At 49.0% G+C, this 282,133-nt stretch overlaps 11 protein-coding genes across 19 annotated transcripts; 4 read left to right on the forward strand and 7 right to left on the reverse strand.

Moving 5' to 3' along the window:
- Positions 1 to 295: 295 nt before the first annotated feature.
- Positions 296 to 5,425, forward strand: LOC123806581 (testis-specific serine/threonine-protein kinase 1-like). The gene is made up of 3 exons (XM_045819783.1): positions 296 to 1,407; positions 2,168 to 2,215; positions 5,239 to 5,425. The coding sequence occupies exons 1-3, from the start codon at positions 296 to 298 to the stop codon at positions 5,423 to 5,425; spliced, it is 1,347 nt and encodes a 448-aa protein (XP_045675739.1).
- Positions 1,616 to 7,671, forward strand: LOC123806602 (testis-specific serine/threonine-protein kinase 2). The gene has a single exon (XM_045819826.1). The coding sequence runs from the start codon at positions 6,031 to 6,033 to the stop codon at positions 7,165 to 7,167; it is 1,137 nt and encodes a 378-aa protein (XP_045675782.1). The 5' UTR covers positions 1,616 to 6,030; the 3' UTR covers positions 7,168 to 7,671.
- Positions 7,672 to 9,112: 1,441 nt separating this feature from the next.
- On the reverse strand, positions 9,113 to 18,859 carry ESS2 (ess-2 splicing factor homolog). The gene is made up of 10 exons (XM_045819823.1): positions 18,702 to 18,859; positions 17,548 to 17,716; positions 17,354 to 17,455; positions 15,232 to 15,401; positions 15,003 to 15,120; positions 14,563 to 14,696; positions 13,668 to 13,770; positions 12,318 to 12,427; positions 10,190 to 10,305; positions 9,113 to 9,669 (listed from the first exon to the last, which is right to left on the reverse strand). The coding sequence occupies exons 1-10, from the start codon at positions 18,834 to 18,836 to the stop codon at positions 9,390 to 9,392; spliced, it is 1,437 nt and encodes a 478-aa protein (XP_045675779.1). The 5' UTR covers positions 18,837 to 18,859; the 3' UTR covers positions 9,113 to 9,389.
- Positions 18,860 to 21,328: 2,469 nt separating this feature from the next.
- On the reverse strand, positions 21,329 to 23,355 carry GSC2 (goosecoid homeobox 2). Of its 2 annotated transcripts, none has more exons than XM_045819879.1 (3): positions 23,112 to 23,355; positions 22,752 to 23,005; positions 21,329 to 22,056 (listed from the first exon to the last, which is right to left on the reverse strand). In XM_045819879.1, the coding sequence occupies exons 1-3, from the start codon at positions 23,353 to 23,355 to the stop codon at positions 21,952 to 21,954; spliced, it is 603 nt and encodes a 200-aa protein (XP_045675835.1). In that variant the 3' UTR covers positions 21,329 to 21,951. The 2 variants fall into 2 exon arrangements, with proteins under 2 accessions (XP_045675835.1, XP_045675836.1); XM_045819880.1 differs by lacking the exon at positions 21,329 to 22,056 and adding an exon at positions 22,442 to 22,479.
- Positions 23,356 to 39,240: 15,885 nt separating this feature from the next.
- On the reverse strand, positions 39,241 to 42,517 carry SLC25A1 (solute carrier family 25 member 1). Its single transcript, XM_045819915.1, has 9 exons — positions 42,231 to 42,517; positions 41,835 to 41,942; positions 41,655 to 41,754; positions 41,430 to 41,568; positions 40,842 to 40,926; positions 40,585 to 40,689; positions 40,296 to 40,411; positions 40,140 to 40,213; positions 39,241 to 39,974 (listed from the first exon to the last, which is right to left on the reverse strand). Exons 1-9 carry the CDS (start codon positions 42,352 to 42,354, stop codon positions 39,860 to 39,862), a joined length of 966 nt encoding a protein of 321 aa, XP_045675871.1. The 5' UTR covers positions 42,355 to 42,517; the 3' UTR covers positions 39,241 to 39,859.
- A 32,160-nt stretch (positions 42,518 to 74,677) lies between these two features.
- Positions 74,678 to 149,147, reverse strand: LOC123806550 (protein HIRA). Of its 4 annotated transcripts, XM_045819732.1 has the most exons (25): positions 149,013 to 149,147; positions 132,316 to 132,378; positions 130,503 to 130,613; positions 129,168 to 129,258; positions 127,771 to 127,865; positions 120,736 to 120,831; positions 119,301 to 119,461; positions 117,229 to 117,396; positions 115,428 to 115,541; positions 113,382 to 113,452; positions 112,607 to 112,712; positions 110,094 to 110,309; positions 108,623 to 108,708; positions 103,420 to 103,617; positions 101,319 to 101,480; positions 97,652 to 97,856; positions 97,137 to 97,241; positions 95,749 to 95,897; positions 94,586 to 94,747; positions 93,882 to 93,940; positions 93,389 to 93,494; positions 91,609 to 91,731; positions 90,978 to 91,141; positions 88,757 to 88,845; positions 75,282 to 75,535 (listed from the first exon to the last, which is right to left on the reverse strand). In XM_045819732.1, exons 1-25 carry the CDS (start codon positions 149,047 to 149,049, stop codon positions 75,419 to 75,421), a joined length of 3,054 nt encoding a protein of 1,017 aa, XP_045675688.1. In that variant the 5' UTR covers positions 149,050 to 149,147; the 3' UTR covers positions 75,282 to 75,418. The 4 variants fall into 4 exon arrangements, with proteins under 4 accessions (XP_045675686.1, XP_045675689.1, XP_045675687.1 ...); XM_045819730.1 differs by lacking the exon at positions 88,757 to 88,845 and having other exon boundaries at positions 74,678 to 75,535; XM_045819733.1 differs by lacking the exons at positions 88,757 to 88,845; positions 132,316 to 132,378; positions 149,013 to 149,147 and adding exons at positions 127,448 to 127,516; positions 130,294 to 130,427 and having other exon boundaries at positions 74,678 to 75,535.
- Positions 149,148 to 149,286: 139 nt separating this feature from the next.
- On the forward strand, positions 149,287 to 153,079 carry MRPL40 (mitochondrial ribosomal protein L40). 3 transcript variants are annotated; one of them, XM_045819734.1, is made up of 5 exons: positions 149,287 to 149,389; positions 149,790 to 150,225; positions 150,588 to 150,671; positions 151,606 to 151,764; positions 152,644 to 153,079. In XM_045819734.1, exons 2-5 carry the CDS (start codon positions 150,173 to 150,175, stop codon positions 152,966 to 152,968), a joined length of 621 nt encoding a protein of 206 aa, XP_045675690.1. In that variant the 5' UTR covers positions 149,287 to 149,389; positions 149,790 to 150,172; the 3' UTR covers positions 152,969 to 153,079. The 3 variants fall into 3 exon arrangements, with proteins under 3 accessions (XP_045675690.1, XP_045675691.1, XP_045675692.1); XM_045819735.1 differs by having other exon boundaries at positions 149,790 to 150,132; XM_045819736.1 differs by lacking the exons at positions 149,287 to 149,389; positions 149,790 to 150,225 and adding an exon at positions 150,390 to 150,424.
- Positions 153,080 to 153,221: 142 nt separating this feature from the next.
- Positions 153,222 to 157,818, reverse strand: CUNH22orf39 (chromosome unknown C22orf39 homolog). 2 transcript variants are annotated; one of them, XM_045819739.1, is made up of 3 exons: positions 157,682 to 157,818; positions 157,379 to 157,546; positions 153,222 to 154,745 (listed from the first exon to the last, which is right to left on the reverse strand). In XM_045819739.1, exons 1-3 carry the CDS (start codon positions 157,703 to 157,705, stop codon positions 154,617 to 154,619), a joined length of 321 nt encoding a protein of 106 aa, XP_045675695.1. In that variant the 5' UTR covers positions 157,706 to 157,818; the 3' UTR covers positions 153,222 to 154,616. The 2 variants fall into 2 exon arrangements, with proteins under 2 accessions (XP_045675695.1, XP_045675696.1); XM_045819740.1 differs by lacking the exon at positions 153,222 to 154,745 and adding an exon at positions 154,760 to 155,305.
- Positions 157,819 to 160,172: 2,354 nt separating this feature from the next.
- UFD1 (ubiquitin recognition factor in ER associated degradation 1) lies at positions 160,173 to 176,189 on the reverse strand. Of its 2 annotated transcripts, none has more exons than XM_045819933.1 (12): positions 176,033 to 176,189; positions 172,948 to 173,080; positions 172,541 to 172,573; positions 169,671 to 169,792; positions 168,305 to 168,435; positions 166,673 to 166,745; positions 163,982 to 164,050; positions 163,033 to 163,098; positions 162,698 to 162,745; positions 161,835 to 161,923; positions 160,972 to 161,053; positions 160,173 to 160,296 (listed from the first exon to the last, which is right to left on the reverse strand). In XM_045819933.1, exons 1-12 carry the CDS (start codon positions 176,033 to 176,035, stop codon positions 160,222 to 160,224), a joined length of 924 nt encoding a protein of 307 aa, XP_045675889.1. In that variant the 5' UTR covers positions 176,036 to 176,189; the 3' UTR covers positions 160,173 to 160,221. The 2 variants fall into 2 exon arrangements, with proteins under 2 accessions (XP_045675889.1, XP_045675890.1); XM_045819934.1 differs by having other exon boundaries at positions 172,974 to 173,080; positions 176,033 to 176,161.
- A 617-nt stretch (positions 176,190 to 176,806) lies between these two features.
- Positions 176,807 to 205,481, forward strand: CDC45 (cell division cycle 45). Its single transcript, XM_045819835.1, has 19 exons — positions 176,807 to 176,932; positions 177,060 to 177,119; positions 178,139 to 178,231; positions 179,296 to 179,433; positions 180,355 to 180,510; positions 182,840 to 182,895; positions 184,075 to 184,123; positions 185,476 to 185,537; positions 186,780 to 186,830; positions 188,253 to 188,372; positions 189,973 to 190,104; positions 190,384 to 190,482; positions 191,089 to 191,250; positions 197,003 to 197,141; positions 197,222 to 197,305; positions 198,652 to 198,770; positions 200,476 to 200,552; positions 203,724 to 203,790; positions 205,360 to 205,481. The coding sequence occupies exons 1-18, from the start codon at positions 176,882 to 176,884 to the stop codon at positions 203,786 to 203,788; spliced, it is 1,713 nt and encodes a 570-aa protein (XP_045675791.1). The 5' UTR covers positions 176,807 to 176,881; the 3' UTR covers positions 203,789 to 203,790; positions 205,360 to 205,481.
- A 2,467-nt stretch (positions 205,482 to 207,948) lies between these two features.
- On the reverse strand, positions 207,949 to 210,268 carry CLDN5 (claudin 5). The gene has a single exon (XM_045819805.1). The coding sequence runs from the start codon at positions 209,208 to 209,210 to the stop codon at positions 208,554 to 208,556; it is 657 nt and encodes a 218-aa protein (XP_045675761.1). The 5' UTR covers positions 209,211 to 210,268; the 3' UTR covers positions 207,949 to 208,553.
- Between the last annotated feature and the right edge of the window lie 71,865 nt (positions 210,269 to 282,133).

Consider the following 282,133-nt stretch of genomic DNA (forward strand, 5'->3'; position numbering starts at 1 on the left):
CTCTGTGGGCTTTCACACTGCTACAGCCCAATGGCTAGCCTTCCCGGGTTCTGAGTTCAAGTGGCTTAAGCCAGAGCCACATTCCCCAGGGATTCCTTTGTGACTTCACCCACTGAAGTCACTTGGGAAACAATGCTGAACGTTCCACCCCAGAGCCTGGGCCTCTAAGGAGGCAGGGACAGCAGACAAGGCCAGCCCAGAGGACTCTGTTCATAGTGTAAATGAAGACACTGCTGGCCCATGTCTTGCAAGGATGTAGAGGGCAGCCTCAGAGGCACTGGGTGCTCCTGGCACCATGGATGATGCTGCCATCCTCAAGCGACGAGGCTACATCATGGGAATAAATTTGGGAGAGGGCTCATATGCAAAAGTCAAATCCGCCTACTCTGAGCGCCTAAAGTTCAACGTGGCGGTCAAGATCATCGACCGCAAGAAAGCCCCCACAGACTTCTTAGAGAAATTCCTTCCCCGGGAAATTGAGATTCTAACTGTGCTAAACCACCGCTTCATCATCAAGACCTATGAGATCTTTGAGACATCGGATGGCAAGATTTATATTGTCATGGAGCTTGGGGTCCAGGGTGACCTCCTTGAATTCATCAAAACCCGGGGAGCTCTGCATGAAGATGACGCTCGCAAGAAGTTCCACCAGCTGTCCTCAGCCGTCAAATACTGCCACGACATGGACATTGTCCACCGAGACCTCAAGTGTGAGAACCTTCTTCTTGACAAGGACTACAACATCAAGCTATCTGACTTTGGTTTCTCCAAGCGCTGCCTGAGGGATGATGGTGGCCGAATGACACTGAGCAAGACCTTCTGTGGGTCAGCAGCATACGCAGCCCCCGAGGTCCTGCAGGGCATCCCCTACCAGCCCAAGGTCTACGACATCTGGAGCCTGGGCGTGATCCTCTACATCATGGTCTGTGGCTCCATGCCCTATGATGACTCCAACATCAAGAAGATGCTGCGCATCCAGAAGGAGCACCGCATCGATTTCCCACGTTCCAAGAGACTGACAGGTGAGTGCAAGGACCTCATCCACCGCATCCTGCAACCAGATGTCAACCGGCGGCTGCGCATCGACGAGATCCTCAGCCACGGCTGGGTCCAGCCTAAGGCCCGGGGTCTTTTTTCTGCAGCCATCAGAGAGGAGGGGGAGACCTCCCAGGAAACTGAGCCCCCAAGGACCACTGAGCCTGTCTCTGACAAGAATTCTGTCACCAAGCTGGAGCCCCAGGAGGAGGCACAGCCTGAAGTGAAGCAGGAGTCAAAACCCAAAGAGGAGACGCTGCAAGTGCAGGTGTCAAGGACTTTGGAGACCACCAGCCTCACCCTGTTAGGCGAGCAGCCGAACAAGGGGACAGTAGGAGGGGGCTCCCCGAAGCCTCCAGAGACACACTTCCAGTGAGCTTCTTGCATGGCCCAGGGCTGGCAGGGAATGAGGTGGAGGTGACAGCTTCGAGCCTGAGCTCCAAAACAGTCAAGGGACAAGCAAGTGAAGGGAAGACAGTCCCAGATAAGCCACTATTTTCATCAGTTTATTTTCCCTCCCTTGGAACTTGGTAACCCACATGGTAAAGAAGGAATAAAACACTATATTAGCACAGGCTCTAAGGTGAGTGTCTGTGCCCCTGCTGACTGGGGTCATCCAGGGAGAAGATCCATCCAACCCAAAGTGGAAAATATATCCCAGTGTGCTCAACCCTGACCATGACCTGGGGCCAGGACCAGAGCAGAGAGCTGAGTGAGGGAGATGCTGCTTTGACAGGCAGGCCACAAGTGCAATGCTGGGTGGGGAGGGGATAAAGAGAGGACAGGACCAAGGAGGGCAAGGTGGCTGCTTGTAGATGACAGGTGGGATGGGAGGCGGACCCAAAAGGCTGCTGCGGGGCAGGGACCTGCAGAGGGCAGGTGGACCAGCTTCTCAGGCTCTTGAGCTCCCCACCCTGATGGGCAACTCAGTTTTTCTGCTCTGTTCACCAGGAGTTCCTCTGTGTCCAATCAGCTCCCAGTTCTGATTGGTTCCCTGAGTCACCTCACCCTGTGGCACTGCCCAGCCCAGAGGAAACAGGGAGCTCTGCTGGGCAGCCTGGCCACACTCCAGCCTGTGCGTCCCACAACAACTCTGTGGCCTTGACCACACCCTGTTTCCCTCTGGTTCCAGTCTGTCCCCAGGAGTGCCGCTCCTTGCCAGAGTGGACAAGCTATACTGGTGAGTAGGAAACCGGACAGGTGTCCTCACAATGCCTGCCTGGCTGCTGCGGCCATCTGTGTCCCACAGAGGGCGTAGGCTTGCATTTAGCATCACCAGCCACAGTGCTCTGTAGGGCCCTGCCCGCCCTTTCCCATGCAGTCCTCACCTCTGCCATGATGGCCCTTTCTCTTCGTGCCCTGCACTTGCTCTGACAGCCTCATGCGGACCTGCAGGGTTAACACATCAAGAGGGCCAGTGCCTTCAGACTTACCCCTGTCTCTCGTCTCTGGAAAACCCCACCTCCCTGCCCTCTGGGGGAAGTGAGACTTGACCTGCAACCCTCCCCCAGAACTTAGTTCACCACTCTGCCTGGCTCCTCCCTCCCCATAGCCACCATCACGCAGACTGTGTCCTCCTATCTTCGTGTGTGTGTGTGTGTGTGTGTGTGTGTGTGTGTGTGTCTGTGTGTGTGTGTGATGGTTCAGCCACCACTGAGGCCTCATCCTTGCCCTGGCATTGCCTCCCACAGCACCCAGTCTGGCTCCCTCTGCTGAAGAGAGATCCCAATGCCTGGCCATTGAGGTCCTCCCAGGTCTGGCCTCTTCCTGGCCTCCCAGCCTCTTCCCTCACCCCCGCACACATTATAATCATGCTTGTGGATGCATCCCTGCAGACCTTGCTCCTCTCTCCAGCCTCCCTCCACCCCGAGGGGTCATGGCCTCCATAAGGCTTTCTGGGGGCTCCAACAGCACTCAGCAGCCAGCCACTGAGCTCTGCCACGGCAGGCCAGTGAGTGCCCAGGGCCCAGGCACATATTCAGGCCACCCAATTCTCGGTGAAGACTGAAGGCTCCTGGAGCCCAGTCATGCAGCTTGTTTGCGTGGGAGTGGAATTACAGATTGCCAAGTGGACCTGAGATGGGAACATTCCAAGGAGAGGCTCATGAACCTTCTCCTCTCAGTCATATCGGTCCTCAGGGCAGCAGGCAGTGGGCAGGAGGGCCCCAGGGTCTCACTGCAGCCCAGCCCTGAAGTGAGCCTGGGTGGGAGGGGCCATAGGAAGGAGCACTTACTGTGTGTTTTCCAGGTGGGGAGACAGCTCAGAGAGGGCAGTCAACTCCTGAATCACACAGCATGGAGTGGCAGCCTGAGTGACTGAAGCCACAGCTCCCCAGGTGGCCTCATATGCTGGCCACACCTGTGAACTGCTCAACCCTGGACTCAGCCCTGGCTTAACCCCTTCAGTGACTGTCCCCCCAAAGGCTTTAGGGTCAAGACCCTCAACATGGATGCTGTGACCGACAATGCTCCCTACTATCCCTGTATCCTTCTGACACATTGTCCGTTCAGGCCATCACGTGCACCTGCAGTCCTTGTCTGCCTGCACATGGCTGGCTCCTAAGACCTCAGCCTTCCCAGACCTCCCAGTCTCCCCAAGTCCAGTCCCCAGTCTATCAGAGTGACAGTGAATCTCCCTGGCCTCTGGGCACCAGGAAGCCATGGGTCCTTTCTAGTTCATCAGTGTACCCCAGGCCGTGGGAACAACCCTCGAATGTTTATGGGGCGAACGAACAAGTGGTTGCCCAGTTTATGGAGGAAACCGAAGCTCAGGGATGCCCTTCTCAGGGTCTGCAGGTCTCTGACCCACAGGACTGCAGTTTGGGAGCCCCACTGGACATCCCCTGGTCCAATCTAACACTCCTGCCTCCCACACACTGGGAATCCCTGCCTCAACGTGCACATCCCAGGCAAAGCTGCCTGCCCCGTGCCCCTGCACAATGCTGAGACCTGTCTCCTTCGCGACGTCTAAGAACCAGAGAGGCCACACCATCCAGGCAAGAGCAGGCTAAGAGGGCATAGAATCCACAAGATGGGCCAGTAGAGTTGGTAAAAAACGAAGGTATGCAGGAGCATCGCAGACAGAACATCCAGGGCACTGGAGAAAGGGGGGTCATCCTCACCCAGCTGTGGGTCCTGGACTGCTAATCGTCACAGCCAGCCCCTTCTGGGATACAGAGCAGTAAGCTATGGGTCACTGAGGCTGAAAAGAGCCCTCAGAAGAAAGAGGGCCTCAGGGAGAAAGCAGCTCTCAGGGAGGCCTGGTTGATGGAGGGTAGTCGCCCACTGTGAGCCCACCCCGCTGGGGACAGTCACTCCCACCTGATACCTGCACTCTGGCTGCCCTGCCCCTGCCTTCTTCCACAAGGACCTCCAGACCCAGAGAGCTCCCCTCAGTTCCAGGTGCATCCTGGAACGCTCTGGTCTCATCCCTTGTCAACCTAGTGGAGCCTCTGCACACCAGCTCCATTGTCAGCTCCTGCACACCCACACAGAAGCAGGCTTTCCTCCCTCTCCCCGAAACACAGAGCACATGGCACTCGGGTCCTGACAACTTGCCGAGTGCGGGCACAGGATGCCTGTGGCAGATAACAAGTGAGCCGCAGGGCTTCCAAAGTGCCTAAGGAGATGTGTAGAGGAGGCCTTATCTTCCAAAGCAGAACTCTATCCACGTGCCCTGAAAAAGGGTTTTCACATAGTTCCAGGGGCAATAGGAGGCCTGAGAGATGTGAGCAAGGTGCTTTCCCAGGGTTCCGACAGCTACAACATGCCACTCCTCACAAAGGCCCAAACCCACATAATTTAGGACCCCTCCCCACCCAGGTGCTTGCTCTTTACAATTGATGCTCTGGGTGCTGCTGGACCTTGGCACCGTCAGGACCCCCCGGCACCCAGACTCTGCCCAGGGCCCCGCCCAATCACCGACCAGCTCGCTAGACCCTGTTGTCTCCCTGTGTTGACTGGAGCCCCCAGACCCGCCCTCAGCCAGCTTCCTCTTGCCTGACTGAAGGCACCAGCCTCCACTCACCCCAAAGCCCATCCTCTATGCTGCTATCTTAAAATGTGACGTGGGTCACAGCTCTCCTTGCCCTGTGCCCTGCAATGGCTGCCCTTCACTCAGGGAAAAGCCCTCACCGACCTTTTGTGCCACCTCCCTCCTGTTTGTGGAACTCCACCATTCTCAGAAGCTCTCTCCTCTCCCAGGCTCTTCCCTACCTGGATGCCTCATCACCTCCTCCTCTACCTGACTGAAGCCCAACTCATCCTGCAGGCCTGCCCCAGTCCTCGGAACACATCCGCCAGCCTGGGACCCACAGCACCCCAGAGCCCTGCCTGCTCTTCCAGCCCTCACATGTCCCACCCGCAGCAGCAGCAGCAGCAGCAGCACTGATCCACCCAGTTTGAACCCCAAACAGAAGCTGCTCTTGTCCACGAAGCTTGGAAACACTACCAGCTTGGCCAGACCAGAGCAGTCCTTCCCAGGCACTGCCAGTCCCGAGGACACAAGTCCTAGATGGAGTTTTCTTCATATCCCAGAGAAGCTGCAGGAAACTGGCCCCAGTGGGGCAGGAACCAATGCAGAGTCAGTCTTCACAGCCAGGAGAGGAAAATCAGCACAGGGCTGGTGCTCCGGTTCCCAGGCAGCCCCCATCTTGGGCCTGACTTGTGACAGGGAAGCCATGACGAGGAGGAACAGGGAGGGTTACCACAGTCCTGGGTGCTGGCTTCCTTCCAGGGGGCGGCAAAGTAGCACTCCTATCAGGCCAGCCTGGCCTCAGGGTTCTAGGGGCCCTGTTCCCCCCAGTCCAGGCTCCACTCCTGGCTGCCTGGCTTTATGACTTCACAGGCTGAAGTCACGTGGAGATAATGCTGAGCATTCCACAAGTCCAGGCCAGCCCAGTCAGACGGCTCCCCACACTGTAAATGAGGATGATGCCGGCTGGCCCATGTGGGGAGGGGATGTAGAAGGCAGAGGCACCGGCCGCTCCTGGCACCATGGATGATGCCGCGGTCCTAAGGAAGAAGGGTTACATCGCGGGCATCAATCTTGGCAAGGGCTCCTACGCAAAAGTCAAGTCAGCCTACTCTGAGCGCCTCAAGTTCAATGTGGCGGTCAAGATCATTGACCGCAAAAAAACGCCCACTGACTTTGTGGAGAGATTCCTTCCTCGGGAAATGGACATCCTGGCAACTGTCAACCACCGCTCCATCATCAAGACCTATGAGATCTTTGAGACCTCAGACGGGCGCATCTACATCGTCATGGAGCTTGGTGTCCAGGGTGACCTCCTGGAGTTCATCAAGTGCCAGGGGGCCCTGCATGAGGATGTGGCACGCAAGATGTTCCGCCAGCTCTCCTCAGCCGTCAAGTACTGCCATGACTTGGATGTTGTCCACCGAGACCTCAAGTGTGAGAACCTTCTCCTTGACAAGGACTTCAACATCAAGCTGTCTGACTTCGGTTTCTCCAAGCGCTGCCTGAGGGACTGCAGCGGGCGCATCACCCTCAGCAAGACCTTCTGCGGGTCAGCGGCATACGCGGCTCCTGAGGTCCTGCAGGGCATCCCCTACCAGCCCAAGGTCTACGACATCTGGAGCCTGGGCGTGATCCTCTACATCATGGTCTGTGGCTCCATGCCTTACGACGATTCTGACATCAAGAAGATGCTGCGCATCCAGAAGGAGCACCGCATCGACTTCCCGCGCTCCAAGAACCTGACGGGTGAGTGCAAGGACCTCATCTACCGCATCCTGCAACCAGACGTCAACCGGCGGCTGCATATTGATGAGATCCTCAGCCACTCCTGGCTGCAGCCCCCCAAGCCAAAAGCCATGTCTTCTGCCTCATTAAAGAGGGAGGGTGAGGGCAAGTACCGGGCTGATTGCAAACTGGACACCCGGCCAGGCTCACGGCCCGAGCACCGGCCTGATCACCGTCCTGATCACCGTCCCGAGCACCGTCCCGAGCACCGGCCCGAGCACCGGCAGGATCACAAGCTGGGGACTAAAACCCAGCACCGGATGCTGGTGGTGCCTGAGAATGAGGGCAAAATGGAGGACAGGCTGGCCGAGACCTCCAGGGCAAAAGACCACCATGCCTTGGGAGCCGAGGTGGGGAAGGCAAGTACCTAGGGTACAGAGGGCGGGGGGCAGGGCATGGTGCATGGTGGCGCCCAAGTAAGCTAAGTATGCAGGTAGGAGCTGAAGAAGGCACAGGTGCAAGGAACAAGTAAAATCTGTCAATTAAACCACTATTTTGATTACGTTCTATTGGCTTTCTTCCACTTAGTAGCAAAGACGTTAATTACTGACCACCAAATAAACGACGAAGTGTAAACAAGCACCAAGAGTGCCCCCTGAGGAGTCTTTTTCTTCAGGACTCAGCCAGCCACCCTCTATGCGGTGTGGGGGTCTCCAGCATAGGGGTCCAGGGATCCCTGTTCAGGCACAGGTACTCACGAAGAGACCCTGTGGGCAAGGAGAAGGTCGCAGCCATGGACCATCCAATGGGCTCCCACTGGCCTCTGTGACTTGCCTGCACCCAGCGCCTCCAGGGCTGGCCAGGTGCATGGATCTCCACCTCAGGCAGAACACAGCCCACTCTGACCCCATGCCACACCCTCAGATAGTCCTTCCTCAAACTTCTCCTCTCCCTCTCCCCCTTCCCCTCGGAGTGTCCCCTTTACCCCCCAGGCAGGCAACCCCAGCTGAGACCTCTGACCGGTACCCTCTCGTCCTGATCACCCCACTTAGAGTCCTATTTTGTCACCTGTCACTCCCTAGGGCACACTCCCAATAGGCCAGCCAAGTGCTGGAAGTCATTAGCACCTGGCCTTGGGTAGCCTTGCCTGGACAGCATTCCTCTCTGCCTCTCACTCACACCCACTCAGACCTGTCTCCCCACTTCCTGAGGACGTCCTCAGGCCCAGGGCCACTCTTCCCTATGGGGGAAAAGCACCAAAACGCTTATGTTCCAGTCCCAGCCCTTGGCCCAAGCTCACCTGCTAAGCCCGCCCCCAGCCCCCTCTGTGGGTCCTAGGGCACAGCCAGGACTTGGCCCCCAGGAGCATGCAGTAACTCACTGTCTGGGAGCGCAGGCTAGTGGCGCCCACCAGGCAACAACCCTGCACTGGCCTCCAGAGGACACTGGCACTCCCGGAGGGCAGAAGGGGACCAATGGCAGGAGTACCCAGGAAGACGGCCTAGGACAGGGCTGGCTGGATTAGAAGCTGGACTCCAGCCTGAGGATTCCAGGTTGCCTCCCTGAGCAGTGAGCCCTCAAAGGCACAATCTGACCCCAGCTGAGACCAGAAGAGACCTATGTGGCAAGCAGCCATGGTCTTGGGCCCCTCACCTGCACGTGAAGCAGCTGATCCTGGACCTCCTGGGAGTTGGGCAGCAAAGCCCTCAGGCTGCTGAGAAAATCCTGGCTGATGGTGCAAATGGCACTGTCAGGTCTGCTTGGAGCCAGGCCCTACTGCTTAACACTATGGCCAGGATACTATTACCTGGGGCTGCTCCTGGTGGGAGTAACCAGGTGAGACTGGTGAGTCAGCAGCCTCAGGCCAGCAGTGCCTGGAGCACTGGGGAGAAGGGCAAGAAGGACACAGCCTTGCCCCACCTGAGCTGGAAGCCAGGCGCTTGGAGGTTGTGGTGAGGCCACTGGGTACTTCATGCAGGGGTGTGGCCTGGCGCCCAAGAAGGACCCATGCAGCCCTGTCACTGGTAAACCATGTAGGCCAGCCAGGCCTAGCTGGGAAGGCTGCAGAACTGGGCCCAGAGCCCTGGGCGGACCCTACAGGCTGAACTCCCAAGGGCTCTGTCCCTCCGTCAGAGGAACAAAACTTGGAGCAGGGGTGGGGAAGTTGGGGACCAACAAACTGTGCCCAGCTGGTTTTAAACCCAGGAATGCTGCAGAAAGCAATGCAGGTGGTGGAAGGAAAGGCCACACACTCTGGCCCTCCGAGGGTCACCCCACAGAGTGGCAGCCTCCCCAGGAGGCCCACCATCCTGAGACCTCCATGCAGGCCGAGGGATGGCCGAGGGACTGCACAGGCATTGGGACGGAGAGTCGGCCTGCAGGCTGTGCTAGGTGTCCTTTACTTCTGGTTACACAGGAATGGGCATGGGTTTCCATAGAAAAAAGTACTAGCAAAGCCCTGGGGTGCACGACAAGGGCCACGGGGTGGGTCCTGTGCCAGCCTGGCTGTGACATGGCACCTTTCTTCTGTGGCTCCTGGGACAGTCATGCTTTTGGCCCGGGCCTGGGTCCCCAGAAGGCCAGGTCCTCTGCTGGGTGGATAGCTGCCCTGTGGGCTCCACGAATCTCCCACAAGCCCAGCCCGGGCCTGGCTCTAGAAGAAGTCCGAGGCTTTGCGCCGGGCAGGGAGCTGCAGCAGGTTGTCTGTGATGGAGGCCGGGTCCTGGCTGAGGGGGGTGCGTGTGGCAGAGCCAGGTGCCGGTGTGCCCGTCGGGGTCTGGGGCCCTCCGGCCGGGGTCTTGAGATGGGCCGAGCGTGCTGGGGATGGTGTGTAGCTGGCGCGCAGGGCCCGGTCTGTGTACTTGCTGGCTGTCCTGCTCACAAGGCGCTGTAGGGCTGGGGACATGGCTGGGCTCAGGCCTTTGGGGGTGAGGCTGGGGTGGAGGGGGTGAATGAGAGGGGCAGGAAAGAAAAAAGTAGAATTAGGCCGGATGGGGCGCCGCCAGCAGCAGGGGCTGCCACAGCCCCACAGGGAGACACGTGGGAGACTCGTGGTCATCCTGGGCGGGGGGGCGCCAGCAGCCCGGCACACCACAGCATGGCCAACCTGAGGATGAGTGCTGCTGCCGCCCTTGGCTGCGGGGCTGGGGTGAACCCCCACTTTCTCTATGGGGAATGATGACACCCGTCTTCACAGGGCTGACAGGAGCTCACAGTGGGACAACAGGCCTAAAAGTGCCTCTCTGGGATGTGCCCAAGAGGGAGCTGTAGAAAAGATGGAGGGGGCCTCCGCATCCTGGTTCACACAGGGCCTCGCTCTGGACCAGAGAAGCTGCCACAAGACCCGAGGAAGGACCCTTGGGCCTGCCCTGCAGACCGAATGTCCACACTGTGGGGGGTGGGGGGCTGAACGGGAGCAGGGAGAAACCCCTATGGGGGTCAGGCGCCCCTCACCTGGCCAGGTTCTCCGTCACTCTCCGCAAGGCCTCCTGCTTCTTGGCCCGGTTCTTGGCAGCGGCCTCATTGGCCATCTTCAGCCCCAGCCGCTCCCTGCGGCCCGGCTCCAAGATCTGCAAAGTAGGTGTGTGGGTGGCTTGCGCCAGCTTGCCACTGAGCCGGGCAGTCCCTTGCTGATGGAGGGGCTGCCTCTCCCATGGCCCCCACAATCCCAATATCACCTCCCCTAAAAGCCCCTGGAGAGCCTCCAACCAGCTAGGTGAGCCGCCCACCCCACCTGTGGTCATGGTTTTCTCAAAGACAGCATTGCTGAGTTAGGACCCTCACAATCCTTTAAAAAAGAAGAGGGTCGTGTTTTAATCTGCTGCCCTCTGCTTATCTGCCTTTATCGACCGTCTGTATTTCTTTTGAGGACTTCCCAAAACATGTCCTTGACCTACTTTTATGACAAGATGCTTACCTTGTTTTTTTTGTTTTGTTTAGCTGCTTTTTACTTGTAGGAGTTTCATCCATGCTGGTTATATTACGCTATGCCCTACAAATTCCTTTTCAGTTACTTTAACTTCACAAATGACCTTCAGCTGTACTTCAGTCCGTCACTTCCACTGAGGGTAAGCTGGACGCCACTTCCTCTGCTTCCAGTTTACAAAGCCCTTCCTACTTTAAAATCAGATAAAATATGGACCACCATTCTCTCCTAATTTTTTATGCTCACTGTTTTATATTTAACTTATTCAACTTTCTGGAATACATTCTGCTATACAGGTTAAGGATTCAATTCACTTCATTTCCAAATTACTACTCAGCACCATGTGAGTGAGCATCTCTAACACACCAGAAGTTCTGACTTGGACCGAAGTTTGTTTCAGAACTTTCCTTTTTTTCTGTTGACTGGTAGGTTCCGGGCCCAGGGACACATCTGACACATCCATGCTTTAGTGTCAGATAACACCAGCTCCTCTCTGTCATTCCTCTTCTCGGGTTTTTTGTTATCCTTGCAACACAAATTTTAGAACCAAAGTACCAAAAACCTCTGCATATGTCCTGTCTGGACACGTGACCCCTCTGAACTCCTCGGGGCTCGAGGTGCAGTACATCTACACTGGGGAGGCCACAGGGCAGAGCCCACGGCCCCGCTGGGGGTTGGCCCGGGGAGTCGGCAGTGTTCTCCTGATGTAAGTCCGTGGTTTCTTTGCGAAAACTAAGTTCTTCCTGGTTATTCTAAATTTCTGCTGCTGCAATGAGTGATATCTCTTTTTCTGTTGCACTTCAAACTGCTCGCTGCCAGCATTAAGGGACTGGTTCAAGATGACCAACCCAGCCTCCTACGCAGGCCTTCTGCATCCATCCCAGACTCCGAGCTCAGTTCTTTGGGGTGTCAGAGCAATGTAACCCTGCACCCTTTGTCTCTGTGACAACGCTAACCTCTGCCTCCCTCCACCTTCTGGTGCTCTGCAGTGGGTACAGGCAGTGACCCCACCTGGACAATGGGACTGCATGCTCCCAACTCTGGGGGGGCTTCTCTTCTTCCCCCTTCCATACCACACCAGTGACTCGGTTTCCCCACAAACTGTGTGCAGACCAGAGCACCTCATCTCCCCAACAGCCCTCCTGGGCCAGGCCACACCGGCCTCCCCACTTGCCCACACCATCCTAGGCTACCCCCATCTCTGCTACAGACCTCCCTGTGCAAGCACACAGCTCTCCTGAGGACAAACACCACACTGTGTGGAACGCTGAGGCTCTGGGACCCTTCCCAGCCCTCAGGCCTGCAGCACAGTGGGGGATATGGATCTGCCCCCCAGACTACCCGTCATTTTTGAGCAGCCTGTCCCCTGTGCACAAACGAGCCATACTCACCACACCCCTGTCCTGCATGGCCACCTCACTCTGCCAGGTCCTCCTTGACAAAGCCACCCATCTACCCACACCTGTCCTCATTGTCCTAACCCCACTCAGAAGTGCTGTGCCTGAGTGTGTGCATGGCCTGGCACGTGGCCCAGCCCACTGGTCAGCCCTGCGGTGACCACGGGCAGCTGGGCCGTCCTCTGTGCACAGAGCCAAGGGTTCTCAAGACCACACGTCCGCTCGAGGTCCCACCTGTGCTCCCCTCACCATGACGCACCTTGAAGGCTGGCCCCGGTGTCCTGTCCACGTAGGGGGTTTCAGATCCTTCGACTCTCAGGGGTGTGTTCTCAACCTCCCCCCAGGTCATCAGCGGGGACTCGCTCACACCTGCAGAGAGAGAGCCCACAGCCACCTCAGGCAGAGCGACCCAGGCAGGGCGACCTAGGCAGGGGCGCAGCCGGACCTGCTCTCCCACCACAGCCACGCCCCCACCCCTGTGCACATTCCAGCTCACAAACACCTGGCTGGCAGCTGGGTCTCTGTCCTCCCCAGGACTCTGGAACCCTGACATCTCTGCCCTTTGAGAGGGAAACAGCAAGGCCACTATGGACACAGGGCAAGCCCAGGCCCCTACAGCCATGGAACTTAGCTTGGAGGGGGCTCTCTGGAGAAGCTGGGCGAGGTCAGCAAGGCCCCTGTCCTAGCACAGGGCCAGGGGAGATTCCTAGGGGTCACCGGTGATACCCCAGCCCAAGGGAAGAGACACTCAGGGGCTTCCAGAGCTCCTGTATCTCCCAGGACCCTGGGCAAACCTGTGGCACCTCCACACGCCCTAGCCTGTGTCGTGGCAACCAGCTCTCCAGAGTGCAAAGGCCAGTGCGTAAGAGGGTACAGGGACGGTGTGTGTACTGGGACACCATCCCCAAAGTTCGTACACCTTCTGTGTGAGGAGACACAAGGCTGGAGCCCGGAGACCCCTCCTTACAAGGTTCTCTAAATTTAGGTTTGTAAGCATGGGGCACCTGCTAACACGAGACCCAGAACTAAGCAACATCATCCCAGGACAGAGGGGATGTCCAGCCCCAGCCCAGGCCGGTGGCAGGAGGTGGGCGGCCTGAGAGACGGGCACACAATCCTGCAGCTCCCTGAGGCCTACCTTGCCCACCCCACACAGGCCAGGCACGGCCTCTGGGTGCACCCAGCCTCCTGCAGACGACGACCTGCCTTTCACACAGGAAGGTGCCTGCTGGCAGCCCACTAGACAACGCTGCCCTCACTGCGAAGCAGACCTCAGGCCTCCCCTGTGCCCCTCAGCGGGCTCACCATGCCAGTCTGTCCAGCAAAGTCCCCAAAAACCCCTGGTTCTGACAAACTCGGTTTGTCCCGCTCCGCTTAGGGTGAGGGACAGAGACCACCCAGCTAAACGGGCCAGGCCCCCCACATCTCCAGGCGGGTCTGCCGGAGAGTCCAGACCTGTCCTTGCGGATGGGACACCGGATCTCTGAGTCATACATGGTGTACAGCAGACCCAGGGGAGCGCCAAGAGCGGCCAGGGCCAACCGAGCAGCCCGCCTCCCCCCAGGCAATCCCGCAGGCGGGCCAGCTTGCCAGCAGGTGCATTTCTCACCAGGGGCAGGAGAAGGCGTGGCGACAAATCCAAATCCACCGACTCGAGGGGACTCCTGGGGGATCAGCTCCTTGCCATCGGGGCCCACCTTGCCCTGTTTGTGCTGGAACAAGCAGAGAGGCCAGTGTCAGGGGGCACCACTCTCCCCCACTGGCGGATGGGCGGGTGCCCAGTGGAAACACTTCCCTCCCCCAAGAGCACAGCTGGGGCTCTGGGGCTAGCAGCCCCCTTGGGGGGAGAGAGGGAGGACCTGGCTCCTGCAAAGACCTTGAGGACATGTGACAGCAGGCTTCCAAAGAAGGAAGCTCCCCTCATTCCTTCCCCTCCATGCAGGGCAGCACACGGCCACACCCCACACGGGGGACTTTCAGGGACTAATGTCTTCAGGCTCCTGCAGGGGCTACACTAACTATGGGCGCCTGTGCTCTGATCTCTTCCCATAAGGCCCCTGTAAGAGCCTCTAGAGCAGTCTCCCCACCTTTAACCCCATGACCACCAAAGGCACCATCACACGGGAACTCTCAGGCTCAGAAACCTCTGCCGTCTGCCAGGCCAGGCCCCCCACCCCAGCCTGCCCACCCCTCCCACCCCTTGGCCGGGCCTCGTGCAGAGGTGCAGGTCTGGCCAGATTGGCCTGGCTTGTGGCAGCTGATTTTGTCTCTGCCCTTGCCCTCCAAGGGAGTTGGCAGAGAACTGAACCCACAGAATGTGTCTGACCAAAACAGCACCCCAATGTATATAGAAGACCTGGGACCCTTCCACAGAGGGGCTCCAAATACTTCTGTATGGATGAGCTCTGCCAAGCCCAAGAATCGTCCTAATATAAGAGGAATAGCCAAGATCAAAGAGGTCATTTCTGCCCATAGCCAGCCCACTGTTGGCTCCCAACACCCACCTGGGCATTGAGTGCAGCGGCCTGCTGCAGCTGAGACCTACTCAGGGCCTGGCTGAAGGGGTCCCTGAGGAAGCGAGTATTCTTATGCACCACCTGCCGGGGCTTCTTAAACAGCTGCTCCTCATCAGGGACGCCTGGCAGAGCAAGGAGAGGGCAGCAGGTGTCAGATGGGTGGGCAGGCCCCACCTCCTCCCAGTGCTCAAGGCTTGAGGGAGGCCAAGTCACTCCCCACTGAACAGAAGCATGAAACCTGCTTCAGCCTCCACATCACAGAACCGAACAAACTTGGAGAGAGCCTCACTCTCTCAGTGACTTCACACACAGGCCCACCCGCCCCAAGACAGGCAGGCCAGGACCTCTTGGAGGCCCAGAATGCAAGGGAACACAGACCACACCCTGGAGGCCAGACCCACACAGCCCCGCCCACACTGCCTGCTCACCCTCTGGGTAGTACATGAGGGAATTCTTGGCCCTGTATTTCCAGGTCTCCACGCCAGCCTGGCTGCTCTCAATGGCTTGATGCTCTGCCGACGGAAGTGCGAGGTTATCTTTCTGCCTCTGCATCACAGAAGGAAAAGGGTCAGAGAGCCCCCAGGCACTGTGCTCTCGCTCTGGGACCCCCTCCCCGCACCCAACAGAGGGTGCTTCTGCCCCTGCACCCAAGGGCACCTTCTCAAACTCCTCCTCGGCCTGGTACAGCCAGGCGTGGCGTGCCCGGCTCTTCTCCTTGGCCACCTCCATGATCTCCTGGAAGGAAGCATTGTCCTCACTTGTGTAGCGGCTGAGGAAGACATCCAGGCTGGGCAGGGGCTCCTTCTCCTCCTCCTCTCCAGCCTCTCCTGCTCAGGGTACGGGGGTGACACAGAACCATGAACAGCAGCAACACCACTCTGCAGTCTGTCAGCCCCAGGAACCACAGTGCCCTACAAGCAGGGCTAGCACGCTCACACCTGGCCCTGGGTCTGTCTGTGAGAGCCCAGACTGCCAGACAGCTCCCCACCTGGGGGCAGCATCGACCACCCCAACTGCCCAGCGAGCCCTCAGGGGCTTTCCCAACCTGCTGGATGCCAAGTGAAGTGTGCAACCCGACTCGACGGACCAGAAGGGGAGCGCCCAGGTGTTAGGGAAAGAGCAGTGATCACAGGGGGTCTTCCCCACCCAAGCTGTGCCGGTCCTACAGGACCTGCCTCCAAAGCCCAGGCTCTCTCTTCCCCCCAGGGATTTCCTCACCCCGACGGCTCCACCCCGCTTCCTGGTACCTGTGGTACAGGTGGGTGACTGTCACCTAAGCCTCCTGATTTACTAGTGGGCCTGGAGGCAGGGACCCCATATAGCAAGTGCTCTGGATGGGGCTTCACAGACACTGGGCCACAATGCCAGCTGCCAGCGGAAGTGGCACCTCCACTGAGAGGGAGCCCGTGCGCTGTGCTCGGCAGTGCGGACTCGGCAAGGCTGTCAGGAGGACGGAGGACAGCCTCTTCTTCCACTCTAGTGCCAGCTCTGACTGCCTGCTACTCCCTGCTAGACTGTGCAAAGCACAGCGGCTTCAAGTTCAAGACCCAGGGTCAGAGAGGACTCAAACTCCGCTCCGCCACAACCAGCTCAGGGACCTGCAGAAAGTACTGCCTTCCTGAGCCTCGGTTTCCTCCCCTACGACTGTGAATGATGATGGTGCCGGGTTACTGAAAGGATTCCTTATTTACTGACCAGTAAGAGGTATTTAGAAAACAAAGGATCTGCCCATTGCCTGTGATTCAAGAGCCATATGCAATGGAGGCTCATTCTCCAAGGAGACCATGCGAGGGACTGTGTTAATGGCAGGAAGAGCTGGGTTTTAAAGCAGAAAACATCACGTTTTTGCAAGCACACAGGGCATCTGTGTCAGGGTGTCATACCGTAGACCAGAACCTAACAGAGAATAGCACCTCATCCTTCTGCATGGGTGCTGACATTCTACTCCTGATGAGGACGCTGAACAACCGTGAGAATGTCCCGTAGCATGTGGAACGCTTATGTTCAACAGCACTCAGAATGCTCTGAGTTCTAGAACACTCAGAATGTCCTAGAAAGGCACCCTCATAAAATTGAGATGTATCACACACACCTCAGTAAATGTCTTCGAGAAGAAAACATTTGTTTGTTCTACACACATTTGCGGGAAACCCACATCACACCTGAGCTGTTCTAGATGCAGAGTATACAAACGTAAGCAAGACAAAGAACCTGCTCCCGTGGAGGGGAAAGACAGTAAAACAGAAATGCCTTTTTAAGGGCCATGTCCTGCAATGGGAAAACAAAACCAGGAAAGCACAGAGCATTGGGGGTGGTGTGACTTCACACTGGGAGGTCAGGAAAGGGTTCCCTGAATCGGTGACATCTGAGCAGAGACCTGGAGAAAGAGGAGTGGCCTGTGCAGTTATCCAAGGGAAGTGGCTAACTTATAAGAAACAAGTACAGAGGACCTGAGGCATCTTAAGGAGACAGCAAGGAAAGGAGCCCTCTGAGGCCCATGAAGCCCACCTGGCCGGGGCTGGCACACAGTAAGCAGGCGGTGAGAGAGGACACAAGATTTCCATATCACAGAGGAGAACCAGAGGCTCAGAGGACTGCCCTGCATTTGGGAGCTGGACCCAGATCTTCTGTCTCTTAGACAATGCTCTTTGACCCAAAGGGATGCCATTTAGACATGGAGACACAGCAGGGACAAGGGTGACCTGCCTCTGGACTACCCTCAAAGGGTGAGATTTCCTGACAATCCCACCCATGTGACAAAAAGACGGCACTCACTCACCATCGCCATCCTCCAGGCCCCGGCCACGGCCCCGGGGCTTGTGGCTCACCACCCCAGTGGCAGTGTGCACCTCAGGGGTTTCAAATGTGGCTGGAGTCACATCTGGGGTTAGAGAGGAAATGGGGGTTAGAGTGAGCCTGAGGCAACAGTTCCACAGGTGTTCCTGTCTCTGCCACCCACAGGGGTCCTCTTACAGGGCGGTGGGGGCTCTCGGGACATCTTGCCCAGAGCAGAGCCAAACTTGATGGCAATCTGGCGCATCCGTTCCAAGTCTCCATTCTCCTCAGCCTCCAGGTATTCCTTCTGTGCCTGCAGCTTTTCCACGTCAGGAAAGAAGTCTCTCTGGATGACTGTCTGGAGGCCCTGTCAGAAGGGATCAGACCCAGGGTCAGAGCAGCCTTCTGGGTCCTCCCCACCTCAGCCAACCAGTGCACATGCAAAGACCTAGGACCCTTGCTGAGCCCCGCCCCCAACCTCTGTCCAGCCCAAGGATCCCCAGAGCTTAGAGGCATTTTCTAATGAAGATAACATCCCGTGCGGCCTTGCCGCAACATCTACCATTACTAAGTGCTCCTTTGACTGTCATGAAGCTCTTCTCTCTGCCCTCACTGACTGGTTACTCTCATTCTCATTTGCTAGCCTCACTTCCACACCAGCTAGACAAATGTGAGTGTTGCCACCTTCACGCCAACAGTGACCTCCTACTTCCAACACAAACCCTTTACCCGAATGACTTCAGCCAGTCACCCCACCACTGGCACCAGCTGACGTCCCCAACTTGCACCTCCAGCCAGACCTTGCTCCTCAGCTGCACATCTGTGCCCCCAGCTGTTCACTAATGCCACCTAAAGGCCTCCCAAACTTAACCAGTCCCAAACCAAACGGACTCCGATCTCCGTGCCAGCTCCTCCTCCCGCCTGTCTGCGGTAGGATTAAGACCTACTTCAAGGTGCCACAGTCGTAGCCTCTTTCCAGGACACTCACTCGGCCTTTGCACTTGCTATTACCACTCTCTAAAAAGTCCTCTTTGTCACTAGCCTTCCAAACTCCTACTGATGCTTGAATAGAAAACCTCGCTTCCCTAACCCCCACCACATGCAAACAGAACTGCCTCCCCTCTCCCCTGAGAACACTGCTAGTGCCTCCTCCATCAACGGCACCCCTCTGCATTGTGTTTATCTGATTCTCGTAAAGCCCACACCCCGAGGGCAAGGACTCCGGCTGCTCCACCGCGAGGGAGCCAGAGTGCCACGACCTGTAAGGAGGAGGTACCCGAGAGGAGTTCAGGGCGAAGGCGAGGGGTCGAGGATGGACCCAGAAGTCGCTGGCGCCCACACCGAGGTCTTACCTCAATGTACTCTTCCTCGTCCAAGACCCGTTGCTTCCTCGTTGCAGCCCCGGCCTCCCCTGCCGCCCGCTTCTTCCCGGGGTGGAACCCGGTTGAGAGCAACAGGGCCCCGGGAGACGCACTAGGCGTCTCCATCACTGTCCCAGGACCTCTCAGCAGGCGCGTCATAGCGTCAGAGGGGCGGGACTGGGCTAGTAGCACAGCCGCTTCCAACAGTTGACCAATAGGAGTGCTGCGCGTTTCGAAGGCCGACCCGCGCTCAGCAATGACGTCACAAGTCCTCGTCCTGATGGGAATTGTATTCTTCTTCCTGCTCCGCGCTGTTTATGTGTATCTGGGATGTGGGCACTAGACGGCGCTGTGGTGGTGCGGTTAAGGGACGTGTCTTTGATGCTAATCGTGAAAAGTTCCTGCACTGAGTAAGGCCTTGCAATTCCAATTCGCAAATAATCACTGCGTATGCTTCTACATTATTAACAAAAACACACTCTTCAGAAAACTTGGTTATATACACGTTTCAGAGCTTTTATTCAGACTTTATGTAAGAAAAGAACCTAAGACAATTCTTTCTTGATAGTTATCTAACAAAACAAACAAAAAGAAAGTAAAATACGATGTTTCTATACAGAAATGTCTAGTTAAAAATTATCAGGTCCCTAAATGCCAGAATGGGCTTCCCAGAAGAGGGCTAATTCTCATTGAAATGGACCAGAAAATTGCCTAAACATTTTTCAAGATTGATCATTTCTTCCCAAAAGGAGGTTGTGAATTGTGCCAAACAACTAAGTTTTGCCCCAGAATGATTTAGTACAAGAGACAGTCATTCCTTTATTCACTGGTGGTGGTTCCTGCCCTCAGGGAGCTGATAGTCCAATGAGGAAGACAGACTCTGGTTAGGTCTCCCCGAACAAGCTTAGAACTGCAGTTGACAGGAGCAAGAAAAAAGCTTCTATTTGAGAAATCTTACCTAGGGACATCCAGGGAAAGTTTCCCTGGGCAGGATGTGACTGCAGAGCCAAAAGGTGGGCAGGCATTGGTCAGATGGGCAGGGAAGAAAGCCTGGGCAAAGGCCTGGCCGCAGGAGGGAGAAGACCTTTGGGTATGCAGAGTACAAGGAGCAGTGAGTGAGGTGTGAGGTGACTCCAGGGTGTCAGGCCAGGCTGCATGAGATGGGACCTTGTGGGTCATGGTGGGTTTTGTCTTTTCTGTAGGGTCAATGGGAAGCCCTTGGAGTGCTGTAGGCAGGGGAGAGGCAGGTTTGGACTTGCAGACTTTCTGGAGAATGAACTAAAAAGAAACCAGAGTGGACAGAGGTGGCAAGACTTGAGGTGGCTGCAACGGTCAAGGTGAGAGATGACAGAGGTTTCATCAGGTTGTGCAATTGAAGCTGGGGAGATTCTGGGGTTGTTTTTGAACGTGAGGTCGACTTGCTGTTGGCCTATGTCTAATGGGTGAGGGAGAGGAGGGGGCAGGATGAGTGGCAGCCCGCTGGTTCCTGTACCTGGTATGCACGGGGAAAGAGCTTGCCTTCCCAGGACAAGTGACTTAGAGGAGCTGTGGGCTTCCCGGTGGGGTAGTCAAAGGGACAGCTGGATGGAAGTATCCAGCTCATGGGAGAGGCCCGATCTGGAGATGTAAACGTGGCAGCTGAACATGGAAGAGATAAACCGGGATGACAATGGAGATGAGAGTAGGGTGCCTGAGACTCAGCCTCAAGGACATTTATGTTAATGACCGGCTGTGGAGGTGAGCCTGCCCAAGAGCAGCTAGAGAGAAAGGAGAAAAAGCGAAGAGCAGCATAGCCACTAGGTGGAACTTGAAGGTGGAACTCTGATCCTGGTGGCCCCACATAATGACAAATAGCTACTCAGCCAAGGAGGGCGAGGGTCCCGGAACCCAGAAAGATGAGGGTGTTCCAGCCTGCAGGGGAGGTCTGCAGGTGGACTGCGAGGTGGCCAAGGATAAGGCCAGGATTCAGGGAAAGGGGCTTTGTGACAACCAGAAGTGTGCATCCAGGGAGGTGAGGCAGCCAGCAGTGTGAGGGCACCCCTGGCTGGGGACATCGTGCCTGCTAGGTGTCACCCGAGCTGGCCAGCCTTGGACAGTCCCAAGAACTGCAGCCCTGATTTCTGTGACTTTTATGGGTGAACTGTGTCTTGGCATATACTCCTCCCAAACTCCCTCCAGGACCTGTGAGGAGGCAGGACAAGGTCCTTAAGGCGGTTGAGGGGGATGTTAGATTCCTTGGGCCCACTGCTTGGTCTACTTGGGGAAACGAAGTCATGTTTTCACTCTGTCCTTCACCCTGTGGGGCAGGGTGATGGAGGGAGGCAGACACCATGGCATGGACCCCACCCCCACTCCAGGGAGGAAGCCAAGTACCCCCACCCATGAAGCAGCACCTGGAGACCACCCCAGGGTGTCAGGCCACTATGGGTGGGGCAGTATGCTCTGCTGAGGGGCACCTTGGTGCAGGGACTGAGTACTCACTAGGCTGTGCTCCCCAAGATAAGCCGGCCCCCCATCCCCTGGGAAGCAGAGAGGAGAGGCAGGTTCTGGCTGGGTGTGGGAATGGAGCCAGGGCAGACTTAGACACGACTGCTTTTGTGGTGCTTTCAGTTGTTTATTTTTTGTTATTGCGATAGGTTCACAGGATTCGGGGCGTGCGGTGGGGCGGTGGGGGGAGACCTCCCAACTTTCTCATTCTAAAGGTCTGGACACAGAACACAGTGCAGTCCCTTCAAACCCGCAGCAATCCCAGGACGCACGCACACGACCCACCCCGCCTCAGGCGGGTTCTAGGCCAGGCCGGGGGGCGGGGCGATGTCCGAGCTGAAGAGAGGCGGGCGGCCAGCTAGCCCCTAAAGAGGAGGATTTTAGGTCCCGCGTTGACGCAGGGCGGTTTCTGTCCTGGGGCGGGGTTAGTGCCTAGGAGGAGGGGTGAGGGAGCCGACGTGCTCGGTGCTCTATCCCATTCTTCCCAGGGAATCTCCTGGTCTTCTGGCCCGCTTGCCCTTGGGGAGGAGAGCGCACCTTGGGACTCGGTGTTCTCTCCTTTCACGGGCCGGTGGCCCAGGGACGCAGGCACGACCCTGCAGAGGGACTCCTGCGTCCAGCCCTAGCTCCGGGACCCAGGCAGCTATGCAGACGGGAAGAGGCAGGAGTCCTGCCTCAACTCCTTTTCGGGCGGGACTGCCGACTCTCCGAGCTGGCCCGCACGCGGCCAAGCCCAGGAGCAGCTCACAGGGGATCAGCAACTGTCCTTGGGGGGCTTCTTGGCTCCGGGCAGGAGCCTCGCGGCCGCGGACGCTCGTTTCTGGTGTCGCCATTTGGCCCGGCGGTTCTTGAACCACACCTGAGGAGAGGGAGGGGACAGCTCAGGCAGGACCCGAGTCCCGCCGGGCTGCCGTAGGTGGACCTGGAGGCGTGGGGTCCCGGCGGGTGTGTGGGCGAACGGCGGCTACGGAGTCCGCACGCGGGGCGGCTACAAGCCACGGTCTCAGTCTCGGGACGGGAAACCCTTCCCAACCCCACCCCCGCCCCAGGGCGCCCAGGGAGCCCCTTCTGCCGTTTTGTGCTCCTCTGAGCCTCCCAAATTGTGGAACAGGAACGCGCCTCTGGCACTGTAAGGGGCAGCTGGGTACGTTAGAGCGCCCTCCAGAGACGCCGAGCTTGTGGATTTGATCCCGGGTCAGGGCACACGAGTCAGCCAATGAGTGAATGCATCGATAAGTGGAACAACAAGTAGATGTCTGTCTTTCTCTCACCCACGCTCTCTCTAAAAATCAGTAAATTAAAAAAAAAAAGGAAAGGAAAGGAAAACTAGGCTTACTTACCCTCTAGTTCCAGCGATATTTCCCCGCACGTGCCTGTCCCTGTCCGCCCCTCCCGCGGAACCGGCCCCTCGCCCCGCTGGACCCAGGGTCTCCCTCGCCTCCTCCCGCCGCCACGCCGGCCCCCTGCGCCAGGGCCGTCCTTTCCAAAGGAGAAAGGAAGCCAGCCTGCCTGGACCCTTTGGACCCTCTGGCAGAACGGCAGGCGGGCCCCCACCTCCACGCGCTCCTCGCGCAGGCGGATGCGGCCGGCCAGGCGCTCCCGCGTGCCCACGTCGGGGTACTGGTTCTGCACAAAGAGCGCCTCCAGCGCCTGCAGCTGCTCCTCGCTGAAGATGGTGCGGTGGCGCCGCGTGCGCCGCTGCGTGCCGGGGCCACCAGCGCTGGACAGCACCCCGGAGCTTCCGGGCGGAACGGCCAAGGGCAAGGTCGCCGAGGGCGCCAGCCTCAATGGCCACGGCAGCCGGGCGCCTGCAGGACGAGGGTGCAATGAGGTGCGGGGCGGGGGTGACGCTCCGCGCCAACTTCCCTGCGACCCCAGGTCCCCCACGCCCACGCCCGCGCCGAGCCCACTCACCCAGGCCCGCGGCCGGCTCCGGGGGCCTGCGGGGGCCGCAGCAGCAGCAGCAAGCACAGGGCGCGGACTCGGGCACCCCGGGCTCCCCGGGCTCCGCGGGGCTTTGGGGGCCAGCCGGCTGCGGTGTTCGGGCGGCCCGGGCCGGGGGGCTCCGCTCCGGCAAGCTGGAGAGGATGTGCTCGATGGAGAAGGGGCAGGGCCGCCCGGGGCCCCTGCGGCTCGACGCGCCCCCCGCCGCAGCCATGCCGGCCCCGCCGAGCCGCCGCCGCCTCTGAAATATATACGTCGGAGGGGAGCGCGCCGTAATCCTCGGGCCGGGCGCCTGGTCCACGCGGGCTAATCCCGCCGCGTGGTCAGGAGCGCACTAATCCCTGGCTGCGGCGGCGGAAAATCCTGCCCCGCAACGGCGCGCGGGGATCGGCCGGCCCTACGGGAGGGGGCCCGCCGGAAGCCCCGAGGCTCAGGTGTGTGCTCCTGCCCCGCCGGGGAGATGCGCACACCTGAGACGCCCTGACCCTGGGAGTCCTCTCAGCGTGGCGGCGCTTTCTGGCTAGACCCGGGGCCCCTCTTCCTGTAGCCAGGACGGTCAGGGCTGCTCCTTGTCCCCTTCCAGGCCCCACCGAGGCGGACGAACAGGTCTGCAGAAACCCACGCCACCCGCGAAAAACGCCCCAAAACTGCTGAGCTCCCACCTCAGGTCGGGCCCGACACCACCGGCAGCCCCACAATCCCACCTTTTCGGGCCCCCAAACTTCCCACGCTCTTCAGAGCCGGGTCTCAGCCTTCTGCAGGAAACGGGGACAAGGGCAGGAGCTGGGTCTGGTTATCACCAAATCCCGCAACACCCCCTTCCCCGCCACCGCATGCTCCCAATTCTCTGCCTTCTCTCCTGGATCCTGGGAGCCTTCTGGACTCCATCCAAGCCTCTCACACTCCCAGTGCTCTGGGGAAACCCATCCTCCTGCTTTCCTCTGTGTCCCAGAATCCCCCCAGAAAACATTACTCTTGCATCACCCCTGTCACAGCCATGCTTCTCGAGAGCTGACTCGGCCCGCTTTCCGCTTCCTCATTCTTCAGGCCACTCCAGTGTCGTCCACGCACACCCCCCACCTCCATGCCCCCTCATGGTGGTGACCTGCACTTTGCCAAATTCAGAGAAGACTGTTTCATCTCAGTTAGGAACCACTGGACAGCTGACCAGGCACTTGGGTCCAAGACCCCCCTTTCTGGATCTCTGAAAAGATATGGTTGGCCCACAGGACAGAGCAGCAGACTGCCAACTTATACCACAACGGTCGCTTCCTGAGGGACCTTTCCTAGGTTCCTTCGGTCTCCCTGGATTTGTTAATCTGGAGGCTCAGTGAAGGAGATGCACTCTGTGAATGGTCCTGCCTCCTGGTTACAGGGTGGCTGCCATGGCCCCAGACCTCCCATCTCTTCCCACAGGTCCTTTGGGATGACCGTGAAAACCTCTCCTATGTGACTGCCCTCCCAGAACTGTATGCTCACCATTAGCTCAGAGAGGCCCTTGGGTGTCACTGCCCGTCAAGGTCTGAGTTCTGCAGCGGAGGCGACAGTGTCAGTGGTTGGGAGGGCGGTGCCCTCCTCCTCCCAGGCCTGGCTGTTTCTTCCTCCCTCCCCATTCTCTCCCTTGGTGATCTCCAGCCTTGGGACTTGAGACGCCATTCCGTGACAGTGACTCCTGAGTTCGCACTTCCAGCACCTCCCCGCTCCAGGCCAGCATCTCCTGAAGTCTGCTCCACACCTCCGTTTTAGTCACCGGTCAACATCTCCGGCCACCATGCCTGAAACAGACTCAAGATCTTCTTAAAACCCATCGCTGCCTGGTGTTGCCCACAGTGATAAGTGGTGCACCTGCCCACCTAGCCACCTGGGTTGACACACCCTCTCTCCAGCTCTCCACTTCCAAATACACCCTGTCTTTTTGCCGGCCCACCTTGGTAAGGGGCCCACTGTGGTGCTTTTCAAACACGCCAGAGAATTTGACACACCTCCCCTCAAGAGGTGAAAGCTAATTCCCTCCTCCTTGAATGTGGGCTGCTGGCTCAATGACTTGCTTCTAACTTCTAGAATGCAGCAGAAGGGATACTGATTTCTGAGACCAGGCCATACAGCTAGGGGATACAGCTTCTCCACTGCCATTTCTCTATCTATCTATCTACTTATCTAACTTGGGGTGCTTGCCCTTTGAACCCAGCTGCCATGCTGTGGAGAGGCACCAGCAGCCACAGGGAGAGGACAGGCAGAGGCGTTCGAGTCAGCAGCCCCTGCTGAAGGGCCAGCCAGTAACCAGCACAGGGCACCACGGGTGAGTGAGGACGACTCCTGTCCCTGCCACCTTGGACCACCATCGCACGAGAGACCAGAAGTGAGACCTGCAAGAGGTAACAGTGAGGTGATTGTAAGTCAGGGGTGGTTGGTTATGTAGCTCTAGATGAGAGACAGGAATGGGGATGCTGCCTATACAAACCCTACATCCCATGGCCTCGGCTTTGGGACTGGAAGGACCAGCTGAGACTGACAGTGTGTCCCAGTGGAAAGTGGGGAAAGTGCTATTGGAACACGGAGGGAAGGAGACCCTCGTTACGGAGTGGCAAGAATTTAGTAAATTGTCACCTGCAGTAGAGCAAGAAATAGAAAATTGAAAACGTACCTAATGAATGAGAGATGATCTACCTCAGGAGATGCCCGGGGTGGGTGTTGAAGCAGCCGCCTGACCTCTGCTAGCTGCCTGCGATGGGCAGGACAGAGAGAACCGAGAGGCAGAGGGAAGTGTTCCCTACAGAGAAGCCAGCCCACTGAGCTAAACACACGCTGCCTGCATGAACTGGCTGTTCCGTTCCTGGGGCTTCACTCTCAAGACGTGAAAACTTCTGTTCACACAGAGTGCTGCCCGTGAGTGTTTAGGGCAGTTTTATTAATCATCGCTGAAGCTTAGACACAGCCAGAAGTCCATCAGCTGGTGAGTGGATGGATGCGTCATGCTGAGTGAAAGAAGTCAGCCAGTCTCAACAGTCTCCCTTGCTGTGTAATTCCATTTATGTGACACTTTGGAAAAGGCATCATCAGAGCAACAGAGAACAGATCAGTGGTTGGGGTGGAAGAGGACCAGGAGGGAGTTTTTTTGGGTGAGGGTGCACCCAAGGGGGACGAGAGGGGGAGAGGAAGATGCTGAGAGGAAGGCTGGCTCCGCTCTAGCTTAGGGTGTCTGGGGCCACCCTGAGTGAGGTCGGGGTGCGCTGCCTGCCCTGCCAGGGTGGCTCCCATCTGGCCAACGCTCCTGAGCAGCAGTCAGTTGTGAGCCCCCAGCTCACATCTTGGGGGAGGAGCGGCTCTGGGTGGGGCGGAGAGCCCTCCCCCTGGCCCTGCTGTGCTCAGCCCCACTGCTTCTCACGTTAGGTCCACTGCATTCAGACTCCCCGGCATTCTGGCTGGTCACAGTTCCTGGGCCGATGTAGGAGAGGGAGGCTGGTGGGATGGGCTTCTGCCTCTGATGCCTGAGTTGGTCATGAAGCTGTTCCCAGACTCCCCCTCCCAGGAGTGGTGAGTGCTGCTGGAGGTCTGCGGGGCTCAGCCGATGGGTGGATCCAGATCCTACTCCTCAAGGACATCCCCAGTGGAGGGAGGATCTAACATCCCTGCTCCCAAGATCTGAGCCCGGTACCTCTGCCAGTGTGGGACCCCTTTGCTCGCTGTCATGAGGAGCCGGGTGACCCAGCAGCTGTCAGAGTTCCTGTTTTGTGCCCCTCTTACTGTGTTTCTGGTGAAAGCACCCTCTCCAAGACCCAGAACCTAAAGCTGCCAGGGTGCGAACATAGATTCCCCAGCCGGGTCCCTGGGAATACTGGGGGATGGGGCTCCTCACGTCCACCCCAGGTCCAGGCCCCTGTTGTCCACTAGTTGGACACCCAGCACCATGTCACACCGGTTCTCCTTGACTCCCTTGTCTTTGAAATTCTACTCTGGCTGTCCAGGCCCCTGCACCAACCTAGTCAACTGTTTGCTGTGGCTCCGGGACCCTGTCTCCTTTTCCTCGGCACTTCTCCCTCCATACAACATGGATGGCACAGTGCTCCTTAGAAACCCAGCCTTTTGGGGACTTTCCTCTTACTGCTGCTGTTCAGGGCCACCAGAGGTGGCACCCTGCTGCAAACGAGGCCATATGGGGGTGGCAGCCACTCGCTCATGCAGCTTACTTATGTCCTCTGGATTTGCTGGGAGCTGATCTTGGTGATGCCTCTTCCATTGTGTGACAGTACCTTAAGATTTGGTGGCTCTGACAGTACCTAGCTCTGATGAGCCATTCTGGCCACGTGGTCCCTTGGTAGCCCAATGTCAGATGCTCAGTTCCTGCCAGGGGCCAGTAACAGCCAGGAGCTGGTTTGTGAATGGCCTGTGGCAAGGCCTCGCTCCAGAACCTTAGGAGTTTGCACTGCAGCTCTCCCACTAGAAACTCTCTGAGGCCCCAAGTGACATCTTCCTCTGCTGTAGCATTTGTCACGGGCTCTTCCAGGTCACAGGCCGGGCTCAGGGCTGCTTGTGCCAAAGCCTGGGCCTGCCGCAGACTCCTCTTCTGCCCTGGGCTCTGCTCAGAGCTGGCACGCTCCGTCTCATCTAACAAATGGCCGGCAGCACTGCTGCCTCCAAAACCCGGAGGAGCCTCCACGCGATGCGCTCCCTCTCAGCGGAGGAGGTAAAGGGCACCGTGACTTGTCTTTTACTTTGAGGGGGTGTCCCCACAGGGAACGTGCAACACAGAGCCCTGGGACTTCTGGGAACTTGGTTTATTTATCTTTTTATTATTGGGTTGTGAGAGTTCTTTATCTAGCCAAGGTACAAGCCCTTAGCAGATATACAACCACAGATATTTTCTCTCATTCTAGGGGCTGTTTTTCACTTTCTTGATAGTGCCCATTAAACACAAAATGTTTAATTTCTTAGTCAGTCAAATTAATTTTTCCTTTGGTTGCTTGTGCTTCTGGTGTCATACCTAAGAAAGCATCAGCAAGTTCAAGGTCATGCAGGTTTGCCCCAGCATTTTACCATTTAAAAACTGCAAGTTTTATAGTTTCAGCTTTTACACTGATCCATGAGTGAACTCCCATACGTGATGTGAGATAAGGGTCCCGTTTTATTCTTTTGTGTGTGGCTATCCAGGCGTCCCAGCACCATTCATTGTAGAGACTACTCTTTCCCCTGGTGTATTGTTCTGGTGCTCCTGTTGAACATCTATTGACCATAATTGAGAGAACTTATTTATTCTGAATTATGCTCCCTTGACCTATTGCCTCCCCTAACAGCAGTACTACACTTTTTTTTTGGCAGTATATATTTTTATTGTATTTTTTCTATTACCATTTATCCCCCTTATACCCTCTCCCACCTCCTACACTGTCTTTTCTTTTTTTTTTTAGATTTGTTTGTTTGTTTTTAGACAGAGGGAGAGGAAGAGAGGAAGTGAAACATCAATGTGTGGTTGCCTGTAGGGCACCCCCCTACTGGGGATCTAGCCTGCAACTCAGGCATGTGCCCTGACTGGGAATCAAACTGGCGACCCTTTGGTTTGCAGGCTGGCGCTCAATCTACTGAGCTACACCAGTCAGGGCTGTATGGCCATCTTTAAAGATTTTATTTATCTATTTTTAGATATTTACTTATTTTTAGAGAGAGGAAGGGAAGGAGAAAGAGAGAAACATCAATGTGTGGTTGCCTCTCGCATGCCCCCCACCGGAGACCTGGCCTGCAACCCAGGCACGTGCCCTGACTAGTAACTGAACCAGTAAACTCTTGGTTCACATGCCGGTGCTCAATCCACTGAGCCACACCAGCCAGGGCTGCACTGCTATCTTAACATTAACTTTTCCAATCCATAAACATGGGCTGTCTTTCATTTACTTAACCCCGCTTTATTTTAGCTTTGTTTTGTAATTTTCAAAGTATGGGTTTTCCACTTGTTTGGTTAAATTACTTTGTTCTTTTTAATGCTGTTATGAATGGAATGGTTATATTCATTTTCAGATTGTTCATTGCAAGTGTATAGAAATACAATCGACTTTTTATTGTATTTTTTCATTACCATTTATCCTCATTATCCCCCTTATCCTCCTCCCTTGCCACTGCAATTGATTTCTGTACCTCGATCTTCAATCTTGCAACCTGATGGACTTATTTATTAAATCTAATAGTTTCTTTGTGTGTGGTGTGGATTCTGTAAGATTTTCTATATATGAGATCATGTTATCTGTGAACACAGATCTCTATTTCTTTACAAGCTGAATGCCTTCTACCCCATTTTCTTGCCTAATTGCACTGACTAGAACCTCCAATTCAATGTGAAACAGAAGTGGTGAGGGTGGGTTTGATCTGGGAGGGAAAGGATTTGGTCTCCATCGTGAAGTATGGTGTCAGCTGTGGATTGTTCATAGATGCCAGGCTGAGGAGATTCCCTTCTATTTCAAATTTGCTGAGTGTTTTATCACAAAGGGGTGTTGTATGATCCGGTTTTTGCAGGAGCCAGACTAATGCATTAAACAAGGATTTGCTAGACACCACCACCCTGCATTCTTTACGTCTTTAACCATGACATTCACCCCTGATGTTCTTCCTGGGAGACAACATTATTATTATTATTATTATTATTATTATTATTATTATTATTTTATCTTTGGTAGAGGGGCAGTTCAGGAGCTGTCACAAATAGGTCCTACTCTAACGATCAGAAACCATTGTGGATGTTCTGTCCAATGCTTAGTATGTATATGCCAAATACGCATCCCGAAACTGGAGAAATACCAGCAGGAGGTTATGAAGCCTGTGCGCCTTGGAATCAGGCCAGTACTCCATGCAGTGCCCGGCCTCTCCATACCCCGTTCTGTCAGGGAAGCCGTGATAGCACTTCGGGCCCCAGGCGTCACTGTGAACCTGGAGCCTGTACCCGGCAGCTTTGTGTGCGCAGCAGCCCTGAAATGCTCTGGGGTTTCCCTTCCCTCCGTAGACAGTTGCCTGGGGAGATGGACATAGGTCCCATTGCAGAAGGACTCGGGCATCACTCCTATAAATGTGTTCCATGGTGTTGCTGGATCCTTCCTCCTGGGAAGGAGACTTCGGCAGAAAAGACCTGGGCCTGAGAACTGGCTAGAAATTGGGGAAGAGATCATGATAGTCCATTGGTTCAGGGGACCTTGTCCTTTTGCTCTTCCATTATTTTTATTTATTTTTTAATGTGATGAAACATACATAGCATAGAATTTACTGTTTTAACCATTTTTTAAAAAAATCCTCACCCTAAGACATGCACAGTGGTTTTAGAGAGAAGGGAAAGGAGGGCCAGGGGAGACACACTGAAGTGAGAGAGAAGCATCAGCTGGTTGCCTCTCACATGTGCCCTGACCAGGGACTGAACCCATGAACTTTTGGTTCACAGGATGATCTTCCAACCAACTGAGCAACCTGGTGAGGGCTGTTTTAACCATTTTTAAGTGTACAGTTGAGTGTCATTAAGTCTGGTCACAAAGCCATATAACCATCATCACTATCACTTCTGGGACATGTCCATTATCCCTTATAGAAACTCTATACTCATTAAGCAGTAACACCCCACTTTCCCCTATCCTTAGTGCCGGACAATCAGGGGTTATGACTGAATTCAATTGATGAATATATCTCATTTTTATTTTTATTTTTTAAAGATTTTATTTATTTATATTTAGAGAGAGGAGAAGGGAGAGAGAATGAGAGGGAGAGAATTATCTATGTGAGAGAGGACCATCAATCAGTTGCCTCTCCTATGAGCCCCAACTGGGGACTGGACCTGCAACCCGGGCATGTGCCCTGACGGAGAATAGAACCAGTGACCTTTTGCTTTGCAGAACGATGCCCAACCAACTGAGCCACACCAGTCAGGGCCATATACCACATTTTAAAATCTATTGACTTATCGGTGAACATTTAGCATAGTCATCTTCTGACTGTTCTAAATAATGCTGTTGTGATTCTAGGTGTATATCTACTTGAGTTCCTACTTTTAATTCTTTTGGATATTTTCCTAAAAGTGGAATAGCTACATCATATCCTAATTCTATGTTTAGCTTTTTGAGAAACCATCAAACTGTTTTCCACAACGGCAGTACCATCTTACATTCCCACCAGCAAAGCACAAGGGTTCCACTTTCTCTGTATCTTCACCAACATGTTATTTTCTGTTTTGTTTTTCTTTAAATTTACGGTCATCCTAATGGATGTGAAGTGTCTCGTGGTTTTGAATTCATTTTCCTAAGGATTAGTGATATTGGGCATCTTTTCATGTGCTTATTGGTCACGTGCTTATTGATCAATAAAATTGACAAACTAAATTCAACTAGAAAAAAATTATCAATATTAAGTGTGAAAGAGGGGATTCCACAACAGATTATGCAGATGTTAAAAAGACAATAAGGAAATATTATGAACAACTTCATTAATAACCTAGAGTTAACCTACAATTACTACCATACTTTATGGGAAAATATTGGACATTTTCTTCCCAAGATCAGGAATAAGGCAAAGATGTCCACACTTACCACTTGTGGTCAACATTGTCTTGGAAGTCCTAGCCAGAGCAATAAGGGAAGAAAAACACATAAAAGGTGTAAAGATCAAAAAGGAAAAAGAGGCTGGTGTAGCTCAATGGATTAAATGCCGGCCTGCAAACCCAAGGGTTGCCAGTTCGATTCCCAGTCAGGACACATGCCTGGGTTGTGGGCCAAGTCCCTGGTGGGGGGTGTTTGAGAGGCAACCACACATTGATGTTTCTCTCCCTCCCTTTCTCCCTTCCTTCCCCTCTCTCTAAAAATAAATAAATAAAATCTTTTCTTTTTTCAAATAAAGGAAAGAGAAACACTGTCTCTATATGCAGATGACATAATACTTGCAGTGGAAATGTGAAAAGGAACAACCACTTTGGAAAATAATATGGCAGTTTCCTATGAAGTTAAACACACCTATATGATCCAGCCGTTCTAATCCTAGCAGTTTACCCAAGGGAACTGAGAAGTGAAAGATTATTTGAATGTTAATAGCAGTTTTATTAGTACTAGCCTTAAACAAGAAACAACCTAAGCGTCCATCAACAGATGAACTGATAAATGAACTGAATGTAAAGCAAATAAATACTACTCAGAAAACTATTGATATGAGAACCTTCCAACCCACTCCTGGCCCCTTTCCTTGCCTCACACCCTCTCCAAAGTGAGCCTGCCACAGAAGCAGTGATCTCTGCAAACACAAATCCAATCATGGTGCTCCTGGCTTCAGAGTCTCAGGATAAGAGGATCAGCTGCCCAGTTACCGCAGTCCCTCAGCCCCTGTGCTCTGCCGCCTCTGTCCATCTGCCCCATTGGGCCTCTGCCTCCTCTCTCCAGCTGCCCAGGCTCCAAGTCAGCTCCTCCAATTCCCAAGTCTTGCAGCCAGCCTGGTCCCTCTCAGCCACCCTGGGGCTCATTGTGGCCTTGGAAGAGGAGCCCTCTCAGCTTACCCCACCTGCCCTTCACCGGAGGTCTCAGGCTCCAGCCACCTACACATGCTCCCTGACAATCCTAGCTGCCATCACTTCTATCTCCCAGACTGAAGAGCAGGCCCAGCTGCTTCCAGGACTGGTCAAAGCCGGTCAGTGCTAAAAGGGTGGGGCAGGGACTGTTGTGTGGGTATGGGGGAGTGGTGTGGCAGGTAGTGGGAAGGGCTGGGGAAGCATCAGAGGCCATGGAGGAATGGATATGCAGATGAGTCCTGAGAGGCCACTGGCTTTGGATAGTCAGAGTCCAGGGCTGAAAGGCAGACCTAACAAGGCCCAGGGCTGGTTTGGGGGTTAGGTCCCAGCAAGTGCAGGGCCGAGTCTAGAGGGGAGTTGGGTGTGTGTGGTCCCTCAGCATTCAGCTGAGATGGCGGCCAGGTTGGGGGAGGGCGTCCTGGTTGCTGCCCAGGGCTGGGGAACTGGACACCGATGAAAGTGGGGAGCCAGGGCTGGCCTCTGTCCTGGAGGCCTCTCCCTCCCTCTCCCCATCCCCTTACTGGGGCCTCTTTCCTGCCTTCCTCCACAGCCTGCAGCAGGAGATGGCATCAGGATTCCCCTGATTGCTTTCTTTCATTGCGGTGCCTTTTTCTGCAGCAAAAGCCCGCTAATGCCGCCTTTATCACGGAATTAGGGGATTTAGGACCGATCTCACAAAGAGGCCCTCGATAGAGGCGGTAATCAAACGCCAATCGGCCCGATCTCGAACGGGACCGGGAAGAAAGCGAGCGCTGGGGATTAGCGCGGACCCGAGGCCCGCCAGGCCGAGATAGCATCGCCCCGCAGCGAGGCTGAAGCCGCCAGGGAGGCCGTCCGCGGCCACGGAGAAAGGCCGGCTTAGCTGCTTGGCGCTGGGGATTCTGAAGCCATTAGGGGGGATTAGCACCCGGGTTAATCTGCTTTGGCCGCTCAATTGTCAGCAGGGAACGGAGGTGCACCGGAGGTGGACACCTAAGGGGAGCAACCATGGTACCTCTGCAGTCCACTGTGGCTGGTCTCTGTTTCCCCCACTGTCACCAGGGCTTGCTGGCCCCAGGTCATATTGGTCCTGACAGCCAGAGAGAGGAATGAACACCATGGTTGGCCCACGCTGATGTGTAGACCTGGCCCACTAGGTATGTGTGGAACCTGCTCTTGGTTCCAGCCTTTGAAAACTCTGCCAGCCTTCCATGGAGATTGGGGACACCCCTGCTCGCCCGTCACCCTTCCCTTCTCCTGTCCAGTAGAAAGAAGGATGCCTTCCTTTCCTCCACCTTTGTGACCCTGGGTGTCAGCCTCCTCACTGAACCTGGGCTCAGCCACGCACACATCCCTTCCTAGCACACGTGGCCCAGAAGCAGGTCTCAGACTGAGGGTGCCGGCTGATGACACTGACCAGCACACAGAGCCACTGCTTGCAGACTCCCCATCTTTCCCCTGGAGACCCTTCCCAGGTAGGGACCCCCAAGGGGCATGTTTGTTCATCCACTAGCTGACAGAGCTGATGTGATGCCACTTGCTGTCTCCTCCATCACTTCTCTCCAGCCACCTCTCACCATGTGGGGCAGGATGGGGGCCCCGGCTCCGTAGCCCCCAGAGGGGTCCTTAGTCTGTGCCTGGGTTTTCCCATCTGAGAAGTGGGGCTAGCTGAGAGGAGGGAAGTTCCAGCTGGGGGGCGCCACTGTTCCGTTGTGCAGCCTGTGCTCACCGCTGTCTCCTATAGGGACATCCACTCAGCCCCCACTCCTGTTGGGTTGCAAATGACAGGCTCCCACAGTGGGGGACTTAGAGGGGTGACCCTGCACCATAGGGTTTCCCTCCTCTGCCATGGGGATGTGACAAGGCCACCATACCTTACATGAGCCCATGGATGGCAACAGGTGGCTGAACTGGGGGTGGCTGGTAAGGTAGAGTAGGTAGGGGTTAGCCATGGAGGGAGGCTGAAGGAGCCTTTTGGCCCCTGACCTTTTTCTCCTTTCCCATGGCTGAGACTGGGGACACTGGAGCAAAAGCTTCAGGGAAGAAAATGACACAGTTGGAAATCCTTCCTTCCTGCACTTGGTGGTGGCAGTAACCAGGGTCTCTCTAGCCCAGACCCTGTGGAGGGACACAGCGGGTGAACCATGGGGCCAGGCTCTTTCCTCTGGGGGCTTAGGTCTGAGGACACCGGAAGGGGAAACAGCGCGGAAAGGGGACCATACCCCCTTTCTGCGCAAGGATCAGGCAGGGCCTGAAGGACATTGAGAATTACGGATCGAGGGTGAGGAAAAGTGTTCAGGAAGAGGGAACGACAGATGTGCAGAGGTCTGGGGGTTAAGACAGGGCAGGTGGGTCTGGGGAAACAGGCATCTCCAGGCGGCGGCGACCGCGGCGGGGGGTGGCCTGGTAAGGCGTCCCCATAGACTGGCGCGTGAGCGGCCCTTGGAAGCGCTCAGTCTGAGCAGTCGGTCGTCGGGTCAAGCGCCACAGGGACTCGGGGAGCGGCTGGGTGTTGGGGGATTGCAGGCGAGGTTGGGGCGCGGGCGGTGAAATATGAGGACCAGGGCCTGGAGACATTGACCGTGAAGGCAGTCGGGGCAGTCTAGCCACCTTGCCCAAACACCGGGCGCGCGCCCGTGATGTCATCAGCGCGCGCCGCCCCCGACTTCCGGGAGCGAGCAGCGGCTCTCCCGGGTCCTCCCGGAGCGCCACCTGACCTGGGGAGACCCCGTGGAAACCGGCTCCTTCTTCACAAATGGGTCTCTGGAAACCTACTGGTTACCTCCCGCGCCCACGGAGCCCGGTCTCCGGACCTCTAAAACCCGGGGCTGAGAGAGGCCCTGATGGTCTGCGGGCTTTAGCAACCGACCCCGGGGAGCAGATGAGTGAGCGTCGGGGCGACCCTCTTCTCAGCCCTGACAGGCGTTAACCCCTCTCCCGTGACCTAATCCAACCCGCAGGATAAGCTCCCGGGTTACGATCGCGGGCAGTTCATTTACCTTCCCTCCAGCACAACCCTGGGGGAGTCTCCTAGGCACCTAGGCACCGAGAGCAGGGTGCCTTGCCAGGTCACAGGCAGCGGGTGGAGGAGGGGACTCGGTGGTGCGGGCCGCCAGGGACCAATGAGCAGGCTGGTCAGACAGCTTCAGAGGCTTCAACCCGGTCAGCCTTCTTAAAATGCCCAAGGGCCCGGTATCTTCCTGAGGCAGTGCTTTCCAGCCGGCCTTCGGGCTGCAGGCCAATGTAGGCATCTGAGCAGTGCTTAGGGGCAGAGGGGGTGACATGGCTTATCCCATGAGGTCACTTCAGGAGATGACACCCCTGGGCCCAGTGGGGCCTCCCAGGTCAGGCTCAGGCCAATGGAAAATCGAGAGGTGGGTGTGGCTAACCTAACAGAGGAGACAAAGGTGACGACAGTTGGGGAGGGTCAGGGGTCAGGGCCTGGCCCAATCTGAGCGGAGGGGAAGCTGCTCTCAGGGATATTTGCCAGGTGGATGTGGGAGGAGGGGAGCTACAAGGCCACACCAGGGACTATCACGTGTTCTGTAAATCACCCACATTGTTGGCCTAGGCCATGGATCCTGAGTGTTCTCAGGGGTCCTCCTGTGGTCCTTCTCCACTGCCTATATCTCCATCCTTGTCCTGGTGTGCCCAGTCCCTGTTCCCAGGTCTTGAGGAGGCAGGAGCTCCTTAGGCCCCCTAATTTTGTGCCCCTTACCAAATACCCCCGACCAGGGTATCTGAAAACACGTAGGAAGTAGAAAGTCCAGAGGAAAATACTCCGGCATCCTCAGCTGAGATTGTGTTTGCTGTGAAGGCCAAGGGCACAATCTGAAAAACAGAGGTCTCTTTGTTGGGCTAACAGGAGACAGACCATTTGTTAGGAGTGACAGTATTCGTGTGTGTGTGTGTGTGTGTGTGTGTGTGTGTGTGTATTAAGCTCTGATTGCCATTCATTACCTATAGAAGGACATGGGAAAACCCAGGGGCAACCTGTGCAGCAGTGCCACCCAATGAGGAAAGGGTTCAGGGAAGTTGGGGTGGGGGGCTAGAGGGCAGCTGCCTGAGGGCCTTTGCCTGGAGGGGCTAGCCACACAGTAGTGAGGGGCTGGAGGTTGGCTGAACCCTGCCCCAGAAGCAGCCACCACCCCACCTCCACTCCCTTGCTCTGTCTCTGAGGCCTTTGTCCTTCCTGGGCACATTTTGTGATCCCAGGCTGGAGGCCCCGCCAGATGGTGAAGGCTGCCTGAGGCTGAGTGGAGGCTGGCTGTGGCTTCCAGCTGGGCACAGAGGCTCTGATTGTGGGAGGAATATGGTGAGTTTGGGTCTCCACATGCTACAACTCACGTCTCTCCTGATAGGCAGCATAGCTGCCTCCTCCCGGACCCTGGCCTGACCAGGCTGGAGGTATAGTCTGTTCTGCTTCTTGATTACTTGAAGTTCTGCCCATATCTCTATTGTTTTGTTCCCACTGTGGTTGCAGCAGGCAGTGGTTCTAGTTCCAGTAGCCTGGCATCTGCACAGGTTTCTGCCCTTTGCCTCCTCTCTGCAGCCTTTGGGTCTTGGTCAAATGCAGCTGGGTTCCCTCCTGGCCCATGCCTGCCTCTCCAGCTGCTCTCCTACTCACTTCCCTTCAGCCTTGTTGGCTCTCAGCCGACACAGCAAGCTCTTTCTTGCACCGCTCCCTGCCAGCACGCCTGCCCTCAGGTCTCCAGAAACAGGCTGTGCACTTTTTGGGCAATGTGTGAACAGGAGGGTTCCAACATGCAGGTGGCAACTCCCAGCTCACAGCCTCAGGGCCCTCAGCCCCAGCTTGGTCAACTCTGTCTGCTGTCCACATTGTGCTGTGAGGCTCAGCAGGGGACCCTAAAATTATGGCAGGGTTCCTGCCATTTCTGAGTACAGGTCCTCAAGCCCTCCTCTCAGCCAAGGGTAGGCTCGGTCCCTTCCTTTCTGTGAAGGGGATAGGAAAGGACTCTGAGGTGCTGGTGTATAGTCAGTGAGTGGATGCCATCCCTGGAGGTCAGCGTTGGGGGGGGGGGGAGGCATTAAGTCCCCTCAGGACCTAGCTACTGGGCTTTGCCCTCTAGGAACTGCCTGGACACCCAAGACTGCAAACTACCTCTTGCAATCCAAAGAGGAAAGCTACCATGTGTGGGCCTACTGTGCTAAGCATTGTTCTAAGCACCTTACAAAGATCACATCATTTTATCCCCAAACTGACTGGGGTGGGTTCCTGTGTCACCCAATGTTGTAAGTTAGGAACTGGAAGTTAGGTGACTTGCCCAAGGTCACACAGTGAACAGATAGGGAGCCAGGGTTCTGCCCCTGCACTTGTCACAGAGGCTGTGGCCAGGACAGCAGGCGCCGGGGTGGCTGTATGCCCCTCTTGCCTCAGTAGCCTGTGCTGTGGGACAGCACTGCCCATCATCCGCTTTCATCCCCACAGCAAAGCCTCTGAAGCTGACCTGGTGGCCTGAGGTTGAGGCTCCAGCCTCCAGTTTCCTGCACACTTGGTGTATATGGGGGTGAACAGCCCTTGGCCTCTGCGGGCAGGCAAGCTTTGCTGCTGGGCCCTTTCCCCTCCATCGTGGTAAAGACTAGCAAGTCTCCTGTGAACTCCATGGGCACACAGCCCAGTCCTTCAAAACCCTGTGTTTCCTTGCCCTCCAAGCCAACATCTGGCTTTCAGATCTACCTGACTCCTGGGATCCAGGTGCTGTTACCAAATGGGGCACTCTCCCCCAGAAGGAACAGTTCCAGGGAGGGGACCTTCCTACTGGGAGGTTTCTGCTGGCAAGTTACTTCACAGCCTGAGCTAAACCTCTTCATGACTTTTACGCATGGAAGGCCCCTCCTGCCTCCACACAGGCAAGGGCACTGGCTCACCCCATCCTGCTCTCGGTCTCCTCCACTTGGCTTGCTGGTTGTGGCTCCCAGCTCCTGATCTGAGGTGGTAGAAAGAGCCCTGGGGATTCTCTTCCCGGCACCTCAGATCAGGAGCTGAGAGCCACAACCTGCAAGCCCTATGGGGCTCCCACATGTGCCTGGATCCTGGGATTCCTGCAAGAGGGATGCCTACCTTTGAGGTTCAGGGCTGTGAGGTAAGTAACCAGTAGGGCCCTGGTCAGGAGGCTCCACCCACTCCTGCCACAAGGCAGCCGCCTCCCAGCCTGGGTGGAGTGAGGAAAGGCCCCCCCTGCTCAGAGCCTCAGGGGACTAGAAACAGTAACATACAATTTTATGGAGAAACCAAGAGGCAGGGAGGGAGGTGGATGTAATTACCGGTGGAGGGACAAACAAGAGCCCCAGGCCCAGTTAGTGGCATGGGGCAGTTTTCTTCTTTGCCCACACACTGCTTCCTCCCAAGTGACCCCACAGGATCTTAGCCACAGGCAAGGCCTGGATGGGGCGCAGATGTTCTTTGGCCTGGTGTCAGGCCTCTCAGGGGGTGGACACTGTGGCTACAGCTGGCTCACCCACCAGCTTGCCCACTGCCTGGCTTCCCTGTCCCCCTGCCAGTATCCACAGATGAGGCAGGCTTGACCATCACAAAGGTGTGGCCATTACTGCCCACCCACAGAAGGGCCCACGCAGGAACAGAAGGGTGTGACAGGATCCAGTTTATTCTGCCTTGGGAGGGTGGTCCTGAGAGTGGAGGGTGCCACCCTGTCCCAGGCGGAGGGAGGGCCCAAGGGCCAGTTAAGGCCAGTGTCAGGAGAAGCGGGGGGGCCATACAGCCCCTGGAATGCAGTGAGGCCAGGCTGAGGCCTGGAGGCAGCTGTGGTAGGCCGGGGGCTGGTGCCTCTGCTGCCCATGGTGAAAGGCATCGGGCCAGGACTGAGCCATGGCTACAGGGCCATGGACCCAGACTACAGAGGCACCCCGGGAAGTGGGACACAGGGTCACATAACACAAAACACGAACCACAGGCACATGGCTCGTGAGTAAGCACATGGACAAGTGGGCACAGAGTCACAGTCCAGAGAGACACCCAGCCTCCACTGAACACATGGACACAATGGTGGTATTATATGGATCACACAGGACACACAGTACTATGGGACACATGCACTCAATGGCCACAGGGGACAGGCCCAGGCCATGGAGTACAGGGGACAGGGAAGGAGGCCTTTTGGCACGACTGCACTGGAATCATGAGAAGAGGGCGCAGGGGGCTGGTGTGGAGCTGCCCAAGGGTAGCCCCGATGCAGACCCTTCGGGGTCAGTCCGTCTTCCACACTTTATTGAGCAGCTTCACCACCTCATCGTAGATGATGAACACGATGGCCACGTCCAGGCAGACCCGGCCCAGGCGGGGGACAGTGCCCTTGTAAAACCTGGGTAGGGTGGGAGAAAAAAGTAGGAGAGGAGGCAAATGAAGGACTGTGCCCCTGGACAGTGGGGGTGGGTCTAGATGCTGGAGGGGGTTTGGGGTGAAGCCTAGCAAGAAGGCCAGGAAGGGCCTGGGGCGGGGACAACAGCCCCATCTCTCCCCAACTCACGCCTTGAGCCCCTCGTTCTTCAGAATCTGCAAGCCGCAGTCCCACGTGCTCCGGTATTTGCTTGCCTCCAGGCCCTGTGGGACACCAGCACACTGCAGGGCTCAGCAGCCAGGGGCCGTCCCAAGCTCCCCTCCCTCCTTCCCAGCTTTACCCCACCTGCATCCGGGTTTTGATCACGTCCAGAGGAGTGTTCCCGAAGACACTGGCTGCACCCGCAATAACTCCAAATGCCCCGGTGATCAGTGGGTTCATGGGCTTGTTGGGGTTGTCCCCTAGATGTGGGTGGGGTTGCAATCAGAAGACGATGGGAAGGTAAAGGGGCCAACTCTGAGGACTGGGGAAGAGCATGGACTAGGGCCTATATAGGTGGGATCCTCACGGGGCAGAACCCTGGCAGGGGAGCCTAAAAGTGTGTGAAGATGGGGTCTCGGGGCAGCAGACACACCTCGATACCAGTTGCGCAGGGAGGTCATGACGAAGAAGCGGATGGCTTGGTTGGATCCCTGCTTTAGCACAGTGGCTGTGAGGCCCTGGTATGTCCCCTTCAGCCCTGGGGGCAGGAAGATACCGGGGTTAGCCCCACCTGGGGCCTGGGGGAGGCTACACAGAGAAGTGCCAAGGCAGGAAGGGGAAGTGAGCACACGTCCTTTCCCTCCTGGCTGAGGTCCGACCCTACCTGAAGAGTAGGGCCAAATGACTCACCTTGTTCCCGCACAATCTCCCTGACCCCGTGGAAGAATCCTCTGTATCTGGGGTTGGGGGAGGTCTGGTCATGGATGAATTTCACCTGAGAGAGAGGAACGTAAAGGAGCTGGCTCTCAGGGTGCCACTGGTAAGGCACACATGGCCCCTTAGCTTGCAGGTCCAGAGCCCTCCAAGGTCAGGCCATGGTTGAAGATACACCTTTTCATCTAGACACAGGGCCAACCAAGACTACTGTGGGACTTGAGGTCCAGAAGATGAGAGGGCCGGACTCGGCAGGGAGCCTCTGCAGGTGTGTTTGCTAGTATTGCCCATAGCTAAGGTAATACCAGAAAACACTGTTTTCTGTTTATAAAAGTGTTTTTAAGAAACTTACCATCTTCCCACTGCTTTCAGGAGAGTCCAGCCTCCACGGGTGGCCCATCCTGCACACAGCTTTCCAGGCAGTTCCCCACGAACACCTTGCCCTCTCCTGCTGGACCCTCCCAACCTCAACGTTTCGGGTGGACACAGGGACACAGGGCCACCCCAGCATCCACCACCCCAGATGCCCTTGGCATGCTTTGTCCCTACATGGAACCTCCTCACCTTGATGGTCTCCATTGGGCACACCACCACCACGGCCTCAGCCACTCCAGCGCCCAGGCCGCACAGCAGCCCGCGGGTGCTGTCCAGCCGTCCCTGGGCGTCCCGCATGTGGTTGCTGAGGAACTCAAACATTCCGAACCTTGGGGCGCAAGGCAGTGGGGTGAGAAGGGCTGCCACTGCCCGTAGCACTCTCCGGAGGCCGCCCCCGCCCCAAGCCCACCTCACCTGACCGCTGCCTTGGGGATGGAGCCATAGAGCAGGGAGCTGAGGCCTCGGTAAAGGCCCAGGACGCCATGGTTGCGGACTGTCTGACGCACGCAGTCCCCTGGGGGAGGGGGCGGTCAGCGACTCCCGCCTCACCCGGGGCCCGCCCCCTGGAGCTCCCCGCGGCTGCCCGCTTCTCACCAATGCCTCGGTAGCGCGGCGGGTGTGAGCGCTCGTCCAGCTGCAGCTGCGTCTTCACGTACTCAGTGGGGAAGGTGATGCAAATTTCGATGCCTCCTGCCAAGCCGCCTGCGGGAATCGGGAACTCCTGGCCAGAGACCCCCGCCCCGGCGCCCCGCCCCCTGCCGCCCGGGCCCCTCCCCCGTCCTGGACTTTGTACGACCAGGACCCTAAGCCCCACCCCCGTTGCCCTGCGGAGGCGCCTTGGGGTGACACAGGGTGAGCGCCGGTGAACAGGGCCGCGCCCCCCGCCCAACCCGGAAGTAGGGGGGGGTTCTAGGCATCCCGGGCCACTTGGAAGCCCGGCGGGACCGGTGCGACAGCTGGGCCCTGGATTCCTGTCTTCGAGGAGCCCACCTGCTAGGATGGCTTTCCCCGGGTGCGTCAGCTTGGCCTTTCCGGGCGCGGGCGCGGCCGCCGCCAGATCGCGGGGCGCCGCCATTGCGGGGAGGCGGGAGGCGGGAGGCGGGGCACCCGGCATCAGCCACGGGTCCGAGCCTCCTGCACTTAAGGCTGTCTGCGGAGGCAGTGGCGACCGGTGGTTAAATCTGTGGGCGGGGCGGTCGCGTCAGCTCCTGGTCTCCGCCCCGCGTGGTTCGAGCCGGTCTCCGCCCAGCGTGGTTCGAGCTGGTCTCCGCCCCAGGTCCGCCCCAGGTCCGCCCCGGGCGGCTGGGAAACTGAGGCCGGGGCGGGGCGGGCAACCCAGCCAATGGCCAAACCGGTCCTGGATAACCACGCTCCGTGGGGGGTGGGGTTCTTGGGGGGCGGTGCTGCAATGGGGCAGGAGCTGTGGTTCAAAGTGCAGTCCCCCTGCTCTGGCTCCTGTGGCTCAGTGGATTGAGCGCCAGGATGCATTGTCAGGGCACGTGCCTGGGTTGCGGACAGAATCCCCACTGAGAGCGTGTGAATTAATTGATGTATTTCTCACACATCAACTTTTCTCTCCCTTTCCCCTGTCTCTAAAAATAAAATCTAAAAAAACAACAAAACAAAACAAAGTGCAATCCCCTCGGCTGGTGCAGGAAGGAGCAGGCTTGGGGTCTGTGCTTCTGTCCTGTACGGCAGGACCTACGGGGATGGCAGTGGAGAGACACGTGGGCTAGTCCCATCCTTACAGTTTGAGAGTCTGGCCTTCCCATACCCACGCGCCCAGCGGTTACCACCGGCAATGCACACGGTTGGCAGGTCCCCCACCCTCCTACGCACTCTAGCACCAAGCAGGGAAACTTTGCCTTGATAAACCGACTTTAATATTCATGATAGGCAGCAGGCTCAAAGCCAGGAGGGGGGCAGCTCCAGCAGTGCTGAGTAGACAGAGGGCACCCCTCCCCCAAGCGCGGGGACTCAATGCAATCACGAACTCCCCAGGATGTCCAGCTGCGGGAGGATCTGAAGGCTTGAACTGACCTCCCTGCCTGGCGTCTGCAGTTGATCTTCTTAGGGAGTCAGGCGTTCTGGGATGGCTCAGTGGCTGCCATCACTAGGCCTCAGCAAAAGAGAAAATAACCTCCAGGTGTTCCCGCCTTTCATCCAGGTCCTCCTGTGCTCCTCTGAGAGGTTAATAACTCGGCAGAGGGAGTGTTGCCACTGAAGGCCCGCTACATGCTGAAGTAGTACATAGGAGGCTGTGCAAAAGCAGAGCGCCTGCCCCCTGAGCAGGGAAAACTCGAAGGGACTGGTCCAGTAGCAGGGCCTGCTGTCCGAGTCAGCTGCTGGCCTGCACGGAGAGACACCAAGGGTGAGCAGGGCTCCTGCTGCCCCCAAGTGGCCAGAGGCCCCAGGCACAGGGTTCAGACCAGCCCTAACCACCTAGAGCTGGTGCCTGGAGGCAAGGACTGTGGAAGCTGCTATTGTGGGGCCAGCTCCAGAGGCTGGTGGAGCTACAGGGTAAACTCATCCCCAAAGTAAGTGAGGCACTTACTTTGCTCAACTGGCTGGGTCTCACTCATGCCCATCAGTGTCTAAAAAAAAAAACAGATTGACATTAATGGTGGTGGGCACCATGACTCCCAAGGAGCACGATTTCCCTGGGAGACTCAGGTGGTGCATGCTCATGTTGCACGTTTAGACCATGTCAGTCCTGCAAATGCACTCTAGGTCCCATTGGCCTTTCCGTGTGCTGGACACCAAGCAATCTGTATACCAAATGGCCAGGACAGCCAGGCGGGCTGTAAAATACAAAGCCAACAACAACCTTACTGTCAGGGGCCAGGCAGGGCCATCCCCACCAGAAGGCAGTTGCCCTCGGAGCAGGGAAGACAGTGGTGGTGCCTTTCAACATTCATGGATCACTGACCGCTACACCTGGTAGCCATCGTGGTCCTTTATCCCCAGCCCTGTCTACTCCTGCCCCAGTCTGAAGACCAGTGATATAAATTGCCTCCCCTTCCTAGGGGACAGGAGCTACAGGATGCCACCTACTAAACAGGAGAGAAGCAGGCTCTACCACATGCTTCTCTCACTTGTGCAGACTCTCCTAGGCATCCAGTCTCTGTCTGCAAAGAGGTAAGAGCATGTGAACACCCACCTGACAGGCCATGTGCCGTCTGGGCCTGGAGGTAAACTTGGGAGTCAAGCACATAGCCTCCAGGAGAGTTAGAGCTGAAGACAGGCGCACACAACACTGCTGAACCAGCAGTGACCACCACCGTACTCAACAAACTGGGGACTCTCTAACCAGGCGGAGATGTCAGTGCCCAGTGTGGACCTGGTGGACCCCAGCTGCTGTTCCAGCCCAGTATTTCCTAGGTGGGCACTTGACCACCAGGCACACTGGATCCGTGGGCTGCGACCACAGGATGTGAGTATGGCATGGCTCACAGGGCTGCATTCTCCTCTAGGGACAGGGACACCACCAAGACAATGCAGTTGTTCTAGTCCAGGCTGCTCGCCCCTCCTGAGACTGGCCACCTTATACCTGGGACCCTTCAGCTGGCAGCAAGGATGTACCACTTGAGGGCAGGGGCTGTGATGGCCATCTGAGGACAAGCAGCATTTTGCCCTTCTTCAAGGCTTTGCCAGGTGCAGCGCCTGCATGATGGTGCAGACGGACGGATAGAGAGGGAACAGAGTGAGAGGGTGCCATGGGGGATGGAGGACATACAGCACCATACTAGTAGGGGCGACAGCAACTCTGTGTCTGCACCCCCTGGCCCCCACCAAACAAGCACTTAGGTAAGAAAGAAGAAACAATTATGTGCCCAGTGTGCTCTCAGGTCTGGGAGCGCTCAGGCCAGGAGCCAGAAACCCAGCAGAGACAGCTCTGACGCCAGCCCTGTGGGCTGCTTTCCTCTTCCCTCCATGGGGCCTGGGCTGAGGTGAGGAAGGAGCAAGTCAGCTGTCCTCTCACAACCTGTCCTTTCTGCCATCAGCTGACTGTACTGGGAGAGCCCTAGGGGACAGAGGTTCTCAGAGAGATGGCCCTTGAGCTTCTCAGAGGAATCAAGAGGCCTGGGATCCGATCTCTAGTCAGGAAGGGGCTGTGGCATTCTTGTCTGGGCTCCTCCACCTCCAGGAGTGTCCACTCTGCTGGGCTCCAGTCCAAGCCAAGAACCATACCCCACCCACTGCCAGAGAAATCCCTTGTGAGCACTTCCTCTCCCCGCCATGACAGGCAGCTTCTGCTTCCTAGGACTAGGGAAGGTGTCTGGGGACTCTGGGCCGGGGGCCAGAGTCCTTCTAACAAGAAGGCACACTTTATGGGTCCCTCCCTCTGCAGAAGGGCAATGACCTTGAATAGCCCCGGGAATGACCCTTGCCAGGGCAGCTGCCGGGCAGGCTCTGCATGTGGCAGGCAGAGAAGCCCTTGCAGGATAAAGCTGATAGCACCAGACTCTGCCCCCCCCCCCCCCAACCTGTTTCTTCCCTAACTCCCATACTAACCCTGGGAGGCTCTTCCATGCACACTGAAAGAAGCCTCAGCTGGTGGCTTCTTGGCATCGTAAGGCCCCCATCTGGCTGGAAGCAGGTTAGGTATGTGGCTAGATAGGCAAGCAGGCACTGCTGAGCAATTGCTTTTCTGCAGGCTTAGAAACAAATTGGCCCAGATGACATGGGTCTTGACAGTGGCTACAGCCAGGCCCTAGAGAGTGACTCCCAGGGCTTTGACACACAGGGAGTGGAAACCAGACACTGCCACTCTGTTAAACAACTCATCAACCTACACAGAAAGCCAGTGTGGGACACTAGGGACATGAAGTGACATCTGGAGTGGCAGAAGCAATGTGCCAAGACATGAGTATGGCCCCTGGGCCAGGAAGACATGTGTCTAAGCGCCACCCCCCTTCACATGTCAGCTTTGGACCTGAACTTCAGTGTCTGTGGCTGTCACCTCCCTCATTAAGGTGTTAAAGGCTAAAAACATGTGTTAACATTCCTATTAAACACTCCTCCAATTGCCAATAGCTGGTGCTGAGAGATGGTGGCTCACACCAGGTAGCCCTGGGCCTTCTGGTGTTGAGCTGGTGAGTGAGCACACTGCATGCCCCCAGTGGTGAGAGGGAGAACTGCTGCGAGGGCAAATTCTCAGTTTTACCCAGCTTCCCCCCACCCCCGCCCCCCCCCCACCCTGCTCTGGTGATTTTCTAGAAATAATCACTTGGGTAGAAAACCATCAAGTGTGAAGGCGAGAGGCCTCTCTCCCAATCGCAGCTTGGGCTGGTCAGGCAATCTGGGCTGACCTCCAACAGGTCACCTCAGGGCCTCTGCAGACCAGAGCCAGAGTCGCAGCCAGGGACCAGGGAGCCACAGATGGCAGGTACTTACTTTGCTAAGGTACACCCTCATCACCTGGGTGAAGCAGGGCATGGCCAGGTCCACCAGGCTGGGCCTCCAGGAAGCAGGTCATGGTAGGTGAAGAGCGAGGCCGTGAAGCACTCCCACCTGCCACTGCAGCCACTTCTCCGCCAGCTTGGCGTCCCTCGACTCCGGAGTGTGCTGCATGGCGTCCTGCAACTGAGGCAACCGAACTCAGCCACCTGCCTTTCTGGGCTGGCAGGGTACAGGGACAGTGCCAGCTCCATGAAGACCCTCTCCTCATCCATGGAGGGTTCTCTGTCCCTCAGCTGCCTTCTGGTAGATGAAGTACCACCTCCAGGAGGCTGAGGAGGGCACCAAGCATGGGCTCGGCAGCTCTATCTTGCAGAGCTGCTGAGCTAACTGCCCAAGGGAGGCAGCACACGCAACGCAGGTGCCCTGGGAGACGAGATCCAGCCTCAGGGCCCCACAGCACACAGAGGGAGTGCACGGGCACGGAAGGGGATGGTGACAGTGCCACAGGGCCTGCTGGGAAAGCCAGAGTCGCTGTGCTCGGGCCAACAGCCAGCACTATCTTTCCAAACTCAGCATAGAGCAGCTACAGGGGACGCTCTGGTACTTAAGAAACAGCAATTTACCTTTTCTTCCTCACATAAGAAAGTCCCTCAAAATTCCCTCATCAGCCCTGGCCAGGTGGCTCAGTTGGTCGGAGCGTCGGAGCATTGTCCCATACACCAAAAGGTTGTGGGTTTGATAACCAGGTGAGGATTTAAAAAAAAAGTCCCTAATCACTATTTTCATATTTGGCAAATTTCTTAGTCTAAAACAATTAAAAACATTATACCCACCCTGTGCTTAGTCATCAGTAAATTAGCCATTTCTGTAACCATCCTCTGTGTTTTAGCTATGATAGCAAGAACTGAATAACCTAGGTTGCCAACATGTGTTAGCTCCCTCAGCCTCCGCAACCCCCCCCCCGTCCGCACACTCGGCTCATGTAGGGCACAGCTGGTGTGAAATGCACTACGGCTGCCCAGTGGGACTACCACCACCAGGGACAACTATTGGATATCGTCGACCTTACAATGCCTCAAGCTCACTCAGTCACCTCCAACACGAGGCTCTGAGGTCCCTCTGGAGGCTGACAGAGGACCCAAAGCCCCGTATGTCAGCACGTGGCATGCCCTCTCGATCCTCTTCCAGGAAGGATCCTATCCCACCAACTTGCTGCTTTGTTTTCCAAGTCCCGCCTTGTCCCCACACTGCTCCTATAAGGCACCAGGTCTCTCTGTAAGATTTTAATCCTCACCTAAGAAATACATTTATTGATTTTTTTAGTGATAGAAGGGGGAGAGATGTGAAAAAGAAACATGTACATGCCCCAACTTGGGATTGAACCTGCAACCTAGGTAAGTGCCCTGATCAAGATCGAACCTGCAACCCTTTAGTGTCCAGGATGCCGCTCCAACTGACCAAGGCACCGGGCCAGCGTTCTCTCTTTCTTTTTTACCATCAAAGTCAACGGAGACTCAAATGAAAGCTCCAGGACACCTCCAGGTCCCGTCTCCCCAGACATCAGACGCCAATGTGTCACTCTCTGTGCAGTGTCCTCCTGAGCTTCTTAGCTGGCTTGTCTTCAACCTGCACCTAGGAGGCTCCTCTCTCCCTCCTCAGGTCTTGTGGGCTGTCTCATAAACTCCCATAGCCTCAACTGCCAGCACCACAAAGTGGATGTTTCCAGAACCTGGCAGCTTCCTGGAGGCTCAGATGCAGTAAGCCCCACAGGGGATGTCTTAGACTGAGCCCTCCTCCCACAGCCTGGAACCAAGGTCGAGTCTGAGATTCCCCCACACCTCCCCACTCCTTGTTACCACACCGCCCACGCCACTATCAGGGCATCTCTCCACCTCCTCCCAAATCACTGCCAGCTCCTGCCGGGGCCCTGCTCCAGCCCCTAGCCCTGCTGGTTCTGGCCCATGACTTCACCCCTACAGACTACTGTTCTTCACTTGTGGGCATGGTGGGCCCACGACCTGTCACCAGTCTGCACACCTACGTGTGGGTCCCCTAGCCCTCACCGGACCATGTCCTGACACCTTCCCTCACGTGCTGCCTGTCCCAATGTTCCTCAGCAGTCCCAGTTACTGCCCCCTCTGCTCAGCTGGCTCCCTAGGTAAAATGTGGACACTTCCAGAAGGTCCCCCCGAAGACTGACAGCCCACCATGCTTTCACCCTCAGCTCTGGAATCTGGAAAGCACACTTCTTGCTGCCCCACAACTGTTACAGGAGCAGTAGTCACCACCTCCCACCCCCTGGGGTGACATGATGTAACGTCCACTCTGCTAGGGCTGCTACCAAGGGCGGTACACCTGCCAGGGCACTGCTGACACTTTGTGTGTGTGAGGGGCTGTGCACTGTGGGCTCCTTAGCTCACTACCCTTGCCTCCGTCTACTAGATGTAGCACTGTGTCCTCAGGTGTGACAACCAAGAATCCTCTGGGGGTTGAAGTCACCCCTGACTGAGAACCACTGTGCTGGAAAGTATACCAACTACTTTCTTCCTGTGGCTCTGTTCTTCTGGGTTCTCTTCCTGGTGCGTGCCTCCCTGAGTGCCATTGCTGGCTGGGGGAGAGCGGACGTCCCTCTGGCAGTGTTCACAGTGTTGCTTGCTCACTCACTTCCTGCCCTAGTTTGTGAGAAGCCTGTGCATTTGAGACCCTGGTGTGCCACTGGCAGGACAGGGCAGCTGTGACCCCCTGAGCAGGAGGCAGCTTCCCTCCAACATGTCAGAGACCCACTGCCGCCTTCCAGGGCCAGCGCCTGAACACTGTGACATGCAGTCCCTGAACTTTTGCAGCATTTCCTCCTAGCTCCCTCTACAGGGGCCCTGTCAGCATCCCAGGAAGGACCACAAGCACTGTCACTAAGGGTGAGGAGATGCTATGTGACAGTCCCAAACTGGAGGTGACAACTCCATGAGAAGCTCAATGTACCCAACCATTAAGGGTCTCTGGCATCAGCCCACGTGCCGCGAGAGGGTGGTGTCTGTCCTGGGAAGGTACTCAGGAGTGCTGAGGACTGCTATGGGAGTAACACCCCCAGGTCGAGCTCACGGCTCTCAGGGGCTCCTGGGACACCGAACCCTTGGAAATCGGCTCAGCCATGCAGCATATTACACAACGGCCTTCTTGTGTAACTGTACTTTACCTCACTGGGGGGATGCCAGGCAGAGGGATGGCAACGCCGTGTGGGCCTGGGATCTCTCCAGCAGCCCACCCTGACTAGCATGTGCCTGGGCCTGGACCCACGGGTAGTGCCAAGCCACTGCCCAGTAGCAGAAACAAGTATTGTGAACGTGATTTTAACTTAGGGGTTATTAATTCCCCAAATTTGACAGGAAGCAAAGTAGGTGCCAAGTGAACGCAGCCACACTGTGTTTAGGGAGAGTAAAACTCACAAATAACTGCTGGGAAAATAATCAACCATTTGAGAGCAAGTCTTTCAATCCAAATAACTTTCAAGAACTATATGTTAACAATAGATATTCATCCTCTGGATTACTCCCAACCCCCACCCTGTGTTCTAAAAATGCCTCCCCTTCATGTCTCCACCACAAGGGTTTCCTGATGGAGGGCTGTGACCTCCCTCTGACCCCCTACACACAAGCATCGGGAAGCGTACAGAGGTGGACAAGCAGGGTACTGGGACCCACCCTGAAGAAATGGTCTTTTAAGCAGAGCTCAATGCTCTGGTCCATTGGTCCTTGCCCTCGTACAGATACGCCTTGTGCAACATGCCTGAACTGTATCAGCTGGTGCTTCTCCAGCTGCTGGGCCAGGGTGATGTTGTTGTAGGTATAGACAGATGTTCTCAAACCTCAGGAGGACACAGTCTGCGGGGGAGGGACACGATGGAGCAGGCACCAGGTATTACTCAGTACTGGTTGCTGCCACCACGGCCCCAGAAAGGTCTCTGTCCACTATCTGAGGTGCCCCTTGGTGTCCATGCCCCATCCTGTGCACGAGCAGCTTGCTGAGGACACACTAGCTGGTACAGACAGAGGCTCTCCAGTCCCTGAGCACCCAAGGCCAATATCATGACTCCCTGAGGCACAGGAGGAGGCCACAGCAGCATTCTGATAGGGCTCCTTTCCCCACACCCCCTGGTAATCCTCCTCTTCAATCGGCAGGTGGTTGAACACCTCATTCACACACTTTCTGTGGCTCTGGACTGACCGCAGGTAAGGCTTCACCAGGGGCAACCGGCCTGCCTGAGTAGGGAGAACGAGCAGTGCACTCAGACAAGTCTTCAGGGAACCACTGGGCTGGGGGCCCCATGACATGCTGACAGGCTGGTCTCCTAGAATCAACCAGCCCTACAGGCACGCATGCACAGAGGGCTGCCTGGACTTCTCAGTAGACGCCAATTTCAGCCACAGGCATTTTAGTGGGAAATGTTGCAGAAGCTCTGTCCATCAGCGATACGATCACTGCTCTCTCGCATGCCATGGCCTCATCTGTGAGGCATGTCAGGGAACCCAATACACTGTGCTGACCATCACCTCTCCTCAGGAATCTGCTGATCCTGACTGTCATCAAGGTGGACCGAATGTGGGTCAGGGGACATATCAGCTACCTGGACAGCTACAATATCCAGACACCACTAAGAAACAAAAAGCACTGTCTCCGGCTGGGTAGCTCAGTTGGTTAGTGTGTCGTCCCGATACGCCAAGGTTGCAGGTCCAATTCCCAGTCAGAGCACATACAAGAAGCAACCAATAAATGCATAAATAAGTGGAACAAACAAATTGATGTTTCTCTCTCTCTCAAATCAAAAGAAAAAAAAGAAAAAAAAGGCACTGCCACCTCTAAACTATGGCACGCCATCAACTTTAAAAAGCATCCTGGTACCAGGAGTTAAATGTGAAAAAAGGCACCTAGAACTGGTCAGGTAGGAGTTTTCCAGCATGTTTTTCATGTGTGCCAGGACACAGGAATGTGTGATCTGCCTGCCTTTCCACCAGCAACTGGCAAGACGCCAGATTTCTCACACCACTGTGCTGATTACTGTGCATGAGCAGGACCTCGGGGCCATCGGCTCCCTCTAACAGCTCCCAGTGTGGGCAGATGCCGAGGCCTGGCTGGACACTCCACCCGCTGCCCAGGTCTTCCCGCACCAGCCATATGAGGAACAGAAGGCACACGAGTCCCTGACCCAGAGGAGAGGAGCCCCACCCCCCGCAGTGGGAGCAGCAGGGCAGACATGCAGTCAGCTCCCTTCCCTGGCAGACAGCAAATGGGAGACCCAAGGGCAAATTATTCACCCAAGGCCACCACAGAACCAGGACACTCAGAGTAAAAGGTCCGGGGCCTGAAGATAGGGAGCTCACTCCCTTACCAGCTAATGTGTGCATGGAGCTCACAGAGGAGGAGCAGTCCGGAAACTGGCAACACAAAACAGCAGAGGGCTGCATGATGCTTGCACCCAGATACGATGCCTCCCACCAGTTTTTGGTGGCTGGTGGAACAGCGTGGGATTCTGGTTTAGCCCATCTAGACTACAGGCGGGTGGCAGCTCCTGGGAAGGCGGGCACCCCGGGACAGACCTGGGTTCATTTCTCCCCCTGCAGATGTTCACTGCCCCTGTGTCAGATGCTTGCAGTGTTGGGGGGAGAGACATGAAGGAAAAAAATCCTGGATGGTGAAAAATATTAAAAAATCCACCAGGAAATGGTGGTAGACAGGGTCTGGGAGTCCTAAGCTGACGGGATAGAAGGAAGAGCAACTGGAAAGGTCCAGCAGCAAAGCGCCCAGCATGGGAGTGCGGTGAGGAGAGCATGGTCCTGGGAGACTAGAGTGGCAGGAGGGGCAGAAGAGGCAGGCAGGGCCACAGTGGCACACTGAGCCACCCTGCCCTTAGCCTAGCTGTGAAGCCTCAGGCCAGTCATAACCCTTCCTAAGCGTCAGCTCCCTCTGGGCAGACAGAATGACCACCCCTGTGCAGAGGTGCAAACGTGCCCTGGGGTGGCACACTGGTGTTCCTTCCACCGGCCCCTGGGACAGGCCTGGCAGAAGCAGGCAGGAGACTGCACTCAGGTGCCTTCTTACCTTGGCAATGGTGTCCTTGAACTGCTCGTCTCTCCAGGCATCTGGGGTGACTGATCATGGTGAGGGTGGCATTGTTATACTCCTTGTACCTGTCACAGAGGAACACCAGCTCCTCCCAGAGATGGGCTTGCCCTGTGGCTCTAAGAACCTGGTGGGACAATATGACCGACAGTCAGGCTGGTGCCACACGTGCATGTGGCAGCCAGAACCCAGAGGAGGGCTGAATTACCTTTGGGCTGTTGACACAGGACCAGAAGAACTCCAGGTGCTCCAGCATCTTCTGCAGCTTTGCCCTGAAGAAGAGGATGGACAGCTCTGTGAACATGCCCATGTGGGCCTGCTCCAGGTCCTGGGCTGCCTCCACCAGGGAGATCAGCTCCCTGAAGTTGCCCCAATCCTGCCAGACCAAAAGCCACACTCGGGGTCTGAGTAAATGCACTGGACCACAGCCTCCCTGTGGGAGAACCCACCCCCAAGGAGGGAAGGGAAGGCGTGTGATGACTGCAGCTCCTTGTGTCCAGCCCCAGCTCCCTCTTGGTCATGCACCCTGGTGACACCCTGCCTGGCATGCCTGAACCCTGAGTCTGCCTGGCTGCCTCCACATTAATGACCACAAACCTCGAGGACCACCCCAGAGGACCATTTTATACCCTCCTCATTCCTGTCCTAACTCTGTGGATAGATAACCTCGCTTCTGCTTCACTGAGAAAATGGAAGCTATTAGAAGAAAATGCTGCATTTACTCACCTTCCAGCACCTGTGCCCATGTTTTGTGCACAGCCACGCTGCTTGTGCTAGAACCCACTGAGCCTGGAGCTCTAGGTCCCACTGCCTCCCACCTCTCTAGGCCACTGCACCAGCAACTCCCCACTTTCTCTCTTGGCACCAGTACCCCTCTCTATAGACCATCTTCAGCAAACATCCTGCTAATTCTCCCATCCCAAAATGCCATTTCTTGACCCCATGTCCCATTTTTCTACACCTTTTTGCAGCAAAAACTCCTAAGAGCTGTTTCCATTCCTTTCCCTATTCTTGAGGGCCCACCCAGATAGGCTGTCTTGCCCTAGGACTCACAGTCACCAGTGTCCTCTCCCCTCGGTTCTCTTCCTGACACCTCTGGGCAGCAGGACCCACCCACTGACCACTCCCCCTCCTGAGTGCATCTGCTCACCTGGCTGCTCAGATCATGTCTCTGGAGTTCCTTCCTACTTTACTCCAACTCATGTGGGAGGCCAGGCTCAGTCTGTGGTCTCGTCTTTGTCTACGTTCACCCTGGTGGCTGCAGTCAGTCTCCATGTGCCCTTTATATGCCAAAGGCTCCCATTTTATTTCTCCAGCTGGGTGTCTCCAGTGAGTACCAGACCCCTCTTCCCGCTGCCTACTTGACAGCTCTCCGTGAACACCAAACTGGCAACTCAAACTGAGTATATTCAAAACTGGATTCCTGTCCTTTCCTCCACACAGTCCCCACCTTTGGTCTTCACCATGCCCCCTGATGATAACTATTTCCAGTTCAAACGAAAAACAGAGTTGTCTTTGACCTTTCTCTCTCACCCCACACCCATTCTGCTAGCACATTCAAAACAGCCCCCCAAACCTGATCACCCGATGACTTCTCACCCCTGTATGACCACCACCCTAGATGTTCTTTCAGCTTTCACCTGCCCGCCCCTCCACCTGCCCACCCGTGAAGAGTCTGTTCTCAGCATGTAAGACGGAAAGGGCTCCTCACCCTTCAGGTCCTGCACCCTACCACGAGCACAGCCGGAGTCCCTCATGTTGGCTTCTTGCCGCCCCCCACCCCTTCCCCCTTGAGTACCTGGTCTGTCGACCACTCCACAGCAAAGTGTAACTACAACAGCAACGTGGAGAGCCCCCAGGCTTCCACAGTTCTCCTGCGGTTCCCTCTCCTGGACTCTTGAATACGCCTGTCTCTCCAGCACTCAATAATCATACCCTCTGCGGGCACACACTCTGGGGACCTGGGGTATGGGCTGTGGCTCTGCCACACGACTGGCCCCATGTTTTCAGCAGGTTACCCAAGGGGTGTCTCCACATGCAAACCACTGACTGGGCTCCTGAAAGTACCTTTCTGAAAGAGGGAGAGTACTTTTAAAAATATAAATATCAGCCAGCAATAAAATCCAGGATATCTACCACAATTAACCTGAGTTAATTGAGCTAATCATAGAAGGTGTCTAGCACATGAAGGGGCTTTCCCACCGGGACAAGGCTTCATCTATGCTTAGCATACATATGACATATACTAGGGGGAGGACTGCCCCTTTATTTGCAACGTTTAGGTGTCACTCACTGTCTCTATTGCCAGCAGAGGTCATCTCTGGGGTTATCTGGTAGAAGCGCATCAGCTCCTTCAGCTCACTGGCGTGAACGACGATGCGAAGACCACACAGTTGTGCCAGGCAGACTCCTGCCCATCCACACCGGCAAAGCACACCTAGGGGAGGGAAGGCCAGATAGGATGAGTACCCCGAGGCCGAGCATGGCAACCAACAGCTGCTACCAGGGATGCAACTGCAAATGCAGAAATACCAACAAACGAGATGTGTTAAGTTGGATTCTGAACAAGGAGATAACTATAGGATGTGTTGCATGAGATTGGGATAAAAAATGGTGATATTTCTAATCTGCAAGCCACTCGGGTGTTTGACACCATGGAGAAAAGAGGGCTCCTGAATTACTTCTGAGGCCTGAGATGTGGAGGTCTGTTTCAGTGACATGAAAGTGATGCTGGGGTTTGAAAAGGATTTAACAGAGCTCAAGAACAACCATCATCAAGGCACATTCATTTGGGTGCTGTTCATACAGGAAGAGCCGCTTTAATAACCATTTTTTAAACTGCGCTTTTGTTTTAGGCACTGTACAGAATGCATACTTAATAACAAATGGTAAGAAGTTAAGAAACTCCTTATGCAGAAAGATGCTTCTGTTCAAAAGGACACAGGAAGGGACCCTTGAGCTGCCCTTCTTCTGAGTGCTGACCAGGAAGACACCCTCCTCCTCCTCAAGCAGAGCTGGCTTTTCTCAAAGTTTTCCTACCTCCCCATCTTCTATGTACATCATGTATTTTCATCATACGTATGTACACATCATATATACATTCATGGTAGGTAAGGCAGAAAATGCTGATGAACGAAAATAATCACACAACCCAGAGAAAAGGAGTTGTTACCACAAGACGAGACCTTTACCCACTGGATTCCACATGACGTGAGCACTAGCGCCCACCAGATCTCTCTTTCATTCACACACATAATGGAATTACAGGGGACATTCTTTTAAAATACTTCTCACAGAATACTGGAAACATTCCCTCCTGTAACTCTGCCCATTCAGTTTTTAAAGAAAGATTTCATTTTTTATTTTTAGAGAGAGAGGAAGAGAGGGAGAGAGAGAAACATCAACTGGTTGCCTGTAGTACACACCTGACTGGGGACTGAACCTGCAACCCAGGCATGTGCCCTGACCAGATATCAAACTGTCGATCTTTTGCTTTGCAGGAAGACCCCACAGGAAGACCTGAAGACATGCCTATTGATCTTAGAGAAAGGGGAAGGGAGAAAGGGAGAGTGACAAGGAGAGAAACATTGATGTGTGAGAGAAACATTTATGTGAGAGAGAAACATCAATTGGTTGATCGTTACATGTGCCTTGACCAGGACAACCTGCAACCTAGGTATGTGCCCCAACTGATGTAGGAGACCATTCTACATGGCACGGGCCCATCTCCCATTCGGAGATACACAGGATTTACACCCACGGATAGGTTCTCCTGTGGGGAATCAGGCCTGCAATGTGCCTGGGCCAATTTGAGTCTTGCTCTTGCTAAAAAAACTCCCTCACCCTGAATTGAGGACATTTACTGCAAAGTAACTTCCTGAAATCCTTGCTAAACCTTCCAAGGATGAGTGTAACCAGTTTGACCACTTTTCCCTTTTCATTTGCAAAACCTCCTCTGCTGTGATGTGATTAGCAACATTGGCTCCTTTGTTTTCTGTGAAAGGTAACCACTTAAAGTGAACCTGTGCATAGTAAATGAGGACCATCATGTAATGTGCTGAGAAACCCAATAAACCGGCAAGGGCCAAGGCTTTTGCTCCCTTTGAGAGAAAAGCCATGCTGTCCCTTTTCCTCCACTGGACTTGGTAGTCTGTGTGAATGTCTCATTTCATCCATAATGACGCGGACACTGTGGGCCGGTATCTGCATCAAACTGAGAATTGAACCCACTACCCTTTGGTTCACATGACAATGCTCCAACCAGCTGAGCCACACTGGTCAGGGGTGCCTATTAATTTTGAACAGCAGGGTAGAATTGCAATATATATACTATTCAACCAAGATCTTGATAATGGCTTGATTTTAATCTTTTATTAAACAATGCTTTGGAGATTCATTCAAGCTAAATCTTTTACATATCTCTGTGCAAACTTTTTCCCACTCACAGATGACTCTGATATTTTCAGAGAGCTGCTTCAAGATAACCTTCCCTACCAATTTACCACAAGAAGCCAATAATGTCAGTTGGCACTAATTATGCTCATAAGGTGATATGATTTTAAAAAATATTTTAAGTTATGATACTACCTTATAATACTGATAATTCCATGCTATTAAGATAGCTTCTGGGGGCTGATTGGTCCAACATGGGGTTCCTTGGACCCTGGCTACAACCACAAATGCTAGCTTACAAAGGTCTCCATGCCAACCCAGAGCACTTGCAATCCTGTTGGGACAAGGCAGGCATCCAGACTCTTCTGTGTGGCATAAGTGTGTGGGGCACAGGAAGAAAGACGAGGAGGGGAGGTTTGGTAGCTGCACTCTCCTGGAGACTTCCCACACTTACCTCTTTTCACACACGTGTGTAGTCGGCCTTGTGGCTGCTATCCACAGCTGCTTGATGCTCCCTAAGGTGGACCGGGGGTAGCCAGGCAGATAGAGTACTGGCGTGCAGCAGCTTGGTGGCCTTGAATAGCGGTCCCTCCTTGTAATAGCGGTATCCTACCTAAGGACAATGGTGAGCTCTGCTGAGACCTTCTCAAACAGGAAGATTCCCCAGGGCTGGTTTGAAGTGCCTGGGTGGCAGGGGTATTTTGCTTTCCAAGGAGGTGAGTGTCCTTCTGATCACACAGTAGCCTGGGCCACCACAGAGCTCCTGGAGGACAAGACATGCCCCCAGCTGCTGGACCTGCTCTCCACGGCCTGCTCCTGCACGTGCTGGCTGTCAGCTCCCACATCTGCACCCCACGAGGCCCAGTCCCTTCCTTCCCACTAACAACTGCCCACCGTGAATCTTGTGCAAGCGGTCACCCACCAGCCCTGCTGGCTGCCTTCAACACATCTTCCTCATTCACCGATAGCTTTAGCTTTAACTTCCTGTGCTGTGGGGGCCTAGTGTTGTTCCTCATGGCAACAGCTGGTCACTGTCAGAGAGCTACCACTCCCGGGAACCCTGGCACAAGAACCCACTCTCTTCTTACCGCCTCCCCTCCTTTCGGCTCACTGCCTCAAGCACCCTGACTCCGGCCCCACTCCCCCACCTGGCCTACGCTCCTCTCAGCTGGCTATCTCTGGGCAAGCTGTGTGGCTTCACCCTCACTCTCTGTCGTTACCTGTTCCTACTCACTTGGTGAAACCCAGGTTCTGCTTAGGAAAGTCCTCTGCTGACTCACCCCTGGGACTGCTGAGCTAAACACAGACAGAAACCCCAGAGTGCCGACTGGTCTTTGTGGAACTTCATAATCTGACCCCAGAGGAGCGCCCAACACTGGCAATCCTACTCCCTCAGTCCAGGTACTCCGTCCTTGTCACCCACCTCCTATCTTTTCTTCTCAAATTTCTAGCAGCTCAGATTGTGTACTGGCTTCCCACCTCCAAGCAAACAGACACAACCAGCAGAGCCCTTCCACAGGCACCAGGACCGCGCCTGCTCCCTCACCTGGTCACCAAGGCCAACCCTGTTGTCCCATGTGACCTCAGCCCTGTTCATCTGCTCCAGTCCACTGTCGCAGCCAGTCCCTTCAGTGATTTCACCCTGTACTAAGTCGCTCCTATAACCTTCAGGAGCCACTCCTCTTTTCCCCAGCTTGAAACTAAACCAAACCAAACCAAACCAAACCAAACCAAACCAAACCACCTTAACTCTGATCTCAGTTCAGCATCAGGCACCACTCCATTTCTACCCTTTCTTTTAGAGCAATGCTTCTCAGCGGAGGTGTTGTGGATCTCAGAGCTGTCCTCACTCTCTGGAGCCCGCTGCAATTGGGCTTTTGCAGACTCTTCAGCAGGTTATCACAGACAGGTCTCCAGCTTGCGATATGCAGTGTTTGGCTGACTATTACTTTCCCTGATAGCCACCCACTGGGCACCCTGGATACTGCCCCCTGCTTTTCCCCCATCTCCTGGGCCACTTTCCAACTCCACTACTTCCTGTCGCTGAGCTGTGGTGTGCCCTAGTCTCAGGTTTCAGCACTCCCCCTCACTCCCACACGTATACTGAAGGCTGCCACATTTACGGATCTAGTCTCGAATTCTCCTTGGAAAACCAACTTCTGTATCCAGCTGGAGAGACCCCTTGTGGATACTGACTAGAGGTCAAACTTGTCACAGTGTGAGTCCTAACTGCCCTCCACAGCAGGGTTCACACCCTGCCCCCATCAGTGAGCACAAGTCCATCTGTCCAGGAGGACCGTCCTATACCCGAAAGCATGGAGTTGCCTTGCTCCCTTCTTTCCATATGCACTCCGCCAGCAGCCCTGGTAGCTCCACGTCCAGACTCATCAGAAGCTCTGCCACTCCACTCTCGCCTAGGTTACTGAAGTCTCCTACCTGCTTTCACTGCTGCTGCCTCTGTCCTTCTGTCTGTTTTCAGCACAGCAGCCAGAGAGGTTCTGTGAACACCTAGATTGGATCACATCCCTGCTCTGCCCAGAATTCTCCAGACACCCAGAGTGGAAGCCAGTGTCCTGACTACAGCTCAAGAGTTCCTGCACACAGTGCCAATGGCCTCTCCCCACAGTTCCCTTTGGCTTGAACTGCAAGCCCTCTGGCGTTTGATTGCTCTGCTTCAGCCCCCAGAGCTGCCTCTGCATTGCTTCTGCAACCTACCCAAACACTCCCTCCTCCCAGGCACTGGGGAGATGCAGCCCTAAGCCCTGCTCTCTGGGATACCTTCCCCACCGCCCTGAGAGCAGTGCGGCTCACCTTTACACCCACTGCCTGCCCTGACTTGCCCGTACCTCCCTGCTGCACTTTCCCCCTTCACTCTTACCATGTAACACACCATAGGCTTCTTGAGTGGGCAAAAATTTGAGCACTATTTTCACTGTTGCATCCACAGCCCCCACCCTGGCACAAGGTAGATGCTTGATAAAAGTTTGTTGAATGGATGAATAAAGCAAGTATTATATCAAAGGAAACACAGGGAATTTACAAGAAATTCAGGGAAAATAAGTTACGTGACATCATGGAGATGCAGTCAGCAGAAACCGGACTGTGAGAATCAGTCTGGCTGAATTGTACTGACCCCACCTTGGAGGACTGGGGAAGGTGGTGAGCACCCCAGGCCTCGCTTGGTGTGCTCCCCGCCTGGGCGGAGAACAAGACACGCTGTCTGAGCTCCCCAGTCCGCCCAGTCTCAGGTGGGATTTAACTTCTCTGCACGACCCAGGGCAGCTCCTCTGACTACGGGGTTCAACAGACTCTCCCCCTCAGGAGATTCCTGCTCTGACTTCAGAGGGAGATTTTGGGCAAGGTTTTGTTTTCTAACGCTTTTCTCATTTTCTGATTATAATTTTAAAAGTGTGTTCACCGATTAAAAGAAGAACTTGGCTAACGCGGGCAAGTAAAAGGAAAATAACATAACAGTGCCCAATTTCATATCTTAGAAGTTTCCACTGTCCTGTCTTGGGCTTTTTTCGAGGCTTGTATGTTCGTTACATTGTACGCGCAGGTTTTCACTCTGCTGAAACTTAGTTGAAAGGTTTTTCTATCACAGAGAAATTTTCTTCTTCCATTCAGAATGTTCACTGTCTTTTTGTTTTGTTGGTTTCCTTTGCTGTGCCAAAACTTTTTAGCCCCACTGTTTATTTTTTCTTTTATTTCCTTTGCCAGAGGACATAGATCAGAAAATACATTGCTCAGAGTAATGCCAGAGATTTCCCTATGTTTTCTACTAGGAGCTTTATGGTTTTGAGTCTTACATTTAAGTCTTTAATCCATTTTAAGTTTATTCTTGTATATGGTATAAGAAGGTCATCTAGTTTCATTTTTTGCATATATCTGTCCAATTTCCACACCACCACTCATTGAATAGACTGTAGCCCATTGTATGTTCTTCCCTCCTTTGTTAAATGTTAATTGCTCATACAGATGTGGGTTTATTTTTGGGCTCTCTATTCTGTTCCACTGATCTATATGCGTGTTTTAATGCCAGTACCATGCTGTTTTGGTTACTATAGCCTTGTGGTATAGATTGATAACAGGTAGGGTGACATCTCCAACTTTGTTTTTCTTTTTCAAGATTGCTGTGGCTATCCAGGGTCTTTTGTGGTTCCATATAAATTTTTGGGTTATTTGTTCTAGTTCTATAAATTATAGCATTAGTATTTTGATAGTAATTGAGTTGAATCTATAGATTGCTTTGGGTAGTAAGGACATTTTAATGTTAATTTTTCCCTATCCATGAGCACAGTATATGCTTCCATTTACTTAAATCTTCTTCAATTTCTTTCTTCAGTTTCTTTATAATTTTCCAAGTACAGGTCTTTTATCTCCTTGGTTGAATTTATTCTTAGGTATTTTATTTTTTGATGCAGTGTAAAGGGGATTGTTTTCTTAGCTTCCCTTTCTGATAGTTCATTATTGATGTAAAAAATACAACTGATTTCTGAATATTTATTTTGTATCCTGCTACTTGACTGAACTCATTCATCAGTTCTAGTAGTTTTTTGGTGGATTGTTTAGGGTTCTCCATGTACAGTATCATATCATCTACAAATAATGAGTTTTACTTCTTCCTTTCTAATTTGGATGACTTTTATTTCTTCTTTTTGCCTGATTGCTGTGGGGAGGGCTTCCAGTACTATGTTGAATAAGAGTGGTGAAAGCAGACATCCCTGTGTTGTTTCGTTCCTGTTCTTAAGGGAAACACTTTTGGCTTTTCCCATTGAGTGTGATGTTAGCTATGGGTTTGTCATATATGGCCTTTATTATGTTGAAGTGTTGTCTCTTTATTCCCACTTTCCTGAGAGTTTTTATCATAAAGGGGCACTGGATTTTATCAAATGCTTTTTCAGCATCTATTGATATGATCACAACGATTTTATAAAAATCCTCACCCAAGGATAGGTTTATTGACTTGAGAGAATGGGAGGGAGTAGGGAGGGAGAAGGAGAGGCAAAGAAAAAAGGAGGGAGGGAGGAACACTGATGTGAGAGAAACATCAATCAGTTACCTCCTGTATGTACCTGACCAGAGATCAGACCTGCAACCTAGGTATGTGCCCTGACCAGGGGTTGGGCCTGCAACTTTTTGCTGTAGGGGACGGTGCTCCAACCAACTGAGGCAGACACACAGGCACAGAGAACAAATTGATGGTTGCCTGATGGGAGGGAGGTTGGGGGTGCTGGATGAAAATGGTAAAGGGGTTAAGAAGTACAATCTGGCAGTTACAAAACAGTCACCAGGTTGAAGAGTACAGACTGCATAGGGAACATGGTAAATAATATGATAATTATGTATGATGTTAGGTGAGGACTAGACTTTGGAGGGATCACTTTGTAAAGTATATGATTGTCTAGCCACTATGCCATAACACTTGAAGTGAGTACAAAACAAGGCTGAATGTAACCTATAATTGAAAAATAAAAAAATAAAAAGAAATAAAACGTATGAATTGTTTTTAAAAAACTGACCCTGGGGAAAACACAAAAAGGAATTACTCATTTGACAGTCCCATGGTTGCTCTCTTCAAGGGGCCTAGGGACAGCAGACTGACTGAGAGGGTCTCAGCTGTGTTTGCACAGGACCCTTGCTGACAGGCCGACTGCCTGTATGAATGGGAGAACACTCTAGGGGCACTGAACTTCTCCAGGCTTCCGTGCCTCTGTGCCTTCGAGGATGCTGGTCCTTTCCCTCCTGCATATGTCTCCTTCCCAGGCTCATTCACAGCCTTATCCCAGTGCCCAGCGCAGGGATGCTAAATAATTCACCAGTAAAGAAGTTACTTATTTTAGGCAGTCACATTTAGTTTATCTGCAAAACTATTTAAAAAATGTTTTATATTTTAAACTTATCAACAAGCGTTTCCTAGCTCAAAGAGGGAGCTTTGTAAGTAGTGCCTATGAAGAAGGATGTCACCAAGGTCTTTTATAGAATTTACCTAAAATTCTAAGACTAGGTTAGCTTAGGGGAGTTTAAAAACTATACTTTTTTTAGTGCCTAATAGAACCTCTCTCAAATTACACCACTGCAGGTGCTCTGTATTTTAAAACCAAAACACAAGACTCTATATTTATCCCTGTTAAATGTCAGCTAGTTGGATTCCAGCCTGTGAAGATCTGGTTGGATTCTAATTCTGTCACTGAACTTTGCTATCCTGGCTCTGTGGCTCCTTGTTCAGGCAGCCGAGGGTGATGGTGATCTCTCCCTGGCATGGAGGTCACCAGCAGGCCTCAAGCAAGAAAAGCAGCAGAAGAAAATGTAGAAGAAGAGACTGAAAGCAGCAGATTAGGTGAAGCGGCAAGAGAAAAAAATCCAGAAAGAGTAGGGAAAAACAAAGAAATACAGGATGGGGGACAGGTGATAACAACTACCATCCCAGGAGGATATTAACACACAATACTGTCACACAGATGCTGTGATCTGTCTGAGATCCTAAAAGAAAGCTCTTCAAACTATAGTAAGTTACAAAAGCAAAGAGCAGGAGAATATTTACAGTAGGACTGTTTTCTCTTTTTATCATTTTTAAAACAATGTAGTGGTGTCTACTGGAGAGAGAAACCCCAGAAGCCTTCAATTTTAATTTATACTTTCTGTACGGGGCCATTCTCGCATGTATATGTAATACATGAAAGCTTGTTCCAGGTCGACTTTCGCCCCAGCTACAGAACGCTCAAGAACCGGTGAAGAGGAACACTGACAAAGATCCTTCTGGGACCCAATTAACTAAAAAACAAAAACAAAAACAAAAACAAAACATGGTGTGCAGTAATAACTTGTTTTTCCAAGGCAGCCCTATTCAAATTTCTTTAACATTTGGTCACTCATACGCCACTGCTGTGGGCACTCTCGCAAGGGCTCACGCTCCCGACACCCTCGGTGAGCAGGCAGTTACTTTCCTCACTTTGCAAATAAGAAGGTCAGGAGGTAAACAACTGACCCAGTATCTACCTCCAGCACAAAGATCATAAGTCTGCCAACAGGAGAAATTTCACAGCTTGCACAAGACCTTAAAAAAAAGTTTGACACAGGTGTACAACAATTTCAGGACACCGAGCCTACTGTTGTTTGTCTCAGTGTATCAAACCATTTCAGCCCTGGTTGGTGTGGCTCGGTTGGCTGGGGCCTCCTCCACTAAACTGAAAGTCTGTGGGTTCTATTCCCAGTCAGGACACATACCTAGGCTGTGGGTTCAGTCCCCAGTTGGGGTGCATGCAGGAGGCAGCTGACGGATGTTTCTCTCCCCCTCTCTCTCTCCCTCCCTACCTTTTCCTCTAAAATCAATAAGCATGTCCTTGGGTGAGGATCAAGAAAAATAAACCATTTCACAAAATGAGATAGCTACACAAACCAAACATCTATCAGGCTGTGGGTACAGTGTCCCCTTTTCAGAGTGACTTCCCAGAGGCATCTACAGCAGACACAGGTGCTCATGAACTGTTTTTAGTTCAAGCTCAATGTACTCCTTAAGAATTCTGCTTTCCTTACTCACATGTACAAGACTTCAAACCCCAACCTCTTTCTTTAAGTATGAATAATGAACAACATATAGAAAATTGGTTCAATCCAGTTGTGTGTGTGACTCACCTGACAAGAAACAGCCAAGCTCCACCCTCACCTCTCAGAGATTCTGATTTAACATTTGAGGTGGGTGCCTGCCTAGGTGTTTTTAAAGTCCAGCCTGGGCTGAGAGGCACTGATTAAAACCAGCGACCACCCTGCTCCTATAATTTACACAGACTGCTTTGGAAGACTTTATCTGTTAAGAACATCACCTATGAGATACACTACATAATCTAATCCTTGAGGGGATGTGCTTGTAAATTCTCAGTGTACCGAGCTGTGCCACATTTCAAAACTTTTACAAACTAGCAGCTGCTTTTTGATACAGTTGGGAGAAATTACCTAGGGCTCATCACTGAATTTCTAGGCCACTGAATGGCTCAGCAAGTCCTCTTCTGAATCAAGGTGTCATTACTTCTTGGCTGTTTAGCATTTTTCCATTCTCAGAAATCACAGAAAACAACAACATTCCAACTCAAATATCAAAATTTTTTTAAAAGTTCAAAAAGTATGTATAACATAAGAAAAATATTTCTGCAGAACCAGTCCTCCTCTCAAGCCAGTGTGACAGGAATAAATAAAGCGAAATAAATCACTATGATCTCAAGCCAAAGTGGAAGGAATACTGTATCACAAGGCACTGTATGTAAAAGTGTGGCTTCTGCTCTAGGTGCATCCTTGAAAAGTTGATTGTAGACTAAAAGTTTCCGTACAATGATGTTTATTTTCCCAATGACAATTATACAGTTACTTTTTTTTCCCTCACTGGTGTGGCTCAGTGGGCTGGGCATCATCCCACTGACCAAAAGGTCATGGGTTCTATTCCCAGTTGAGGAATGTGTCTGGGTTGGACAAAGCCCCTTGTTGGGGGCGTTCGAGAGGCAATTGGTTAATGGTTTTTCTCTTTCTCTTTCTCCCTCCCTTTCCCTCTCTCTAAAAATAATCTTAAAAATGAAATTACTGTTTATCCTCTGGGAAAAATCTGGCCCAAGAATATCACATGAAACAAATCAAAATTGAAAACAGAAAAAATTTATATTCTTATAATAAGATTCACAAATGTGCCCTGGCTGGTGTGGCTCAGTGGATTGAGCACCAGCCTGTGAACCAAAGAGCCACTGGTTCAATTCCCAGTCAGGGCATGTGCCTGGGTTGCAGGCCAGCTCCCCAGTGGGGGGCATGTGAGAGGCAACCACACATTGATGTTTCTCTCCCTCTCTTTCTCCCTCCCTTCCCCTCTCTAAAAATAAGTAAATAAAATCTTTAAAAAAAGATTCACAAATGTAAAGCGTCTGGAATTATTTTTCCATGCATGGCATGGAAACTAAGATCTAGAGAAAGAATTAAGGTGAAATGAAGAGTACTGATGTCTCATCAGTCTATGCTTTCCCCTTCCAGATACTATACAACTGAAGAACTGGTTTCTACTTCTTTTCTCAAGGAATTTTTGGTTTGGGGGAGTGATCAGGTGTACAGACGGAAGGCAGAAAAAAAGCAAAGTCAGTAATGGTCACAAGTGAGCTGTCTGGAGAGCCTGGAAGAGCCTACAAATCTTATCACCAGACAAGCTACACTGTAATTAATCAGTCATTGATGAAATTGGTTTCAGAGATCTGAGGGTCTATTACCTACCAGGCAGCGGGACTACAACTGTAAACAAGAGGAGAGACCTCTCTGAGGTCACAGTCCAGTAGGGACAATGAGTAGCTATAATACCATGGGATGAGGGCCATCATAATGAAGTCCCAAAGGACACTGGGGCACAGAAGAAGGGCTCTGACAAGTCAGAAACAGCTTCCAGAGAGAGTGTCATTTAAGGAGACACTAGAAGGCCTAGTAGGACTTGGTTAGAGGTGAAGGGAAGAATGGGCTCTGGAAAGAGGCAATCACATTGAAAAGCCCATGAGCAAGGGTGTTGGGCTGCAGAGAAGTCCCGGAGGACAAGAAGGGAAGCAGTGAGTGCTAAGCAAGTGCTGAATTATGCAGGGTTTTACAGAGTCTTGGGAGTCTGGCATTGTTTTTCTTTCTTTTTAAAAAGATTTTATTTATTTTAGAGAGATGAGAAGGAAAGGAGAAAGAAAGGGAGAAAAACATTGATGTGCAAGACATACATTGATGAGTTGCCTCTTGCAAGCCATCGACTGGGACCTGGCCCTCGATCCAGGTATGTGCCCTGACCAGGAATCGAACCTGTGATGTTTTGATCCACAGGCCAGTGCTCAATCCACTGAGTCACACCAGCCAGGGCAGACTCTGGCAGTTTCATCCTGGAGGCAACAGGGAACCATTCACTGACAGACTAAGTAGCTGTATATGCTTTGAGAAGATCTCTTTGCCTGTGTGCTGGAGAATGGACTGGAGGAGGGGAAGCCTCGAGGCAGATGGTCAGAGACAAAGTACAGCCATCTAGGTGACACTCTGGCATAGTCCGGGGAAGTGGTGGTCATGATGAGAATGGGAGAATAATGCCAAAAATAAATAGGAGGAAGAACCAACAGGCTATGGAGAAGTCAGCATGTTTGACTGCATGTCATGTCACCCAGCCTCTTGACTGCAAATCAGAGAAGATACACGTTTGGGGCAAATGATGAACCCTATTTCTGAACATGGTGTGTCTGAGGAACTTACGTATCATCCAATGGCCTTGTCCAACAGACAGCTGTCATAATGGCAATAACAACTACCAAGAACACAGTCCTTTATTACATACCAGTCACTATTCAACACTTTACATTTATCACATTTATGAGCTCAAAACTTCACAATAACTCTGTGAGGTAAGAACTATCTCTACCTTTTACCTTTGTTTTATAGATGTAGAGATGGAGCACAAAAAAATCACACAGGTTGCCCAAAGTCACATGGCCAATAAGTGCATCTGTCCAGGTTCAAACCCTTCTTTGAACTCTTTGGCCCAGTCTGTACTTTCAACCAGAGCCTGCTACTGCCCCACCTACATGCAGCTGTGAGGCTCAGCAAACTATGCAGCCCGTCTGGTAACACTGAGCATGTGAGCATGCACACAAATCACCCAGTACAGCATCCTGAGGGCAAAGATTAAGGGGCTCAAGACAGAACCCAGGCTCATGCATACGAGGCACCTGCAAAGGAAACCAGGGTGTGGGCAGAGAGGTAGGAGAAAGCCTGGGAGACTGTGGTACCACCAAAAGCAGCAGGGAAAGGTCCTGAGGAGGCAATAAAGCACAGCTGGAAAGTCATGGAAGATGTCTGTGATGCTGGGGTTTGAGTTTATTTTTTAGAGCAGGGGGTCAAACTACAGGCTGTTTTTGTATGGCACAACTACCAAAAGGGCTTTACAGTTTTTAGAAGGTCAAGCAAAAAGGGGAGACTATGTGACAAGAGACAGTATGTGTCCTCAAAGCTGAACATACAAGTATATACTAGCTGGTTGTTAAAAAAAAAGATGATCCATGACGTTGGCAAGAACAGACACAGGGCACAGGGAAAGAGTGGAGACAAAAACCAGACTGAGGGTTACTGAGGAACGTAGGAGAAGTGATGGAGGGAGAAGGCAAGTCTTTCAGGATGTCTGGCTGTGAAGTATGAGCTTCCAGGAGACAAGGAAGAGAGAAGAGTTTGCTGTAAATTTGGGAGAGATATAAGCATGGTTAAATACAAACAGGAGGAAGCCACCACAAGGAAATGGGTACAAATACAAGAGAAGATGCTGCTGAGCAAGGCTCTGTTACAGGAGGAAGGACGTAGGATCCACAACACAGACAAGAAAAAGAGCCCCACGTTGGAGGAAACAAGAAGGCAGGACAGGTCAACCGCAGATGGGTTTGTGGGGCTGCATGCATGAAGGTGAGGCACACGTCAGCTTATGCCTTCTGTTTCTCCAGGCACCTATCTCCTGGCAGCAAGTGTCGAATCTACAGAACGGGATCCCTGAACAGTCACCGCCTGACTCCCGGGGCCTTTCACATTTGGGTATTGAGTTAAAAGTGCGCTGTGTTGTGAAAACATGACCTTTCAATCCATCACGTTCCTTGCTATGCAGCTGTGTAGTCAAGACTGAACCTGAATCCTGTGCTGAATCCTGTTCTGACTAAAGACAAGTGGCTCATTTAACATCTTTGTGCCTCTGTTTCTTCAACAGAAAACAGGGAAAATAATACACATTTCCCGAACTGCAATGACTTAACATTAAGCACTTTAGGCTACTATTATTCACCCAGTCCCAACTCATCTGTAAAATGAGAATCCTTAACACCCTTCACAGGTGGGACACGTGCGTGTGATGTGAGTGAAGCACTTTGCACAGTGCCTGTACCGAACCCTCATTCAAATACAGGCAGCCAATCTGTATTTTCCCAAGGTACAACTATATAAGGAGGGTTACTGACAGAACAAAATGGGACCTCATGAAAAAGCTAAACTTTAGGGATGTCGTTGTATTGAAAGGATCTTATGAAAACAAACCACACAATTTGAAGATCCTCCCACATAAAGCCACCCTAATGTAAGGGTCATGAGACACAAGGGTGAAATTTGACACTGGACGCAGATTTTAGAGTTATAAAGCTTGGGGCGGAAATTATGTGCACTGCTAGTCAGATTAATCCAGTGATTTTCAACTTGTGTGCCGCAAGAGTTTTTAGAGGGTATTATGCCAAGTGATGCGATATCGAACTAGTCAGGAGCACAATCTCTTTTCTCTTAGATTGTCAAATAAAAAATGACAGCAGCCAACACAACAATAGTTGTCTGGTGTGAATGAATCAACACCATACCTATTTTTTGTCAGATCAGCAAAAATATGTATTTTTGGTGGGCCACAAAATTTTAGTAGTTTATCTGTGCCACTAGATGAAAAAGGGAGAAAATCGCTGTTCCAGTTAAAGCTTTTCAAAGGCCCCGACATGGGACATTTCGGCAGTTCTCGGCTCCCATCATCACGCGGGCTCTGGGCAACCATCCATTCTAAGGCCCTGAGATCGGCTACTCAGACTGGACCCCGCCCGCCCGGACCCTCTGTCGCTGCGGGAGACTGTTTCCAAGACGGGCGCACCTGGCGGTCCACTGGTGCACCGAACTGCCTGCCCCAGCCAAACTGTGCTCCGTGCACCTCGCCGCCTCCACCGACGCCTGGTGGAGGGTGGACCGCACGTCAGCAGCGCCCCCAAGTCCCGGGGAGGTCGGGGGCGTGGCTGACAGGACGGAGGGCGCGCCCTGCCCTCAGGAGCCCTCAGGAGCCCTCAGGAGCCCTCAGGAGCCCCGGTCCTCACCTGGAAGTGCTGCCGAAAGCGAATGGGGAGGGTGCGCACTTCGCGGGCTGAGGACTGGAGCGGTGGCAGCATGTTCATTCGCAGGGCTGGACTGGCGCACTGGAGGCAGCACGGACCCTCAGGCGGCTGCAGCGCAGGCGCACTGACTCTGGCCTACCGCAAGCATTCTCTCTGCGTTTGATCGTGGTGTCCCCTTCGCCCTCCGCCTGAGGGGCCGTGAAAAGTAGTCCAGACGTAGCCGCACCTCCGACACCCGGAGAAAAGGCGAGTCCGCGCTGCCCCGAGCAGCGCTCAGACCAGGTGTGCGCGCCGGGTGGGTGGCACTCCAGCTACTGGGTCCCGGAGCCTAGGGTCGCTGTGCGTGCACGTGATAGTGGGCGTGGGCTGCCTTCAGCAAATTCCGTGAGTGATAGAGCTGTCAGGAGAGGGAAACCAAAGGACGGCCGCCCTTGCCTAGAGCCCTGCGTATGTAGATAAATTCTACCTAAATCTGGAGAGATGCGTTCAAGGACACTGTCTAAAATCCAAAGATGTGCTCCAAACAGCGTAAAAGGTGACTTCGAAGTAGGTGTGACAGATGTGTTCCTGCTCAAGGCTTAGCACCTGCTCCTTTAGGAAACATCTCTCATAGCTGATAACAATTTCTAGAGAATACTGTCAGAAGAGGGTCGGATACTGTTAGAATCAGTGCGAAGAGGGTCACCTGGATTGCTTGTGGTCGCACAATACATAGTTATAGTGGCCGGTTGTTTTGCGAGGCACCATTTGAAATGTGTTTTGAATGCAAATGCCTCAGCTGCATAAATGATGTTTGTCAGGGAAGGAGAAGCCTTAGGCATTCTGCACTGGCACTCTCACCGAGTAACTGCCATCCTTCTTTACTGCTTCAGGTTGCTCACTGTTCTCGCCCCCCCCCCCCCACACACACACAGTGAATAACACAGCGATGATGCAATTATTTGCACAATAGCTTTACAATCTAGTAGCCAAACGTGTTAAAGAAGAGAACAGACTGTGCACTTTCAAGTAAAAAAAATTTTCCCCAGTAGTACTGTGACAGGATAGTAAGAAGCTAGGAAAATTCCTGGGCAAGTGGAATAGGGAAACTGAGGCAAGAAAATGAAACAAGGCCAAACAATGTGAACAACTTACAGCCTAGCTGGCTGTCAATCTTCCCCAACCAAGGGCACTTGATCAAGGGCAAAGTTTTTACCTCTCCTTCCTAACCAGAGAATACAGAGCTTAAATCACTCTAGTCTGGGAAAATAGAAAACAGAGCCCAATTACCATTTATGCCAGCTAAACCCAAGGACAGATGAAGTCAGGGGAGCAAATAACAAAAGCCCCATTAGAGCTGGACAGACCCAGGATAAAAGTAAAACAATAAAGCAGACCAAAGAGTAATTCCCCCTCAACCCAAGGCTAATTTTGATGACGCATCAGCATATTTAAAATGCAAAAATTCACCTGGAAAGCTGATGAGTATTCTGCTGAAACCCTCCCCTAAGATTCTTGCCCACAGGGTGGGGGGCGGGGAGATAACAGGTCCTCAGGACAAAGATTCAGTGCGGGCTCGCTCTATAGCACAACCATGCCCCTTCCCAGGCATGAACTTTTTGTCTTCCTAAATTCTAAGTGTCCCCATAAAACCTGCAACCAGGGGAGTAGTGGGCAGCTCGTCCTCAGCTTACCCCTGATCATATCGCCAAGGCCCCCCTTTTCTCTGACTTCCCAGTGAGCTGACTCACTTCTTTCCTATAACGTTTCTAGGGAGCCAAAGCAGAGCACCGCCTGGGCTTTCTCCTGTTGCTTCTTCTATCCTAAGTCCTTCCTTTGTCTCAATGTCCCCAGCCTTAATAAATGTACTCACAAAATCAGGTCAGAACTTTGAGAAGAGAGAGGCAGTGTCCCAGCCAGGAAAGGTATTGGCACCAAATAGTCTGCTTGCAAATGTGTCAGCAGGCATAGTTAATGGGAAGATGTGGGGCATCAGTGGACAGGGGTAGGGAGCTGAGCAGGTGTGGACTTAAGGGTAGGGTCGAGGGGAAAGCTGACAGTGGTACCAGTGATAGCAGGAAGGGATGGGGCAAGTTTGGGGCCATTATTTCTTCAAATATATTTTTTTTTCCTGTCACCACCTTCTCTCTCTTCTCCTTTGAGGACTTCAATTATTTGTATATTACGGTCCTTTACTTCTCTGTTGGTTACTGATGGCATTTTCTTTCCTCTTTGGATTTTCTCCTCTTTGTTCTGGAACATTTGTATTGCTCTACTTTCAAGTTCACTACCCTTTTCTTATGCAACATCCAATCTGCCATTAATCCTATCCCATGCATGTATTTCATGTTATGGTTTTCACCTCTAGAAGTTTGGGAATTTCTAGTTCTCCAGCTAACTTTCTGAACACAAGGAATAGTGTCATAATAATGACCGTTTTAATGTCCTTCTCTGCTAATTCTGCTAGCTTTGTAAACTCTAGGTCAGTTCAGATCCATCAGTCAGTCTGAGTATTCTCATTTTGGATTGTGCTTCTGCTTCTTTGCATGCATGGCATTTGTTTGGAGACCAGACATTGTGAACTTGACCTTGTTGGGTGTTGCATACTTTTGTATTCTTATAAATTCTCTTGAACTTGGCTTTGTCCTATATTTCATTACCTGGGAAGTTGATCCTTTGGGTCCTGGTTTTATTTTTTTGTTAGATGGATCTGGAGTAATGCTCTAATTATTCTCCAGTACTGAGGCAAGACTTCCTGAGTACTCGACCCCAAGCCTGTGAGTTATGAGTTTTTCTAGCCTGGTTGGTGAGAACAGGCACTATTTCCAGCCCTGGGTGATAATTAGGCAATTTTCATGATCTAATCCTTTCAGATGGTTCTTTGCCTGGCCTTGGCTGCTTCCTCACGTGCATGCACTGATCTGTACTCATTCGAGTACACAAAGATGCTCCCTCTGCTGAGCTCCAGGGTTCTCTTCATGGAGCTTTTTCCTCTCTGGTATTCTGTTGTGTGAAGTCCAGCTGCCTTAGTCTCTCTAGGCTTCATTTCTTCAACACAAGTAGTCAGCTGGGCTCCACCTCAGCTTCCCCTCCCTTTGCCATAGCTTGGAAACTCTCTCCAGGTAGGAAGCTGGGGCAGTCATGGGTTCATCCTGTTTTGTTTTGTTTAGTTTTTCCCATCTCTCAGGGATCACTGTCTTTGTTTTCTGATAACCCATGTCTCCAGACCACTATCTCATGTAGTTTGATGGCTTCCTTTAGTTGTTTCAAGCAGGAGGGTCAACTGGGTCCCTGTTACTCAACTTGGCTGAAAGCAGAAGTCTCCAACTTTCTGCTTCTTGTCTTCCTTTCCTTTTCAAATAGCATAGAAACAGACTGCCAAAGTTTTCTTCAACAGAGCATTTGCCAAGTGCCAGGACTTTGCCTGTATGATCCTATGATTCTGATCCTCAGAACCATGCAGGTTTCCTTGACCTCAGCTCCATTTGACAGCTCAAAGTGAAGCCCAGATTTTTGCTGGGTTGGGCCACAGACAGGCCAGTCGGTCCTTCAGCCATGTACATCCTGTGGCTGCAAATTTCTCAATGCCTTGCTAAAGAGTTGTTAGGAGAGTTGCCTGACCCACAGAGCATCTTTGGCTTTTTATTCCTTAAAGAAAAGTTCACGCTTGTAGCTTGGCTTTTGAGGTGTCCATGCCTACAAGCAGCCTGTGTGTGCTGGCTGTGTCAGGCGTGCATGTGTGCTGGGTCTCATCTAGCCGCCTTAACGTACTAATGAGATGGGTGAGATGACCTCTAGGCAGGGAAGCAGCCAGATAAGTGTCAAAGGCCAGTCACCTAGGCCTTTTGATTCCAAGTCCAGGCCTTCTTCCTCTCACCCAGGATCACACACAGCTGGCAGGGAGGTAATGATGAAGTCCATGACCCAGGGGTGAACTTGCTCAGCTCTCACATTTGTAGATTCTGAAATTCTAGCTATCTTCTCTCCTATAAGTCAGCATTTAGACTACTAAGAAAATCCCAGCTTCCAGATAATTCTTCAGAAAATGTGAGTCTTTAATTACTGATTTCCTTCCATGAAATCACCAAGTCGGCCACGGTCCTTGGTGCCCAGCACAACCAGGGACCTGAGGCACATCACAGCCAGAACCTAGGGCTTCAATGCCTGGTGTGGGAGGAGAAACATGCGAGGTGGCCTGCCTGCAAACCCTAGCTCTAAGATTCTGCATGACCGAGGAAGTGACCTCTACTTTGCAAAATGAATCTTTTTTTCTTTTAAAGATTTTATTTATTTTTAGACAGAGGGGAAGGGAGGAAGAGAGGGAGAAACATCAGTGTGTGGTTGCCTCTCATGTGCCCCCTATTGGGGACCTGGCCTGCAACCTAGGCATGTGCCCTGACTGGGAACTGAACAGGCAACCCTTTGGTTCACAGGCTGGCGCTCAATCCACTAAGCCACACCAGCCAGGGCGAGCAAAATGAATTTCTGCATGGAGGGGCTGGAAGGGGGGCAGAATTAGATAGTATCAAAGATTCTTTCTGGCTATGATGTTCTGTCATTCCCCATGTCACGAGGGATCCATAGTTGGGGGAGAAAGGGAGAAATGAGAAGGAAAAAGGCAGGGAAACCACAATGATTTGATATCCAATGCATGTTCATTTATTTTACACTTACAAAAAAAATCACCCACCCCCTTCCCCATCCCTCCCCAAACAGTCTCTTTTTACAAACATTTAAAAATTAAAACCAAATGAAGATAGACAAGTTAATTTCAGTACAATTATTTTTCAATGTAGCTGTCATAATTAGAGTTTAAATTTTTTTCCTACAAGTAACCAATGTCCAAGTGACTTATAGGGAAATCCTGATTATTGGCCAAAAGGAAAATTCCATATTACAAGTTAGCAAATTCTAGTACAAAAATAGTCTGTGTGTTGGAATACCCTTTCCTTTTACATAGGTCTTGCATCAGTCTACTGACTGCATAATACACTAACATTTCAGGGTTCTCTCTCTCACAAATGGCTCATTAGTCATAGCTGAAGCAGCACGGCACGTGCAGTGGCAGGGGCTAGTGTCCACCTCTGGACCGTGCTGAAGATGGTAGGTCTGGGAGTGCCTCTTTGACTCCAGGGCAGCAGGGCAGAGCCCCAGCCCCTGCTCCGCATGGGGGTCCTGGAGGGAAGGACGAGAAGCGGGCAGAACTGACCCCTTCCAAGGGAGCAGCAACAGGCCCAGGGCACAGGGGAGGTCTACCCAGTTTGCTGGGCTGGTGCTGGTGCAGGACAGCCCACCTCCTGCCAGTGTCTCCTTGATCTACTGTAGCCCGACAAGGTGAGAGGTGGCCCTGCTTGTCATCAGTGGCAAGAGTGTGGCCTTTCCCTTGCTGTAGCCGGGGCAGATGTGGGCAAGCTACTTGTCCCTCAGGATGTCGAGCTGTTCCTGACACTCGGTGAAGAGGCGCTGGAAGCGGAGGTTCTGCCCGATGACTGGCAGCAGCTCCTTCAGTAGCTCCCTTTTCCGCAGACCCTGTGGACATAGAAGTGACAACTCATTGTGTGTCAGTGAGAAGACCTACGCTGTGGGGGGCTTTCCTGGCCTAATAGAGACACCGTGTCTGCCCATCTGACTCCCAGGTACCCCTTGGAGAAACCAGAGGTGGATAAGAAAAATTTCTCTGCATGTTAGGAAGCCCTGGGAGAACTGAAAGGCTGACCTGGGGCATGTGGGGTGGAGTGGCAGGGTGCAGGGGAGGGACGCAGTGCAAGGATACTACAGAGAAAACCAGGGAAGCTTCTGCTTCTCCATGTACCCTAAGTCTGCTGGCACAGTCACCACTAGCCTTTGACTGTACTGTTCAGTGGCCACAGTAGCTTGGCCTTCCAGAGCAGGATGAGTACAGATATCAGGGCAGAGGGATAGGTGGATGACCACCTGGGAGGGGCCGCTCCCTCCTGCAAATGCACTCCAGGGGCCTGAGATCAAGCCCAGGGGTAAGGAGGCACCTGGGGGGCAATGACTGGCTTTGGTTTTACAGTCCTGGGGTGTCTGCTCTTGGCTCTTGCCCATGCCTCCTCCATGCCTAGGTGCACTGGCACCAAGGTCTGCCTGGGCACTTCTGCAACATGTACCGCCAGACAGGGTCTCCACTGCATAGGACCCTGAGAAGCACAGTTGCTACAAAGGGAAAACCACCAACCGACAACACTGACCACCAGAAGAGAAGGCCTAAGGTGTTAAAATCAACATGGTAACAAGATAAGGAATTATGAAGAAGAAAAAAGTATAGATATTAAGTTTGAGCAACATAGCTCAAGGAGATGGGAGAAGGAGATGGGATTAGCAGGAGACTGGACACTGTTGAAGACCAAGTCAAGTGGGATCAGATGGAGGAGCAGCCACTGCTTGAGCAGAAGGCGTGCAGAGGGGAGACTGCAAGAGGAGAGACTGTGTAGATAAAGTAAAGGCAGATGGAGTATAGCAAATGGGCCCAACATCTACATGAGGCCCACACGAGGGAGACACAGAGGAAGAAGGAAATATTTGAAGGAATAATATGAATAGATTTCACCTAATTAAAGGAAAATGAATTGCCTTAGGTTGAAAGGCTCCACTGAGTACTGATGAAGATATGAAAAACCAGTATTTAGACACATTGTTAAAATGAAATATAGGAGAATCTGTGGATATTAAATGCAAAATTTTTTTGAAAATTTCTAAAAAATAAGAGCACATCACCTACAAAAGAGGAGATACCAAGATTCATGATAAATTAGTATTTTATTTTATTTAAAAAAGATTTATAAAATTTAGAGAGAGGGGGAGGGAGAGAAAAAGGGAAAGAAACATCGATCAGGTGCCTCTCATACCCCCCCAACTAGAGACCTAGCTGGCAACCCAGGCATTTGCCCTGCCTAGGAATTGAACTGGTGACCTTTCGCTCTGCAGAATGACGCTCACTCACTGAGCCACACCAGTAGGACTAAAGTACTATTTTAAATATACTGGAGCCCTGGATGGTGTGGCTCAATGAACTGAAAGTTGGCCTGCAAACTGAAAGGCAGCTGGTTCAATTCCTGGTCAGGGCACATGCCTGGGTTGTGGGGCAGGTCCCTAGTCGAAGCACATGAGAGGCAACCAATCCATGTTTTCTCATACATAGATGTTTTTCTCCCTCTCTCTCTCTCCGCTCTCCTCTCTAAAAAGAAAGTTTTTAAACTTTCTTTTAAATCTCACAGTCTACTTTTTTATCCAGCTGAACAGTTATTCATGTAAGAGGGTGTAATAAAAAATACTCTTAGGCTTGTAAGACCTCAGGAAGTTTCCCACAGAATGATCCACCCTGAAAATGTCCTAGAGTAAATACTCAAAGTAAGAAGAAATAAACAGAGATAATGCTAAAAGAGGTATGAAAAGCAATGTGATCAACTCGCTTGCTAAAGTTTATGCTGGTTTTTAAAAAATGTAAACAAAAAAATGTAAGTGGTTTCAACTTGTGATAGAAAAACAGCTGGTCGCTTGTCTGATTAGATCAAACAAAAGACAGCCACATGGTGCTGGCAAGAAACATACAAACATAGACAGAGAAATGTTAAAAAGTTAAGATGGAGAAAGCTATGTAAGTGAATAAGTAAAAGAAAGTTTGTGTTTTATAATTATCAGACAAAGGAGACTTTTAAACAAAACCATCGCTGGAGAAAGAGAAAGTCCAGGGAGAGAGACAAGCCAGTCTCATGGGGAGCTTTCACTGCACGGTCAGTTACTGAGGGGTTCAGAAAGGCAAAGCCTGCGGATTCTGGTAATTCAAACTGAGCATGCAGTAAACATGACCATCAGGACATACACAGAATGAGGTGCCCACAACTAGGTAATACACATTTTTCTTTGGCACATATGGGCATGTGAAAAATTGATCTAAAAACACAGCTTGACAAAACAACAGGTCTCACACTGATTGTGGGTTGCCTTGGGCCAAATTCATCCTACCAACCCTTTTGTAAATGATTTTGTCAAAATGCAGCCATACCTCCCTATTTGTTTACATATTGTGTTATAACTGCGGGCTTGAGTAGCTGCAAGAAAACATGTGGATTTTCAAAGCCGGAAATATTTATTTTCTGGTCTCTTACATGAAAAGTTTGCGGACCCTTGAGGTGGGACAAAGCCCACCCCTGATATAGAGCATGTTCCCTGACTAAAACACAACTGAACAAAACTCATGGATCACATTACTAATTAACATTAGATAACTGAAATGACTTACAAGTGAATGGAAATAAAACATTAAGCACTGTAAAACTGGTGGGATGTAGCAAAAGTGGGGTTTGTGTAGGGACACTTACAAATATAGAACAGCTTATATCACAGAACATGAAAGAAAGGCAACTAATGATCAAATGTCCAACCTAAGATATGAAGGAAAAAAAAAAAGAAAAAAAGACACCAGAAAACATTTTTATAAAGCAGAAGGAAGATGATGAATAAAAAAATTGAAATGAATAAAATGGAAAACAAACCTTCATTAGAATGGATGAAGAAAAAGTCATTTAAAAAAAAAGACTACAAAAGACAAACCTCTAAAAACATTCATCAAGAAACAGAAAGAAAGCTCAAAGAATATTAGCAATTAAAAAGGGATATACTACAGATATAGAAGGGAAAAATAGCACCAACAACTTTATGCCAACAAAGTTGAACATTAGAGAAAATAGACTAATTCCTAGAAAAATATAATTTCTTTAAACTGCCTTGAAAAGAAATAGGAAATAGGATTTAAATCTTACCACGAAGAAAGCATCAGGTATACTAGATTTTTAAACTGATGTCTAAGAAATTCCAAGGAACAGATTTTTTCCAATCTTATGCAAACTCAGAGGATAAAAAAAGAGGAACTACTCCTAATACATTCTAAGAGGCAAATAAACCTTGATTCTAAAACTAAAAGGAATGAGAATAGATCCCAGGCCAACGTAACCCATGAAATCAGATATATAAATCCTCTATAAATTAGCAATCAATTCTAACAACGAATAAAAAAATAACTTTGACCAAGCTGAGTTTATCCAGGGAAACAAGGAGAATTTAATGTTAGAAAACTTACAATTTACTATACTAATAGGTCTTAATATTATGAAAAACAAGGCATAAGGTTTGGAAAATAAGAAATCAAATGGTTATTTGAGATGACTTGATTGCTTACTCCACATAGAAAACACAGAACCATCAACAAATGAATAAAAATAATAGCAGTATGTATAAAGATGGCTCATGACTTAGTGATTATTTAAGATGATTTGATTGCTGCCTGGCTGGAGTAGCTCAGTGGATTGAGTGCGGGCTGCGAACCAAAGTGTCGCAGGTTCAATTCCCAGTCAGGCCACATACCTGGGTTGCAGGCCACATCCCCCAGCAACTGCACATTGATGTTTCTCTCTCTTTCTCTCTCTCTCTCCCTCCCTTTCCTCTCTAAAAATAAATAAATAAAATCTTATAAAAAAGATGATTTGATTGCTTATTCCACATAGAAACCAGAACTATTGACAAACTCAAAAAAAAATCAAAGTCAAGCCCTGGCTGGTGTGGCTCAGTAATTGAGTGCTGGCCTGTGAATCAAGGGTTGCCAGTTCAATTCCCTGTCAGGGCACATGCCTGGGTTGTGGGCCAGGTCCCCAGAGCGGGTGTGCGAGAGGCAACCATACACTGATGTTTCTCTCCCTCTCTTTCTCCCTACCTTTCCCTCTGTTTAAACATAAATAAATAAATAAAATCTTTAAAAAAGTCAAAGTCAAATGTACTTATATGCAGCAGCTACGATCGATCAGAAAACACAAAACAATATATCATATCATAATGGCCACAATTATAAAATACCTAAGAGTAAATCTTACAAAAGATGTGCATGGCCTATGTGCTGAACATTATAAAACTTTACTGAAGGAATTAAGGAAAACTTAAATGAATGAAGAGTGCTGATGGGAAGAGTGGCAAGAAGAAAAAAATAGACTGATTTGCAGGGTAGAGGCTGCAAAAGGCAGTGGTGGTCACTATGGCATGTAAGAGCTGCATGGGAACTGCAGGCCCATGGGTACCTGGGAGCAAGAGATTATGGGTAAAACACAAGAACATCTAAGGCTGTAGAAAGGAGGAAGAATGAGATTTTTAAGAAAATAAAAACATTGAAAGTGGTTGCATATATGGGGAAATGGGAAAAAAAACAAACAAATATGCAAAGGCCTGGAAAAGACACACCCCCAGAAAAGGCTTGAGAGGACCATGAGCTTTCCTCTGGGTTGAGTAGTGAAGCCAGCCTGGAAAGAGGGCTATTTTATTCAAATGCCCAATATTCAAGAAAGGTCATAAGGCATACAAAGAAACAGGGAAACCAGGCCCATTCAACGGAACAAAATAAATCTCCAGAAACTCACCCTAAAGACAGGCCAGAACTTACATGACAAAGAATTTAAAACTGTCTTAAATGTGCTAAAAGAGAACATGAATAAGACACATATATGGGATCATTAAAACAATATGTAAACAAAGGGACATTATCAACAAAAAGATAGAAATTATAAAAAAAGAACCAAACAAATTCTGGAACTTAAGAACAGAAAACCTCACTAGACAGGTTCAACATACAGACAAAAGCAAGAATCAGTGAATGAAGTCAGGTTATTTGAAATTATTGAGTCTGAAAAACAAACTGAACAAAGAATGGAAAAGTGAAAATCGCCTGAAAGTCTTATAGGACACTGTTAGGTTGACCAATATATATTCATTATGGAAGTCCAAAAAGAATAAGAGGGAGAGGGAGAGGGGAAGAGAGTTATTTGGAGAAATAATGACTAAAAATCTCTCATGTTTGAAGAAAGACATGGATCTACAAATCCAAGAAGCTCAACAAACACTCCATGTAGGAAAGACCCAAAGGAACCCATTTTGTGACACTCGAGGAAGTCAAACTGTGGAAAGTCAAAGCCGAAGAGAGAACCTTGGAAGCAGAAGTGACAGTCATGCATGTAAGAGGGATCCTCGATAAGATCATCAGTGTATTTCTCAGCAGAAACACTGAAGGCCAGAAGGCAGTGGGATAACATATTTAAAGCGCTGAAAGAAAAACTGACACCTGAGAATACTATCTCTGGCAAAAATTTACTTCAAAAAAGAGGGAGAAATTAAGACATTTCCAGATAAATAAAAACTGTCAGAGTTTATTTCCATTAGACCTGCCCTACAAATGCTAAAGGGAGTCCTTCAAGTTGAAGTGAAAGAACACCAGACAAAACAATATAAAGTTTTCTGGTAAAAGTAAATATATAGCCATAAACCCATATTGTGTAATTTTGTTTGATAATGCCATTAAAAAAAGATTTTATTTATTTTTTTAGAGAGAGGGAAAGGGAGGGAGAAAGAAAGGGAGAGAAACATCAGTGTGTGGTTGCCTCTTGCACATCCCCAACCAGTGACCCAGCCCGGAACCCAGGCATGTGCTCCGACCAGGAATCAAACTAGCGATCTTTGGTTTGTAGGCCAGTGCTCAGTCCATTGAGGCACACCAGCCAGGGCAATAACTCCATTTTTAATTCATTTATAGGATTTAAAAACAAAAGCATAAGAAATTAGAAATCTATGTTAATGATTACACAATACATAATACATTAGTTTAGTTTTATATCTTTAGATAAACTATATAGTTTATAGACTTCGAAAACATAAAATGTACCCTGGTTGGTGTGCTCAGTGGGTTGAGTGCTGGCCTGTGAACCAAAGGGTGGCCCGTTCAATCCCAGTCAGGGCATATGCCTAGGTTGTGGGCCAGGTCCCCAGTAGAGGGCGCATGAGAGGCAACCACATATTGATGTTGCTCTCCCTTTTTTCCTCCCTCCCTTCCCCTCTCTCTAAAAATAAATAAACAAAATCGTAAAAAAAACAAAAAAACAACCCAAAGTGTGTGGATATCCTGTAAAGGATATGCACTGTTTTGTATGCAACTGAAATTAAATAGCTATTAGTTGAAAATAAATTGTTATAATTTTAGAATGTTTTTATTATTTCCCATGATTACCGAAAATACCTATAGAATATGCACAAAAAGAAATGAGAAGGGAATCAAAACATATCACTAAGAAATCAAGTAAACATAAAGATAATGAGAGGAAATGAGGGACAAAAAGCTATAAAATATACAGGAAACAAATAACAAAATGGCAATATTAAGCCTTTGAGTATAAATGGATTAAACTCTCCAATAAAAAAATGGATTTTAACAAAACAGAACCCAACTATATCTTGGATACAAGGAACTCGATTTAGATCTAAGAACACAAATAAGTTGAAAGTACAAGGATAGAAAATGATAGCTCATGTAAAAAACAGTAACCAAACTAGAGAAGGGATGGCTATACTAATAACAGATAAAATAGGTTTTACATCAAAAACTGTTACAAGAGACCAAGAAGATCACTATATAATAATAAAAGTGTCAATTCATCAAGAAGATGTAAAAATTATACACATACATGCACCAAATATCAGAGCTCCCAAGTATATGAAGCAAACAGTGTCTGAATTGAAAGGATTTAATGGTCAGCTCTATAACTGTAGACTTCAATATCCCCTTTTCCATAATGGACAGAACCATCAGACAAAAGATCAATATGAAAACAGAGGACCTGAAAAACAGTATAGACCGGTTGAAACTAATGAACATGTAGAGCACTCTGCCCAACAGCAAAATACACATTTTTCTCAAGTGCGCATGGAGCATTCTTCAGGACAGATCATATGTTGGGCCAAAAAACAAGTGTCACCTTGGCTGGTGTAGCTCAGTGGATTGAGCGTGGGCTGCAAACCAAAGGATTTCAGGTTTGATTCCCAGTCAAGGCAAATGCCTGGGATGTGGATCAGGTCCCCAGTAGGAGCTACATGAGAGGCAACTACACATTGATGTTTCTCTCCCTCTCTCCCTCCCTTCCCCTCTCTCTAAAAACAAACAAACAAATAAATAAAACAAGTGTCAATAAGTTTTAAAACATTGAAATAATAAAAAGTATCTTTTCCAATAATCATAGAATGAAACTAGAAATCAATAGCAGAAGGAAAACTGAAAAATTCACAATTGTATGGAAATTAAACAACACAATGTTAAGCCACCAAAGACTGAAAAAAGAAATCACAAGGGAAATTAGAAGATATCCTGAGACAAATGAAAATGAAAACACAACGTACCAAAAACTATGGGATGCAGGAAAAGTATTGGTTAAAGAGAAAATTATAGCTATAAGAATCAACCCAGATCTCAAATCAGTAACACAACTTTCCATCTTAAGAAACTAGAAAATAAAAACAAATTAAATCCAAAGCAAGCAGAAACAAGAAAGCCATACATATTAGAGCAAAAATAAATAAATGGACAATAGAAAAAAAGAAAATGAAACCAAAAATTAATTCTGAAAAGGTCATCAAAGTTGACAAACTTTTAGCTAGATGGACTAAGAAAAAAAGAGGGAAGACTAAATGAGAATCAGAAACTAAATAGGGACATTACAACTGATTCCACATTGTGAATAACTGTATCAACAAATAGGATAACATAGATAAAAATGAACAAATTCCTAAAAACACAACCTAGTAAGACTGAATTGTGAAGAAATAGAAAGTCCAAACAAATCTATAGCTAGCAAAGAGACTGAATCAGCAATCAAAAATCTCTCAAAAAGGAAAGCCATGGACTGACCAGATGATTTCACTGGTGAATTTCATCAATTCTCCACATACTCTTTCAAAAAACTGAAGAGGAGCAAATACTTCCAAACCTTCATTCTATGAGGCCAGTATTACCCCTATATCAGAGCCAGATAAAGACATTACAAGAAACACACACACACACACACACACACACACACACACACACACACACATCTCTTGTGAACATGGATGCAAAAATCCTGAACAAAGTATTAGCAAACAGAACTGAACAGCAAATTGAAAGCAATATAAATTATGATCAAGTGGGATTTATTCCTAGAATGTAATGATGGTTCAATAAACTAAAATCAAATAATGTAATATATATCACATTAATAGAATAAAGAAAAAAAGTCCATCCCAGAAGATCACTTCAACTGATACAGAAAACCATCTGACAAATTTCAATACTTTTATTATAAAAAATACCCAACAAACTAGTTGGGTATAAGGAAACTATCTCAATATAATAAAAGCCATCTATGAAAAGCCCATAGCTAACATATATATTCAGTGTTAAAAGACTGAGATGAAAGCTTTTGCTCTAAGGTCAGGAACCAGGCAAGGATGACTACTTTCGCTACTTTTGTTTAACATAGTACTGGAAATGCTAGCCAGAGCAATTAGGCAAGAAAAAGAAAGAAAAGGCATCCAAACTGGAAAGGAACAAGTAAACATATCTCTGCAGACAACACGATCTTATATGTAGAATACCCTAAAGATACCACACACACACCCCTATTAGCATTAATAAATTCAGCCAATTTGTAGAATATGAAGCCAACAAAAAAAATCAGTTCTTATACACCAATAATGAACAATATGAAAAATAAATTAAGAAAACAATTCCATTTACAATAGCCTCCAAAAGAACAAAATACTTAGAAATAAACTTCACCAAGGTAAAAAGACTAGTATACTGAAAACTACAAAATGTTGCTGAAAGAAATTAAGAAAACAGAAATAAATGGAAAGACATCCCATGTTCATGGATTGGAAGACTTAATATTAAGATGTCAATAATATCAAAAGTGGTCTATAGATTTAATGCATTCTTTGTCAAGATCCTGATGGCATTTTTTACAGAAACAGAAAAATCCATGCTAAACTTCAAATGAAATCTTCAGGAATCTTGAATAGCTGTAAGAATCTTACCAAAAAAGATGAAAGGTGGTAGTCCACACTTCTTGACTTTAAAACATATTTCAAAACCACTATACTTCTGCCCTGGCTGGTGTGGCTCAGTAGTTGAGTGCCAGACTGTGAATCCAAGGGTTGCCAGTTCAATTCCCTGTCAGGGCACATGCCTGGGTTGTGGGCCAGGTCCCCAGAGCGGGTGTGCGAGAGGCAACCACACACTGATGTTTCTCTCCCTCTCTTTCCCTCTTTCTAACAATAAATGATAAGTAATATATTTTTTAAAATACCATAGTTTTTAATTTTTGAATTATGTGACTATATTACCATTCAAAATAAATCTTAAAAGTAAAAACTAAAAAGCTCCATTAAAAAAATGAAAGAGTACAAAGTAAACTGCTATTAACAAAGTAAAAATGACAGCCTGCCTATGGCACCAGGGACAAGCTACAAGAGGATCTGCCCTCTGGTCTGAAGGCTGGTTTCAATACCAACAGCTACAAAGTACCATCTCCTTCCCTGGTCTTTCAGTAATAGATGATGTTCCCCACTGTTTCAGGCAGCAGTCTGGGACATAGCTCATCATCCCCTCTCTGACAAATGTCACAGGTCCTACAGTGAAGACCTTGGCAGAGGGAGGATTCCAAAAGTAGTCCCTGGCTGAAAACACAGTGGGGAGCACAGAGCTCAGGCACCTGAAGGGTGGCTGCTTAGTGCACCAACCCTCTATTTCCTGCTTCCCTCCCGTGCACACTGAGCTGTAATCCTGGAGAGAAAGAAGACTGGATCTTTGGGGTCCTCTGAGGTGTGCTGGCAGCTTACATCAAAAAGAGTTATTTTCCCAATATATAAAGAATGCCTACAAAGCAATTTGGAGGAATTTTGTCATGAATCTCTTCATGGACCATGAGCAGACCAGCTATTTTAAACAGTTTATAGAAGATGAAAAGCCAGTGGGACCACACTGACAGAGTCGCCTGGAAAAGAAGCCAGAGACTTTCCTGGGCAAATCCCTAATTAGGTTTCTTGCTTAGAGATAGCAAACACAACCAGCAGGAAGTAGGGGGAAAGGAGAGTGCACGGCCATGAATTAGTGGTCTGTCTGTATCCTCTTTTATGTGTACCACACTGGCCTAGAATGCTTACCTGTAGGCTGAGACAGAGAACTGCCAGGTAGAGCTCTGCCGTCTGGGGCGAAGGCTGTCAGAATGGCAGCTGGGTCACTAAGTAAAGCCCTACAACTCGGCCACTGGATGGCTTGGTTTCAGTCTCCCACCTAAGACTATCAAGCTACTGGAGGTGAGGTGTGCTGGGGAAATAGCTCTATTCTTGTAGGTAATTCAGAAAAACCCTTCCCATTGAGAAAGGGAACAAAGCTGGACAAAGAGAAACAGACCTCATAGAACTCATGTGCTAGTGATGAAGGACCGAGCTCGGGTGTGAAGCAGGTGGAAATCCAGAGAGACAACTTTGCCTTGGGAACACTTATTGAAGAGGCTGAGCACAGCTTCTACCAGACTTGAGGGCCTAGGGGGACCAAAGGACCATGAAAAGTGGGGTCACTGGTAAATCACCCCTCTGTGCTGGAACCTCAAAGAAATGTGTTCCAGAACAGGGGCAAACTGGTAGTAAACTAGTCTCTGCACCAATTAGTATCCAGCTTTGAGTCCCCTAGCGGCCCAGAGACCACAATCCCTGAACTGGGTTGAGGGGGCCTTGTAGGGCTGGGGCCAAAAGCTGGTAGCAGCAAATAAAAGTGCCCCATTGAGGAAGGTAATATCACTGATACTTCAAACCATTTCTACAAATAATTTTTCAAATATCAGTTCTAGCAGACAGTCAAAACCAACCAGGAGGCAGAACAATATAAGGAGATAAGACAATATAAATGAGAACTAGCAGAAACATTTGCAGGAAACAGAAACAGACCCACAAGGGCTCCTCATACTAGAACTATGTTCAAGCAAATAAAATACTAAATTGAAAGTTTGGGGGAGAACTGAAACTATAAAAATAATAAAACAAATTCCAAAAGAAGGATATTGCATCTCTTCTGATGGAGAAAATGGAAGGTAATATGATCAAAGAGAACCCAGGAAAATACACAGAATGAAAGACATAGGCTTAGAGCTTTGTGAAACTTCAAAACACCAAGAGAGGATCCCAAAAGAACTTAGAAAGCAATGGAGATCAGATCTGGGGCAGAGTTTTTAATAGCAACAGTGGATGCTAAAAACCTCTGGTACAATACATTCAAAGCTCTCAGGGGAATTGATTTTGAATCTAAGATTTTATTAGTCAAATTAAGATTAGTGCAACAAAATAAAAATGTAATAAAAAATAGAGGAGGCTAAGTACACACCGAAACCTTCAGAGCCTTGTGAGGCGGACCCTTCAATCTTTCACCCTCACATCACCACTCTCCTCAGCTGTTCCTTTTATGCTGCAAGGATCACCCCCCCGCCCCCCGCCCAAACTCAGGGCCTTTGTACTTGCCTTTCCCTCTACCTGGATGTTCTTTCTCCAAATATATGTGGGGTTTCATCCCTCACTTTTCCCGACCTTTGCTCAATTAGGTCTTCCTTGATCACCCAACATAAAATAGCACTCTGCCAGTACTCCCTATCCCCCCTGCCCTCTATTATTCTTCATAGCACCCTCCCCACTCAACACATTATTTGTACTTGTTCATTTGTTTTGAACCTGTCTCTCTCGACAACAATGCAGATCCATAAAGGCAGGGCTCCCGTCAGTCTTAGTCATAGCTTCCTGCCCCGTGTTTGGACTACACCCGGCTGTAGAAGGTGCTCCATCAGTACTTGCTCAGTGACTGAGTGAAGCACCGGAGCTCCTTCTTGGGCCCACACCTTCTCCAATCCCTCACCAACCTGCTCCTTTTCCAATTTAATCCACGCACTAGCCCAAGGAATCTGGAGGTGACCACTCATTCATTATTCTCTTTCCCTCGTCTACTCCACATCTACCCACCCACATACCAAATCTTTTTCGTTCTGCCTCCAAAATACATCTTGAATTTGTCTCTTTCCCCTTTTGGTAACTATCACACTAATCCAAGTCACCTGCGTCTGCTGCTGGAACTGTTGAAAAAACAAGCCCTGACTAGTTTTCTATGTCAGTGCATGTCACCTCTGCTGACTGGTCTTCTACGTCAGTTTACATCACATCTGCAAAATCCTTCAATAGCTCTCGCTGCCTAGACTAAAACTCCACTTCTCACAGGCTTTCCCTGCTGTGCTTCCTGCCTCTTCTCACACCACCCTCTCTTCGGCCTACTATGTCCCATATACAGTAGCTTTAATGTACCACGCCCTCTTTGTATCTACTACTACCTGCACCAGGAAACTCTCCCCAGGGATTTGCAGAGCTAGCTCATTCTTAACCTCAGGTTTCATCCTCAGAGTCCTCTTCTGAGTTCTTCCCTGGTCACTCTTTCCCAGGCATGCTTTTCTTACTGATCCACTTATTTCCTTCTTAGCATAATTCACAGTCTAAACCTATCTTGACTAAATTGCTCACTTGCTTATATCTGCCTTCCTACCAGACTATAAGCTCTATGAGGACAAGGAAGGATCTTTCATCTTCACTACTGAACAAGCCCACAGCCCTGGGCAGGCAACTTTCCTCAGGAGAGGTGCATGGCTGAATGCTCCCTAGGCCCGATGCTGAGGGCCCAGCTCCTGCTAGACTGTGCACTGCAGGCATCTCACCGGCTCACTGACGCTGGAACCCAAGGCAGTGCGCTGGAGACATCGAATGAGAAAGAATTTCAAAGCACTTTGGCTTATTTTTTAAATCTCCACCTTCACTTTGCAAGAGAATTCTTGTGGCAAGAATGAAAGAAGCACCTACCACTACCGTTGACTCCCACTGGCTTCCAGTGGAGTAGTGAACCGGACCCAGTAAGTCCTTGCATATTTCTCGGAGTCGGTATTCAAACCCTAATTACAGAAAAAACAAAAGAACAAAAACAAAACAAAACAAAACAGAAATAGGAACACATTACAAAAAGAAATAAAAAACCAAGAATATGCTATGTTGTGTATATCAAAACAGAATGAACAAATGCTTATTTTGTTGCCTATGAAGGGCAGATGCCTCTTGCATGTCTCAGTTTGGGGCACTGAGACTCATGATGACAGGTTCTTACTCACCTACTTGCTCGACAAGGCATGCGGTGGCCCCTCTGTGCACTGGGCCGATGAGAAAAAAATGAGATGTGGCTAACTCCAAGATGAACACCCCAAGGTTATGGGAAAATGTGGAAGATTGTAGGAGGAGGGGAGAGGGTCAGTCAGATTGGTTTGAGAGAAGACATCTTGGCAGCCAGGGTGAGAGATCAGCAGGGTCAGGTGGTAGTAGATGGCAAGGGTATGAATTTAGACTGAGGAGGTGGTGACTGAGCAGAGGAGACAGGAGAAGCAGGCACGGGCCTGTCAACTCAAGGGTTATGGGCGTAACCAAGTGGAATGCCAGAAATGCTAAAGGCAGCTCAGGGTGGGGGCGGATGGGGGCTGTTGGCACTGGGGGCAGCTGAGGCCACAGGGAATGGATGAAATCACCCAAAGATGAGGGTGGAAATAAAGAGGATGAAGCTGGAATCTAAGGAATTTCAGGAGTGGGGTCTCCCTTTAAAACCTGAGTGTTCCTTTTACAATGAGGAAGCAAGGGACAGTGAGAGGTGACTTATGTACGGACTGTGGAACAGGCACGTGAGAGAGGAAGAGGAGCAAGCAGAAGAAGCGATCGCACGAATGGGTGCAAGCCCCAGAGGGGCAGCGACTTTACGCAGGGCAGCAGGGCGAGTCCTGACCAACACCTAGGATGAAGCAAACCAGAGAGGAGCCAGAGGAGGGATTTCCCCAGCAGAGTGGGGTGTGAAGCCCAGAAGTTACTGGAGCATCCTAGAAAAGATGAGAGGACCTGGGAAGATTGGGTGTTTAGAGATGCCAGCGATCAAATGTGCTGGGTGACCACACACTGGGAGGGAAGAGTACACGTCAAACTCGTCATTGGAGTTTGCTGGGGAAGGGCTTGGGGCTTCGAGTTGGTCAGCCATGTTTGTTGTCATCAGGAATGTATATATATCATATATTGTAAGGTGTGTATATACACCTAGTTGCACCAGAGGCAACATAAAATATGCATTCTGGGAGTGACATCTGTAGAGGTTTGACATGTTTTTTTCTTTCTTTTCTATACTTCATTCCCCCCACCACCCCCAAATCATAAACAAAATGGAAAGGGTGCTGTCAAAAGCAAAGCAAGGCCAGAAGAGGCTGAGGGGGAGGCTGCTTGGTAACCTGCATGGTGACACAGAGAGAAGTTTGAGAGGGCCAATCCCCAGGTCACAGCCCTGGAGGCCAAGGTCAAAGGCAAGGAAGGCTGGTAAGGCAGACTCCATGCTTGCCTACCAGAGAGTTGAGAGGCTTTGGAAGTCACTGTAAGAATAGGACGACCACCTCCTGCAACACATCTTGCCTTTGCTGAACAACAGAGACAGTATGGGTGAGGGTACACTGGGAAGGGGACACAGGTGCTGAAAGCCCTGACAGGGAAAGGTAGGCTAGAGGGACATGGGCAGGTGCTGGACAGCAGGATGGTCCTTCCAGGGCACAAGGGAGCTCAGGAAAGAAAGAGGAATGCAAGAGCATTGGACACTGCAAGAAGACACCCTCCTCTGGGGTGCCCGGCTCACTGACCATTGAGGCTCCAAGGGTGTGAGGGAGAGCAGAAGTCTAAGCATCACATTTGTATGTCTTTCCACATATCCTCTGCCCTTGCCCGTTCCTGCTGCTAATCTTCCTGACCCTCGGGGAGCTGCTCGTAGTGGGGCTGGATGCTTGCTGAGCTGCCCTGATCCAACTCAGGATAGGAGGTAGGGAGGTTGGGAGACCACCATTCTGATGGGAGAGCTGGAGGCCAGGGCCTCTGGGATGACCATGGCAGACCCGGAGGAGAGGGAGCCCTAGGCCACTGCACCCGTCCCAATTCACGGGATTGAGGAGAGTTGTATTGGGACAGGGATTGTGAGCTGGGCCCAGGAGAATGGAGGGGCTACTGGGAACCTCACCTTCATTCACAAGGTACCTCGCGTAGAGGAGGAGCCAATGGCGATACTCGTGGCTGGATTGCAGGGTGAGGGCCGCTGCGACCTGGTTCTCTAGGTAGGCCAGGGTAGTCTCCTGCTGCACCACGTGAGGCACGGAGAAAAGCCGGGCTGCCTGCCTCCCTGAACTGCAGAAACATATCATGAGGCAGTGGGTACTATGTGGGGCAGGAGGCTGCCACTGTGCACCCCAGGACAACACCAAGAAGCCAGCAGGGGGGTAGATATCACTCCATACTGGCCCACCTGTCCCTATGTCCCAGCTGTGGACCTCTTGAATACTCTGGTACCCCAGGTGTACCCCACTCTGTACCTGCTATTTAGATTCTTGAGGTGACAGGCCAGATGCCCAGACCCCAAACAAAATACATAGGTGTTCATGACCCATAGCACCTCAGTCTGCCACCTGGGCCCCGAAGTAACAGAGCTTGCACCCCAGCACCCTGAGATATTATCCAATGTGGGCCCAAAACTTGTGACACCTACAGCCTGCCTGTGCTGGGCAGCAGCTGGGCATAGGGAAGAGCAATTAGAGAGCTGGTCTGGGTGGGATTTGCATGACCCAGCCATCTCTTCCAGCACTTGGGTCACCTACGTGGAGGCACGGCCCTGGACTATGGCTAAGGGTCCCGAGCACAGCATGGCGTCCTGGGGAGGCAGGCTGCTCCTGAAGTCCGCACACTGGGCCAGGGAGTCCTGCTTGTCAGAAACCAGGTTCCTGGGGAGGCAAAAGCAGAAGCTGAGCTCAGAAAGACTAGGAGGTCCAGCAGAGCAGGCTGGCAGTGAGGCCCCCAAGAAGCAAGCATCACATGACCTGCTACCAGAACGACAGTGAAGGTCACTGACAAGGGTTTTGTGGCAAACACTTCAGCCCCGTGGTCTTGGTTCCTGGGGTCAGGAGGCCTGTGTGTGGAGTGTGCCTGAAACGCCCACAAGGAAGCTTCGAGGAGTGCCAGAGCTCTAGCCTTCCTGTGCTTCCACAACTTCCGAGGAAGTCAGCTCTTCACCTTCTCGAGACCCTTCACATCTTTGTAAAGCACTCTTCACAATTTTAAAATAGCCAGGCACCTTTGTAAACATGTGCACAATACAAAGGGTTGACATTTCCCTTCTCAAATACCAGGCTTGTTTCCGTTGTTACAGTAATCATACAACACACAACACTGTGCAACATGGATAAGCAGGCAGTGGGGAGTTTGGAGGTTGATTTGTATTTTTTAATTCAGGAAAGAGATCTCAGTGTGGGATAACTTGTGTCTGGCAACTCTGAACAGAAAAGTGCTGGAAGACTTGGGTTTGAAGGACCAAAGGTGCAGGCGAAAGAAGAATTTCTCAGAGTGGGTGGTACACAATGTACATAGTTTACATGTCTGGGTTAAGATCGCTGATGTATGAAGGGTTTTTACAAATCCCAGAAAAGGGCTCCAGCCCTGGCTGGGTGGCTCAGTTGGTTGGAGCATCTTCCCGTATATCGAAAGGGTTTGATTCCGGGTCGGGGCATGTATGGAAGACAACCAATAGATGTTTCTCTTTCTCTGTCTCCCTGCCTTCCTCTCTCTCTAAAGTCAATAAACATATCCTCAGGTGAGAATTAAAAACAATTTTTTAAAAAAGATTTATTTTTAGAGAGAGGAGAAAGGAAGGAGAAAGAAGGAAAAGAATATCAATGTGTGGTTGCCTCTCACAGTCTCCCTATTGGGGGCCTGGCCAGCAACGCAGGCATGTGCCCTGTCCAGAAATTGAACCTGTGACTTTTTGGTTCGCAGGCTGGCACTCAATCTACTGAGACACAGCAGCCAGGGCTAAAAAAAAAGGGGGGGGGGAAGGAAGGGGCTCCAAATTCCAAAATGGGGAGAAGAAAGGCACAGACCGTCATGTGTGGCGATGGTGCAATCTTATTAGTTCCTAAGCTGGAAATACCACTTGCCTTCAAAAACTGACATGTGCTGGTGAAGCTATTGTGAAGCTGACTCAGATGGCTAAGGAAGCCAGGCTGGAAATATATATTTACAACCATAACATTTTTCAGATGTCTACTCCAAACAAAGTTAACTCAGAGAAGTTGCAGACAAAGGAAAGGTCCCTGTGCATGGCGCTGACAGCAGAGAGGCTGTGGGCCACCAGCCTCTCACAGTGACAGTAGGGCCTACACAGGCGAGTTTGAGCTCTGTATCCTCCAGCAGACAGAGCACATCAAAGCTGTCACTGTAGCTTCCACTCCAGGAACAGGGTAGAAAGTTGACTTCTCCAACTTTCAGAAGTCAAGCCAGCCAGGCCTGACCACCAGAACCAGAAGCCTTTGTTCACTGCTCTGGGCTCCAGCTGAGACGGACACTCTCCCCTGGGGCTGGGCTGGGGAACAGTGGCTTGCTTACCATGTAGAAAGTGACGGATTAAAGCAGTACGCCTTTCCATCAGACAGGTTCATTACTGGGATGCCATGCTGTGTGAGCAAGATCTGTGACACCGTCATATCACTTCCTGTAGAGACACCACAAGAATAGGTTCTGGGTGCATTCTGATCGGCAAGTGCTGGCACATGCACCGAAGGAGAGGTCTAACCATGGCTCCCAGTCCCCAAAATGGCTGCCTTGATGCTGACTCAGCAACCAGGGAATCTCTTCTCTGTGAGTGCTGCTTTCTCTGCCACCCACCGGGTACTTTGTTAACTCTCAAGGAGCCAAAAAAATGTGCCTTAGAGAGGGTGCATCTCCCTGCAACATAATTATGACACCCTGTCATACTGAATACCTTGGGCTGGGCCCAGAGACTGGCTCTGGCTCTTTGTAGGTTGAATGGGGCCTGAGACTCAAGCTGCCCTGTGCCCCTCCCTCCCTAGGGAACCAGGGACTGAGCACTGCTGATTACCTGCCAGGATGGAGTGTAGAGATTCGTCCTTTACCACAACCACCTGTCTGTGAACATCCCTAGGAAGGAGAAAAGGAAGAGCTGACCCTCCAATCTGGGTGAATGCATCAGAGTGCGCCTTGCTGCACAGACCCCTCCTCCATGGTCTTTAGGGCACACCTTGCTCTGGCCTCCTGAGAGGAGCTCTGGGCCACAAGTGGCTTCTGCTCTCTATGAGCCACTTTACTTCCTCCACTAAGTCTACAGCAGAGGGTTCAGGCAACAGAGCTGTGGGGTTTGCCACCAATGCTGTACCAACTTTGGGAGAAGTGTGGCCACACTGTGGCAGCTGAGATCCCATTTCTAATGAATCCCACATAAGGACTCTGGCACATGCAGGTAGGCACTGTGTTTTGTCATGTGGTTTGCTCCTACAAGAGTGGCAGCAGGGGTAGGCGTCCTGGTCCACTTCCGCTTGCACATCTGCCCCCAGCGTGCGTGTACGTGCACACACACATACACACAGGGTAGCTATCACAAGCAGTGTCCAGGGTCCAACTGCTTGGGATCTCTTCGACTGTTAAGACCCCCATGCTAGCAGGACCCAAGGGCATGTTCATCAGGTGGCCTCCTCGGCTGCCTCCCCTGTTGCTGCAGCAAAGAGGAACCCCCACAGCCTTCTCTTGCCCTGCCAGAGCCCACCTCGCCCCAGGCCGGTTTCTCACCAGACAGATAACGTGGCTGCAGCAGTGAGTGCCATGACGTAGAAGCCTGTGCAATGCAACGTGGAGATTGGGGACGACAGGAGGATGGGAGGGAGGAGGCGGCGACCGCAGGCAGAGAACACTGACAGCATCCTCTTTTCACAGGCGACACATACCACATCACTGAGAAGGCAGAGTGTGGATAGGTGTCATGACGATTGGGTGCTGTGGCAGAGGTAGGAGCCCCAAGATGCAGAGCCCTCCCTCTACATGGACCTGAGCCTGAGTGGGTGCAGCAGGAGAGGTGGGGACAGGGCTTGCCAGTGGGACTGGGGCAGCAGGGCTGATGGAACCTGAGACCTCTCCTTAGAGACTACATTCTCCTCCCTCACTGGGCTATTCAAGCTTTTCTGAGCTGACCCTAATGCTGACCTGGGGGGATGGGGCTTCAGAGGACCACTGCACTGGTGGTAACCCAGGAAGCACATCTCACTTGTCATATGAGGCCACAGAACTCCCATTTGACAGTCTCCTGGCTACAACTAGCCAAACTAGTCCCGAGAAGGCCTCTGCCCAAAAAGCAAGGGCACGACAGAGCATGTTTCCACAGTTACCAACTGTGTGCTCAGAAAGCCTTTTTGCAGCTGGGGTGGAGGAGATGCACGCAGGTACAGCTCCACAGGATAGCGGCCCAGATGCCCATGGGAAGACACTGGGTGGCTAGCACTGAATTAAGGTCTCCCCTCACACTGCATAATCTCAAAAGGGCTGGGATGAGGACTCGGGGGCAGTCAGAAATCTATCCTGACCTCCTTGGATTAAAATCTGGGATCCAGGGAAAGAACCACCCCAAGTCAGAGCCAGGCAGAGCTACCCTGGGACCTGAGACTTCAGAATTCTGGGCAGACGAGGGAATTGGAACACCTGGGTCAAAAATCCTGGTGTGGGTGAGTCGCTAGAACTCAGCTTCCCCTCCTGTGCCATGGAGGTAACGACGCCAACTTCACTAGCTGTCGCAGTGACTGAGATGGCAGATGCATGCACTCAGCCCAGAGCAAGGTCTGGCGCAAGTGTCCATAGGAGCTAGCTCTTGGGGGCAGTTCATCCCTTCAGACAGCAACTGCGCAACACACGGTGCTTGCTTTACAAGAAATGCTGTGCTAGGGGAAGACCCTCGCCCTTACCAGCTACCGGCAGCAGTGAGGATGCGGCTGGTGAGCACTGTCTCCCACTCCTTCCCTTCCCGGTTACACTTCAAGCGGCTCAGCTTCACTCCCCCCACTGCTGTCACTTCATTCTCCACCTCAATGTACATGGAGGGGTCGGAGCTCACCTAAAGGGAGGAAAGCAAACACGATGTTCTTTTCAGGTTTAACGGTGGGCCCATCAGACTTGGGTCATGGGACAGGGGAGGTGTTAGAGGCCCATAGCCCTGGTCCCTGAGGCAGGGGTAAGACGTAAGAGACAGAGCTGGTTGACCAACAGAAGGGTGGTGGTGAGGGCAGGGATAGGATGGGGGACTGGAGGGCTAAATGTATGGCCTGCCAGGACAGGGAGAATGTTGGGAGCTGAGTGTTGGGAGTGAGGGGAAGCTGAGTTCTCTGCTACATGCCTGGTCATCCATGTAGCAGAGCAGACAACTGGTGCCTGGGCTGAAGACCCCAGAGCCTCCTGACCCCACCACGTCCTCTCCTAAGGGAGCCTGCAGAGAAGGTATGTGACTTGTCCATGAGCACACTGCAAGTGAGGACCACAGCCAGTTGGGTACTGCGAGTGAGGAATGGGTCTTTTGCTTCCTAGCTAAAGGCCTTCAAAGATCACAGTGCTTGGCAATCACAAAGTGTGAGCCGGTGTCTGAAAGAAAAGTCTAGGAAATCCAAAGTCCCCTCTAGTTCCTTTGGTAGTAAGGCTCTGTCTGCTCATCTGAAACCGACCTCATAGGAGTGTGCTCAAAAGAGCATGCGTAGAAGCTCTTGGTTCAGTGCCTGGCTCCGCATCAGTTCAGCCTCATTTTTTGCATCTGGGGAGGTAACTGATAATCCGCGTGGAAAACCAGGCAGAATGGCTGAATGCTTTGTACTCATTGTAGCTGCACGAGTGGGTGACCTGAGGCAGAGGGCCATATGGAAACCAAGAACAGTCCCAAACAGCACTCAGTGGTGAAATGCACTGGGAAAACTGGAGGAGTTTGGGAGAGGGGTTGTGCTCCCTGCCTCCAGGCTGCCCGGGACCAAGTATGGAGTGCTAAGGAGGCTTCCAGGAGAAGGGACACCTGAGATGGAGCTGGGTACCCAGCAGATGGCAGCAGGGACTGTGAGGACAAAGACAGAGGAGAAAAGTGTGCGGGCGGGGGTGAGGAGAGCAAGGGGAGTCCTGGAGAACAGGCTAGCAATCTTGCTAATAAGCCTGGTGGCTACCCTGCTGGCTACAACATCCCCCAGAAGGTGATGGAGAGCCACTGGGAAACAGCCCTGTCTGTGACAATTCAGGGTTTACACTGGGGCTCGGAGGAGAAGTGGGGACAGAGTGAGAGAGAAAACATTTGTGAGGGAGAGGCAGGCAGCCTGCTCACCTGGAGCGTGAATGCTCTCTGGGGGCCCGGCATGGGCAGCTTCAGTGCAGGCGCTGGTACAGACAAACACACAGTGTCCTTTTCTGTGGTCAGAGCAGCTGAGGACTGCAATAGCAGAAATGTCCTTAAGCCCCTCCCCAGCACTGTAGGACAGTGTCAGGTAAAGGTGAGTCAACTAGAGGTAAAGGTGAAGCCAGGCCAGCTCCCCAAGCATTTCCACCCACTCTGGGAGGACAACGGTGCAGATGAATGCTCCAGCGATCCCACTTGACAGATGAGGTAGCTGACACCAGGGGGCTGCTCAAGGGCTTGGGGTCGGTTGAGCGCAGGTCTGAGGGGGAGCGTGGACTCCATGCTACCTCCAGGGGAGCGCATGTCTAAACCCAGCTGCTCCCACACTGATGAGGCACACTGTGGTGTGCAGGGCCTCCCTTCTCCCACTTGGGCACATGCAAGCTCCAATGCTGAGCTCAACAGGTGGGCTAGGGAAAGTGGCACAGGCCTGCTGGCCTCACCTGGACAGACAGAGACATGGGCATGAGTCGAGAGTCCTTCCGAGGTCGCCCTTTCTTCTTCTTCTCCACTGTCTCAGCTTCGAGCTCTAGCTTTCGCTTGGAGAGTGAAGAGGGCTTGGCCACAGGAACCTTCTCATCGCTGTCACTGCTGCTTTCCAGCAGGTCCCGGGGCCTCAGCTCTTTCACAAGGTTCTGCTCTTTCAACCTGCACAAACACAGACAAGAAAAAAAAACTACAGATCAATACCTTTCATGGACATAAATACAAAACCAACAAAATACTAGCAAACTGAACCCAACAATGTACAAAAAAGAATAATACACAATGATGAAATGAGATTTATTCTAGGTATGCATACTGGTTCAACATTCAAAACTGATTACTGTAATCTATCATATTGACAGGTGAAAGAAGAAAAGCTTTGTAATTGATAAATAGATGCAGAAAAAGTGTCTATGCCAAAACCAAGCATCTACACGTGATAACAACTCTTTGCTAACTAGGAATAGAGTAGAACTGCCTCAATTCGATAAATAATATCCAGAAAAAACCTAGAGCTAAGACATATTGCTTTATTTCTAGACTCTTACTTCTACTCTTTTGACCTTATGTCTATGCTTGGGCTAAAACCACAATGTAATGATTATTATTGTTTTGTAGTTAGGTTTGAAATCAAGAAGTGAGAGTCCCTCAACTTTTCTTTCTCCCCAAGACTGTTTGGCTATTGTGGGGGCCTTGAATTTCCATATGAATTTTGGGATTAACTTTCCAACTTCTAAAAAAATAAGAAGCCCTGGCTGAGGTGGCTCAGTGGATTGAGTGCTGGCCAGTGAACCAAAACGTGGCTGGTTCAATTCTCAGTCAGGGCACATGTCTAGGTTGTGGGCCAGGTCCCCAGTTGGGGGCACACAAGAGGCAACAGATCAATGTATCTCTTGTACATTTCTAGCAGACTGATGTTTCTCTACCTCTCCTCTAAAAATAAAAAAATGAAAAATGAAAAAAAATTAAAAAGAAGACAGTTGGAATTCTGAAAGCATTGTGATAAATCTGTAGGTCAATTTGGGGAGTCACCGTCGTAACACTATTAAGTCTTCAAGTCCATGAACATGAAATGTCTATCCATTTAATCTGGCCTCCTTTAATGTTTTTCAACAATGTATTGAAATGTGTTTTCACTACAGTGTCCAGAATCTAAGTTTTATACTTACACTTTAACTCTTTCATTAAATTTTTTAAAAACAGATTTTATTTATCTTTTTAGAGAGAAGGGAAGGGAGGGAGAAAGAGACGGAGGGAAACACTATATGCAAGAGAAACATCCATTGGTTGACCCCTGCATGCTGCCAACCGAGGACCTGGCCCGCAGCTCGGCCGGCCATGTACCTTGACCAGGAATTGAACTGGTGACCTCTCAGTTTGTAGGACAATGCCCAATCCACTGAGAGCCACACAAGTCAGGGTTAGTTTGTTAAATTTATTCCTAAGTATTTTATTCTCTTTCATGCTGTTATAAACAGAATTTTTGTCTTATCTTCATTTTTGGACTATTCTTCACAAGTATATAGAAATAGAAGTGATTTTTATGTATTGACCTTGTATCTCATAACCTTGCTTAAGCCACTTAGTCTAGAAACTCTAGTATGATGTTGCACAGAAGTGGGGAGAGCGGACATCCTTGTCTTGTTGCTGACCTTAGGGGAAAGGCATTCAGTCTTTTACCCTTAAGTGTATGTTAGTTATAGGTTTTTCCAAGTGCCCTTTATCAGATTAGGGAAAGTAACTTTCTATTCCTTCTTCACTGAGTTGTTGTTTTTTTTTTTAAATCATGAATAGGTACTGGACTCTGAGCATGTGGTGTATTTTTTCCCTAGTGATCGTCTATTACATGAGTTGGTTTTCACATGTTGAACCAATTTTGCATTTCTGAGATCAATCCTACTTGGTCACTGTGTATGCTTTTTTTTATATGTTGCCATTTTTTTGAGGATTTTTGTGTCTATATTACTAGGAGATACTGGTTTACAGTCTTCTTTTCTTGTGGTATCTTTGTGTGCTTTTGGTACATAGATGATACTGGCCTCACAGAATGAGTTAGAAAATGTTTTGACCTCACCTATTTTTTGGAAGTTTGTGAAGAATTGGTATTATTTAAATGATTGGTAGGATAAAGAATAAAGCCACCTGTGCTTTTCTTTGTGGGTAGTTGTTCTGATTACTAAGTCAAAGTCTTCGCTTGTTATAGGTCAATTCATATTGTCATTTCTTCTTGAGTCAGTTTTGGTAGTTTATGTCTTTCAAGAAATTTATCCATTTTACCTAAGTTATCTAACTTATTGGTATACAATTAAATACCTTCCTCTTTCTTATTTTTGTAAAATTGGTGATAATTTGAACTCTTTCATTTCTGATTAAATTTATTTTATAATTATATTTTAATACAACTATATTCTTTTTCAAGTAACACTCCGTTTGGACTGTTTTCCCATAGTTCTTCAGTCTTCATAAATATTAATGAGGTTCATAATCAATAGCTTATTTCTTCAACACTTGTCTTTTAAGGAAGTTTGATAAATGCATTCTATTATAATGCTGCCATAAACATCTCTGGACATGAGAGAACCCCTGGGTCAAAGACACTGTCACTGAACTCTTATTTTTTCTCTAGTTGTATGAGATGATACCTGAAGAGTGTTGCCTAACTCAAGGCCACACAGACTTACATCTATGTTTCCTTCTAAGAGTTTTAAAATTTCAGCTCTTTCATTTAGTTCTTTGACCCATTTTGAGTTAATTTTTATATATGGGAAAGTATATTAATTTTTCCTCACATTTTCTGTTTAATAGTTCATGTCACTGATTATTTTAAACATTTATTTGAAAGTTTTCATCTGATAATTTTATGATCAGAGGTTTATAGAAGTCTAGACGACTTGTTTGTTGTCTCCTGACATATGTGCATAACACACTCACTGTTTTTTAATGTGTTTTGTTACTTTGGATTGAATGCATCTTAGGCAGTGCTTTATTGGTGGGAGAGCTGTACCCCCTGGAGTCAGGGAAAATACCTGGCAGGGCTGATTTACACTTGCTTTGCCAAATGGCTGTGGGCGTTAACTAGACCAGAATCACCTTCTCTGGTCCTTTCTTGGCTTGGTGATTTCTAGAGAACATAGGTTTTATTAAACTGATCCCCAACCCATGTGAGGGCAGGTCTGTGGATATACAGTCCCACATGATTTGGCTGCTGTGTGCTAAGGGAAGTGCAGAGAGAGGGCAAATAACAAGAGCTCAACCACAATGCAACAGTATCAAAGCCTTCAGACCTCTCAAATCATCTCCAGCTCCTCTTCTGGGCAAACTCGGGGCTCCATTCAAACATTTATTTTCAGCACATCCCCCACACTGACCAGCTGTCATGCTGTTGTCCTCATTTGTTAACCTTGTGCCCGCTCTGTCCACCCCCATGGTTCCTTCCATCAACCTTCCCACTTGAAGCAGCTGCTCCTTTCTCCTTGAAGTAGGGGCTCCCAAGTACAGAGAGACTGGAGTCTGCTCCCCCATCCAGGGAGGGCCAGCTGCTCTGTAGGAGTGACAACGCTGTACTGCTGGCCTGAGACTGCACTCTCCCCAGTCTCTCGGAGCCCCATACAGCCACCAACCTACCTTTCTACAGCTGTCGGAGTCACACAGGTCAAGGCGGGAGCACCAGGCGTGGCTTTGGACCGCTCCGTGAACCGGGAGTCCAACGCTTTCATGGGTTCGATCTTGGATGGGGTTGTCAACACAGAGGGGGATGATGCAGCAGGAGACGAGGTAGCGTTCATGCTGGGGTAAGGGAAAGAAGGCAGGAGAGCACGTCAAGCACAATTCACCAAGGATTTGGGAGTCTGGGATTTGCATTATGTGGAGCCAAGTTAAAGGGGCACAAATATCAGACTTCTATAAACATAAAAATTTCAAGATATAATCTATTATTCCTAATTATTTTTAAAATTTTTTCATGTATTAAAATTCTGGAAGTTAGGCTATCAGAGAAGGTCATAAGAAAATACACTCACATTTGTCCCACTGCATTTTTCTGAGAGCTTCTGGGGCAGCATGAGGCCCAGAAAGTGGATCTTAGAATTCTTGTTTCTCACCATCTGGCCTCATCTCCATGACTTGAATACAGCACCCTAAAACACTCCAACCACCACCTTTTCCCACTTCGACAATGGGTCCGACCAGAGAAGCCCCACCTGGGGACCTGAAGCCACTGCCTTTTCCTGGCCTTTGACCTCCAGACTGGGTGGCCCATCCCATCTCCATGTGACAACTACACATTCTTCATACTCTCCTCCGAGTGTTCACCCCATAGCCCTTGCCTTCTACTCCTGGGAAAGGAGAGCCCAGGCATGAGCCTGCCGGCTTCCCTGTGTACAAGTGCATCCCTCACAAAGGGTCCCAAAACCACTGGCTTCCTAATGACCAAATCCACCTGCCTGGACCCCATATAAGACACCTGGCAGGTCTCCTGACAGCCTTCTCCTCCTCTCCAGGGAACTGCAAGACCAACTGCTGAAACATTTCGCAGATCTGGAACTTCCTGTCCTTCTTTAGACGCACTTCCTCCCCAGAAGCTTTGCTTCCTAACTGTCTAGCTGCTCCATATTCCCCTCTTCCCCTCTACCCTCACACTTTCCTCGGACATGTGACACCTGACAACTGGTGCGGGTCCCCATGGCCATGACAGCAGAGCCCAGGAGTAGGAGGCTGCAATAACATAAGATCTATCCGCACCAATGGAGAGTCACTTGAACAGTGGCAGTTTTGTGTGCTAGGGTGGCAGCTACCTGCAGGCACCAATGCCTCCTGGAGTGACTCTCCTGAGGTGGAAGTCCAGAGCCTTTGGAGCCCCGCTCTAAGGAAAAGCCTGGGATACCTGATTCAGCACAGAAGCCCAGCTTTCTCCCCCTTTACTGTCACTCCTCAGGGCCTTGGGTTTCTACTCTTGTTGGTGTCCCCAACCCCTTCCGCTGGGTGGCCTATATGGGCCCTAAGTAGGGCACCCTCTAATAAGCCTTCCTGAGACCAAAGATCCCTGCACCCCGCCCCCCTACTTTGGATGGCTAGCCATTTTACCCAGGAGACCCCAGGAGCCATCCCTACCTCTGTGTTTGCCTTTTTCTACACCAGCCTATACACTCTCCAGGTACAAGGACCCACCAGTCAACCCCCTGTAGATGTCTGGGCCCTGGGACAATGTGTAGCCCAGAGCAGGTCCTGGGCAAATGGCTCCTGGTCATGCTCCTTTGGTTCTTCCTGACTTCTCATTTGGTTTCTGGGGAATGGCTGGTGAAGACACGAGCTCCCAGAGCAAACATAATTCTGAGAGTGTAAGGGGACTCTGTGCCCCAGCACACGAGCACCCTGACTGAGATGACTGGCGTCGAGATGCTGCCAATGCTGCAGTGGAGCCCACGCTACCTCCAGTGTAGACCTGCCAGAAGGTGGGGCTGATCCTGTGGAAGGTGATGTGTGACTGGCTGGTTTCTATACTTAGTAACTGAGTCCTGGGAATGCATCTTCCACCCAGACTTCAAGGTCTCACAGTCCTGTGCATCAGAGACAAACCTGATTAAGGTGTCCCTTCCGAGCAGGCCCTCATCTAAAAGACAGTATCTCTCTTCTTTCTTTTTTTACTGAAGGGGCCATGAAGTGTCCCTGGAATGTGTCTAAACCTGAACTTCCCCCAGGGACAGAAGCAAGCCTGGCCCCCACTCACCTGTCCTTATTGACAGAATTGCCCGCAGGCCTGGTGCCGGCTGCTGCCACAGGTTCTGTGGGAGGCTTCGAGGCGCCGAAGGAGTTGGGGGTAGTGGAGTCCAGGGGCAGGAGCTGTGGACTGCTATGAGAGGAGAGCATGGTGCCCGCCAGGGAGCCTGAGAGTGGGATGCTGTTAAAGAACGCCGTGGAGAAGTCCCTGCGGTCGAGAGGAACCAAGTCAAACTCGGAGATCGGATTCCACATCAAGTACTTTATACATTTCTAAGTAACTTTTTTCTGGATCCAAAGGTGATTTATTTTTATGGAAGAAAATTTGTAAGAATACAGAACTAAATCATTCCACATACTCTGTTTAAATTAATCTAAGGTGAACTGATACTTTATGTACCGTTGAGAAAAAACCGTTACCAAATATAATCCTCAGCTGTCACCAGTTATGAGATGCACCCTGATCTCAGAGGTGTTAAAACGTGCAAACACGAGCCTTAGAACTAACAAAATACAGCAGACAGAGTGGGCCTTGCTTTCATTACGGGCTACATAGATATACCATAATTCACCTAACCAGTCTTTACTAAGGAATAACTGGGCTGGGCTGTGTCCCAGCCTTTTCAGTGATAGACACTACTGCGACAGGAGGTAAGGTGCTACAGTGTTAAGACTGACGGCCTTGGGCCAGACCAGCCAAGTTTCGCTCCTCTGCCATGCACCAGCTCTGGGGGGGGCCTTGGGCTCGTCAACCACTCTGTGCTTCAGGTTCCTATCTGCAAAACAGAAAATGACAGGACCTTCCCCATGAGGTTACTGTCAGGACTAAAGTTGTTAGTGTAGCAAACACTCAGAACACATAGCAGCTGCTCGAAGATGCACATTATTGTAATCATCATTACACTTGTTGCTTTACATTTTATGTAAGATAAATTCCTAAAAGTGGGATTGCAGCAGCCAGTGAAATGTTCATTAATGATTTGTGACAAATAGTTTTAAAGTGCCCCCCTTAAAGGTTTAAAATCACCACCTCTGTATGAGTGTCTATAACCCCACACCCTCGTCATGAATTTTATCAAATTTCTTGATACTTGACAACTGAGAGATGAAAAATAGTACCTCCCTACAGTTTTAATTTGCAATTAATTTGATGTAAGATTGAAACTTTTTCATATAGAAACATCTGATTTTCTTTTTTGTGAAATATTTGTATATATCCTTTACCTGCAGGTCTATCTGGTTTTTGGTCTTTATTACTGATTTGAAGACTGTTCATTTATAAAAGAATTCCTTATATGAGCACCAAATATTTTCCCCAGAATATTCTATTTTGATTCTTTATCATGTAATTTTCTTTGCAAACAAAAAGTTATTTTGCAAAGAAATAGACCACAAAAGTTATTTGTGTGGCCTAAATTTTGTGTCAATTAGAGCAAAGAGTTTTTACCTCAGAGATTATAAAAATATTCTTCTATGGACTCTTCTAAAATTTTAAACAACAAAAAAGTTCAACATTAAAAACAAATCTCTGAGCTGCTCAGAATTTTAGGTAAGGAAGGGCTTCAATTTTGTTTCTAGAGTAGCAAATAGTCCTGACTCCCATTTATTGAGTTAGGTTACGATTAATCAAGGATGCAAAATATTGCCCTTAATATTTTCACAAATATCGGAACTGATTTCTTATTTTTCTATCGTACCCCAATGTTCTGTCTGTTCATATGTCAGCACCTGACTGTTTAAATTATTCTAACTTTTAATTTCTGGTGGGACTAGTCTTCCTAATTAATCTTTTTCAAAAATATTTTAGCTATTCCTATTTATTTTCCCACTTAAATTCAGAATCTGATTCTCTGATTCAGAAAACTCCTGTGTTTATTTGTATGGCTCATGTTATATTTGCAATTGAGAGAAACCTGTCATCTTTATGATGTTGAGTCATCCCAGCTAAAAAACGATATACATTTCCTTATAGTTATATAAGATGACTTGTATGTACATAGAAGTCATATACATAACTTCTTTGAATTTCTTTTTAGGCCTCTCAGTAGGGTTTAAACATTTTTCTTCACAAAGATCTTCTATATTTCTTGTTACCGTCAGGTACTGCATTTGTGAAACTGATTTCTTCCTTTATCTCTTCTCAGAGTAGGTGAAGCTACTTGAACTCCTGTTGGTGATACACAGTCCTCTTACTTTCTTCTTTTATGGCACATGGCAGTTTTTCCAGCTGATGCTCTTACAGAGCATATCAACTTTAAATAATAAGACTTTCCATATCCTTTCCAATTTATTCTTTCTCTTGACTGAACAAGGACCTTTAGAACAATGGTAAATTATAGTCACAAGAGTAGACATTGGCTTAGTTTTTAAATTTAATTTGAATTAAGATAGTTTATTAAGCATTTGTCCATTCCCATTTAATGAACTTTAAATAAGAATGATGTTGAGTTTAATACAAATGCCTTTTACAGCATCTATAGAAATGATCACATAATTTTTTTTGGATCTACTGACATGTAGAAGTAAATTAAGTTTCCCGAAATTTGAACCACTTTGCTTTCCTAAATTAAACTTTATTTGGTCATAGTGCATTAACCTTTTAACACTGGGAGGTTCTGTTTACTACTATTTATTTAGGATTCCGCATTGACATTCGGAAATGAAATTGATCAGGAATTTATTACGTTCTGTCTCTACCAAGTTTTGATGTAAATATTGTGTTCATTTCAAAGAAAAAGATTTTGTAGGCTTTAACTGTTTTCTACACACTAGAATATTTTCAATTGTATTAGAATGCTCTGGCTCTGGCTGGTGTGGCTCAGTGGACTGCGAACAGCAGGGTTTTTGGTTCAATTCCCAATCGAGGCACATGCCTGAGTTGCGGGCCAGGTCCCCAGTGGAAATGTGAGAGGCAACCACACATTGATGTTTCTTTCCCTCTTTCTCTTTCCCTTTCCCTCTGTCTAAAAATAAAACAAATAAAATCTAAAAAAAAAAAAAAAAAAAAAGAAAAAAAAAAAAGAATGCTCTGTTCCTTAAAAGTCTGTTAGGATTTCCCTGTGAAGCCTTCTTAGTCTGGTGGGTTTTGGCAGATTAACTCTTTGACAGGGTCTTCTATTTCTTCTGTAATAATTCATCTGTACAGATTTCTTCAGTTTGCTGATTTTATTTTCCTCAAAAATCATTCACTTTCAAATTTATTTGCACAGAGTTCAGCAAAGACTTTCATCCTTTTGATTTATTCTTTATCTATAATTATTTCCCACTTATTTCTACTTTAAACATTTGTGCTTTTCTTTTCTTTCTTAATTAGCTAAGCTAATAATTACTTATTCTGTTACTACTTGCTTTAACATTGGTATCAAGAGGGCAAAAAAGCCCTGAAGACCAAGAGAATGAAGTTCTGGTGGCCGAAAAGGAGCCCTATGGCAGGAAGCTGGCTCAAGTTCAGGCAGCCAGCCATCTGCTCCCTCTGCTTCCTCGCTATGTGAGGCCTACAGGGACGGAGCCACAGAACAAAAGTGCCGCTGTGGCCACCACCTCCACCACCTCCCACCTCATGACTCTCACTCCCTCCCACAAGTCTTGTAGTTTTCAAAGTATAGTCACATACTTGGTGTCACTTGGTTCTAATAAAAGGTAGGCAGGTGGCATTACCCTATATAGGTTCACAATGGGAGACTCTTCTCAAAGGAAAATTACTCTCTGGGAGGAGTCAGGAAACTGGTACTGGCTGTACCAGTCAGGTCTCCGCCCTCTACAGACTCAGTGCCCAAACACCTCACACCAGGAGGTCAATTAGACCTACTGTGCATGGGTGCCCCAAGCAGGTCCACTGCACGAGTATAAAACCAGAGTGAATCACCTTGACAGGGGGCAATCTCTTTCTTTCACATAGGCCTTTATCAGTGAGTCAATATACATTGTTTTGGGGAGAATGACACATACAAAGCGAGCCTCACTAAAGATGCTCAAACACAGCAAATGGTGCGCTTCCTTCTCTTGGTGCCCTCAGGTAAATGTGCCTCAGAGCCCCACTCTGCACCCAGCAATTCCACTTCTGGGATGTAGTCTGAAGTAACGGTCACAGGTGTGCTCAGAGATTCGTTTACAATCAAAAACTACAAGTCTACAGTAAGGGGCTGGTTAAGTAAATAAGTAAATCTTGGTGCATTCACAGGCTGGGAACCTGCACAGTCAGCAAGCCAGGGCTTCCGAAGACTGCTTATTAAAATGAGTGGAAGGTCCAGATGAAGGAACAAGTGGGGAAAAAAAGAATGGAGACATAGATACCAAAATGTTAACAGTGACTATACCTGAAAAACTGAATGATGGATAATGTTTATGCCCATCTTTGGACTTCTACTATTTTCTTTAAAAAACCCAAAATGGCTCTGGCTGGTGTGGCTCAGTGGATTGAGCGCTGGCCTGCAAACCAAAGGGTCCCTGGTTCGATTTCCAGTCCGGGCACATGCCTGGGTTGCAGGCTGGGTCTCTTTCTCCCTCCCTTCCCCTCTCTGAAAATAAATAAATAAAATAAAAAACAAATATAAGTTTATTTATTTATTTTTAGAGAAAGGGGAAGGGAAGGAGAAAGAGAGGGAGAGAAACATCAATGTGCAAGAGAAACTGCAAGCAGGTGCCTCTTTCACCCCCTGCCCCCAATCAGGGACCTGGCCTGCAACCCAGGGATGTGCCCTGACTGGAAATTGAACCAGTGACCTTTCACTTTGTGGGATGATGTCCAACCCAGTGGGCCACATCAGTCAGGGAGGGATTCTACTATTTTCAACAAGGTATATATATATTCCTTTCACAATAAAAAAGAGAGAAGGGTATAAAAGGAAAAGAAGAAATAGAAACAAAATCAGTCCAATTTCTCTCCCTGGTGTCTTCCAATGCCCCATTAAGAATGAAGCAGGGATGGCTGAGTAGACCTGATGGTGCTGTTAAGGTGCCCTTGCCTGCTGGCCTGTCACAGGCTCCTTCTAGCCCACCTTCAGGATGAAATAAGTCTGAGTAAGGGCTCTGTGTGGAACACTGGACTTTGAGGCTGATGGGAAGCTGGGATTAACTCCCTCATTTCCATTTTCTATAGGTCAGATCTGCCCAAGAGCCTGTGAAGACCCTGATTATGACAGTGCAAACTGGTGAAAGGCGAGAGGAAGGCCTCTCAGACAAGGCGAAGGAAAGCTTGGTGAATGAATGAGTACCCGGTGTCCAGCTGTGCTATGCAGAGAGGAGTGATTCTTCTCCGACCATCTGCCGTCCGAGTCTCAACTTGTTTCTTCAAAAGATTCTGGCAAAGCAGAGTGACATAAATGAATGGAAAAGTTTATGCCAACTATCTCCAAATATCAAAAAATAATGCCTCTAAGAAAATTTTTAGCTTCCCTTTCTATAGACTTCTGGTCCAACTAAACTAAGCCACCTAATCGAAGAGCAAATGTTTCTATCAGGGTGCGCGCCCCACTTCCTGCACAGTAAACGAGGAAGGACAGAACGCTCCCAGGTGAACCAGCTCCAGCCCCTTCCTCTCCATCACCAGTACTGCAGGCCTGGCCAGGTTCCAGGGGAAAGTGAGCAGCCATGGGCATCAATGAGGGAACTAACAGATGAGACTTACACCCACGAGCCACACTATTGTTTTCTAAGCTATGGTTTGCAAACTTTCTTCCATTAAAGGCTCATAACCAAGGGTTCCCAGTCACACATTGTATCTGAACCACTTGGAGATGTTCATTACCCTTCACAAACTCCTGAAGATGGTTTAAGCTCTCTAGGCAATTCTAACCTTCCTGCCCCTCTCTACCTTCTACCCCTCAGTGAGATGTGGACCTCCAGATGAAGAAAGGGGGGCCCACAGATGTCTCCGAAGGGCAGAGACTGAAACCCAATGTTCTCAGTTCAGTAAATTCTCACTTAATGTCATCAATAGGGTCTTGGAAACTGTGACTGTAGGCGGGACAACATATAAGGAACCAATTTCACCATAGGCTAATTGATATAAACAAGAGTTAAGCTCCTATGACATGACATATTTCTGGTCATGAAAACATCACCAAATTAAATAGAGACCTGAAATACTTCTAATATTAAACATTGAAATATATGTAAGCTATAACATACATGTAAGAAAGATTAATAAAAGCAAGTAAGATGATTAGTTTCCAACCTACTTATTGCAGTTCAGGGTCATGGGTGGCCAGAGCCTATTTCCCCAGCTCAGGGCACACCCCTGGCAGTAAGCCTAACTTGCACATCTTTGGGGTGTGGGAGAAAACATGGGGAGAGCATGCAAACTCCACACAGAGTGGGCCAGCCAGGAATCAATTTTTTATTTTCTCATCAATATTGTAATGATAAAATGACATTATTCAAGGACCTGTTGTATACAGAATTTCCTAGAAAGGCCAACTTCCTATAAGAAATGAACTCCTCTGGAGCTCCTTGGGCAAAAAGGCCTTTGATAAAGGTGGCTTAATCCCCACTGCTACCTCATGCAGTTGAAGATAATGGGCCAAGTGGGCCCAAGCTGGCTCACCCCTGGGTCCTACCTACACCAGGCCCAGCACACACCCGCCTCCTGACCACTTGTGTCTGTGCCCTATCCAGTCTGCCTGTTGCCCATGCCCTGTCCTTGGCATATGCTGTGTTCTCAGTGCCCTTGGGCCAAGCTCTCACCTTCCTGATGTCTTCCAGACTCTCCCCATTGACGACACCAGTGACTGAGGCAGCTGATCCCGTCTCTCTGGCCACGGTACTCTTCTGGTCCAGCTGCTGCTGTTGCTGCCTCCGTTGGTACTTAAGCATCTCAGGGTTCTCGATGACAGCTGTAGAGAGCTGGGCCTCAGTCATGATAGCCAAGCTCTTGCCATAGGTGGATTGATGGATGTGACTCTAGACAAAGCAGAGAAAAGTACAACAAACAGCTGTGAGCAGACAAGTGATAGATACTGCCCACCAGTGGGTGAGCTGTGTGTTGGCTCTCCTGGCTCTGAGAGCAGAAAGGGCCCTGGGCAGGGGCCCCAGAGTACCGATGCCAGCTCTCCACTGCCACCCTCCCTTTTCTGTCTGATGTCTATTAGATGACTCTGCAGCAGTCTTGTATTTCCCCTAGATGTTTATAGCCTCCTGTGTATCTATAGCTGGAGATGAAAGTGAACAAATAACCAATTAGAAAATACCTACTATATGTCTGGTGCAGAATAAGTGGCGTTTGTTAAACTAAAGCTAAGACACTCAAATTGCTAACTTAAGGCTTTTAAATCACTTCAAGAGCCCCACTCTTTGGAAATCAGATGCTGAAACCAGAATGTGCTTTCACTGCTCTTATCTGCAGCCATGAGCCCTATGTGGTTGGAGGTCGCCACGAGGCTGCTAACAGTGTTTCTAAGAACAAGGGAGGGACTGGCACAGCAGACCTAGGGAAATCTCTGTCCCTGCTGTATCAATCCTTCTGAGCAGGGCCTCTCCCTCCATCTCCCCAAGTCTCATTAGTCCCATGTCACAACATGCTATGAGGGCAGGAATGATGTCCCCAGAACACTGGAGTGACTGGTACGATGAATAGGTTGACGTAAGAATATGTTACAACCAACGGGGAGGTCAGGAGGACATCTGCCTCACAGCAGAGGATGCTAGATGGGGGAAGTGGCACCTTAGGACGTGCTCCCGCAAGGCCTGGTATACCTGTATGTGGCCAGGAACTTCCTTTCCTTACTACCCTGGTTTCTGGCCCCTCTTCCCTGAATCCCTCCCTTGGACTCTCAAGGCAGAAGTCAGTGTTTGGCCAAAGTTTCCCTAGTGTTCTTCATACACGGGATTCGTGTTGTCACCTGGGAAATGAAAAGCTAGACATGTTATTATGCAGGCTCCCACTGCATAATTGTGACTCTTCAAGGGGGAGGGCGTGCACAGTGATTCCAGTGAAAAGGTGGAAGGAAGACCTGAGGCCACTGAGATACTCATCCTTTCATTGACAAGCCACTGCCAGGGTGCCAGGATCTATTCTAGGTGCTGTCAGCAAGGCAGACACCCCACACCCGAAGGGTTTACAGCATAGTGGGGAGTCCACAAAGCAGCTAAAGAGGGAGCTTCTACTAGCAATTGAATCACTAGGGGAGGGAGCTGCCCACCTGCTCTGAGCTTTCACAGGGCTTCTATCAGACAAACTAGTGTTGGCAAAGGCCCATTTGTAGAAATGCTGGTTCTAAGTCTATGGTAGTTACAGCAGAGCCATTCCTGAAGCCCTTGAGAAAAGGCACATGGGCCGCACTGCCCTGGACATAGCACAAACAAGAGGTCTAGTCCAAAGACATTGAGTGGGCCTAGTTCAGGTTTCTGTTCTCATACCGAAAGGTCATATATGGTCTCAGCCAAGGCCATACTATTTGCTGAGGCTTAGTTACCTCATTGATAAAATGAGTAAGCCCTGCTTCAAGGGTTTTGTGTAATTTAGGTGAAATAATATATGCAGACACACAGTCCAGAATCTGGCATGTAGTAAATGCTGAAAAACAGCCAATACTACTATTTAGTTGCTGCCCCATGGCAACTGTGGCAGTACAAGACAATGGGGAAAGTGACGTGAATGGGGACTCTTGGGAGCTCTCTCTCCAGCTCTCTCCCAGGGTGAAACCTCCCAGTGTTTGGCTAATTATCAGTTCAGGAAGAGATGCCCCAAATTATTTTATTCTTCATTCCAGAACTGACTTTGGACATGAACAGAGACTCATTTTTAAATTAATCTATTTTATAAAGAACACAATGATTACAATCTATAAAAGATGAACTCCCAATAGTACATTAAGAAACAACGTATCTGTGTAAGCCACAAGAAGAGGGTCCTACCCTGGCTGGTGTGGCTCAGTGGATTGAGAGCCTGCCACCAACCAAAACGTTGCCGGTTCAATTCCAAATCAGGGTACTTGCCTGGTTGTGGGCCATGTCCCCACTGGGGGTTGTGCAAGAGGCAACTGATGGAAGTATCTCTCAGACGCTGATGTTTCTCTCTCTCTCCCTCCCTTCCCCTGTCTTTACAAGTAAAAAGAAAAAAAGAAAGAAAAAGAAGAAGAGGGTCCAACTGAAGGGGCATCTAATTAATTGAAGGGGCCTCTCAGAGCTATCATGGCCATTTCTGTGGCCCCAGAGCATGCACAGCACATGGGTCACCAGCCAGCAGTGTATTCTCCTACCTTCTCTTCCTCACTCAGGGGGTCTCCGAGCTCATCCTGGGAGAAATCGAGGAATGCCACAGACCCATCCATGGAGCACACCAGGATGCCCAGCCCGTTCAGCGTCCTGAAAGAGATGACTGTTAGGAGCCTGGGAACAAGTACCTGGGGTACTCATGCATGCCTCAGTGGTTGGCATAGAACAGCAGGGCAGGGCTCTAAGTAAATGCCGAGAACTTCTGATTCCTTCTGTGGCCTTGTGGGGATGGGAATAGGGGAGACAATAGAGTCCCAGAGGTTCTGGCACCCTTTAGTTCTAAGCACATGCACAAAGTATCTCTTACCATGTGTTTTGTAAGAATTTCATTTTTTTATCTCATTTTTGAAACCATTTAAAAAAACACATGGGGGAGTATACATCTAAACGAGGTCACTGAGGAGCAGAATGTATCTCTGCACCTAGGCTAATCTAGATCGTGCAAGGACAGGGGCAGTGGAGCCAGGCACACAGCACTTTCCTTCTCCTAAGGACCAGTTTGTTGGAGAAGGCGTTTTCTCGGGGCACCTCCCAGTGAAGCAGGGAGTACAGTAGCAGACACTCTCCCAAAAGCAGGATCATGCTGCCCTTTCCTGAATTGTGTGCAAACAGCACCCTGGGGTCTGTTCCACCAGCAAAATCCAGAAGGTGGTGTGGTGTTCCTGGCTACCTGAACCTAATGACATCAAGTGGCCCTCGTATTTCAATGTATGGCTTCTCTGCTCCTCACCTGTACATCATTACAAGAATCCATCTTACCAGGAAATGTCCATGATGGATTTGTCAAACAGCTCATGGATGACAACCAAAGGCCTTTTCAGACATGTGAGCTGGAAGGAAGGAAGCCGTAAAGGTTAATGAAATGAGTTAAGACCATTTTTTTGTCCACTCAGCTCAGTTAACAACTACTAGTCCTAGAAGCCTTGGTAAGAATTTTGCTGACATACAGGACACATTCATCTCTGTTTGAACAGCAACCACCAAGATCCTAATGTGTAGAAACCTTGCCGAAATGTGAAAACTAGAGTGGCCCCTGTCTGATGGGCTCATTGTGATCTGGCGGGGAAGATGACTTTTTACACAGACCACCGACAATGGAGAAGGGGACTCTGCAAGGGTCAGGACTTGGGCAGAGAAGATCTACCAAGCAGGGGATGGCACGCCAAGGCCTAGGCAGGGGACAAGGCAGGAAAGACAGCTCCCAGGGCAGAAAAATAGCCTCAGAGAAACCCAGCACTTCTTCTCTGGGTCCAAAGGAATTCTGGTACACATTGTGCAAGGCTTGGTATAATCGTCTGCATGTCACATGTCACTATACACAGGGTGTGGACAATGCAGAAACACACAAAAATGGTTTATGTTGCTCTAATCCAGACCCAAAGTTAACCACTGTTAATGCTTGGATGAGCTGTTCTCTTCTATAAAATAAGACACATGGCTGTGCCTGCTTTGTCATTCAGTACCTACTGAGCATGTCATTAAATGTCCTGAAGGCAGCTGTTTTTGATGACTGTGTAACATTCACACAGGCCTATCTGTTATCTAGTCACTCTCACGCTGGGCCCTGCCCTGTCTGCACGTTCCCACCATTACAGCGAGATCCATCTCTCAAACACTAGTGTCTGACTCCCTGCTGACAGGTCCTGGGGCCACAGGGTGGCAGGCTGGGTGGGAACACTCTTCTGCAGGGCCCCCTCCAGGTACTGTGGAAGCTTCCAGGAGGCTGGGACTGTTCTTGCAGAAAAAAAGTTGCTTCAGCCACTCTAGTCCTGAGGAAAGGGCTGGAGTCTGAGTTACATGGAATCTGTAAGAAGAATCCTGCCCCTACCCTAATTCTACTTCCAGAATAAAGAGCTCTGCCCTCCTCCCAAAAAAGTCTCTATAGACCCCTCAGAAATCTGGGCCTGTGTGAGCAACTGACCTCAATTTTATAAGAAACATGAGCACACGATCAGTGATGTTTTGGTCAAAGCACCATGAATGGAGCCCCAGGCCAGGAGGCGCCCAGGAAGAACATGCCTGGAACTGCCTATGATGGCACTAGGGTCAGGTTCTGCAATGGATGTAACATGAATACTGGGCCTGAAAAAATCACAGTGTACATAGCAATCAATTTCTCTGTGACAAATGATCGTAATAAATGCAGCCAGAGAATAACCTTCACACCTACAACTTCAAATCCACTCTGCTTATGGGGAAATTAACAATAAGGAATAAACTATTGTAAATGTAACAACATATACCAGTCCCAACAACAAAGTGCTGAGCGAAAGCAATGCAAGAAAAAGTAAACACCGCACGACTCCATTTCAATGAAGTTTAAGAACAGGCAAAACTCCTAGATGTGACAGATTCGCTAGAGTGGTTGCCTTGGCCGAGGGGGACTTGGAGGGTAAGGTCTCAACTAGGCAGGGGCAGGGAACATTCTGGGGTGGTGGTTACACGTGTAAACACGTTACGACAATGCACTGAGCTGTATGCTTCGGGTGAATACACTTTATGTAGATTTTATGTCGATACAGGATTTTGAAAATGAAGCAAACACCACACGGCAACCTTGGCAGCGACCACTAAGAATGGCCAGGAGTCTGGACGATGTTCCCTGAGTCTGGACACAGGACACAGGAGCAGCTCTGGCTAGGCTGAGGCCCTGTTTCCAGTGCTCCCCTTAGCAGTTCCAGGAGGACGGGCCGCAGGTACGGGGTGGCAGCAGGGGCCCCACCTCGTCCAGGCCTCCAAACCTTCACCAGCCCCGTCTCCTGTCGTCCTTCAGGAGCAGCAACAGCTCAGGATGGGGGGGCTCACCCAGACGGAGAGAGAACGGTCCTTGCTGCCGACAGCGCAGCAGCAGTATGGGCAGCTGGGCTTCGCAGAACTCCCGTTCTTCTGCTTCTTTTTGAAGATTTTTGGGTTGAATTTCTAAAGCCAAATAACAAATACTAAAATAATTGATCAAGCATTAAGCAGGTATCCCATGACAAGCATTGCAAATCTATTACCACCACAGCCCGCCAGGGAGCCCCACGCAGACACCCCCTAGGTGACCTTCACAACCACCCAGGAGGCATTTTGCTGAGGATGAAGTGAGGCTCAGAGAGGCCAGAAAACATGTGCCGCGTCACCCAATGAGTAAGTTGTGAGATAAGGACTTGAAATAAGCTCTATCAACTCTCCAGTCTGGGCCTGCAGTTGGGTGGATGGCAGGGGAGCTACTGAACCCATCCTGGCCTGGGCAGGGCGAGCTCTAGGACCTGGGCTTTAGGGACAAGGTCTGGAGGGGAGGCTGCTCCAGTATTCCTTTCCCCTCACTGTATTTCTTGCTCACAGTCAACACTGTCTTATAGAGACTGATCAGCCCCGCGTGATCTCACAAACAGGGATGATAGCTACGTCAGGCTCAGGTCAGCTCAGGGGCCACTCTGGGATAACCTGGGTGTCATTTGTGGAAAGGCTGGAAGCACACACTGAGGTCCTTGCTGCTTTCCTGGACTGAGAAGGGTTGGGAGCTCTAGATTCAGAGGTGAAATCCACAAGCCAGGAGAACTGAGAAGGAACGGTGTCAGGTGGCCCAAGGCATTTTAATCCCAGAGGGCAGGCAAGAATGGCCAGGAGTACACAGAGCCCAGGGGACACGGAACCTAGAGGCACTGTGTCCTGGGCTTGCGTCTTCACAACCGCCTCCCACAGCTGCTCTGTGAGGGTCCCTAGAGAGAGACTCACGTGGAAGCCTGTGCAAACTACAAAGCAGTGACTTTCAAACACTTGAGTAACATGGTTCTGGTTTCAAACAAAATCTTACATGGACTCTAATACAAAAAAATTAAAGAAGTGATTCTGTTTGTATAAATTTAAGTCATAATATATGATATTATCAATTCAAACAATGGGAAAAAGGAGCCCATTTTGATCGATAAAAAGACTAAAGTCAGGAGCCTGGATGACACTTCACTTTTGTCAGCCTTCGCCCGTCAGTCTGCTGACTTCGCTGTCGTTGCCCAGTGTGGCGGAGATTCTGGTTCTCAGAGGCTGTTTGCCTTGGGCACTCCCCTAGACACTCTTCAGAAGCACAAAAGGAGTGGCTGATAAGCTCTGACCCTTGGGAGGGTAACAGGGGCCCACGTCTTCTGGCACCCCCTCCCTGCCATATCGACATTGGGCAGGCAGCTCCAGACGCAAACAGAGGCCAAAGCAGAGCCTTGACGCTACAACTGGCCACTTCGGGGAGAAACACAGTGTGCTTGGGGGTGCAAAAACTGCACGGCACCCTCTGGAGCCTGGTGAGTGGGGCACTGGACAGGACTGTCACGCTTAAGCACTCATGAGCAGATACGAATGTGTAAAAAGGCTAGTGCAGAGAGCCAGTGTTACTAATCAGAGGCTGATTTTTGTGTTATTCATCACATTACAGTTTGCGAATAAAACACATGAATACACATGATATTTCATAAATGGAATTTTTAAACACTACAACACATGTATTTATAATGAACTAAAAGCACGATGCGTGCTGAGTCTCAGAGCCTGCCATCTCCAGCCCACACGTGACCCAGCCCTGAGGAGAGCAGCCCTGCCCTGGCTCTGAGGGTACCACTCCGAGAACACTCACCACGACGGTCACAGCTTTTCGGTGTCCGACGAAGTCCATGTTGGTTTTCCAGCCCTCCCGTTCAATGATCTGGGCGGTGGGGCCAGAGTTGTTCATGGCATGGGCAGACACCAGGTAGTGCCCATCCGGTGACCAGCTCAGCCGCAACACATGTGTCGTCCCCCCACACTGAAAGAAACAGCTGTGCTTGAAAGGAAATCAAGGCCAGTCTTGTGACCTACACTCTGGCCTCAAGAATGAAGTTGAGCCCTGATTTATAAATGTGTGATGGTGGGGGGAGCCTGCACCCAAGCATTTGGCTACCCTGACAGCTGTAACTCTAGTTTGTCCAGACGACACAACAAAAAAGGTGGTCAGATGGGATTTGGAGCTACAGCACCATGCACTCTTCCGGCAGGAAGTGAGCACAGCGCCATGAGGGAGGCCCTGAGGGGACCTGCAGGACGGACACCTCTTGTACCCACCAACTCTGTATGGGCCAAATCTGTCTGGCCACTGACCCCTTTTATCTGCCCGGCACCTGTTAACCCCACTACATGAGGTCTGAAGAGCATTCACTGTGGCAGAGAAAAGAACTCTGTTGGCCCTCAGGAACCTGTCTCTGTAATGGCAGTCAGTGACCCGCTCTCAGCCACCACCCACTCTCTCAAGCCTTGTCCTCACCTGAAGCCTGGTGATGCTACCAGCAAAAGGGAAGAGGTTTGTAAAGTCTGAGCAGACCATAAAACGCCCAGCAGAAAGGCACTGTTCCCCTGACCTAGAATGAGGGCCGAGGCAGGACATCCCTTCTCAGTGTTTCCCCTGCAAAAGGAGATGATATGGGCCAAGCCCCCACCCCCAACCCCCTAAAGCTCGATGTTGGTCCAGGGCAGCCCTAAAGACTTAGGGATTAAGATCGTGAAGGCCCAGCCTCAGAGGAGGGCAGGACAAGGCAGGGCCCAAGTGCAGGGACATGACTTCTGGCTAGGCCACAGACCCAGGCAGGGCAGCCTGACCCCGAGGGGAAGAGTGCTGCCTGTTCCCGCTGGGATGCCAAACCCTCCTGCCCCTGGAGGCCAGCTCCTGGGACCCTACCTGCCGCCCTGAGGAGCTCCAGGTGTCAGGGCCGTGTGCCCTGTACAAGGCTACAGCCAAGGAGGGCAGGACTAAGTGAGGTGAATGCTGGTACCAATGTGCCCAGTCTAGGAACTGCTGCTGGGGTGGGGAGAACTGAACACATACCTCAACTGTGCTCCCAAAATGAGCTCTGAACAGTGGGCCAACTTCTACTCTCCCTGCAAAGCTGCACTCACGCCCTGTCCTCTGAGAAGCTTTCTCTGACGAGACCGCACCCCATGCCCCAGACCGTTTCTGCACGCTCTGACAACCCCAGCGCCACGCTCTAAACAATGTGGGTGTCTGCTTTTCTCGCCACGCTCTCAGCTTTAAGGAAGCGACTCCATCTTGAGCCACTTTTATTTCCTGTGCACAGTACTGCCTTACACATAGGAGGCACTTAAGAAATGTCTAATGAATAATGGTGAGCTTGAGTGCCGATCCACAGAAAATGAGAACTCAAGGAGAAGAGACGACAAAGACGACAAAAGCCGCTGCAGCCCCGCCTCCAGACATTTTGCAAACTGTACTGTTAACACCACCCCAGAAAGTTGGCTGGCCTCAGGCGGAAGTCAGCGAGCAAGGCCAGCAGTCAGGAAGAACACCAGGCAGTGCCAACTCTACCCCTTGTCCTGCTGTCACCGTGTGGGTTAGTGCCAGATAAATGCCACGTGGTGAGAGAGCGTTTCATCCACGTCTGTGGCAGCCAGTGGTGTGGCACAAGGTTGTGGGGGTATCTCTAAGGTTCTTTAGAGCTTTAAAACTTAAAAATCTTTTTCACCTCAAAGTCGGACATTTGACAGCATCTGAGAAATGGAAGATTTTCATTATCCAACTCTTTGGCTACAGTGCCTGCCCCAGAGAACGCTGACTGGTCTGCGCAGGCCACCGGAGTCTGTGCTTGCCCACAAGGTGCAGACTCCGGGCGTGGAGGCTGGGAAGGCTGCAGGGCCGAGCTCTCTAAGCTGTCTCGTTACCTCATCAAAAGGCTTGGTAATGCTGGTTTCCAACTGCCAGTCCAGCGTCCTCCACACCTTCAGGCTGCGGTCATCAGCTTGAGAGGCAATATATTTACCAACAGGGTCCCAGGTCAAGCCCTTTACCAATCCAGAATGACCTCTCAGAGTAGCTAGAATTTCTGTAAAAAAAAAAAAAAAAAAAAAAGAAAAGAAAAAGAGATTGGGAAGATGCTACCGAGGGGAAAACAATTAACTCTATATAGAAACATGAGCTACAACCCATGGGATACGGAATGGCTAGCCCAGAGAAGGGACTTCTGGAGTGCACTCTGGCCATCGCCACCCCTGGGCACAAGCAGAAGAGCTCCCTACTCTGATTTCCACCCAGGCACAACCCACCTGAAGAAATGACTGCACCAAGGAGGAGGGCATCATGATTTCCCTTCACTTACAGCTAACATGTGTGGGTTGAGGCTGCACGTGCCCCTGGAGGGGCAGGCAATCGGGGCTTGGGCCGGAGCCAAACTCTGCCCCCTTATCTTCTCTGCAGCTGGCCGTGTTGCCAGTAGTTTGCCTTCCTGGACTGAAGCCCATGCTCACCTGGGCTGTGACATGGGCATTTCTGACTCGAACCTCCCTAGTGGCTCAGGGGACTGGGTGCTACTCTGAGTCCCCTGTAAGTCATTGCTGAGGAAAAAGTGAGACAGCATCTCCTAGACAGCTGCAACCTACATGTCACCCAGCCTCTAAATCTGCTACTTGGTGGCCAGATGGAGGGTCCCCACACATACTGGTGGCTTATAGAGAGAAACTGACTTGGATCAAGTTCATGGATGATGCTTTTGGCCCAAGAGGAAAACACAGTGCAGACACAAAGCAGGAACATAAGGAGTATCTTACTAGTTATAAACCACAGTGCTATGCCAGGTCATGCCATCTGCCATGACTTTAAACACACTGATAAGAAAAATTAATCTTTTACAAAACTGGGTTTGTTAGCCTGCATCTGCTCAAGGGTGCCACAGAGGAGGTGGCCACTGAACTGAGGCCAGGGCCCAGTGGAGGAAGGGCCACCCTTGAGGGCACACCTGTGGAGGTGCCAGGAGGCGTGTGCAGGCACAGCGTGGATGGGAGTGTCAGGGCAAGCCAAGCACAAGCTGGGCGAGGTCCCCAACTCCGCTGTTAATGTACCACACTCACGATTTGTGGCACATTCACATTAGCCCTCAGTTACTAGTTTTCTTTAACATAAACCTCTTTAAAACCTTAAACAAATGTAACTGATAAAGAAAAAAGAACTGAGTTACTGACAAGACACATGAATCCCTGTCCACTATGAGAGACACGCTGCCACCAGCCAAACGAGACAGAGCCCACCCCCTCTAGACATGGACGGGCAGTGCTGTCGACAACAACCCACTCCTGCTGCCACCCAGCCAGAGGCGGTCCCAACCTGGGAACTTCACTGCATTCCAGATGACGACAGTGTTATCCACGCTGCACGAGGCCAGCCAGGCGTCATGGGGAGACCACGCTACGTCCATCACATCTGGAAGACAGGGGGCTGGCGGTGAGTCTCTTACCTGGCATGCAGACTTGGCAAGGGGGCACGAAGTAACGTAACACCCCCATCTGCCAGCTGGGCCTCAGCCCCTGGTATCATGTCTGAGGAGACTCGATCTGGGACTGTCATGATTCCTCTTCTTGTAACCAATCTGAAAAACTTCCCCACTAAGGGTTTTCAACTAGTCATAAAATCTGATGCATCTAACTGATCCCGCCCTGTCCACTACTCCTTCCACACATGAAGCAACTAAGGGCACAGCCGAGGGCTTGGTGCCTGTGGCATTGCACCCACACGTTAGAACCATGGCTGATAACCACTGGACCTGTGGCCTGGGCCCGCTCCTCGACCCTGCCAAGCTGGCTTCTCCCATTCCACCTGCATCTTCCTCACACAGCCTGTTGGGCACTGCAGGCCCAGCACTCTGCAGAATGCTGGGCACGCAGTCAGCGCTAATAGCTGCTGGCTAACTGAAGGAGCGCAAAATCATCTTCAGACCCTTTCCCTCATCAACCGGGTGTCCTCTCTAAGACCCTGACAGGAGTATGCCTCCCCTATGGAGTCCCCCCACACAGTTAATCCTGCTCATTTCTTTGTGACTGAGTTTCCACACGTGTAAAATGCGGACTAAAAAAAGCACCTCTCCTTCGAGAGTTACTGTGAGCGTTAAGTGCGAGAAACTGCCACAGGACGGCATCAGGCACACACACCACAGCATCCACAAAGGTCGACCTCGTGGTCAAGGTGCCCATCTCACCGTGCAGGTGTGACTGACAGGCACAGTCTTAACCGATGGTTCTGATCTCACGGCCTGATGCTACACGGCAGTGCTACGTGTGCAGAACGGCTGGTGAGGTGAAGAAATGGAAACACAGCAGCAAGGTAATAGCTATTGAGTCCTCTTCTCACAGGCTTTTAAAAAAGAGGTGTAAGCAAAACAAAGCTTCTATTGTACTTTTTCTAGTTTTTAAAAATATCTTCAGTGACAGCTTGATGAAACTTTTCCACATTGTACTAGCCTTTGTATTTCATGCTGCATATGCACTGGCACGCTGCATTTAATATTCTAATAGTGTATGTGATCTTCAGGGCTTCTTGTGATTTGTTCTGCATTCTATGTCACTGAGAGTGTTCATAAATGGACCTGATTTAACAATGAACTTTGACTGGGTTCCAGTTTTTCGTTCTCATGAGCGCACGTGTATATGTTACTCTCCACACCCTAGATTGCTTCTTTGAGGCTGATATCCCAAAGTGGGAATCTGGGAAGAAGAACTGAACATTTTTCTAACTCTGGAATCTCTTAGCACTGTAAACTGCTTTTCAAAGACCTCACACTTCTATAAGCAGAATGTTCATCTCAAGACTCCCGTATCAGCTTGAGGATTATGATCTCTTCCCTTCTAACTTATTAAGTACATTGTTATATTTTAAATTTTATTTGGTTAATAGTAACAGTGGAGGTTTCCCCATCTGTTTGTCTAGGCTGTCTTGTCCTTGGGCGACTCTGCTCCTGCCTTTGTCGAGCTCTCCTGTGCAGCGATCTAACAAATCCAGGACCGAGAACCTCCTCTAGGGGCTTCGAGTCCAGGAGGGCAGGCATGTGAAGCTTAGGACTCACTGCGGTACCGAAGCCCTAGAGCACAGAAGTGGATAGCTGGGAATCCAGAAAAGAGAAGCAATTTTCTCTGCCATTTCCATGGACTATTGATACTACAGGTATTAGCTGCAAATTCTACCAGTTGACCTTCCTCTATTATAGGAGATTTATGTAGTAAAGTCTGTTATTCTCCTTTGTGACATCTTTTATTCCTGTTATCCTGGAAAGACATTCCCTCTACTAGAGATTTGATACATATTCAATTGTTTCCCCTGCTTTAATTATTTAGAATGTTTCTCTCTTTAATACCTGAAATTTATTTTGGTGTATGCTGTATTAGTGAGGCTCATAATTACTTCCCCCTTACCCACAAATTGCTAATGGTTACTCTACCCCAATTGGGAATAATCCTTTCTCTCCATTATTGGTAAGTGATACCACCTTCATGATATACCAGGCCCTCAGGTACCCTGTAGCCTACTCCAATGTTGTTAGTTTTGCCTGGAAACTCATGCTGTGACAGTGTAGCTTTGAATGATTTCTTCCATGCTGCTAAGTTCTGAATAAATCCACGTGTATGACATAATTTTCTCCCTAGACCTCAGTTTTGCAGCTTCTGTTTTAAAACTATACTACCCACTTTCCCTCTCCTTGCAGATACCACACACTCAACACCCTCTGTGCACCTGAAGATTTTTCTAGTCATTGTCGTTCCTGCCAACACTCCTATCATCATTCTTGGTGATTCCAAGAGGATGATTTCCTAACACCTAAGGTTCTTGGATCCTTAAATTCCTCCTCCTCCTCCAATGACCTTGGCTTCCACTACTACCTCAGCCACTCATTTCCATGGTCATGCCCTGAGTCCCTCCCTGGTCTCAATTCCAACCCTTCCATGCTCCTGCCATCAATTTGGTGCTTACAGCTCACTCTCAACTCCAATGGTTCTTCCAGGTGCTAAGACCCACTTTGATGCTACTGGCCTTCCACTGTCTGTCTCCATATCCATCTCGGAGTCCACCATCCATGGGCTCCACCACCCCTTCTACTCTTCTCCTGTGTCTTCACAGGTACCTGACAAATCCCAGCCCGGTTCAATCCGGCTCTGCCCTCTCTCTTTGTTCTTTCTTGAACCCCTCCAATTAGGCTTTCACTCAGCTACACTAACATGAACTACACTTGCCAAGGCCTCCTGCAGCCTACATGCTGTCAAGTTCAATGGTCAATCCTCACTTCTCACTTGACCTTAGGCATGTGTGGCATGTTGCTTAATCCCTTTTCCTTCAAACACTCTCCACTATCCTTAATGGCTTCCGTATTTCAGCTTCTTTTCCTGGTTCTTTATCTTTCCAAACCCCAGGCTCCATCCTTGGCCTGTTTCCACCTGCACTTCTCCCCTGTCCTCAAGACTCATATATCCAAATGCCTACGCAGCAGGTCTACTTACCTGGCTGCCAGGCACTGCAAACAGCACCCTGAAACCCAACTCCTAAACATTTCCCCAACAAACATTTCTGTCCCACCCACACACCTCCCTCCCATCACAAATAATGGCAGCTGTATCTTTTCCATTGTTCAGGCCATGTTCCAGTCATATCCTGGTGCCTCTGCTTGTCTCACACTCCATATCCCATCAACCAGAAAATCTGCATCTTACCACTTCTCCTGACTTTCACCATCAAGATCCAGGTCCAAACAGTTACTGTCTCTCATCTAGACTGTCAAGAGCTTCCTCACTGATCTCCCGGGTCTGTCCTATAGTTCCCCACAACATCAACTCCGTACCGCTGCCACAGGGCCCCCCACTCCTCTGCTCACAACCCTGCCTGGCCTTCCTGTCTCACTCAGAGAAGAGCCTGCACCATAACCCACGCTCCCCACCCCTCTCACTCTCTACCCTAGCCCCTGTGCTTCCCCGACTACGCCAAGCACACGTCCACCCCAAGGTTGTTGCCTGGGCTGTTCCCTCGGCCTGGGCTGTTCCCTCGGCCCGGACAGCTCTTCGGAAGACCACACAGCTGCCCCTCACCTCCACAGGGTCTCTCCTTGGATGGACCCTTCTCAGCGAGACCCTCCTTGAGAACCCTGCATGAAACGGCACCCCACCCCACTTTGCCCCCTGGCGCTTATCTTTCAGCTTCTTACACGACTAGTAGATTATCTGTCCCTCTCACAGGGACGTAAACCCCTGAGGTAGAACAGCACCTGGAATATACAAGGTGCTCAGTGAATGTTTGTTAAATAAATAATAAATATGAATTTAGAAGAAAAAATAAAGTCTTTCTTTTTCAGTTAATCTTTCCATTTATGAAGTGGTCAATTATTATCTCTGAGAAGGGGTCTGTAGTTTAAGTCTTCAAAATCTCATATACTTCTTGGTAAAATTATTCCTGAGTATTTATAATTTTTGAACCTACTTTATAAGAGTTCTTCCTTTATCATTAGATATTCTAGTAGGCTACTACCAGTGAAAGATAATTAAAAATTTTTTTTCTTATATGAGGCCAATTGAGTAACTCATTTTTATTGGTCCTGAGGGCTTTTCAATGCTGTGTAAGTCCTTAAGAGCTTTATTCCTTTGGTTTTCTCAATCCACAATACCATCCTCACATCATTTCATTTTTGTCTTATTTTCCAGTATGTCTACTCCTTCTGATTTGTTTCACTGTATTGCAGAAATTTCAAAATAACAAATTAAATGATAGCCACCATCCTTGTCTTTTCTCAACATAAATGGGAATAAGGCTCAACTGTGAATTGTAACATTTGCCACTGGTTTGAAAAAGACAGAGGACTCTATCCTGTTAGGAAAATAACTTTCTATGGTAACTTCTTAAAAAGCATTTTTATTAGAAATTGATGCTGAGTTATCTAACATTTCTTTCAGAATACCTCATCAGATGTCTGTGTGTTATTTCTGTTAACCTCCTAGTATGTTGAGTTATATTAATACATTTCCTTTACACAAAATTCTTCCACTATAAATCATATTTAGTCAAAATGAATGTTTTTAAATTTGTGAGTATTCCTTTTGACTTTTCTATCTTTATTTGCATTTCCCTAGGCTTTCATTTCACTGTTATTTTTATTAAGTTTGGAAACAGGGCTATAGCTTCCTTTAAAGAATAAGTATTTCTGTGTTCCAGAGTAATTATTCCTAAAAGCTTAAAACAACACATCAAAAAATTATTTGGGCTCAGGAACCATTTCTGAAGGTAGCTTCCAACTTCTTCATTGGTTACTACTTTGTTCAGTTTTTCCTAACCTTATGGCATCAATTTTGAAAACTTATGAACATTACATTTTGCACGCTTTGATAATTCTTCCTCTAGGCTAAATGTTTTTCTAGACCTTTACTTCTACTTTCACCTAGGTTTTCTTTCCTACCCCTGTTTAAATATGCCAGTGTATGTTTTTCACGCTTTGCTTTCAGAGACCCACTGCTTTCTATCCATTTATTTCTTTTCTTTCAACGATTGTTTTTTCTCCTCTTTTTTTCCCCCCAGAAAGAAGGGAAGGGAGAGAGAAAGAGGAGAGAAACATCGATGAGTGAGAGAAACATTGATTAGTTGTCTCTTGCATTCCCCCAACTGGGGACCAGGCCTGTAACCCAGGCAGGTACCCTGACCAGGTATCGAACCAGCGACCTTTCCGTTCACTGGCTGGCATCCAAACTACTAAGCTACTAGCCAGGGCCATTTATTTCTTTTTCACTGATCTTTTTCTTCTTAAATGGTTCCACCCATACTTACTACCAGGACCACTGAATAAGAAGTGGCAGGTACCCCTATTGAAGGTGGGCAACCCTACCTGGCTGGTAAAGGGGAACCTTGGGCTACTGGACCAGAAGAAAAGTCAAGGTTATGGATCAGCCTAAGTCTCAGGTTAGGAGCCCCATAAAAGTTCTCACTGAGGCCTCACCCCATGCTTGAACACCCTCACAGACATATGTGCCAAAGTTCCAAAAGCCCACTAGACTTCACTGTGAACAGCTGAACAACATAAGATTAAGTACCCATTTTTATCGTTATCAACAATAACACAATGCTACTGTCAGCTTTCGCAAATTTAGAATTAACCTGGTCATCCAGAGCTGGGTTTGTTCATCTTTGAAATGTCTGCAGAGTATTTGCTGAGCCTATACTGCCAATGGATTATTACAGCCGATGCCTTCCAAACCTCTCACTTCTGCCCCATCTTTCCCCAGAGTTCCAGGCTCAATTCCAACAGTCTCTTGATTCACCCCCCACCCCCAAACTAAGTATATTCCACACTGAACTGGTGTACATCCCCATAAGCCTATTGTTCTTATGGTCTCAGTAGAGGACACCACTGACTATTCAGGCACCCAGCTAAGTATCTCTCTCACCCCTCCTCTTGCTCTGTCCTAAGAATTCCCCAAATCAGTCTCTTCCTCTCTATCCCAATTATCATAGGCCTAGTTCAGGCCCCTGAAGTTTTCATCTGAACCACTGAAACAACCTCCTTTCCCCAATAGCCGTCTTTTAATGGCTCCCTGTCTCTCCCACGACAAAGGACACTCCCATTTACAGGGAGCACAGGCCTTCCATGGCCTGGTCCCTGCACAATCAGCCAGCCCCACTCCATGCTGCTTCCTGCCTTGTATGTAAAGATCTGATAGTGGTAAAACGCTGCCAACTCATCATTCACAGCAAACCTCTCTTGCTTTGGCTGTGCTCCCTGCCTGGGAAGCCCGTCGGGCCATTCCTGGGCTAGACCACAGGCTTTCTGAGGTAAGACTAAGTTGTTGTATTCACTGTGGTATCCCTGGCACCTAACCAAGTGTACAGCACATGGTTTAAGTCTGCTATTGACTGACCTATTGACTGACCTTCCTCCTCTTCAGTCCAAATTGGTAAAGTGTGTCTTTCCATTCCAAGTCTATTTACAACACTTTGCAAACATACTTGAGGTCAAGTAAAAAACTTTTCATTGGACCCCTGTGTTCTAGTTTCTGTGGAATAAATAAAGTGTGCTTACGGACTTAGTGATCCACTGATGAAGGTAGTGATTCAGTTCACCAGGATAAACAGCAGAACGTGGGGAGTTCTACATTAAAGATATAAACATATACCCCATGAGGGCAGGAGTGGGGACCCTGAATGCAGCTGGAGGCAGGCAGTGGGGACAGTGACTGCACAGACCTTGGGGGATAGACAGGGTGTGACCGATGGTGATGGGGAGGATGACCCAGACACAGGGCTGCTTTAAGGACCAAATCAGTCCACAGGGGCCATGGAGGTGCTGCTGCTGGTCTTGGACAGCTGCCAGGGCCGCCCACCCCAACAGGCAGCCCCACTCACCGCCTGAGTGACTCCGGAGGATGGAGACACATCGCCACTGCTCCACGTTGGCAAGCTTACCACTGGAGCCGAAGACGGTGCTGGGGCCAATGTACCTGTGTGAAAGAGGAGTCAGAAAGGCACTCCAGGAATGCTCTAGGCACTGCACAAAGATGCTTACTGCAGCATGGCTTAACATGGCAGACAGAACAAAGCAAAAACAGACAATGGTTGGAAAGCACCTAACTGCTTAACAGCAGGAGCTGATAGGAAAGTTATTTGCACTTGACTACACAGCCATCACAAAGCTTGTGGTAAAAGACTATCAATGCACAGGAAAAGGTTCACAGTAGATAATTAGGTGAGAGAAGCAGGCCACAGGACAGAATATACAATGTGTTATATGTAATGAAAAAATCACATGTATGCATGGAAAATGCATTAGAAGGACAGACACAAAAATACCAAAATATTAACCATGGCTTTCTTTAGATGGTGGGACTATGACACTTCCATATTTTTTCAGTATTCCAAATGATATACCAAATATTATTTATGTTGGCCAAAGTGGCAAAATCAACAGTATTTTTTAAGCCCTCTTGTAATGAATTGAAGGCCTCTGCCTGAAGACCTGAGGCAGAGAAAGCACTTGAACCACGGGTGCTAGCTCCTGCCACTTGCTCCCCGGGAGGTGGTGCCCATACCGCCTCTGTTAACAGCCTTCACTCCAGCAGAACTCTTCACAAGCCCACAGGAAGAGCTCCCTGAGGCAGCTGAGTGGACAGTGTGCCTCTGCTCTCAGAGCTAGGAGCATGGGGCCACTCTGGCTGAGCAGCAGGGTAAGTCTGAGTCCCCAGCTTGACTGGCCCCTGAGTCACCTGGGGTGCTGGTTATGGAAGAGTCCCAGGACCCATCCTCAGAGACTCTGCCTAGGTGTAAAGGAAAAGAGTTTTGCAGGTGATGGTTGGTTCAATGTTGGTACAGAGAAAGGGCTTTCAAATGGGGACTCCTTAGAGGTCAGGATGAGGCTGATGGAAAATGAGGGCAGGCTCTGGATTCCCCTGCCCAGATTCCATCAAAGCACCTTGACTTTTAACCACATTGTATGCTGGGAAATTTCATTTGAAGAAACAAAACAAATGAAGCCACCAATGTCAGCATTGGAAGGGATTCACCCTTCCTTTTCAGGTGGAAACCCTGCAGCCCTGCAAGGGACAGCGGAGCAGGTTACTGGGGGGCTGGGTGGCCTTCCAGCTCCCTGGGCAGGCCTCAGCTGCTCCTGGCCTACGTGTGCTTCTTACTCCTTATGAAATTGGGACTCTGGGGACTTCAGTGCTAGGGTAGAGAAAGTGACTGTGATAAAGACCAGCAAAAAAGCTTCTAAGAATAAAACGTGAAGAAAGGAAAATGATGCTTACGTAGCCCGCTTCCACACCATAATCAGTTTGTCATCTCCCCCAGAAGCTAAATACATCCCACTGTTTGACCACCGCACACAGTTCACACATGCTGGGAAGAAAAAGAAACAGGGTGATGAAAATCCAACAGTCATGCCCATTTACTTTATGCAGAGTTTGGCAAGATGCAAAGGGTTTATAAAATCCAATCTATCTAATCTACTCAAGATATCTACTGTGTGAGAGCCCTAGAAGAACGATTCAGTTTCAGCACTAACCTTCTTGTGCTATAACAACAAATGAACAGAATAGAGTCTGGAGGAGGAAAGGCTATGGAACCTGGGAAGTGTTAATGCTGGGTGAAACAGTCAGGAGGAAGAGGCTCGTTTCCATGAAAAGTGGTAAGTACCTCAAAGTCATTACTACTTAAAAAGGGCTGCCTAATGATGAGATGTATTTCTTAACAGGGATAACTCTTGATAGGAAGGCATGTGCTAAACAGGCAGAGATGCCTTCTCTAGGGCTTTCAGGGAGCAGCTTGGTAAAATGTAAAACTGACTTCATTCTATCTGTCAGCAATTAAATTCAGATTTTCCAAACTTGTCAGCACTGCATGCTGGTTGATCCTGCACTTGTACACTGAGACCAATGGAAATCCCCCTCTGCCCTCCAGCTGAGCTGGAGCCTCCAAAAGTACTCACAGCCCAGCCTCTGGGGGCCTTGCAACATGAGGGGCACTATCCGAGTTGTGGCCCCCACACGGCCTGTAGGTGACTTGCGCTCCAAGTTGGAGGATACCGAGAGACATGTTGGGAGAGCAAGAGTAAAGGAAGGGGATGTAACTATTAATGGAGCATCTCAGGGGAAGCAGCTAGGTTGGAACTCAGAGCCAAGTAGAGTCACCCTGATGCTCAGGGGCAGGGGGGAAGCTAATGGCACTAACACAGGAAAGGAAACCACAGCACTGTCTAGCAGCCAAAAGGGTCCTGGCAGAGGGCCTCCGAGTGACACAGTGGCAATCTGAGACATTTGGTAAGTTGTCTTTTATGCACCCTTCCCCAGAACCCTACTGCTTCCAGGTTGCTGGCCCCAAAGCCCCATGGAATCAGGCAGTAACGACTCATGAGCAGGAAATCACCAGAGGTACCTGCAGACTGTCCAAAGATGGTTCTGTGGGCGGGCCGAGTCTTCTGCCGAATAACTCACCCAGGTGTGCAGCCAACATCTGTGCCTTCAGACAGCAGGCCGAGGGGAGTTACCGCCGCACGGGGCCTTATCTTTCTAATTACAAACACATGTGCTAACCTTGGGCACTCTGCCAACACGAAAAGCCTGCAAAGGGCCACTCTGTAATACCTAAGTGATTGTCCATCTGGCAAAGCATCTTGGGAATATTTTCATCCTTCTCGTCATCCTCCTGGAGGACTGGAGACATATTCCAGATCACAACCTTCCCAGAATCCTGTCCTGGAATGAAGGGGCAGAAATAACTCAATGTGCAAGGAGTAGACTATTAACTATGAGACACAGCCCTCACTTAAGTTTTCATAAATCATAATCGGCTAGATTGGAGGAGACTGAATTTGAATTACTAATATAAGTTACAGAGAAGATGAAGAAAAATAAGTGCTGATGGGGATTCAGAAAGTGTGGATTTAGGACTATGCCGACGCCAACCTGCCTTTATGAAAAGCACTCTGGACTACAATCAGCTGAGGACAGAGCTCTGATCTGGCCTCTAACATGGATCCACCAGGGGCCCCCAGAAGGTCCTCATTCCTGCCTAGGACACAGACCCCTCCTCTGTAAATGAGGAGGCTGGAAAAGCCCATGTCCTAGCACCCTTTCAGGTCTACACATGGGCTCCCTGGCAACCAAGGAGAACAGGACAGTCCCTGCTGGGGCTTCCCTCCCTTTTCAGGCACTGCCTGGGGCCCATGGCTATTCTTGCAGCTGACTGGATGCTTCGAGATGCAAGTCTGAAATGGCCCTTAAACACTGAAAAGGTGCTCCTTACCTTACCTGCCCTTTGCCATCATCTACAGATGAGGTGGTCATAAACTGATGGTGTACCAAGCAAAAAAATATACCCATGCATTTTAGTAATGATTCCTCTTTCTGAGATTTCCATTATTGATAACTAACAAAAGTCTAGTCCCTCACTTAACTTTTTGTTATAGAGGGGCAAAAACCAATAAATGCCTGCAAATGGACATGTCAAAATTACAATAAGGTATGCTTGCAACTGCCTCTTGGCCACTGTAAAAATATTTCCTAATCAGCTCTCCTAGAGCTTGCTATGCCAAGTAGGTCAGAAGATGTGCCACTTCTTGTGGATGAGAAAAACCTGTCATCCCAGTGGCCCTAGGGGATGCCTGTGGGCACCTCTTGGGTTCAACCCGTAGCACGCAGTTAGGAGATCAAGGCTTCCCTGCAAGCCCCTGGAGCAGGAAGTCTGCAACAACCTGCCCCTGCAGTACCCGGCAGGAGGACATGGAACTCACAGGGGCACTCTCCAAGCCCTGTCCTGGAGGGCCTTAGACAGAGAAGGGCCCTGCTGTGGGGACTAGGCTCTGTGGGAATGCTGTGAATCTTGGTGTCCTGGCCTCAAAAGTGACTTTGTCTTTGCAAACAGAGTAGTAACTGCAGTATTGCAGCAGACACTGGATAAAACACACCAGCAATACCATGGATTATATTTTCAAATGGTATGCACGTTTATATTTGCCCTCTAACCCAGCTGAATTCCTTTGAGCCCAGAGAATGGGCCTAGTAGCTACATGGCTGGCTCTGGAGGTTAACAGTCCCCTCTCCCCTTTCAGATGAGAAAACAATGCCAAAAACAAGACAAGAAGCAAGAGTCCTTGCCTCTGGGGCTTTGTCTATGGGACTGCCTGCCACTATCCACAGTCAATAAGCTTGGCCTCAGACATGCAAATTGATTTCAATATTAATGCAATAAACAGAAATTAGAAAGATAAAGCTCCTTCGAAAATATTTAAAGAGAGGACACTCTAGTGTGAAAAAAATATTTTATGTAATTTGTTCAGACTTAAAACTGAGTCACAACCATACTGAAAACAGCAAATATTTTTTCTATGCCCCGAAGGGTAACGAGGGAGAGCTAGTTGGCAGGGCTGTGAACATTCCCGTTATCCCATGAACATACCTTGTCCTCCAGTTGCGAACTTGGTCCCGTCAGGGTGAATATCAACTGAAAAAATTGGCTTGCCTGGAAACAAACAAACAAAAAACACATGACATCTGTCTTGGCTTTAATTCACTGAAGAACAGCAACAGGCTCAAACTTAAAATACTGGTTATTCAACTAATGTCCCTATTCACTGATCCTAGGAAAAAATACTATACTGCTAATAAATTACCTGTGAGTAAAGGTGGAGCGATCTAACTTGGAGGTATAAATTACTGGAAGACTCCCCAAGTGACCTTAAATAGCTGAAAGTCTAAAAGTGGGACAGACCATCCTGTCACTAGAGCTACTGAGCTCACAGGTCATCTGGGCACTCACACACAGGTCCACTGGATGAGTCCAACGCCTTCCGGGGATGCATGTTTGTAAAGGCTATTCGTGACAGCGGCTCTACAGCCAGCCATCTCCCCATCCCATGGGGTAAGCCTGGACACAGGGAGCATGCCCTGGCTTTTCTGACTGTCGGAGATCTGGGTGCGGCCAGTGGCTGGCTGCAATACACTGCTTCCCTCATCATGCTTCTGCATCCAAAAAGCTCCCCACCCCCCCGACCCCATACATTTGTGCTGCATCAAAGTCCGTGGAGAGATGGCCTTCTTGGCATCTCCTTTTGCTGACCCTCCTCCATGGTATGTGCCCTATGTTCAACTAGATGTTCAGTCCCTCCAGGGGAAAGGGGCATGGCACTAGCTCTTAGAGTCACCACTATATCCAGTAAGGGCCCCAGCCTACAGTAAGAGCTCACGAAGCTAGACGGCTAGCTGGGTGGACCAGACTGGCAAAGGCACCATAAGAACCCCAAAGCCAGCAGATGGTGGAAGTAATCCTGGGGCCCAGGCCAGAGAGCATGTGTCTAGCTCCCTGGTCTGCTTCCACGCTCCGAGTGCCAAATCAATCACAGGCGAGTTCATCACCACATCAGCGGCTTCCAGCACTGGCCTGGTAAGTGGTAGCTCAGTAATATTTGTTCAGTGACAAATTAGATGGCATGACAATGAGCTGGGCACATCAACTGCTGATATACACAAGGGGCTGTTGCCAAGTCTCCTAGGCAAGGATGCTCTTTCTCTGTCACCCAAGGAGAGGTGGCATGGACACTAGGACAAAAGTTACCAGCTCTACAAGGCGGCAAGTGTGGGCAGTGGCTGCCGAACAGCTGAAAGTGCTTCCAGGGCTCCCACCCAAGTGCTGAAAATCAGCTGCTATACCCAGAAGGCAATGGCCCATACTGGCCCCAGGCAGCCCCCAGCTTCCCTTGCCTTCTTTTGGAGGGTTAGGGTTGGGATCACTCCCTTAGAGTCAAATCAAGCATGTGTTTCCACATGACAAGGGGAAATGAGCTCCTCTTCTTCTTGGTCATTACATGGTAGTGGGGGACCCAGCTGTGCAAGCAGGTGCAAACACCCTATTTTGTCTCAGGGAGTTAAGTAGAAATCTTGGAAAGTTTGGAAATCACACCACATGTTACTTCATCTCCAGTAGTTAGTGAATCCAAAACAACGAAGGCTCCCACAACAAGCCATGTTAGCATCCCTGTCCCAGTCTCTGAGCCCCTCGGTCACCTCCGGGCCCACACCAAGGGCCAGAGTTCTGTAATGACATGTCAAGTTCAGCCAAGTAGCTGCTGACTGCATTCCTGGAGCACTGCAGTGTGCTCAAAGCTGTCCCAAACACACAAGAAATTCAGCCCTGGTCTGCTCTGAAATTTCATTCAAAGGATTCGAGAGACAAGCCCCAACACAGCTTGGTTCTCTACACAGCTCTGAAGGAGCCAGGCCCAGCAGTGGAGTGCACTCACCAAGGCCTGAAGAGAAAGCCTGCCAGGTATTCTTCACCCATGGATCACCCAGACGGGGCAGACACAATCACTCCCACCTCAATCTTCAAGAGAGGACTCCAGAAAACTCTACAAAGTGAGCTAAAAATGGCAGGTGCTGAGAGCACAGGTGAGAAGGACTGAAAGTGCCCTAACTGGTCCTTCCCTGCATGTGCACTCAGGCCCATGCTGGCCACCCACACCCTTCCTGGGCTCGGTGGCTGCCATGTGTGATAAGCCAGAGCCCCACAGGCAGCTACTAAAAATGTGCCACCCTCTCCCATGGGCTGAGGGCCTGGGAGGGAAGCAGTTGTGAAAAAGCAGGTTTCTTGCCCATTTGGCTGGGAGAAGTGTCACACAGGAAAGCCTCAAGAAACAAGGAAGGATAATTAGTGCTGGGGGGCCCAGCCTCAAGAGGTGTGTGGTACAGACACCTCTGCTCCAAAGGCTGTACAGAATGCTGAAACCATGGCACCTTGTGCTAAAAACGAGGCATGGAATACTGCCAGACACCAGAGAACAGTGACCAATGAGCACCACTAGCAGCCTTGTAAAATTCAAGAGCATATATCTCCAAGTGTGATGAGGACAGCAGCAAGGGACACGACCCCATCAGTGCTGCCATCTCCACTTGGGGCCTCCCAAGGAATCTATAGCAGGCCAGCCCATGGAGGTGTCAGTGAGCCACTCCTTCCAGGAAACCAGAGCCATGCTGGGGTATGTCCCGTGGAGCTCTGCCTTTCCAAGGCCAGGCCCTCTTCTGCCCGACCCGTGACGTGTTCTTGAGTATCTGACATGGCTCTCCAAACCTGCAGACAGCACGACCCAAAGCATACTATAAATCTCACATGGTCCTCTGAGGTGAATACTTCTGACATCCTCATTTTACCACGAGGAAACTGAGGCATGCAGAGAGGTTAACAAATGTTTCCCAAGGCCACAGAGCTGCACAGTGGAGTCCAGGTATCTGGCTTGAGCCCACGGCATTAAATACTGTGGTGTGTGGCCTCTCTTGGTGAGCTGGGAGGCAGTGTGCCTGGGGCTGCTGTGAGGGTCGGGGTGACACTGCTGGAGGAGACCGATGCAAAGCTGACAGGTGGAAAGCACACAAGGGAACAAGAGTGATGGTGCACACAGGTGCAGTGCGTCCTGACAACCTGCTCTGGGCCCTGGGACCGGCCATGCTGAGCATCAGTCACCTGGATACCTCAGTCCCGTGGGCCCCTGTGCTTTCCTCCCCTTCAATTTGGGTTGGCCATTGTGACCCACTTAAACAGAATGCCACAGAAGCAACACTGCTCCGGTTCTAGGGTTAAGCCGGAAGAAGGCCCAGCAGTTCAACACTGGCTCTCTAGAGAAAGCCAGTTGCCATGTAACAAGTTCGACTGCCCTGAGACCACAATGCTGAGAGGAGCCAAGCTGGCCACAAGGAGAGGTCGATAAAACCAGGTAACAGTGAGATCAAGGCCCCAACACGGGACCCGAGGTGAGCTGCTCCAGCTGGAGCTATCTCAACAGATCCGTGTAGAACCGAGATGAACTACTGTGCCCTGACAAGTTCCAAAACCAAAAACAAATAATAAAATGTGTTGTTTAAGCCAGCAAGTTTGGGGGTAGTTTGTTATGCAAGAGAGAACCCAAAATGGCAATTCTTTCACTTTTCTGCTTAAGCCGACTTTCGCTGGGCATTTGTCATTTTAACCAAAATAGTAAGCCATCAGGAAGGAACATGCACCCAGTCCTTGGAATGCTCGTTAGTTCCTTAAGTCTGTGAGACATTGTATTATGTGTTCCTTCAAGAATCCATCAAGTCACTCACTGTAAGTCACACTGCTTCTAACACGTCTGTGTTTCATATGTGAACACTTCTGGAGTCAGGACCCACTTTGGTGGAAGATGTGGCGGGTACAACAGCCACCCTGGAGCTTTCATAGGGATGTGCCACAGAAGAGATGAGATCTGACAGTGGGCCTACACAAATCCACCAACCAGCATGGTGCTGGCTCCCTGCCTCGTTAGAGCACTAGGCCTTTCAGTCCCAAGGAAAACAGTGGCTCACATTCCCTCAGTGGGAACAGACCTCTTTTCCAAAGGGCTCTTTGAGGGGGAGGTAAGGAAAGGGATCTTACGGCTGAACTAGTCACGGAGCTTTTCCTGTGGCACAGCATAATGACAAAGATGAGCTCCCAACTCACTCCGGCATTGGCCTTTCTTTGTGTAGAGACAGAGACAAAAGAAACTAACACATCCCCCATCCCCTAGACCACCAGGCAACCTCCTATCCTCTGGGAGAGCAAGGCCAGCATGCTCTCCCTGCACATCCACCAGCCCATTGTCCTTGGAGCTTTGCCTCCAGGTCACCCCTCCCAGCTACCTTCCTGGACCCCCCCCCCCTTAGTCCACACGTAGTACCTGCTGTCACTCTCTCCTCAGATCCACACAGTTGGGCACTGTCTCCCATCTGGGGGTTGCCAACCTAATGCCTGCAGCATGAATGTTCTCCATCCAGCAGGAATAAAGAATAAGCTATGGAAGCTCGGGTTCAATGGGGTGCAGTCCAGGGGCACCCTGCCGCATGCCAAGGGAAAGATGCCCAGAGGAGGCCCAAACGTGGAATTGAAACTCTGAGCAGACAGCACTGGCCAGAGAGAAGGGAGGGGACAGACAAGAGTAGCTGGCCCTACCCATGGCCCCAGCAGCTTTGGTTTAGACTCCCGTCTCCAGGCCTTCACACTGGCCAGCTCACTGGGCACGTCTAATGGGAGCACCCATGAGTATGTCCCGCCGCAATGGAAGCCTGGGGAAGTGGAGGCCTCCGCCCACTGCGTGCTGCTCTGGAAACACACCCCTGCACAACCCAGTAATACTTGGTGTGAACAAATTTTGGTACATTTGTAATTAAAAAATGAAAAATGAAAAAATTTTGAAACATTTACTAAGTGAACAAAATTACAAAATGATTAAAATATAAAGTGGATGTAAGACATGATCTTATATGTAGAAAACCCTAAAGATTCCACAGAATAAACAAAGTTAGTCAAGTTGAAGGATCTACAAGCAACAAACACCTGCTGCATTTCTATGCGTTAACACTAAAAAAAAAGTTAAAGGTTAGTAAAGCAATTCCACTTAAAATCAAGTCAAAAGGAAAAATTACTGAGAAATAAACTTGACCAAAGGGGCCAAAACTTGTACACCAAAAACTAGAAAACACTGCTGGAAGAAATTAAAGAAGACACAAATAAATGAAAAGACACCCTGTGTCCATGAATTACAAGACTTTATACACAGATGTTACTAATACCCAAAGCTCTACAGACATAATATAATCCTATGAAAACTACAATGACACTTACTGAAGAAAAAGAAAAATCCAACCTAAAATTCATATGGAATCTCAAGGGACCCCAAATAACTGAAAGAATCTTGAAAAAGCACAAAGTTGGAGGGCCCACACTTCCTGACTTCAAAACTTCCTACAAAACCTCAGTAACCGAAACAGCGTGGTCACGATGTGAAGACAGGCATACAGACCAATTCAACAGAACAGAGAGCCCAGAAACAAGCCCATGCATATGTGGTCAAGTGATTTTTGACACAGGTAACCAGGCCATTAAATGGGAAAGGACAGTTTCTTCAACAAATGGTGCTGGGAAAACAATGTCCACATGTAAAAATGAGTGGGACCCTTACCTAACCCATATACAAAACTGAACTTGAAATGGATCAAAGTCCTAACACTATAAAGCTCTTAGAAGAAAACATAAGGGACAAGTTGTACAACATTGGATTTGCCAATGATTTCTTAGATATGATACAAAAGGCATTAAGAGAAAAAACAGATGAACTAAACTTCTTAAAATTATTAAAACTTTTGCCCATCAAAGGATACTAAAATAAAAAGGCAACCCAAATGGGAGAAAACATTTGCTAACCACATATCTAATAAAGGATTAATGTCCACAACATATACAGAACTCCTAAACATGACAAAAAATAAAAACTCAATTAAAAAAATGAGCAAAGTACTTGAACAGATATTTCTCCAAAAAAGATGTACAAAATGGCCAACAAGCCTATGAAAAGAGCTCAGCATCATTAACTATCGCGATGAGACACCACCTTACACCCATTAGGGTGGGTGCTATCAAAGAAAAAAGAAGAGGAGAGCAAATACTGGTGGGATGCAGAGAACTGGAATGCTTTTCCACTGCGAGTAGTCCATTACAGTCACTATGCAAAACAGTATGGTGGTTCCTCAAAAAACTAAAAACAGAATTACCTATGATCCAGCAATTCTAATTCTGGGTATTTGTGTGTATTCAAAAGAGCTAAAAATAGGATCTCAAAGATATATTTGTACACCCACGTTCACAGAGGCATTACAATAACTAAGAGGTAGAAGCAATCAAAGTGTCCGTTGATGGATAAATGGATACGCAAGTTGTGGTATATCCATACAATGGAATATTATTCAGCTTTAGAAGAAAAATAAATTCAGACACATGCAACAATACGGATGAACCTTAAAGATGTTATGCTAATTGACATAAGCCAGTCACAAAAGCACAGCTAACTGTAGGATCCCAATTATATGAGGTCTCCAGAGTAGTAAACTTCATAGACACAGAAAGTAGAATGGTGTTGCCAGGAGCTGGGGAAGGTAATATGGAGAGTTGTTGCTGAATTGGTATATATATGGTTTCAGTTTTGCAAGATGAAAAAGTTCTGTAGATATGCTGCATAACACTGTGAATATACGTAACACCACTGACTTGTAAACTTAAGAGATGGTTAAGATGATAAATTTTGTTATGTGTGTTTTACCAAAACTCAGAAAATGCTAATCAAAACCAAAACAAACATGTATGTATAAGGTGGAGAGGCCCACAGCAAAAGGCCTTAAGTTCAAACACACCTTCCCAGGATCACTAGCATCCCAATCTTTGGAAGGTAGGCTCCTCATCTACTGCAGTGGGGACACAGATGTCACCAACCACCTCACAGAGCCATCTGTTGTTATTATCTCTACTACTTTCAACCACAAAAGCCTCCTCAGTCTTAGGTAAGCAATACCACAACGACATCTAATAGGTGCCAGGTGGCTGAGAGAGTCAAAACACAGCACAGGAAGAAAGCTGTAGCAATCATGCAACCATTGTCCCCCTCCCCCAAACTAAAGTAGAAGAAAGTAACAGGTGTATCATTCACAGACCATAATCACTTCTCCTGCAGCACCTGCCAACACATAATCAAGTTTTGATAACAGTCACGATCTGTTTCTTTACACTCTTTTCTCCTCTCATTTTGCAGAACAGAGATATTCCTTAAAAGTTACCTGTGAATTGGATTTCTATAAATAATAATTTCTTCCACCCAGTTCCATCAGAAAATTAAGAGCAATTAAGAACCACATTCCCATTGGGTGGGCAGAGACATCTGTTTGCTTAACAAGCACTACAGCTAAAAAAATAACACTATAGTTAACAATACTCTGTTACATATTTGAACACTGCTTAGAGAGTAAACCTCAAAACAGTCCCATCAAAACAATTCTGCAACTATGTTTGGTGATGGATGTAGACTATATATTTTGTGATCATTTCACAACATGTACAAATATTGAATCATTATGTTGCACACCTGGCATTAATATAATGCATTTCAATTATACGGCAATTTAAAAAAAGAAAAAGGAAATAACAAATTATAGTATTAAATGGAAAATGCACAGCAACATGTTAGCAATTCCAGTTATATGTGCAAGGTTTGAAGGGAGGCTACACAATAAAAATACTGAATTTGTTATGGTACCAGGGATTTGGCTAAGGTCTTAAAAAATTTAGATACTTTTATAACGTGGTATAATGTGGTAGGTAACAGTAAATAATACGTGTGTTCTTTTAAAAAAGCACCAAGTCACCAGTTATTTTTTCAAATGGTCTGAAAGATGAGTTTTAACAATGTTCTCCTTTTTGCATTTTCTAATTTTTCCTAAATTAAACAAGTATTACTTTTATAAGAAAAATAATTTTACATTTTATAAATTAAAAATACCACATCACAATATGCTTCATTACCCGTATCTACACATATACGATAAGATGTGTCCTGGTATAATTATACATGGCAATTGTCACTAGCCAAAAATAAAGGTATTTGTCCTGTTCCTTAATAGCTCTAGAATGGAGCCCTAGCATTTTCAAAAGGGAGAAGGCAGAGAGACAGCCCATGAAAAAGGTGCTAGGGGAAGGTCGTGGGTGGCGGCCTCCCCTGGCCACTCTCTCTAATGGAATCTGGGCTCGCTCTCTGCAACCACTCCTTTCACGGTCTCACCACTGACGATCTCCGTGGAGGGCAGCGGTGCCCTTTGCACAGGACTGGCCCTTCAGCCGGCCCTTGTCTCACACGCGCCTTCCACCCTGGCAACTCTACCTTTGCAGTATGTACCTCAAACTTTCTGGGGAGGTGAAAATGTTCTGTATCTTGAGTGGGGAATAGGTTATAGAGGTATTTGTCAAAATTCATCAAATTGTACACCTTAGGTCTGTGCATTTTACCATAAGTTAAATCCAGAAAGTACTGCATATGTGTAACACACACACACACACACACACGGAATCCAACCATTTCTCACCAGCACCTTCACCTCCACACCACTCTGGTCCAAACCACGGTCATCTCTTGCCTGGATCATTGCGACAGGCTCTTAACAGGTGTTTCTTGTTCCCACTCCCAATCTCTAGACCCAAGTTAGACCACATCACTCCTCTGCTCCCCTCACACTGAGAGTTAAAGCCTTCTAACAGGCCACCAGGGCCTCCCGGTCCATCTACTGCTGTTCTCCCTCTGGCCTCACCTCTTGGTGTTCTTGCCCTTGTGTTGCTTCGGTCTCACTCAAATCACAAGAAATCCCTGTTGCTCCTCAAATCCACTAGCCAAGTTCTGGTTGTTCTCTCTGCCTGGAATGCTCCTCCCTCAGATGGCTGCCCTCCTCACCTCCGTCAGGTCCGTTCCGAGTGGATGCTGTGGTACCCTGTCCAGGTCTCCTCCCCCCAGGAATGAAGCATACTCCCTAGCTGTGGGAGTGTTGACAGCGTGTGAAAGCTCCTGGCTCAGTCCTTCTCCAGGTGGGATCTGCCCTCAGCAAAAGAACTGTTTCCACCAAAGTCAGGCCCCCTTCCTAGGGCAGCCTGTGACTGATTGTGGACCTGGCAGTATAAAAGGCCTGAGCTCCTCACCTCAATTCAGGATAACTTTGAAGGGCTGTCCCAGCTCCAGAGCCCCCCATAGGGTCAGCTGCAACTTTTGTTGCACTTGCATTACAACTTAACTTCTCCCCGTTCAGTCTGACTGCTCTCAATCCCCTGCAGGTATGGATCCCAAGAGTACTCCCTGACAATTCTCCGGCTTGCAAAACTCTCCAGCTCAGAGTCTGCTTCCTGAGACAGGGCCTTCACTCACACATGACCTCTCCACTCAGGCTTTCCCAAATCACCCTATTTAAAATTCTCCCACCCCTAGCCCAGTACTCCTCATCTGTGGCTGCTGTTTCTCCCCACACTCACCGGCCTAGTGCTCTAGGTAACTGCTCATGTTTATGATGTCTGCTGTCTGCCTCCCCAGCATGCTCCCATCCTCTGCCTCCTTTTCTGCTTAAACAGGAGTCCCAGAAGACAGCCCTCCCAGCCTCACTGCCTAGAATGCATCACATGCTGCTTGCTCCTCAACAGATCCCGGCATGCATGTGGTTCACAGTGCTGAGCCCTGGGACACAACTGGCACTCATTACTGGTTGAATGGATGAATTTATTGAGTGCTTCTGTGTGCAGGCCCTTCCACTGGAGGATGCAGCAGTCCAGGAGTCTGCTCCTGGCCCTCAAATGAGGCTTGCTGCCTCTTCTGTCTGTCCCTCAAGGGTGGGGGAGGGGTCAGCTTCTATGTGACTTGGGATGTCCTAGGTTGGTAATACACCAAGGCAGGTACTGCTTTTAAGAACAAGTTTTGACCTAAATGGCTTTTCTTTTTGCAAGGGTGTTCTAAACCATTTGCTATCTATTCTGTTTTATCTACTCCCTTTCCTAAAATAGAAAGCTCTAAATCATAATATATAAATAGGCTCCTTGGGTAAGCACTTGGACACAATGCTTCTTCCCCTCATCACTGGAATCCCCAGCAAATTTTACAAGAAAGGCTGATCTATTAGAAGAGCCAGCCAGGATGAACAGGAAGTTTGTTGAAGCAAATCAACTCTGCCAGCCAAGAGTAGTGGACATTGGGCTTCCTGTCCACTAGTCACCTTCCAGCAGCCTTCCTCCAGTATTCAACCCTCGTTTCACATTGACTGAGTGCCTACTGTGGTGTGTGCCAAGCACTGTCCAAGGCCCTGGGAACAGAGTATGAGCAAAGGCAAAGCCTCTGCCCTTCAAGAGCTTACTTTTGGTGGGGAGGTCTCTAGCAGAACCTCAATTTTAGTCAGGTCTCTACCCCTCCCCTATGTAAGCCAGCAAGGAAATGGTGATTGGCGTAAGAAAGGGTAATGAGGAAGACTCAAAGTCCATGACTGGGGCACAGGGCCCTCCCTGTTCCTGAAAGCATTCTGTTGATACCCCATGACTGGCGAGCTCTTGAAAACCAAATGCTAGAGAAGGTTTGCCAATCATACCTCAAGGGAAATCTGCCAGGTAAGAAGCCTCAAGGCCTCCTATGTGGCTACAGGAGCAGCAAAGGACAACAATATTCAACAACAAGGAACTCCTGGTACCACAATGCACACGTTTTTTGAAAGCTCGTTCCAAGGAGGAAAACGGTGTTCAAGCTCTCCATGACAGAGGTGCCCAGCACAGGGACCAACACTTGGTAATTAGAATGAGCAAGCCTGGCCTCTGGCTGGAGTCTGGGTATGAATCCTAACTCATCCCTCTACATTTAGTATAGTCCTGGAAAGGTCACCTCATCTCATGCAGCCGGTTTTCACCTGCATGTTATGGATCTTTTCTTTCTGCTGCAAGTCATAGGGATCTTCAAGGGTAATCTACATATAACAAGTCCCGAGATGGGTCAGCTTCTGGGTGCATTAATTTAGCACCTTAAGGAGCCACATCCTTCTACTGCTGTCATCTGCAGTGTGAGCCTCGTCCTCGTGATCACAGGCTTGAAGTCCAGCGAATGAAGAAAGGCCTCTCACACATCTCCTCTTACCCGATTCCCTAGGAGCCCCCAGCAGACACCCCCGTCCAGTCTTTCCAGCCAGAATGGCATCAAATGGCTATTCCCAACAAATTGGTACTTACCCACATAACAGACTAGGGCTATCAAGAACTGCCCCTTGCAGCTTATCCTGCAGAAGAGGGCAGACACCTGAAAAACACTGGGATTCTGCTGGACAGGAACAGGGGCAGGCAACCCATGCAGTGTTTGCAATGCTGCCTTTCTGCTATTTAATAATGTGGATAAACCGATGGCCCCCCTCATCTCTCTTAGTGTTGCTGTTCGTCCTGGCATGATAAAATGTGTGTGCATCAATATTTGGTCCCAGGGTTCATTCCAGACCTATTTTTGATGTGTTAGACACCTCTGCAGGCTACAGCAAACACCCTGCATAAACAGGACAGCTGAGCAACCTCTGGGGAAAAGGAGGGGTCAAGGCAGGCAGGGGCCTCTCTCCACAGTCTCTGACAGGGCCCAAGATCAGTGCAATTGGCAGCAGGTCCCCTCAGTGGCCAAAGCCAGGTGCTGCCCAGAGGTCCCTCCGAAATGTAAACTACAATTTTGCTCACTAAGTGAAAACATCTTTTCAACCATTTCTTAGATAAAAACAAATGTTTAAGAAAACCCAACTGTTCTAGCCCTCATTCTTACTCTTTCTCTAGCATACTAAAGAAGTAAACTCAGAGACTGACTTGAATCTCTACATTCACCCACCTCTTCCCTGTTTTCAGTGCCCATCCATTCCTTACCTCCACGACCACTGACCTCCACATCTCCCTCTTCATCTCTCACCAAGGCCCAGAGGATTGCCTCCTAACTCCTCTGGGGCCTTCTGGAGACACAGGATGTTACATCCAGGGTCCTCAGAAACCTCAGTGTGCCCCTCCCCCAGCCCCCTGAAGAAAGTCTAAACTTCTATCAAGGTGCTTAAGGCTCTGCCTACCAGCCCCATTCTCTCTCCTCACTTGCTCAGTCGTGCACTAACATGCTCTGTCTCCTCTTAAATGCTCTCAGTCCTCCCTGGGCCTTTGCTCCCGACTCTCCCGCAGCAGCAGGGCCTTTTGCACCATCACAGTCCTGTGGTCAAGGATCAACCCAAGGGCACACCACAAAGCAGGCCGCCTCCCTGGGGCCATGGCAGCTTGCGCATTTAGCTCTGGTTTCCCTCTGCCCTGAATTCTAGAATGTGATGCAGATCCCTCTCTCCCACCTACTGCACAGCTTTCCACACACAGGGTAGCATCATGTACCTCTGATCCCCATAGAACTTCTCTCTGGAAGGGCTCAACGTCTGGTTCATAAATCAGTGAAAAGTCCACGTGTATATTATCCAAGGCAAAATCCCACCCAGTTTTCTTCTAAATCCTCTTCAGATGTATTCTGGTTACTTTATTAAATCACCCATTGTCTTCAGGCAGAAGTCAGTGATGGACAGTGTAGAGAGAGCTCACATTTCCTGAGCCTTCTTCACAGGCAGCAGGTGAGGCAGGTGTTACTGGCTTCATTTAACAGATCAGGAAGAGATCAAAAGAACCTTCCTTGACACATTTGGTGAGCAGCAGAGCACGGAGACTCAAGAGCAAGACTGACTCCAAAATAAAAGGCAAAACTCTTGTCCTTGAGACATAGTCCAGTTGGAATGATGAGACAAATACATGAAAAGGCAAACAGCAACGAAGATGCTCTTATCTAGAGCAGGGTTTCTTGACCCCGGTACTACTGACGCATTGGGCCCGACGATTCTTTGGTGTGTGAGTGAACGTCCCACATGCTGCAGGGTGTCGGCCAGCAGTTCTGTCCTTTACCTACTAGACACCGGTGGCTCCCACCCTGTCAGGTGTGAAAACCAAAGATGCCTCCAGACATTGGCCTGTTTGAGAACCCCTGATCTAGAGCAACTGCAAAGCTTACCTTAACAACCACAACGATGATAAAACATCACTATTAGGGTCCCTCCCACCCTGTTCTCAGAGGTAGGTCTGCAGTGCTCCACCAGCACTGTGCAGGGCCTTTCCACACCCAGGCCTGACTTCCTTGTCGTACCGTCCTCCCCACATTTCTCCTTAGAGCTGACTTATCTCTTTTCACTCAGATGCAGAATATGTCTCAATAGGATGCCTGAAAAATCCTTTCTGGAATGAGATGGGGTAGGGAAGAAAAATAATGCAATCACTGGACAAGAGAGAGAACACACCACAATGCAATGTGATTAACTGACAAATTATCCCATTACTGAAAATCTGCCAAACACCTTTTACAACACTGCCATCTGTTGTGAGCCAGAGGCCAAAGTGGGATGACCGTTCTTTCAGTCCTGGTCCTTCTGGCGAGAATGGGCTTCACTGAAAAGCTGAGCATGAGTACTGTCTCCCCAGGGGTGAGAATTCCAGAAAAACTCTCAGGAACAAAGGGCCAGGGATGGGAAGAACCCACCTCAACGAAATTTCCTAAATACAAACTACATTGTTCTACAACCAAAAACCCAATTGCTTTCACCTTCTGACCAATATACAGTCATAACCTAGCTAAGATATGAGCCTTATTTTAGCCAAGCCTAAAATAAAATTAAATATATAAGGAATACTGTATCTAAGAACACAGAGTAAAATACATGTGTGAATAATGCCTAGTAGCTAACTTCTAGGTAAGTTATGTCATTTGCTCTTAGTATATACTTTAAGGCACTCGTATATATCAGTACATGGTAAAATGATAGGGGTGAGTCTTCATATTTATTCAACTTTACAAGGTCCAGAAGTAGAATTATAATCCCAAGAATTTACAGCTAACAAACTATGGCCACTCTGATTCCACATTCAAGGCTCACTGCACTCTGATATGACGACTTCAAGATGTATTAACTTACGGATCTCTATTGAGCACAGATTCTCAAATGGGGGTGATTCTGGCCACCAGGGGACACTGGCAATGTCTGGAGACATTTTTGGTTGTCACAACTGGGGGGATAGGTGACACTGACACCTGATGAGTGAGGCCAGGCATGCTAACATCTTACCATACACAGGACGGTCCCCAGAACAATTGTATGGCTCAAAATGTCAACAGTGCTGAGGCTGAGAAACTCTACCTCAGGGAAAAGGTCTTACTACTATTATCAGCTGGGACAATGAAGTCTGAAAGTACGCCTACAGCTCAACCTACACTTCATGCTTTGCCTTAAACATGCCTTATTTTAGCTGCCCTTTCCACCCTGTCTGAAGGGATCCTGCCACCACAGGGCAATTGTGGGCTCTCTGCTTCTTCCCTCTTTGGACTCTCAGACACTAGGTGAAGTATGTTCAAGCCACAGAACAAATCAGGAGACATAAATGCAGAGACAGGATGCCAAAAAGTGGTATGATGCACTCTCCAAAGCCCCATGGTCATTTTGATTTGCTAATCCAAAGCACCCACCACTCTGGCTTCTGGCTAAGCAGCTTCCACCCCAGCAGCCCTCACTATTCACTCATTTTTAAAGGACTGCTCAGTGGGACTGGCCACCGACCCAAACCATTGGCATGTCCTTTAGGATCGTGGTAATTCACAGTGACAGTTCTTCTGAACACTTGGTGAGACAAAGGTTGATTTCAGGGGATTTTAAAAGAAAGGAAATTGAACAAAGAACAAGTATAAAAGTATAAACCCCATCTAGCCAGAGTCTCAATTATTTTCTTGCAAATAATTATGTTTATTATGTCTTGCATTTTATAGTCTGGGGTGCCATTTGTATCTATCTTCCCAACCATGCACTGCAACTATACTGTGAAGAAAGCAGAGAAGAAATCATCAAGTTCCATCCCAGGACTATGGAGAGGCCACAGCAACAAGGGGCCTGGGCCCACTGCTTTGGCCACTCTGCCAGGCTGGGATGTTTGGCTGCTGGCCTGACCGGAGAATCTCACTCGTTTGTACCTAGATAATCAAGTAAGCATCTTGACCTATGCTTCCACAGCACAGAACTTGTGTTCTACGAAGGAGTTTATCACAAAGTTAGAAATTATATGGCAGAAGGTTAAAGAGACACTGAAAAAGGGTTGACTGACTATACACACAAACTAATCTAGGAAAAAAATTTTATTTTAAAGTAAAATTCCTTCAGATCTTCACTTATACAACTAGTTCAAATGAAATCTTTCTGTTTCTAATTCACAAGCAACATAGTTTATAATTACTGACCAACTGCCCAGTTCTCCAGGGAAAGATCTGCACACTGCACATCAAGAAATGCTCTTGCAAACCAACACAGGAGAAGTGAAATGAAGTTCACAGCTTTTGCTTTCATGCACGGTAAACCTAGCTGTGTCTTCATAAATTACGGAAACCTCCGCTTTCTTATCTGTTTTAGCCAACACTTATCATATGACCCAAGTGTTGCAGGGAATACAGAGGGAAATGAGGCAGTCCCTACCTGGGGGGCACATGGAAAGTACACCACAGGGACAGACCTCATCTAGTGGAGTAACTCAGGAGCAATGGTAATAAAAGGAAAAGGTGACCTCACCTAGGCCCTGAAAAGTGAGAAAGACATCACACAAGGAGATGGAAAGGGAGAGCACTTCTGCCTGACATCTGTTCAGCTGCAGTAGAGAGCAACCCTGAATCTGGTTCAAAATCGAAAGGCTACATGTACAAAAGAGGCAAAAGCATCTACTTTACTTGCTCTAGAAGAAAACGGGAGCTCCTTCTGGTCGTATTGCAAAGTAGAAATGAGGAACAGCAGAATCAGGGTGACCTGCCTATCAGTAGTCAGAGACAGGCTGGAATCAGGGCTACAGGCCTTATGCTGGGGAATGCTCCTTGGACTTCAGTGCTGTCAGCGAGGGCAAGGGGGCTCTCTCTCATCTCCCTGGGGGTGGGAGGGTAACTCCTGTAGTTGCCAACAAGGTAGAACTATGACAGCACTGCTGGTTATCAAACATTTCTCTGTACCACACAGTCTGTTCTCAACCAGAGGCCTGGAAGAGTCCATTCCTCCAAGGTGTACACTGGGGCACTGCCACAGAACTAAGGAAGCCCCTCTCCTAGAACACACTTGTATGCTATTGACCCCAACCCAAGTCACCCTGATGCCCCAGCTCAGAATAAACATGGTTTCATTTGGCTGGGGAACCTCGGCCCTGAGCCATAGTCCTCCAACTGGGAGGCACTGTCATCAGCTCGGAGCCTCAGCTGGAGCAATAAGTCTCCTCAGCATGGCAGAGACTTGCAGATTTCAGGTGTTCACCCTGCCAGTGAAAGGCTACAAGGGAGGCTGCGCCCAGGTTTCACACTTGGGACCATCCGAACACATCCTGGCTGATGCAGACGAGTAGTAGGAACTGGCTGGCGCCCAAGGGCCGCTCCCCAGAGCCAGGCCGCGGCGCCTTCACGGACCACGGGTGGGCGGTCGAGGGCTCAGCGAAAGTGCTGGGGGCAGAGGCAGACTTAGCCGCAGCCAAGCGGAGCACGTGCGGGGGCTCGCTGGTCTCCACGCTCTGAGGACAAAGTCCGTTACCTCCCGTCCCGCGGCTCTGGCACCGGGCAAAGGCGTCGGGAACGAGGCGGGCAGGGCCTGCGCGCGACTCCGACCCAACTCCAGACCCGGATCTGAAGCCAGGCTCGGTCTCCCGCGACCCCTGTGTTCACTTACCATTGTGGTTGACCCAGGTCGGCTTCAGGAGCTTCATTGTTCGGCCGGCGCCGCCGGGCTGAGGCAAGAGCCGCGTCCTTCAACGCGCGCGGGCCATGGAGCCACCGCCGCCGCTTCCTTCCGCGCCGCCCGCCTTCCAGCCGCCGCCCGCACCGCGCCCTCAGTGCCGGCACGCCATCGCCGGCTCGCGCCCCAGGCCGCCGCCACAGCCGCCCCCAGCGCTCGGCCGCCACCGCCGCCGCCACAGCCGCATCCCCTGCGCCGCTCCTCCTCCCGCAGCTCCCGGGCAACGCCGGAAGTCACGGCTTGCACCTGCCAAATCTCCCCGGCGGGAAACCGCTCCCCACGCGGACGGGGCCGCCCAGGCTCCACTGTCGGTAGGGGCAGCGCAGGGCGGCTCCGCTTCGGGTCCAGCCTGGGCGCAGCAGCAGAAGAGGGGAGGGAGGAGGGTCGGCTGGGATCTGGGAGGGAGACCGGGGCCTCGGGTTTCAGCCCAGGCCCGCGGAGCCAGACAGGGTCGGAGTGGCATGAACCGCCTCTCTCCAGCTCTACCACGCTAGTTACGAGTCCGACTAATTAACCAGCTTCCGTCATTCATCAACACGCGTTTATTGGGCATCTCGAGAGCGCCGTGCCACGTGCAGCCACCGGCGGGCGGCCGTGGTCCCGGGCTTGCGAGAATGCGGGGTGGGGGGTGGGGGTGAGCCAACCCTGGGGTGGGTCGGAGGGAGGGCCGAACCGGCGCGTTTATTGGAATTTTGGGGACCTTTTTCACAGACGTGGACACTTAGACTTGGAGTGGAGGGATATCCCCACGGCCATTTCGGCAACACTGCGGAGTCTTGGCCCTCGTAGGGATGCACCCTGACGAGGTAGAGGAGTGACGTTCGGACAGAGAAAAGAGGACACACTCTGGCGCCTGGGGCAAGGAGCTCAGGGCAGGGCAGGGCCAGGCGTGATCCAACCCACCGTTCGGGGCGTGCCCGTGCGCCGCTACTACGTCCGGGCCCGCCAAGAGTGATTCGGCACGCGCGGATCGCGCCCCAGGGTGGAACTAGGGAGTGTGGATCGACGGCACGGTCGGACCGTATCGCGAAGCACAGCGGGACCCACGGCCGAGGTGCGCGCAGTGAAGCAGCCGGTTGGCTGCCTTAGAAGCTATGGCTGCTCAGGTGCTGGGAGCTACCGCGCGCGCTCTGTGCTCGCGGTGCTGGTGAGTGCGGACCTCAGACCCGACGAGGGGTGTCCGGGGCGCACGCGGGGGACTCTGCACCAGGTAGCACAGGCCTCGCCTGCGCTTCCTCCCCGGTTGCCCTTGTCCACGGATATCTAGGAAGGTGGCTGATCCCGCCTCTTCCTGTGGATGAGAATTCTAAGATACTGGCTGGCAGGGACCCTTCAACTGCTTTTTGGTGTGAACTGGGGATTTTGAAAAATATCCCACATTGACTTTGCTGTCACATCTAGCAGTTTCAAGTGCCTTAGGTTTTGAGAGCACTGTTAAAAAGAAAGGGGTGGTTGGGTTTGTTTATTGGGAGAAAATCAGATATTTATACACACTCTTATCTCTTTCAGGCGACTGGGAACTTGGCAGACACAGATTAGAGACACCCACCAGAGAGCCTCATTGTTGTCCTTCTGGGAACTCATTCCCATGAGGTAAATTTAACTAGGGGTCTGACCTCTTTGGGGGTGTCAGAGAAGATAGATATGCACTTGAATAAAACAGAGCAAGACTAGTTTTTGGTTTACAAAATTAATAGCCTACAAAATTTCTCAGTTAAATGTAGCTAGATGTTTTCATGTCTTTTCAACATTCTCTGTATGCTGTGTCTATAATCAGAAAACAAAAAAATGTAAAAGTAGTTTAAACAAAAGTTGAATTAGCTTTGAATGGATTCTTGTGTCTTTTAAAGGGCAAAGCATAAACTTCTGTTTCTCCACGGACCTTCTATTTCTGACTCCCTGGAGAAGTGAGGGGAGGTGTGAGGACGAGTTTTTCCACCTGGAACTCTGGATGCTTTCGAGAGACTTGATTCAAGAAATCTGGTCTTGATTATTCCTAATAGTGAATTACCACCATGGGAGATTCATTGCTGACTGTAAATCAGACTTTTGTGAATACTCTAGGATGGGAACATTAATTAAGAAATCCCCTGAAGTAGGGACATGCTAGTCATTTTTATGCTGTTTTACTCTTACTGAAATCATTCTTATAAATCACAATCCATTTAAGATGTGAGTAATTAGCTTCTAATTAATCAGTTTGGTATTTTCTCTTTTCAATGCAAATCCAAGGCACACCTGTACTCCAGGGCTAAAGATGAGCACTTCCCTTTAATTTACACCCTGATACCCCCCTGAAGCTTTTCCACCCCTTCCTGGGTTGACAGTGCCCACACAGTTCTCACAAGGACCCTGGGATGGAGGCCATCTCCCTGCCACACTCATTTTACGAGGTCAGGGTCATGTACACACAGTCCACTCCCCAGTGGAGAGCTCAGAAGCTTGGGGTACTTTATGTAGTGCCATGTCTCCCAGGATGTTTGTGAAACTGAAGAGGAAAAATTTTAATGTTTTCTTTATCCATTAGAGCAGAACCTCTGCGGAAGAAGAAGAAGGTAGATCCTAAAAAAGACCAAGCTGTGAGAGACCGTTTGAAAAAGAGGATCCGACGACTAGAAAAGGCTAGCCAGGAGCTAATTCCCATTGAAGATTTTATTACGCCTGTGAGGTTCTTGGATAAAGTGAGGTAAGGGTCCTCTAGGGTTGAAGTCCTGAGGGCAAAGGAGTTCATCGCCTAAAGGTGATTGTAACTGCAGTTCATGCCAGTGATGGGAAGGGGTTAGTGGGCTTGGGCTGACTTGGCCCTGGGCTGAGTCCTTTTCTCCTTGATTATGTCTCGCAGGAGTTGGAAAACATTCCTGGGTGGTGCTCTTGAATGGCTGAATGTGGGAAAGAAACTCAGAATAATTGTTTGATAAGCCAGACCAGAAACTTGAGTGAAGTTCTTATCAGCACTGCTCAAAAGTTCATAGTTGCTCTTCTGTCAGAGGTTGTAGCTGTGGCTGACGACTTGGGCCTTGGGTCTGCAGGCGCTGCCCATCCTGGTGGCATAACGCCCTTAGCCTTTTGCTTCGTGATGCACATGCTCACATTTGGGTTGTGTGTGCGCAGGATTACTGCCTTATAAAAGTGTGTGCTATCTGTAAAGTAGCAGCACCTTGCCACACAAGTGGGACACTGCAGGTGTCATTTGGTACTCTGGGGCTAATAATAGGCTCTTGACTCCCTGGGATTTTGGTGTCCGTTTTCATTATACAATTTCATTTTTCTCCAAAGTCACCTCTCACCAAAAGTAGTCTCTGCCTGGGAAAGAAGAAGAGCTATCCTAGTCTCCTCTGAGAATCAGTGACTCTTATCTGCAAGTAAAGCAAATGGCACTGGCTTGTAGCATCAGTTGCAGCTGCCACCACATTGAACATTCTATTTCTTAATTTGTCCCAAACTTTCACTTCCTTTCGTAAGTTCCATCTGTGTCTGGCAGGGAGGATGCATGGGCCATAAGCAGTCACCCAAACTCCCTGGTCAGTGCTGCCCAGCTCACACCTTTGGATTTGTGTGTTCCCAGACAGCGGCCTCAGGTAGAGCTCTCCTTTGAGGAGGCTGAGCGGAGAGCTCTGCTTCTGAAGAAATGGTCCCTGTACAAGCAGCAAGAGCATGAGATGGAGAGGGAAGCCATCAAGTCCATGCTTGAGGCCCAGCAGGAAGCTCTGCAAGAGCTGAAACTCATGTCCCAGGAGCTGCATGGGGAGGCCATCAAGCGGGACCCTAGTCTGTTCCCCTTTGAGAGAGAAGGGCCAACTTACACACCACCAATCTCCAACTACCAGCCCCCTGAAGGCAGGTACCACGACATCACCAAGGTATATACACAAGTGGAATTCAAGAGGTAGAGCTGGAGGCAGCCATCTGAACACTGTGCCCTTCAGAGCCAGAATGACCAGGGCTCAAGTCCACTTGTCACAGTATGAGGCATGCTGAGAATAAATGTAAGTGTAACCAAGTGTCTCTTTGTCTTATGTTAGGGTCAAAACTAATTCATCTGAGGATGGATAGGGGTGAGAGGTACTGTCCCTCCTCTCCAGGTACTGGGGAGAGGATGACCAAACCTTGACCACTGTCCCCCAATAAAAAGGAAGATTCCAGTTCTGTGGGGTGGATGCCCCCAGCAGGAGGCATAAAATGATCCCAAGAGACAGAGGTGAAGGATGTGCAGGCTGTGTGTGCTGTGCTGTCTGCATGGGTGGGCAGAGGAGAGGCAGGGCCTTCACGGGTGGGGCAGACAGGACACATGAAGTTCCTCACATCATCAGCAGCAGGGCCAGCTTCGCATTTTAAGCTGGGGAGGGAGGCTGAAGAGGGTGGAGCAGGCCAGGGACACACTAGTGAACAAAGCTGCTGTGTCCTGCAGGAGGGTGGGACCCCTGGGGCTGAGGACTCTTACTCGGGTACTGTCAGTCTGGAATGGTGGCTGTATTAGGGTGCTGGGGTTGCCAGGACAAAGTGCCAGCCTGCATGGCTGAAAAAGACATTCCTCACAGTTCTGGAAGCTACAACTCCCACGGCTGAGGCACCAGCAGGGTTGGTTTCTCTGAAGGCCTCTTGCCTCTAGATGGCTACCTTTGTGCTTTGTCCTCACATGGTCATCCCTCTCCAGCCATGCTGGATTGTCACGGCCGACCTTAATGACTTCATTGTAACACTGAGTATAACATCAGATGTGAAATTTAATAGTCCCAACAACTAAACTGTTGATTTAAAAGTTCAGCTTCTCTTTGAAATCTAATGTGTAAAATGGCCTTTGACATACTCCACATTTTCTAAAAATGACCAGGGGAAATGTTAAGTGGACCAAAATTCCAGGTTTGGGTTTCTTCAGCCAAGAATCCATGAACGCTTTTTATGCAAGGTGGTGTGTCCTTAGCTGTGTGCAGTTCTTAAAAACCAGAATCTCACCTCCTGTGAGCCTAGGGGGTGCAGCATGCCGGTCCAGAGGTCCACCCCACCTGTGTCTGCAGAGGACCTGAGCGAGCGGGCCACAGCCAAGTGTGGGCACAGTGGCTGGCCATGTGTGGTCCTCACCAAACCAGGGCCAGGTGAGGTGTTCTTGGCAGCACGACCATTTAGCTTCCTCATCCTGACCCCTCTATGTGTCCACAGGGGTCACAGCTACCACTTAAGACTTTACCTGAGAATTTTAGACCTCATGATGACCACCTGCTGTGCTGCTGTCCTGCTGGGAGGTCAGCAGGAGGAGCATGAGACAGCCCACCCTGCCTGCTTTCAGCAATCTGCAATGGTCCTTGGCTTCCTGGAAGCTGTGCAGTGGACAAAACTTCTTCCAGAGCAATGGCAGCAGGGGGGCACCCAGAACGCAGGTGAGGGCTGGGCAAGCAGCCCTGGGGGTGTGGTGCTCGGTGTTCCAAGCCAGGCAGAAGTTCCCAGGTACCTACTGGAACGCTTGGGTCAGTCAGAGTCCTTAGGGTCACATACAACAGCCCCACTTGAAACAGACCAGAGGAAGCTGTGCAGGGGTGCTTGTCACTTGTCTTCCTCCTCCTGTGGCAGAGGGAGATGCCATTCTGCAGGGGGGCTCTGCCTCGGGGTCCACACCAGGGTGTGCTTTTGTGCAGCCTGGACTCTCCTACGCTCGCTCTCACAGAGGGACCGCTGTACAAGGGAGACCCTGGTCACTTCACACCCCACATGCCCTTGTACCTCCCTCCCCATCAGCCACCTCCCAAACACAGACAAACAGAATGTTTGATACATACCACTCCAAAACTGCTTCCATCTAATGCACCCTGGCGATTGTTCCACACTAGCATGCACATAGCTAGATCCTACTTTGTCCTGCCCTACTGTGAGAAACTACAACTGACCCTTGAACATGGGGTAGGGGTGCCAACCTGCCACACAGTTGAAAATCTGTGTATATCTTCAGTTGGCCATCTGCATACACAGATTCCCAATTGTGGGTGGACACAATTGTGGGTCAACACAGTTGACCTCTGAACAACACAGGTTTGAACAGTGTGAGTCCACTAAAAAAATCCATAATAAGTGAACCCGTGCAGTTTGAACCCATGTTGTTCAAGGATCAACGGTACTGTGTAGATAGATCACCATCACTTGAAGAAACTTCACAAATATCTTCTCCCAGGCCTCAGGGCTTGATGCCTTTGGTTGACCTGATAAGATTCAGCTGCTAAGGCTACTTGGGAGCTGAGCTGGAAGAAAAGATAAGAGTCTGAAAGAGTAGCCCAGAGGAAGACCAGGCAAGATACACGTCCAGGTAGCCCTGGATGGGCGATGAAGAATCCAGACCACAGACGCCACTCTCCCCAAAGTAAACACACGTCACAACTGTGACAGGACCCCCTGGTTAGGTGCCAGGAGCTATGCTGGCCTCTATACATGTTAATTTCACAGTTTTCTTCTTAAGCTCTATTGTCTCAAATAGATGTTTTTGTTCCTGTTTAAAAAGTGATCAGAAACCCAAAGTAGAATATGAAACACTCCCAGACCTTCACCCCCCCCCACCCCCCCACCCCCCGAGGTGAAGTTAGCAGCTTCCCCCACACACTTTTAGGCCTAAATTTTAGAGCCATTACATGTTTCCCTAAAGAAGCAATAATCTTCTACTGGCCAGTGTATATTTTCTACTTTTTTCGCCGAGGCATCTTACTATGCTCGGATATGTTAGTAGCTATTGTTTTTAACCAGGACATGTTCCTACCTATACTTTAATGGCTATGTAATACTCCACTGTGTGGAAGAAGTTATTTGGTCAAATGTCTGTCAGTGTACTTTAGGACACTTTCAGTTTTTTCACTATCACAAACAGTGACAGAGTGGTCATTTTGAACTTTTACCTGTGCTGTTACCCAATTACTTCCCTAGTATAAACTTCTAGAAGTAAAGCGGGTCAAGAGGTATGCATTTGACTTTAGACAATTGGAACACTGGATGCCACCAATGCCGCACAAGGACTTCTGCCTCCCCAAACTCCTATGGACACTTCTGACATCGGCTGGGTAGAAACCACCCCCTCTCATTTCAACTGCTATGCCAGGTCATGGGGGCTTTCTTTTTGAATGAATGCTTTCTTTGTGTCCTCTGCCTACTTTTCTATTCTAAAATCACCTCCATTTTTCTTACTGATACGTAAGAGCTCCTACATATATAAAGGTTCCTAAATCTCTTGCCATACAGGCTGCAAGTTATCTTTTCCATTTTTTTGGACTTCTACTTACTATGGACTTGTCACATTTTCTTTTACACAGTAGCTTGGTTTCCACATCAGTTTGTGTGTTTCAATAATAAGATACACTTAACAACATTGAAGCAGCCACCAGTCCTTCAGGCTCCCCTTCCCCAGGCACCTCCCCATGCACCCTCACAGCTTTTCTCCATCTCCCTGCCCACAACAGCTCCGAGAAACTATTGTACGCTAGACTAGAATGTAGGTGCTAGAAGGGCAGGTGCTCTGTTCTCATCACTTCTGTATCCCTAAGAGTGCCCAACAGGATCAAATATCTGCTGAATGCACGGACAACTAAAACCACCTCCTTACTGGTCTCTGTGCCCTCCATCATGTACTCTCCCGCACTGGCAGCCAGACTGATATTTTAAAAGTACAAATCAAATCATGCTTCCCAGCACACATTTAGGCTAGAATCTAAGGGTGTCCAACCTTTTGGTGTCTCTGGGCCACACTAGAAGAAGAAAAGTTGTCTTGGGCCACACATTAAATATATTTCAACATGTAGTCACAAAAAAAATTCTTGTCATGTTGTAATTCAGTTTACGATTTTGTGTTGAGCTGCATTCATTGCCATCCTGAGCCTCATGAGGCCGGCAGGCCGCAGGTTAGACACCCCTGAACGCCCACCAGGTGTCTGGTACCTCCCCAGCCTCATGCCCTACCCTTCTACAGCCCACCCTCCTTCTGCTTCACGCACCTGGACCTTGTTCCTCAGCTTGATCCCCTGAGGCTGTAAGAGGGCTGCTAAGGCTGGTTGCTGGTCTTTCAGGACTCAGCAATATCAACACCTTTGCAGGTAAGCAGACAACCCTATCACTGTTAGGGGACCCTCCTCTCTTTTCCTTCAGTGTCTGAAAACCCAGTTGATAATTTTTGCTATTTCTCGAAAGTAAGAAAACACAAAAAGAGGGAGGTCCCCGACAGTGCTCTTTTCCAGAGTCCCGGGACCTGGGACGTGGCGGGATGGCCCGTGCACTAGGGCGTCCCTACGATCCGCCCAGGTGGCTCAGCGCCACCCCCAGCATCCTGGGCGCACCTGGGCCTTGGCGCTCCGGCGCTCCTCCCATTCGCGGCAGCTGTCCAGGTCGCGTCGCCATTGCTCGCAGGCCGGCCGCTCGCCGTGGACGTAGTAGTGGTGCAGGAAGTGCCCAGCGCTGCGGCAGAGCTTCCACTCGGCACGATAGGCTTCACAGGGGCGCGGCGGCTGCAGTGAGAGGTGCACCTAAGGCGGAAGCCGCTGTGCCGCCCACCCTGAACCCATCCCGGGAGAGAACTCAGTTAAGCCGGGTCACACGGTCCAACGAGGTCCCTGCAGGTCCCTGGCGCCCACCACACTTACCTGCCAGCCGGCACCCTCAGCCATGTCAAGGGGAGTACCGAACCCTCGCCTCCTCAGCCCGCTAGCCAATGAAAATTGATTAGGCCTGCACCACGTGAGAAAGCGAGGAACTCAGATATGACGATTAAAATCCTCGCCACCTCTTCGACACTCGCCAACAAACAGGACATTTGGGTGGGGCAGCCAATAACAGCTGGGGATGGTGGTGCACGCGAGGAGGGGCGGAGCCCCGGTGGATGGGGCATACCAGTGGAGTGAGAAAACTCGGCCAGGAGCCAGTGCAGACACGGTGCCAACAAAGGACGTCCACCCGCTGCTGGGCAGGTGTCCCGGCTGCACAGCCACGTTGCTGGCTGTTTCTGAAACCACACGGGCCAGTCCTTTTTAGTGGCTGTTATTTTCATAAATCTCAAAGATTGGATTTATTGTCGTAATCACACACTGTGCAGTATTTGTCGTGAACCTGCCAAGTCTACTGCTGTAGTGTCCGCCCAAGGACAGAGATGAACTCACAAAATAATCGGGGTTGGCTGGGGATGACATGTGTTGAGGGCTGAGTATCTAGGGTGTGGGATGACCTCTCGAGGGAACCCAGGATGGAAGTGTTGGCAAGAAGGGCTTTCTGAGCAAAGGAATGGAGGCTGTGCGGAGCATGAGATCCAAGTCCAGAGGTGGTGTGTATGGTTAGCAGCAAAAGCTTTACCAAGACAGGAGGCCCTGCAATAGCAATGCAATGGTTCTGACTTCTGCAAACCTAATCATGTGCTGGGCCATTGCTGGTCCCCCTCTAGGACTGAGACTGGGTCAGATGCCCTGCAAGTGGCCCAGGAAGTTGCAATTTTATCAGGACACCTGCCATGTTGGCTCACAGACCAAGGTTGGAGAAGACACTGTGTGACAATAAGGCTGCAGGCCAGAGTACAGCAGTAATGACCAGGACTTTTGCTCCAGGTGACCCCACTGTGTCACCAGATCCATCAACTGGGGTCCACCCCTGTCCCAGGCAGGAGAGTGCATCTCCAGCAAAAGAACAGTAGTGATTTCATTGCATATACAGACGATGCTTAGTTCAGACTAAAACCCAAGGCCAGCTTCTTTATTGTGCATAAAGGATAATGTGTCAGGCAATGAGACACTGGCACACTGACAGTAGAGGCTGCCTCCCCAGCATGGACTTCCATGTCTGTCGATGAAGCTGAGACCCCTTAAGTAAAGGGTCAGGTAGGTCACAGCAGCATTCCACATTCATCACCGGTTGCGTCATTTTGGGTTACAGGGCTTAGTTAGTCCTGGTCATCACAACAATCTTCGATGCTTATTCACTGAGGTTACATGGGTGGGCCCTGGGGTTCGTGTCCTAGAGTAGTGCATCCTCTCTTCTGAGTGCTGGGGGGAGCCCTGTGCAGAGGACCCTCTGTCTATAAGCAGGAGGAGACCTGGTACAAGGTGGAGACTCTGCTGGGCCTGACCATCCCCACCCCAGGGGCAGAGAGCCTCATTCCTCCTTACATTGTCCAGGAGAAGCCCCCCAGAACAGCTCTTTCCCAACAGCAAGATGGAATGAGGGGCACCTGCAAGCAGGCCTTCCTCCAACTCCTGGTCAGTGGCCCCACCATCAGTTCATGTTGGCACTTCATCAAACATTTAGAGGCAATCCTGGTTTTAGTCATTCCCTGTTTTTATTTGAAATTCTTGATTTAAAATTATTTTCAAGGGACAGAAAAGATTAATGTAACTGGATTAACGTCAAAAGGTCTCACTTTATAGAAAGTGAGGATCTGAGACCAATACAAAATAAAGACAGGCCAGCAGAACCTTGGATAACTTAGTACTTTAAACTGGGAGTGGGGGATAGGGAAGGAAAAAGAGGACTGTTATCTTTAGCTTTTATTTATTCTAATATTCACATTTGTCCTTCACCATGAAGGCTTCCTCTGCCATAGAACATATTTATTAAGGAGCTAGTTATTTCCAAATGCACTCTAAAAGTAGAAATGCTTTCAGATCAGTTTTTCCTTCTGAGGAATGGTTCTTCTGGGAAAAAACAATATATAAAATAAATACTTAGATTGCAGCCAGAGTAACGGAATAACCACTATTTATAGAGCACACATCTATTTAAACCACTTTTCTCTGGGCCAACAGCAATGTTTAAGCTACAGACCAACAAAAAAGGAAGGATGAAAAAGAGAAAGAACACCACAAGTTAGAGCAATTCAACCCCCTCCATTGATTTTTATCAGGAACGGGGGACTCTACTTCTGCTGAGGCAGTGGGAGTGCTCCCAGGGGCTGAAAGCAAGGAGTGGCAAGGAGGCCGCCTTTGGGACCTCACACACAGCTTCTCTTCCCCCAATTCAAGTACACAAAGTCCTGCTGTTCCACTTCCAGGTTAAACTCGACAATTCTTAGGTAACTCTAAACAAAGCTAAAGTGACAGAGCATTCTCTGCAATAAGTCTCATCCCTGTGAGAGCCAGTAACTAAAAGCCATTATGCTGCAATTGGTTATTTTATTTTCCAATCAGCTAACAGTCCCAACTTATGGCTTTCTTCCCTTTTTACGCAATGACTGCCCTTCTCCAGAGAAAGCGACGAATCTGCCTCCAGCTTCATCCTGTGTGAAGATAAAATACTATTTTCAGAAACTTCTTGGAAGTTTATAGAAAATGCTTTCTTCTGTTACTCATGTATTGTTCCATCCACCCATTTTCCTTACTTCTACATTATTCATAAGAAATGTCTTTGAAATATAAATACAAATCAAAATCAATTAAATTGAAAACAGAACCACACAATCACAACTGTGTCTACCATAGCCTTTATTCTCAGGTTGAATGTATATCCTTTTGAAGAAGTACCACATTTTTGATGTAAAAAATACACCTCCAAAAGAAAAATCACCTATAACTTTAGCACCCCAAAATAACATTTCTAGTCACTTTTCTGCACATGCTTTCATATATTATTTTCATACTTAATCCCCAAGCTTTAAGTCAGTGAATTTCTAATCCAGTGCATTCTAAAACCTACAGAGAATTTCATCACTTGAGAGAGGCAGTCCTCTACCATTGGATGTTATTCCCAGGTGTGCAGTATTTTAAACAGATGTAGTAAGTAGCTTAATGTGTTTGTACACAGCTGTTATTAGACTCCTCAGCAAGTTCTTCTCCAACCAGCAAAAAGGCGGCGGATTTTTTCTGAACCCTCAAAAACAGCAGATATCTTTTATGTGTTTGTATTGTTAGTCATTGCTAGAAAATAAAACTCATTACCCGTGAAGTATACTCACCTCTTCGACCTTTTTGATTAGTGGACGTGAATTTCTGATGAAAGTGATTTTACCAAGTTTAAATTCATAATTGGGAATTCCTCTGTTAAGAAGACAGAAGATGAGAAATGTCAGTTCCAGGAGAAAAGGACTCAAGTTCGCTTTTGACAATCAAAGAGGAAGGCAAGCCAAAGAGATGACGAGTATCCTCCTGGCGATTCTCATTCTGGGGTATGTGGCTGTACTGCACCCTGGCCTTGGGCCAGCCCTCCAGGAGAGAACCAGCAGGCAACTGGGTCAGGGGCCTGGCCTGCAGCAAGGGGCCACCTGGAGGATTGGAAGGCCCTCATCAAATCTGTCCTCTAGCCTCATGGATCACCCTGGAAGGGGTACACTTGCACTAAGCTCATTTCACTCCTTCAGACAGTGGGTAAAAAACCAATTTCTAGCATTTTTCTTCTGTTCTAACACATAGTAGACAGGGGGTATATTTCATCCCTGCCACCATCATGACAGCCACCAGGCAGGGAATCGGCTCTGAGTCCCTGGATCAAACAATACTCAAGCACATCTCACAGAGGCAGCTCCTGCCTCCTGCTTGAGGGAAGTTAAGGTACTGTGACTTGATGAAGTCACAAAACAGAAAAATAGATTACTAGTCCCCCAAGGAGAGCAGGTTAGGGTGAGGAATGCGGGGGGGGGGGTGGGGGGGGGTGGGGGTGGGGGGGTGGGGGGGTGGAAGGGATTCATCTACCCAGTCAGTCTCTTTGATTCAGACTTTCTCTCTAGAGCTGGAGTGCTCCTGCCCACCCCAGAGGTCTGGCACAGACCCTCCCTAGATGGTGATAAAGCATTAGGCTGGAGCAGAGACAGGGCAGACCCACCTTTTAATGTCTCCAGGCTTGATTGGGGAGGGGCTGGGCTCTACACCTTTTTTCTTCCCATCCAGTCTATTCCCGGAGCCGGAGAAGGCCTAGACAGGCAAGCAGGAGAGTGTGGGTACACTGAGCCCCAAGAGTGAGCACATGCATGCTCTTTGCTGAGACCACTGCAGGGGGATGTCACCTAGTACCTCAGCATGGGCAGCTGAGCGCTCTAGGCTGTGAGCAGCCCCTCAACTGCTGTGAGCTGAAGGGAGCCTCCTGGCCCAAGAGCAGCCATCCCCCAGAGGCAGCCAGTAGCCAGTGACAAGCGGAAAGGTCTGACTCTGCCCTTTGCAGGGCCACCCAGTTTGGGGCCCCGAGGTGGACTACGGCCTTTGTTGCAACTGCCCTGCAGCTCAGCTTTCCAATCCTGCCTCCTCCACTGCCTCCCAGTGCGCCCGTGCCCTCACACTGGCCATCCCCACTTTTTCCCCAGGGAGACTGGCTGGTGGCAGCGCTGAGAGGTCATGTTACAATTTACCTTTAAACAGTGCAGGCGAAAAGAGGACATGTTCTTAGAGATAAAGCAAACGCAGTCACAATGGTGAATCTAAGTGAAGGGGGTATGTGTGTCCACTATACTATTTTAACCTTTGGGTAGGTTAGAATGTTCAAAAAAGTTGTGGTTGCCTTACAGATTTGTTAGGATTCCATAAGAAAGCGGATGTCAAGTGCCATGTAACTGACCAAGTGGCAGATACATGTGTGTACAGACACCCAGAGGCCCAATCCCTGCTGAGGTCCCTGGGGCGTTACAGAGTGCCTGGGAGGAGCAAATGGCACAGCAGTAGCACAGGAAGTAAAACACATGTGCTGGTACTTACTCGGAAGCCCAGCTCTCCGGCATAGCCGCTATGGTCAGCTTCTCCTTCCTGCCAAGGACAGAAAAATAGGAGATAAGCTTCCCGGCAGGGACAGCCCAACTTTTCCCTAGGGCCCCTCATTTGTATTGCTGTCTCTGCACCCAAACAGCTGGGACATATCCTGGGAGCAGAGCTGGAAGAAAAACAGGGAATGTGGCTGCAATGGCACCAGTAGAGGCCAGACACGGGCTAGCAGTCACGACAGACAGACCAGGGCACATTCCCAAGCCCGATTACTAAAGAGGACACCAAACCTGCCAGGCTGAGCAGGGAAGGTGGGGAGAGAAACAACTTACAGTTGATTCCTCATGCTGGACTTGTCTTTCGGGTTCTTTGTAGCCCAGTGGAGCATCAAAATCCACCTGCGTTCCCAAGATGAAAGTAAAATTGTGAGACATGGGGGTGCTCAGACTTCCCTAGCTGGTCTGTTTGTAACTGCGACGACAGATTTAGGTGCAGTTGTAAGAAATAACACAGAAAGATGCCCTGTATACTTTTCCCAGTTTTCCCAATGGTGACATTTTTATAAAATTATAGCATAGTATCACCACCAGGATATTGACATCTACACTATTCGGAATTCCTGTTTTACAAGAACTCCTTTTGCAAGTGCTCATAATTTATCACCAGTGTAGTTCCGTGCATTCTTGCCCACAGTCAAGATACTGAACAGGATAACCCCTTCAAGTTATACTTCTATATCTACACCCAAACCTTTGCTGGTGGCCCTCTCCAGCACCCAAAGCCCCTTGCAACCACTACGCTGTCCTCCCTTTCTGAAGTGTTGTCATTTCAAAATGTTATAAAAATGGAGTCAGGGTGAACCATTGGGGATTGGCTTTCTTCCCCTCAGCATCATTCTCTGGAAAGCCAGTAGGCTGTTGTGTGTCAACAGTTCCTTCCTCCTCAGGAGCTGAGTAGCCTTTCTTAGTTGTTTTTGTTGTTGTTTTTCAATTGAGAGCTTCCTTAGCTTTTAAGAAGATCCATTCCTTGGCAGGTCTGAGATGCCAGTGGATTTAGCCATCTCAGAACTAGAGGCAACTCTGCCACCTCCACTGGCCCTGAGAAGGATCACAAGGTCAGCAGCCTCCTCATGATGTTCTGGCAGCATTTTCCTCCTCGCTTACCCAAACAGTCCCTGGGGCGATGTGACAGTGATACCCCTCTGGGGCATTGGCCTGCAGGGCCTACCAAATACTCATTTCCCCCAGGCCTGAATGCACTATAAGCAGCAAAACCACTCACATTCATGTCACACTCGATGATGGACACGGCCTTGTCAGGCTTGGTCTCCATCACCCGTAGTTCATAGATCTGTGGGAAGAACACAGAAATCAGATGGACGGTTTCACGGCTGCCCTGGGAGCTGTGCAGCATTCACATCACTGTGGCTCCCTACCCGGTGCTTGCAGACAGATGCATTGTTCACCTCCACAACACCCTCCTCAGCCACACCTCCTGCTGTGACAATGAGCCTATGGGGGTGGACTCCCTTCGTGCCTGCCCATCACTCAACAGAAGTTATTTCCCAAAAGTGGTTCAAATCAGGCAAGGGAATTATGAATCAAATTGCAAAAGACATTTATAACCTTTATCCCAGAAAGAACCATATTTTTTCAGACTATAAGACGCACCCCCCGCCATTTGGGAGGAAAAGGGGGTGCGTCTTATAGTCCAAATGTAGCTTACCTGGCTCACTATGGGGCGAGGGGGTGATGGCCTATGTTATTAAATATTTTACCACATTTTTCTTCCTATTTTCCTCCTCTAAAACCTAGGTGCGTCTTACAGTCTGAAAAATTCAGTACACTCCTAGGAATTTATTTATTTTTCCTTAATCCTCACCCAAGAATATGTTTTACTTAAATTTTAGAAAGGGGGGGGGAGAGAGAGAAGAGAAATATCAATGGGTTGTCTCCCATACGTGCTCCAAGCAGCCAGTGAACCCGCAACCTTGGTTTATGCCCTTATTCCACAACATTTTGGTGTGTGGCACAACGCTCCACCCAACTGAGCCACCTAGCCAGGGCAGGAATTTATTCTAAGTAAATAATTAGCTTAATACACAGAGAGAAAATTCTAAGGGTGCTCACTCCAACACTGCTAAGAGTAATAATATATGGCCAAAATTTAGTCATATATATATAAGTTATAGTCACCAGCGGAATACAATGCAGCCAAAAGAAAATAAATTAAAAAACCAGTTATGGTGCTATGTGTCTAGGATAATATCATGTTTGTAAAAACATACATTAAAAACATCCAGAGGACAGGAACTAAAAGTACCTAAATCTGTTTTTTTCAACACCACTTTAAGTTATTTCTTTTGACCCAGAGTATGCCTTGTTTTTGTAATGAACAGTCCAGATACTCCCATCATTTAAAAAACGTAAACACTGGGGGGAAGCCACCAAAGTGAAGTGAGAAGGCTCAATGTGCCACGTCTGTTCTTAAAAGCTTCTCCATAATTGCCCAGAGATTCTTGAAAACTTCCTGTGTTTCTCGTGAGCCCACCAATACATTAACAACCTAGGTTTTATCCTGATTTAACTGGGTTCCACCAAAGGGCCCTTTAGAGTATCCAGTCTCCATGCTTCCATGTAGCATGTAATTTATTTTTCCCGTTCAGTCCAAAAATATAATCAATTTAGTTATATTTAGCATTACTACCTCAATATTAAGAACAATAACATTAAGACTACCTGTAATTAACTATGAAAGCTTATAAAATCAGTTCAAGTAGACAAGATCTAAACTGTTCCCCACAAAGCTAAAGGCAACAGGATCACTTCTTAGTTTTAGAGAAAAGTGTGATTCCAACCCCAAAACTTGAAAGTGAAGATTCTCAGTATCAGGTGCTGCAAAGAGAAGGAGCCGCTGGAGAACACACCGGATCCTTGCTCTGACACCAGGGGAGTGACTGTCTTCTCCATCCTGGAGGAAGGGACTGGCTGAACCACAGGCCCCTGATTCATGGCCATGAGGGCCCCAGCCCCAAGGGGATGGGGCTAAGAGTGTGTGAAGGAGCTAAGAACTGGCCTCAGAGAAAAGGCATGCCAGGGCCATTGTCACTCCTGAGCACTAGGCAGTCCAACCTGACAGCAACTCTGTGAGGGTCAATCATGGTCACTGGCACAGTGGACAAGGGATACCCATATCACTGCTCCATGCCTGTTAGGATGGCCTATCAGTAGGACTAACAACTATTACACCCTCCCTCAGACAAGCTGCCACAGAAAATGAGTAAGTGGATGCTCACTGTCTTAAATTTGTGGGAAATCATCTGTCACTATGAATGAAATGAATGAGAAATGGAGGATGAAACAGTATTTCACTTTCCAGCTAAATTGTCTAGATGCAGACACCTAACAAGAATGGAATCATGGATGAACAAAAGTGTTGTTCAGACCTGAAAAACTTGTGTCAAGATGGACAAGCCCAAAGAACCCAAGAGAAAAAAGGAAAAGGACGTGGGATCCCATGAGGAGAGGCGACTTCAGGTGGCACCATCACTCAGTGATCCTGCTTCCAGGTGGCCCACAGCACCAGAGGCGCACTGCATGGAAAGCTCCGGGAGGGCCTACATACGTCCAGGGGAGGAAATCACAAGGACAAGGCCTCAGATTGGATCATTTCTGTGTCGTAACAGCCTTGCAAAGCTCATCTCAGATTTTAGGAGCAATGTAGAACCTTCTAACTGGGGCACAATTGGCAGGCTTGCCACCATGATACAGAGACTGATTAATGAGTATGACAGTGTTCAGCTCATTCACCTATAAATGTAATCAATCAATCATTAAAACACAGTTGCTGAATGATTAGTAAAGGTCTCTAAAAAGCAAACAACAGGCAGCAATTAGTTGACAAAAACCAGGTACCACAGATGGATGCTTCTCTCTCTCCAGGCTCTGCCGGCCACATGGCTGACACACTCACCTTCTCATTGTAGTTGATGGCAATCACATCCCCAGTGGTCAGACAGGCAAAGTTTCTCAATGCGTTTTCTAATCTGCAGACACACTGTCAAGGCATAAACATAAACCGTGGCTCCAGAATCTGCCACTGTGACATGGCACATCCCAGAGAAGATCTTAAGAGTCTGAGGGAGAGGCCAAGCTGTCTAGGTTCACTTCTCTTGGTCACGCAGCCTTCCATGGAGACAGCAACCTTGTAAAAAGGGCCTTGTGTGGACTGTTGCCTTCATTCCTTATTTGAAATGCACACTGCAGGACTGCCCTGTCCTCGACTCCTCCTGATGACCCCTGAGCTGTCAAATCCAATCCACTAAGTCTCTGAGGTTGAAAACAGCCCCCATATCACTGCTCTGTGCACCTTCCACATTCTCTGTTCTATGCTGACTGCATTTATCCAGGCTGTCAGCTAGACCAGGGAGCACTGGGTTGACTCTGATGATGAAAGTAATGCCCTTCCTCTGTAGACTAACAAGTTAACTACAAGAGAAATTGCTTTTGAAGGCAATCTAGTAAGAACGAAACTCATGTAAAAATTCAGAGAAAATCATGAGGGGCTATGATCACGGAGGAAGGCCCTGCTCCTTGATGCTGACAGCTAGACAACCACCTCCAAGCAAAGCTCTGAAGGACAAGGTAATGAGACTTAGCCACAGGACACTGTCCTGCCTGTAGGATGGGAAGCCCCTACCACTGACTGCCGTGAGCAGAGCCCAGCACCCTTGCATGTCTAGGATCTGGCTGCAGGGGGTCAACACGCCACTCCACAGACACATTCAGTGGATGGCTTGACATGACCCACCCATATCTCACACATGGCTGGAAGCAGGCTGCTCCTGAGCTCCTGCCTGGGGAGAGGGGGCGGGGTGCAAGTGGGGGCAGGTGGAGGCAGCTTTTCTTTTACTATCGACTTATCTGTGTTTTTTTTCAACGTGCATTTTTAAAAACAAATAGGTGATAGAGTGGCTACGCTATAACATAATCTCAACAAGCCAAACTGGGGGTTCTAAGTTATTGTAGTCCACACACAGCTCGTCCCTTACCCACAGTGGTCACTCATTAAATTATAAACACACACATATGGCTTATGTTTAGAGGAGAACCTACCAAAAACCCAATCACTAGAACCTAAAACATTTGCTCTCCTGTTGCTGTAAGGAAACTTACTAAATCACTGCTCCCCACTGGTTTCGAATGAAAAGCCTAAGCCTGGGTAAAAGGGGAGGCTGAGTGGCAAGTTCATATCGACACCAGTGACTCACAGGGGTTGGGGGCTGAGAGGCAGACCAGTTGGCCCCCTTCTATCGGGACATACTGGGCTTTGTGCTAGGTGTCCCTGTCCACCTGAAGGAAAGGTTCCGGTTTGCCCATGAGAAAATACACAGAGAGAATACAGAAGAGGCCCACAGAGCATCTAGCGCACTTATCAGGCCCAGGTCCACGAGTTGTGGCAAATGTGTGGCTGAATGTCATTATTCTCCAATCACAGTAAATATGTGCTCCCCAAAGTAGGCACACATTCAAAAAAGCCCTGTTTTTTACTGACTGCCAGTATACCCCTCTTTTGTTCACAACCCTTCTCATCTCAAAAGGATACACTGCTTTAGGGTTGGTGATGTCTAGGAAGTCAGGACTCTGGGGCTGAAACTTGGAGTAAGTGGCCACTTGAAGGTTGACACTTTCCACCTGAACCAGGCCCCCTTCTTCCAACAGCAAATTCTGCATCATCTAGAGGAAAAAGAAGGATACATGAGTCTCCTGGAAATCAAATGGCCAGCAGGACTATCACCGATCCATACACTGGGTAGGCTGAAGCCTGACATACAGGTGGCTTCTTCCTTGGGAACCTATTCTGGACTGACACCCTGAGGAAGCCCAGGAGCCTAACGTGGAGAGGAGCCTGCCAATCAGCCAATAGAATGCTGCTTATTCACGGGTGTTGACTCAGTGGCAGCAGCTGAGAAATCCCAGGCAATCACCTACTCTTGCTGAGAGCTGGAAGGCCAGCTCAGAAAGAGGTGAGCCAGCAGCTTGCTGCTACATAAAAACAAGCACCCAAGGGATGTGATGTTTCTCAACAAAAAGGATTCAGTTAGTTTCCTGGTCCAAAATGGTCTAAGAACCTAGACAAAGGGCTATCAAGTCTATGGGTTGGAGAGATAACCTTTGAGGTCCAGAGTACCCCAGTATCACCCTTCCTCTCTCACCTCTAAAGAGGGGCCACGCAGGGGTCTCTGCAGATCCAGAGTGGCCTAAGAAGTTGTCACTGCCCAATACTTCGGCCACTCACAGTGCTCTACTGGATGAACTGAAGGCCTCCAACCCAGGAGGGGGACCTCCAGACACACAAGAGAACGATGCACCGAGAGGCAAGTGCTGGGGAGGGCAAATAAGCAAGAAAGCAAGTTCGGTCTGGGCTCTGAGATGTAAGAGATCCCAGTGGGATTGAGACTGGGAAACATCACAACAGAGGCCAGGCAGCAGGTGTGATGGAGTGGAGGCCTCCTGTGGGGAGAGGCTGGCCCTGCCCCACACTCCAGGACAAGTGCTCTAGAGAGGGGTTGTTTCTATGGCAACAAAGTGTGTACTTTTAAAAAGGTTCAGTTATAAGCAAAACAGTAAACACACACTCCTGGCAACAGAACTGGGGGAGAAACTACTAAAAATGAGGAGAAAATGTATAAAAGTCTAAAATTCTGTACTTAGACCATTTAAAAAATGCTCCTGCTTCATTATCTTTTAAAGCCTTACCCAGAAGATCGCAGGTAAGTGGCATGGATATGGTGTCTAGTCTACCAGCTGAGTAACTATCAAAGAAAGGGCTATTCGGAATGCCCTCCCTCACTCGTTCTGAGGGAAAGCCACTTGCATATGCTTGGGGGATGTGGGGGTGGCCCCTGCCTGAGGTTCCAGCCCCAAGACAGATTCACAGACTCTCCAGAGACCAGGACGGCCCCACTCACCCAGTGTGGCAGGTAGCAGATACCCTCGTCAGCGACAAATTCCAGCACACCGCAGTGCGTCATGCGGTCCGAGTTCTTGTTGGTCAGTTTGAACAGCATGGGGTAAGTAATGTTGAGTCGGCCTGAAAACAAGAAAGGCTATGTGACAAGGCTTCTGCAAGGGAGAGAAACTCTGTTCCCCCAACACGCTCCCCTAGAAAGCAGTCTCCTGGGCACCCACTGTGGATATACACAGCCTTGTCCCACCAGAGCAGGCACTCGGACCCTCATGGTGCTTAGTCTGTCTGTGCCTGCCCACCACCACACCCCACGTTCCCTGTGAGATTACAGGACCTGGCCCAGAACTCAGAAAAGTTCAGTGACTCAGGTTCTCAGCAGCAGCTTACACTTGTGATTTCCTGAAATTCCAATTTTAAAAGGTGGTGTGTTCACTCATTTGCAAATAATTCAAATGCCAATCACGTGCTAGACAAAACTGTCACTTTCAAAGGTTTTTAGTGAGCAAGCTGAGAAAAAAACAAGTGCAGTGGTGCTGTGGGAAGGGTGGGGCAGGAGGAACAGGGCTCTTCTTGGAGGATGTCCTTCGGTCAAATAAGGGTGGGAAGGCCAGGAAGGGAATTCCAGGAAGAGTAAGCAGCCTGAGCAACGGCACAGAGGGCAGGGGAGCCCAGCGGAGCCCAGCGAGTTCAGGAATGGCTGACAATTAGGTGAGACTGGGGCACAGGGACAGGGTATGAAGCCATCAGAAGGGGAGGCTGGGTGGAACACCACGTAGGATGACTGACAGTAGTCAGCAGTGTGGACTCTCAGCAGGGTCATGACACAGTACATTCCCTCAGAGGATGAGGCCACAGAGGGCCATAGGCAGGCAAACAGGACTGCTGGCATGCTGACTCAGAAGTGCAGGGGACACAAAAAGGAGGAGCTAGCAATGGGGAGCAGGACCCAGGAGAGTCCAGGATTGGGACAGACCAACACAGCGAAAGGCCCTCACTCAGTCGTCCCATTACCCCTTTTATCTACAGAGAACTAAAGCACACAGGTTCAGCAATCCCCAGGATCCACGGCCCAGAAGTGGTGACACTGGGACTCAACCCAGGCTACTGGCCAAGTCCGGGGCTTAAATCCCTAGAAGCCCACTTTGGCCTGTTGATTTAGGCAAACATGGCAACAGAAGCTTCATTCTGCAGTCAGGGTGGTGTGGCAGACTCCATTCGGGACCCTCTACAAATTCTGGTAAAGCAGACCAAGAAACAAGCTTGGGCATGACACCACTGGTAGCAGAGGAGAGCCTCCAGAAGTGGCTCCTCACTGCACAGGCAGTGGTGAGCTTGGGCGTTTCCCCATCACAAAGGGCTCTTGAATGCCGATAGTAGGTGGACAAGGGCCCACAAGCCAGGCTTTCCGGCCCTGGGGCACCTCCCTGCTGCAGAGCCATGGGAAGGAAATGAAGTCAGACAGGGTAAATTGGATCAGGCTTCAGCCAAGGGTTCAGAATTCTTGTAGTTGGAAGAAAACCCTGTGTTCCCCAGTCTGTTGGTTTTCAAAGTACATTTTGTGATTCAGAGAAATGCCTTGGGGCTCCCAAGTAGTCTGTTCTCACTCACTTACTCCAGCCTGAGCAGCAACCCTTTTTATAAATTTTGTAAGATTTGGACAGGTTCTCCCATAACTTAAAAGGTTTGAACAACACTGATCTAAATTCCACTGTCCCAATCCCTGAGTCTTGTGCAAAGGGTCACACTGGTACTGAGCTCCTGGGTCAGCTCAAATGGAAAGACAGGTTCTCTGGGGGCCTTCACCCCTCCTGTTATTACAGGGACCTGTCTGAGGGATGTGAACCCCTCAACTCTACCCACCCACTGGCTGAGCTGAAGCTGGGATTAAAGGTTTCCACTGGGTGTGGCGACTGCTGCTGTTGGCATCGGTGAAGCTCTGACGGCTAAAGGAACAGCTACCACGTTATGCCTTCTGGCAGATGTTACATGGGTTCAGGCTGTTTATAAACACACCCCAGGGCAGCATCTAGGAGGACGTACTCCTGCCACATAGCAACTCTGAGGGACAGGGGCTGTGTGTTCCTGTTTAAAGATGAGGTCACTGAAGTTCAGGTAGGCCAAGTCACTAGTCTAAAGCCAGGCTGTGCAAGGTGCAAAGTCCAAGCCAGAGTGACATCAGAGTTGGCACCCTTTTTCTAGATGTACTGAACACCAAGTATGGGCCCTCCTGCTGGGGCCCTCCACATTTCCTGCTCCAAATGGGAGGAATTCACCCAGAAAAACCACCGACTCTCAAAAGGCAATGGCTGCAACTGTGGTCAGGGTTTTCTGTGTCCAGGTGGAGTAGGGCTAGGGCATGAGGACTCCAAATTGCTCTCAAGGCATGAGGAGGTCAGGGACAGAGGCAGGAGCCAGTAAGAGGGACACCTTCTGGGGCAGAAGACTGTTTTTGACAGGCTGCAGATGTACTAGGGCAGAAGGGGAAGAAATAAGGGCCTGGACTGAGGAAAGATGCTTGGGGAGGAGAAGAGAGCCTGCGATACAGCATCTTCTTGGGAGCGAACCATCGCCCTCTAAGAGAAGACCTACTAAACCTAGCCAACAGCATCTGCTGCCCAGGCCGTGTGGTGAGCACTGGTGCTCGAGAATTCCTTTAGTACTGATGGGATCAGAGACATGGGGTCCAGGGAGATCCCCTCCCAGAGGAGGGATCTGGATCTGAATACTCATGGCCCCCAGGGCCACCTCACAGGGGCATCTATGGCCTCAGCCCTCACAGCCCAGCATGGATATTCCAGGGACAACTCCCAGCCAGACGTGACACCCATCTTTATATTACCTTGATGCTCAAGTCATGTAGAAAATACTTACTGAGTTGATCGAGGGCTGAGGGTGGCATAATTACTGTGGAAAGAACATTTTAAAAATATTAGAAAATAAAAATAAAGAGGATAGAATAAAAGCCAAAATGTAGTTTTCTGTTACATCTTTAAAAAGTATGAAAAAGTACTTATATGGTAGCCAGAATTAATAATAATCTTTCAAAAAGAATTTCACTTGCTGTAATTTATTTTTGGGAACCAAATGGCTACTAGTCATAAATCTAATCTAATCATAATCTGGACCCCCCCATCCCGACCCCAGCAAATCTGGGTCAAGCAATATTTTCACTGTAAGTAGCTACTGTTACACATGCTAAATAAGGACTGTTGAAGATTATAAGCACTGTAGGTTGAGGGCAGGAAAAATTACTATTCAAAGTAAAAACAAGCACATACTCTTCCCGCCTTTCTCCACATCTGACCTGTCATTAGGCCCTGCAAGCATGGACACGGAGAAGCAGCGATACTGCGTGGAGAACCGGTTCTGGAAGACCCGGGGAATTGGGTGGTCAAACATGTTGAAAGAGAACTAGAAGGAGAAAAGAGATGCCAGAGTTAGAACAAACAAAGGTACATCTTGTCTCATCAAAAGCCAAAACAGGTCAGAGTAGTTAAGGCTGCTAAACACTGTAAAGAACAAGATGCAGCGAACTCCTGGAGGACCACAGCGGCCTGCCTGAAGCCCTTTTTGGTAGCACAGTGAACCTCAAATCTGTTTCCACCCTTTGTGCCATGCTCAGTCTGTCCTCTGATCTAGTCTTCACCATTTTTAGATGGTATGATCTTACTAAAATAACTGGGCACAAAGCCTGTTCTTAACCTCTTTCAGCCATGCCCTCCCTCCCCCTATATACATACTGCGATCTAGGTAGGACTTCCACACACCTCTGGGACAGGTTACTGAAGGCCCCACAATCTCTCACACCTGCCATCTCCTCATCCCCCCACACCCCCACCACTGGTCTGATTCCTCTGCCTGGTACACTTCTCCTCTCGTTAATTAAAAAAGCATCTATTTATTGAGTGCCCACTATCTCCCAGACTCTGATCTAAGCACTAGGGGAACTTCACTCCAGGGATGTCTGTTTACTAACAAAACAGGTACAATCTCTGCCCTGGAAGAGCTGACATTCAAGACAAGGGAAACATGCAGAAGAAAACGCTTGCTGTCAGGAGGTGATAAATGCTCTGAGGACAACAGAAGTTAAAGAACAAAGAGTTCCTGGGAATGCTATTTTAAATGTGTGGTCAGGAAGGTACCCTACAGAGTCTGGAATGCCCGGAGAGGGAGCCAAGCAGAAAAACAGGGAATGGCATCCAGACAGTGGGAAGAGTGGCATCCAGTGTTTTCATCTCTTCCCCTTTCCTTTCTCCAGGAAACTTCCCTGCTCTGCCCAGGGTCAGGGCTGGTGCCCCTCCAGTGTGCCCTCAAGTTGTGCTACCCCCTGGCACTCTTTCCCTCCTGGGACATGGTGCCATCAAGAAGGTTAAGATCCCAACTCTTAAAGCTGTGCCTTATGATGAAGCTTAGAAAACATATTACACAGCAACCTGGGGACTTCTCAAAGTACTTCACTTATGACATTTCCAAAAAAAAAAAAAAAAAGAATATAATAGTACAACAGGGTCTATATCCAAAAGAACTGAAAGCAGGGTCTTGAAGAGATATTTGCACACCTATGTTCACAGCAGCGCTGTTCACAATAGTGAAGAGGTACAAACAACAGAAGCGTCCATTGATGGATAAGTGGATAAAGAAAATGTGGTGTATACATACAATGGAATAGTGTTCAGCCCTAAGAAGGAAGGAAATTCTGCATATGTCATGTGGATAAACCTTGGGGACATTATACTACACGAAATAAGCTGAACGCAAAAAGCTGGGCGATTCCCCTTATATGAGTTCCCTAGAGTGGTCAAATTCAGAGAGACAAAAAGTAGAATGTTGGTTTTGAGGGGCTGAGGGATGGGGAAATGGAGGATTGTTTAGTGGGTACATAGCTTCAGTTTTGCAAGATGAGAAAGCTCATGTAAACATTATTCAACTGTACACTTAAAAATTGTTTTTTTACCATAAGTTTTTTAATAAAACCCAAAATGACAAATATGTCTTGACTTGATTCCAAAAATACATTAAGTAGAGGGAAAGCCATCTACTGATGAGTTTACTAGCAGTTCCAAAATTAGCAAGCTGAATCAGTCATCTTCTAAAAATGCAACTACAGCACACTCCTGCTTAAAATCTCAAATGGTTCTTCACTCCCTGTGTTCTAGCAGTTTTCAAGCCTTTGACTCTCTTCTTTTAACCAACAGAACTCTGTTCAACACCATCTTGGCCAGAAGCAGAACAAATGAAAGTGTTTCTGGATGAAAGAAGGAAGAAGAGTAGGGGCCTTCCTGAGTCCCTCTCACTACCCCACCCCATCTAAACCATTTCTTCTCTGCTAAACGAAAGAGGAAGATAGGCAAAGTACTTAATACCCATATCAACCTGCCTTCAACCCACCCAGACACCTGACTTTCTGCCCCTCCCTGCTGTTCCCCACACTAAACCCTCTTTTCCTTTATAATAAGCCCAATGCTTAGCATATTGCCTTCCACGTATCCAGTATTCAATGTCTGTTAAGTGGATAAACTTGAGAATAGAAGTATGATTCCACACCGACACGCTCAGGATAAAATCTAATAATCACTCCTTGTTTTTACAAAAATGAACAGGCGACACGGAGGCAATGCTGTGTACAGGAGTAATTAGACTGAGCTTCGCAGACAGACAGGCTGGGTTTCAAATTTCCAGTCCCCATTTTTGGGACCTAAACTATCTACCTCTTTGAACTTCAGTTTTCTCATGGTTAAAACAATAATTATCACTCTTGCCTCCAAGGGCACCGTAGGCTTTACATGAGGTACGGTGTAACGAGGGACTGTTTTTTTGTTGTTGTTGTTTTGTTTTTAAAGAGCCGTGTAAAATGAAAAGCGCCAGCAAATATTAGCTATTACTGCTACCTTTACTGAATCGCTTAAACAGCTGGAGACATGCTTACTACCCAGGCAGACCCAGGAGGTACTGGGCTAGTCAAGGATCTGGGGCAAGAGCGGAGTGTTCCTGCTCACAGGGACATTCCCCCCACGCAGTCTTCCTGAGCAGCCCCTGATTCTGCTCCTCACCCCAACCACCTTTCAATTAATTTGGTGTTTATGGAAATCTGTTCCGTGTCTACCACTTGCGAAACCCGTGGGCGGAGGCAAACACGGAAGGAGCTCAAGTCCAGCTGAGAAGAAACGCGAACTACGTCTCCAACTAGCGGGGATGACCCACGACCGTTCGTGGTCAAGAGTTCGGCTCTGGCCCGATGCTCCCCGGACCCGCAGACGGGCCTGACTCAGGCCCGGGTGACTCGGCATCTCCCCAGCCGTCACGTCCAACCCGCAGGGTCCCAATCCCAGCCCCAGCTCCCGAGCCCTGTCCCGCCGCGCTCACCATGATGGCGCCTCTGACTCGCGGATGCCGCTAGGTCCAGAAAACGTTAAGACCAGGAGCGGCCAACTTGCACCCCTCACAGCCGCTGCCGCTGCCGCCTCAGTTTGGAAGTCCTGGGAGGCTCACCGGAAGTGCCGGACTTGAGATCCGGGGGGAGGAGCCGAGGACACGGCTCGGTGGCCAAAAAGAAAAAGACAGGCAAAGGAACCTGGGTTTAAAGTTTTCCCGGGATGAACATTGAAGTATCTTTTCGAACTTGTGTCCACTTTAGATGAATTCAAAACATTATTTAAAATTACATTTTGATAGTATCCCCCTCTAGGCGAATTTACTAGGGCCCATTTTCGTTACTGACTACATTACCCAAGATGCACTAGACCTTGTGGTCTTTGCTGCAGCCTTGGAGGACTCGAGCGGAAGTAAGCTACGTGTCCGCCTTCGAAATAGACCAAGAGCCTATTGCAATTAGGAACTGATGCCTTCGTTCGATGTATAAATATATTTAACTTTTTCTGGAGTTCCAGTGGGGGAGTAATAGACTTCTGTACCCAAAGGAAAGATGTCCACAGACCTTGGGGTTTCTGGGTAAACGAGAGTCAGAGTGGCAGTGTTTTCGTCCGGCTGGTTGATGATGCGCCGTGGGGGAGGGACAGAGTTTTCCAGCAGTCAATGGCGGAGCCTTACAGCTGCCGCAATGTGGACCAATCATAAAGGAAGAAAGGCGGGAATTAAGTAGCTATTGGTTGGCCCCTGGGCCAATTGGCAAAACCCTGATTTGGCGGGAGTCTTGACCCCAGCCGGGGCTCTAGGTGACTAAGTTTGAGCTCTGAGTGTCTGGCCGCCGTGGTCATGTTCGTGTCCGATTTCCGCAAAGAGTTCTACGAGGTGGTCCAGAACCAGGTGACCCCCCCTTTCTTGGGCCCCAAGGCTTTTCGCGGGGAAGGGATGAAAGGGAGCGGCCGTGGGAGAACGGGAAGGGCCCGGGTTAGGGGCTCTGCGCTCAGCTCTCCCTCTCTTCACCTGACAGAGGGTCCTTCTCTTCGTGGCTTCGGACGTGGATGCTCTGTGCGCTTGCAAGATCCTTCAGGTGAGCACTGAGGACCCTGGGAGGGTGGGACTGGGAGAGATGTGAGGGTGCAAGGTGGGCATGGGCGGGAGGTGGGGGGCGTAGAGTCTGGAGGGAACTTGGTAGGGTGGGGAACGGGAAGGGAGGTAAGGAGCAAGGGAAGGAACCCCTTCCTAGGTGAGAGCCCTGGTTGGATGGGGCCTGGAGCAACAACTGAAAGCTGGGGAGAGGGACTTTTGAGAGGTAGCTTCCCTGGGGCAGTATTGAGTGGGTTAGGAAAAGATTAGGCAAAAGTCAGGGAAAATAGGTAGTAGTTTTGCATAAACTAGGCAAAAAATGACTGCGTTAGAGAGACCTGTACACCTGTAGTGGCTTCTGAAATGTGGGGTTTGAGACAGAAGAATCTGTGACAGTTTAGGGCATAGTGGTATCATAAGCAATACTGGAAATGCAGGATAGCCTATTATGGAAGGAAGGTCATTGGTTCGGCTTTGAATATGGTGTGATGGATATTTACGTGAGCTGTGATGAGGCCCTTGCTTCAGGAACTACTTCCAAGCAGACCTAAAAAGCTCTGACCAGTGTGGCTTGGTTGGTGTCATCCTGCAAAGCAAAAGGTCGTCAGTTCCATTCCCCATCAGGGCACATGCCTGGGCTGCAGGATCCTCGGGTCAGGGTGCTGATCAGGAGCAACCAGTTGATGTTTCTCTCTCATTGATGTTTCTCTCCTTCTCTTTCTTCCTCCCTTCCCCTCTCTCTAGGAATAAATAGATAAAATCTTTTTTTAAAAAAAGGACCTAGAAATAAGATCACCTTTTCTCCCAATGTTTTTCTTTGATAATTTTCAAAAGTTCGACAAAGTTTACAGAATAGCATAGTAAACACTCACATCCCCATCACCTAGTTTTTCCCATTAATATTTTACTAACCTTTGTCATGTGAGATTTGTCCCTCGACGAATCTTATTTATTTTTAAGTGCATTTCAAGGTAAATTAAAGACATTCCAAATGTGATAGGCCTTGAAATGCTCTCTCTCCAGGCCCTGTTCCAGTGTGACCACGTACAGTATACACTGGTTCCTGTCTCTGGGTGGCAAGAACTTGAAACTGCATTTCTAGAACATAAAGAGCAGGTATGCAAAACATACTTTGGAATAATTAGGCTTTTTTTAACTCAATTACAACTTGTTATTTTAGTATCAAATATATTAGGCAATATGGAGGAGAAAAACAAGCTTTATGTCTGGGTTACGTATCTTCAAGAACAACAAAAAAGGTAATGAATATGGATAGCCTCTATGAACTTGTGTTGCAGACATTTCACTATAAGGTAATTGGAATTTAGCAGTTTGTTTTAGATATGGCCTAGTTAAAAATTATTGATATTTTAGATTAAGCTACTATTTTACATTATCTCTCCAAGAAGATGTGTTCTAGTTTCCAACTTGGAATCCAGAACGTAATTTAAACAATAGAGGTCAGGATTCGTCTCACCTCTGTATGGGGCTATAATGAGAGTCGGAACATCCGAGACCCCATGGGGAGGAGACTGGGGTGTGGAAGAGGGCCCCTGCAGCCTCCAGCCGGCTGTATCTAGGACTGCCTGGCAGACATAAATCCTGACCTGGAGCTCCTGTCGTCATGGGAGGGGCCTCAGCCAGTTCTGTATTTATAAGGAAAGGGTTTTCTATAGTGATGGGTTGTAATAAAAACTTAATGTTTAGGTGTCCATTAAGTATGGGCTACCCGAGATTTGCTAAAGTTTTAAATGTATAGAATACTATTAGCATGGGGAGACAGCTCATCACAGTAGAGCAATTGAGATCTGGAGAGGCCCAGTTACACGTTTGAGGTCTTGGTCTGTTCCTTATTGAATTCTTGACCCTCGTCAAATTCTGGGTCCCAAATGCATGAGACCCAGGTGTGCTGAGCCTCTCTGCATGCTCTACAGTGAAGCGGGGACAACCATGGGACCCCTCACAGTGTTGTTATGGAAATGAAATAGTATATGGAATATGTCAAAGCACTGAGCACAGGCCAGCTCTGGCCCTGTTTGGAGCCCCTCGCCATCAGGCCTTGCCAGGTGTTAGGGGTCTGATGTGTCTCAGTAGGACTCAGAGGCCTAGTGCGCTGAAGAAGGTAAAGGGACCCTCTCCATGTACTTAACTTCATTCATGATATCTCTTTTTTTTCCCAGTTCCGTTATTTTATCCTCATTAACTGTGGAGCTAATGCAGACCTATTGGATATCCTCCAACCTGATGAAGATGCTGTATTTTTTGTGTGTGACACCCATAGGCCAGTCAATGTTGTGAATGTGTACAATGACACCCAGGTAACTAGGCCTTTGGGGCCCATCCGTCTCCTGTATTCTCCCATCTATCTGTCTGTTCCCTTGTATGCCAATGACAGCATTGTACCCGGTGTCCTAGCAAGACAAGAGCCTCATTTTGTGCATCTTTGTTGAGAAATGTGACATCTAACCCTTGGAGTTGCTCAGAGTGCATTTGTAAGATTTGCTTGACTGGAAAGGTATAGGGATCAGAACCCTGCACCGAGTCTGCCCTCAGAACTCAGACACGGCCAGCCTCATTAAATATCAAGGGACCTCAGAGGCGTCTGCCCTGCCCATCCAAGGGGCGGCATGAGGACCAGCAAAACAGTGGTGGAAAAGGCCATTGTTAGCCTAAAATGCTTCTGCTGCACTTACTCTTTGAACTCCTGAGCAGCAAGCAGGGAGCCTGGCGCACAGCAGCCACCTAACTTTTGTCTGAGTTGATCTTCTCCCACCCACGTTAATGAAGTGTCAGCCTCGGAATTCTCACGTGAAAGGCTTCTCCCAGAGGAATCAGCCTGTTTGGAGCGGCTTTTAGAGGCAGGTGTTGTCCTCACTTTGGAGTCGTCCATCTTCGTGTCCTTTGGCAGGCCAAAGGGGATGTTCATTTTGTTGGCTTGGTGTGTTGGCGTAAGAGGGAGTTTTTCCCTAGTGGCTGTGGATAGTTCTCAAGGTTTTGTAATTTCTGCATACAGTGTGGTGCAACTCCAGCACCTCACTTAATGGAAATGAAAATTTTTAAATACGTGAAAGTTTTAAATACCAGGAAAGTTTTAAATTACAAACAGGTAGCTGCTTGTATGTACAGAAAAGTTATGAGCCAGCCAATTAAGAAATAAGATTCTTCAAGAGATAAACACGATGAATAGTTTTTTTGTCAAAAGAGAGGAGAGACCTGATTGTTCTTTGTTTTATTCTTAGATCAAACTACTCATTAAACAAGATGACGACCTTGAAGTTCCTGCCTACGATGACATCTTCAGGGACGAAGAGGAGGATGAAGAGCATTCGGAAAATGAAAAAGATGATGGACCAGAGCCTTCTGAGAAGCGCACACGGTTAGAAGGGTTAGAAGAGGTGCGTTTGGGCTTCTCACCAGTCTTAAGAAACTTAAGTCTCTCCCAGAGGTCAGAGGTCGGTCCGGAGCCCCCTGGGCCTAGACTTAGATGGGAGGCAGCTGGTGTGAGTGCTATGTTCTGGCTGCATGGCAGAGTGCTGGACTTCCCTGAGGCACAGTGTTCTTATCTGTACAGTAGAGTCCCATCAGATGAAATGAAACTGAGAACAGCTCAGCTGTACATGTGGACAGCAAACATTTATAAAAAGTGATACAGAGAAACAATAAATTGCCTAAGTGTCACCTGCCTTCCCCAACCCCTTCCAGAATTGCTTCCTGTGCAGTCACCATGGAGTAGCAGCATGGGTTTGTGGCCCTCGGCCAGGCTTGGTCTCAGATGGTCACTGCAAGGGAAGCACCTGTGTGCAAAGACATGAGTGGCTTGTGCCTCATGAACCTTGGGTCTGAGCCACTTACTAGACTAGATCTGGGGCCTGGCCAGTGTTAGTGGCTTCTGTGAGATGTAGAATTCCAGGTGGGAGGCAGTTGTTCCTCTAACACAGAGGCTGTGCTTTATTCTAGCGCTTAGTGTTGACGAGCTGATGCTCTCTGGCTCCTGATCCATGGTGTACAGGCTGAAATTGCCTCTGGAATGTTCTAGGGCCTGGCATCTCTTAATATCACGCTTTCGCAGAGCCCTTATGAGCCATATTTGGGACACTGTGCATCTGGGGAGGGCTTGTCCTGCAAAGCTAGGAATGTCTCACCTTGCTTTCCTCCCCTTTGCCCGCTCCTTTCTCTCAAGTTTTGAGTGATGTGATGGGGACGGTCAGACCCACTCTGAGATTTTTCTTCCTCTTTCCCAGCTTTTTATCTGTTCTACTTTCTGGCAGACCTTTGGTCTTTATCTTTGAATCTTTGATTTCTGTGAGCCCTATTTGTCCTCTGACTGCTTCTTTTTTATAGTGTTCTTTTAATTGTTTCATAGGACCCCAAGTGTCATTTTCATTTACTCTGTGCCCCATACTGGTCAGGCTCTGGGATACTGAGGGGCAAAACAAGTTCTACGTTCACGAAACTTCCTTTCTAGTGGGTGGGGACAGATAAGAACGTGTAAATGAGTGTAAGCAGAGCATGTTTTCAGGATGAGATATTATGAGGAAAAATACAGCAAGGTAAGGGGCTAGACAGGGAGTGGCTTGGCACTGTATGAAGGTGGCTATGGACACTTGATGGGGGAAGCGGGCAGATGAGAACGGAGCCGCGGGTTTAGCACCTCGGAGAAGGTCAGTGGTCTTGATGAGATGCCAGAGCACACTGGAGCTTTCGCGTATTGGCCAAAAGTAAATAAACAGCAACTTCATAGGCAAAAGGGAAAAAAGAAACCTTTTATCTTTTGCCTTTTTAACCATACTGTACAAACCAAGTATTTACAGTACAGCTAAGTAAAACAAAAAAACTTATTGGAATGCTCAGAATAAGATTTTTTTAAACAAGGTTTTTGTTCCCTTTGAGATTGTAATGAATTTGGTCACCACCACAGGTAAAGTCAGAAGTAAGGCAGGGAAACACTCCTAAGGCTGGTTTGGTCATCCTGAGTTTATTAAAAGTGGCTGATATTTTGTTTTGTTTTGTTTTGCCTGTACTTGGTGTTAATAGGTTACCAGCTTCTTCAGCTCCAAGTTTGGGATATATGAGCCAAAAATAAACCCAGAGAATTTATCAGTGCGTCATTCCTTAGGTCCTGGGGCTCTGGGGTCCCTAGTTGGTGAGCCTTTCTCTCTACCTTTCAAAGTCTTATTTTGTATTATATATGATATCGGGGGTTTTAGTTAGTGGACATACAGGGAAAAATATGTTTATTGCATCTTTGTAGAAGCAGAAGTCTCAGGACTGTGACGTTTAAAACTGCCACACTACCTCACTCCTTGGCTGTGAGAACTAAATGAGGTTGTGCTTATAAAACTAGAATAGTCACTGACGTGTGGTGGGATGTAAGAAACTTTAGCTCTTACTAACCTGGTGGGGAAGCTGGTGTGAGGTGGCTGTGCGCTTATCCCAGATCCCATGGTGGTGGGGGCGATGGAAAGCTGAGGCAGACAGAATGTGGCCTGAGCAGATGCTGTGGAAGCATCCACTCTTGTCAGCGTCTTCAGCGCTGATGGGCTAGAGGGGTCCCATTCATCCCCGAGGTATCTCCCTTCTGCAGAAGCAGGTTGTACTCGGGGCCTGGGAGTGTCCCATGTTCTGGATCTGGGACCAATGGCTTCTGTCAAATTAGAATATTCTTGGGCTGTGGGAATAAAGTCCTGGTTTATTTGCTTACCCTATTCTTTGTTCCTGTATCAGGAGATAGTAGCACGAACCATGAAAAGGAGGGAGCGAAGAGAGTGGGAAGCCCGGAGGTGAGTGTGCATTTCAAGCAGCACCCCATTGTCCCTGAGGGTCTATGGGGTCACTGACACCTGTTTTTTCACTGGGAGCTGCATGCATTTTTTTCCATTTGAGGATGATTTGTTCAGTGTAGAACCGCTGGGCCAGTGGCGCCTCTAGTGAGCATGCAGTCCCTGCTTGGAGAACTCTGGGTCCTTTTTGTAGTGGTCCTGGTCCCATGAGTGACAGGACCAGGCCCAAGGTTCTCCCAAATACATGCCATCTGTTAAGGGTGACAGCCCTGGTTCTTTTATTTTTTATTACTTTCTAGATGTGGATAACTTTTATTTACAAGTTTTTACAAATGAGTTAGATGCCAATTGAGTAAAACTTTTCAAAGGAACAAAAATATGAAAAGAAAACGAAGTTATCCATAATCCCTTTTCACGTTGCAAATTTAAAAACTGAAGTGCTCTAAAATAAAAATATTGGATAAGTTATTCTAACTTGAAGTGAACATGCAGCAATGCCGCTAGGCTGGAAATTCCTTGCTGGATCCAGTTGTTCAAGGTCAGGCTGCTGTGCCCTGCTGTTCCTTGTGGAAAGACAATGTAAAACTATTTCAGGAAGTGTAAGAAAAGTGAACATAATCTGTTTTCACTAAAGGGAAGAGATTCTGGCTTTGGATTGATCTTCCTGGATTATTTATACTTGCACATATTTTACATAATCATAACAGGCACCTAATTGTGCTTTTTTTCCCACCTAATATACCCTTTTAGATAGTTCCAAACAGCCTTTCAGAACCACACAATACTTAATTGGCCGTTCTCCTCCATTTTGAACTGTGTGTTACTTCAGTATTCTGCCATGACAAGGAGGGCCACGGTGAACAACCTCGTGCACATAGCAAGTTTGGTCTTGCTGGTTCCTTTGAATGGTTGTCTTGGGATAATTCCTCGGCAGTGGGGTTCTGGTACTGTGCTATTGTACATCTTCCATTGTCACAAGCGGTTTGTGTTCATATTGCTCCCTTCCCAGCCTTGTGCCTGTACACTGCAAGGAAGAGTCAGTGAGTGAAAACAAAGGCACCGTGACTTTACTTGCATTTCCTTGAGTGCTGTCAAATTTTAGCATTTTTTCCACGTCTTCGGCTTCCTGAACTTTCTGGCGAAGACCCATGTTTTATGTTGCACTTTATTTTGTTACAGAAGAGACATCCTCTTTGACTATGAGCAGTATGAATATCATGGGACATCGGTAAGTATGGATAGGTAGAATTCACTACAGAGTTCCGACTGGGGCGGGATCAGGGTCCTGCAACATGAGGAATGAGCATAGGTTTCAGGGCTACAAAAGTCTCATTTGAATCTGAGCCCTATGGTTTCCTGCTGTGTGACCTTGGGAAGGTGGTATAGCCTTTCTGAGCCTTAAATTCCTCCTTCACTAAAGAAAGAGAACAATCTTCATTTCAGCAGCAGTTGTTAGGATGACCCCTCGCACCCAGTATGTGCCCAAAGAACATCAGTGATAATTTTTTTTTCATAATTAAAAATATAGAACTAGTCTGTATTAGCCTTGTGCAAGAAGATAAAGCTGCAGACTTATAAAGGCCCCTCTGTGTGCGTTATGGAGCAGAATTTCTTATAGAGAAGCACTCTGTTGGTCCAGGAGTCCTGAGCAGAGCTCAGGGCCTTCAGGAGGCCTGGAAAATAAGTTCCCAGTGGAATATGCCATATTTGGTCTTTGCATCTGGCCCTGAGGCCTTGAACTCTGAACATCTCTCCAATGTCCCTTTTATGTCAAGGTCCCATTGTCCTTCGAAGGATTGTCCTTTTGCCCTCTCTGCTTTGCCCAGGCCAATGGAGAAGTCTAAGCAGTGGGTAGATGGGTGATGCTCACTCTGAGAAGGTGCAGATGGGGCAGCGGGTGCCTGGGTCCCTCTAGATAGGTGGGTGTTCCCTTGGAAATCCTCCCTAGAAAGAGGCCCAGTCTCTCACAGCTTAGGGGACTTTAGTGTCTTCTAGTCAGACACTGAGCTGCCTTCATTGCCTCCTACCAAAACACAGACCCTGTGCTCACAGGGAGCTGTATGCTTCCGTCCATGGCCAGTCTGTTACAAAGACCTGCCTCACAAGGGGTCCTAAAGGCCCCCTCCCTCTTTAACATCCAGGTAACTGGAACCAAGGCCCTGCCTCACAGCCTTCCCTGAAATGTGTTAGAGGCCGCCAGCCAGGCAAGAAGAGCTTGTGGACAAAGGGTCATGAGGATGATGAGGTCCCTGACCTCCCCAATTAAGTGCCTCCCTTGGGTAACACCAGGGAACTCAAGGAAATGTGTAGAGGCCCCAGCACATGCTGTACCTGGCTGCCTTCCCTAGCTGGATGAAGTGTGTGGGTAGCAATGACTTCAGTAAGCAGAGGAGACAGTTCAGGTCACTTGAGTGACTCTGTCTTCCTCAGTTTAGCCTAGAATCCACACACACCGTGGTCAGGCAGACCCTTGATCTGCAGGGGTTTGGCTGGGCTCTGGGCAGCTCAGGTCTGGCCCCAGCGGACACCCCCTCCATAGGTGTGGCTACCTCTGGACTCAGGCTTCTCTTTTTCTTGCAGTCAGCCATGGTGATGTTCGACCTGGCATGGATGATGTCCAAAGATCTGAATGACATGCTGTGGTATGTAGCCTTTAGTTAAGGTCAGTGCCACATGTGGCTTCCTTCTCCTAGCAGCCCTGTCCTCCCACAGTGAGGGCAGGGTCTGGAGGAGGATGTCACCATATGCACCTCCTCTGTCCCTGCCGGGAACATCAAATGCAGCTCCCTTTCTGGGGATGTGCATGGCTCTGGCTTTCTATCTAACTATGAGGCTCTCAGGTCATGTGTGGAGGAAACATAGCCAGTGCAGAGGGTCGGACAATGGGTCCTGTGTACAGCTCCTCCCTTCCCACCTTACCACTGAGGCTTGCTGCCCAGGAAATTCAGGTTACAGAAGGAGTGTGAGATTTGAACAAGGCAGCCCATGCTCAGCATCCTTGCAACCCTGGCATGTGGTGAAATCTGATTCAGGAAAAATTGTCCTGCTACCTCTGAGTTTGCTTCAAGCAGGAGCTCTTGGCACACTGGAGTGGAAAAATCAGGAGGCGGGGTTGGTCTCAGGGATGACAGTCCAGGTGGCATTTTCCAAAGAGGTCCCTGTGAGGTGGGGGCATGCTGCACTAAGAGATGGGGTGGGTGCTCCAGTGACTGGCTTCCCACCCCCAGGGCCTCTCCTGCCTCACTCTGTGCCTGTGTCCTTAGCTGTGGGCCTGGAGGGGTGTCTTGAAGGCTACTGCCTGGGATCAGCAGATGGCATGTACCTGGGGTCCTGGTCCCTGCTGCTGTGAGAGCTGCCTGTGACCCCAGGGAGGTCAGGCCAGCCTAGAACTCCGTTATCTAATCCACAAAAGATAAGCTTGGAGAAGGAAATTTGGAAGGTTATTAAGGGACATAAATGCTCTTACTCTACATCCCATCATTTTACTCCAGAAGGACAGAGAACCGTGGATGTGACAAGGATCTGCTTTTCTGTGGGCATATCGCAGAAAGGGGGAACCTGAGGGTCTCAGAGAGGCAGAGTGAGGCGCCAGAGGCCTGAGTGTAGGTGTCTGCTGCAGTCTTGCACTGGCAGGGAGAAGGCGAGATTGGCGGGCCAGCCAGGATACAGGGAGCAGCTCCCCGTGTCCTTGTCCTCGATCTCCTTGTGCACCAAGAGTTTCTGCAGTGAAGACATGGAACCAGGGGCCCTCAGTCTCCCCCCGTCATCTGTCCACCCTGAAGAGGGGGACTGCCTGTCTGAGGGTGGGCCTGGGTCTGGTCACAATGGCAGGACGCTCCTGCCTGCCCTTCTCTGTTCACTGCTTCATCGTCCTCCCCTTCCAGGTGGGCCATCGTTGGACTAACGGACCAGTGGGTACAGGACAAGATCACCCAGTAAGGACGTACTCCCTCGGGCTGGTTGAGTTGGCCTGTGCCGTGATGATGTGCACAGCCTGGCCTCAGCCTCTGAGTTTGTGCTGGGGAGACGGGTGGCAGCACCACTGTGGAGCCCCACTGAGGATGGGCTGGCCTTGGGCCTGGGTCCTTGTCACCAAGGAAGGGCTTAGTGCCGGGAACTCTGTCAGAATAGCATTTGGCCTTATTGTGGATGTGTTGTCTATCCTTGGGAAGCCCAGCAGGTGGAGCCAGAGGTGAGAGGATGGAGCCCCAAGTCCCAGCTCTGCGTGCTGTTTGTGCCCTGTGCTATGAGCATGGTCGAGTGTAGAGGTGTGGCCCATGCACAACAGACAGGGCATGAGGAGGTCAGGGCCCCAGGAGTCCTGCCAGGGAGGGAGGGTGTGATCTCAAAAGGCAAACGGAAGGCTCGAGAGGATTGTGGGGACGACTGTCATAGAAAGAATTGTTTTGCCCCTTGGTGGGCAGACTTTGCTTCTTGCTATCAGAGTCAGATAGATAAGCTGAAAGGCCACCCCAGAATGTAGGTGCCAGAGAGGGGTAGGCTGCCAGAGCCCTGACTCATCCCCACTCTGGTGGCTGTCAGATGGGGACTCCAAGGGAATCAGAAACCTTGGCTTCAAGACGCTAACCCTTTCCTGGGGGATCTGAGTCTGTCACCTGGCATCACCCCTGGCCCAGCCTCCTTGTAGTTTGCAGAGGTCCCCATGCTTCCTATTTTTTTGCCTCCTCCACCTGTCTAGGTCCGGTAGTGTGGCCCAGGGAGTGGGAGGGTCCTGAAACTCAGGGAGGCCTGGGGCACTTCCTGGATCTGTCATTTTGGCCCAGCCTGCCGCCTTGATGGGCCTCCCTCCTCCCCCGCAAAGGAGAGCATGGGATGTGTGCAGCACCAGGCACCGTCCCTGGCCTGTGACCTCCCCTCTGGAGAGGCCATGCTGTCACCACCCTGCTCAGTGGCCACCTGGACTTGGGTCTGCCCTTTCCTACTGTGCTTATAAGCACTTCCTATGCTTGGTCCACACCCTTTGCTGTGGATCACTGTCACTCATGGGGATATGTCCACTCGATTGTAGCTAGTGGGCAGGGCTGTGGCCTTCTGCAGTGCCCACTCCCAGGAGGCCTCAAATAAGTAACGACAGTGCAGCTGATGCCCAGAGGAGTGTGGGTTGGGGAGGCCAGAGCTCACCTCTTCCAGCTCCGTCTACTCAGCTCCCCTTGCTGCCTATCCTTGCTACCCCTTTGCCATGATGGTTTCTACACAGAGGTGGTGAGAAGCAACCTGAACAGTGGGCTGGCCCCTGATCCTGGGAAGGGAAACCCTGAAGGAGAGGGGGAAGCTATGGCAGGCTGCATGTGAGGAGAGGAGGGAGCCCACCCAAGCCAGCGGTGCTTCCTTCCCAGGATGAAGTACGTGACAGATATTGGCATCCTGCAGCGGCACGTGTCCCGGCACAACCACCGGGACGAGGACGAAGAGAACGCCCTCTCTGTGGACTGTATGCGCATCTCCTTTGAGTATGAGTATCCTTGTGGCTCATGCATTCGGGGTGTAGGCAGCTCCCCTGCCCTCAGACACTTTGCTCTGTTGTGTGCTATTCGTTTGTCACCTCTGCACACCCCAGCTCACGTACTCTGTGTGTGACACTCTTGAGAGCTGCAGAGCTGCAGGTTGTGTGGCCGTGGCTGCCATGTCCCCAAGACAGACAGCAGATGGGATAAGAGGCTTGAAGAAGGGGGACCCCATGTGCCCTGGGCTGGGCAGAGCACCAGGTACTGAGGATCAGGTTCTGCCTCACCTTTTCTGTGTGGCTTTGGCTCCTAGACACCACAGCTCTTTTTAGACACCTCACGTATCTTTTTAGAACTCATTCTAGGCCTGGTGCTAGAGGGCATGTGGGGCTGCCTGTGTGGTGTAGGCAGTTCAGTGACATTGCAGACTCCTGTCAAGTCAGGAAAAAAGTCAGCCAGCATGTGATTACAGAGTGGCATTTCATGAGATCATGTGGGGTTTGATGGAGTTAACCAAAGAGCAATGGGACCACGTTGCTCGGGAAAGTCCTTGGAGAGGCCATTGCCCAGGCTGAGATTCAGCTATGCTCCGTGGGAGGGAGAGTGGTCTGGGCAGAGGTTGTTGGCCATGCAGAGGCCCTCAGGTGAGCCCCAGGAAGGGGCTAGAGAGACAGGCAGGGTTTGGGAGTTGGAGAAGCCAAAGCAGGTAGCGCTGTGAGCCCAGCAGTGACTGAGTTCAGTTCTTGGTGTTTAAAAGGTCCCTGGACTGCCTATTTGAGGAAAGGAGACTGGATGGTGGCTTGGGTCAGACCACAGCAGTGAGCATGAGGCATGCTGGGGCTGCTTCAGCAGTGGACAGAATAAGGACAAGGACTGCCTCTCTTTCCTTGTGCTGGGTTGGCTGGGGGTGAATAACATGGGTTTGGACAGGTCATATGGGAGGTGTAGGAAGAGGTGCTGGGTGTGGGGCATCTGAGTTCCTGGGAGAGGGGCCACACTGTGCAGGAGCCGGGTCCAGACGTGGCATCAGGAACCACAGCTTGTCTGGGGTGTGGGCAGAGAGGATAGTGGCTGTGAAGCTTAGTCCTCTGGAGGGGCAGCAAAGAAGACACAGAGGCTGGTCAGGGCAGGTGTGTTGGCAGGAGCAGTGGCCCTTAGATGCAGGCAGGTCCAGCCTGGCATCCTGCCTGAGACCCTCCAGTGTGAGAGGAGAGGCCTTGGGAGATGGGCCCGTCCTCATACACAGCCTCATTATTGACCCCATGAGCAGTGAGGGTGGGAGCCAGCAGGGATAGGTGGGGCGGAGGGCAGGGTCAGGTAGAGGACACAGGGAGCCACAGGGGCTCTCTGACCACAGTATACAGGCTGTCAGAGCTCCTTTACCTCAGTTTCCCTGTCTGTCACACAGAGATAATGGTGTACACCCACCACCTCACAAACTTTCTGTGTGAGTCAGATTAAGCTAAGAAAGTTAAAGAGCTCCAGTTTATCCAGTTGGTAACTGGTCGTGCCCTGGTGGGTGAAGCAGGCCATCTGCTGGAGCATCAAAAGTGGGCCGTTACAGGGTGGGTGGAACCCCAGGTCACGGCAGCCTCCTTGACTACGGGCCCAGCCTCCGCCTGGTGCTCTACCAGCACTGGTCCCTCCACGACAGCCTGTGCAACACGTGCTACACTGCAGCCAGGTTCAAGCTGTGGTCTGTGCACGGGCAGAAGCGGCTCCAGGAGTTTCTCGCGGACATGGGGTGAGTGACTGCCTTGGCCTGGAGTCCCCCACCTGCAGCCCCTAAGGGAAAAGCCCCTCCCCTTTGTTGTCACTGACTTGGTAATATTTAGCTGCTGCCTGTTTCTGCCATAAATTCCTCTCTCTGAATTGACCATAGTGTAATCTGAAGGCCCCCACAGATGTCCTTTGTTTACAAACACTGGGACCCCTTGTGGGGTTCTCTCCATCCCTTTGGTGTTTCAGCATTCTCTATTTGAAGCCAGGTTGCTTGTGTGCCTAATGTTTACCATCTTTCCAGTCTCCCCCTGAAACAGGTGAAGCAGAAGTTTCAGTCTATGGACAGCTCCTTGAAGGAGAATTTGCGGGAGATGATTGAAGAATCTGCAAATAAATTTGGGTAAACACCTGTTTTTCTGTATGAAGCTTCCTTAAGGCTTCAGCTTTAACCACATTCCTAAAATAGTGCAAAACCCAGGAATGCACAAATAAGCATGACCTGTGGAGTCTTTCCTGAAGTTGTGAGTTCTCTTTGGGTTAAAAGTAGGGCTTTGTAAAGTTCCCAGAAGATACAGAATCCTCAGATCCTGGAGCAGAGGAGTGGATGTTTGAGGTCAACCCAGTGCATCCCTCACTGAAGGGCCCACTGGGGCAGGTTCAGGCCAGCTCTTTCCGACCAGGTTCTCTAGCACAGCTGGAGGAGCTGTGCCTGGCTGATCTTGGCCTCCTAGGGCGTGGGAGAGGACCACACACAACCTGGCCTGGCAGCTAGTTATTGTTCTGCCCCTAACCAGCTGAGCAGCTTTGGACAAGGTGCTTGGTGCCCTAGGTTACAGGGCTCTATGTCAGGCCTTCTAACACCCTCCATTCTCATACTGCCATTGTGTGTTAGGGGACGGGGGGCGGGCAACAGCAGCATATTCTGCTGTCCTGGCCTAGTGGTGAGAGCCCATCCACACGTGAGGACTCTGCCATGTGACATCCACATCACTTCCTCCTGTTGCAGGATGAAGGACATGCGTGTGCAGACTTTCAGCATTCATTTTGGCTTCAAGCATAAGTTCCTGGCCAGTGATGTGGTCTTTGCTACCATGTCACTGATGGAGAGACCTGAGAAGGACAGCTCAGGGACAGATAACTTCATCCAGGCTCTGGACAGTCTCTCCAGGTAGTGGACATGGCCATGGCCTCTAGCCCCCTGGGCCACCTTCTCCCCTCAACTTCACACTGTCCAAGGAGGCAGGTCTCAGGGACTCGGGGTGTGGGGGTGACTGGCCCGCAGAAATTGTTCAAGTGCAAATTGGAGTCACAGTGGACTGGAGGCAAGCAGGTGGGAGGGGCACTCATGATTCGTTTCCTGCCCATCTTCTCTGTTTGTCACTTTCTCTTGAAATTTTTTTTTTCCTTTTGCTTTCTAAAATTTTCTTCTTTTTTGCCTCTTAAGGCATTATTTGTGGTGTTTATTCATTCTTATGTTTCTTCTAATTTAGTCTTCATTTTTCATTCTTCATTTTTCTTTCATTTCTAGTTTTTTTTTTTTTTAATTTTTATTTATTTGTTTTTAGAGAGGGAAGGGAGGGAGATAGAGAGAGAGAGAGAAACATCAATGTGCGGTTGCTGGGGGTCATGGCCTGCAACCCAGGCATGTGCCCTGACTGGGGATCGAACCTGGGACACTTTGGTTCCCAGCCCGCGCTCAATCCACTGAGCTATGCCAGCCAGGGCTCATTTCTAGTTTTTTTTTCTTACCTTACTTCCTGAGATGTCTTACAGTATTTTTCATACCTTTAGCTTGGGTTGAAATAGGGTGTAACATTACAGTTTAGGTCATTGGAAGGCATGTCTCTAATGCACTCACTGCCGACAGGGATGCTATTCTCCTTAGCCTCTTTTTTCTAATAGCTACTTAGAGGATTTGGGCTTGATGCTCATCTGCTGCTTGTTTTCTTTATGAATTTAGTTGCTCTGGCTTTTAAGGAGGAGGCACGATTCAGAACTTTCTAACTTCAGATAGCTGTCGCTTTTGTGCAGTGTTTAAAAACAGGGTCCTGCTCCCAGCAGACTTTTTAAAAATAGCTTCACCAAGCTATAATTCACACATCATATACTTCATCCATTTAAAGTATACAGTTTAATGCCTTTTAATCTCGTCATAAGGTTGTGCAATTATCACTCTCTAATTTGAGAGCCTTTTTTTTTTACCTCCCCCCCAAAAACCCTGCTTCCCTTAGCCATCACTTTCCAAATCCCCCATCTCTCTCAGCTCTAGGCAACCACTGATCTACTTTCTGTCTCTGTGGACTTGCTATTCTGGATGCTTCATGTCATTTGATCAGACACTGTGTGGTCCTTTACGGAGTGGCTTTCACTTAGAGTGTTTTCAAGGTTCATCCCTTTTGTAGCAGCAATAGGGATTTTCTTCCTTTTTATTGCAAATAATTTTCTATTATAGGGATATACCACATTTTATTAATCCATTCATCAGTTAGACATTTGGGTAATTTCCACCTTTTGACTGTTATGAATAATACTGCCATAAACATACACGTGTACATCGTGTGGAAATCTCTTTTCATTTCTCTTGGGTATATGCCTAGCAATGGGCTTTCTGCGTTATATGCTAACCCTGCGTCTAACCTTTTAAGGAACTAATCGCCAGACTTTCCCAAAACAACTGCACCATTTTATCTTCTCATTGTCCGGGAATGAGTATTTGAATTTTCCACATCCTTGCCAACATTTGTTTCTGTCTGTCTTTTCTGAGCAAACCGTGCTAGTGGGTGTGAAGTGGCATCTCATTGTGGTTTGGGCCTGCATTTCCTGTTCCTAAGGATGTCAAACAGCTTTTCACGTGTTTATGGGCCATTTGTATGTCTTGTTTGGAGAATTGTTTATTCAAGTCCTTTGTCCATTTTTCAGTTGGGTTCTATTTGTTATTGAGTTGTAAGGATTGTTTTATATATTCTAAATATACATCCATTATCAGATACACAATTTGCAACCTTTTTTTTTCATCCTATGGGTTGTCTTTTTATTCTCTTGATATTCTTTGAAGCACAGAATTTTTAATTTTGATGGTTAAGTTATCTGTTTTTTCTTTTTGTTTCTTGTGTTTTTGGTGTCATATCTAAGAAAGCATTGCCCACTTCAAAGTCATGAAGATTTACACTTGTTTTCTGTAAGAGAAATTGAATTATTTTGGCAACTGATGTTACAAATCAGTTGACTGTAAATGGGGAGATTTATTTCTAGATTCTCAATTCTAGTCCATCAATATGTCCATACTTATCACAGTACCACACTGTTTTGATTACTGTAGCTTTGCAGTAAATTTTGGCTCTTTTGTGTTCCTTGGATTTCCATGAATCTTAGGATCAGTTTGTCATTTCTGCAAAGACGTCAGATTGCACTGAACCTATAGATCAATTTGAAGAGTACTGCTATCTTACCAATATTAAGTCTTCTAACTGATGAACATGGGATGGTTTTTCAGTTACTTAGATCCTCTTTAGTTTTTTTCAACAATGTTTTATACTTTTTAGAGAATAAATTTTACTCTTGTTAAATTTATTCCTAAATAGTTTATTCTTTTTGATGCCATTGTAAATGGACTTGTTTTCTTTCTTCCATGTTCTCATTGCTGCTTGTGTAGAAATAGTTGATTTTTGCAAATTGATCTTGAATCCTGCAGTGTTGCTTAATTCGTTTATTAGTTCCATCAGTTTTTCCATGGATTCCTTAGGGTTTTCTTTTTTTTTTTTTAATCATTGTTCAAGTACAGTTTTCTCCCTTTTACTTCCAATCCAGCCCACCCACCCAACCCTCCCCACTTCCCTCCCATTACCACCCTCCCCCTAGTTTTTGTCCATGTGTCCTTTAAATTTGTTCCTGTAAACCCTTCTTCCCATTGTCCCCTGAAATTCCCTCTTCTCTCCTCTGTGGTCACTGTCAGCCTGTCCTCTATTTCAGTGTCTTTGGTTATATTTTGCTTGTTTCTTTGTTTTGTTGTTTAGGTTCCTGTTAAAGGTGAGATCATATGGTATTTGTCTTTCACTGCCTGGCTTGTTTCGCTTAGCATAATGCTTCCCAGCTCCATCCAAGCTGTTGCAAAGGGTAGGAGCTCCTTTCTTTCTGCTGCATAGAATTCCATGATTCCTTAGGGTTTTCTGTGTGCAAGACCATGTCATTGCAAACAGATAGTTTTGCTGCTTCCCTTCCAATCTGCTTTTTATTTCATTTTACTGCCTGATTGTGCTGGCTAGCGCCTTCATTAAATCCCCACGTGTTTTTATCTGTACCTTCTCTTTCCTTTTTTGTATTGTCACTATCTTGCTCAATTTTGATTCTGTTCTCAGTAGTTTCTCCTTAGTGAGGGGCCCAGTGTGGAAGGGATCTCTTGCCTGTCAGGTGGGACTCCCAGGGTTAGACTGCTCCGGCCCCCTAGTCTTTACCATGCCCCTTGTACTTTAACAAGTCTCTTCCCACTCTCCTGCCTGGATAGTGCAAAAGCCCTCTTAGTGTTCCCCAGCTGCCTGTAGTTTTCACATTCTTAAGTCTTGTGCCTCTCTGCGACCTCCCACATTGACACTGGCAATATACGAATCTCGTGGCCAGGTGGTGGTCTGTTCTACTGGCTTATGTTCAGGGGTTTGTACTGTAGATGTGGGTCTGGTTTTGAATTGCTCTATTTTTATTTGGAAATATGGGAATATCCAAAAACTACTACTATCAACTGCTACCCTCATCCCAGGATTGATGTCAGTTTCAGACATTGTCTGCTAATGTCCTGCTATGACAAAAGAGCATTTTCCTATTTTTGTGCTCCTTCCCTCCTGTTGTTATAGTCTGCCACTATTTTTAGCTACTTTGTAACTTCAGCATACGTGTTATTCTGTCACTAGGGTCTCTTGTCTCTGTTTTCTGTTAAAAAAAAAAATGGGTGTCAGCATCCCTACTTTTATCCTTCTGCATACCTCTCAGTTCCTGAAATCTATGCTTTTTGCATTTTAAAGATTGAGAACCCTTAATCTTGAGTTAGAGAATAGAATGTGAGTCATCTCATTTTTGGCTAAGGTTGATTTGAAAAGATGAAAACAGTAAATAGTGTTACTTCATTGTGCTATTAAAATATTTCAAAGTTGTCCTGGCCAGTGTGGCTCAGTTGGTTAAGCTTCGTTCTGCAAAGTTAATGGTTGCTGGTTCAATTCCCAGTCAGGACACGTACAGAAGGCAGCTGATGGATGTTTCTCTCTCACATTGACTTTTCTTTCCCTTTCCTTCTTTCTCCCTTTCCTTCTAAAATAAAAAATTTTTAAAGAGTAAAATTTATTTTTAAAAAATTTCAGAGTCAATAATGACCAGTGATTACCGTATTTTCTGGTATAGCTCTTTGTTTTTCCTGGACCTCTTCATCACCTTTTATTGTATCCATTTTTTTCTCAGCTCTCCGTTCAGCAGGTATTCCCTAAGCCCCTTTGTCTGTGAGGGCCTTGGATTCTGGCTTTTGACTTTAGGCTGGACCTGCAGCCCCTGTGCCTGCTGCTGCTGCCGTCATGGATGGCCCTTTGACTGCGCCCCTGGTTTGGGGCCAGCATTTTTTGGGATCCTCATGTTTTGTCTCTCTCTTTTTTTTTTTAACTCCCTCTTTTTGCTAGAGCACAATTCTAGTGTAACTTTTAAAGAGTGTGTGTGAAGTATAAACATTCTGAATTCTTGCACAGGTCTGACAATACTTGTTCTACCCTCATCTGATTGCTGATTTAGCTCATACAGAATTCGAGGTGGAAGGTAATTTGTTGTTGATTATGGATTCCACTGCTCCCCTGTCTTCAGCAGCCAGTGGTGCTAATGAGAAGTCTGAGCTATTTTGGCTCCATTTCTTTTTATAAATTTGTCCCCATCCTTTGTGAAGACGCTTACAGGATCTTTTCTTCTATTCTCAGTGTTCTAGAATTTCATGGTATGTTTGGCGTTATTTCTTTACTACTCCCCCAATAGACATACTTATACATACCAGTGATTTTTAGTTTCTTTCCACACTTCCTAGAACAGTTCTGTTTCTTATTTTTGCCTTATATCCTCATGGTTTTGTCTTGTTATTGATGTTAAGGAAGCTTTTCTTGACTCTGTCCTCTTGCCTTCGAAAGAGAATTCTTTATCTTTTGCAATGATTTTACTTTCCACAGACAATTTCTAGTTTCAGATGGTTCCTTTTTCATAGCATCCAGTTCTTGATTTATGAACAGATTAGCTGCTCAAGTCTCTCTGAAGATACTAGAGTTCACTTTCCGTTTTCTTTTGTCCTTCACATTACTTCGATGTCCTCTAGGGTTGTTTTTTCAGGCCCCAGGAGTTTCTCAAATGCCTGGTGGTTTTCTCAGTCAAGTTGGGGTGTGCCGCCCTGGGTCTCTGGGCACAGCCTGCCAGCCAGAAGGCACCACTTCGTCTTGATGGGTGGGAGTCAGTGTGACACTTGGGGAAACTTAACTCCCGAGGGCAGGGGGCTTTGCTTGCAGACCTCACTTCTCCATGAGGGCTCATTTTAATGCACTTGGAGGGGAACCCTCCTTGTTGCGGGGAAGTGTAAAAACCCATTTGTCAGTTGCTGGGGTCCCTTGGTCCTTCCCCTAACCCTTGCCCATGCTGTTCCTGTAGGAACCCTCCAGGCACCTTCCAGGGCCTGCTGGGCAGGATCTTCTCCCCGGCTTTTGGATTTTAGTCTCCAGTCTTCTGATGCCAACACCCCTTCCCACCTCTCATGTCCATCACTATGGGTTTACACATTGTTTATTCCTTCCTTACACGCGAAGGGGAACTCAGGAGGGTGAGAAATCAACCGTCATCCCCACATCCCTTCCTGACCCAGGAACCGAGCGTTCTGTTTGACTCTGTGCCGAAGTCGTGTGTCTGCTGTGTTACAGGGGTAACCTGGACAAGCTGTACCATGGCTTGGAGCTTGCCAAGAAGCAGCTGCTAGCTACACAGCAGACCATCGCCAGCTGCCTCTGCACCAACCTCGTCATCTCCCAGGGCCCTTTCCTCTACTGCTCCCTCATGGAGGTCAGGCTTCCTAGGACTACGGGTGGACACAGGGCCACATCTGCTGCTGGCCCCCCTGACCGTCTGTCTTCTCCCCACAGGGCACTCCAGACGTTGCACTGTTCTCCAAGCCAGCGTCCCTGAGTCTGCTCAGCAGACACCTGCTCAAGTCCTTTGTGTATTCGGTGAGCAGCTGGGCGGGAGGATGCTGGAAGGCAGGCCACTCTAGCGGTGCTCAGAGGAGCCGGCAAAGCCGGCCTTGGGTGCCAGTGGCTGTCCACCCGCTGCAGGGTCGGGGTAGACCCCTCTGTTTTTCTGAGCCGTGTTTTCCTCAGCTGACCCCTAGGAGCCTCCTGGTCCTTACAAGCTCTGACTTTGTCACTGGCCATCCTGGTCTCTGCTGTGTGGGGAGGGGCCTCAGAGAGTGAGTGGGAGCAGGGTGTGTGTCCCACTGTTGCACATCAAGGGAAGATGAGGTTGGTTGGAGCAGACTTGCTTCCCTGCAAGAGTCTGTTTTCTGGGCTGACTTTCCCTTTTCTGTGTGTGGTTCTGTCTTCCCTATGGCCTAACACCCTTCTTTGCCTTGGTCTGGGACACCCCCCCACTGAGCTGTCAGTTGGGCAGGGACCCTACCCCAATAACATGATCTCCTTCCCAGGTGTGGTCAAGGAAAAGATGGTCCTGCGCGTTTCAGCTGTCAGTCTGCTTCCAGGATGAGGGCTTACTCTGGGGGCTACTTTACACAGATGTTGGATAGAAGGTTGAGATTATCTCACGCCACCGAACTGACCAATAAAAGTACTTGAATACAGTCAAGTCATGACAAAAGTCTACTAGGGACCAATCATGAGTTCTGAAGTCCTCTAGGCTGTTTGAATCTCAGCCTCTTCATTTACCAATTGTGTGACGTGAGGTCTGTTATTTGACCTGAACCTCTGTTTCCCTATCTGTAGAATGGGTGAGTGAATACCCACTGCACAGATCCGTTTGTGTGTCAGACATTTATTAAACATCCACTACCTGCTGGACTCCGACATCGTAGGGTGACCAGCCAACCATATAGGTTAACGTCCCAGAACACCCCTCAGGCCCAGACAGATCAGGACAGTTGGTCACCTTTGTTTTGGAGTGTGGGTATCGTGGACATAGCAGTGAAGGAAACACGAGTCTCCTTGCTGAGGAAGTACACATGCCAGTGAAGGGACAGACGAGGACTGAGTGTGTGCAGTGTCGGGTGGTGGCACACGCGTGGGGAACCTTTTTCTCTACAGGGCAGGATGAGGGAGAAGGGCTTGGTTAGGGAGGACTTCCTGGAGGAGGTGATAACTGTGTCAGGACCCGAAGGAAGTAAGGGAAAGAACCGGTAGCACAAAAGAAAGATGGAGCAGCCCATGCTTGAGCCTCTCTTCTGGTCATATGAGGCCCCTGGAGGCTTTTGGGGAGTGAGCAGTTGGCTCCATCAAGGTCTTGGGCGCTGAGTGCTGCACTCACCCTGTGGGGCCACGGGTGAGGGTGTATTTTGCCTCCACAGACGAAGAACCGGCGCTGCAAGCTGCTGCCCTTGGTGATGGCTGCCCCACTGAATGCGGAGCAGGGCACAGTGACGGTGGTGGGCATCCCTCCGGAGACCGACAGCTCAGACAGAAAGAAGTGAGCCTTGTTCCACATGTCTGGGGAGCTTAGCGGGGGCTCGGGGGCATCACTGGCTCGTGGGTCCTTTGGAGTTGGGGGAAGTTTCCCCTCAGTGCCACACCAGAGGAGACCCTTTCCTCCATGTGGCAGGCCTGTGAGGCTTTGGTCCGTGGGCAGCAGGTTACCCCTCCTGTTGGACATTCATGCTGTTTCCACCTCTTTGTTGTTAGTGACTGACCAGTGGGTGTATGAATATACAGGCTCATCTTCTTGCACTTCTGAGAAGCCTTTCCCACAACTTCTAGTTATCTTTCTGGCCCTTCCCTGCATCTTCAGCACCGAGTTCTTGTCCTCCTCTTGCATTAGGTTTGGGTTTCCTCCTGCCCAGTCCTTCCAGACCAGGTGCTGACCAGCAGGCAGGGCCAAGGGTCTTTCTGGCACTCCCTGCTGTTCCTCCGTGCTCTGCAAACTGGAGAACCTGGTGGCTAATCCCAGGGGCTGCCTGTCACCATCCTTAGGTGTCTTTGCCTCCCAGGTGCAGTCAGTGCCCAGGGTCTAGTGCTCCCTAGCAAGTCCCATAAGGCCACTCTGGATAGATGCCTAGTGACAGCAGGTAGCAGGAAGATGCCACACAGCTTCCTGGTAGGACAATTTGGGGCACTGAGGATCGATGAGTGTCCTGTGTCCCTCATTTTTACCAGCTAGCCTTTTGGGGCCTCTACCATGGAGGACACTGGTCGTTGATCCAGATTAGTCCTGTCCCCACTGTTGTGAGCTTTGACCTGTGTCTGCAAAGACCATTTAGTAGGAAATTGGGAGAGATGCTGGACTTTTTAAAGGTAAGTGCTTCTCTGTGTCTAGGCTGCTCTTCAAAGTCACTTCACGGGTCTCCAGTTCATGATCACACAGCTCGTAGCTGTCCAGGTGCTCCTGGCCTGCATTCCCAAGGTGACCAGCAAGCACTTCACCTGTGGGTCATCACAGCCACCTGCATCCTTCCTCTAGCTGTCACTTTGTCATTGTATGTCATATATGTAACCATGCTTAGTGTTAGCTCTGACTGATGTGCACAGTCCCTGTGAGAGTTGCCATGGAAGCCCGAAGTGCATGCCCCTCTTGCCTGTCTCTGTGGTGGGTCCAAGAGCCTCTTACCCACAACTCACTCCTGCTGTCAGCCATTTTCTGCCCAGGGGGTGGGTCCGTGCTCTAGGCTGTCTCCCTGCTGCCCTGTGCTCTCAGCAGCTCAGGGTACTCCTGCCCCCTTCCCTTGCTGGGCCAAGTCCCAGTTGCTTGCCACAGCCCAGCCCTGTAGCCTCCTCCTAGTCCTAGTCTACTGTGTGAGACCTGGTCTCATCTCAGACCCCCCATCCCAGCACAGCTTCCACTGAGCATCTGCCTCTCACCTGCCCCAGCTGCCAGCACAGTGCCACATCTGAGGCAGGCTGCAGCTAGAACCCTGGGCGTGAAGTCCTGACGTTTGCTCCTTGAGGGCTAAGGTCTCAGCTGGGTATAGATGGGAAGCAGCAGTGAGAGGCAGTGACAGTCCTGTGAGTGGTGGTGAGAACTCAGAGGGCAGTGGCCCAGGAAGGGGCGTGAGTGCTGATGGGCAGAACCAGCAGCCGGGGGAGGGGAGGGGTCTGGGCCGACGCCAGCGTGTTCCAGGGGTGTGGGAAGGGTCTGTCACAATGGCCAGACCCTTCATGTGCCTCTTACATGTCTGCAGCTTTTTTGGGCGGGCATTCGAGAAAGCAGCAGAGGGTACTAACTCCCGGACACTGCACAACTACTTTGACCTGTCAGGTAAGAATCTGATGGATGGGGGCCCCTCACTGAAGGTCAGGGCTGGCCTTGGCCCAGGGGAGCTGGCATCACCAGAGGTACCCTGCCAGCGGCCCTCTCGGCCCATTGGAACTAGCCCTGTGCTGGCTTCTGTAGGCAGCTTCGGGAGCTCTGGCATGCCTCGGGCCTTGCACCTCCTGTGGGCCTGACAGGCTCACAGGAGATGCTACCTAGGTGTTGCCTAGGCCCTTGAGACCTGCTCACCAACAAGCCTGGAAGACTAGCCACCAGAGCCTCCAGGACCCGACCTAACTTATCAGGGTCACCTGCCCCGTCTATGTGTCATAGGAACAGCAGGGCCTGAGCTCTCGGGGCTATCGATCAAGATGGCAACAGAGGTAAACGTATTATTCACATCCTCCTATGATCACATCAGAATTACAACTAAACTCCAGACCAGTCATTACTGAGAACCATCCGAAGTCTAGCTGAACAGATGTAGTACAACTAAGGATATAAAGGAGAAGCCGTGGGGAGACTGGTAGGAGTGGAGACGTGGAATGGGTTGGTCCCATACCCACCCGTGGTGGTTACCATTCAGGAGAAATATCTTAGCTGTGAAGGTTCCCTGAGGAATGAGGAGTCCTAGCTCCACACCAGACTTCCCGGCCCAGGGTTCCAGTGCCGGAGAGAGAAGTCCCCATAACTTCTGGATGTGAACACCAGCAGGTTGTGGCTGAGTGAGACGGAGGGCTTCCGGAGTCCCTGGTGTTCTTCCTGAAGGGGAGGGCCGAGTATGGGCTTCCTGGGACTCAGCCGCTCTATGCTCCAGCGCTGGGGTGGCAGCTCAAAAGGCACCAGAGACATAAGGGGAGGAACTAAATTGTCTGGCTTTGGGACAGGGGCTGGTGGGCCGCCTTGTCTCAGACAGAAGTGCTGTCATAGCGACTGTTCCTTTGCTGTGCCCCTCTCTGGGCAGGTAGGCTCAGGCAGATACTGTATCCAAATCTGCATCAACCTGGCTGATACCAGCAGTTCGCCCTGCTGACTCCCTGAGACCCTGCCCCACCCAACTTGCAGGCCCACCCGAGCCACTTCCAGTGCAGTTTTTCTGGGGTTTATTTTTTAAGATTTTATTTATATTATTTTTAGGAAGAGAGGGGAAGGCAGAGAGAAAAGAGGAACATTGATTTTGAGAGAGAAACACCAATTAGTTGCCTCTTGTACATGCTCTCTCTGGAGACTGAATCCGCAATCCAGGCATGTGCCCTAACTGGGATTTGAACCAGCCACCTTTCACTCTGCCAGATGGTGCCCAACCAACTGAGCTGCATCAGTCAGGACTTAGCCTGGCTTGGCTCATGCTACAGACTTGCCTAAAAATCTCAAAAGGTCAAGTCCCAAACAAGTAGCATCTGGCCTTGGCATGCCCTGTGCCTTGGGCTACCTCTAGCCCAAACATCGTCACTAGTGGCATCCAGCCTTGGTTTGTGGCTTCGCTTTTCCTGGGCACCTCTAAGCCCAGCAAACGTAGCAACCATCTGCAGATCACTTTGTAGCTCATGCCAGGTGGCCTCAGGCAGGATACAGACAGCAACTGACCTTGGCCTGCATCTCCCAGGAGGCCCCAGAGCCAGTGTACCCAGTAGGCAGATTTACACTACACCAGCATACCACCCCACCACCTCCATGAGTGACACTGAAGGGGCACATTCGGCAGGCACCCGAGCCCTGCCAAAATGAGTCCTGCTCCATGGGGTCGGCCTACTGTGGTCACAGCAACAAATGGGGAAGAAGCCAAAATGAGGAGACAAAGAAACATGTTCCAAATGAAGGAACAGGACAAAACTCCAGAAAAAAAGAACTAAAAATGAAGACAAGCATACTCCCGATGCAGAGTTCAAAATGCTGGTTATAAATAAGGATGCATAGTGGACTTAGGGGAAGAATAGACAACTTAGAATGTCAGCAAAAAGGAAACAAAAATGGAGACAGAACACATCAAAAAGGACCAGTCAGAAAAGAATACACTAGAAGTGGTTAACTTTAGAGTAAATAAATGAAACAGGATTTAATCAGTGGTTTGGCAGATGAGGTAGCAGAAAACACCCAATCAGAACAGCAAAAAGAAGAAAATCCAAAAAATGATACTTTAAGGGGCCTCTGGGACAGTATCAAGCGTACCAACATGCACATCACGGGGGTGCCAGAAGAAGAGAATGAGAAATTGAAAGCCTCTGAAGAAACAAGGACAGAAGACTTCACCTGACGATCACTGCAATCGGGACCCAGTCTTCGTCCCAGCCGCCTCAGTGTCGAGAGCCGACTTCTTCACCTTGAGCCCGCTCAGGCTGTGACTGTGTTGGGTAGTTTCACTTTTATGTCCAAGAGGTGGGAGAGGTTGGTGCTAGCTGGCCTGCAGGATGTCCTGGGCCCACTTGGGGAGGGTTTGTGGGCAGGAGCTGCTTGGCTTCCCCTGTGGGTGGAGATCGTGGGTGAGAGGCTAAGGGAGCCATGGCCTTTACTACCTGGGCAAGCGGAGCCTGGGCTCCTAGAGCTGTGACCCACGGCACAGACAGCTTTCAGGGCTAGGCCAGCTCAGTTAGCCATATGAAGGGGGCCCATGTGTTTGTCTGAGCCTGATGGCCCCCCCAGAGATGGAGGCAATTTGCATCGTGTACCCCTTCCGCGGAAGAGGACACTGAAGCTGAGGGAGCTGAAGGTTGCCAGAGCAAGGTGGAAGGTTGGCCTCCTGCCTGACAGACCTAGGGCCTCCTGCAGCCCACTGTGGGGCGGGCGGCACTCTGTCCAGCAGGGTGGGGCGGCCCCTCTCAGCCCAGGGCTGTGGTGCTCTAAGCCATCAACGTCCCCCGTGTTCCCTCCTTTGCCTGTCAGTGCTCTTCCCCCGGCTGCCTGGGGGGTCCTCCCTGCAGACCACAACCCCAGCCTACCAACAGGACAGCCGGAAGTTTCTGAAGATGAAATACAGAGGGATGGAAAAGTATAACTTCTTAGTCCAGAATATTCCAGGCCACCAAGGAGCCAAGTCCATTTTGGAATGTGCTGGAGGACTCCAGTCCTGGCTGGGTGGGAAGAGGAAGTTAATGTGCTCTGACTTGTTTTTCTCACTTCTCCCTCACTCCCGTCCCAACTCCTCCCGTCTCACTAGATGTTTTTCTTTCATTACTGCAGTAATTGAACTGAAAGCGGAGGATCGGAGCAAGTTTTTAGATGCGCTTGTTTCCCTTCTGTCCTGAGGGTGAGTGTGGGGGTGGGGGTGGGGCCACCACAAAGCCAGTGCTGCTAATGGCCCCTCCTGATTCCTGCTGTGGTTTCCCCACTCTCTTCCTCCGCAAGCCAGGCTTCTACTTGGGTTTCAAACCAGAGTGGGGCTCCTGAGATTTGGGGGCAGCACATTTTTCCCCAGAATGTACTGGTGGCAGTGCCACAATGGGGCGTTTTGGGGAACTAATTGCTTTAAGTTCCTGGGGCCTCTTCAGAAACAGTTGGCATTTGCTCTCTTCCCAAACACACTCACTGTGGGCTGAACAGCAGCCAGGGACACGCAGGCCCTTTGGCACTGCTGGCAACGAGGGCGCCCCTAGGGGGCCACCTGGAGCCTTTTTGCCCCTCCAGCCTGGCTTCAGGCCCTGGGCTGGAGCCCACAAGGGCCTCTATCTAGGCCCTCATGTGCTTGACTTTTGGGAAAGCCACATTGTTGTCAGCCATTCAGCTGAGAATCAGAAAATGTCGGCTCTCCGCAGGCCTGCGCCGGCATGTGGCTGTAACGGACAGGCCTCCTTCTTGAGGGGCTCCTGAGGAAATGGGCCACAGTTGAGCAGGCCACGGGGGCTGTTCTGTGTCCAGTGACCACTTCTCAGCACAGAATGCCGGCACCCCCTACACAGTGCATGCCCACACCCAGCCCTGCCTTTTCCTGAACCTGCACTGGGGCCACTGCTGTGGCTGTCTGGCCCGTCAAGGCTCTGATGTCCGGGCTCCCCTCGTGCCAGCCCAGGCTTCTCCTGCTTCCCTGTCCATGGTGAGCTGGAAGCTGTGAGAGTGGGTGCCCTTCCCCTGTTGGGGCCCAGTGGGCACTACTGAGAATGGCATAGGGGGCCTGAGGGACCCCACAGTCCCTCTGTCAGGTTGGGCTGGGGTACACATGTTTTGTGTTGGGGAGGAGCCCTGGGGTCAGACCCTTAGGGTGTTTATTAAGATCCATTGGGTACTTTACCTGTTTCTTCATCCAAAATGGGGCTGATACCCCTTGGACAAGTGCTGAGCCTCAGCACAGGGCCTTAGGGTGGGGCAGAGGTATAAGTTTATGACCTAATCAAAGGTTACAAGTGGGGCTCTCAGGCAGTGAGGCTGGTGTTCGAGGCGGCCCTTCCCCTGCAGTCTACTCAGTGATGATGCCAGCGCTGCTGTGTGTCCTGCCACCAAGACACGGTGCAGGGTGGGCCACCCAGGAAGGGTGAGGAGCAGTGTGCTGGGGGGTGGCAGGGAAATGCTCCCAGCAAGGGGAGGGTCACCGTGGGGATGAAGCTGGACACACCACAGGAAGGCTCTGCAAGGAAAGAAGGTACTGGGAGTCCAGGTCTTCAGGGGTTGTCAAGCAAATGACAGCCTAGACCTGGCCAGGAGGGTGCAGTGAGGACGGCAGGGTCAGGCGCCTTGGTAGTTCTGGGATGGCCCTCGCCGGTGGGTGGCGGAGGCTGCTCAGAAGCAGCAGCCTGGCATGCAGCAGAGGGCAGGTTGGGGCAATGTGTTCACTTTGGGGAGACATCAGAATTGTCTGAAATGTCTTTCTTTTTTTCTTTTCTAGGGTTGGATTTCTTCAGAAATGATCTCCTTCTCCTTATTTATATTAATAGGCTTTTATTTAGATTGTAAGTTATGGACATAGTTTTAAACATAGGAACAGTGGTTTTAAATGGAATAAAATGCTTATTTTAGTTTCAGTGCCCCATCCTTCGCTCCGGTCACAGGGCCAGCACTTATTTGTGCCCTGAGCCTTCTGTGGGTTCATAGGAGCCTTGTTCTTGTGCCCTGAACGCCCTCAGGCCCTGCAGGAAATCAGCATGGGTGGGGGTTCTCAGGATAGCCGTGGGCAGAGGCCAGGCCCCTGAGCACATGGATGTCTACCCAGCACCTGCGCTGACTACTTCCCAGCGGTGTCAACCAGAACCTGGCTCTGTCCACCCTCTCGCCACTTCCTCCTGTCCTCCTAGCCTTGGCAGCATCTCAAGTTCAACTTCTTGATCATGAACCACTCCCAGGACTGTCATCTTACCCCCCAGCACCTACCTGTCCATACACCACTGGCCCCACAGGCATACAGTGAGGCCCCAAGCCAGGAAGGGTGGGGCTGGCTGAGTGCCCCCTGCCCTGATGGAGACACGGTGACCCCAAGGTCAGCTTCAGCTTGTGTCTTGGTCACAGAATGTCCAGGCTGGACAGGAGCACGGCAACCTCCTAAGTTTTCAGAACAGGAATAATTCTCAAGGGAGCCATGGGGTCAGCTGGTCTCACTATCCCAGATGTCTCTGGAGGCGAGGATGCTCCCTGCTCCCATCCATTCCTGCCCTTTGGGAGGTCTTGTCTGGTATCTCACCTGTTTCAGGGGAGGAGAGAGCTGTTCATACAAGTCACTGACAACAGGCTGGAAGGACATGGCCACCTGGGTGCAGTTCCTGGGATTGAGGGCTGGTGGAGGCAGAGTGGTTTGGCCGGGGGGCTCTAAGTTGTGGGGAGGGGTTGGTGGGGAGCCTGGAAACAGTGGCCTGGAATTGAGGGTGTGGGTAGATGTGCCCAGGTCTCAAGGCAGCCCTTGGGGAGGGGGAGTTGGCAGTGAGGTTGGCGGCAGTGATGGCCACCTTCTCCTGACCCTTGGCAGTGGAGTTTGCCCCTGTTCTTCCTGGCATGGGCTCTCCAGGCTGCCCTCAAGCTGTGTGTGCCCCACCTTGCCTGTGTGCAAAATCTGAGGCTGTGCAGCTGCCCTTCAGATTGCCAGCTGGTGCCTGGCGCCTGAAAAAGTCGGAGAGCTATGGGCTTGTATGGGATACAGACCGCTCCTGGCCAAATACCCTGTAGCTGGTATTAGCTGGTCCCAGCAGGCAGGAGAGGCCTTGCAAGGACCAGGATGACAGACTCCTGTACTTGGGAGCTATCCTTGATCCCCACTGCACAGGCCAGGTGGGACTGCCCTGGGGTGCTGCTGAGGTCCTCTGCTGGGGGAGCTCAGGCCACCAGGTGTTTCAGTCTCCCTGGAAGTCCCACTCACTGGCTCTGCTGTGGCCTCTCTGACTCCATGTCCTCGAGTTCTCCCTGCCCCCCCCCCCCAAGAAGCCTAACCAAGCCTGGGGAGACTCCTTGCCGCTGGATGGACATGGCCCAGACACTTCTGGATAGAGTCCCTGAGGCCGGTGTTGGGGACAGATGCCAAGCCTCCCTGCTGGCCAGGCTTAGAATGCCTCCCTTGCTCCCATCCACTGCTCTTTTCTGCCTTAGCCTTTGACAGAAGGTAAAAATACATTGATTTCAAATGCCTAGAACAGGGCTGGAAGCTGTGAGCTCAGGTGCTAACAGCTCTGGTTCTGCTCTCCTGGGACCCCCACCCCCAGGTACCTGACTGGGGCCAGGTGGTTCCCAGGGGTCCCACCCACCAGAGGAAGGTCACACGGTACTCCTAGCAGATGCTGATGGCTGGCATGAGTCTGGGATGGCCATCAGGTTGGGCACAGCTGCACAGAAAACTGGCAGAAGAGTCCAGACAGAGGGGCTGGAGCTGAGCCTGGGCACTCTCCAGGCAATTGGCCCTGGGGCCTCCTCCCCATGGCAACATGCTTGCCAACCTGCAGCTAGCCCTGCTGGAGCCCAGCACACATCCTGGATTTGCCCGTTGTCATTGCACACGGGGAGAAAGGGTTCCGTTTGCATTGTGCAGATGCCTGTGGCCATTTGATGTGACCCAGAGTTAGGCAAGCCCTGAGAGGGCAGGTGGAACCCCCCCACCCCTGTGGAGCCCAGCCTCTTCTAAGCAAGGCCAGCAGCCTAGCAACTCACCCTCAGCACTTCCTACACCCCAAAGCCCACCACACACTGGCTTGGGGAGGAGGGGGTCCAACCCACATCCTCTGCTGGGGTCTCCATCCTCTCCCAGGTCCCATGACTCTGGATCTGGCTACAGCACCTTCCTGGGTAGAAAACAGCCACAGCTGTTTCCTACCCAATATGATCAGGTGGCAAGGAGGACCCAACAAAAGGCTGCAGGGAGGAGGGTCTTATGGATTCCAGAGCCAGCAGTGGGAGGTCCTCACAAGAGCCTTTGAGGGATGAGACCGTGGGTGGGTGGGTGAATGGGAGCTGCTGGGCACAGGTGGTGACTGGATGGACAGACAACAGAACACGGTGGGAAAGTATTCAAACCATTTACTAAACAAATTCTCACCCTCCCCCAAACTGTGAAGGAGAGCAGTGCCCCAGCCCCACGCTCAGATCTTGTGCGCTTGGAGAGCTGCAGGGTTGAGGGAGGCAGACCCAAACCAAATCTCTTGGACCCCTGGGCTCAGGCCCTGTTGATGGGGTAAAGGCCAGCTGTAAACGACCTTCAGGCACCCCCGTCCCTCTGGAATCAGCAGAAGCTGCTGGAAAGTACAGCGGTGTCCAAGACCATGAGGAATAGGGAGAAAAGTGGCATCTTTAGTCCAGTGCCCACACAGCCAAGGAACCCGCACCCTAACCTCGTCGGAGCCAGCACTTCCCACAGAAAAGAAACTGAGCAAGTCCTCCCAAGTGCGCGTTGCCTGTTCAGGGCAGGGCACCGCCTAGTGCCCAGCAAGTGACGGTCGGACGACGGGCTGCGGGCCCGAGCAGGGTCCCGTTGTTGGGATGCGTTCCGTGTAACCAGTACGCGGCGCGGCCCGGCCCAACGGAGGCCTCCATCCATGCAGGGCTCCCTGGCCAGTCCTCCAGCCTGTGGGCGCGGCTGGCACGAGGGGCTCCTCCGTCCCAGCGCCCTCAGACATAGTTTTTCTTGTCGTAGTCGCCGCTAGTCGTGGGCCGCCGCGGCGCTGAGTACTTGACAGGGAAGCTGAGGTCGGGACGACCGGTGCAGACCCAGGCTCCACAGCACACGAGGCCGCCGCCGCACATGAGCAGCGCTGAGGCTGCCCAGCCGATGTACAGCGCGGCACCCAGTTCGTACTTGTTCGACACTGGAACGTTTGGGTCGTAGAATTCGCGGACCACGATGTTGGCAAACCAGCAGAGCGGCACGAGCGCCAGCAGCCCGCAGAGCGCATACAGCGCGCCACCCGTGAGAGCCACGCGCGCCTTGATGGGACCCGGGGCCACGCAGGTGGTGCACTGAGCGCCCGCCAGGGTCAGGAAGAGCGCTACGAGCGCAAGCAGTACGGCGCTCACCGTGAGCGCCCGCGCCGCCTGCACCTCGGCGCTCAGTGCCAGCACCGAGTCGTAGACCTTGCATTGCATATGCCCGGTGCTCTGCACCACGCACGACATCCACAGCCCCTTCCAGGTGGTCTGCGCCGTCACGATGTTGTGTTCCAGGAAAGCGGTCACCTGCCACATTGGCAGCCCGCATGCCAGAATCAGGCCCACCCAGCCTACCAGGCACAGCACCAAGCCGAGGATCTCCAGCGCTACTGACCCCATGTCTGGAGGTGAGACGCGCGCCCGACGGCCCCGGAACCTCCGCAGGGGGCTCGGCAGTGGCTGCGCTGAGCAGGCGGGCGCCGCGTGTGGATCCTGCTACCTTTGAGCCCGCGCGACCCGCTCACCGCGCTCCGCCAGACCGCCCCAGTCGCCGGCAGCACAGTTTCGCGTCTGCCGGGACCTGCCGCGGTCGTACTTATTTGAAGGTTCGGAGGGCGGACTCCGGCTCGGCCGCCGAGTCCAAGCAGCCAATCGGAGCACGAGCCATCGGCCTGCAGCCAATCGTGGCGCCCCAGAGCATCCGGCAGGTAGGAAAATAACTGCGCGTGGGGATAGGGGAGGATGCCGGAACCACGCCCCGCGCGGCTGCGGCCACCGATCCCTCGTCTACGATTTTCTAGTTGAGGCCGAGCATGTTCCGAGTCGGCCAGGGGCGGCTCCACTCGCGCTGCTCGGGCCACCTCCATGCCCGTCCCTGCCTCGCATTTCAGGAGCTACATGATCCCCAATTTTCCCTCCGCTTCCCGAACGAGCGTGATGGCCTCTACCCCTGGGCCTGCTCCACTCTTCCTTGGCCAACTTCTGCGGGAGTCCCTACATCACCACTATGCAGAGGCCTGCGTGGGGGACTCTCGCGGCCCAGCACAGCTCGCCCCGTTCCTTCAGGAAGCTCGCACTAGAGTCGAAGCCCGACCCAGACTCTTTAACCTCATCCTAACTGCTACGCGTCCCTCTAAGACTTGGCGCTGTCTCTCTCGCAGGCTGAAAGACCAGGCAGGATTGTGCAAGTCACGCTGGTCTCCTGCCTCATGCAAGGTCCTGCCCAGCACCACTGCCCACTGGCTCACAGTCCCCAACACGGAGCAGGCGGCACAGACATGGTCTCTCTCAGAAGACCCCGACTCTGCGCCTGCCGCAGAGACTTTCCAGACCTCCCAACCTTCGTTCTGACCGCTCCTCTTCCTGAGATGCTTCCCATTCCCCCATCCTGGGAGGCCCAGCTCAGGCGACACCACTTGAGAAAGTCCCCAGTGTTCCCCAATGACCCAGTACACAGGCTGTACTCTCAGGAGCAGCTGGTGGCCCACTCTGGCCCTCAGACAGGGGAGACACAAAGGGACAGAGGGTGTGTGCTCTGCCCTCCCACCAGCGGTAACCCTGGCACTCCAGCCCCCAGACCGCCCTCCAGAAGTCAATTTGGAGTTTCCTGGCCAGGAGGAAGAGCCCCCATCCTCGCTGGAGGAGGGAGGTGCGGGATTTCCGGGCATTCTTCTGCACAATGGCCCAGCAGTTTCTCGAAAGGCCCAATGGGCTGAATACTGGGGCCCCCCTAGGCTCAGGTGGGGCACCAGGCCCTGTAGCCCACAACCCCATGGGGTCAACAGCCCCATTCTGGCAGCCCCCTCCCACTCTCTGTCAGCCCCTTTGTTTCTAGCAAAGTCTACTTGGTCCTGGACTGGGGCCCCTGGTAGGCCTGTGCTTTCCTAAGGTCCAATGTGCCCCTCCACAGAGAAGACCTAGTGTGTTGAGGCCAGCCACAGCCTGGGAGCTTTGACAAAGCTGTCCCTTCTCCTTCCTCAAGTGGCTCTAAGATAAGGCCACTATCCTGTTCCCCAGCATGGGGAGGGTAGACAAGTTTGCTGGCCCTGTGGGCAGGAGTCGGATGTGGGGGAAGTTTCACCCCCTTCCTTATCCCCACCTCACCTCCCAGCACCAAGAACCACTACATCCTCCTAGTTATCAACTCACTGGCTGCTATGCTCCTGCTACAAACCGTCGGACACTCCCCCTTCACCCTGTAGACCCTCCTGGACATCTCCTCTCCCATCTATTGCACCTGTATCACCTACCCCACCCTCTCAATCCTGCTCCCCACCAGCCCAAATTTTGGGACCTTGCCCAGGGTGCCCCTACCACCCTCCACACTGCCTTCTTCCGAGGATAACTGCCCTGCCCCAAAACCAGGATGAGGCTGTCTGGGCCCCACCCTTGCCCTCTGGGTCTGTTCTCCTCAGGGCAGCTGGGCCACCCCAGCGGGCTCCTCCCCTGACTCACACTCTGTCTCAAACCCTCCATGGCTTTCACTGCCCATGGACAAAGTGCTGACTTTTGGGAGTGGCCCAAGGTGCCATCTGCCTGGCTACGCTGGGCCTGATCAGTCCAGCAGCACACACTCCCTGTTCTACCCAGGCTCACCTCCCTCGAGGCCCCAGGCTGGTCTGTCTCTCACCCACAGCAGCTTCTGCCCTTGGCTTGGGGCCTGCTCATCTGTCTACATTTTGTTGCCGAGGTCACTTCCTCTTAGAGGCCTCTCTGCCCCATCTCCTAACCTTGCTCCAGAGGCCCAAGCTGGAACTGTCCATCTGCTTATTGGTTTTCCCCACTAGTATTCAGGAATGAATCTCAACACAGTGGCCATATTCATGCACCTATACCTGGTAGGGGGCTGCCTGCTGCCCCTCCAGCCAGCTTGCTAGACAGGACCCTCCACAGATGCATGAGGCTCTCCCCCTTTGCCTGCCCACCTTCCTTCCTCTCTCTACCACTTTGGGGTCCATTGTGGGGCCCACCTCCTGCCTGGCATCCCATGGTACCCCCAGTGATCCCACAACTCTTTGGGGACAGCCTCACAGTATCTTGGGGGCCACAGTATCTTGGGGGTGCCAGGTTCCACCTATCACAATCTGATTTCTACCTCAGTACCACTGAACTGGTTGTGGCTCTGGCCCACCGTGGAACCAGAGCCTCCACAGAGAGGCTTAGCCCATCCCAGACCTGGGGGTGGGGTTGGGGAAGGGGGCGTGGGGAGAGGAGGCATGAAGACAGCCCACCCTTCCTTCCACTCAAGAGGATCTCCTGGCTACTTATTTGTGCACCGTGCACATTCTCTAGTGGAGCACAACCCAGGGAGCTTTCACCCTCAAGCGGTAACTGGGTAAGGCCCTTGCAGGTGTGCTGTGGCCTTGGGAAAGAGAGAGCCGTGTGGTGTAGAGTGAAGGCTTCTCTGAGGAGCTGACAGTTCAGCCAAGACGCAGAGGTAGGAAGGGGCGGAGCCCCATGGGACAGATGAGGCGGGCTCGGCTGGGGCTGCACAGTGGACCAGGACCTGCAAACTGAGTTCCTCGGGGGCCTGGGGGCTGGGTAAGGGACGTCAGTCCCTGATCTGTGGCAATGGCTCGGACCAGCCAAGGCCACCTGCTCATCTACAGCCATTGTTCTCTTCCCCAGGGGAAGTGCAGCAGGATCTCATTAATTGTGTGAGGGAAAGGCCTGAGTCAGCAGAAAAGCAAAGTTATCTTGAACAGCTGCTGGCTGACCCTGAGCTGCGGTTATCCGGTGACCTTCCAAGGACAATCTAAATTTAGGGTCCAATTCTTTGGGATTGGGGTTTGGGAAGCTTCTAGTTAAGGGATTTCATTACAGGGGAAGGGAAAAACAACTTTCCTTCTATCTTTCGGCTTTGACACACTTAAGGATGTTTTCCTTCAATGCAGCAGATGTTTCTTGGAACAAGACAGTGCTGCAACAGGTAGCTCTGGTTCCGGGTGTCACCCTGCCCTGCTCTGGGAACCTGAGGCACTCTGCGTGGGAGGGGTGCCACCTGCACTCATGCGCAGAGCACCTTTGACAAACAACCTGTGAATTCACAATTCAGACTAGTGAGTTAGCCTCTCCTTGTCTTAGTTTCACCATTGGTTACGAAGTCCTCTGTGGTGGAGGCTGTGAGATTGGAGAAGAGGCCACTGCTGATCCTGGGTCCTCTGCTGCCATTCCTGAGTGCCCTTCAGGTTCCTGAGACATCCTTCCTGGCTCCCTTGACCTTCAGAACTCATCTGATTTCAGTTCTGTCCCTGAAAGCTGGTGCCACTGGCTGTTTTGTCAGCATTGGAGGGCATTGTGGCCTTACCGTCCCCCATGGGGCAGGGAGCTCTGGTTGACAGGCACCCGTGTGCCTGCACCACTACACCAGATGGTGGTCTCTGTGTGGTCCATCCCCCACTGCAGAAGGTTGGGAGAGGCCAGCCAAGGCTCTGTGAAATAGCAGCGGTGCCCTCACCCCGCACCCCGCACCCTTGCCTGCACTACCGCCATGGCCTCTCTCTCTCAACCTTTTCCTTCTCAGAGTCCTTCCTTCTCTGCATTTTGCAACAATTTGCACTCTTTCCACTTAAAACCGTACAGTGCTTCTGGGTCCTCCTTTTTCATTTATCATCATATTGTAAACATGTCCCTACTTTGTTAAATACATCCTCTTGATTGTTGTTGTTTTTAACTGCCTACAAGGTGGCCTTGGGAGCTGGATGGAGCCAGGATGGAAATGTCTGTCTCCACCACTCCCGGGGTGGGGCGGGGCGGGGTGTGGTGAGGGCTGTCTGTCCTGAGGTTCTGTAAAATGGGTGTGATAATGGATTTGACGTAAAAGGATTGTCTGGGGGCTTGGTGAACTGTACTTTTTGGCTCAAGGTCTCTGGGTTGACCTTGACGATGATTGTTTTGGTTATGCAACCCTCCCTCAAGACAGTTTTATAAATGACAATTTTTATTATAACTAATGCTGCTATGAATATCATTTTTCATAAGCCTTGGTATTTTGAATGATTTCCTCGGGAAAAGTTCCTTGAAGTAAAATGTCTGGCTCACATCCAGGAGGCTGTGTCACTAGACCCCTGAGCTGAGTGTGTGTGTTTATTCTCGTCACCAGTGATGGGTGTTCAGTTTTAAAAGCTGACTAAGTGAATAGGTAGAAAATGTCAACTTTAATTTGCCTTTATTTGGATAGTAATGAGTTTAAATTTGAAAAAATTTTACAGTTGACATTCAGTATTCTTTTATATTAGTTTTAGGTGTTAAATGTTCTTTTCCAATTTGTATCACTCATTTTAATTTCCTCTTTAATAAACTGTCTATGTACCCACATAGAACATTGATGTTTTTCTCACTTTTTACGTTAGGGACATTACTTGCTATCATATATATGGTGTATCCTTTTACCATTTGCTACCTAATCTACAGTATTAATGATTTTTTTCAGAATGTTATAGATGTCTATTTTTGAGTATTTAAATCTGTTGAGGCTTCCCCTGTGTGATTTCTATCTTTATTTTTATCTATCAAAAAGTTCTCCCACAACCACTATGGAAAGCAGTATGGAACTTCCTCAGAAAACTAAAAATGGACCTGCTTTTTGACCCTGCAATTCCACTGCTGGGACTATATCCTAAGAACACTAAAACACCAATACAAAAGAACCTTTGCACCCCGATGCTCATAGCAGCACAATTTACAATAGCTAGGTGCTGGAAGCAACCTAGATGCCCATCAGTAAATGAATGGATCAAAAAACTATGGTACATTTACACAATGGAATTCTATGCAGCAGAAAGAAAGAAGGAGCTCCTACCCTTTGCGACAGCGTGGATGGAGCTGGAAAACATTATGCTAAGCGAAACAAGCCAGGCAGTGAAAGACAAATACCATATGATCTCACCTTTAACAGGAACCTAAACAACAAAACAAAGAAACAAGCAAAATATAACCAAAGACACTGAAATAGAGGCCAGGGTGACAGTGCCCACAGAAGAGAGTAGAGGGAATTTCAGGGGACAGTGGGAAGGGTTCACAGGAACAAACTTAAAGGACACATGGTCATAACCTAAAGGGAGGGTGGTAATGGGAGGGAAGTGGGGAGGGTGAGAGGGGGGACTGGATTGGGAGTAAAAAGGAGAAAACTGTATTTGAACAATGATTAAAAGAAAAAAAAAGTCCTCCTATATCCAGAAGATACAAATTAGGTTATATTTTCTTATAGTTTTCCTCATGCCAAAGAAAGCTTCTGATTCTGGCCAAAGTGGATGGGACTAACAGCAGTTTAGAGTTTTGCTCAACCTTGAAATGGGGGGAGAGCAGAGGAAATAATCAGGAAATTTGAAGATAGAACAATAGGGTTATCACATCGCAACAAGACAGAGAGTGTGGACAGAAAACAACGACAACAACAACCCCAGAGCCTCAGGAAATGCGAGGTCATAACAGAAGATCTAACATCCATGTCATTGGAATTCCAAAAGGAGAGGACAAAGAGAGTGGGGAAAAAGTACTCAAAGAAATAATAGCTAGAAATGTCCTAGATTTAGCAAATGTAAATGAAAAAAACCTACAGATTCAAGATGCTGCCCAAGCCCCAAAGAGGATAAACCCAAAGAAATCCACACCAAGATACATCACTGAAAACTAAAGATAAATATTGAAAGGCGCCAGATAAAAAAAGGACACTTCACAAATCAAACAACTGAGGATTTTTCATCAGAACAAGGAGAACAGCGAAAGTAGCAGTTTTTTTTTTTAAGGGCTAGAAGGAAAAAATGTCAACCCAGAGTTTGTTATCTAGTGCATATATTTTTCAGGAATGAAGGGAAAATAAATATGTCCTCAGATGAAGGAAAACTAAGTGAATTTGTCATCGGCAGATGCGCTCTGAAAGACGTTCTTTAAACAGAAAGGAAATGGTAGAAGGAGGAAGCTCGGAACATCAGGAAGGAAGGAAGAATGTGATAAGCCAAATCTTGGCAAGTACAATAGACTTTTCTTCTCCTCTTGAGTTTTCTAAATTATGTTTGATGATTGCAGCAAAAATTATTATACTGCCTAAAGCTGTTATTTGTGTACAGTATGTAGAGGAAATATCTAAGACAACTATAAAGTAAATAGAGGAAGGTAACGGGACATAAAGAGAGGTGAGCTTTCTACGCTTCATTCCAAATGGTAAAATGTTGACACCAGCAGACTTTGATGAATTTTGTTTGTGTAATGTAATCCAAGAGCAACCACTGAAAAGCTATGCAAAGGGTACACTTAAACATACTGTAGGTAACTCAGCCCTGGCTTGTGTGGCTCAGTGGACTGAGCATCAGCCAGCAAATCAAATGGTTGCTGGTTTGACTTCCAGTTGGGGTACATGCCTGGTTTGCGGACCAGGTCCCTGATGGGGGCTTCCAATTGATGTTGATATATATATATATAAAATCTTTAAAAATTACTTTCTTTAAAATTTTTTTCTTTAAAAAAACATACTATAGATAATTCAAAATGGAATTCTAAAAGATGTCCGAGCAAACCATATGAAGTCAGGAAAAGTTAAACAGTGGAACAAGAAAAGAGAGAACAAACAAACAAACAGTAAATAGAAATAAAACTGCAGGTGTAAGCCTTACCATATCAATAAATACATTAAATGTAAATAATTTGAATACAATAATTAAACAATAGAGATTGATAGAGTAAATAAAAAACATGACCCAAATACACACTATTTAAAAGAGACTCACTCAAATACAATGGCATGTGTAGGTTGAGAGGATAGGGAAAGATATACTATGCAAGCATTAGTTCAATAAATGCAGGAATGGCTATTTTGATGCCAGATGAAGCAGACTCCATGAAGAAAGTTACCAGGGACAGAGAAAGACATAATGATAAAAGGGTCAACCCACCAAGAAGAAAGGGCAATCCTAAATGTGTGTGCACCAAACAGCAGAGCTGGAAAATATGTGAAGCAAAAACTGATCACTCTGAATGGGAAAATTAGGCAAATTGACAATTATAGTTGAAGTTTCAACACTTCTTTCTCAACAATTGATAGAAGTAGACAAAAATAAGCAAGAAGATAGAAAAACTCAATAACACCATTAAACAACAGGATCTAATCAACGTTTATATAACACTACCCTACAACAGCAGAATACACATTCCTTTCAAGTGCCCAGTGAACCGATGCCAAGATAAACTCTGTTCTGGGCCACTAAAAAACTCCAAAATCCATGCAAGCTAATGTTGGCTCTTTGAAAGGTCAACAAAATTAACAAACCTTTATCTAAATTGACCTTTCAAAAAGGGAGGAGACAAATTAATGAAATCAGGAATGAAATATGAGCTATCAACTAATGATATTTTCCTAATAATAGAAGTGATGATAAGGGGATACTGTGAACAATTTTTTTGCCAATAAAGTAGATAACCTAGGTGAAATGGGCAAATTCTTAGAAACACAAACTACCAAACCTGACTCAGGGAGAATCAGGAAATGTGAATGGGTCTGTACGTGAAGAGATTGAGTTAGTCATGTTAGTCAAGTTTTAAAAACTTCCGACGAAGAAAAGTCCAGGACCAGATGGCTTCACTAATAAGTTCTACCAGATGTTAAAAGAAGCACTAACATCAATTAATTGTAAACTCTTACAGAAAACAGAAGAAGGGGGAATGCTTCCTAACTCTATGAGGCCAGAACTGCCCCTGTCTCAAAGCCAGACAAAGATGTCACAAGAACACTGTAACCAATGATCTTATAAATAGAGATGCAAAAAGACTCAACATATTAGCAAAGTGAGTCCAGCAACATATACAAAAGACTACAGAACATGACCAAATGACATTTATTCCAGGAATGCAGAGTTGTTTTAACATCCAAATATCAGCTAATATAGTACACCATATTGACAGCACCAAGAAGAAAAACAATGTGATCATCTTGATAGACACAGATAAAGCATTTGACAAATCCAGCACCCTTTCTTGATAAAACACACGGCTCTAGGAATAGCAGGGCTCTCCTTCCATCTAATAAAGGGCATCTACAGCGAGGAAAGACTGAACACCTTCTGCCTAAGGTCAGGAGCAAGACAAAGATGTCTGCTCTTACCACTCTATTTGATTGTACTGGAGGTTTTAAACAAGTCAGTTAGGCCAGGACTGTAAAGGAAGAAGTAAAACTATCACTATTTATAGATGAAATAATATTGCATATAGGAAATACTGAACAATCCACTAAAATATTATTAGAATTAACAAACAAGTTTAGCAAGGATGCAGGGTACAAAAAACAATTGTGTTTCTATTCACTTGCAATGAACAATGTGAAAACAAAATTAAGAAAACAATTACAATAGTATTCAAAAGAATAAGATACTTAAAAGAATAAAGCAAAAATTAGAAATTTAACAAACTAAGAGAAAAACTTATATTTTGAAAACTACATAGTTGAAAGACATTAAATATGACCAAAACAAATGGAAATATATTTCGTGTTCATACATCAGAACACTAAGATGGCAAAACTCCCCAAACTGATCTACAGATTCAACAAAATCCCCGTCAAAATCCCAGATGGCTTTTTTTGCAGAAGTTGACAAGATGACCTTAAAATTCATATTGAAATGGAAGGGATCCAAAATAACCAAAATGATCTTGAAGAAGAAACACGAAGTTCTGGAACTCACAACCGATTTCAAAACTTGCTACAAAGTTACAGTAATCCAAACAGCGTGGTGTTGATATTAGGACAGACATATAGACAGAGAGGATAGAATTAAGAGTCCAGGGGAAAGATAACTCTCACATTATTGTCCAGCAGATTTTGGGCAAGGGTACTAAGCAATTCAACAAGGAAAGGAATAACAAAAAAGGTGCTGGGAAAATTGGATGTCCACGTGCGAATGAATGAAGTCGGACCTCTTTCTGTCACCATACATGAAATTTAACTGCAGATGGATCATGTACCTAACTCTTAGAAGAAAACATAGGAGTAAATATATGTGCTGTTTGGTTAGGTAAACACTTCTTAGATAAAACACCAAAGACATGAGTGCCAAAAGAAAACAACTAACTGAATTGTACTTAATCAAGATTTATAACTCCTGTGCTAAACAAGATAGCATCAAGAAAGTGTAAAGACAACCCTTATAACAGGACAAGTATAGGCAATACATCTGATAAGAAACTTGTATCTAGAATATTTTAAAAACCCTTGTAGTTCAATAATAAAAAACAGATAACCCAATTTTTAAAATAGTCAAAGATCTGAATAGATAGTTCTCCATACAAAATACACAAATGGCCAATGAGCAAGGGAAGAGGCTCAACATCATTAGTCATTAGGGAAATGCACATTGAAACCACAATCTGATACAATTTCACAGCCATTAGGATGATTGTGATAAGAAACAGAAAATAACAAGTATGGATGAAGATGTGAGGAAATTGGAACCCTTGTACATTGCTGGTTGAGATATAATCTGATGAAGCCACTTTGGATAACAGTCTGGCAATTCCTCAAAAGATTAAACAACATAAAGTTACCATATGTCCAAGCAGTTCCATCCTAGGTGTATACTCAAGAGAAATGAAAACACATATCCACATGAAAACTTGTATACAACTATTCATAGCAGCATTATTCATAATAGCCAGAGTGGAAACAAACCAAATATCCAGCAATTGATGAATGGACAAATAAAATGTGGTATATCCACACAAGGAGTATTATTCAGCCATGAAAAAGATTTAAGCACTGATACAGGCTGCAACATGGATGGACCTAGAAAATATGCTAAGTAAAAAGCTGGGTGCAAAGACATACTTATTATTTGGTTCCATTTATAGGGAATGTGCAGAAGAGCTCATCTGTATAAAGATAACTAAATTTAGAGGCTAGCCTAGGACTTGGAGGGAGTGGAGGGGAAATCGGAAGTGACTGGAAAGTGACTGATAGTGAGTACAAAGTTTCTTTTTGGGGTGAGAACAATGTTCCAAAATTGTGGCACCGGATGTGAGTAGGCTAAAAAACACTTCACTGTGTACTTTAAATGGGTGACTTGTATGGTATGTAAAGTACATCTCAAGAAAGCTGTTTAATAAAGATTGAGTAGACTAGCTATGTCTATCTTAATCATGAAAAAAAATCCATCAACAAAGCCCTGGCTGGCGTAGCTCAGTGGATTGAGCGTGGGCTGTGAGTCAAAGTGTCGCAGGTTCGATTCCCAGTCAGGGTACATTCTTGGGTTGCAGGCCATGACCCCCAGCAACCGCACATTGATGTTTCTCTCTCTCTCTCTTTCTCCCTCCCTAAAAATAAATACATAAAATCTTTAAAAAATTATTATTCTAAAAAAAATCCCTCAACAAATTTAAAAGAAATGTAATGATACATTAAATACAAAGTCTATTCTATACACAGGAAATCAGTCACTAAAAAATTGAACAAACAGAACAAAGAGTAGCTAATAAGTGAACAATGGGGGTGAAATGGATTAAAGTGCCAGAGTAATAATGGCAATAAGAAGTGTCACAGCTGTTATTTTTATTATATGATAGGGTTACGCTTTTATTAGATTTATTCCAGGAGTCTTTATATTTTTGTTGCTATTTTAGACAATATCTCTTAAAAACTGCAATCTTTTGGCTTTTGCTAATGTATAGAATGCAAATGAACTTCAATTTGAATCCAGCACCCTTAGTAAATTCTAACAATTTTTTTTGTAATTGCCTTTGGGTTTTCCTTATAATCATATTGTCTACAAATAATGAGGGTTTTGTGTTTTTCTTTCTGAATCCTGTACCTTTTATTCCCTTTTTTGTTTGTTTGTTTTTTGTTTTACTGCACTGGCTAGGATGTCCAGCGGAGCACATCATGTAGAAGTCTCAGGCTGGCAGTGATAATTCATTGTTATGTTGTCTGCTATAGCTTCTTAGTAGATGCCTCTATTCTGTTAGCTTTTATTCCTATTTTTGTTCTCTATTTTATTATGAATGAATTGAATTATTGGATAGGGTTTTCTTTTGCCACTATTGAAATAATACTGTGGTTTTCTTCCTTTATTCTATTAATATAGTGATTCACATTATGTAATTTTGGGGGGGGCATTATGTAATTTTATGCTACACTAACCTTGCGTTCTGTGGATAAATCCAACTTGGCTGTGACAATGGCCTTTCTGACACATTATTGGATTCGGTTTGCATCAATGTTCATGAGTGAGATTTACTAGTAATTTTATTTTCTGTTCTGTTCTCATTCAGTTTGCATATCAAGATCATATTAGCCTTGTAAAAAATGACGTGTTTCCTATTTTTCTATTCTCTGAGATAAGTTGTACAAGATTGGAACAATCTGTTTCTTGAAAGGTAGAATTTGTTAGCAAAGCTATTTGAACATGGGGGAAGGGCAGATTTCAAATTACTGCTTTCTTTTATTGTAAGACAATTCAAAGTTTTACATTTCTTTTGGACTCCATTCTGGAAAACAAAGTTTCTCTGTTTGGTATCAAGTTGACTAATAATAGCCTCTTTTATTTCTGTTTGCTTGCTGGTGCATCTATGGTTAAATCTACTTTGTTTTCCTGGTGTTTTTATTTGTGCCTCCTTTTTTCCTGTTAATATTGCCAGAAGTTTTGTTTTATATTTGTATTTCCAACAGGTCAATTTTGAGTTTTGCTGCCTCAAACTGTGTTTCACGTGATACTAACAGAGCCCACAAGTTCACTCTTGGTTAGCCTTTGCACGGTGTATCTTTCTCTCCCTTGGCCTTCAATGTTGTGGGTTTTAAAAAAACTTTGTAGGAGGGTCCCCCATCATTTCAGAAAGCCAGCTTTCCCCTCTACAACATGACGATCTTTCCCCATATCCAGAGCATTTGGTCCCCTTACATTTTCTGTGACTACAGGTCTATTAGAATTTATATGTAACAGATTCTGTCCAATCTCCCCTTGCCCACTCCTCCTTTTTGTCTTCCTTTGGATTAATTAAAAAATTTTTTTCTTATTCTCTTTTTTTTTTCCTTTTATCTGTTTGGAAATGGTACCTTCTGTGCCTATTTCAGTGGCCACCTAAAAGGTAATAATCTCTAACGTTGACATCTTTGCCTTCCTTCCCTGAAACACCAAAACTTTATGTTTTAACCCTGTCACCTGCTGGCAGTGTGCAGGGTGCATCGGAGAGGACCCCCGCACCTCCCCCTCCTCAGACGGCAGCCGCACCCAGCCCTCCAGACCGAGGGCCAGGACAGGAAGCAGCTGTAAACACACGCCAGGCACCCACACTGTTCCCACGGCTGGTCCTCAGATCCTATCTCTGCTCAACCTGCCTTTGTTAAACCCCCGGGACTTGGCACCCAGGCCAGGGTTTGCCCAAACAAGGAGTGAGTCAGAGCTGGACATCCAGGGCCACGCTGACCATGCCACGGATGTGAGGACGCATGCTGTCCTGGCCCTCAGCCCTTCCCAGAATCAGGAGGATGTCGTACCTCCCGACCCTAGTGTTTGCCCAGGGAGACTGGCAGGCTCGGAGTGTGCAAACTCACCCCTCAACTGTCCTTGTTCACCCCTTCTCTTCATACTTTCATCAGGGAGACAGAGCCGGGATGCCCTTGTGACCGGCCTTGGCTGGGCCTGATGGCTAATAGCACACGCTGGCCCAGCAAACACCCACAAGGATGCTGCCTCAGACCGCGTCTTCTGCTCTCATGCCAGACCCCTCGGACTGAGTGACCAGGTGAAGAGGGGCTGGGAAGATAGGAAAGTGCCACCTTCCCAGGATACTGGGAGGTTGTAAAGAGGAGTCCCCTTACAGTGGGTTTAGAGGAGTGACTGAGAGTTCACCAGGAGAAAGGTGGGAATAGACATTCCTGGAACGGGGAGATGCTGGACAAGAATGATAACAGCGCTGGTGTGGTTGGAGGGAGGGAGGGGACACAACAGTAGAACAACTGAAGCCCCACCCTCACCCTCAGACGCTGGTTGATGCCTGGAAGAGATCTCATAGGAACAAAGCCCAGGTTTCCAGGAAGCTGACGTTTACCAGAAGCCACCATTCCACAGTAGTCACATGGTCACATCTAGCTGTCAGGACAGGTGAAATGCAGTCTTTCAGCTGGGTGGCCACAGACTCAGAAGTCAAGGGGCCTCCCATTCGTAGGAAAAAAGATCATCCCCTGCCGTGTGCTGGGCTCCGAGGGCCCGTGGAACTCAGGACCAGAGGGGCAGGGGTGAGTCAGAGACCTCGGGCCAGAGACGGGGTTCAAGACCTCAGACAGAACCCATCTACGGCGCTCCCCTCCCTCCTGCTAGAGCAGGGATGTCAAACTCATTTTCACTGGAGGCTATGTCAGCCTTGAGGTTGCCTTCAAAGGGCCGAATGTGACTTTAGGACTGTATAAATGTAACTGCTGCTTAACAGTTAAGCGAGAGCTCAACTGTTAAGAGAGCAGTACTGCCGCTGGATAGAAACAAGGTGCGGGGCTGAATAAAACAGGGTGGAGGCCTGGATTCTGCCTGCAGGCCTTGTGTTTGCCACCTGTGTTCTAAGGCAAAACCCAGGGAGTGGCTACATGAATAATTGCTTTATTAGAATCTGTGAAACTGTATGTTTATATTGAATGTTATCTTCCACAATAAAAACTGTTAAGAGAATGTGTGATAGGAGATATCTCTGGATATTTCTGTGTCTGTGACATTTTTGGAAAATACAGCCTGCCACAGAGTCACACATACATACAGTCTGGCATCTTATATTGCTTACCCGGCATCGCATCTGTGAAATCCCCACCAATGTGTGTTGCTCCACTTTGCTCATTTTCACAGTGCCTAGTGTAGGGCACTCTGGGTTTAGGTGCTGCGGTGCGCCTTATGCCAGCAGCCCCTGCCAGCAGCCCCCACGTGCATAGTACGGAGAAGCCTGGCCTTGGACAGGACCGCCGCTTCCCATAGCTACCTTCTCACTAAGGGCCCAACCCCCTGGGAGCAGCAGGCCAGTGTGACCAAGAGAGAAAGTCACGCCAGCCACCATGATGACTATTCAGCCAACCATGAAGTCCCAGGTGGAAGCCAGCTAACGAGAGAACAGAGGTCAACGTTAGAAACCTTGAAAACATGAACAATAGTAAAGCCCTGGCAACCACTAATCTACTTTCTGTCTCTCTGAATTTGCCCGTTCTGCACATTTCATGTAAGTGGCATCATATAACATGTGGCCTTTTGTGTTCGGTTTCTTTCCCCTGGCGCAGTATTTCCTAGGTCCATCTGTGTGGTAGCCTGTGTGAGTCCTTCTGTCCTTTTTGTGGCTGAATAGCAGCACTCCGTTGCAAGGACATACCACATTTTATCTTTTTATTGGCTGATGGACATTTGGGTTGTTTCACATTATGATGAATAAAGCTGCTGTGAACATTTGTGTACAAACTTTTGTGTGGACATATATTTTCATTTCTCTTGAGCACTTAGGTGTGGAATTGCTGGGTCATATGGTTGGTCTATGTTTAAGGAACTTCTGGGGGAACTGGCAAACTTTTCTACAGCGGTTATACTATTTTACACTCCAACCAGCAATGTACGAGAGTGCCAATTTCTTCACATCCTTATCAACACTTGTTCTATCAAGTTTTTAAATTAAACACATCCCAATGGATGTGAAGTGGCATCTCATTATAGTGTTGAACTGCATTTCCCTAATGACCAATAAATAATGTTGAACATCTTTTCATGTGCTTGTTAGCTATTTGTATATCTTCTTTGGGGAACTGCCTATTCAACTACTTTACCCATTTTTATTTATTTATTTTAAAAGATTTTATTTATTTATTTACTTTAGAGAGGGGATGGGAGGGAGAAAGAAAGGGAGAGAAACATCAACATGTGGTTGCCCCTCGCACGCCCCCCACCAGGGACCTGGCCTGCAACCCAGGCACATGCCCTGACTGGAAATTGAATAGGCAACCCTTTGCTTCACAGTCTGGTCCCAACCCACTGAGCCATACCAGCGAAAGCCAAATACCTTATCCATTTTTAAATTCGGTTGTCTTATTTTGTTTTGTTTTTTTGGTTGTCAAATGATCTTTCATTGAACTATTTTCCTTTATAGTTCCTAACTAGCCAGGCATTCCATGTACCACTGTGGATGGCATCTGTGATGTCATGAGGATGGCGGCCATCAACACAGCAGCCCACAGACTGGGCAGTCCCCAGATCTCTTTAATGGTTCCAGAGAGTTCTCTAGCTAAAGATCAGTGCCGCATTTGTTGGGCAATGTTGACAGTTTCATCAAAAGTGATATTTCCACTGTGCTTAATTTTTTTTCTTCTTTCTGCCTTGTGGCCGTTCTTTAAGAGCTTTAATGATCAAGGCAGAGGCAGGAGGCGCTACCTCAATCTGGCTTGTCTGTGCTGAATGGTCAGTTTCACCGTAACCCTCAGACCCTTCCAATCACTGGTTGCTTTAGCGATGTCATCACCAGCCTTTTCTGGAGACAGGCCCAAGGGGGCCGATCTAGGGGCCTGGGCAGATGTGGCACAGACTCCTGTGCCAGGTGCATGTTGATCTCGTTGGGGTCAAACTTTGGTGGCACAGTGGAAGCAGCTGGTGCCGGGTGAACCCTGATTCAGGATGACTGAAGAAAGTTGCACCTTTGCCTCCTCCGAGCTGAAAGCTACTTTGGGTTGTCTTTTTATTGCTGAGTTGTAAGGATTCTTTCTATATTCTGTATACTCGACCCTTATCAGATACGTAATTTGCAAATATTTCCCATTTGTGAGTTGTCTTTTACTTTCTTGATAATGTCCATTGATGAACGAAAGATTTTATTTTTGGCAAAGCCTAATTTTTTTATTTTTCTCTCAACTGTCTGTGCTTTTGGAGGCATCGGTAAGGAAACATTGCCTAATCTCAGGTCATTTGGATTTTCACATATGTTTTCTTCTAAGAGCATTATAGTTTTAGTTTTACAATAAGGTAGCCCATTTTCAGTTAATTTTCATAGATGGTATAAGGTAAGGGCCCAAGTTCATTCTTTGGTGTATGGATATCCAGTTGTCTCAGCACCATTTGTTGAAAAAGATTATTCCCCCCCCCCCCCATTGAATGGTCTGTCAGCCATATCAAAATCAATTGACTACAAATGTATGGATTTATTTTTGGACTTTCAGTTCTATTCTGTTGGCCTATGTGTCTATTCTAATACCAGTGCCACATGGTCTTGATTACCATAGTTTTGTATTAAGTTTTGAAATTGGAAAATGTGAATCTTCTAACATTGTTCTTTTTCAAGACTGTTCCAGCCCTTCTGTATCCTTTGCAATTCCATGTGAATTTTAGAATCATTTTTTTTTAAGACAGACTTTGGATAGGGAATGCATTGAATCTGAAGATCAGTTTGGGAAGTATTGACCATCTTGATATCGCCCAGGTTGCTGCAAGCTTTCGGTTAATTTTCAGAGTTCCAAACAAGTTGATCTTGACAATTTTTGCCTATGTTTTCATTGTTTTTATGGAGGGGTGGAATGAGGAGTTCTTCTCTCTTCCATTTTTGCTGACATCCCTCCTGTGATTTCTGATAGAGCAGACAAAACCATCCCAACTGAAAAGAGAGTTGTTTCGGTATGAAGGGAGGCATTAGGATGGCGGTTCTTACACTGTAGTATACATATGAATGAACTAGAGGTGATGATTATAAGCTCATATTCCTAGGTCTCACCACAGATTCTGATCATTTTGCCTGGGGCCAGGGAACCTGCATTTGGGGAAGATGCTCAGAGGGCCCTCTTTGGAAGCACTGGACTAAAAGTAACAACAAACCAGTTGGGCGGTTGAGAGGAAGAGAGGTCACACAAATGTGTTCACTTCACATTTTTCGTAAAAGGAGCCAAAAGAAACTATCTGTGGTTGAGAAATCAGGACATGGGGTATACACTTTAGAGTCACAGAGGTAAACATAATAAGAACTGGAACCGGAAATGATGAAGAGAGGTGACCTCCAGGGAGGAGTTAGAGTGAGATGGGGCAACTTCGACTTTTTCCATTGATAGTTTAAACTTTCTTGCTCAGATGCAGCTGTTATCTTTATAATAAAACAAACGCAGACAAAAGTAATGGGGAAGTCAGTAGGTGGAGGCTACTGGCCAACAACCCTGCCTTGTCTCCTTGGTGCCTTGGCCAGCCTGGCCCCACCTCCCAACATCCACCAGCCCCTCCGGAAGGGTGACACCGACCAGGGCTCCTCTCCTTTAGCTCGGACCTCACCCTCACCACCTCCCTCCAGAGAGGCAGGACTTGGCAACTGAGTGCCAACAAGATGAAAACGCTATAACCCAAGGAAGCCAAGAGATGCAACCTGGAGTCAAAGAGGCTGTGAGAATCTTCCTAAGGTCATGGAGTGACCCGCTCCTTCCCAGAACCGGTAGTCTTTGGGGCTTAAAAACATAAGCATAAGATCAAAAGCAAACTTTGATTTTGCTTGGAAGCTGGCTGTGGGCCGTTGGCTTAGCTCACACCGGGGATTCATCAGTCAGCTGTTTCAGAGGCCTGGGCAGGGGGCCGCCTGACAGGATGTGCTGGGGGCCCAGAGGGGTGGCTGCTTTGGGGGAGGGATGGGCGATGACAGCCATGCCCCTGGATGGCGGAGAGATGTGGCTCCCCCACCCTGTCCTCCCGCTCTTCAGGGCTGTGTTTGGGTGAAGGTTATCTGGACTGTGCAGCCTAACGCCCTCTGGTCCAAAGCAAATGCCAGAGGTTCATTGTCCTTTCCACAGTGGAGGTACTTCTCCTTTTCCCAAACATCCTGTGCAAGCATGGGAAATGCCTCCAAACAGAAAAGTCGGTAAAGCTCCCTTTCTCCACAGAGTCCAGAATCCATACCAGGGGAGGAAGGGATCGGTAGATGGTGGGGTGTTGGGGCTCAGCCTTCTGACATCCCAGGTAGGGTGACACTATGCTCAGATGACCTGAGCAAAGGACTTGGGGAGTTAGTGTTGGGGGTTTTTCAGGGCTGTGAGTGCCACGGGAGCAAGAGGAAGAAACAGCACGTGAACTCGGCCTGGCGCTGGGCAAGCTTTGGATGCAGGAAGGCAGAGGAATGCCTCTGACTCACTCTAATGGGCAGGAAGTTGCGGTGACAACCCATCACTCAGGCTAACCTTGCCTCTTGCTCTTTAGGCCTCCTGAAATGAGCTCTGGGAGGTGGGGGAACCCCACAGGTAATACCAGATATGACCCCGACTGGAGGCCCCTGCCAGCTCATTGTCCACAAGTAAATGCTATGCTTTTTAGAAAGAATTTATACCTTTGTTAGTGTAAGTTCTTCTGCTTTCACCTCTGGCTTCAGGAATGGTGAGAACCAGCTCTGTTCTTTCTTGGTTCTCACCAGGTGTGGTCAGCATCTCCTACCTTTAGCTTCTTTACCTACCTGCTAAATGGAGGAATAGATGTGTCCCAGGTGGCATCAGCACAGTGATAAAACCCATTCAAGCTGACCAGTCGGTAATGTAAGAACAGCAGCAGCAAACGTACTCACCTGGCACCTGTGGTGTGCCTCGCACTATTCAGAGTGATGGACATATTCAACTCTCCAGTTCCGCTCATTTCTGATGTGTGGGATTTCCCCACCACCACCGAGCAGTTCTGGGACACCAGCTGGTGTCCTACAATTTAATTCAATTCTGACACCATCTGCCTGTAAACAGCATTGAATTTCACAGCGTGAGGGCTCAGTCCCACAAGACTATCCCCACTTCAGATGCCAACCACGAGTCCAGGTGGTAATCTTTGGCCCTGACCAACTGGCTATAAATCAGAGGTTCCCACAACTTGCTCCTTGAGTTTGATTAATTTGCTAGATTGAGTGGCTCTCAGAACTCAGAGAAACATTTTGCTTTCTAGATCACTGGTTTATCATAAAAGGATATAACTGAAGAACAGTCAGATAGAAGAGATGCAGAGGGCAAGGTATTGGGAAAGCGTGTGGAGCTTCCATGCCCTCTGAGCACATCACTGTCCTGAAATCCCCCTGTTCACCAAGCCAGAAGCTCTCCTGACCCTGCCCTTTTGGATTTTTATGAAGGCCTTACTACATCAGCATGACTGATTAAATCAATGGTCTCTGATGATTGAACTCAATCTCCAGGTCTTCTCCAGCCGCTCCCCAGAGGTGAGAGAAGGGTCTGAAAGTTCCAACCCTGTAATCACAAGGTTGGTTCTCCTGGCAACCCGCCTGCATCAAAAGACAGACCTCTTTAGTTCTCTTCTCACTTAGGAAATTCTAAGGGTGTTAGGATTTCTCTGCCAGGAGCAGGGAGAAAGATCAAATACATAGTTTTTATTATAAAACACAAAATCACAGAGTATAACCCTTGGCCTTAGTCATCAGTACACCCACTGTGGAGGGGAGGACACTGTGACACATCACGGGGCTAGGAGTGGGCAGCGTCAGGATCTAACCAGCCCTTCGCTCTTGACCACTTACTGCCCTGCTCTGCCATTAGGCCCAGAGAATGGGACTAGTCATCTTTATAGCCTTGGGGTCCAGGGAAGCACCATATACTTATCCTCAGTGTTTGCCAAACCAAAAGTATTAAAATGTACCCATAAACCTCCAGCACATAAAATGGACTGTTATTATAATTGTGGGGGGGGATATGAGTGAAAATTGAGTGAAATTCATAGAAGGGGACATGTCCTCAAGATCCACAATTAAAACAGCTGTTGACAAGTGCTTGAGTCAGTGTGACCAACAACAGCTGTCACGTCATAACAGTTGGGGGTCCAAATGAAGATGGGAGACATTTGGAAAAAGCATGGGCACTCAAAACTGCCGCCGGTTTTGAGCTTCGGGTGTCACAAGACTAAAATCGAGATGTTGGCGGGGCCACGCTGTTTTCTGTGAAATCTGAGGATGAATCCACTTCCACACTCCTTCAGGTAGTTGGCAAAATTCAGTTCTACACAGTTGCAGAACTGAGGTCCCTGCTTTTTCTCACTGGCTGTCAACTGAAAGTTACTCTCAGTGCCCATAGTCTGCCGAGTTCCCCGGCTCATGGCCCCCTTAAAGCCCATGATGGCAGGCCGAGCTCTTTGCACTCTTCAGCCTGCGCTGGCCCGCTCTGTCTCCTCCCTCCCAATCCATCTCTGACCCTCTGCCTTCTGCTGCTGCTTCTGAGGGCTCACGTGATTCCACTGTGCCCACCCAGGTCCTCCAGGGTGAGCTCTCTCATTTAAGGTTGGTTAATCATAACCTTCATTGTGCCTCGCTGACATTCTCTTTACCTTCATGAGCTTGTCTCCTTATTTCCAAAATGGGGATGTTTACTGAAAATATTGACTGAGCACCTCCCGGTGTTCTAGGTGTGGGGGATACAGCTGGGTTTGACTAGTCAGCCCATCCGGGACCCACAGGTAGGCCAGCAGGTCTGGCTGTGCTCAGAATTAGAGCCAGGCTTCCAATTTCCCCATTTCTTGAAAAGCTCATTTGTAATGTCCACAACACGGCACTATCTTGGGTCTTCTTTCTCGCTTGACATCTCCACTCTCATTCTCGTTCCCAAAGGACTGTGAGGGCTTTCTTACAACAATGCTCCCTTGCACACCAAGGACTCCTTTCACAGACATGGCTTTGTGTTTCCCTAATAAAAGATGGTTGAGCGTCCTTCATGTACTTATTTGTCATTTGTAAACCTTCTTTGGTGAAGTATCGGCTCTGTCTGAAGTTTTACTGTATGGTTGAGTAAGTTCTTTATGTACTTTGAAGAGAAGTCTTTTATCAGATATGTGTTTTGACTTCCTCCCATTTTGTGGCTTGTTTTTCACTTTCTTAATGGGGTCCTTTTAAAATTTAATTTTCTTCAGGTTTATTGAGGTATAATTTACATAGGTAACATTCACCCTCTTTAGGTGCGGAACTCTATGTAGTCTACCACCACGATCAAGATAGGAAATATTCCCATCTTCTTCCCCAAATTCCCCCATAATCTCTTCTGGCAGGTCTGGTTCTGCAGCTTTTTAATATGTCAAGGATCCTCTTTACTGGGTAGAACATTAAATGCTTCTATGTCAGCTTTGTGCCCTGACTCATAAATTCCAGGGTAACAGGAAAAGACCCATTAAACATTCCAGTACACACAGCTCTAATAAAAACAGTAATAATAACACCAAACCCTCATATAGTGCTTTCCAGCCCTCTTTCTCACCCTCTACTAATAATATTAATTCATTTGATCTTCACAATAATACTCCCCGTGAGGTGCGATCACAAACCCCAGTTTCCAGCTGAGGAAACCAAGGCACAGAAGAGGTATGCCGCCCGAGCTCTCAGGACTAGCGAGCCACGGAGCTGTAATCCTAACTCAGGGGGTCTGGCTCCGGTGCACACTGCCAGGCACCATGTAGGAGAGACAGACGAAAACTACCACAAGGCCGTCGTCTCCTCTGCGTGTCTGGTTGAAATTTATATGAATAAGAAAGACAACAAGGAGAAGATACAAATCGCGGCTGCCATCTCTGACTCCCCAGAGCGGGCTCACCCTCTATTTGACCGAGGGGAGGAGGGGGAGCCCGCGCATCCCTACCTCCCAGGCACTGGGTACACTTGGCCCCCGCAGCACGCATTCCGCCAGCGGCTTTTCCTGCACGGCCGCAGGAGGGGCGCGGCAGCGCCACACCCTATTGCTGGTACGTGGGCCTCTGGCCCTCGGGACCATAGCCTCCCGCTCCGGATGCACAGTGACAGCACGCATGGCGGGGGAGGGGGGCAGCCAGCCCTGGCCTCTGGGTCTCCAATGAGGAGCCTGCAGCCAGGGGCTCCGCTATTTTCCATGCCGGGGGTGCCCAGTTCTCCATGCGGTCGGCTGCGCCAGGGCTGGAAGCCGCGGGCGCGGGGCCGGGGCGCGTGCCGGAGCGGGGCTGTGCAGACGCGCGGCGCTGGCCTGGCGCTGTGTGCACTGGGCTCGCGGCGGCCGGCGCGCCTGTGGCCGGGCGCTCCGGAGGCTGGAGGCGCGGCCGGCTCGGGTGAGCGGCGCTGCCAGCCCGCCCTGGGCTTCTGCAGGCGTGGACCGGTACACGGCAGCGTTCCCCCCTTCTCGTGTGGGACAGGAAAGGACAGAATAGTTCCCTTCAGCCCAGTGTGGAAGGAGCGGTCCACGTCTCCGTGGCGGGAAAGCGCAAATAGACCGACTTGAGCCCTCACGGACTCAAGGGCCCCGGTGCCCAACAGCGGGCTCCCACTCCTAAGCCCCCCGTGTATCTTACCGTCCACCGTCGCCGCTTTAAGTGTGGGGTTTTGTTTCACGTTGGCAAATAAGATTTCTAATTAGGGTGGTCAAGGTCCCAGCTGTACCCAACACAGTGGCTTTGGGCCAGACACGTCATATTCCTGGAGCTCTTTATTCCCATTGTTAAAATGAGGAGGGTGCGCAACTGTTCAACCCTGCAAATTATTAAATTGAAGGAAATGGGATGACTGCTTGACTAACTCACGCACACGCTTGCATTGGGTGTGGTAGCGTGTGCCTGGCCTGGCTCACCTGCAGGGATTGTGTGAGGGACACTGAGGAGACAAAGTAGCCAGGACTTCACCCCCAGACCTCATGGTGAAATGACTAGTGTTGCTAGTGCTGTAGAAGACAGAGTGGAAGCCAGGCGTGAGTGACTTCTGCATGGGAGCCGGGAGGGTCAGTGCAGGCTCCACCCAGGAGATAACCTCTGAACTGGGCCTGGAAGGATGAGATGGAACTGGGGTGCTCTTGGCCATGGGAATGGCTGAAAGCCTGCACTGGCCATTGATGTGTCTGGAGAGTTCTGGGAATGGCTGTCAGGCTAGTGCTGGGCATGTGGGGAGGCAATTGTTAGGCTTGGTGTGGGTTGGGGTGAAAGATCGGGGAGGATCTTGAGAGCCTCAGCAGACGATGAAAAGCTGCAGAGGGTCTTCAGGCATGGAACTAATATCAGATGTGTGTTTAAGTAAAGTAGTTCTGTCAGGAACCAGACAGGAAGTAGTGTAATTGTACGAAGGGGATGTTGGAGGAAGGAAGTTAATCTCATAGTCCCTGGAGTGATGAGGGCCTGAGTGCAGTGGGGCTGGGGATGCAAGCAGGATTTCACAGAGATTTTGGAGATAATAACGGACAGACGTAACTGGCTCCCCATCACAGCTGGACCTAGATGACTCCTGGGTCTGGAAAACCCTGGGGGATTGAATCATTAAGACATTTGATTTTCTGCAGAGTACAGACCTTGTGCAAGGCACTGGGATCAGAAGATAAAAGTTTTCCTCTCTACCCTGAAGGTGTTTCAGTTGAATAGAGGAGATGGACACATAACTAGAAGATTATACCTTTATCTATGTGCTTAGCATTACAATTGCCCCTCCTGAGTGTGGGGCGGGGGCGGGTGCAGGCAGGGAAGTCTTCTGAGGGAGGAAAGGTGTGAGTTTCAGGGAAAAGGGAGTTCCTAGCAAAGTGGGCATCCAAGCTGCATGAGCAGGAAGGCCAGGCCATTTGTGATCTGCTCAGAGCACTAGAAATAGATGCTGGAAGGTAAATGACCTGGTAGAACCAGATGCTGTCATGTGAAATGGAGGTGGAGCTTTAGTTTAATTCTCAAGGGGAGGAGGAGCCATGGAAGGACCTACCTTGGAGGATCAGGGATCATTCAGATTTGACTTGGGACTGCTTACCCTCGGTGCATCACGGAGAACAGTTGCAGAGGGGAGAAGCTGCAGGGAGAGGTGGTAGCAGGAAGTGCTGGTGTGAGAGAGTGGGGGCTGGCACTGGGCCACGGTGGCAGGAGCAGGGCTTGCATGGGTTTGGGAGGTTCAGGAAGAAGAGTGGTGCGGGGGAAGTTGGGGGGAAGTAGAGGATGAGGGGGAAGGGCGCACGGGGCCCTGAGGACATTCTAGTGGAGAAACCTAACCGGCAGTTTGCTAGCTAAGCGGAATGGCAGTTCTCCCAGCCCTGGTGAGCCGGTCTCACATGCACAGTGGGGACTGCAATACCGACCTCATGATGTTGGGGCGATTCACTGCACCTTCCCAAGTTCTAGGTGCCAGGGATTCAGGTGGACTGCTGCTGTGTAAAGTACACAGAAAATACAGGGGAAGCTAAAAATAAAGGGCCCAATTAGAGGTGTAGATTCGGCTGTCATCCACATTAAGATGCCAGAAGAGTCAGATGAGCACTGAGTGAGCGAGAATCCCCCCACTGGAGGGCAAGATGGAGCTGCCTGGTGACGGTCAGCTGGCTGGCAGAGAACAGAGCACTAGTGTGTGTCTGAGCAGCCTTGGCAAGGCCATGTTCAACATTATTGTTCAGGACCGGACCATCTCAAGGCTCCTTCCTGGTGTTAAAACTTCTGGTGATTACCCGTGAGCTTCCATTTCTGCGTGTAGAGGGAGCTGACTCTCAGTTTAGCTACATGGATCCAAGAACCGGAGGGTCTCTGGGAGGCCCCCAGGCCTGTGGAGCTCTGCCAGGAGCCCGCCTTTTCTCAACACAGAGTGGGTGTTTTCAAAGTACAGTCATATCTTGGTACTTGTTGGCTTCAGAACTCGTCAAACCCTGTACCTGCATTTTGATGAGAAAAAAATGTTTCAGCACTCAGAGCTTGCTTAGGACACGTCGCATTCACTAGGACTTGTATGAGTCACGATGCTGCCCCAGAAGAGAAAATGCTTCATTGTTGGTTACTTGTCTGTTTCGGCAGTCATCGTGAGTTCCAGAACGAATTAACGACAGTGCCGAGGTACCACCATATCATGTATTTGTTGGGTGCGTGAGAGCAGGACAGAGGCTTTTATCATTTTTATCACCATTCTTCAGAGTAAACTAATTGTCACCTCATTCTGTAGCTGAGCAGATTAAGGTGTGATGATATCAGGTGTCTTGCTGGAGGCTATAGTTATCTGAAGAACTTTTTCTTATCCTTCATTGTAACCCAGAATGTCAATAACAAATTAATGTTTTTGTAGAAAGGAAGTAATAATAACAATTTATCCAAAGGCAACTCATACAGAACCTTGGAATTTTTAATCATAAATTTTTAAAAGGATTTCACTTATTTAATTTTAGAGAGAGGGGCAGGGAGGGAGAGAAACGTTGACTGGTTGCCTGTTGCACGTGCCCTGACTGGGCACTGAACCCACAAACCAGGCATGTGCCCTGACCGGAATCGAACTGGTGGCCTTTCCCTTGGCAGAATGATGCCCAACCAACTGAGCTGCACCAGTCACGGGTGAGAATTTTTAACTAAATTAAAAAACTTCAAAGGCTAATGAAAATTATTGATAATATTAATTGAGTGCTTCCGAAACACAGTACTTCATAGTCAAGCGGAGTAACCTGGGAGTTGGGTGGAGTGAGACTGGAGTGAGGTGCACTAAAGTGGAGTGAGGTCGGGGGACGGTTGGTGTGAAGTAGAAGAGAGTTGGAGAGGGGTGGAATGAGGTTGGGGTGAAATGGGGTGAGGTTGGGGGAGGAGGAATGAGGTGGGGGCGAGGTGGGACAGCTGGTCCAGCATCACTTGGTCGGTGAGAGGCAGAACCCAACTTTGAACTCAGTAGGTTAGGCCCAGAATCTCAGCTCTTGACTACTAGGCACATCGCCCCTTATCTGATTTGTCTTTGAAATCTTACCACGAACAGATGGTAATTCAACAGCCAAAATTAACTTTTAAGTGTTGACACCCTTAAAGGGTTGCAAACCTTCTCTTACCTTTCTCGTTCAAGCCAAATAAGGAGCTTGAACTTGACATAATTGGGATGGGGATTTGCTGGGGGAGTTGAGGACCCACCAGACTGTGCAGCCTTGGGTTTGTCTACACCGAGGTAGCGAGTAGCCTTGGCCTCTGAGCTGGGCCGGGGGGAGGGGGGGCCCCGGAAACTGAGATGGCCTCCCCAGGTGGGCCGTGGCTTGGTTCAGGCAATGCTGTTGGACTGAAAACTCACCACTCAGGGAGGACGATTTGGCATGTACACAGAAGATCACTCTCCTAAACTCAGTTTTGTTTTTCTGAAAAATAAGATACAGTGACCCAAACACCTCTGAGTTTCTCAAATCCTGGCTTAATCCAGGAAGGCTGAGGCCCACCTGTCTTCCATGACCTCATCTTATGCAGCTCCTGTCGCTTCCCAGGCGTGGCTCTTAGGTGTGATGGCAGTGGAGATGGAGCACAGGGAGCGATCAGGGAGTCCGGGACAGCACTTGGAGGAGGGATCAGGGTGGGGGGGCGGAGTCGGGGGCAGGGGTAGCTGGTTCAGTGTGGGTCACAGGAGAGGGACAGACTCGTCTACCTGGTTCCCTGTCATCCATGCAGCACCCTGCTCGCTGCATCTGGACAAGAGCGTTACTCGGAAGCCGTCATGCAATCGGGAGTGATAAATGGGTAAGGCATTGGCGCTAATAAATCTCTGAATTTATTGAGGCTCTTAAACCTTTCCATGTGCTTCTAGATGTTGACTATTAAAAAATCTCATTACTTAGAACTATTTTTTTCCTTCAGACAAAGATGAGCCTTTGGCGTGTGGGATTTCCGCCTGCGGTGATGATGGAGATCTGTGCCCTGAGCCCTCTCCCCTCCGAAGTGTGGTTGCCAAAACTAACAGCTGTGGAATTATTTGTAACTCTTAGGGATAAACATATTTATCCCTTCTCATTGTATGTTCAGCAAGTGCTAGCAGTAACTGTGATTTACTCTCCCTATTGTATTTTTTTAGGCTAGCAGTGGACCCAGAAACCATGGCATCGTTTGTTTTCTTTGGGACCTGGGTTATGAGTTTGGGCCCCATTTTCGGACAGACCTTGGCTTCTCAGACTCCGCAAGATCGGGCCTTCCTGTTTTTGTCATTCTCGGTGTATTTCGTAGGCAAGCTTTGTATAATGGAGAAAAATACCCACGAAGGAAGCTTCCCGGAGGGTGACCAGGTGCACAGTTCAGCCAAGTAGGTGACTCTGTGGGACGCTTCTCTTTGTGTTTGTTCGTGTCGGGAAGGGTGTGACAGTGTGCCGGGAGAGACTCGGCTCACAGCCAAATAACTTTACCACCTGAGGTTCAAGGCGCCTGTTCTGAGGGGTCCAGCCTTGGCTGCTTGAGAACCCAAGCTTGTGGAAAGCACATGACCCTGACGACGTGATGATCTCTCCCTGTAGGTGCTTCTCTGAGCGGATACTCGGTGCTCCTTCCCGTATGCATTTATGTGTCTAAAAGTGTATCTGTGCACGTGCTGAGGTTTTTGTGAGAAGAACAATAAGAACAAGAAAGGGAAAAGGTTTGAGGGGTGGATAGAAAAATGGCAGCACAGGGATAGCTATTGAAACTGGATGATGGCCACATGGGGGTTCATGATAGTCTTCTCTTTGCTTTCATGCATATTTGAAAATTGCAGAATGAAAAGGTTCAAACGTACGTGTAGCACAGACACATTTGTTTAAATATCCGATCCAGGCACTTCCCCCGGCACCCCAGCTTGGCTGCATCCGCCGCGCTGGGCGTGCGGGTGCTGTGATGTTCCTCTGTGTTCACGGCACTCGGAGCTGGCACGGGATGCGCATTCACCCAACATCACACCAACCCTGAATTTCAAACAGAGAGGAATTCTTTGAAGCATGGGGACGGGTATTATGAAAACCTTGAACAGTGGAAACCGTTTGGGGGGGTGGTCAGAAGAAGCTTCATAGAAGGATTGAGGCCTGAGCTGAGGGTTGGAGCATGACTAAGAATTAACTGGGCGCCATGGGGTAGGGGGAGAAGAGAGTTCCAGAAGGTGGGACTCGCCTGTGTAGTCTCTGGGACCTGCAGTGAGTCAGGGTGATGGCTGGGCGGTGGGTGGCGGGTATGCCCGGCCATCACATGACAAAATTGTCCTTGTCCTGGGAGCCGGGCACAGGCAGTGAAGAGTCGAAGCAGGAAGGGCCTGAGAGCTGGCTTTCCTTCTGAGGTTGCCATTTTGGCTCCAGCGTGGAAGGTGAAACCGCATGGGAGAAGGCAGAGGTGGTACAGCGGTGTCTGAGAGAGATTTAGGACTTGGTGCCAGTCTGGATGTGGGCCAGGGAGAGGGACTGTCAGCATCACGGCAGTGGGCTGCCCTGTGCTAAGATGGGAAACCAGAAGGAAGGGCGCGGTGTGGCAGAGAAGTCCTGCGTTTGATTTGGTGGAGCTGGAGGGAGGGTTGCCAAGGTGATTGGTCACATGGAGTTGGGGCTCAGAGCAGGGATCAGGGAGCTGGGGGACCCCTCACAGGCAGGTGATGGTGGGAGCCAGAGATGCTGCTTGGAGAGAGGCCCCAGGTGGCGGGAAACCAGGACAGGGCAGCACTGGCCAGCTCCAGCCTAGCCTGGGTTGTTTCCTTCTTCAGATTAAACTGGTTTTGCTTCAGCATGCTTATGGTAAAACTGTCAGACCACAGTACTGACCTGTACGGTTCCGTTGGTTGGGCGTCATCCTGCAAGGTGAGGGGTTGCGGTTTCGATTCCCAGTCGGGGCACATGCCTGGGTTGTGGGTTCCATCCCTGGTCGGGGTGCGTGCGAGAGGCAACTGATCAATGTTTCTCTCCCTCTCTCTCTCCCTCCCTTTCACTCTCTCTAAAAAAATAATGAGTAAAATCTTCAAAAAATGTTAAGTCACAGCAAGAACATACAGATACATTCCCTTGTAGACCCTTTTCTGTACAGTTAATGTATGTATGTACATATACATGGCTTTACATTCTACCTAAACAGGTCCACGCCTTCACCTCAGGAACTCGTTTCCTGTGATGATTTTTTCCTGATTTTTCTGTGTTATAACATAATACAAAGTTGTAATGAAAGTGTCCTCCTAAAACCCCATCCTCCAGATGGCATCACTATTAGCATGTTCCTTTGACTTTTCCTCCTTAACTTGTATAGTGTCTTGTACGGGTGCATCATTATTTGTGGAATTGTTCCTCTGTTGGAAGACATCTGGATGTCTATAGATTTCTGCTGTTCAGAACACCGCAGCAGTGAACGTCCCCGAGGGCGTGTATTCATCTGCGTGCTTTTGTGAACGTTCTTACAGGCTGGAGTCCTGCAGCTGGGTCAAAGAGTTTGCGTATCTCAGAGTTTTAACAGATGTTTCCCAGTTGCTCCAAGATGGCCTATTTCCCTGTACTTTCACCAGCTCTGGATTTCATCGTCCTTAGGTTTGTCCTAATTTGTTGGGTAAAAAAGCTTGTATTTGATACTTTAATTTACATTCCATCAATTTGTTGCAAGTTTAAGCATCTCTTAAAACGTATTGGCTATAGTCAACTTTCATGAGGAAATTGTATCTTTTGCCCATTTTTCTTTGAGGTTGCTTTCCTTTTCCTTTATTGTAACAGGTTTTTTTTTATATGACATGGATATTAATTATTAGGAGCTTCTTAAGCCTAAGGATGTGCCCAAATTTAGACAGTAGTCTGAGACATTGCCCTCCTTTCGTGTCACCCCCAGTGCTCCACATCAGTCATCACCAGACTCTGCTTGTTTTCCTTTGAAACATCGTGACAGCCCTGCTGGGGACACAAAACAGAGCACCCCCTGCAGTGTTCCCCCAGAGTAAGTGACACGCCCAGGCCTCACGCTGAGGATGGAACCCTGGTCTCTGCATCTGCGACAGCTTTGAGTGACACAACATTGCGTGTTGGGCCTAGAAGGCCTCCCGGGTCCACTTCACCTGAGCTGTCACTGGTGAGCATCTCAGGAACCCTTCAAGCTGCTGTGACAAGCCTCACCCCTGCCTGCCCCGAGCAGTCAGTTTCCTAGGGGACCAGTGGGGGATGAGAGTGACTGTCAGCCTCTCACAAAGACGTTCTTCTTGAAAATGCAGCCTGCAGTTTTGGGAACGTGTGGGCTCCTGCTTTCCTCAGTGTTGTGGGATCCTGCGTGATTCATGCAGATCGGGCACAGGGTGTGAGCACGCTGATTCAGGGAGGTATGAGTCCTTACTAGAAGGTTCTTAGTGTGTTGTGCTGTGCTTGCTGATTTCACAGTGGGGAGACCAAGACTGGGGGTGATTTTCCTGACTGTGTCTTCCCTCTGGGTTTTGTTGGGGAGGGGGTGTCTGGGGCCCAGGCCACCACCAGAACCTTGGTGAGCTGGTTTCTCACCACATGATCCTGCCAAACACCCCACAGTCCAGGCTGAAAGCCCACAGAGCCCTGTGGGGTGACAAGGCCACCTGCCTTCTGCCCACTTGGGCATCTGTCTTGATGTGGTCCCCCTGCCTCCTGTCCTCCATAGCCAGTTCCCAGGACATGCATAGACCGGTCTGGTTCTGGATCTTGGGGGTGCCAGCCTCTTCTTCTTCAATTTGTTTTGTAGCAGCCTCATTGAGATATAATTCACAGACCCTACACTTCGTGCACCCATCGCTACAAACAAGCTTAGAGCATGTGAATCACTCCAAAGAGAAGCTCTACATCCATTAAGCAGTTACTCCTACTTCTCCCCACTCCCCCCAACCCCTGGCAACCACTGATCTTTCTGTGTCTATTAATTTTCTTGGACATTTCATATCAGAAGAATCAGACAATTTGTGTCCACTTGTTTATAAAGTTGTAAGCAGAGGCCAAGCTGCTGAACATCCAAACTGAGAGCTCTGGGCTGGTGACAGGCGAGTTAGTCCTATCTGGCAGGCCCATGAGCTGGGATCCCAGGGCCAGGTGTCTGGGGCAGGACCCCCAGCAGAGGAGACCTAATGAGTCACAGCCACTTCAGAGCTCAGGTCTGGGCCAGGTGGGAGGGAACTGGGCAGCAGATGGCAACGGTCAGAGACGGGAGCTCGTGTATCCTGTAACCCTGAGTCCGGTAACCCTGAGAGACCTGGAACTTGAGCTCTCCTGTCCATGTCCGTACTGGACCCTGGGCACCTTCCTTCTTTGATGTGACATGCAGCCTGACATTTATTCTGCTAGAAATTTTACCAGTTGGATGCTGGGTGCATAAGCACCTTCTTAAGCTTTTTGGGAGGGTTTTGACACTTGTTTTCATTAATTCACATCTTAGGGTCAATTATTTTTAATTCAGTCACTTTCTCCTTAACACCTTGTAGAAATTAGTTTAATGTGCTTAGAAATCCTAAGGCACCTTAGTCTGATAATTGGCCTCCGAATGTAGTGAGAACAGTGAGTCTCTCAGTGGTCATGTCAGGGGCTGTGCTAGGGAAACCCCATGGGAAATGTGAGCCAAGTCTGACCAACCTTTCATCCCAGGACCTTCTCTTCAATCGTGCGGGAGATAAGCCAGGACCCTGGGATCGCATTGCTCTTTGCGTTGCTCTGGCCCACATTCACTCCGTAACAGTCAAGAGCCCTATGGGGGCCATGGCTTTTGTGTCCTACTGCTCTCCCAGTCCCACTGGCCACCTTCATCCTTGGCCGGCCAGGCATGCTCCGGCCAGGTATGCTCTGGCCTTGGGGCCTTTGCGTGGTGCGGGCTGTTTCTGCAGTCTGGAATGGGCCCCGTGCCCTGCTTGCTTCCCTTCAGTCTGCTTACGTGTTGCTTTCTCAGTTCCCAGCACAGGGCCTGCTGGTGGTAGGTACCCAGGAAGTATCTGTTGGAAGAAGAAGTGAACGACTCCAGTGCGAGTGTGGAAAGTCAGGGCCCTAGTGAAAGAGTTGCTGGTCTTATTGTGTGTCAGGTTGCTGTCGCCAAGAGGACTGCTTGGCTTCTTCATGCACCTGACAGTGCCAACACTGCTAGAGTTTGGGAGAAGTGGGACCTCTGCCTCCTGGAGCGGCTGGGAGGTGTGAGCCTTGTGCATGGAGCTGGAGGCTCAGGGCCCTCCTCTCTGGTGCAGCCCATGCTGTTACTTCCTTGGGCTGGTCACTTGGTACCTGTTGCGTGCCAGCCTGTGGAGAGATCTCCAGCTAGGTTCTTTCAGTTCACCAGTTGGGGCCCCAAGGCCCCAGTTAGGTGGGGTCTCTTTTTATTGGCCAAATAGCAACTGTGGTTAGAATGTACTTAGTGCTTAGTCAGGCCCGTGTGAGGGCAGGCGTCCATGTCTCTCAGGTGCAAACCGAAGTCTGTCTAAAGCCTGCAAGGTTTCCTGCCCAGCCTGGCCCAGCTCCTGAGCCCCACCCTCCCGCAGCCCCGCTCTCTGCTCTGCCAACACCTTGTGCCCCTGCCTCTCTCCCATAGGACACCTGCTTCCTACTGCTTCTGGGTCACAGAAGAGGACCTGGTACAGCATAGTTTCCCAGTAAATATATGTTGAATAAGCAAATGTATAGAGTTCATTTGTAAGGTTTTTTTCTGGCTTAGTTCAGCTAGAATAGGGTTGAGTCAATTCTGCTGAAATAATCACTGTTGTTTTTGTTTAGAGAGCATTATCATCATTTGGATGTATAGAAAATACCAAGGCAAAAAAGAGGACCTTTTAAAAAAAAGACTTTATTATAGAAAAATGGAAATGTAGAATAGTATAGTCACTCCCCATGAGCCATTCCCAGCCCCACCAGGTCCCGGTTCACACCCATCCTGTTCGTCCAGCCCCCTTGCCCTCACTCTGGATTAACTAGAAGCAAACCCCAGACAGCATATCATGTCATCTGTGAGTATTTCAGTTTGTATCCAAAACAAGCCTTCTAGAAAGAGAGACTGAGGGGGAGGTGCAACTGGGGAGCCTGAGCTCTGCTGGCCTGGGCAGGACCGCGCCCGTATGCTGTCTGTTACCCCCCAAGTGGGTGTGTGAGCTGTTTGCATGGAATCCGAAAGGGGCAAGCTTGGCCCCAGCCACTGCGCAGGTGTCTCCATGGTCATTTCCTTCCTGTGCTGGTCAGCAGACCATCACCAGCCTGCAAATGCTGAGGTGTTTTCCCTTTTCCCATTTCCTGTCACTGTTTTGAGACCCAGAGGAGAGTTACCTCGATTTGATAACTGCTCATTTACTAGCAGAGTTGGTGCCACCTATTTATAAGAAAATGTGATCAAAATCATGAAGATCAGCAATCTGAGGAGTGCTGATGTTCCAGTAGGGTAGGAAGAAGCAGATTTTCATTTGTGGTTATGTAAAAGTTGTTTTCTGCCTTGTTGCTGAATGTGAATTATTGCATGAATGATGGAACAAAATAATAACTGAAATCAATGAAATAGAAAACAGACAAATAGGTAAAAATCAATAAAACCGACAACTGGTTCTCTAAAAAAATTTTTTTAGACTTATTTATTTTTAGAGAAAGAGAGGGAGAAAAACATAGATCAGTTGCTTCTCACATACCCCCAATTGGGGACCTGGCTGCAACCAAGACATGTGTGGCAACCTCTGAGTTCGCAGGTCAGCACTCAGTCCACTGAGCCACAGCAGCCAAGGCAACAGCTGATTCTTTAAAAAGATCAATACAACTGATAAACCTCTAGTTAGACTGATTAAGAAAAAGGTCTCTCAAATTATCAGCAAGGGCAGTGGTATAAGAAATAGCGAAATAGATTCCACAAACATTAAAAGGAAAATAGGGGAACATTATGAACAACTTTATGCCCAAAACTTTGATGAAATAAACTACCTGAAATACTCAAATTACCAAAATGGACTCAAGAATGAAGAGAAAGTCTGAGTAACCCTCCATGTATTAAGGAAATTAAATTCACATTTAAAAACCTTCCCACAGGGAAAATTCCAAGCCCAGGTGGCTTCACTGTTGAGCTCTACCCAACATTTATGAAAGAGACGATGCCAATTATATATAAAATCTTTCAGAAAATAGAAAAAGAAGGAATACTTCCCAACACATTCTATAAGCCAGCACTACCCTAACACCAAAACCTGACAAAAATATTACAAGAAACCTACAACTGGTATCTCTCATGAAGAAAGACATAAACAATTCTTTAAAAATATTACCCAATTGAATCCAGCAACATATGAAAAAGGATGATAAACCACAGATAAGTGGAGTTTATCCCAGTAATGCAAGATTGGTTTGACATTCAAAAATCAATGTAATTCATCATATTAACAGAAAGAAAAAGAAAACACATAGTCATCTCAATAGATGCAAGAAAATAAAATAAAAAGCATATTGAAAAATTCAACACCTATTCATGATTTAAAAAACAAAAACTAAAAACCTCTCAGCAAACCAAGAAGGGAAAAGAATTTCCATGACCTCATACAGGGCAAATACCGAAAACCTAGAACTAATACCATATTTAAAGATGAAAGACTAAGTGAACATTTCTCACCTGAGGTCAGTAAAAGGTAAGGATGTCTGCTCTTACTGTATTCATTCAACATCTTAGTGGCAGTCTTAGCTAGAGGAATAAGGCAAGAAAAATGCATTTATATTGGAAAGAAATAAAACTGCCTTTATTCACAGGGGAATGTCTATTTTAGGACATGGTCATATTCCATGAAAACTGCAAGAACTCTACAAAAAAAAACATTGAAACTTAGTGAATTTAGCAAGGTCACATGATAAAGAGTTAATATTCAAGAATCAATCGTATTTTAGAATGTTGGCAAGAAGCAATTGGAAATTGAAGTTTTAAAAATGCCATGTACAATAACACCAAAAATCATAAAATGCTTAGGTATAAATATAACAAAATATGTATAAGAAATGTACACTAAAAACTATGAAACACTGCTGAGAGAAATTAAAGACCTAAATAAATGAAAAAGTATGCCAGGTTCATGAATCAGGAAACTTAATATCATTGAAATCTTAATCCCCCCAAATTGATTTGTAGATTCAAAATGGTTCCAAATAGCAATCTTTATGCAGAAAATTACAAGTTGATTCTAAAATTTAGTGGAAATGCAAAGGACTGAAGCCAAGTTAAAAAGAAGTCAAAATTTTAAAAATAAAAAATAGAGTTGAAAGACATACACTGCCTGATTTCAAAACTTACTACAAAGCAATAGTAGTCAAGACACTGTGGTGCTGGTATAAAGCAGACATACGGGTCAGTGGGACAGAACAGAGAGTCCTGAAATAAACCCACAGATATGTAGTCAATTAATTTTGAGGAAGGTCCCAAAGGAGTTCAATGGTATAAGGATAGGCTTTTCAAAACACAATGCTAGGACTATTGGATATCCACAAAGGGAGAAATGAATCTTGAGCCAAACCTGATACTATGTATGAAAATTAACTTGAAATGGATTATAAACCTAAACATAGCCCCCGCTCCATTGGCCACAGATGAGAATAAGTCTACCAAGACAAGATCTGCTTGGGGAGGAAAGGTAGCCAATCTCTCAAAGGAGAAGGGCCTTGAGCCTGTTCCTCAGTGGGCTTTTATTGGGTTTAATTTGCACAGGAATACAGGTAAAGCTCATCAGTCATTGTCAGGCAATAATGATCAAACAATAGATAACATTCAAAGAATCATGAGGGCTTATTCTGAGTCAGTGTCAGATGGCTAAAGGGCCATAAAACTTTGGGAAACAAACTCATTTTATGCTTGGACCCTTACCATTTAAATTGAGGTTATTATCAAAGCAGTTTTCACAGGATTTTATGCCTTCATTCTTAGGCCTGGTCACCCCAGGGAACTGCCCATTCCAGCACAGGGCCACACCCACATTATTTTAGGCTTAAGTCAGGTAGAGGATGTGGTCAGCCAAGAGATTAGAACACTCCTTACAGACAGAATGAGGACTCAGGCTATGTCAAAGCCAAGGTGTGAAGGTCCATTACTCCCTTTTTCTATAGTCCCCCAAGTCCTTCCCTGATGGCTCCTTCTCAACCTCACCTGTCTTAGGTCATCCCTCCCTTGAGGAATCTTACTCATCATTGGCTAACTAGTCATCCGCCCCTGCCTGGAAGATAAGCTTTGTCTCCTTAATGGCTTATGGTCCTAAGGTCTTTTACTCAGCCTAAGCCATGGGGGGTGGGGGGTTACAGCGTCTGAAACCAGGCAGGGCAGCTCCCAACACATAAACCTTGAATTAAAAATCATGGAAGAAAATATTGGCTACCTTGGCAAAGATTTATTAGAACACAAATATAAACCATAAAAAAAAATTGATTAAACTTCATCAAAATTTAAAAGTTCTCTTATTTTAAAAACACTCTTAAGAAAAAGAAAGATAAGTCACAAGCTATATATGTGACAAAGGACTTTTATACAGGAGACAAATAAAACCTCATTTAGATTTAGGCAAAAATTTGAGCAGACATTTCACAGAAGATATAAGAATGGCCAATGAGCATATGAAAAGATGTTCAATATCTCTAGCTATAAGGGGAGGGCAAATTAAAACTGTAGAGAGATACCACCAGATACCCATTAAAATGACCAAAATTAAAAAGACTGCAAAATATTCATTGTTGCCTAGGAGACAGAGCACTAGAACTTTCATACAGCATTTGGTGGGAATGCAAAATGGTACAAGTCTGGAAAAGATGGGCAGTTTTCTTTACTCTTAAGTGTTCATTTACTATTTACAACTGGCAATTCCACTGTTAGATCATGTGCATGAGAAACATGTCCAGTAAGACTCATACAGGGAAGTTCACACAGCGTCAGCTTCATTTTTTTAAGGATTTTATTTATTTATTTTTAGACAGAGGGGAAGGGAGAGTGAAAGAGAGGGAAAGAAACATCAATGTGTGGTTGCCTCTCATACACCCGCCACCAGGGACCTGGCCTGCAACCCAGCCACATGCCCTGACTGGGAATTGAACCAGTGACCCCTTGCTTCACAGTCCGGAGCTCAATACACTGAGCCACACCAGCATTAGCTTCACTTAATAACACTGCAGACAACTTAAATGTCCATCAACATGGGATAAACGAATGTGGTGTAGTCATACAGTGGAAGACCATCAGCAAAAAGAATGAGAGTTGTAACAAATGGATGAATCTCACAGACGTGTTGAATGAAAGAAATGAAACAAATGAGTACATCTGTGTGATCCCATTTATACAAAACTCAAGAAAGGACAAATCTACTCTACAGTGACAGAGAACCCTGGGCTCTGCTGTGTGCGTGCAGTGGGGGCATTGACTAGGAGGAGTCACTACTTTTTTGGGTGGCAGAAATGTTCTGTGTCTTGACTGTGACAGTGGCTACTTCCACAGGTTCAGACATTTGTCAAAATGCATTGAGCTGTACACTTGAAATGAATGTACTGTTTTATACATAAACTTTACCTCAAAAAGTTGATTTCTAAAAACCCTTTATATAACCAAAATAAAAAAACCCTTATATACAGATTCTTATTCTGTATTTTCTAAAATAATTATAGTTTATATCAGAAAAAAAGAATGGGGAAGTATTGGAGTTTCAGAATGGCACATACAGATTGCTACCATTTTAAAACCCTAGTTGTGCATATACTTATAAATCAATACATACAATATTTTTGTGAAGACCCATAATCACTCCTGCGATGGGGGATAGATGGAGTGGGAGAGAGACTGGAATTCTTCATCACGTGCACCCATTTCCTAACAGCAATGAGAACTTCTGATCTACAGTTGGTCACACTGAAAAGGTATAATTCAGCCTGGGACAGGCAAGAGAGTTAATGGAAGTCATGCTAAGAAACCAAAGTGCCGGTAGAGCAATCGTAGATGTCAAGTCTGTGAAGGGGGTGCGCTCTGACTGACGGAGGCGAGTTGGGAGTGGACCTCTGAGCACAGCCCCAGAGGCCAGGGCCAGTGTCTGTCCTGGCATTGCCACCAACAGGCTGTGTGGCCCTGGCCAGTGCCTTATCAGTCCCATCCACACTTTCCTAAACACACCCAAGTCACAGCAAAAATCCAGTTCATTTGAGAATGAAGGTTAAATATAAGGATGTATATGGGAGCAGAGGCTGTGTGCGTCCAAAGCAAAATGCTGAATTTTTCCCCTTAGATTGCTGGCTGCAATGCAGTAATTCCAGTGTACGATCTCTGGTATGATTTAAAGTTACAATGATCCAAGAAATGAAATTCTGATGACTTCATGAAGAGTAAAGTTGAACTTATTTTAGTAAATAAGTTGTAAAGAAAATATCACAGACTTAAAGCTACATACATTCATTTTTAAAACCTTGAACTTGCTCTTTTGATTAACAGCTTCAAAAAGTAGGAATCCATGTGACTATGAAGATTTGTTATTTCAGCAGTTCAAGCCCATGAACTACTTTAGGATAACCCCTCCTTCAAAGAAAGAATGAATTTATCTAAAGTTCTGATTTTCTTTTTAAAAGTTCTGATCGTTCTTTTTAAAGTCAAATTTATTTTAAGTACAATTGACATACAATAAAATATATTCATTTTAAGTACACTGGTCAATGTAACTACAATTACCATCAAAATAGAGAATATTTCATCAGCCCAGTAAGTTTCCTTGTACCCCATTCTCCCTCAGTCTTCTCATTCACAGCTCCAGGCAAACACTGATCAAATTTCTGTCACTAGGGACTAGATTTGTCTTCTAGAGCTTCATATAAGTGGAGTCATTCAATATATACCATTTCTAGTCTGGCACCTTTTGTTCAGCACAGTATTTGTCAGATTTATCTACGTTGTTAAATGCATTAGACATTTATTCCCCTTGATTGCTGAGTAGTATTTCTCAAATGACCTTTAAAAATTATTACTTGCTTCCTCATGACCTGCTAATAATTCCTGGAAAAGTGATGAATGAGAGATTCTAAGCTGCTGAATAATTAAATCACTGAGCAAAGCAGCCCTCTCTATCCAGCTGACCAAGCCAGAAACCTGGGGATTACTTTCAATTCTTCCTTCCACTTCTTTCCAAATCCAATAACCACCAAATTCTGTCCATTTAAATCCCCTGATGATTCGTAAATCGATCTCTTAAGCCAGTACTCTAAGCAAGTCTTCATCCCTTCTCACCCGCATTACGGCAAGAACCCATTTTTCTTTAGTTTTGTTCCCCCACCAATCTATTATCCATCTTCAAACCAGAATGATCTTAGCCCTGGCTGGGTGGCTTGGTTGGTTAGTGTGCCATCCCGATAAACCAAGCTTGTGGGTTTGATCCCCGGTCAAGGCATGTGCAAGAATCAACCAGTGAATGCATAAATAAATGGAAAACAAATCGGTTTCTCTCTCTCAAAATCAATCAGTGAAACAAACAAAAAACCAGAATGATCTTACTGAAATGCTCTTATTGAAAGGAGAATGACTGAAGCATTCAATATATATTTCAATTGTTTGAAGTTGAACTTTGAACTTATGTAAACTTCCTAGGTTTTTACATCATCCCAGCTGAAATTCTCTAGCCATTGAATAAATCACTCTTCATTCCCTTCTCCCAAGCCCCTGGTAACCTGTGTTCTACTTTCTATCTCTATGAATTTGCCCATTTTAAGTCCCTCATATAAATTGAATCATACAGTACTTGTCCTTTTGTGACTGGTTTACATCACTTAGCTCATTTCCAAAGTTCTTCATGATGTAGCATGTGTTAGGATTTCCTTCCTTTCATGGCTGAATAATGTTCCATTGTGTGACTAGACCACATTTTGTATATCTATTATCTGTTGATGGACATTTTGGTTATTTCCACCTTGGCTATTGTGAATAATGCTGCTGTGAACACGGGTGTCTAAGCATCTGTTCGAGTCCCTGCTTTCAGTTCGAGTTGACACCTAGGAGTGGAATTATTGGATCATAATTCTATGTTTGACCTTTTGAGGAAGCACCAAACTGTTTTCCACAGTAGCTGAACCCTTTTATATTCCCACCAGCAGTGCACCAAGGATCCAATTTCTCCGTAATCTCTGATGTGGTGAACAACAATTTTGGGCAACTTTGGTTCTCTGTGCCTCAGTTTTCTCATCTCTTGAATGCAGATAATGATAATATTAGCATCCTTAAGGTGGTTGTGAAGTTTAAATGAGCAGATATGTGTAAATGACTTAGCAAAGTCCCGGCAAATGGGAGTGCTGCAATGAGCGCCAGCTGCCTGCACTGTTGAGGCCACCAGGCATCAGCATGTCTGAAGCCTGCACGCTTCGCAGCCCATGCCTCTCCATGCCTGTGTGTCCCAGGGCTCCGCAGGGCTGCAGTAGGAAGGCAGCCCAGTGAGTCAGCGGCCTGGAGTCCCAGGAGATGTGCGCAGCAAACGGATGGGAGGTGTGAGAAGTGTGGAAGAGGGCACGTAGTTCAGGGGAATGGCAGCTCGTCCCTTCCCCTTAGCAGGCAGGAAGGGGAGGCTCACAAAGGCTGAGTGAACCCTTCAGCTCGCACATCCTGTGACGGCATTGCCGGGGGTTCACGCACCTAGTTTTCTTCAGGGTTGTTTTCAGGGTAAGTTTACTGTGGTCGCAGGATGTGCACATTGTCTCAGGGACAGAGTCTGGCCCAATGTGAATGCTCTGAGGTGCCGTCACCTGATCGTCACTGCTATTTCTATGGGGTGGTTCAAGTGAGGGTTTGCGGCCTGTTGGTATGATGCAGAAAGCCCTGAAATGGTCCTCTGACAAGTCCATGGCCGCATAGACAGTCACTCTCTGAAAACTGGCACTTACAAGGAGAAGCTGTGTGTGTGTGTGTATGTGTGTGTGTGTGTGTGTGTGTGTGTGGTAGGGGTGGGCTCTGGGCAGTACGTGGCAGCTCTATATTCCCAGCTCATCTGCTGTCCTTCCCAGCTCCACCTGAGCCCACGGGTGGCACGGGCTTTGCGGGGCTGGGCGCACAGGAAGTCTGCCAAGCAGGGCTCTGCTCTGGCCCTTACGGGAGTTGGTGGGTCACTTCCTGGTTCTTTCCTATTCTTATTGTTTGTTAAGTTTGGGTAGTACTGATAGCTGGGCATTAGGTAGTTTTTCTAAAACCTTTTTAATTATAAAAGGTTCAGTACAACAACATTTTTTAAAATAAGAAAAAACATTTCACTTTTATTCTCACCATCCCAGCCGGTATAATAGCTGCTTTCACTTCCCCAGACTTTCTTCTGGTCTCTAATGATGCAGACACAGATTTTACCTTGTGATCGCCATACCCAGGCAATTTAGGTCCCCTCTGCTCAGCTTTGCTCATAAACATCTTTTACATGTCATTCGTTTTTAGTAGCCATATGACAATCTGTCAGGTTACTATATCATAGTTTATTTAGACATTCGTCCATAATTGGCATTGAATTTTTCCCAATGTTTCACCATTGTGAATTTTATCCTTGATTTCAGTTTGTAAAAAATATAGATTTGGGTTTATATAGTTAAAACTGTAATTAAAATGAGCCCTAGACTCAATCTGAACGACTGAAATGATTCTATTGACATCTGTTTTTGTATAAAGAAACACATTTTTTCACAATTTATTCCTCAGAACTTTTCCAGGTCAGAAGTCTAGACTGGCCGTTGCAGTCCTTCTTCCGCCCTCCTACATCAGACTCCCAGGGAGAGCTGCCGGCAGGAAGCGCCCCCGCAGTGGTGTTCTGGAACGACAGGCCCCTTTAGCGAGGGCCACCCTCAGACCTGGACACGTGGCTCTCTGGGGTGGTGTCTGTCACGAGGTGGGTCAAGCACAAGTGCTCAGCTGGACTGTTCTGGGGTGGACAATACCAAGGCCAAGTCAACGGGATGGGGTAACTGTGCAGCACGTACCCTGCTGCTCTGAGGAACCAGAAACCTGACAAAGTATGGGGCTGGGCAAACGCAGGTTTACGTCCATGAATCCATGAAACACAGGGCTTATTCTTGTATTATCACTTATTTATTTATTATTGTATTTATTGTCATTATTATTAACCTACTTTTGCCCACCCCTGTGTGTGAGTCAACTCCTTTCAGGTATTGGTCACAGAGCTGTGTCTCTGAGAAAAGGGACACAAGACAGGCAAGGGCTGCAGTGGCCCTGGACTCCGCCTGGCTGCACTTTGAGGACCTCAGCTTGGGGAACAAGGGCCCGAGCAGTGTCTGGTGGCTTTGCTGCACTGAGGAGAAGAGAAGGGACTCTGGGACTCAGCTGTGATTTGTAGGGCAGAATCCTGGAGAGGATGGATCTCCGCAGAGAAGGAGATCCAGAAATCCTCAGAGTGCCCTGAGCGTTTTCGGGTTACTGATCTGAGCATGTGCCGTGTGAGACGGGCCAAGAACAACTGCCAGGGAGTTGCAAGGAGGCCAGTCCCAAGAGCTCAGCCACAGCGGACAGCTCCTGCTGACTCCCGGGTATGTTGCAGAGACCCCCAAAGGGTCCCGCCCTGGTAGTAGTGGTGTAAACAAGCCCTAGAGTGAGGGTACGTTAGATTCTTCTCAACACAACTTAAAAACAAGCCTTGAAAGGATCAAGTTAGCTCTGACTGGGTGGCTCAGTTGGTTGGAGCATCATCCTGTAGACCAAAAGTTTGAGGGCTCAATCCCCGGTCAGGGCACATGCCTAGGTTGCAGGTTCAATCTCCAGTGGGAACATATACAGGAGGCAACAAATCTGTGTTTCTTTCTCACATAGATGTTTTTTTTCCCTCTCTCTCCCTTTCTCTCTCTTTAAAATCAATAAACATATCCTCTGGTGAGGATTTAGAAAAAAAAGAAAGAAAGAAAGGATCGAGTTAATCCGCAAGTAACTGAAACCCCTGCCTAAACAGACTTAGAGGAAGGGAAAGCTACAGACCCAGGTCCTTCACGAATACAGGTGTGAAAATCCGCAACAAGATTGCATCAAACCCAATTCAGCCCTGTGTCAGAAAGATAGCACATCACACTCAGCAGAGTTTATCCCTGGAACAAAAGGTTGGTCCATATCTGAAAGCCAATCAACGCAATTCTTCATATCAGACTCAAGAAGGAAAACATTGTAATCACCTAAATAGATCCAGAACAGCATTTCACAAAATCTGACATCTATTTGTAATAACAACAATAATAAAAACCCTCAGCAAACCACGATTTAAAGAGATTTTCCTTAACCTCATGAAAGCATCCACAAAGCCCCTTCAGCCTCAGGTTGAAGAGTGACCGACTGAATGCTTTTCCTCTTTAGATGAGGAACCAGGCAAAGATGTGCAAAATCACTTATTTGCCATTGTACCAGAGACTCTAACAGATGCAAAAGGTAAGAAAAATAAATAAAAGGCCTAGTTATTGGGAAGGAAGGAATAAAACATCTTTATTAGTAGATGATATGATTTTCTACAGGGAAAAGCCAATGGAGTCACACACAAGCGAAGACTAACAAGTGAATTTAGCTGTATACTAGCAAAGAACTATTGGAAGTTGAAATTTAAAACATTTTCATTCACAATAGCATCAAAAACCATGCAATACTTAGGCATAAATCCTACAAAATATGTGCCAGTTCTGTTGGCTGAAACCAGACTGCAACGAGCACCAGCAGGACCAGGCCGGAGAAGGGACCAGCGGCGCTCTCCCTGTCCTGGGAGCCAGCAGTGTCATCGGAGTGGTGAGGGCGGAAGTAAGTAAGCAACCTAGAGCTAAAGAGGTGGAGGCAGGTGAGCGCGCACTGCACCCTGGAAACAACGTGAGCACTTGCAGTCCAGACAGCAGCTATTCTAAATGCTTCATAACTCTTAAATCACTTCACCCTCACAACTCCCTGCAGTAGGCACTATTAGCCTCATTTCGCAGATGAGGAAACTGAGGCCAAGTTCTTACCACTTGCCAGTAGAGGCTTTGAGCCTACACCCTTCCCGACCACACTTTGCTGCTCTGGCTCAGGGTGATGAGGGCAATGACTCAGGAGACCTCAGAATGTTTGCACGTTGTGCCTGCTTCTCAGGACACCATTCGAAGCCACGCACCTGAGACAGGTAGACCCGCAGCCAGCATGGACTGATGATGAGCCTTTGCCTCACAGACCAAGTGCAGGAGGGGTCGACACACTCCAGCCTCCGGTCTCCTGTCCTCGCTCCGTGCTGCCCGCCTCCTCACTTCTCAGAAACAGGTCCCCCCACCCCTTGGCCCCTGCAGGGAAGCCCTTGGAGACTAGACCCTGGCACTGTGTGGCCGCCCGCCTTCTGAGCTCTGCCTCCAGCACCAAACTTGTTCCTCCTTGGGCAGGTTCTGAAACAGCAAGGTCTAGCAGAGAAGGCGCTGGTTCAGCAACATTAAGTATAGGTTTGGATTTGAAAGGAGAAGTAAAGACTCAATTCTAAAATGCTCTAAAAACGATTCTAAAATTTATTTGAATTCTCTTCAATCTGACAGAAACCCAGAGTTATTTCCAAGTTCCTTCGAACAGCGGTAATCTCTGTAAAATTTGTGCGTGCAAGGCCTTCAAGCCTGTATAAAGGACCACTATTTGGGGAGCTTTGCCTGTGAAGAGACCGGCTCCTCATTTCAGCCACCTGGTATTTTTGGTCTTCTGTACCTTCCACTGAATAAGAGGAAATATGGTTGCCAGTTGTGTTTAATTTATTTTAAACAAATCAAAGCCCTGATTTCTACTTCCTGTCTGTGTAATTCTTGAACTGCAGGAGGCTTCAAAGGGCAGAATAACTGTGTTCCTGAGTGATAGTGCATCTGTGATATTGTTGTAAACAGTTCAAAGCTCCACATTGTATAGGGGCGACTGGTACAACACTGAGACACCATTTTCTGTGTGAGAGGCTCCGGAGTGGCCCTTTGATTTGTCTTGTGCTAATTAATAGATTAAATTTAGATTTTGATAGAATACATATTTATGTAAAGACTCCGAGTTTACTTTTCCTGTTTTCTCTAAAACTGCCTGTTCTCCGAAATGTTTGTCACAAATGGCAGGATGTTGCAAAGGGTCATGGAGAGAAAACTAAATACTTAGAGCATGGGTTTCTTGCAGGCACATTGGGTTTAGGAAACTCCACCTAGATTAGCAACTTGTTTCGTATGGGCCTCTTCCCTAGAACTACATTTATGGGGCCACAGGCGTGGGGCCTCAGAATCCAGGGTCCCAGAGCAGCACAAGGCAGACCCCTGCCACTCGGATTGTTACAGCAAAGGCGTTACCATCTCCAGATTCCTGAAGCAAGTTACCTTGTTTTGAAAACAGTCCCCTGAAGTTCTGCTGGGGCCGCTCAGCCTCTCCATCCGGCCTCTGCTGCCACCCTGTCTCTTCCGGGCCTGGGCAGACGCTGGTCATCACCAGAGGTACAGGACACAGGCATACCATGCCTCCTGGCTGGATGCCTCTGAGGAGGAGGTCGGGGATTGTCGCTGTTAACCCCGCTGGGTGTGCAGCCTCAGGGAGTGTGTGTGGCGTTCCCCTCTCAGGAGCTGGCTTGCAGACTCTTGGGAGGGGGCTGCCCTCTGACCTGACAGGAGTTGGTGAGAGGCTGTATGACCCCTGGGAGAAGGCTGCAACCCCCATACTCTGATCTGGGACCTGAGGGGCTGGGTGAGTCCTGGCTCCAGATGGGGAGGGCGGAGGCAAGTCTGCCGGGAAGCAGGCTGGCAGGCTGCGGTGGGTGCTGGACACTTTAATCTTTGCTCGGTGGCTCTGGGAGCACCAATTCCCGGTTTTCATGGCTTTGGAAGTGCTGATAAGATGGGAATAAATCAAATGCAAAGTTACATGTTTCCTGGTTTAGGAAGCAAAAATCTAAGTATGACCTTGGAAGTGCTCCCGTACACTATTCTTTTTAAATTTTTTTCCACAAAGTGATTTTTCCTTGTTGTTTTTTCTTGCGATAAAATACACACAACATAAATTGACCATTTTACCATTTCTAGTGCAATGCTCAGTGGCTTTAGGCACCTTGACATGGTTGTGCAGCCGTCACCACCGTCTTCTCCAGAAGTTTCATCTTCCCCAACAGAAAGGCTGCACCCAACACCCACTGACTCTCCGTCCCCATGCTTCTCTCAGAGCTGCCTGTGGGTTACCCGGGAAGTGCAGCTTCAGTGGAGCCCCCACCTCCCCGGGCGCCATCTTGGGGGGCATGCAAAGGAGCCAGGTGGGCTCTGGGTGTCCTGGCCCCTCGGTGCTCCTGGCCTGGGCTGGGCGGTGATGCCTGGGCCAGCTGCCACCTGGGCCTGGATGGAACTGTCTGAGGACAGCTGTTCTTGTTTAAAGGAAGGGGATCTGTCAGAGGTCAGGCTTGGTAGTGGCCACAGCTGACACTGATTGAGTGCCTGCGTGCCAAGTGCTGTCCTAAAGCCCGCTGCCTGCAGTTCTTGTTGTTCGGTCGCCTTTCGTCCGGTCTGTACAGAATGAGTGTGGCAGGGAGTCAGTTCAACTAACTGGGGCAGGGTGGGGGTTCTCCAAAGCTGGGCTTTTTTTAATATAGTTTTGTCCCAATCCCTGCAACGACTTGTGAGTGGCAGGGATTTTCCACTCCCATTTTTTCAGTGGAGAAACAAGCACAGAGAAGCTAAGTATAAAGTGTGTTTCTGGATCCTGACCTGGAAAAGGGACAGAGAGGAAATTCCACCACACTCGACCATACGTGTGCGAGCTGGGAGCCCATGGCAGCAGCGTGGCCCTGGGGTCCTGCTGAACCTGCTGCAGGTATGCACAGGTGGCAGGAGGGGAGACAGGACAGGGCTGTGTGCCCACGCATGGCGCTGCAGTGTCTTAGCCCTTGGCACTCCTGTGTCACCGGGGCTGGGATGCAGTCTGTGTGTGCACCTGCATCAAAGCCCAGAGTGAGCGTTGAGTGTGGCTTTACCTCCTTGGGGACAGTGACTGGCTTGTACCATGTCTGGGTTAATTTTCTAGTATAAAGATTCCACTACAGGTCTGCAGGGATGTGACTTGGTTTGCAAGTGTTTTCTGAGCAGCTTTGGGAAGAGAAAGAGTGATGTTAAAGATCTTGGAGACTGCATGGATCTCAGAGAGATTACATCAGTGCCGGGCACAGATCCAGGCCACTGGGTACGTGGGCTTTGACCTTCTGGCCCTGCTCTCTCTGTGTTTATTCACGCTGCTTCCTCTGCAGCTGATGTCATTGTGGCTTCATATTTTGCCCCAGGCTGATCCCTGGGGAGAGCAGTGGTAAGGGCCACCTGCAGGACCCCTGTCACCGGAGCCTACCACACACCTGAACTCCTGGCTCAGGAGCTCAAAATAGTTGTTGCCTTCTTAAATGGTTGCGGGGAAAGATCAAAAAGAAAAAGATTTCATGACCTGTGACAAGTATATGAAATTCCAATTTCCGTGTCCATAAAAAAAAGCTTTCTTGGAAGGTAGTCACACACATGCATTTGCATGTTGTCTGTGTCTGATTTCACGATACTACTGAGACCGTGCGGCCTGCAGAGCTGAAAATGTTGACTCTCTGGCCCTCAGGCAGAGTGCTCCTTCCTGCGATGACAGAGATTCAGGTTGTAGTAATATTTCACGTGGTCAGCTTAAACCTTTGGCTTTTAACCAGTGTGGCAGAAGACGTGCGCAGGGAGTGACCAGCGTGATTCCTAGAGAGAGGTCACACTGGTGACTGACTGTTTTGCACCTGTGGCTGCTCGGCGTCTGAGAGCTCTTAGGAGTCACCTGTATTTCACTGAGGGGACTAGGGTCTGCTGTGGGCCCCTGGCAGGCAGTCAGGCCTCTCTCCAGAGGACACAGGATGCTTCTCAAAGGGACACTGATTGGGGACAGTTTTCCCTGTGTTGCCAGAGCGATCCCAAGAGAGAGCTGCCTGTGCTGGCCCATCTGTGTGTAGCAGCCTGTGTGTGTGTGTGTGTGTGTGTGTGTGAGAGAGAGAGAGAGAGAGAGAGAGAGAGAGAGAGAGAGAGAGAGAGAACAGTGCATCTGTGTGATGATGGTACCTGGCCTTCCTCAGCACCGTTCTGCTCCAAGGGTAGCAGTTCTACCCTGGCTCTGGGAAGTGACCTTTTGAGACAGCGGGAGGAGTTGAGAGGTCATTAAAGGGCTGGGCAAGGCCCTGCAGGCCTGGGGTTGGTCTTCAGTGACTTGCAGGTCTCTAGCTCACAGCTGGCGTTTCCTGTGAAAATGAGCTCAGAGAAAAGGGCCAGGACAATGTGGCATTTGGGTGAAAAGCCAGGTTGAGGTCATTATGGGCTTTGCAAAGGTCCTTTGCTTCTCACTGTGTGGCTTTAAAAAAATTGTGATAAAATACATCTAACATAAAACTTACCATCTTAGCCATTTTTCCCTTTGACAAATGTTTATCAAATACCTACTGTACACCAAGTACTATGTTAGACATGAGAAATACAAAGAGAAATAACACCTTTCATATGACATAGAAATTCTACAGTCAACCAAAAAATAACTACTAAATGCTTACTCTTATAAAGTTGGTGTGGGGGGAGTCTGGGATCTACTAGTCTGTAGTTCTGAAAACCTAGAAATGCATGTCTGAAATCTTAACTATAATTTTAAAAACCGTGATGCAAATGTATTAATTAACAGGGAGAACCTAGATTTGTGTGGAATTAGCTGCTCAGGAGGAAAGTCTACTTGGAAGTCAAATTACTACCAGAGGTTGCAACGGTGGCTTCCTGCGTTCGAGTGCACACTCGTACAGGGTCTGGCCAGAAATCCAGTCACGTGCTCAAGCTTCTCCGTCTCTCTGCCCAGACACTACCCTATTCAAATATCCTTTCCTCAAAAATGTTTTATTTACACAAACACTGTTGTTTGTGAGGCCACACACCAGCCGCAGAGCTGGCCATCCGCGCTGCTCACAGACGTCTGTTTGCTCTCACGGCACTTTTCTTTCTTTGTTTTTGATTTTTAAAAATTGGAGTAAAATATATATCATATAAAATGTACCCTCTTAAACATTTTTAAGTGCACAGCTCAGTGGCATAAGTACATTCCCATAGTTATACAACCATCACCACCATCCGCCTCCAGAAGTTTTTCATCTTCCCAAACTGAAGCTCTGCCCCCATTAAATAAGAGCTCCCCATTCCCCACTCTCCCGGTTTCCTCGGAAACCACGATTCTCACTTCTGTCTCTGAGTTTGACGACCCTAAGTGCCCCCGTAAGTGGATTATACAATGTGTGTAAGTGCACGTGTGTGACTGGCTTCTTTCACTTAGCACAATATCCTCCAGGTTCATCCATTTTGTAACATGTGTCAGTATTTCCCTCCTTTTTAAGGCTGATAATATTCCACTGTACGTATACTTTACGTATTACGTTGCCACATTCTGCTTCTTCATTCACCCATCAATAGACACTTGGGTTACTTCCCTCTCTTGGATATTGTGAATAATAGTGGTATGAACACAGATGTAAAATACCTCTTCGAGACCCTGCTTTCATTTATTTTGGGGATACACCCACAAATGGAGTTGCTGGATCATATGCTAGTTCTATTTTTAGTTTTTGAGGAACCACCGTACAGTTTTCCGTAGCAGCTGCACCATTTTATCTTCTCACCAACAATGCACAAGGGTTCCATGTTCTCCACACCCTCACTAATGCTTGTCATTTAAAAAAAATTATAGCTTTTCAGCCAGAACCACCATCTTCCAGTAATTTGCCGAAGTGACTGACACAAAGGGGAAGAGGGAAGCCTGCCCCACCCCCTGGCCATATGTTCTCCAGGCATTTCAGTAAACTTGGAGTGGTTCCTTTGGCCACATGCATGTGAATCTACAAGAAAGGTGATATTGTAGACATCAAGGGAATGGGCACTGACCCAAAAGGACTGCCCCACAGATGTTCCCAGGGTGAAACTGGAAGAGTCTACAATGTCACCTGGCATGCTGTGGGCAGTGTTGTGAACAAACAAGTTAAGGGCAAGATTCCTGCCAAGAGAATTCATGTGTATATTGAGCATATTAAGCACTTTAAGAGCCGAGATAGCTTCCTGAAATGAGTGAAGGAACATGATCAGGAAAGAAGGAAGCCAAAGAGAGAGGTACCTGGTCCAACCGAAGCGCCACCCGCTCTGCCCAGAGACGCACGTGGTGTGAGAGTCAACGGAAAGGAGCCTGGGCTGCTGGAGCCCGTGCCTTATGACTTCATTACACTACGAGTGTGAAGAAATAAAAGACCTCTGTACGGTTAAAAAAATTATAGTAGACATCCTAATGGGTGTGGGGTGGTTTGACTTTGTTTTGTTTCTAAATAAGGCACAATGTTTGCCCAATGAAATGCATAGATCTTGGTTTCCATTAGAGGAGTTTTGACAGATGGATACCCTCATGAAACCCACATCCCATTAAGAGGCAGAACATTGCCAGCCCTCTGGAAAGTTCTCTCATGACCTTTCCCATCAGTCCCACCCACCCTGCCAACAGATTGCCATCACCACGGGAGAGTCGTGCCTGTCCTTGCACTGATGTAGCTGGACCCACACAGTGGGGATGGTGGGTCTGAGTTGGCCTGCCGACGCCCACTGAGGTCTGGGCCCCTCTCCCCACTGGGGAACAAGATGCCATTGTGTTGTCAGGAGCGAGGAGAGGCTCTTTGTCTGCAGCCTGCAGAGTTTCTCTTGGCATGGAGCTGTGACCCCCGTGTCCACGCTCCTGGCCTCTCCTGGAGCTGTGCTGTGTTTGCTTTCGGAGGACGCAGCACAGGATGCACCGTCCTCCACTGGATGACAGGAGAGTGATGTCAGTCCAGGTGCTTCCTGGGCAGGGCTGGGGGAAGGTTCCTGAGAAGAGGGCTGGGACGCTGAGCCAACGATGCGTCAGCAATGCCTACAATAGCTGTTCCCCAAATATGTTCAACTTTAAAAAAGAAATAGTTTATTTATTTATTTTTAGAGACAGAGCAAGGCAGGGAGAAAGAGTAGGAGGAGAAACATCCATCAGTTGCCTGTTCTATGTGCCCCTACCGAGGAATGAACCCACAACACAGGCGTGTGCCCTGATCAAGAATCAAACCAGCTACCTTTTGCTTTGTGGGATGACACCCAACCAACTGAGGCACATCAGTTAGGGCCAAATATGCTAAACTTTGAAACAGTGCCATTTTAAGGAGCAGCAGGTTCCTGAAAAGCTCCTATCCCCCAAATCCACGCCAGTGTTCTAAGGGCCTGTCCTGGGGAGTGGGGGGTGGGGTGTGCTGAATTTCACCTTTAGCGTGGGTTGGCTGAGGGACAGTGCATGAGTCTTTTCATTCTTCCAGGCTTTGCTTTTTCATTTGTCCTTCAACAGGTGATCACTTCTGCCGGGCACTTGGGTACGGAACCAAGTAGGCCAGATGGCGGGGGAGAGGGACTTGAGTGATAACCCACTACATAATATCACCTGGTGATAGCCCACTACATAAATACTTACCTAGGTGAAGGGGCTGCATTCAGATTGGGGGCCATTGGGAAAGGGTCCCTTTGAGGAAGTCACACTGGAAAGATTGGTAGGATTCACCAGAGACATAAGCCTAGGCTCAGGATGCAGCCGTCTCCATGGTGATGTGTGTGACAGCCACCTGACAGCCAGGGACAGCCTAGGGAGGGGTGTGCCAGCCCTGAGCTAACTGCTCCTGGGAGAGGGGGAGGGTGCAGGTACCTGGTGGCCTGGGATGGGGCTCCTGGGGGCAGTGACATGGCCCTGAACCAGAATCTCCTTTTAAGCCTCAGTGACTGGGATTCCAGGGCCTTTTGGTGGCTTGGGCAGGAAGAGACTAAAATTTCTATTTCAATTCTCTTCCCCAAACCAGCTTTTCTAACACTGGCTTTGATGGTTATGTTGGGTTTTATGGCTCTTTTACTCCCAAGATGTCAGGGTAGACTCGAGTCCAGCCCTTTGAGGGGCTGGGGTCAGGGGCTCTGGGCAGTGCCCACACACGAGTCGGCAGTGGACCTTGCTGGGGAACTTTGTCCCCACGCTGACTGGCTGTGTGTTCACACGGCCGTGCTGTCCCTTTCACCCTGTCACATAGTGTCCCTTCAGGGCTGAGGCACCTCCTGGCCCATCTCTGTGGCCACTTTGTGCCTCCAGATGACGACTGGCGACCACTTCACATATTCCTCAGAGATCTCGTTTTTAAAGCGAGGGTCAGTACATCCAAGTGAGCTGGAGCCCACCAAAATGGGAGAGAGTGCAGAAAACAAACTGGCTTCTCAGAGCTCTGCTTTCAATCTCAGGCATCCCCAGCTTTTTTTCTCTTTAATTACGGTTAAACAGATATAACACAAAATTTACCATCACAACCATGTTTCAGTGTGTGCAGTTTAGTAGCAGTGCTAATTATACTCGCATTGATGTGCAGCTGATCTCCGGAACTCTTTTTATCTTACATGAATGTTAGGCATCTTTTAAGAAATAAACAAAGTATTCTTTCTTCAAATATCAACTGCCAGAAGCTGGCTTTATTCTCTTCTGTCACCGCCTCGCCCCAGTCACTTCCCGCCCCTCCTCGTGTGCTCGGTGCCGGCCTGTCATGGCGCTGGGGCTTCCATGGGGCCAAGGACACAGCCGGGAGGTTGCTGCCCAGGTCGGTCTGTTTAGGGGCTGTTCCCCATTGCCCGCGTGCCTGTAAGTCGCTGACTGCCTCGTAACTATTACGAAGCCAGGGTGACAGGAGGGACATGGCATCCACACGGCCTCCGTAGGCCCCAGCACTGTGGGGAGGCTCAGTCTTTGGGGGGACCCTCCACACTGCACCACCAGTGGAGCCTCGCCCCACTTCCGGTTCTTAACACGTCTCTCACTCTGAATTCTGTTCCGCAGTGAGCTATACGCTCAGTTTAGGCTGCTGAGCATGAACGACTGGAGCCCTTTGTGTATCGGGAGTATCAGCACTTTTCATTTTGTGGTTTTCCATTCATCATAAAAACAAGAGGGGGAAATGCAATAAAACAGTAGCTTTTGGTTTGTTTTGATAGTAGTAAAACCCTTTCTTTTAATGAAGTATCCCCTAGTAATGGTGTTGTAAGAGAAACCAGCAAAATTTTTCTGGTAAAGCGAGCTGGGGCCCACGCACCTGAGGTCCCTCCTCTGACCCACGAGAATCCACTTATCAGTCCCTTTCGGACTCCCACACCCTTCAGTTGATTACTGACATGGCCTAGGGTCTTTATTCACTGTCGTGGTGTGAAGTAGGGGGAGGGCAGGGATAGGATACAGCAGAAACTGAAAAATAATAAGAGGGCGCTACACACAGCTGTGTGCTAATACATTTGAACGTTTCATTGAAATGGACAATTTCCCAGGAAAAATAAAATGTTCAAAACCTGGATCTAAAAGAAACAGGTCTACTTTTTATTGTTTCTTTTACAATTATTTTCATCATGTCTGTTCCCCTTTTATAAGGGACAATAATGTAGGGTCGCAAAAGAAAAAAAAAAGGAATTCAGTGGCTCACGCCCTGGAGTGACGCATCTCCAATTATAGCCTGAGCCCAGGGCCCCAGCAGGAACTCCTGAGCCACAGAGGTCACCAGCCCTGCGGTGGAAGAGCAGACAGCGAGCGGGCGGCCTGAGTCTAACCCTGGTCAAAGCTTTTTTTTTTCACTTTTTAAAACATGGGTCCCTCTAGCTCTTTCCATTTTAGTTTCACTCTGAGTGAAGTTATCTTTTGACCCGAGAAAAGTCAGTCAGCAGCAGCAGCAGCAGCGTCTTCTCACGTGTCCTCTCGTGTCATTTAATAAGGCAGGTGTGTGGGGTGGGGTGTCGGGGGAGTGTGTGTTCAGGCCTGGAAGGTAGTGCTTGCAGTTTCCCTAGGTGTTTGCTGCCCTCTTTTCTCTTCCCTGCTCTGGGCCAGGAGAGAAGTGGGTGGTGCAGGCACCCTTTCTTGTCCCCTGCGGGCCCGGCACCATCCTTTCAGGCGTCACGGGCAGCGTTAGCAGCATCCTCAGGGTGAGGCTGAACAGGCTCTGCATCCTGGACTGCAGGCCCACGGAGGCTGGGCGGGAGGTGGGCAAGGGAGTTAGTGTGTTGGGTGTGGGGCACTGCTTGGGCTTGTGTGAGCAGAATGCCTGATACCACTGTAAGCTTCAGTTGAAAGGTAGGCATTCCCAAGCTGCCAGGTGGCCACTTGGTCACAGTGGTTTGGGGATGAACACTTCTGTTGACTTTGTCCGCATTGCCAGAGCAGCATGATATCATCTGGGAGAAATTGGTATGGTCATATCACCTGAAAGCAGAAAAGAGCTGGGCTGTCGTGTGGGCATTGGACTGGGTGGGTGCGTGATCACTGAGGTTTGAGTTTTGTGTGGGGGTAAAAATATGATAAAATGTATCACCTTAATAATTTTGAAGTATATAGTAGTTCAGTAGTGTTAAGTATATTCACATCGTTGTGAAATACTCTGCCAGAACTTTTTCATCTTGTAGAACTGGAACTCTGTCCCTGCTCCCTGCTCCCCCAAACCTCTGCAACCGCTGTTTCACTTTCTGTGAATCTAATGACTCTGGGAACCTCATACAAGTGAAATCACACAGTAATTGTCCTTTTCTGACTAGATTATTTCACTTAGCATAAGGTCTTCAAGATTCATGCATGCTGTAGTATGCACTTGAATTTCCTTCCTGTTCAGGGCCCAATAATATTCCATTGTCTGGTATACTGCATTTTGCTTATTCACCGACAAACACTTGGGTCGTTTCCATCTTTTGGCTATTGTGACTAATGCAGCTGTGGACATGGGGGTACAGATTTCTCTTGATGACTCCCTACTTTTTGTTCTTTGGGTATATACTCAGAAGTGGGATTGCTGGATCATATGGTAATTCTATTTTTAATTTTTTCGGGAACCTCCATCCTGTTTTTCATAGTGGCTGCACCATTTTACATTCCTGCCAATGGTGCACAAGGGTTCCAGTTCCTTAACGTCCCACCAACACTAGTTCTTTTCTGTGTTTTGACAGCGGGCATCTTCATGGGTGGGAGGTGGTATCTCACTGTGGTTTGGATTAGCACTCCCTGGTGATGAGTGATGTGGAGCATATTTTCATGTGCTTGTGGGTCATTTGCATATCCTCTTTGGAAGAGTGTCTATTTACGTCCTTTGCCCATTTCTTAATTAGACTATTTTTTATGTTTTTTTTTTATTGTTGAGTTGTAGTTCTTTATATATTCTGAACACTAAGCCCTTATCAGACGCAGGATTTGCACATACAGTACTCCTCCACAAGTTAGCTTCTGCTAAGTATATGTCCACGAGGACCAGACATCTGTAGGAGGCTCTCTTAATTCCGGTGATACATTGCTGAGCTGCAACATTCTCTGGTCACATTTGATCAACTTTTCTTGGTTTCCCTCCTGCTGGAAGCTCTTAAATGTAGAATTTGTGAAAGTTCTTAATGGCAAAGTGTCTTTGGCATTTGCCACAGCTGATGCCCTTGCCTGAAGGAGAGCGGGGGACTCCAGCGTGGGGTGGGCAGCTGGACCTGGATGCCTTCCTTTGGGGTCCACGTGCGATATGCAGAGAGAAACAGATCCTAGTGTCAAATCCAAAATGAACAAAACCCCTTGAAAGAGTAAGCATTATTGGTTTGCTAAAAATAAAAAGTAAAAACAAGAAGTTCTGACTAGTCAGAGAGAACATCTCCTGAGTTTGCCAATGGTCTTTGTGCGCACTTGGAGCTCTGGGTAGCAAGGGGGGTGGGGTTTGCAGAGGGTTGGAGCGGGTAAGGGAGAGGGGATGGGTGTGGGGGGCATGCTACTGCCTTTGCAGCTTATATCAGGACCTCCCCTGACCACCACCACCACCACACACACAGGTCTGGCCTCCAACTTCAGGCCACTCCCTCTGCCTCAGCAAGAAACAGCACAAACGCAAAACCACTCACAGCCCCGCATCCAGCCTGTGTGGACAGGCTCAGCCGTGGAGGGGCTGGTGGGGGTGGATCTTGGAGGCAGACCTCCCTCCCTACACTCCCTCCTACCTGTGGTCCAAGTCAGGCCCCACGGCTGTGCTGAAGTGGGACACACTGCAGGGAATCACGTATTGTCTATTCTTTCCCTTTCTTCCTCTCCAATGCCTTCTGCAACAGCAAAAAGGTGCCAGCATCCTTCTGTGCCCAATTACGGGCTGAACTGTGACACCCTAAAATCCATATTTGAAGCCCTAACCCTCAGTACTTCAGGATGTGACTGTATTCGAAGATGAAGGTCTTTAACGAGGTGAATAAGTTAAAAATGAGATTTTTTAGGGTGGACCTTAATCCAATTTGACTGCTATTCCTGTAAGGACACAGACGATTAGGACACAGACAAACACAGAGGGAGGACAGGGTGACAATGGTCTTCTACAAGCCGAGGACAGAGGCCTCAGAAGAATCCATCTATCTGAACACTGTGATGTTGAACTTCCAGCTTCCAAAACTGAAAGAAAGTGCGTTTCTCCTGTTTAAGCACCCCCGGACTTCGGGGCTTTGTTGCGAGGCCTCAGCACACAGACCCACCCGCCCATTTCTCCCAATAGAACAGCGTGAGTCCCCCTTTTAACTCCCGCAGCAGTAGGTCATGTCTTTGTTCGTGAGAAACTCCCAAGACGTACTTGTACTACTGGCAAGAGCTTGCAAGCCGTGCCCAGCATCCTGTTATAAATGGGTACGTCCCTTATTAAAATGCCACTTGTAGCCCTCTGTTTCCCAGCGCTCTTGGCAACAGCCCAACTCTGTGTTCCAAATAGGAAAAGGTGGGTTGATTTAGAGACTCAGCCCTCGTTAGGCGTTACCGTGATTTATGTAAAAATAATACGAACGAGGCGAGCAACAATGGCTTCCGTTCACCTGCGGCCCACGAAGTTAATAAAAGGGCACATTAATCTCTATTGCGATGACATCGATTTGTACCAGCAGTTCTTCCAAGTGAAGAAACGTGTCATCTTGTTCCAAATGTACGTTTAGTTGGTTCAGGACTGTGTTAAGTGGTTCCAAAAAATGAACGTGTGTTATTTTCTCTAGGGAACCGCTTGTGTATTATTTCAGCGCAAAACATTTCTGGAACACAATTGCTAATCAGGAATAAAAATCAGCATTTCTCCTGCTGGCCCCACTAGAGGGTCCCTTGCTAAGACGCGGTTGCCCCGGGGGTGGCCCCTCCGGGCGCGCAGAAGGAGCTCCTGCCTGGCTTCAGAAGGAAGCCCCGCCGGGGGCAGTTCCTGTTTGCTCTTGCTGGAACTCAAAGGTACCTCTAAGCCTTTACCCCCACTTGAGTTGAGAGGGTCTGGAACGCAGTTTCACAAGCTCTGCCGTGTAGAAGTTCTGAGGAAAACTGCTCAAAAGAATGACTTCATGAGAAGGAAACTAATATTTGCCGTTTCTTTTCTCCCAAGGGAGGGCTAATCTTTAGAAACATAGAATCTCTGGAGGCCAATAGTGCTGAGTGCAAGAAGCGAGATTATTTCATTGTCGCCACCATGAAATAGAGTTTGTTTTTATTGCATTTCTTTTTCCCTTCAGGAAAGCGCTGGGTAAGAGTCCTGATAGATTATTCTTGCACCCCCTGGTTCTGACTTTCCCCCCATTGTTCCAGTTGCCTTTTTTTTAATCACTGAGATCTCTGTCAAGTTCAATGTTCTTGTTTCATGTACTTGTTCCCACCACTGGGCTGCCTGCCTGCCTCTGCCCAGGGTTCCCAAGGGTGATGATGGCATGCAGCCCTGTTACCACCCTTTCACGTCGCAAACTGCTCGAGAGCCCCTGAAGCTAGCTCAGGGTGTTGGCAGGACAGCAGCATGGTGCCCTTCAACTGGACTGCCCACTCAGCGTTTCCCGGCCCAGCAGCGGGCAGTCGGGCTTCTGCTTGGATCCAATGCTTCTCTCTGCACTTGCAGGTGCCTCGGTGGTGGGGTTAAGCGAGGAGGTGGCCTGCTGTGAGCAGTTGGGCTGGGGGCTGTATGTCCGGTCATGAGAAGTATTTACGCATGGAAACATGTAACCAGGCATAGAGGTAACATCGAACAGCTAGGCGGGGCACTACTCTGAACTCCAAGTCAGGGGCTGGGGACCGAAAGCGTTGGGCGTGGAGGTGAAGTGCTTTCACGTGCAGCGCGGCTATTAATGTGTGGAACTCCCACTGTCGGGGTGAAGATCAGACAGTGAAGGAGTTTAGGCAAGGAAAAGGGGTTAGGGGCTGGACCTGGGGGGTCCTCCCCTCTCCAGCTCCCAGATGGTGCCCTCCAGGTACCTTAAGGGGGCAGGGACTGACCCTTGAGCCCTTTGCCCTAATATTACCTGAGCGTTAGCTGAGGGTGTTTTACCTTCTGCTTCCTGAGGCCTGGGGAGATTAGAATTCTGAACCAGAGCATGATGACCTCTGACACAGAGGGCTGGCTGAATAACTTTTGGGGACTCAGCATCTGAATCCCTCTGTGACCTCCCAGAAATAGTCATGCAGGGGTGCCTGGGCCCTCCATGGACAAGGACCCCAGAAAGCTCAGACATTCCCAGACTTGCCCTTGTGTATGTCTACACCTCACCCCCAGACCTCCCGAGATGGCTCTGGGCAGCTCCACCTGCCATCTGTCCCCGAGTCCACGCTAACACGCTCTCCAAAGAGTGTGGGAAGTTCAGCTCCTCTGGAAGGGACGTTTTTTTGCATGAAAATGCTGTCCTTGTTTGTGGTAGTTTCACTGGTTGGCAATACCCTGCTTTTGTTTTGAGATTGCCTTTCAATCCTTGGCGGGGAAGAAGGATGTTGAGTCCCTCCCCAGCTGTCAGCTGGGACGTAGACCTGCTGCAGTGTTACCTGTCACTTGGGAGGCCGGAGGGCAGGGCAGGACACCGGGCCTGGGGAGTGTGGCTACAGAGCTCCAGGAACCGCATCAGGAGTGTTTGTCGCCTGAGGTTCGCGGCACAGTTGGAAGCATCACTTCGGGCAACCTTGTCCCAACTGTTTACCCCCAGGATACCGAACCACTGCCCCGGGGGAAGGCCAGGGTCGCCTCCTGTCAGCTCTGGTCACGATGTTTCCCTTTACTGATGAGCACACAGCCTAAGTGCGTGTCTGTTAAAACATACCGTGTTGACTCCACATTGTTGGTTCATTAACATTGCGGCCTCGGCCAACAGCGCTAACTTAGGCTGAACAAAGCTCATCTAACACATGTATTTTCTCCCTAAGACGTATCCCAGCCCTTCCTGTGTTTAGGAGCACCAGTCAGCATTTTGGGGCCTTGCCTGCAAAGTGCAGATAGAAGTTGATGGCCCAAGGCCAAAAGAGATGGCTGTGTGTGGAGGCAGCAGCAGGTGCCCCAGGGCCACCTGGGCCCACACCAAGCCAGGCCTGGCACTCAGGTGCTACCAGGCCCCTGCACCAGAGGACTCGAGTTTGTGTGTTGGGGGGCCCTCCAGGCAGCATTCACAGGGCTCTGCTGCCACAGCCTCTGTACCTGGCCCCAAAGCCAGGAGCCTGGACGTCACACCACTGGCCTGGGCTCGGCAGACACATCTCCCTGTGAGGGTATGGCTGCTTCTATCCTTATCAGGCCAGGTAACACGTAGATAAGGGTCCCAAAGGGAAGGCTGTGGTTTGGTGTCCACTTCTATTCACCTTTTAAAAATTCAGTGCATGGCCCTAGCTGGTGTGGCTCAGTGGATTGAGCACCAGCCTGCAAGCCAAAGGGTCACTGGTTCAATTTCCAGTCAGGGCATATGCTTGGGTTTCAGGCCAGGTCCCCAGTAGGGGGCAAGCGAGAGGCAACCACACACTGATGTTTCTCTCCCTCTCTTTCTCCGTCCCTTCCCCTCTGCCTAAAAGTAAAATAAACAAAATGGGCTTGTAGCCTCCAAGACTGTGACCAGCAGTGGAGCATGCTGGGGTCTTGCCATGACCCTCTGGGGCTTTCTGGGAGAGCTGGCCTCAGAGGGGCTGCACCTCCTCCCTGCCCACCTGTCTCTCTCCCCTCCTGCCTGCTGAACCCGGGCCAGAGTATCAGAGAGAGGCTCTGTACAACCACTGGGCATGCTGAGCAGCCAGGAGAGGTTCCCATTGCTGAGGGCAACTCCTGCCCCCATCCCTGATAAAGTCGCCTTCACTGTCACACGTAATGCAGATGAGCCATCATACTTGCTGCCATACCCACCATCTGGGCTTCCTCTTCTCCTCGGCCCCATGGCTTGAGTAGGGGTGCATTTACAGGAAGAGGGGCCTCTTGACCTGGGAGCAGACTCCCACCTGGTGTGCAGCCCCACCCTCCCTGGAGGTTGCTGAACAGCCTCCTGGTTCCCTGAAAATGCTGAGGACATAATAGTCCTTAACCTCCTTAGGGACCACAGACCCCTTAAATAACTTGGTAAGCCCTGTGGACCCCTAAAACTATCATCAGTTGCCTACATTCATAGACGGATGCTAAATCTTAGAGGTTAATGAAAATCCTCATTTTTTTCCATCCAAGTTTATGGATGCCCTGAAAGAACTCTTGCACGGGGCCCTTACGGATCATGGGCCCAGCTAAGAAGCCCTGGGGCGGGATGTATATACACAGACTCATGGTCCAGCGTTGTACACAGCCGTCCAGGAGGTATTTGCAAAAGTGTAGGCTCTGCAAACGGGCACGCCTCCTCCATCCCTCAAGCCCACCCCCCGAGACCCTGCCTGACAGGGGTGGGGCGGGACCCCAGATAGCAGAATGAGCTCTGTCAAGATTTCACGGCTAGTAGAGGGCAGAGTCTGTGTCAGGATTAAGTCCACTCATGATGTTGTGCGACCATCCTCCGAACTTTTTCATCTTTCCCAGCTGAAAAACTCTGTCCCCCTCATTAAACAACAAATACTCATTTCCTGCTCCCCTCAACCTTTGGCAGCCACTATTGTGTTCCTATGAATCCAAAAGCTCTTTAAGTACCGCATGTGAGTGGAGCCATGCATTATTTGTCTTACGGTGACTGTTATTTCACTTAGTGTGATTTCCTCCGGGTTCATCCACATTGTAGCAGGGGTCAGAGTTTCCTTCCTCACAGAGAGGGCACGGGACTGGACAGCGTTCCCTTGTACACATCCACCACCGTTTGTCATCCACTCATTCGTCGGTGGCCACTGGGTTGCTCCCCGCTTTGGCTGTGGCGAACTGTGCTGCTGTGCACAGGAATACAAGGAAGGGCACTTTTTAGGAGTTTAAAAGGTTCCTACCTTTGTGAATGTTAGCATTTTAGACGTCTTACACTTGAAAGAAGATTGGCAGTAATACAAAGTTGTTTTAGCTATGGGCTCCATTTCATTTTCCACACCTCCCAGCACATGTGGCTACCTGGGGCACCGACATGGTGACCTGCTACCTCTGTGCTCACTCGGGCCAGTGCTCCATCTGCGGCCATGTGCTCCCATTAGCTCATGAGGCAAAGGCCAGACTGGGGGCACCATGTGGAGGCCCTAAACCCCAAACCCTGCAAGAGCACATAAAACCAGCCTGGAATTCTCTTCCTGTGGGGGGAGTGTGCTCCAAAGAAGGGTGTAAAGTGGCCTCTTGTGGAAAACTAGGATTACATGCAGCTCTGCCCAGCCCCAAAGTCACCACTGGGCAGCGGTCATCCTTGACTGCACAGCAGAAAATGTGTGGTCATTGAAAGAGAGGGGGCATCCAGGAGGCCTGGGTCAGAGAGGGAAGGGTGGCCCAAGAGCTAGGACAGGAGGGTGAAGAGATGACAGAGAGGCCTCCTCCTCACTCGATTGCTGGGGCTTGCTAGTCACTGACAGCACTGCTTGAATTCACTGCCTTCTCTGATTCTTTCTAGAATCTGTCCCGAGTCTCAAGTTCCTACTGTCCAGCTATAGGACACCATGGCTCTCCTGCAGGTGGTATGTACAGAAGACGATCTTACAAGAGAAGGAGCCTGGGAAGAGATGATTCTCTCTCCTCACTGAGACCAAAGGAGGAGCACAAGCCCATTTTAAAGCTTCTGGGTCTGTAGGGACCTTCAGTCATGTCAGCAGGACACAGAAAGGAAAAGAAACTGGGAAACCATTGCAAGCCAGGAAGGTCCTGGGCTCTGCATTAGTGAGCGCTCACTGCCCTCTAGTGGTGACATGAACAAGGAACATGCAGGGTTTCATAACGTTGACCAGGAAAAGACAAAGACGCTGAGTGATCTCACTCCCAAGCACTGTGATCGCTGAGAGGCGCACTGGTTTAGTGCACCTTAAGTATCGGGTGCTACAGGCAGATGAGATGAACACACAGGGTTCACGCTGAATTGTGTCCTCTGGAAATTCATATGTCCTAAACTCCGGTACCTGAGAATGTGACTCTATTTGGAGATGGGACTTTAGAGAGGTAATTACATTCTTCTCAAGTTCACATGAAAATTTCTCCAGGAAAGATGGTATATTATGCTATAAAACAAGTCTCAATGAATTTTAAAGGGTTGAAATCATACAAATTATCTTCTATAACTGAATGGAATAAAATTAGAAATTAAAAACAGAAGGAAATTTGTGAAATTCACAAATATGTGGAAATTAAACAACACGGTACTAAATAATCAATGAATCAGAGAAGAAATCATAAAGGAAATTAGAAAATACTTTGAGAGGCATGAAAACACAAAAACACAACACACCAAAAAACATATGAAATAGAGCTAAAACAGTGCTCAGAGAGAAACTTAAAGCTATAAGCACCTATATTAGGGAAGAAGAAAAACTTCAAATCAATAACATAAATTTCCACCTTCCTTAAGAAACTGGCAAAGTAAGAACAAACTAAACCTAATGCAAACAGAAGGAAGGAAATAATAGGTTAAAATGGAGGTAAATCAGCACTGATCTGTGTGGCTCAGTTGGTAGGGCATAATCCCATTGAATAAAGGGCCGCTGGCTTGGTGCCCAGTTAGGGCACAGGCCTGGGTTGTGGGTTCGGTTCCCAGATGGGGCATGTGCAAGAGGGAACTGATCAATGATTCTTTCTCACATCCATGTTTCTCTCCCTCTCTTTCTCCCTCCCTTGCTTTCCCTCTAAAAATAAATAAAAATTGTAAAATTAAAAAAATAAAATTTCTTATCTTTTAATGTCTCCTAGAATATTTAGGAATAAAATGTGTCTGGGCTAGGCTGGAAAATATTTTAGCAAAGAAAAAAAAGAGGTAAAGCAGATATGGCAAAATGTTAATAATTTTAAGATCTAGCTAATGGGTATATAGGGGGTCCACTTAATATTTTCTCAGATATAAAGATAGATAGCTAGGTATCTCTACAGAGATAGATAGGTATTTCTCTATATCTCTCTCTCTGTCTATCCAAAGAATTTCCATTTAAAAAGTGGCTGAGTGGAAGCATACATTCAAAGGTGTTTTCTCCACTTTTATCTCAGAGGGAGATAATTCACTTTTATCATTTTGTTCTCTTTGTACAGAAATACAGGATATTGCAATGTTGTAATGTTAGAAATGAAATAGAATAATGCGATTTGTAAACACTATACATTATTAGGATGAATACAAACATAAGATCAGAGCAAAACTGCTCCAGCATCATGTCCAGCGGCCAGGGCGCTAGCCTGGGCTCATAACTGGCTTGTGAATGAGGGTGTTCACTATTGGATCAGCCACCATGGCCTTGGAAACCTAACACCTTTCAGAAGGGGACTGGCTGAATCCCTCCGCTCCCCTCCCTCCCCTGCTTCCTTTGCTCCTGGCCTTTCACCCTCTGACCTCGCTCCACCCTGCGTTGGAGTAAGGACTTCCTTGGTAAGTGGCCTCCGCCCTGTGAAGACAGGTCCAGCAGGTCGCTGGGTAGCTGAGCCCCAGAACATGCCCATTAGGCTGGAAGCTCATTTATTTCTTTAATGAGTGAAGGGTCAGGGAGTCACCAGTGGTTTTAATTTTATCTTTTAAGTTTTCTGTTTGGTTTTCAAGTTTTCTACAAAGAAGATTTTTTTTTGCTACACCCCCATAACTGTTGCTTTAAAATGTAAGTGTGTGTGAAGCAACAGGAACTCTCATTCATTGCTGATGGGAGTGTAAACTGGTACAGCCACTTAGGAAGACAGTTTGATAGTTTCTTACAAAACTAACCATACTCCTGACATGTGATCCAGCCATCATCCTCTTTGGTATTTACCCAATGGAGCCAAAAACGTATGTCCAAACAAAAAACCTGTGTAAGATGAATACTGCAGCTTTATTTGTAATTGCCAAAACTTGGAAGCAACTAAGACCTCCTTCAGTAGGTGAATTGGATAAATAAACTGTGGTATATCTAGCTAATGGAATATTGTTTAGCACTAAAAAGAAATGAGCTATCAAGCTATGATAGGACAGGGAGTGATCTTAAATACGTATTGCTAAATCAAAGAAGCCAGTAAGAAAGGGTGCATGCTGTATGATTCCAACTGTATGCTGTTCTGGAAAAAGCAAAACTACGGGGACAATAAAATGATCGGTGGTTGCCAGCAGTGGAGGGGGAAGAGATGATGGAGCGCAGAGACTTCAGGCCAGTGAGACCAGCCTGCACGCCATCAGGATGATGTGTACACGTCACTAAACACCTGCCCAAACCCGCAGGATGTCCAGCACCAAGAAGGAACCCTAAGGTGAGTGCTGGACTCTGGGTGACGATGACGTGTCGCTGTAGGTTCATCAATTGCAGCCGATGTCCCACTCCAGTGGGGGATGTTGGTAGTGGGGAGTCTGTGTGTGTGTGGAGACAGGGAGGATGTGGGAAATCTCTGTACTTTGTGCTCAAGTTTGCTCTGATCCTAAAACTGCTCTAAAAATAAAGGCTCTTCAAACATTTTTTTAAAAAGTAGATGTGAGGCTCAGAGAAGCTAGATCGCAGCGTGGGGCTGGCTGCAGTGGTTCCGGCACATGCTGCCTCCCCGTGCGCGGGAAGGAGCAGGTGAGCTGACCCGAGGGGGCCCGGCTCGGAGTCCGCAGAGAGTCATCCGTGAGAATGTGGGTGTGCAGGCTGTGCCTGCTGGTCCCTGTGCATGCCCTTTGCTGCCTCACCCAGGCTCTCTAATGAGGTCACCTCAGGTCACAAGGCAGGCACATTCTTTGCTGTAGATCAGTAGGAGATCCAAACCGAAATTGGGGGTTGACTGGCAGGAGGAAGGCCCAGGCAGAAGTTCTCCCTCTGAAAGGCTCTGCTCCTTTCCTGCAGGACACATTCCCTCAGGAGCTTTGGCTGGGCAGTGCCCCCGGGTCACTGGGCAAGGAAGAAGCCCTGAGCATGAAGACCCCACCAGAGCAAGGAGAGGCTGCTGTGGACAGCGGGAGGGAGGGCACAGCCAGTGGTCTGGCCACCACCCTGCAGTGGCACAGCCTGCCTGGACAACCTTGGAGCCTCAGGCTCTCCTGTCTGAGAGACGGGCTCAGAATCTCCTTCACCGAGTTCTGTAGAGTCAAAGCCGAGGATTGTACGTGAAAGTCACAACCAGCCCACAGGCCATCTTGTCCCTTGGAGCAATCTGTGTTCTGAGCCTGTGAGCCTGCGGTCTCCCCACCCCGTAACCAGTGTGGGATGGGTGAGAGTGGGGAGCAGCCACTCTGGAGCGGTGCTTTGCTTCCTTCTCTCGGTGTGAAGTCCAGGGGCCCACCCTGTGCTCTGTGTGATCCTGGTGCCTGGATGAGGCATAGAACAGCCCACTGGGGCTGCAGTTCATGGCATGGAGGGTACGGGCCCTCCAAGAAGCCCCAGGAGGCACCTGAACCTGGAAGAGGTGAGCCTGTTTCCAGAGAGGAGCTGGCTCTGCTGTCTGGATGCAGGGCAGGGCAGGGCACACAGCCTGCAGGGCCAGTCTGGCCTGCAGGGCCGCAGCGTGCTCCTCTTGTTGGTGGGAATCCCTCTCTTTCAGCTATACATTGTGTTTGACTTGCTGTGTTTTTCTTGGCTTTAGTGAACAGGATTTGTTGCACTCTTTGTAATTTTTGGAATTGAAGGTATTTTTAACAAATGCAGCCGGTATCGTGGGAACATCCTGAAGTTGCTGGCGTGTCTGTAGTCTAAAATCAACCCTGTCCCACCCCCAACCTTCCTCCTTAAAGAGTCTAAGTCACTCAATGGGATGTCTATTTTTGTTCATTTAGGTTTCAAACTAAAGTGTGGATAGAACTGAGGAAATTCCCCTACGATTACTTCTTTCTCCTGCTCCTTGTCTGTGAAAGCAAAGTGGAAGGTAAAAAGAGCCAGAGCACATGGCATGTTCTAGGCAAGGCAAGTGGGGTTGGGGGGCCCTGCCTCTGCCAGTCCGATGGTGATTCCCACCCTCACACCCCACCATCATGTTAACTGCATGCCCCAGTTGGGAGTAAGGAAAACAAAAGTGAAATACATGAGCAATCATTGAATCAGGAAGGTGTATCAGTGACTTACTGCTGCCTAACAAATTACCTCAAACGTAGTGGCTTAAAACAGCACACGATGATGACCTCACAGTTTCTGTGGGTCAGGAATTTGGGCACGGCTTAGCTGGGTCCTCTGATCAGTGTCTCTCAGGAGGCTGCAGTCAAGGTGTTGGCCGGGGTTGGGGTCTCATCTGAAGGCTCCACTGGGTGGTGTCCCCTTCCTAACTCACTCATAAGGCTGTTGGAAGGACCTGGTTCCTGTGGGCTGTTGGACAAGGCTGCCCTCAGTTCCTGGTCATGTGGGCCTCCTCCACACAGTAACCTGCTGTCAGTCAGGCAGCCAGCAAGGGGCAGAGGCTGAGCCTTTGTCGTCTAATTCCAGAGTGACATCCTCAACGTTGCCGCATGCTGTTGGTTTGAAGAAAGTTACTCAAGGATGGGGGATCACATGGGGCATGCATTCCAGGAGGTGGACCATGGTCCATCGTAGACACCACCCACCGCCAAAGACGTGGAATCGATCGTGCCTGTTGCTGCTGTGCACACCCGTCTCACAGGTGTGGGGAGTGGCACACGCTTTTCAGGAAGTGCTTTGGCTCCCCGTCCCCAGGGGGAGCTTCCGGGGGAAGTCCTGACTTAGGACCCTCCAGCGGCCCACTTAACCCCTCTCACCTGCAGTCTCCCCCTCTTTAAAAAATTTCATGGTGACTTTGGTGCCATTTTGTGATGTTTTGGGATTAGATGTGATAAGTATTAAAGAGCTGGTCAAAGCAGCTTACTCAGAGCAGGCACCCAGAAATTCTTATTGAATGAATAAGATTCCTATTGACACAGTGAGGGCAAAGTCCGTTTTGGAGATTTTGGTAACAAAGAAATAATGGAAATTCCTTCAGAATATTTGCATTGCTGAAGAAGTGAAACCTACCCCAGACCCTGGGGAGTAGGAGCAGATCAGGGCCCCCAGCCTGGATCTGGGCCTTTTCTGTTAGGGAATGAAGATGCATTCTGGCTGGTGCGACTGATGACAAAAGTAGTGCTAGCTGAAGGCAAATTCTAAAGGAGGAGCTAGCAACCATGGTCCCGCTGCCCCCAGGCGTGTGTGTCAGAATTGTGGGCTGGGGGTGCACTTCCCCAAGGCATAGCCGGGCTCACCCCCTCGTGTCACATAGGAACCTCAGGGGGCAGGACTGGGCAGGAGGGGGCTGAGAAGCTAGTGGGCGATTCCAGCGTCCACCTTGGTCACTCACGAAGCCTCCAAATGCATCATCTTCCCTAGGTGAGGCCATACCCTGGGTGCATCTTCTGCATCTGCTTTGCCCCAGGGGACTATGTCAAAACATTTTTCAATAACATTGAGTGCTGACAGCCCAGTGCCCCTTAGCTGGCATCATCAGATTACTGCGTGGTGTTCTTGGCCATTTTCTCTGTTTTTCTGTACTCTTATATTAAACAACAATATACTTTGGATTTTTTCTTAATTACGTAAATGACATCACAGCACACATGTCATCCTGTGGCTTCCCAGTTTTTTCCTTGGTAATATGTCTCAATATTTTCCATGATTGGCCATGTCTCTGAGGTCCATTCTTTTCATTGCTTCCTGATGTTCCGGGCTATAGACATACTATTTTTCATTGGCCTCCATCTGTTCGCTGACATTCGGATTTCACGTAGAGAGGTTTTGCTCTTGCACGCAGTGCTGCTGCAGCTGGTGTTCTTCCTTACTTGCACGAGGGAGTGTGCCTGGAGGATGGTGGTCCCAGCTGGTGCGCTGAGGCACAGCTGGACCTGACTGTTCAGTCAGGGGACTGACCTCTGTTCCCTCAGATTGTCAAATAACAAAATGACAACAGCCAACACAACAATAGCCATCTGGTGTGCATGAATCAAAATCATACTTTTTTTGTCAGACCAGCAAAAAATGTATGTAGGGGAAAGGTTGAAGACAATTATACTTTAAACCGAGGAGGGTGCAGAGGTATAAAGAGAGGTGCGGTTTCTGTACTTCGCTCAAACTGGTAAAGGGACAACAGCAGCAGACGGCGATAGGTCGTGTGTAATGTAGAGCAACTACTACAAAACTACACAAGGAGAGACACTCAAAACTGAGAATTCTAAAAAAAATGTTTAACTCACATAAAGCTAAGAGAAAGAACGCAAAAAAAACAAACAAACAAAAGTGCTCGCTTCGGCAGCACATATACTAAACAAACAAACAAAAAAAACAAACAAAATAACAGGATAAAATGGCAGACTTATATCCTAACATACCAATAATTGGATTAAATGTAAATTATCTAAATTTTCCAATTAAAAGACTGAGATTGGTGGAATGAATTTAAAACCATGCTTCAACTAAGTGTTTTGTACAAGAAATTTGTTTCAATATATTTCATACAAACATTAATCAAAGGAAAGCATGAATGCTATATTATATCAGATAAGGTAGACTTCAAGAGAAGAAAAATTACTTGGGAAAAGCAGTTAATGTTATGTAATAATTAAAGGGTAAATCCGTTGTAGGCAGTTAGAGGAGCAGAGCTAGGACCATGAGCCAAGAACAGGGCAGAAAGCAAGGGCAAAACTGGGACAACAAGGACTTCTCCCCCAGGGGAATGTTTTCTCCCCTAGCATATCCGCTGGTCAGGCAGTTTAGACCCCCTGACTCTTCCTCCCTGGAGATAACATCTAGGTCTCAGTTGTACTTCAGCTCCAGGCCAGAAAAGCAGCAAAACCAGACAAGTGAAGCCTGGCTGCCTGGGGACCAGCTGCACTGACTAATGAGACCCTGCCTGGCACCCACCAATCAGTGGAGACCACAACCCCCAAAGCTGATGAATATTCTATTAAGATCCTCCAAGGAGACCTTCCCTAAGATCCCTGCCTGCAAGAGAGAGATAAAACCCTCCAGACAAAGGAGGCAGCACGTGCTCTCCTTCTGGGGAGCATGCCTGGGCCTTTCCCCTCCCCCTCCTCTTCGAGCTCCAAGGGTCCCCACCAGACTTGCAGTCAGGCAGCAATGGGCAGCAGCAGCTCATCCACATTAACCCCCTGACCCTGTCCTCAAAGCTCCCTTTTCTCTGACTTTCCAGTGAGCTAAAGAAGCCCAGCCTAAGCTCTCCTGTGGCTTCTTCCTTGCTAAGCCCTTCCTTGTTTCACTGTTCCCAGCTTTAATAATTGCCCCATCTGAGTGTGCTTTTGCTGCGGCCAACAAATTCTTGCTTGCTTTCCTATACTTTGTCTCTTGACTGAAATCCTTCCTTCAAGAAGACAAGAACTGAGGTCTCGTCTGGCCGGTAACAAATCCACCAAGAATACATAGCAATCCTAAATGTGTATGTCCAGAATCACAGAGCTGCAAAATATGTAAAACAAAACTGATAGAACTAAAAGGAGATATAGACAAATCCACAATTGTAGTTGGAGACTTCAACACTCTTTCAACAGTTGATATAACTAGACAGAAAATCAGCAAGGAAATAGCAGAACTAGACACCACCACCAACCAACAGGAGCTGACTGACATTTATTGAACATTCTGTCTCAACAACAGCAGAATATATATTCTTAGCAAGTGCCCATAGAACATACACCAATATAAACCACATCGTGGGCCACAAAACAATTTTCTAAAAATTGAAATTATACAGAATCAGTCCTTCAACCACAATGGATTTAAACTAGAAATCAATAGCAGAAAGAAAATAGGAAAATCTTAAACACTTGGAAACTAACACACTTATAAATCACCCATGGGGGAACAAGAAATATCAAGGGAACTTAAAAAAAATACATAGAACTGAATGAAAATGAAATACAGCATGTCAAAACTTCTGGACTGATAAAGCAGCACTGAAAGGGAAAATTTATAGCACTATATGCATGCATTGGAAAACAGGAAAACTCTCACCCTGGCCAGTGTAGCTCAGTTGGAGTGTCATCCCATAAACTGAAAGGTCATGGGTTTGATTCCCAGTGAGAGACGTGCCTAGCTTGCAAGTTCAGTCCCCAGTTGAGGCGTGTGTGAGAGGCAACCGATTGATGTTTCTCTCCCTCTCTCTCCCTCCCTTCTCTCTCTCTAAAATTAATAAGCATGCCCTTGGGTAAGGATTTAAAAAAGAAGACGAATAGAGGAAAAGTCTCAAATCAATAATCCAAGCTCACCCTGGTTGGTGTGGCTCAGTGGATTGAGCGCGGGCTGTGAACCAAAGGGTCGCCAGTTCGATTCCCAGTCAGAGCACATGCCTGGGTTGCAGGCCAGCTCCCTAGTGGGGGCCACATGAGAGGCAACCACACATTGATGTTTCTCTTCCTCTCTTTCTCCCTCCCTTCCCCTCTCTCTAAAAATAAATAAAATATTTAAAAAATAATCTAAACTCAAACCTCAAGATACTAGGAAAAGAAAAACAAATTAAACCCAATATAAGCAGAAGGAAGAAAATAATGAAGGCAAGAGCAGAAATCAATGAAATTGAAAACAAAAATAATAGAATAAATTTAAGAAAGAGATTTTTTTTGAAAAGATCAATAAAATTGACAAAGTTCTAGCAGCACTGACAAAGAAAAGAAAACACAAACTACCAATATCAGAAGTGAAAGGGGGGACATTATTAGGGTCCCGCAGACATCAAAGGGATAATGCAAGAATGCTACAAACAGCTCTATATCCATAAACTTGATGGTTAGATTAAATGAACCAATTCTTTGAAAAACATAAACTACCACAACTTATCCAATATGAAATATATAAGTTGAATAGTTCTATTAAGGAAATTGAATTCGTAATTTTAAACTCCCCCTAAAAGAAATCTCCAGGCCCATGGAGTTTCAATGGAGAATTAAAAAAAAAACTTTAAAGAATAATTGACACAACTTCTATACAATTTCTTTCAGAAAATTGGAGAGGAGCACTTCTCAGTTTGTTTCATGCTCTTAGAATTACTCTGATACTGAGATCAGACACAGACAATACAAGAAAGAAAATCACAGACCATGATCTCTCATGGATATAGACATGCAGATTCTCAATAAAATATTAGCAAGTAGAATATAGCAACATATAACAATAAGCATACACCATGACCAACTGGGTTTTACTCCTGGGAAGTCAGGCTGCTTCAACATTCAAAGAGCAATCAAAGCAATGTACATGTTGACAGGCAAAAAAGGAAAAACCACAAGGTCATATCAGTTGTGCAGAAAAAGCACTTACCAAATTTCAACAGTCACTAATGATAAGAATTCTAAAAATAAGAATAAAGGTGGGACCTTCCCCAACGTAATGAGAAGCATTATGAAATACCTGCAGCTAACATACTTGTTAGTGAAAAACTAAACACTCTCCTCCGAGATTGGGAAGAAGGCAAGGACATTTGCTCTCACCACTCTTATTCAGTATAGTGCCAGAATTTCTAGCCAGTGCAGTAAGGAAATAAGTGGCATGCAGTGAGCAAAGGAAGAAATAAAGTGGCCCTATTTGCACAGGACATGATTACCTACATAGAATCACAATGACTCTACCAAAAAACCCCTGCTAGAACTAATACATGAGTTGAGAAAAGTCATAGGATATAAGATAAATATTTAAAAAAATTAATTGTATTTCTGTGTGCTAACAAACATATAGGTGCTCAAATTAAAAATACAGTACTGTTTAAAATTGCTCACAAAAGTAAACACTTAGATGTAAATCTGACAAAGTGTATACAGATTTCGTACACATAAAACTACATAATGCTGATGGAAGAACAAAGAAATGAGTTTTTTGTGAGTATAACAAACTGGATGAATTTCCAAATAATTACAAGTGAAAAAATCCAAACCCCAAAGTTTACATGCTATGTAATTCCAGTTCCATTTCTATAACATTGCTGAAATGACAAAATTATAAAAATGGACCACAGATTGGTGGTTGCCAGGAGTTAAGGAGGAGGTGGGGGCCAGAGGGAAGTGGGCGTGGCTATGAAAGCGCCACAGGAGGGGTCCTTGTGGGGACGGATGTGTCCTGTGCCTTGACCACACCAACACTGGTGTCCTGGTTGTGATGTGGCACTGCAGTTTCGCAAAATGCTGCCACTGCAGGGGACTGGGTAAAGGGTGCAAGGGACCTCTCTCTGTTATTTCTTACTACTGCATATGAATCTACAATTACTGTATCTGAAAAATACAATGTTTAATTCTTTACAAAAAGTACACAACAGGTAGTAATGTGTCATTTGGATCACACAGAACAAAATCAAATCATGCAGACTGTGAGGCTGGTGTTTGAATGCGCATCTGGCAGTAAGCCAGTATCTGCGTTTCACGAGAATGGGAGTCGGGGTCACCCGCAGAGACCCCATCAGGAATCTAGGGCAGAACCAGACATTGTGTTTTTAAACTTTTAAGCTGCACTCTGGGGAATGGTCTCGGG

This window comes from Phyllostomus hastatus, unplaced genomic scaffold (genome assembly GCF_019186645.2).
Source record: "Phyllostomus hastatus isolate PE091 unplaced genomic scaffold, TTU_PhHast_1.1 phas_scaffold_387, whole genome shotgun sequence".
NCBI lineage: Eukaryota > Metazoa > Chordata > Mammalia > Chiroptera > Phyllostomidae > Phyllostomus > Phyllostomus hastatus.

What these genes read in the sequence shown, in the direction of transcription:
- LOC123806581 (XM_045819783.1), top strand. Translation starts at nt 296, where the DNA reads ATGGATGATGCTGCCATCCTCAAGCGACGAGGCTACATCATGGGAATA. An exon ending in CCTCCAGAGACACACTTCCA is followed by an intron (nt 1,408 to 2,167) that starts GTGAGCTTCTTG and finishes CTCTGGTTCCAG; the next exon opens with TCTGTCCCCAGGAGTGCCGC. An exon ending in AGAGTGGACAAGCTATACTG is followed by an intron (nt 2,216 to 5,238) that starts GTGAGTAGGAAA and finishes CTCCTCTCCCAG; the next exon opens with GCTCTTCCCTACCTGGATGC.
- LOC123806602 (XM_045819826.1), top strand. Translation starts at nt 6,031, where the DNA reads ATGGATGATGCCGCGGTCCTAAGGAAGAAGGGTTACATCGCGGGCATC.
- ESS2 (XM_045819823.1), bottom strand. Translation starts at nt 18,836, where the DNA reads ATGGAGACGCCTAGTGCGTCTCCCGGGGCCCTGTTGCTCTCAACCGGG. An exon ending in CCGAGGAGGAGTTTGAGAAG is followed by an intron (nt 15,121 to 15,231) that starts GTGCCCTTGGGT and finishes TCTGTGATGCAG; the next exon opens with AGGCAGAAAGATAACCTCGC. An exon ending in CCGCTGCACTCAATGCCCAG is followed by an intron (nt 13,771 to 14,562) that starts GTGGGTGTTGGG and finishes TGCTTGTTCCAG; the next exon opens with CACAAACAGGGCAAGGTGGG.
- GSC2 (XM_045819879.1), bottom strand. Translation starts at nt 23,355, where the DNA reads ATGGCTGCGGCGGGGGGCGCGTCGAGCCGCAGGGGCCCCGGGCGGCCC. An exon ending in GGAGCCGGCCGCGGGCCTGG is followed by an intron (nt 23,006 to 23,111) that starts GTGAGTGGGCTC and finishes CTCGTCCTGCAG; the next exon opens with GCGCCCGGCTGCCGTGGCCA. An exon ending in TGCGCGAGGAGCGCGTGGAG is followed by an intron (nt 22,057 to 22,751) that starts GTGGGGGCCCGC and finishes CCCTCTCCTCAG; the next exon opens with GTGTGGTTCAAGAACCGCCG.
- SLC25A1 (XM_045819915.1), bottom strand. Translation starts at nt 42,354, where the DNA reads ATGCCGGGTGCCCCGCCTCCCGCCTCCCGCCTCCCCGCAATGGCGGCG. An exon ending in GGGGAAAGCCATCCTAGCAG is followed by an intron (nt 41,943 to 42,230) that starts GTGGGCTCCTCG and finishes CGATTCCCGCAG; the next exon opens with GCGGCTTGGCAGGAGGCATC. An exon ending in GCCGCGCTACCGAGGCATTG is followed by an intron (nt 41,755 to 41,834) that starts GTGAGAAGCGGG and finishes CCCCTCCCCCAG; the next exon opens with GGGACTGCGTGCGTCAGACA.
- LOC123806550 (XM_045819730.1), bottom strand. Translation starts at nt 149,049, where the DNA reads ATGAAGCTCCTGAAGCCGACCTGGGTCAACCACAATG. An exon ending in CCATGTCTCTGTCTGTCCAG is followed by an intron (nt 97,242 to 97,651) that starts GTGAGGCCAGCA and finishes CTGCTATTGCAG; the next exon opens with TCCTCAGCTGCTCTGACCAC. An exon ending in CTCACTGCTGCCGGTAGCTG is followed by an intron (nt 94,748 to 95,748) that starts GTAAGGGCGAGG and finishes CTGCCTTCTCAG; the next exon opens with TGATGTGGTATGTGTCGCCT.
- MRPL40 (XM_045819734.1), top strand. Translation starts at nt 150,173, where the DNA reads ATGGCTGCTCAGGTGCTGGGAGCTACCGCGCGCGCTCTGTGCTCGCGG. An exon ending in GCTCTGTGCTCGCGGTGCTG is followed by an intron (nt 150,226 to 150,587) that starts GTGAGTGCGGAC and finishes TATCTCTTTCAG; the next exon opens with GCGACTGGGAACTTGGCAGA. An exon ending in AGGTTCTTGGATAAAGTGAG is followed by an intron (nt 151,765 to 152,643) that starts GTAAGGGTCCTC and finishes GTGTGTTCCCAG; the next exon opens with ACAGCGGCCTCAGGTAGAGC.
- CUNH22orf39 (XM_045819739.1), bottom strand. Translation starts at nt 157,705, where the DNA reads ATGGCTGAGGGTGCCGGCTGGCAG. An exon ending in CTGAGGGTGCCGGCTGGCAG is followed by an intron (nt 157,547 to 157,681) that starts GTAAGTGTGGTG and finishes CTCTCACTGCAG; the next exon opens with CCGCCGCGCCCCTGTGAAGC. An exon ending in GCCGGAGCGCCAAGGCCCAG is followed by an intron (nt 154,746 to 157,378) that starts GTGCGCCCAGGA and finishes TCCCTTGTACAG; the next exon opens with CGGTCCCTCTGTGAGAGCGA.
- UFD1 (XM_045819933.1), bottom strand. An exon ending in ATCACCAACCCTAAAGCAGT is followed by an intron (nt 166,746 to 168,304) that starts GTATCCTTTTGA and finishes GTGTGTCTGCAG; the next exon opens with ATTAGAAAACGCATTGAGAA. An exon ending in TAATCAAAAAGGTCGAAGAG is followed by an intron (nt 160,297 to 160,971) that starts GTGAGTATACTT and finishes ATCTTCACACAG; the next exon opens with GATGAAGCTGGAGGCAGATT.
- CDC45 (XM_045819835.1), top strand. Translation starts at nt 176,882, where the DNA reads ATGTTCGTGTCCGATTTCCGCAAAGAGTTCTACGAGGTGGTCCAGAAC. An exon ending in ATGTGTACAATGACACCCAG is followed by an intron (nt 179,434 to 180,354) that starts GTAACTAGGCCT and finishes TTTTATTCTTAG; the next exon opens with ATCAAACTACTCATTAAACA. An exon ending in GGTTAGAAGGGTTAGAAGAG is followed by an intron (nt 180,511 to 182,839) that starts GTGCGTTTGGGC and finishes TTCCTGTATCAG; the next exon opens with GAGATAGTAGCACGAACCAT.
- CLDN5 (XM_045819805.1), bottom strand. Translation starts at nt 209,210, where the DNA reads ATGGGGTCAGTAGCGCTGGAGATCCTCGGCTTGGTGCTGTGCCTGGTA.